The sequence below is a fragment of the Macrotis lagotis genome, chromosome 7, assembly GCF_037893015.1.
Source record: "Macrotis lagotis isolate mMagLag1 chromosome 7, bilby.v1.9.chrom.fasta, whole genome shotgun sequence".
In the NCBI taxonomy this organism is placed as follows: Eukaryota; Metazoa; Chordata; class Mammalia; order Peramelemorphia; family Peramelidae; genus Macrotis; species Macrotis lagotis.
In genome coordinates, this window is record NC_133664.1 from 109,359,609 (window position 1) to 109,591,590 (window position 231,982).

Consider the following 231,982-nt stretch of genomic DNA (forward strand, 5'->3'; position numbering starts at 1 on the left):
ATAAGATATAAAGGTGTTGGACCCTCAAGTCTTCTGGCTTTATCTTTCATCTCACATTCGGCCATTTCTCCTATGAAAGTTAAGCTTTAAAGGGACATCTTGCCTGAAATTTTATGTTGAAGCTGGTCCAAGAAGTAAATCTTTTGGTTTTAATTACTTGTCAGACTTACAATTTTCTAATTCTTCTTCCTCTCCATTTCTTGACACCAGACTCACAAATGCCTAAAATAGAACATCTATTGTATGTCCTCTTACCTAGCTCTAAGGAAATAAAAAGATTAGGCAAAAGAGACCATTAATGATTGTATATCAAATTGTACCGTCAGTCATTAAGTATTTATTAAGCACCAAAAAGCGGATGCTAAAGCATCCCAAAAGTCCCTGCCCTCAAGGAACTCATAGTCCAAAGGAGACAAGTAAACAAATTCAAATAATAAACTATATAAACATTAAGTAGTAGAAAGCAACCACTAGAATTAAGAGATTGGGAAAAACATAGATGGGATTTTAATTGAGACTTGCAGGAAATTAGGAAACAAATGGGAGTCAGAGAAGATGCCCAGTTCTGAGATGTGAAACAGCAAGCATCTGTCACCAGGACTAGGATACCTAGTGGAGATAAGATGTAATTAGACTAGAAGGGTGGCCTGGGAGTGGGGTCTGGGCTTTGAATGCCAAAAACAGAATTTTGTATTTGCTTATATTCTGGAATAGTCACTAAAGTTGATTGCCTGGGGGGAGTGGGGAGGGGAGGGATAGAGCATGTGACCTACCCTTTAGAGAAATCACTTGGTCATGAGGAGAGGGCCAGAAGTGGGAAAGAGACCTGAGGCAGGAAGATGATGCAGAGGTAAAATGGGCAGGTCTGGGCAACTACTTGGAAAAGGTGAGAGAGAGAGAGAGTGAATTTAGGCTGACAATAACTAGACACTGAGGGACTGATAAGATGGTGATAATGCCCTTTGCAGTACCTTGGCCCTGTACTATTTAACATTTTTTATCAGTGATTCTGATAAAAGTATAGATGACAGTTATATGCGTATAAAATTTGTATTTTATGACGGGGTCAACCATTAATATACTATTAAGAGATCAGGATCCAAACATATCGGTAAGTTATGTAGGTCAAGCCAATAGGTTGAAATTTAATAGGGATACATGCAGTCTTACACTTAGGCTTAAAAAAAAACTACTAAATGGGGAGGGAGGTTAGCACGACAGCAATTAATAAAACAAAAAAACAACTCAGGCATTTAAAAGGACTGGAAACAATAGGGGTATTCATTAGGTCTGACACTTAATAGCTATGTGACCCTGGACAAGTCACTTAACCTGTTTACCTTAATCCACCAAATAATTAGTAACAAATTCACCTTTATTAGTCTTCAGGCAAAGCTGGATAACAGCTGTTGCTCAGGTTTGGGTCCCTTCAACTTTTTTTTTTGAGGAAGTGCCACTATTCTTGATCTAGATTTCCCTATGTGCCAGTTCAGAGTAAGATAGGCAATCCATTAATTCATGGTCTATTGGTTAAACATGGCCCCCATTGCCCATCCTAGTCAGAAGGCACTATCCTAGGATCTCTCAACTAAATTTGTAAGGGGAATAAAATTGATGGGATGAAACTAATGAGCACAGGTAACCTCAGCCCTTGGGTGGGGAGCAAGGAAATCCCTGATTAGGGGAGTTGAATCTTTTTGGGGGTTTTGTAAAAGAGAAAGCTTAAACTAGACAGCTTCAAAGTTACCTTCTTGGCAGAGAACTGAAGGTATTGGTGTGAGCTAAGACTAATAGGAAAATGGGTTCCTCAAATTTAAACTAAGGGGCTTGAATTAGTATCTGTGGTCCAAGTAGAGCTGGGATCCCATCAACAGGCCAGCAGTGACACCAATTAAGAGACATAACTAAAGAACTAGAGGAAAAAAAATGTCAACTGGAATTTACATGAATTACTATGCAACAACCCTATGTCTGTGGGTGTGTCTGTGTGTAAGTAAACATTACTGCTTAATGTCACTTTATTGTAGCTTTTGTCCCATACAAGGTTAGGTTGATTTTTGTAGCTGATTATGGAACATAACCATCTACTCAAAACTTGGTGGAATTTTAGTTCTGGTTCTATCCCCTTGGGCAAGTCATCTCCCTTTTATGGGCCTATTTCCTTTTCAAGATGTCTCTTCTAAACTTAATTCCTGGAACTTAAGACCAAAAAAACACTTTGGTTTTGCAAACGAGGAAACAGACTCTGAGCATCAGTCTAGATTTTATGTTTTCCTTGAGCTGGGCCAAGAAACCTATTTATGAAGAAATGCTATTTCTTCTTTGAGATGTCTTGTTATGATTAAAGATCAGTATCAACTCTAGGATTCTGGGGAAAAGAGAAGTAATCAAAAAGCAGAAACTCTTTGAATCATGCAAACTTACTAAACCTCTCTGAAACCTAGAAAAAATAGTGGGAAGGATTAAGTAATATCTAGTTATGTTGTTCCAAGACTGATTTCTTTCAGAGGAAATTATGATTGTAGAGAATTTTGGACTGGGCCAGATGAGGAAGGTGTCATCTCCTTTACCAACTGTATCAAATCCAACAGACCCGTGAGCATGAATGAGAGAAGCCATACATATTCTTTTATGGTCTAGTATCCAATCTAGCAGGTACCCAACACTGAAATGGGAAAGGGAAAGCCCCAAAATTCTTTTTCCCCTCATTTCATATAATTGCCCTAGGAGAGTATTTCTCTTTATGCCAGGAAGCATTGTCACTCCCCTCATAAAGCTATGAGGACTTTAAGGGAAACACATTAGAAAACAAGGCCCAAGGAGGTAACATGATATCTATGGTCATACAATACTAAACAGAGACAACAGTGGTATGTGAACTTTGGGTCAGCAGTCTTTCTAACTTCTCTCACCCTCTTGCTATAAGGATACATCTGCCCCTGCAGTCCTGATCTCCATTACCCTTTGCTGAATGATGTTTGCATGCATAGGGAAAACCTTTTTTTTCAGATGAATAGTTCCATGAATGTTAACTGCTGATTTCTAGTCAAAAACATTGGGTTCCAAATCTCCCCTTCTTTTCCCAAGAAATTTTGTTATCCTAAGAAGTGGTAAAAAATAAAGAGTATATACTATTATTCCTCCAGTCAGAAACTCCTTGCCTGAACCATAACCTCATTATGGATGTAACTGTTTAAATGGACCTTGCATCAAGTTCAAACCAGTCTTGCTGTTGGCCTTATTCATTTTCCCAATGGCTATACCATCTCCTGGGGTCTGAATTCGTATCTTCACTATTCCCCTTTTACACCTGCTGCCTAGTATTATAGGGTGTGGTTTCTGTACTAAGTTTCTACCAGGGTTTTGACCTGTAGCCATGATAGCCTGTGTCTCAGTTTCAAATTCTGTGTGATTCAATCAACCCTTCAGGGAGTATTTATTGCAAAGTTCACTACCTAGGCTTCCACTGCCCATTACTGTTCACGTTAACCCCCACTTGTCTGCACTGATTGACTACACTACCCAATCCCTCAATTCCGAACCTGTCCCACTGGACACTAGCTTTTTGACTTTCTACACCCTGAACTTGGCTTCAGACTTGTTCAATGGAAACCCACCATGTCCTTTAGTGTCACGTCTCCCAATCAACATGGCACTTATTTCACTGACTCAATGGCAGGGTCCCAAGCCTAAACTGAACTAAAATTCAGCAATTTCACTAGCTTGCTCTGAGTGCTCTTTTGAAATCCTGATAACCCCTTTACCATTCCACAAATCCAAATATTGATAGCTAATGTCATACCTTAGTTGAAGTCTCAGCAATGGTTTTCCTGAGTCAGCTTCACTTGTGGCGAGAAAGATCCGGGTATATTTTTTTCTTAAATCTATGTGTATTTCATAATGTTAGAAGAGTAACTATTATGTTTGTTGTCAGAATCAGGACCCAAAAAAAATGTAAAAGACTGGGACAATGGATTGAAGGATGAAATGCAAGATTTAAAGTCAATCACACAACTACAGGAAAAGCTTTCATACTGTTTAACCTAGGCCATGATTAGCATATTTTATATATTCTTTAATTCACATTATTCTCTGACCTAGACTGGCCTTGCTCCAAGTTAGTGAGCGTTAAACTATCTACTAATTTGCTATTTGGTTTCTTAATGGCCTAAAAAATTTAATGACATTCTCAAAGTGCCCAAAGTTACTGTGAGCTGTTAGCACTGTGGACTATGGTTTTTAACAGTATGGGTTTATAGAAATCATTTATTTTTTTCAAATCAAATATCTTTGTTAATCTTAATTTTTTGGGGGGGGGGGGGCTGCAAGGTAATGGGGTTAAGTGACCTGACGAAGATCACAGCCAGGTAATTATTAAGTGTCTGAGGTTGGATTTAAACTCAGGTCCTCCAGATTCCAGGGCTGGTGATCTATCCACTGCATAGTAATTATTTTAAATTGTTCTATGTTCACTGAGAGACTAGTGAAATTTCAGTTTAACATAATATCTACCAAGAATGTCCATGGGTTTTACAAAGTTTATAATAAAAAAAACTTTTTTTTTAAAGGGACAGGGAAAAAATGCTGAATTTTGCTTCTAAGGAAGTTACAGGACCTTAGTCACAAAAGCTATCCAAGAAATGATCAGTGGTCAAAAGAAATGTGCTGGGTGATTGAAACATTCACCCAACTGAAAGAACACTCATAGATGTTGACCTAGCTCCTAGAAGATCACATGTTTAAGATGACTGACTACTCTAAAAGAAGTAGCAGACACATAGCAGGAAACAAGCATTAAGGGTCTGAAGCCACTTGAGTGATTGATTCACAGTAGTCTGCTCTAAACTGAGCAAAACTGGGCACATATACTAATCCATCTTCTCTCTAAACCTGACCTTTTCTCTACCCTATGTTCTTGCATCATAACTGTCCCTATCATTCTGCTTTCCAGATGAAAACCCAGTAAAGCATCAAAATGAAACTATATTAACAAATGATACTGGCAAACATGGGCAAAAGAAAAAAAATTATAATAAGAGGCCATTCAGCAAACAGGGTCATTATCTGTAAAACTGAGGTTTCGATTTGGGTTCCTTTTAGATCTAAATTCATTGTTATTTAAATAAAATATTACTTTTTAGAACTCTTCCTGAAACTCCAGACATATCTCAGTTGGTTACATGAAATATAAATTTTCAATGCATAAAAGTTTGTCATTGATTTCTCTATTTCTACTGCTTTCCTACCACCTTTTAAAACTTTATTGAATGTAAAATCAATTCTTACTAACCAAATATTGTTCTTCCTATTGTTTTGTTTACACTTGTTTTTATTTCATTTTGTACAGCTGAATAAACAGAAGAGTCAGAACACTTCTTTTTACAGGTCCAAGTCCCTCCCTGTGGCAGGGGATATAAAATTTGATAGATGAATACAAGCAGTATGGATGGCCTAGGTTAAACAATTATGCCCAAAGTTCAGAAAATTTTGCAAGTGTCTCCTAACATCTTTTGTCCTACATAAAAAGGAATTATCAGTTAAAGAAAAAGCTAGGAATGTCCATAGGAGAAAGTGACAACTTACTGAACACAGCAGGTTGTTTAATGGTGATGATGGTAGTGGTGGTATTGGTGGTGATTTGCTGTTTTATTTTATTATCTTTTTTTTAAACAATTAAGAGGTGTAGCCTTTACATTCCCCAAGGGGACAAAAAAAGGCAAGAAGTGCTTAAGAAAGATTCCCCCCCCCAACAATCTGAACATAGAAATTCAGTGTAACAGAAAAATCAAGACAAGGTTTGATTTCAAAATTTCAATAAAAATGCAAAAGGTTGTAATGCAACAGCTGTTCAACTTCCAAATCTAAATAGGCACTGTTTTAAAAAAGGGAAAAATTAAACATTTCCATTTTCTCCAGAACACACACCCCAGAAATAAATGCTCCGAAATATAACCAACTAGTAATCAATTGGTGGGAACAGAAGTTTCTAACCCGAGTTATATGGCCCCTCCAATTCCCGCCCCACTTTGCAATTTGGGATGGCAGGTGGGAGGGTAGGACAGAAGGGTAGAGGAAGAAATCAAAACAAGACTCCCAAAGCTGCTGCTATTTGGACTAGAAAAGAAGAATTTTACAAATGTTCAAGAAAGCCCAAGGCAAGTAACACAATTTGTTCACTCTAACTTCTACTGAAAATAAAACATTGAGATCTGCATTTTACTACATAAAACTGCACTTGTGAACAGAATAACCTTTCAGTATTGTATTAGGGTTCACCAGAAATTATGGATGCAATTTTAGACATCATCCAGGAAAAGACATTCAATTCAGATTGAGTTATAAGCCAAACTTTAGATACTGTATATCTAGTCTAGTTGGATCGGTGTCTGGAACGGCTGGGTGGTCTTGAACAGCTGTAAACTAAACAATAGTATGTAACTCCATAGGAAGCTTAAGGATTGAGGAAATGTACAGCCCATTAAATCTCCCCAGCTTCACGCTCTTCAGAGCTCCTCCTGTCTTCTGATCGGCCATTAGCACTCTCATAGGAACGTTTCTTATCTTTTCTCTCTCTGTCTCGAGGTGACCGCTCTCTGGAACTCCTATCTTTGTCACGTGATGCTAAGTCTTGGTCTCTTAATGACCTCTCTTTATCTCCAGAAGACCTTTCTTTTGAGGATCTGAAAAACATTATTTGAGAACCCAAATTTGACATGCTAAATAGATAGCCCAGAAACACAAATGAAAGAATAAGGATTTATACAAAGCAATTAGTATGAAAATGAAGAACAAGAAGGAAAATAGCAATTAAAAACACTTATCAGAAAGAACAGAATTTTGCTATGGATAATGTAACACAGGATAATATAAGGATGACAAATCTGCAAATATAAAGTTTGAGTTAAACAACAAATTCAGGTTGAACAATTCAGAGGCACATTAGTTTCAGTGCCATGTAATTTACAAACTAAATGCGTGCTCCCATATGATACAACTAAAAACTCCACTAAAGAATATCATTAAATTAAAAAAAAATAAGGTGGGGGTCAATCTGATTGCTGACCCAGAAAATTAATTAATTACAAGACCCAGAGTGAACCAGGCTTTGGGACAGGAAAGAAGCTAGCTATTTTATTAGGTGGGAGAATCAAAATACAAAATGCTTACCCATAAGAAAAAAACTATTTTATTCTTTCTGACTTAGCTAGATGGTTCTAACCATTAAAGCATTAGTAATAACACAAATAATTCCTTATATCAAATTAAAATTTAAATTTGCCTCTTTTTTACTTCTATCTACCACAGCAAATTCTACTCTCTGGGAGAATTCTTCTTCTTCCACATAAAATTCCTTCAAATTCAAAACTTTTCCCAAGGGTATTTACCTTATCCTGATTTTCTTCCTTTGGAAATTCTCTAGAAAATGTCTAGCAATGGTTTATCTCAGCTTAAAAAAAAAACCTTAAAAAATAAAACTTTATAAAAAAAATAAAATAAAAATAAATAAATAAATAAAACTTTATCACCCTACCAACCTAGATTATCAATGAAGCATGAATGCCATTTTGTCTTTAAAATTCAAAAGGAAAGGTAAAGGAAAATGGAAAAAGAAGACACAGACACACACACACACACACACAGACACACACACACACACACACAGACACAGACACACACACACACACACACACACACCCCATATAGTTAATAAATGGCAGAGCTGGGACTCATAATCCCAATACCTAATCTGTAAGGATAGAATAATATGTACAGAGATGCTATTAAACAGGATTGTAAGTTATGTTTAATATCTTCTTACTTTTAGTAAGTACTAGTGCATTTTTGAAAGGTATTCATTGAATAGTGAAACAACAATTTTTTCATTTTATCCACAACAGCATCCCTTGAAAAGTCCAGCTAATCATAGATTAATTTATTTAGATCATAACAGAGAAGGGAATTAATTCAAATATCTTTCAACTTGCTCCTGATGTTTGGAAGATTACACCAGAAAAACAGATGATTTCTAGGAATTAAACATCATTAAATTCCAGATATTTTTCAAATAGACTTGGCAAATACACACACCTAGAATACACACACATCTAGAATAAACCTAAAACAACTATGGAAGATAGGAAAATTAACAATGTTTCAAGGTCTCCATGGTTTCTATGTCTTGTATCTTACATATCAACTTTAAATTCTCACTATTCCTCAACATGAATCCTCCAAGAGGTGACATACATACAAGACAAAATCACAGCACAATATATCATAGTAACCAAAAATTTGAAATGGCTCTGAAAGATGTCAGAAATTTGACAAATGGTGTAACCAATCATGGGATTTTAGAAGACTGATGAGAGTAAATGCCTCCAGTTCTCAACAGAATGAAGTAGAGGTCAGGAAGGAGTCATAGACAGATCCCATGTACCAATTTGTGTTATCTCACTATGGGTCTATCAGGGCAGGGAAAAGTAAGGAGATGATAAAGACCATGGAGAATAGTTTTTTTTAAGAGCATCAATTAAACCCTATCACCACCACCACCACCACCCCAATCATAAAAATCCTTTACTTAATGAGACATTAACCTACACATGATCATCTAGAAATGCTGTTCATTTTTACTTGTTTTGAAATTCATGCAATTTTACCCAACCCCAAATGTCTTCTTTCTCTGTACTTATAGTAATCCTTAAACTATCTTGCTCAAGGTTCAACTTATTTGTAGAGAACTTCCTTAACTACTTTGCAGATGATAATTTCTTTTTCTTGGGGGGGGGGGGGGGGGGGGGAAGAGAGACAGACACAATATTGTGTGCTTTTCATAATTATAAACTTCACGTGTTAGTCTTATTCCCTTAAGTATGCATTAATTTATTAAAGAGAATTACATTTCCTCTTTTTCTTATATATTATACCAAAACCTTCAAGAATCTAAGGGTCAAGTTAATGTCACCACGAAGTACTTATTTTGGTTGAGGATACTCTTAAACTTCACTATTATTAAAAAAAAGAGGGGGGAAAATCCAGGTTTTATCATCACAAATATATTTTTTCACAACATACTTTTAACTTCTATTATAAAAAACTTATACCATTTTCTTCTCATTACTCTTAATGTCCTTCTGAAGGTATAGCACAATCCCTAAATTGTTTTTTATTCAAATTCAAATTCTTGCTCATATTTTCTGTTGTCTTCATGGGATATTATATAGATATGGAATCCAAGATCAAGACATTCTTCCTAAATTTCCCCTTTATCATCATGTTCCCCATGTACCATTTCTCAGACTCAAAAGTTAACTTTTGTTGTTATCCCTCTCCTACCTTCTGCCATCCCCTCAATTGCTAATTCACACTTATTCCTTCCCTATATTCTCTCAAATGTACTTTTATTTTATTTTTTTTTTGCAAAAGCCACAATCCTAATATAAAAGAGCTGTTTCCTAACTCACCACTCTAATCCAAACAAATTACAAGTAAAAAATTATCTTCCAATGGTTTGCTGCATTTGGAGAGATGTGCATGTGTGTCCACACACATATTACTATGTTATCTATATTTCATATAACATGTAAACACATTTACATATAAAATGTGTAATATGTTTGAATATATTATACCAAATTCAAAATCTTCAGTTTGGCCCACAACCACTTTCCCCTGAATTTTATCATTTTCTTTTTTTAGTACACAAAGTGACAAGCTCTACTCAATTCAAATTATGATTCACTTAATTCATCCTCTTTTCCTTTTATGCTAATTCATTCCTCTTAATCACTTTCAAAAGTGGTCTCCAAAATCCTTGCCTACAAGGAATCATTTTCTGATTAACCCGAACCATCTAAATCACTCTCGAATTATATACCTTAAGCAAATATACAGTGCAAGTAATATTTACAATTTGTATCTTCTGATGTTACATGGTTTATTCCTCCTATCTGCTGATTTATCCTGGAGGGGAGGGATTGTATCTTTTTTTTCTTTTACATATATTTCCTTCCACAATAATCTGCTTCCAGTAGTAATAATGGAAATCTTATTATTCTGAAGAATTAGCAACTGTATATCTATTTGAAAGTAACATTTTATCCAAAAAAATAAAGTTTTTATAATCAGAAAATAATTGTCTTCTGTTTTCAGGTGTAATTTTAACCCAAATGATTTGTTTTTCAAAGAAAAAATATGTGGTTATATTTGAAATATATTCTTTAATCTCCATTATTTATTAAACTAATAAAATTCTAATCTCCACAGAGAATAGGGCAATGTTATGATCTGTTTTTCAGTGCTAGATAGACTAGTACCTTCTTTTGGATCGCTCTCTGCTCCGGTCTCTGGAGCTATGCCGACTTCTCTGGTGGCTGCGGCTCCGACTGCGGCTGCTAGAGCGTGATCTGTGACGATGGCGTTTCTCACGAGACTTGGATCTAGTTCTTCTCTTTCGTTCTCGTGAAGTAGAGCGAGATCGATGTCTACGATGCTCTCGGGACCTGGATCTGTAAATAAACAAGATGAGATTTGAAGAATCCTTATGAAACCTTGTTATTGTTTCACTAAATCTGTTCATGGATGGAGAAATTTGAAAATACTAAAACATCAGGTGAAATTTGAGTTTAATTTTCTATTTTTTTTTCCCTATAGGACTAAGACTTAAATTCTCCCTCTCTATCTCTGAGCAAGTACTAAGAGAAAGCAGCAGGAAAAATTGGGTTAAATAAGCAGTGGATGGATAGAATACAGGACTTGGAGTTGGTAAAACTTTAATTCATATCCTGTCTCAGATAATACTAGTTATATGACTCCCCCTGAGCAAGTCACTCAACCCCTCTTAGGCACCATTTGTAAAAAGGGAATAATAGCACTTACCTCACAGGGATATGGTGAGGATTGAATGATTATACACACACACACACACACACACACACGGATATGGTGAGGATTGAATGATTACACACACACACATACACTTATGTAAGTGCATCACAAACCTTACACTACTCTATAATATCATCTCCATGTTACTACTATTATCATTATTAACCTAAAATGTACGGATAATGTCATCATTAGAAGGACATCAATGATCACCTAATCCAATCCATACCTAAAAAAAAAAAAACTTTTCCACTGTGCACACACACACACCAATCTCATGGTCACCTAGCTTTTTCCTGAAGACCTCCATGAGACAGAACTTAAACCAGGTTAAGGCAGTTCCTTCCACTCTGAGATAACTCCTATTCTTATTAGCTTTTCCTTAAATCAAGCCTAGACTTGGTCCACTACTTCCAAATTTGACCTCTAAAGCCAATTAAAAAAAGTCTAGCTCCTCTACTATGCATAGCCTATCAAGACAGTTATAATATGTGGGCTACTGATTATATATATACACACATACACACACAATAATATTCTCCCTCTCTGTTTAGGTTCCTTTTTACAGCACCTTTTCTTTCTTCAGTTCTCAGCAGCATGAGCTCAAGGCCTTCTATCACTCTAAACATACAAAATTTTAAAAGCACACAGGAACCTGAATTTCTTTTTTCCTTTAAATATTTTGTTCTATTCTGAACTTAACAAAGACCAAGTAATACATTAGTAAACTGGAAAAACAAGATTATATATGAAATTATAAATTTTGTGATTAGAGGACTGAATTTCAAGCTATACAAAAGAGGAAAATTCAAAAGGAATAGAAAAATAACTGCTGGCATTTATGTAGGGCTTGAAGATTTACAAAGCACTTCAAAACCATTTGATTTGATCCTCATACCTTTCTAAGATAAATACAACTATCATCTGTATTTTGCAGGGAATGAATGCTTAGAGCAGTTAGGTGACCTGCCCGAAGACATAAAGGTATAGTAGGAAGGATATAAATCTAGGTCTTGTTAGGCTCCAAGTACAGCATTCTTTCTACTACATCATGGACAGTATTAGTACCAAAGACAGTGAATAAGATATCAATAAATTCTTTGAAAATTCTCTGTTTATTCCTTGATAAAAAAAAAACCATGGGGAAAAGAGCAGACAGGTTTTCAGACAGTTTACCACATTTTCAGTCAAAACTGATTAACATGTAAACATGAGAGCTCACTGCATCTATTACAATTTTTAAAAAATAGACATGGTAGAGCAAAAAATGCTTTAAAAGAGTTTTACAGGTTAAAATAATCCAGAATATTTTCTTTGATGCAATCACAAATATCCATTTATTTGGTAAACTTCTAATCACCATTTTAAGTACAGTATAAAATAGAAACATGTATGCCAGGTGTTCACCACCATCATGAAAGATGCTTTGTACAAAGTCCAACTGTGAAAAGATCAAATGAGATATTTACACTTAATAAAAGCTTGTTTCCTTCTTCCTTGAAAGTGGCTATTCCTACACTATGAGGTCTGTTAGCAGAAAACACTGTCCCAATTGTACTTAGCCCTAGAGTAACTAAAGAAACTCTCAATAAAATCCACAATCACTCTAGAGATTGGCATAACCATCTGCCAAGAAAAATCAAATCATAATGCCTAGATTACAGCATGGAGTTATGTGGAAAAAATCTCAAGTTAGTGCATTAATACACATCTTGTGGTAGGCACTCCAGAGAAATAAATAGGTTATTGGTTCTTAACAAATGCTTACTAATTGACTGAAGATGACTTGGGTGACAATTGTCTGAGAAGGACCTTAGGGAAACAAGGGAGGGTTACTTCCTTGGCTTATCCGTTATGGAGAGAGGAAAAAGAACAAAGTGATTTCCATCCTGAGAGAGAGTTAAGAATAGTACTGTATCCAACAATAACAAAATTTTGGAGTAAAGAGATCTTACAAATTCCTAGTACAGGTACTAGAGAGAGAGAGAGAGAGAGAGAGAGAGAGCAGCTTGTATCACATTTGGAAAAACAAACAGGGCCTTCAATGAACTCAAGCTGTTCTCTCTTACACAAAAAAATACCTTGTCAACATCAATGGTCTCCTGGTGATTTTATGACGCAGAAAGCAAGCAAGTAAAGTGTGTGTGTAGCTATGAGCAGGATGTAAACTATAAGCAATGAGGAACTCCAAAAGAAAAATCAGAGTAAAGGATGCCATCAAGAAACCATAAGACATTAAGAGAAGACAGGCTGGTCACATGGGGAAAATAAGGATGACAGGGAGAAGGTCAGAGAGTTCCACTATGAGGAGAAAGTGAGGCAGACCACCTGTACTGCTGGGTCAAAGAATGAACCTATTGTTAATTTTTCAGGATATAGACAACAGTAGTAGAGGGTATGCAGGCACAGTTGGGCTTCTATCTTCATCAAAGGAGAGAATACTCTCATTTCAATGCTTCTCACAAGTCCACAGGAATAGCTTCTATGATAATGAATTGTGGATTCTCACAAACCCAAAATAATTAGTATGGTAGGTAGTGGTATAACACACACTGTGCTTAAGCAGATTTCAACATTATTACCAATGATGATTTGAGAACAAGAAGTGGTAAAAAAACCACCAAAGAAGTGCATGACTACAAAATCAAGGAGATCTGGGTCTGATCGTGTAGTAGGAATAAAAAACAATTCCATTTACTCTGCCAGTAGGGGATAAGGAAGCAAATGGTGCTAAATTCAAAGCTTTTAAGACTTAACTCTGAGTAAGTCAACATTCTAGTAGAACTGAATCACAAGAATGTTGACATTTATGTTATATGAATAAAACCAAAGAACATAAAGAAGTTGAAAGTAAATGGAGGGAGAGTTCAAAGGCTCTTACTGTAGACACAAATAAGGGAGTCGATGGAACTAGTTCAAACACAATTAACAGCATTTCATGGGACACTTGGCTTTCTCACACTTCAGTGCTCATCAACAAAATGTCAACCATGAATCATAGATTCACAGAATCTCAGAGTTGGAAGAAACTTGGAAGGCTATCTAATCCAACCTGAACCTGAACCCCTCTACAACATACCCAACAAGTAGACACCCAGCCTTTATATGAAGACTTCCAATGAGGAGAGAAACCCATTACCTCCAGCAGCAGCCTGAAAGTAGAAAGAATACCATTTTTGGATAGCTCTAATTGTTAGACAATTTTTCTTGAAATAAAGTTTAAATCTCCCACTTTACAACTTCCCATTGAATCTGACTTCTTGGGACAAATAGAATAAATCTAATCCCACCTCCAGATAAAAACCCTTTACATCTTTTTATACAGCTGCCAAATGCCCTTGGATTTTCTCTTCATGAGCTAAACAACTCAAGTTCCTTCATCCACTCCTCACATGACATAAACTTGAGATGCTTCACCATCCTGGCTATCTTAAGTCAGATGTTATTTGGCTGGACATCCATGGGATGTTCAGAAATGAACACAATACTGCAGATGTGTTCTGAATAAAGCAGAGTACAAAAGATTTTAGCTTTTCTTATACCTCTTTTAATGGAGTACCAGGACTGCATGAGCTTTAATGGATGCTACATCACATCAATGATCTATATTATATTTTAAGTCCCTAAAAATCACTAGATCTATTTCAAATAAATTCTATGTAACCATGCCTCATATCATTCTGTCATTAAGAGTTAACATTTTAGACTGATGTAAAACTGTATCTCAAATGAATGTTATCTACTTAGATTCAACTCAGTGTTCTAGCTTGTCAAGATCAATTTGGATTCTTATTCTGTCAGTGCTTTAGCTATGCAGCACAGCTAGGGGTCATCTGTAAATATGACAAGTATGCCCAAGTTATGGATAAAAATGTTAACTAAGCATTCCACTGAAGACCAACAAAATGATATTATACTACTCTGAGTTTAGCCATTTAACTACTTCATCTAACAATATATAAATATCTAGCCACCATCTCTCCATGTTTTCTGCAAGAATAATATTAAATATTTTATCATGTGCTTTATTAAACATCTAGGTAAACTTCATGTGATAATAACAAAAATGACATTTATGAAGCATCCAGGTTTGCAAAGCCCTTTATAAATATTACATCAGTTGATCTGCAAAATAACCCTAATATAAAGTAAGTGCTATTATTACCTCCATTTTACAGATGGGAAAACTGAGCCTGAGAGGTTAAGTAACTTGTCCAGTAATACTCACCAGAAAAGGAATGATTATCCTGATGTGAATTATTCTACATGAAAATAGAAGACTTTTTCGAGATGTTCATTAACTATATTTTAAAAGGGTCATCTATTCAAAAATTTTACCTAGAAACTGATGACAGGCTCACTGGTTTATCAATTTACAGACCTTATTCACTTCCTTATTTGAAAATTGTACCTTTTGCCATTTTCTAGTTAGGTGGGTCTCTCCTGTCCTTAATTTTTCAAATATCACTGACAATAGATCAATGATCTCAACTACCAAGTTCTTCAGTACCCAAGGCTATTAACTCTTCTGGGTCAGGTAACCTAAATTCACCCAAGACACTATGTGGACCCTTACCATATTCTTATTTATCTTGAACATCAACCCACGGCTAGCCACTTTTGTTATGTCGTTTCTACTGTAAAGATCATCCATTCTCCTTGGCAGAAAAAAGAGAAGCAAAATCAGAACCAAGCAGCAACTCTACCCACCTTCTCCTGTCAAATCATCATCACCTCTATGGTAATGAAGATCCCCACATCACTGAGCAAAGGGTCATATAGGGGAGCCCAGTGGAAAACGTGCTGCAGATTGTGTCTTAATATCAAGAGATCAAAGAAGAGATCTGTACCTTAACAGGAGGAAGTCTAACACCTAGGCCATGAAAGTGCTTTTCAGTAAGAGAACTAACAAGGACATGCTTCTTCTCTCATCAAAAAGGGAAAAGAATACAAGGGTCTAGGCAATAACACCAGTGGCCATGTCAAAAAGCTGGTTGCTTTGTAGACCCAGACATCCTTCTCACAGGGGAAGTTTCTACTGGGAAGGGGGAAGGAGAGTCATTTGGCATGTAGCAAAGTTAAAGAAGGAGCATTAATAAAACTTTTAAAAAACAAGGAGTTGAATTAGAAGACACTAGGTGTATAAAAAGCACCCCAAGTATCATAACTATATCAGGAAATTTGATGTAAATCAAAGAACATCAGCAATATAGCAGAGAAACATGAGGTCAAAAAAGTAGATAAGTCAATCTGGTGGAAGGAAGGAGGGGCATAGGGTACATTTCCTTGTGATATTACAATAGATGCAGCATAAAGCACATAGAGAGACCAAAAGGATCTTTAGCACATGGGTGCTCTTCATGCGTAGGCTTAATGAGAAGACATGAACCAAAGTAACACAGCATGTGTGAATGGTTTGCACAAAGAGTTGCACACCAATTAAATGAGTGACTCAACACATTAAAATTTCAAGACTCAAATATACATTATGGAAATGGTCTAAGTATGTATATTTCATCTTTATGCTGAAGAAGCAGCAAGAGAATAAGGTAAGGATTTTCTCCTATAAATAAAAAACTAGAATGGGATTGTTAGACAAATTAAACAAATATTTATGGAGCACTTCCTTGTGACAGATAAAATGAAGGATATAAAGGATTTAACTGAGAAGAAAAACTACTACTAACACAAGTAATTCTAGAATAGCTAGGTATGACATGATGTAACTATAACTGACTATATCCAAAAGGTAGCAGGGAAAGTATAAATGTAATTTTAATGTTATAGGAAGAAACTTTTACTCTCCCTATTTTCTTCGGGGTTTTTTTTTTTTGAAATGTTGGAAGAAAAAAACAAAGTATATATAGGACATTATTTTCCTTAAAACTAGAAAGCAATAGAATAGTAAAATAGTTTTCTAGACTTGGGTTTCGTTATTTGTTAAACAGAGAATACATTTATTTATTTATTTTTCATTTTTGCAAGGCAATGGGGTTAAGTGACTTGCCCACACTAACACAGCTAAGCAATTATGAAGTGTGTCTGACACCAAATTTGAACTCAGGTCCTCCTGACTCCAGAGCTGGTGCTCTATCCACTTCAGCACCTATCTGCCCCAAGAATACACTTATTTTTAAGAAAGAATCCTGATGGAAAAAAATCTACTTCAAATACAAATTTTGCCACATGGAAATCTAACTCACTTCAATTACCTTGCAGCAGATAATTCATTTTTAATTATTTAAAAGTTAAAGATTTTTGCTGAGGTGGCTAGGCGGCACAGTGGATAGAGCACCAGCCCTGGAGTCAGAAGTAGCTGAGTTCAAATCCGGCCTCAGACACTTAATAATTACCTAGCTGTGTGGCCTTGGGCAAGCCACTTAACCCCATTGCCTTGCAAAAAAAAAAAAAATACTAAAATAAATTTTAAAAAAAGTTAAAGATTTTTGAAAAGAGAAAAAATTTGCTCATTTAACTTAAATTTCTCTATTTCTTTACATCTCAGGTTGTTTCCTAGTATGGTAGTTGCAAAAAGAACAATTTCTTTTTTCAAATAATGGGCAAGATGGAGAATCTAAAGAGAAGAATCAAGGGTAAGAAGCAGAAGCAGTCATTCAACAGCCTTGTCACGATGATTTAAAAAGGATTAATTTCAATTCAAAAATTATTTATCAAATGCTGAATCTTAGGTTGGGACCAAATACTTGAAAATACTATTTCATAATTTTTGCAGTTATCTTTTTCAAAATCAAGTCCTAAGTGTGTAGCAGAAGCAATTATATTTCTTGGGGGGGGGGGGGGCCAATGGGGTTAAGTGACTTGCCCAGGGCCACAGAGCTAGGTAATTATTAAGTGTCTGATTCCAGATTTGAACTCAGGTCCTCCTGAATCCAGGGCTGATGCTCTATCAGGTGTACCACCTAGCTGCCCCAGCAATTATATTTCTGCAATGAACCTGGATCTAAGATGTTTAGCAGTTTCTAAGTTATTTTTGTCTTTCTTTTTACTTTCTTTCGTACTGATAATTCAAGAAATACAGTCTCAAAAATTCCAAATAATATTTGATAAAAGTGTACTACTTTAATCAAACTTAGTGACTCATTCAGAAAATGACTTAAAAATCTTCATGAAGTTCGACAGTGGAACTCTAAACTCCTTCCCATCATTTTTTATTAAATTCTCAAAAAAAACCCTAATTAAATAAATTCATGAAGCATTTGTAAAGTATTCATTATGTGTTAAGGGGCAAAGACACAAACAGAAAAACCAGACAGCTTCTGTCCTTCAGGAGCTCAATTCTAATGGGGGAGACCACACATATGGAAAAGCTTCAGCTGGGTCAGGCAGAAAAAAAGATTTCATGGAACTTAAGGTATAGCAGCAAAACAGATGATCTTCTTCATTGTTATCTCCACTGATAAAAATTTCAGTTTCAGCAGTAATGCCAAGGACTTTGGCAGTCAAATTTTTATTTATTCACCTGCTCTGAATTTTCACTGGTGCTATTTTATTTTTCTTCTGGTCTTCAGATCTCTAGAACTAGAGCTTCCACAGAGTTTGAAGGATGTTTAGATGTGTGTGAATGCTTCACAACAGAGATGGGGACGACTCTGAAGAATGAGTACAATTTAAATATAAAGGTGAAAGGGCATTCCAGATAAGGAACATAATGAATATTATGTACTTTTTTTGTTTTTAGATTTTTGCAAGGCAATGGGGTTAAGTGGCTTGACCGAGGCCACACAGCTAGGTCATTATTAAGTGTCTGAGGTCGGATTTGAACCCAGGTCCTCCTGAATCCAGGACTGGTGGTCTAGCATAATTACATCATAATTACGTAGCTCTCTGACTTTGGGCAAGTCACTTAACCCCACTGCCTTATAAAAACTAAAAAGATTAGAGGGATCACATGAAATGGCAAGAATGATTTCAACATGCAGGAATCACTCTTACTTGAGAGGATCAAAGCTTCATGGAGTTGGGTTTTGAAGGAATTCAAGGATTTTAGTAGGTAGAAGTAACTATATAGAGTTTATATATAGTGCTTTAAGGATGTGTACAGTCCTCTTCTTCCTGTAAAGGGGAATAATGTAAAATAATAATGGGAAGATGTGACTAGTGTTCTAGTACAGATTTAATAAAGCTCTAAATCTCAGGATAAGGACTTTATATTTTATTTGGTAGGCAACAGAAAGCCACGGGAGTTTGTTTGAAGTTTTTTTGACTTAGGAATGATGTTAACAACAGTAAAACTACTATAAAAGTTAAAAAAAAAATTATAGCACATTTAGATCCATTTTATGACTTCCTCCAACAATGTAGTTAGATTCAATAGGAATTACAGAGAAGCCAGATAGCAGAATTATTAGCATTGGAATTAGAAGAGTATGACAAAAAGACAAGGGATTCAAGAACAGATAATGAGGAATAATGATGAAAGAGTTATGTAAAACTGCTAAGAACTGGAACTAAAGCCAGGACGAGATTTTGAACTCCCAAATGGGGAGAAGGAAGTGGAGGTCCATGATGACAGCAAAGAACAAATTCAAGAGATGGTATGATAAAAATGAAAGAGTAAAAGGGAAATCTCAGAGTTGATTGATACTTTTAGAAATTGAACTATTGAAAGAAAATGAGGCTAAGTTATGAAAACCTTTACTGTAACTTAGATGGGTAAGAAATTCAAGTGGAAAAGGTATTAGAAGTATCAAAAATGTGGATTTTTAACAGTATCTTAGGATAATTTAAAAGAATGCTTAGAACACCCTAAACTCAAGTGCCAACATCAATAAATGAGGTGGGAGAGTGTATTAAGGATCAGAAGATAGCTAAGACAAGGAAAGGAAAGAAGGTAATAGATTATCAGTGACTGAGTGAATCCAAAAAGGGGTAAGATTCCTGAATGAGGTAGGCACACCAAGATCTTACAAGTTACAGTTAATATGTTGACTATTCATTCTAATTCTATGTTTAACCATGGTATTAAAAAAAAAATTACCTTAAAAAAATTGTGAATCACAATCTTAACTAGCTATATGGAACACCTTACCTTTTAGGATTCTTGCTATGTGATCTGGACCTAGGAGAAGAAAAAAAAAAGTAGTTTTTGAACTAGAGACCATAATTAAGAATAAAGGGCAAAATATGGCATTAAACAATGATTTTAGCAATTAGTTTTTTTCCTTTTCTAGATATAAAAATGATTCTAAGGACACAAGTTGATGACAATCCCACAACATATACAAGAAACCTTCTTGGGAAACAACTCAATAATCTTCTTTTAAGATTGGAATGGGTCACAATAAGACAAAAAATAAACACTTCCCTCTTCTAAATTATTTCCAGGTATTTCTCAGTCTAAAAGGAATACTTTAACTTTTAGAGACACACTAGAATTTCTATTACTAGTTCTATCACCCAAGGTATAAATGTTCTTCCTGAAGTGAAAGACCATGAGATTCCTTCAAGATATAATTACCTTAAGACTGACTTGCTGAGGAATTCTTCCTTCAAAATCCATTGACATAGGAATACAAGAGTGAATCCAAATCCCTCATCTTTCTTTGAATTTTAGTGAATTTGACTTGAATCTATTTTAACAGCATGCTTATAAAGTTTTTTTTAAATCGAATGAGTTAAAAGAATTTTATCATCAAATTTATTATAAATTTATTGTCCATTATAAAAATTAAAGGGCTGGAATCAGTCAGTGTTCAAAAAATATAAGACAGAAGCTCACTCTGCTCATTATTTCTTCATTTCAGAAAATATTAAACTTTTAAAAGCTAAATGACCAACTATTTATATTCTGGCACAAAAAAAAGGTGATTGCACACAAGATATGGCAGATTTAAAGAAGTAAAATTCTCTCTAATGGCTCTATAGAAAATATATTTCTTGATACCTTCCATAACCACACACACACACACACACACACACACACACACACACACACACACACACATTTTGATAGACTAAATGTTACCATATCTTATGAAGAATGGAAGTACAGGGCCTACTACAATCCTGACAGATAATGAATGTGAACTTTGACCTGCTGAATTTCAGACCTAGGCTAGTTCTCTCTTCCTGAGACAGCCTGGTGGCCTCCAACATACTAATGTTCATCCCAGCAATGCTGAGCTTGGCCTGGACAATGGATCAGATCAGCCCATGGCAGGTCCCAGACTTCCAAATAATTGGCAACATATGAGTTCACTACTACACCCAATTTGCATGCTTTACAGGAAAAAAAAAACCTGAACTCATTATAACAAAATAAAATAAAATATTGAGCCCTTCTTGCCAGTTTTATACCTTCTCAACTTCTCCCTTTCTTCTCTCTCTCTCTCTTCTCTGCGCTTCAGGCGTTCCTGATTTCTTTTTTCTTGCTTCTCAGCTACAACTCTCTAGAAAAATAGATACTTGTTTAAATCAATGATTATAAACCAAGTACAGTACAACTGCATTTTTTCTGAAATTTTATTGCTTCCTTTTTTGTTTTTTTTCTTCATCAATATTTCTTGTTATATTCCTTCCTCCAATCCTTCTCAGAAAGTTATCCCTTATAAGAATCAAAGAAGATTAAGACTTGGAAAAACTAATCAACATATTGAAAAAAGTCTGAAAACATATACAAGAATTTATTCTTAATCTGCTCCAATGAATTTTGCATTTTATCTTTTATTTCCAATGTAAGGCAAATCTTATAAAGATGAATTCTACACTTTTTCAAATACTTTACATTAGAGTTTGGTTCAAAAATATTTATTTTACTTTTTTTTGGACATAGCCAATGTGAGAATTTGTAATGCTTGACTGGGGATTTGTTAACAAGAGTTTTGTTTTTCAGAAGGGGTAGGAGGAGATAGAAGGGAGGAAAAATAAATGCTTGTTGAACAAAACAAAACTTAATTTTAAAAAGACAATTCTTTTGAATAAATATGGCATAGTAACAACAGCTAAAATTAATACCTTAAGAGTTTGCAAAATGCTTTATAAATATCACCTCATTTTATCCTTATAAAACAGGAGGGAGTGCTATCATTATCCCTATTTTACAGAAATGAGGCTGAAAGAGGTTAACAGATGTGCTCAGGGTTATATAGCTAGTGCCTGAGGTGAGATTTGAATTCTGGTCTTTTTTTTTTTAATTTTTTTTCCTGTGCTTAAAGATTTTATTTATTTTGAGTTTTACAATTTTTCCCCTAATCTTACTTCCCTCCCCCCTCCCCCACCCCCCACAGAAGGCAGTTTGCCAGTCTTTACATTGTTTCCATGGTATACATTGATCCAAATTGAATGTGATGAGAGAAATCAAATCCTTAAGGAAAAAGTATAAGAGACAGCAAGATCAGACAATAACATGTAAGGTTTTTTTTTTTCTAAATTAAAGTTAACAGTCCTTGGTCTTTTGAACTCTGGTCTTCTTCCTAACTCTAAAACTACACCAAACTACTAATTTATACTACATTAAGAGGTTATTTGCACAAAGTTAAGTTTGTTTTTCACTTTGTCTCCCACATGCAACTGCGTGAATCTTGACAGCTGGGACTGTCTTCTGCCTTTCTTTGTACTCCCAGTTCCTGGCACATAGTATGCACTTAATATAATAACTAACTGATGCTCTATTGATTCAGAAATGTTAGAAGAAAAAAAAGAAAAATTAGATATAAAGATCATTCTAACCAAAGTACCTTTAACTCTTCAAGTTTCTCTCTTATTTCAATAAATCCCAGGTGTAGTTTGCCCCCAAAATGATCAGCCAGACGTCTGTCATTGTCGTGAAGACCCAAATAAGCAGAGCACACTTCACAGACTCGAAGTTTCTGTTGTTGGAAGCTGGAGGCTGGCATGGAATTCCGGTAAACTTCCTAATTGATGAAATAGAAGTAGCCGTCAAGAGATAAAAGTAACAAGAGATAAAAAGAAATTCATAAGTTAAATGCCTCATGAATTAGCTATAATACCCAAATTATTGTAAAGCAAAAATATTTTAACAAAATTCAATTCACTCTTGAAAACATGTTGCCTTTTTGTAATACAAGCCTTCTTAATTATGAGAAAATTCAAACTCTCTCATATTATCATCTTTTCCCACTTCCATGAAATAAGAAAAAATAAACTTTTATACTTATGTTCAAGAAAAATGAAGAGGATAAAGTTTAAAGTAATTGCTTAATGAAAAGTTGTGTAATGTCAAGCTTTGTGGGTAAAAAAGCACTACCTTTGGGGCTTATATTTATGTGAAAATGAGAATAGCAAAGATCTTTACTATCTCATCTAGCTTTGGGAGTTAGTAAACTCAGTAAGTACAGCTTAGAAAATCAATTGTCAGATTTCTTATGCTTATTATCAGGAGGAGGGTTGGAATACTTGACCTTTTAAGTCTATTTCCAATCTAAGATTCCATGACTCTATTAGATAGGGTTCTTAACATGGAATCTAAGAATCAGTTTTGTTTTTTATAAGATTTTATTTTTCACAATTACATGTAAAAATCAATTTTTAGTTTTTTCTCAAAGTCTTGAGTTTCAAATTTTATCACTCCATCCCTGAAACAGTTAAGTAATCTGTGTACCTGGTTCTGTTCACTTCATTCTACATGTGAATTGGTTTATTTCCTTTGCAAATTTATGTATTTTAACTTTATGCATTTAAACACACTTTTTAAAAAAACACATCTTTTTCTTTTTTTTTTTTAAAGGTTTTTTGCAAGGCAATGGGGTTAAGTGGCTTGCCCAAGGCCACACAGGTAATTATTAAGTGTCTGAGGCTGGATTTGAACTCAGGTACTCCTGACTCCAGGGCTGGTGCTCTATCTACAGTGCAATCTAGCCGCTCCTAAACACACTTCTAATAAGGGATCCATAGGTTTCACCAAACAACCAAAAGGATCCATGACACAAAAAAAAAACCTGAAGCAACCCTGAACTGGGTGACCTGTAAGATCAATGAATTTATTCTATTCATTAGACAGTCTATGCCAGAGAATCTCATGGATTAGACCTCTTGGAGCTCCACAAAATCCTTTCATGGGCTCACAATGGCAAAAATTATTATCATAACATTAAATGTTTTAATTTAATTGTCATTATGTGTGAGAGAAGGGTTTCAGAAAAACCGACATCCATATGAACTGCAAAGTGAAGTGAGCAAACCAGATCACTGTAAACAGTAATGATAACACAATAATGATGAACTATACAATTCTGAATGATTCAGAATAAAAAATACTATCTACATCCAGAGAGAGTTAATGAACAGAGTGCAAAAGCCTAATTTTCTTGGTTTTGTTTTCTTTTTTTTTGTTTGCAACATGGCTAAGATGAAAATGTTTTACATGATTTCACATGTATACTTGATATCATATAGATAGCCTTATCAGTGGTCAGAAAAGGGGAAGGAGATACAGAATATAGAACTCAAAATAAGAAAATTCAAAGTAAACAAATAATGTTTCTAAACGGGGAGGAAGCAGGGAGAGTAGAAAAAGCTCTCAATAAATTTTTAGGTATAAACAGATCCTAAGTAAAGCTAAATACTTAAGTATATTACCATAGAAAGACATATGAACTGAATAAATATTGAACTTCAAGACATTTAAACAAATTTATTATACATTGTCTGAACATTATTGATATGTGTAAAATTATACTAGATAACTAACAACATTCACAATTACATAATGAAGAGTTAGGAAACCAGGTTGTTTGATAACAACCATGGCTTATTGACCATCTAATTGGTCTTATAAAATCTAGTTCTCAATTATAAAGTAGTAAAAAATTTTGGGAGGCAAGTGGGTGACTCAGTGGAGAGAGTACTGGGCCTAGAGTCAGGAAAATTGTGTGTGTGTGTGTGTGTGTGTGTGTTAGCAGCTCTTGCTGTGCATGGATCTGGAAAAAAAAAGATTTTTCAGAAAAATATGGGAAGACTTAAACTGATGTAAATTAAGTGAGCAGACCCAAGAAAATATGTTATTTATACAATAACAACATTATAAAGACAAACAACTTAGCTTTAGGAACAACACTGACCAAACAATTTCAGAGGACTCAAAAGATGAAATATGCTACTCATGTCATATGCAACTGATAGTCGAGTATGGAACAAAATATTAATTTGGCAGGGGTAGGAAGGAAAGGAAACATGCCCAGGGTAAGCATTTGTTTTGCTTGGCTATACATGTAACTGCAGTATTATTTTTCCTACTTTCTCAATGTGGGTGCAGAAAATAGAGGGAAGAGTATGAGAATGTGGATTTGAAAATAAAATTTTTAAAACCTTCAAGATCATTATGATCCATCATTACATTATGCTTTTTACTATGCTATAAATGTTATAGGGCACTCAGTCAAAATGTTCTGTGATCAAGACATAACATAGACCATGACCTCTTATTAAGTTGATTCACCTAAATTTTCTTTGCATTGAATAAAATTTTAAACTCCTTTTGGTCTGGGATTTTTCAACCTTATTGCCTTGCATAGTGTTTGGCCCAAAGTAGGTACTCAATAAATGCATATTGAATGACTGACAAAAATGGAATTAATACTGCTTGTATGCCTCTTAGACACATATAATGTGACAACCTTTGTATAAAAGTCTTTAACAAAGATTCAAACAGCTTTTTCCTACATTGCTTCCAACTTCGAAAAAAACAAACGGTTTTTACCTTTCTGATACTTTTGACTTTGACTCCTGGGCAACATTCATAACTTTATTACAGAATCATAAACCTCCTTGTTGGTTTCAATCCATTTTCTTACTGGCATCATTTTCCTGCCTTTCTAATTAGGGACTATTACTGTTACATTTCATATGCTCCCTCAACACTGTCCTCTTTCAAGGGAAATGACTGCCATCTTATTTACTTTTGGGCTACTGCAACAAGCACTAAAGTATGACTATTTTCACCATGTTTCCAACAATAACCATAGCTGCAATGGGGAAAAGGAATAGAATACCACATTCCCTGAGCAATCATCTCAAATCTGGTTTGGGATGGCATTCAATCACAGAAATAAATAGTGCACAAAAACCTACTTAACAAATAATAATCTGAAATGTCATTTTTCACCAGACAAATATGTTTAGAGTTCCAAAGGAAGTAGTCAACAAAGTAGAACCTTTTGTGAAAGTCCTGGTAAGAAAATAGTCCCTAAAGACTGGAAGGATTTGCATGAACTGATGCTGAGCAAGATGAGCAGAACCAGAAGAACATTGTACACCCTAACAGCAACATGCTGGCGATGGTCTAACTTAATGGACTTGTTCATTCCATCAGTGCAACAATCAGGCACAATTTTGGGGTATCTGCATGGAGAATACCATCTGTATCCAGAAAAAGAATTGTGGAGTTTGAACAAAGACCAAAGACTATTTCTTTAATTTAAAAAAAAAATCACCTTATTATATAATTTTGCTAGCTTTTACCTCATTTTTCTTCCTTAAGAATATGATTTCTCTCTCATCACAACCAATTTAGATCAATTCATACCATGGAAATAATGTAGACTAACAGACTGCGTTCTGTAGGGGGTGGGGGAGGGAAGCAAGATTGGGAGAAAATTATAAAATTCAAAATAAATAAAATCTTTCTCAAAAAAAAAAAAGGGGGCGGCTATGTGGCACAGTGGATAGAGCACTGGCCCTGGAGTCAGGAGTACCTGAGTTCAAATCCGGCCTCAGACACTTAATAATTACCTAGTTGTGTAGCCTTGGACAAGCTGCTTAATCCCACTGCCTTGCAAAAAAGTTAAAAAAAAATACTCCCTAAGTTAAAAGACACTTATAGGAGCTAAGAAGAGTATAGAATAAGGAGGGGCGGAATAGGGATGGAGTGTTAAGAGGAAGACTGGGAAGACTGGAGAAGGTGAGCAATTATAGATACATATTTTTTGTTTCTAAAAACTAAACAGTATATTTAGTAATGGTAGTTTAAAGATATACTGTTATCTCTAAAGTGCCTTTGTAAATTTTAATCTATATGAAATTCTTAATTCATTCCCCCATACATAGAAATGTTTATTGAAATAAATCAGTGCAATAACTCCTAACACATAACTAACAAGAACTTTCTTCTACTTTCTTCTCATTATTAAAAACTTGTTCACAACATCCTATAACTCACAGGGTAAGGGAGCATATAAAAGTATAAATATATAAATATATATGGGCAAAGGGAAGCATAACAAGGAAATCCTGAGCAGTAGGTTGGAGGAAAAAGGAGTTGGGGTAATGAAATCCTTCATTTAAATTCATCATTTTAAACACTGCTGTTATGAGAAAATGGATTAAAAGTATTATTTATATATTATATATTTATATATTAAAAAGGAATTTAACTTATTTATAAATTAGGGATTATTCAGCTATTTCTAACTCACTCCAACTATATTTTGCTTCCATGTTTTAAATCTCAATGATGTTCTGAATAATTTTTTTCACACAGGTTGCTTGATGTTAATTACCTTGGGAATATAATCCCAATCATAGAATACCTGAGACAAAGGGTATGAACAATTCAGTAGCTTCTTATATAATTTCAAACTTTTTTAGAATGGTTCACAACTCTACTACCAGGGAAGTAATGCTTATCTTACCATAATTCTCAAGACATGAAAGCATTTACTTAACATCTTTACTAATTTAATAAATGTAATGCAATACATCAAAATTGTTTGACATATACCATCTCTATGATTACTACTGATTTTGAGCAGTTTTTCAAAAAGGTGTTGTCACTGTGTACTACTTTTAGACACATTTCATATCTTTTGACTATTTGCCTATTGAATAAAACTTCTGACTCTAAAACTATGACAATTATCCTAAGTTTTTGAATGTCATCCTTTTATCAAATAAATTGTGGTATAACAATACAATGGAATGTTAACTGAGACCATAAAAAATGAAAGCAGATCCAAAAGAATAATAAATACAATTACCACAACAATGTAATTATCACATACTGCATGATAATAAAACTCAAGTCAAACACCACAGAAAATGTTGGTACTATGCTATCAAAATTTGAGCATACATTCTTCCTTTCTGTTAACTATTAGTAATTCATTAAAAATATTAAGTGATGCTGTATGGGATAAATGTACTTTTTAGGAAGAGTAAGAGTTGCTATCTGGGTGGTTGGTAGGAAATGTTTGTTGCATCAAAACAAATGTATAAAACAAAATAAAGTCTTTTTTAAACTGTAATCTGATAAAAACAATGGATCATTCCCTGAATTATATTGGTTTGAAAATAAAACTGTCAAAAGCCAAACATCTCTTTTAAGAGTTAAGGGGAAGAATGTCTGAATCAGTATTTCCAGTAAGATATAAGGTATTCAAAAGGAATTATAAATACTAATGTAAATACTTCAAAAAATATTTAGACTGAAAAATTACCCCATCATCATCAAACAATTACCTCTGCCTCTCTTTTCTTTGCTCGGGCTTTCTCCACTTCATCCATTACTTTCTGGGACTCTTCCACATTGCCTTCAGCTCCAAGTTGTTCCACTTTGGCTAGTAATTTACCAATTTCCTCATTCAATTCATGGACACGTTCTGCCTAGTAACAAACAAAGAAGAGAAGATGATGAATAAAACCATTCACAAGTAAAAGTTACAAATTTCAAATCTAGTCTTAAAAAATCTGGAATAGAATTCAAGCTGTCTAAACTTATACTGTCATACCTTGTTTTACTGCACTTTGAAGATCTGTGGCAAGTCAATCAAGTTTATCAGTACCATTTTTCCAAACAACATATTAACATTTTGTCACTTTGGCACATTTTGGTAATTCTCATTGTATTTCAAACTTTTTCAATATTATTATATCTGTTATAGAGACCTCATCAGTGATGTTTGATGTTACTACATTAATGGAATGATTTTGTGGCACCATGAATTAGACCCATATAAGATGGTGACTTAATCAATAAATGTTGCTGTGTTCTGAGTGTTCCACCAACCCAGCCATTTTCCAATCTCTCATGCTCTCCTCAGGCTTCCCTATTCCCCAGAACATAACAATATTGAAATTAAGCCATGACTGCTAAGTGATCAAGTAAAAAGAATAGTCAATGTGGCAAACTTCACTGCTGTTTTATTTTAAGAAACTGTTATAGCCACCTCCCAAGCCATCAGCACTACCTCATTTGGCAGTCACCAACACTGAGGTAGGACCTCCCACCACTCAAAAGATCGTGACTGTTTGAAGACTCAGATGCTGGCTAGCATTTTTTAAATCAAGGTATGTAAACTTTTGTTATGGTGTAACACTACTGCAGATAAACATAACTTTTTATATGTATTGAAAAAACAACTAATTCATATGACTCAATTTATTGTGATATTCATTTTACTGTTGTGGTCTGGAACAAAACCTGCAATAACTCCAAGGTATGCCATTCAAACATGGCAAATATGTAGTTTTGTTTACCCTTCTTATGTGTTTAAAGAGAGAGGTCATCTACTTGATCATAGTGAGGATATGGATGAAATATGGATACAAAAGAGTATGACACCAAGTAGAATGTAAAAAGGGTAAAGGAGAGGTCATGACAAAGTAACGTAAGAAAATTTAAGGAGATATCACTTTTGTCTGAAGGAAAATAGCTTAATGGAAAGGTATTTGGGCCTCAAAGGAAATATCATCTATGTGGGGGAAAGCAAAGGCACTGAGAATCATGTGCATACAAATACGGAGATGAAGAAAAGCAGGGTGATATCAACCAAATAATAGCCAAGTAGAGTTAGAGTGATTTTTCAAAGAGTTGATGTCACATAAAGATGATGTGAAAAAAGCATGAGGAAGTGAGCATGTGAAATGAAACCGGAAAAACAGCATGGAGTCAGACCTTAAATGCTAGCTTAGGAATTTATATTTTTTACAAGCGATTACAGGAAAAAAAATAAAATAACTTGGCTAATATAATCCTACATCCTAATGGGGGTGAACAGCAGACGGGCAACAAAAATCTTCAGGAAGAACACAGAATCATCATTCATCTCAAAAATCATCTAGTTCTGGACACTATGAAAACAGGATGATGCCTTCATGATTTATACTATAATGTATGAGAGATTTATTACTCAGAAGCTCCTAAAGCCTTGGTAAGGCAGCTTGATGGTGCACTGAGCCCTTAAATCAGGGAATCCGAGTTCAAATCTGGCATCAAGATATGCAAGTAAATAGCTATGTGACCTTGAGCAAGTCACTTAACCCTGAGTGCCTCGCACCCAGGGCCATCTCTAGTTGTCCTGATTCATATCTGATCATATCTCTAGAGGAGAAACTGAGACTGGTGACTTAGCACAGCACCCCCTCACTCAAATTTAATTCACATGCTTGTCATAGCATCATCTCTCTGAAGTCATGGTCTTCTTCAAAACATTAAAGCCTCAATAAACAAAATTCTTACCACTAGTCTACTTGGCATTATCAAATGGTTCAACACCAGATACAAATGCAAGTTTTATAAAGTAAAATTACTCTAAAGAAGATGCATTACTATCTGTTTTACTGCTATATCCTAAGGAAGGACCAATGGACCTTATAATCTAAACCTATATTTGTTGCTTTCTCCTATTAGGATGTAATCACCTTGAAAGCAAAGACTATCTTACTTTACTATTTGTATTCCTATCCCTTAAAATAGTCTTTTACCCATTTATTCATGTATTCAAAAAAATATTATCTCCAACACCTTTTCTTCCTAATAAGTTAATATCTATCTAACAACTTGGAGTTTTTAACTAACATTCAGGATATCTCTTAAAACTTGCCAACTGGACTCTTCATTCACGGATATCCTACATTTTCTGATGGTATTTCACTGAATTTTAAGATAGTCACAATAAAAGTCAAAGAAACTAAATTTTTCTGCTACAAATTTAAAACTTTTAAAATTCTTACTTTAGCTGCCACTTCAGCACTAATCTCTTCCTGAGTTTCTGCTAATCTTTTCTTGGCCACTTCTGTTCTCCGGTCACAATCTGCAATGAATGACTGCAGATGATCCATTGCCTAAGATTTAATAAAAATGCAATTATTCCAAGTAAGAGCAATTATTTTTCATGGAAAGAATACTTCAATCATACTAAAAAAGCAAAAAAACTTATCCATGTAAATGTGTGTGTGTATAAAATAATCTCAATTGAAACTAAAATAATAATGGGGCGGCTAGGTGGCGTAGTGGATAAAGCACCAGCCCTGAAGTCAGGAGTACCTGGGTTCAAATCCGGTCTCAGACACTTAATAATTACCTAGCTGTGTGGCCCTGGGCAAGCCACTTAACCCCATTTGCCTTGTAAAAAATAAAATAAAATAATAAAAACAGGCATCAATTAAGAAATTAAATTATATAAACATATTAAAAATACTACAGTAATCACTAAAAAACCCACCAATATTTAACTGAGTGACATCAAATACTAAATTATTTCTAAATTGTAATAATAAATTTAATAAAAATAAGAGATGCTATTGATAATTGGATTTTCCTACTTATAATAATGTACCAAAAGTATAACTAATTTCATCTGAAGCACCTATTTTCAGAAGACTATTTCAGGTTCCCAAACTAATTATTTACTTTAAAAAACTTGAAACAGCAGCAAAAAAAAAAAAAGATTTAAATTAAAAGCATAAACAAAATCATTTGAAGAGTTTTTTTAGAAAGGATGAGTAGTCATTTGATACTTTCAGTTTGAAATTGCTTTACTTATACTACAGGATAACTTTATTAAAATGTTGTTTCTTGATACTATTGATTAGATAAAAATATCTATTAGATAGATTGAAAGAATGATTCCCAAGAGTAAAGATTTATAAAATTACTAAATCAGGTCATCTTTAAGTAGTGGTAATATCTAAGGACCAATTAATTACTGTAATACATAACATAAGGACAAGTATTTCCATTTTATAAAATGGTTGTGATACTGTTCACTGGAATAAAGAGTGGGGACTGAAGTTGGGAATGAGGGAAGAGGTTAAGTAGCAAGGACTGTTATTTTGGAAAGGGAAGAAAAGGATAGTCTATGAACATCCATCTAGGTGGCCATTTAACATATAAGGTAAATAAAGTGAACATGCTTAAACTAAATTGGAACCGACTATATTTGAAATCTTTCTTCTGGCTAACATTAAAAGTTATTACCATACCTCTTTTTTTATTCTACTTAGCATTAAATGTACAGGTTTTATAAATCAGAATTTCAGAGAAAATTCTTGGCTCTCCAGAAAAGAAAAAATAAATCTCCTCATTCTGAATCCAAATAAAAAGTTATTATCACAATGATGAAAAGAATGATGAAACCCATACAAGTTGATGCATTTTTGCCTATTTTTTAACTATAAACAGGAAAATTATAATATGCTAAATTCATATTTTATTATAAACTCAGTGCTAGTTCTTAGGAACCCTTCTTTCAGAATCTCACAATTAGAAGAAATCTGTCACTTCCATTAGCTTTCATATTAAAACAAAATATTGTTTTTATAATATAAATATGCACATACATATACATAAATATTTGTTCGGAAAGAAATAATCCACATGAATTTCACAAGAGTATATGAATTGTGAAATCTAATATGTCTTTGAAATAGCCATGAGTTATAGTCCTAAGGAATGTATAAGAGTTCTTAATCTGGGATCTATGAATAAATTGCAGGGGGTAGATATGGAGAATGGGAAGAATACTTCTATATTGATGGAAAATATAATTAATACATATTATATAATTAATTTCCTATAGGTTTAATTTTATGAATTTAAAAAACATTTTGAGAAGGGGTCCAAGAAACAAAAAAGGTTACAAACACTTGCTTTACATTGTGTGATCATCAACCATGACTGATAGCTCCTCTCAGCAATACATAGATCAAAGACAATTCTAAAAGACTTGCATTAGGGGAAGCAAGGTGGTACAGTGAATAGAGCACCAGCCCTGGAGTTAGGAGGACCTGAGTTCAAATTTGGGCTCAAACACTTAATTGCTTAGCTGTGTGTCCTTGGGCAAGTCATTTTAATCCCATTGCCCCTTAAATAAAAATTAAAAAACAGAAACAAAAACAGCTTGCATTAGAAAATGTCATCCACACTCAAGAGAACAAACTGGAACTTAAAATACAGATCAAAGAATATGATTTGCCTTTTTAATTTTGTTTTTTTTTCCCTTTCTCGTGTTTTTTTCCTTTTTGTTCTGATTCTTTTACAGCATGACTAATATGGAAATATGAGGAACATGATTGTATAATTTACAAGCTATTCTAGGGTGGGGGAGGGAAGGGTGGAGGGGAGAAAATTTTACAAAAATGAATGTTAAAAATTATCTTCACATATAATTAGAAAAAGAGTAAAAACACTTTAACAAATAATTACAAAAGTAATTATAAATAATTTGATACCAGTTATATCCTATTCAGAAAAAACATTGGTCTAAATGCAAAATACATAAATCGATTCCAAAAGAAGTCAATATAAAAAAGTAAATTACATACATCAAGCTCAAAGAAAAAGTCTTGTTCTTTGGATGCAATTTCATAATCTGCTCTTAAAGCCAGGTCATGAACCTTCAGACATTCTCCAAGATCCATCCTCTGAAAAAAAAAATTAAATAATGGTAAAAGTTACAAAATAAAACGTATTTTAATCAATGTCAAGCACAATTCCTGCACAAATGTATACATTCAATATTATTTTGTTGTCATACTGTAATACCTTAAGATAGATAAGAGTCTGCTTAAAATTGACCTTATGTTATAAAGTCTAAAGATTAATTTTTGTAATGCCTTTCAAACATGGAAGACTATTACTTTATGAAAAACAAAATTACTGAACATTTTATCCTATTATGCCAAAAAATTTGGAAAGTCCCAGAACCTATTTTAGTATATCATGCTGAGCTACTTCCATTGATATTTATAAGCATGTGTATTTACTAATAGCAATATGAATAAAAGTAGTATCACTAATAATAAATGAGAAGACTGTTAGAAATTTTGCTTGCATGGTAATGGTTTCTTCTTTAGATCTCAAATTTACAGAATTTTTAAAAATTATAACATGAAATATATAATAGAAATAAATGATGAAAATAAAGAGAGAACCATGGGGTGATTAAGAACTTTTGGTGGCATCAAAAATGAGAGGAGTCTTGAGTACACACTTTCAGAGGACACAAACTTCTTACAGTATATTTCCCAACTGCAGCTCTAAACTGTTCTATACATAATGGATACTCAGTAAATATTGACTGTTATTTGAATATCTTCTTTCTACTTCAGTATTCACCTTTCCTTCCTTTCTTTTCTCCAATTCCAATAAGAATGTAAAATTATAAACTCTAACATTAAAAAAGAATTGCTTTTCAGAGAGTTTCTCTGTATTTATGAAAACAACTAGTTTATATGTGAACAGTTAGTATTAATCCATGGATATGTAGGTATTTATCATTTGATTAATCTGATAAAAGATTAATTCCTTGAATAAGTGCTTCTCTCAGTTTTTGGATACTTTCATGAAAAGCCACCACAAAGGGAAAATTAATAGTACCACAGGATTTCAAGATTTACTTAAAAGTTTCCTATGCTTTTAAAATGGGTATTGCAAAAATACTTAAAACATATTGGTATAAACATTTCTCTTAATGATAATGGGAAAATAAAATTATTTATTAAACCAATAAAAGAAATTAGGGGAAAGAATGTGCATTAGACTCAATGCTTTCTATTCCACTGTATCCCTGTGAAACTTTGGCCAATTCATTTAATGCCCTTAATTCATCAGAAGGTCATAAGATGACCTTCAGTCATCTTATCTATAAAATAAGGAAGCTGGACTAGGAAATTTCTAAAGTTCCTCACAGTGCTAAATCTATGATCTTATTAATTAGCCTACATAAAAAACTTTACAAGTTTTATAAAAGAATAAAAAAGCCAAAACATAGATTAGTAACACTTGGAGAAAATATAACAAAAGAAAATGAAACCAAGGCCAGGTAATTTAGGAAGAATGCAAAAAATGTGGAACCATTTTTAAGAATTATGTTAGGATGCTGAAGTTGAAGAAAAACTAAAGTTGTCAATCAATGTTCTAGGCACACACAGAACAACAAAGGAGAGGCCCAGACCTGCCACATACACAGAGTAGAAGAAACAACTCCACTCTTATTTTGTTTTTAATATTATTTGCTTTTATTTCTATCAAGAAGCATGAGATTTGGGGTGGCTAGGTGGTGCAGTGGATAAAGCACCAGCCCTGGAGTCAGGAGTACCTGGGTTCAAATCCGGTCTCAGACGCTTAATAATTACCTAGCTGTGTGGCCTTGGGCAAGCCACTTAACCCCATTTGCCTTGCAAAAAAACTAAAAAAGAAGCATGGGATCTATGGTGGGAAAAGAACAGAAAAGTGGTTAAAAAGAAGTGAAACTTGAAATAAGTAAATAACTGCACAGTTGTTTGTCCTAATAAATTCAGATCACAGACTAGATGAATTATAACCCAGGGTATTTAAAAAAACTCATTGAAGGTATCTTAAGAACTAGAACTGACCCCTAAAATAATATAATTCAACTCCCTCATTTTACAGATAAGGAAATTGAGGTCTCTAAAGAGGTAAGGAATCTGTTTAAGCTCACAAATGCAGTATATAACAGTCAGAATTCAAACCCATGTCCTGTGTCCAAATCTCATATTCCTTCCATAATACCATAATACCAAGGAGGATGGAAAGGACATAGACACATAACATTCCCTAGACAAGAGATGCTTTAAACACATTTTGTTTGGGTTCTTTTTAGTTTTAGTTTTTTTGTTTTTTCAAGGCAATGGGGCTAAATGACTTGTCCAAGATCACACAGCTAGGTAACTATTAAGTGTATGAGACCACATTTGAACCCAGGTCCTCCTCCTAACTCCAGGGCCAGTACTCTTCACTGCACCACCTAGCTGCCCAGCAAACACATTTTGTGTGAAACTAGTATAAATATTCAAAGGCAGCAATATGTCCCTAATGAATTATTTTAAAGTGTGAACAATTTATAAAAGGATAAATACATTAAAACTCATCATTCAAAAGGGTGCAAACTTGATAATAAGTGAAATACAAATTTGAAATATTATTTTGCAATCAAATTGGAAAAACTAATTAGAAGTGCTAAAACACAAGGCTGGCAGGATTCTGAAGAAAAAAGTACTCTGATACCAAGTTGGCCAAATAGCAAATTGGTGATATCTTTTTGGACAACAATTTGGCAGAGTTACAAAAATCATCATACCCCTTGTACTTCAATAAATTCATTATTGACCATCATCAAGGCAGGGGTGGGAGGTGGGGGAGGGAATCTGTTCAAAAATATTAACTGCTGTGTTATTTCTAATGAAGGAAAATTGGAACCTAAATGTTCAACAATTGGAGAATAGCTACCCAAATTGAGGTTTATTGATAATAAAATACTCTAAAGCCGTTAAGATAAATAATTGAACTGAAAATATGGATATGCATGAAACATGAAATAAAGAACTAGAATATTATCAACAACTATAATAAAGTAAAAATGTAAACACAAGTATAGAAGTGAATGCATAAACTAGAAAAATGGAAGGGAATAATAAATTGTTGCAAATATATTTAAAATATTTAAAGTTAAGCTCATAAAAACAGTAAAACTAAAGCCTAAGTTATTTCATGTTTTTGCTACCTTTTAATATAAGTATTTTCTCCACAGTGAATGTTCAATGCAAAGACAAAATTGAAATTTGAAAAACTGTATATAATGGCTGAGTAAGTAGGCTGTTATTTAAATTATTTTTAGAATAAAACTAGGATTATTACAATTACAAATAATTTGGAAGCAATTCTAAGTAAAAATCCCTTTTAGATAGCAGCAAGTAACAAGTAGTTTACTGCATATTTAATTCCTTCTACAAGTCTTTCTTGTTTCAAAAACTGGCTTTTCAATTCATATACATCTATTGTTCTAGTTTGAAAAACTTTTACACAGGAATTAAAATATCAAACTAAGAACTCTAAAAAAGTTTTCAAACACCTATTCTTTGTAATTAAATCATCTCTAAATTTCTTTTTCCCTTCATTCTATAAATTCCCAATTTTTACTATCTTCCAAACCAGACTTTCCTCACTAATCTCACTTGATTTGTATCACCCTTTTTTATTTTACCAGCCTTGAAGATACTGCTTCCAGTTGTTTTTGTCATTTTAACTTATGATGCAGCCTCCCCAAATGAACTCCATAATCCTTGAGGAAAAGATTTCATTTATTTTGTTTCAGTTTCCTGCACAGCACCTAGTAGAGTTTTCTGCACAAAGTAGGTGTACAGCAAATGCTTCTTGGCAAATTTAGGTTAATAACAGGTAAATACAAGCAATGATTATCCCAGACCACAGATAATCCATAGACTATGCAAATGATAAGTCATATAAGCAAATAAGAGTACTACAAAAAATAACAACAAACATTTATTAACCACTTACAGTGTGTAGAGAACTGTGCTAGGCCCTGGAGAGATAAAGTTTAGATAAGAAAGTTTAGATAAAACAGGAATTACAGTAAATCAGTTGACAAATGCTAAATCACTGTATTAATCTTGCTTCACATTTCTGAGGATAAGGGAACAATTGCAGAGAAAAGTATAAAGCAAAAGAAATTAACCAGTTTACCAGGTCATAGATGATACATTCTTCAAAAATAGTGATAATAAAGTTAAGTGTAACAACTGCCAAATTTTGTAGGAAGATAAAATTCATTTTTATAGGAAGACAGATTGATAATCATATTAACTGCCAACTACTGTGAACAGTAATTGTGGTTTTATACTAGGCAAGATCTATGATGAAGTACAAGAGATAGCTCTGCACTGCAGGTGTTCACCACTTCACTTCACATACAAACAGAAAATCTGACCTCACATTTAACTCAAATTTCTATAGCCAGTTTACAAATTACTTTACATATTATTTCATTTGATCCTCACGCAGTTTTTTTTACAAGTACTATAGAATTAGTATTCCCATTTTATAGAGGAGGAAACAGATTGAGATTGACCAATATAAGATGTGGGATCTTCCCTGATTCCAAACTCAGCATTCTTTTCACGCAAGTAACGAGACCTCTAAGCTTCAGTTTTCTCCGCTATTAAAAAAAAAAACTTTTTCACTTACCAAGATGAGCTATAGAAATTAAAAAATCTTCAAGTTTAAAGGGACCACAGCAATACCTGAGAAGAATTCCTTCCACAACATACCCAACAAGTTGGTCATCTAGTCTTCTGAATAAAAGGGAACCTACTACGACCAGAGCCCATTCACAGATAGCTCTGAGTGTTTTCTCCTTTCACAAAAGTTAAATCCACCTATCCTCCCAAGTCTTGACCTCTAGTATCAAGCAAAATAAATTTAATGTCCCATTCACATAATAGCCTTTCAAATACTTGAAGATAAATATATCCCCACCACACATACACATCTCTTTGTACCCCCCTCCCCCCAGTCTTCTCTAGGCTAAACTAGAGAATAATCTTCTCTAGGCTAAACTAGAGAATAATCCAAAATACAATAAATCATTTAATTAATTAATGATGAGCAATGAATACTAACAAGTATTGATATATATGCTCTGGAAATCTAATGTCATTTCTACATATTTAATTAATTTATAATTTAATATTCCTAAATATTCCTAAATTTTCATAAGGCAAGGCCCTTAACCATCCTAAATGACTGCTTCCAGTCACTGTCCAAAATACCAGTTTCCTTTCCAAAATTTCATTCAGAGTTGGACACAATATTTTTTCAATACAAAACTCTAATCCTGAGCATTATGTCTTTTTAAAATCAGTCAAAACTGCATTTGCTTCCTTGGAATCACATTACTGACTACATACAAAATTATTTAAAAAATACTCAAAATAGTAAAGAACTATATTAAGCTATCCACAGTAAAATAGTAACAAAAGGCAATGTATAATGAAATACAAAAATGAATGGTATAATCCTTACATGTTTATACATAAATGATTAGAAAAAACAGTATAGGCTGGAGTTGTCTCAGAAGGCTGTAGGGAAGAGATGAGATCTGAAGAAAAGAATTTGGACATGTAGAGATAAAGGCAAAAGTAGAAAGAAAAACATTACTTAAAGGTCTAAGGATAGTGAGTTAAAAAGCTAAAAACCAAAGCCATCCTACTCTCTTTAAGTATTTTATAAAGACTAAAGAAAAAAGACCAGCTTTGCAGAAAGATATCCTGAAAAACAGGTATGTAAGAACACTCAATTTATTTGAACATAGGAATGACAATAATATGACAATATTATTCAGGATAGATGGGGTTGGGATGAATGGGGACACAACTGTAAGCAAACCAATCAGGAGTCTGTTGCAACAATGCTGGGACAGTGGTGTAAGAACTAAGAAGCCAACATTGATACATTGAGTGATAAGGCATTATGAGAACAACAAAAGTAAATGAAGAAAACCTTCGGTTAAGTGATGAGGCAATATGACAAAGAAAAAGAGCATTGGCTCTTGAATCAGAGGATCTAGGTACAAATCCTCTAAAACATGTACTACACCTTGAGTGATTTCTGGATCACAATTTCTTCATTTGCAAAATGAAAGAGTTATACTGGGTGGCCTGACACTTATAAACCTGTTAAAAGGAAATAACAAATTAGAGTTAATCATTGAATTGTAAATTTAAACTGGAAAGGAAACTCTTTTTCCAAACCCCTCATTTTTACATGTGAGGAAACTGAGGCCAAAAACAGTTAAATGACTTGTCCAAGGCCATTCATACAATTAGATAGCAAAATAACAAAATTTCAGCATTGGCATGACTGTGGAAAAACAGAAATACAATTAATTGACTAGATGATTTGGCAGTTTTCCAAGGCAATATGGAATTATTTAAGAAAAGTCACAAAAAATTAAGATCACAGACACAATCCTACTTAGATTTAAAAATTTATGGAGACTACAACAAGAAAAGGCCTATCTATACAAAACCTAGCATTATTATAAAAAAAAAAACCCTAGATATAAACTATGTGTCAAACAACTGGGAAATGATTAAACTTTAACATAAATGTAATGGAATATTGCCGATAAGTTATAAATATGAAATCATTATGAAGAAAGCAATGAAATATGGAAAGATGCAAAATATGGGAAGATGCAAAATATGGAAAGCAAATAAAAAATAGGAATTATATAAATGAAGACACCACAAAACAGATAAAATCCAATGAGCAACAATGATACTATCTTGTGAAATTTAAAGTACAGTCTTCTAAATCAGAACTGTCCAAGGCGTTTTTATGTGGCCCATATGTAGGTACATATTGTTTACTGTTTCAATAAAAACTTTTAAAAGAAGGTTGGACAGCCCAATTCTAAATAATAAACAATAAGATTATCAATGCATTTATACTTCATAATACTTTGCTTTTCATTGTTTTGAGGAATTTTAATGTGAGGATAGAGAGTTATTCTCATTTTTTATTTTTTAGGACAGTCTTCCTATTGTTGTATTTCATCTATTTGAGTGCCTATACATGTTAACAGAAATAAAAATGAAATGTACAAATAACAAAATATGTCCATGTAACTAAACTTGAAATTGTTGACAGAGAAAAATTCAGCTATTTTTCCTCCAGCCAAAATCAAAATCAAAATATTCAAAGAGATAGACAGTTTCAGAAAGGCACAACCATAGATTAGATCATAATCACCTTTATACAGATTCAGAAATAACCTAAAAATTACAAATGGGAAAGCTTCAAAAGATTTCCTTTTTTTTTTTTTGTTACAAAAGCAGTCAGATTTAAACAAAAGCAGCCTAAGAGAATTTATTAGTAATGCTAGCTTGGCAATAGCTACCCTGGTAAAGCAAGAATCACTCCATATTTTATTACTAATTCAATCCCTAAAATTATATTCAAGAAAAATCATATGCAACTTAATTTATTTTTAACTTTTGATAGTACACTTAAAATTACTTGCATGGATAACTTACTATTAACTTAAACCATGGTTAATTTTTAAATATGGGTGGGTATGACAAGCTTTAGCCACTAATCATATTCCTGCACCACACACAATTATTATAAATGAAATCTGCCTTGGGGGAAAAAAATCAAGTATATTTAGAAGTCAAATTCAATCAAAAGTTTCTTATCTGGCACTTAAAAATAAATACTTCCTTTGCCAACAAGATAATAACCTGCAATCTAATAACTAAGATCAGTACCAAAACAACCTGAAATTCAAGTCAAGCTAGGTGAACAATGAATACTAACAAGTATTGATATACATGCTCTGGAAATCTAATGTCATTTCTATATATTTAATTGCTATTATCAGTTTTAATAGAAACATAAAAGAGAACACACTTTATTAAACACTAGCACTCCAGATGGTAAAAAAAATTAGTGGCTCTACTGTTACTACAAATCACTTTTAAAACACAAATCTCATTTTTTAATTTCACAAAAGCTTTATTTTTCCATACAGTGTTTTTCTGATTGGCTGAGAACATTTTCAAATATTGGGACTTCATGTAGGAACATAGTTTTTTCTGATAAGAACCCTCATCTCATTTTCTCCCTTCTACATGGAACAGGCAATCTATGACTTAAGAAAAAATGCAGAATTGATTAACAATATCCAAATCATCTTAAGTTGGATAATATGTCTTCTTGGGAGAGTGGGGGGGGGGGGAGAGAAGATAATCAGTGTATTGAACATGATCATTTCTTTGTAAGAGAGTTTCTTTACAGATTGCTTGCTTTGTCTGATGCTTTTTGGTCAAGACATACACTGTAGACTGATACAGTGGAAAAAACTTTTCCAATAACCTCCTTCATTGCCCCTGTGACCTTGGACCAAGTTACCTAGCTTCCCTGAGCAGCCACACTGTCACCTGTAGAATGAAGGGTCCAAGAGAATAGTTTCTGAGGCTTTTCCAGCTCTCTATATAGCATCTTTTTTGAAAATATCAGTGGTCTGGGAAAACTTGATGACAAAATGTGGATCAAACCTGTTCATCCTCGGGCCAATATTCTGAAAAAAAAACTATGAAACTGTGGTGGCTTGAAGAACCAGGAGATAAGGGACTATTTGGATTTTCTACTTTTTATGGTATACTTTTTTTGGCTTAGTGTCTCTCTGAGAAAGGAAGATGAGAAATTCCCTCTGCCTTCAGTATCATGTTGGGTGAAAAATTACTTCTAATGTCTGTTTCCTTTATACCTAGTCCTTCCCAGACTTCTTTATCTTCTAAATTCAGGTAAAAAGAAGAGAAGTTAAGGTACAGACTAAGCCTTGGGAGAGAAAACAAGCCATTAAAAGAAAAAAACTACCTGGGAAATTTAAATTGGCTCTTAAAGTTAAAACAAACTTTTAGAATACCCAAAACCATTCGATCCTTTCCACAAAGCAGATAAACCTTTACTCCAGGAATGATTTAGGGACTATAATGCAACTATTCTTTCTTCAAAGTAAGAAACCTTAAAATTCCTTCTCAAGACCAAGAACAAGAATAAACAAGAGGGCTGACTTGGGTCTCTTAAGATTCTCTAAGTATAAGTGGGTATATACCTAAAATGGACAGTTTAAACATAAACATTTTAGGGGCTTAAAAATCTCAAGTCTCTTATTATTATCATAACCAAATCTGCTCAATATAAGGTCCTCTATTGAGACTATAATTTTATACACACACACACAAACACCTATCATATATATGTATGTATGTATGTATATGTATGTATGTATCTTTACTCATACAATCATATATGAAGCAGTTATTCTCATGTACCCGAAGAGAAGTTGAGTCAAAAAGTCTTGGGCAAAAGAGAGAGAACAACAAACGTGTCCTTCGGTTGTATCTAAAAGGGTATGTGATCAAACTTGATTTTTTGAAAATGAGAGAAAATTATCATTTTACAAAGTGGAAAATTCAAAAAGCACCTTCAAAACAGGACTTTAAACTGTGACTTAAAAATAATTAATATGAAATATAGTGAATTCTCTGGGTATGAGTCACACTTAATTTAAAAAAGAAAAACAAAAGGCAAACATATAAATGAGATTTTAACAAATATACCAGTATATATTTTTTAGCACAAGTGAATGTAAATTCTACAAGACTGTGACATTTAAGATTAGAAGGGTAAAATCTATTATACTTAATTTCATAGCATAAAAAAGTAATTAAAAAGTAATTTGCTTAAAATAGAATTTAAGGAATATTACCATTCAAATTTATATTGTCCATCTATATGAGCTTAAGATGAGTAAAATTTCATTTTTTAATGTGAATGAGCCAATGACAAAAGAAGTCCTTTATATTTAGTAAGACAACATAAGAAATCTCACATACTTCACCACACTTCCCCTTAAATTCAGGCTCCTTTTTGTTTTATTCAGTGCTTTGAGAATCAAACTGCTTGTTCGTTAGGGATGATTGAGTCATATGCAGTGAGAGAAATCAAGTCAAAGGCCAAAAAACCAGTGATAAAGGGTGTCTACAACCGCAAATAAACATTTAAATATCCCTCACCTCCTAGTTACTCAGACTGCAGGATTTTGTACAAAGTGCTATTATAAAAAAGAAGAGGGCAGATAGGGGGCACAGTGGATGCCATGCCAGGCTGGGAATCAGAAAGATCTAATTTCAAATCCAATCTTGTATAATTACTAGCTGAGTGATCATGAATAAGTTGTTTAACTCCAACTGTTTCAAAAAAGAAAAAAGAAATCTAAAGGAAAAGAAGTAATTTCCAACTTGGAATAAAGAGGAGCTCAGAAAAGGTACCATAAGAGAGGTGGCACCTATTCTAAATCTGGAAAGAAGGTTTTCAACAAGTTTTTCTTTCTCTTTTCTATAAGATATTTTTAGACCAAAGAGAACAGCTTTCAAGAATATATGAAGGTGAGGAGCAGCTGGGTGGCATACTGGCCCTGGAGTCAGGAGGACCTGAGTTCAAATCCAGCCTCAGAGACCTAATAATTACCTAGCTGTATGGCCTTGGGAAAGCCACTTAACCTAATTTACCTTGCAAAAACCTTTAAAAAAAAAAAAGAATTTATGAAGGTAGGGCAATTAGGTGGCACAGTGAATAAAGCATCAGCCCTGGAGTCAGGAAACCTGAGATCAAATCCGACCTCAGACACTTTAGGTAATTATTATTACCTAGCCATATGACCTTGGGCAAGTCACTTAAGCCCATTCCCTGGCAAAAACAACCCCCTCCCTCAAAAAAAATACATGAAGGCACACTATTTGACAGAAACTGCTAGGAAAACTGGAAAATAGTAGAGCAGAAACTAGACACAGACCCAAATCTTAAACCCTATACCAAGATAAAGTCAAAATGGGTACAGAAGTTTGTCATATCTATGGAGAAGGCAGGAGAGTTTATGACCAAACTATAGATAGAAAACACTGTAAAATGCAAAATGGATAATTTTGATTATATTAAATGAAAAAGTTGTGGCACAAATAAAACCAAAGCTCAAGTCACAGGACCAATTTTTTTCTCTCAAACCCACCAAAGCAATTTAATTATTAATTATAGTCTCAATGCAGAAAGCTGGGAAATGTTTTTACAGCTAGTGTTTCTAATAAAGGATTCATTTCTGAAATATTGATGAATGATCAAAGGATATAAACAGAGTTTTTAGATGAAGAAATTAAAAGTTATATAAAGTCATATATGAAAAATACTCCAAATCATTATTGAGAAATGTAAATTAAACAACTCTTTGGTATCACCTCACACCTATCAGACTGGTTAAAATGACAAAAAAAGAAAATGATCAAAGTTGGAGAGGATGTAGGAAAACTGACTTTAATGCACTGTTGATGAACTTGTGAACTGATCCAATCATTCTGGGGAGCAATATGAAACTACTGCATACTCTTTGATCCAGCAATACAACCAGGTCTCTATTCTAAAGAGATTATTAAAAAAAAAAGGTAAAAAGACCCACATGGACAAAATTCTTTATAGCAGCTCTTTTCAACTGGCAATGAATTGGAAAATGAGGGGATGTCCATCAATTGGAGAATGGCTGAACAAATTTTGGTATATGAATGTGAACCAATACTACTGTTCTGTAAGGAATCGTGAGCAACTGGATTTCAGAAAGCCTGGAAAAACTATCATGAACTGATGCTGAGTGAAGTGAACAAGAAGCAGGATGACTATGATGGAATTAGCTCCTCCTAGCAGTCCAGTAACCAAGGAAAGTTCTAAAGGACTTGTGATGGAAAATGCCATACATATTCAAAAAAAAACCTGTCCAGTCTGAATGCAGACTAAAGCATATTATTTTTACTTTTTTAAAACTTTATGCTTTCTTTCCTTTTTCTCATGGTTTTTCTTTTCCCCCCTTTAGCTCTGATTCTTCTTTCACAACATAACTAATATATAAATATGTTGAACACAATTTTACAAGTACAACTTCCATTAGATTGTTCACTGTCACTGGGAAGGGGGAGGGAAAGGAGCTTGCAAAAAAGATGAATGCTGAAAATTACCTTTGCATGTAATTGGAAAAAAAATAAAATATTGAAAAAAAAAGAATACATATTGGGAAATACTGGGAAACAGAGAGAGTGGGTCCATTTGGCTAGAATCTAGAGTACATGAAGACAGAATGAAATAAAACTGAAAATCTAAGTTGGAATAAAAAAAGTCTGCAGTCCTTAAATCACAACCAGAGAGTTTGGATGCAGGGAGAACCTACTGAAGGTTTCTGATTGGGGAATAACATCTTATAACATTTCAATTCAATATTATTTGGAAGAATAGAGAGGGGAAACACTGGAGCCAGTTAGAAGAATCATCATAATCCTGGCTAAGATTAGAATTGTTTGGCAGTGCAAATGAAAAGATGCAATGGCTCTCCAGAATAGCTGCTATGCAGTTCTTTTTTTGGCCATAAAGAACTGGAAATTGAGGGAATGCCCATCAACTGGGAAATGATTAAATAAGTTGTGGCAAAAAATTGTGATGGAATGCTATTGTGCTATAAGAAATGACAAGCAGCATGGACTTATATGAACTGAAACAAAATGAAGCAGAACCAGAAGAACATTGTATGCAATAATAGTATTACTTTAATGATGAAATGTGAAAAACTTAGCTTTTCAGATCAATACAACAATCCAATGAACTCTTGATGAAATATGCCATTCATTTCTGAACTCTGTGTATATTAATTTTTTACTTTCTATATGCTTCTTGATTTTTATTGCAATATGACCAACATGGACATAAAAACAAAGTTTTTAAACATGTAAGCTGCTATCTTGTCTCTTGTCTGACTGTCTCTTGTCAAAGAGGTGGCAGATTACAGGTATGAAATAAAACATTTTTAGACATAGCTAATGTTTCACTTAGTTTCACTATACTGATTTGTTAAAAGAAAGTTGTCTATGAGGAACAGTTCAGGGTCAAGAAGAGAAAAGTAATTAAGAAGTGAAAGTGATATTTTTAAAAGAGCATCAATTTAAAACATTTCAAAGGAATAACTACTACATGAGAACAAGACAACAGCTATAGCTTGGTTCTCCCAACATTCAAGATGAACAGCTCATATCACTCTTTTATTAAAGACAAACTCCAGGGGCAGTTAGGTGGCACAGTGGATAGAGCACAGGCCCTGGAGTCAGGAGTACCTGAGTTCAAATCCGGCCTTAGTTACTTAATAATTACCTAGCTGTGTAGCCTTGGGCAAGCCACTTAACCCCATTTGCCTTGCAAAAACCTAAAACAAACAAACAAACAAAAAAAGACAAACTCCACAGATCCTGATCAGCAAAAGTATCTGTACCTACAGCATAGTTACTATACATAGTGCATCCCTGACATAAATGCTGGATGAAGGTTCTGAAGATAATATTTCTTAGCCATGTCAGTGGGCAAATCACCTAACTGCTTGATAGGTATTATGATGCCTATTTCTTATTAAGAGGATTTAAAATTTATGTCAAAGTCATCTGTAAACTGCTAAATCAATACTAGGTTAAAATTATAGTATTATTCTCAAGACCTTTCCTAGGCACTGCCCAGAAGATTCTCCTTATTTGGTCAGTGGTAAGGAGGCAAGAAACTCTAAGTGAATCTCTCTTATAATATCAGTGATCAACTTTTTTGGGGGGCATAATCTGCCTTAATATTCATTTTTATTTAAAAACAATGAAATTCATTAATAACAGTTTTTTTTGTATTTTCTGAATGGACATTAAGAAAACTATTTAAAGTACAACTATTTAAAGTCCATGATTTTTATCAATGACAAAAAAGGGATCTTTCTTAATGAAAAGTTTGGTAACCCTCACCCCAAACTGCATTTAATGATTCCCTACTCCCCCCCCCAACAGTGCCAGTCATTTTTGACATTTTTATTCCCACAACTACATTTCCCCAGGCTTGAAACTTTGGAATTGTCTTTGTCCCCTCTTTTGTAATCAGCATACAGTAGTTTTTCAGGATTTTTGATTGAGATGTAGTTTGTTGTAATTAAAAAAAAAAAACACTGAAGTAGCAGGTCAAGAAAACTAATTTACTTCTTATTCTGTCACTGACTAGATTTGTTACCTTAGAGTTTGAGTTTTTAAACCTCTCTTGGTCAAAGGATCTGAACATTGGGGGTGGCTAGGTGATGTAGTAGATAAAGCACCAGCCTTGGAATCAGGAGTACCTGGGTTCAAATCCGGCCTCAGACACTTAATAATTACCTAGCTGTGTGGCCTTGGGCAAGCCACTTAACCCCATTTGCCTTGCAAAAAACCTAACCAAAAAAAAAAAAGATCTGAACATTTGGTAGATATTTCCACACTGATTTCTTTTTCATTTTTTTTAAATTTTATTTGAGACAATGAGATTAAGTGACTTACCCAAGGATAACAACTAGGCAATTATTAAAGTGTCTGAGGCCAGATCTGAATGCAAATTCTCCTGATTCCAGGGCCAGTGCTCTATCCACTGCTCCACCTAGCTGCCCCATCCACACTCATTTCTAAAATTATTTGTGTACCTGTCTTCCCATTGCCAGGTCAACAATGGACTTTTTGATCTTTCATGACCTAATTGTATGAGTGTGGACAAGCCACTATAACTCTCTAGATCTCATTTTCCTCAACTGTAAAAGTGAGGATGCCAGTCTAGATGACCTCTCAAGTCCCTTCCACCTTAAACTCTACAACTTGTAATAAATAAGCGTTAAATACTTTAATCTCATAAACCCTAATCGTCATGGAAATAATCATAGGAAAAGTAAACTAGAGCTCAAGTCACAGGACCAATGTTTTTCTCTCAGACCCACCACTCACAAACTAAGATCTCAAGAGTCTTAATTTTATAAATTAAAGAATGAGGAAGTCTCCCTTGATCATCCCCCCAGGATAATGGTGAGGATTAAATGAGAATATGTATGTAAAAATGCTTTGTAAACTGTACATCTTTGTATAATCAACAAAATACAAAATATTAAGTGTAAGACTTGACATGGATATAAAATAGGTCATTATATGAAGAAAAAGTTCTCTTAAAGGTTCTGAAGTAGAAGAAAATATTTCCTTATTAAAGTTTTAAAAAGAAGAGACTGTACCTTACTAAAAAACTGACAGGACTTCATAATGCACAGTATTATTTTAAAAATACTGTTACAGAATATAAGCTTTCTTTGTCCTCTATCACAGGAAAATTAAGAGGTTTGTTAATAAGGCACAGATCCAATATCCATGGCTTTTTCATTTCCTTCAATTATTCTAAAGTGGGAGTTAATCAAGAAGATAAATCTCTACTTCATGGCTGCTTTAAAAAATTTCAGACTTATGTGATCTGAAAATCATGCAGAAATCAACACCCTACCATTATCAAATGTAGCATGTTAATGAGAAGAGTTTTTTAACACTGTCACTAAAGGGATGGCAATTCTGAATAGTCATCTCCACAAGTGCCATAACATCTAAATGTCAGGAGTTCCCTACTTCTTGTAAAAAGGTTCAACATCATTTGATCTACCACAAATCATTAAAATAGTAGGCACTTAATAAATGTTTATTGAACTAAACTGGAAAATTCATTAGAATCAGCCAAAATCATACTAGTGTTATAAGGCACTAAGTAAAAATCCATTATTGAAACCATTCACATTCAATTAAAGAAATAGGAGCTGCATAAATTTAGGCGTGTATTAATTTGTTTTCCCCACTTTGCCACTGTGATTTAATCATCTAAGTGTAGTCTTTTTTTATTTCAGTTTTCCTTGGTTACATGCAAAAACATATACTTTTTTACAATAAAGTTCCAACCAGATTAGAATGTCACTGAAACCGCTTTAAACTGACATTTACAGAGCTCAATTAAAAAACAATGTTTATATAATACTTTAATAATTACCTTTGTTTTCCAAAAAAATTTCTTTGAATGGCCATTAAGAGGGGGAAATAACCATAAATTAAAGAATAAAACTGAATGTGGTAGAAATCTATTTCAATAGAGATCTAATTACAAATTCAGAAATACCATATCATAACTATTTACACTGAAATTTAGCTATGTAAAGTAAGAGAGACAGAAAGCCTGTAATAAGTATTAATTCTGTTCTTTCCTAATATCATTAGCATAAAGAGGTTGTAAACAGATATCTCATTATACCTATGACTAGAATTGAAAAATTCATTTTCTACAAAGTGGTTTATTTTTATTATCATTAAATAATCAAGGTCTATTAGAGTTAAGGAATACATACAGTTCCAGAGAGAACATCATGAGGACAGCAGTTGAGAAGGTGACTCTTGCATACTCTGTCATCGCTGAATTTGATTCGCTGACGGGTAGTATCTCCTGTAATATAGGAAAGTAACAACTAAGGTTACACAACTAGAAAACACTTATTTTCATATAATCCTACTTTTGCTAACCTTTAATGAGTATGTACACATAATAAATAAAAACTAACCCTTCATTAAGTTGATTAACATAATGTCCTGTGTCAGAAATTATTTAAGTATGCAAACTATAATGGACAACATGCAGTTCCAATATAAATTAATGAATAAGTAATTCAAAAAGTCAAAGTTGGAAAAGCAATGCATTATAATAAATCGGGTACACATCATAGAATCAGAATTTAGAGCTGGAAGGGACCTTAGAAATCATTAGTCCAACCTCCTCATTTTGCAGATGAGGTAACTAAGGCCCAGAAAGGTTAAATGACTTGCCCAAAGTCACACAGTGAATGGCAAAGCCACTAGAAGAGCTTTTATTTACTGGTGTTAAAAGATCTTCTCAACACTAAACACTGATTTTTAAAATCTTTTACATTAAATTGCAAAACATAAAAAAAAAAATCTTGCAAACATTGCATACACACTGCGAATCCCCACTGAAACCCAGCCGCCATTTCTTCCACTATTTTGTTCCAGTTGCAGTGTCTCCCTTTTGCTGCTGGGGGGGGTTAGAGAGGGTAGAATAATGTGTTTAAGAGTGTACAAACCTGGAAGAAGTACTTACACACCAGTCAAACAAAGGTACATCGCCTAAATTCAACATCATTTTAAAAGCAAGGCCCCATACCAATGAGTTTATGTACTCCTGTGCTTTACAATGCCAAGCTGGAAACATTTAAATTCATTCTGTCTTCTTGTTGACAAGCTGTACTTCCTACAGCAGCAGAAGAATCACCTGCTTACCAAATATGGATGTCCAATGGTAAGTTTAATAATCCATCTAAGAATCAGGTGGGCAATTTTAGTTTTAATAATATAAAAGTGCAGATGTTACAGTTACTGATTTAAAGAAACTTATCTCCTTGAAAAAGAAAAAAAACCATAACGGAATATTCAGTACTGCATTCCATTTTTGGAAATGAGGTCATTCCTGAGGCATTTTTCTCTGAGGATACAGAGTGATAAGCCCTGAGAAGATTATTTAAATCTTAAATTTCAATAATCTGGGTAGTATCACAGATAAGTGAAAACCTACTGGTGAATTACTGAAGCAAGAGCAACTGTTGGTGCCAAACCATCCAAACTCAGTTTGCTTTTCTTCCCATTTCTCTAAAGCTTTTAAAGGTGGATAAATTTTATGATTATTAACATACCTATCCACTTCACATAAAGTCTGGACCATTCTAATAATGTTTATCTATGAAATGATTCAATGATCCCAATTATTGTATTTCCTCATCTAAATAGCAAAATAAGATTCTTTAATTCATTGCCTTGACCCCCATTTATATAATCTAAGTTTGAAGGTAACAACTGTTTATTTGAAGGCAACTAAACATTTGTCATTTCAGATGGGCTAGATTTTGTTCAAGTTGTTTTTAATTTGGTTAATCAAACTTTTAACAAAATACTTATTGTGAAACAGTTTACATCAACATCAACATCAAGACCAGTAATTCACAGGCTAAAGTGATGGCTTCAGAGCAGTTCAACAATAGGTTTTCTAGAGGCTAGTCTCTGGTTTTAATAGGTTATTTTTAATACCCACAATTTGGATTAATCCCTTTAGTGTTCACGCCTGCTACTACAATAATGGTTATTTGGGGGGGGGGTCCTTTCTTTTTTCCTCCTTTTAAACACAACTGGTTCGTTCCACATTCATTAACACATCTGAAAAGTTAGTGATAACTCACGGCTCGGCGATTGCGGGGCCTTTCTGACACTCCCTTGCAGATTGAAGTAGGCAGGCATAGATACATTGAACCTTTATAAATAAAACAAGGGGCCAGATTGTTCAGTTTGTATAGAATAAATAGATTCTGCCAGCAATTTCAACACAGCATCTAGAAGTACATGTTGACTGTAAAGATTGTCGTATATGAAAACAAAAGTGAACAAAATCAAGTTTTTAAAAAGATATCCTGATTTAACCTCCTAAAGCCCCAAATAAGAATACTGCTGACCAAAGATAGAAGTCCCAGATTAGAGCCCAGAGATTCTTGCTCTTTAGGCAAACGGGGATGAAAAATCATATGCATAATTATTTCACCAGACTCTCCAGTGATATAGTCTATAAGCTTAAGTTGGAATGGCACTATAATAAATCCACAATGGAATGCCGCTTCTGTCATGTGGGCATTTTACAGCTGAGCAAAGAGACAAATTAGTATTCCAAATCTACACTCAAATTAAGATGAGGTACTGACACTTTAAGAAGAAAACAATGCTTCTATTACATTATCTTTAGACTGTTTTTAGCGTTTTAAGAGCAAGCTTCTCTCAGTGCTTTTTTGTTAACTCTAATATTTTAGGGGTATTTACAGGCCAAGGCTCATGAATCAATATTTCTACCAGTTTTACTATCAAGAAAAATATTTATATATATTTTTATTTGTAAAACAGAGCCTTTGGTTTAAAAAATCTTTTAAATTCCAATTCCAATTTAAAGTTATCTTATATCCAAAATGAGGATTTAAAAAAAAATTGTCATAAAATACCAAAAAAGAATTTTAAGGGTAACTTCTTGTGTTGTCCAGTATTACATATACATGGGCACCCCATAAGTAGCTAAGATAATTGGAGTTTGGATATTTAGATATAGCAACTTCTCTTTTATAAAGATAAAAAAAGTTTTATAAAGCAACAAAATAAAACTTGTAGCAGTATAGTCAAAGTTTATTAGGACTAGCAATGAACATTAGTTTACTGCTATTTTTTGGTTTAAGTTTAAATTTTACTTATTATAGCACAATTTAACTACACTACCACAAAATGCAGTATTTGAAAATAAATTTACTATGGATCTATGCACTGAAAGTAGAGTTCTGCTGAAATCAATTAAGATGCTTCAAAAAGAATAAAAACGACTGGTGGTAGATTCAGTTTTAGTCAAGCTATCTGGCCCAAACCATGTTTTTCAAAAGAGTTAAATGAAATAGCTCCCATTTTTTTTTAAAGAAAGAAGAGAAAAGGACTACATTTAGAATCCAGATAAACCATTTTGTGCCCCCAAGTCAATGTTTGAAAATTGTGCCTTCACTGTTACCCCTTTGGAGAGAAGCTTTGAGCCTGAACTCAAATGAAATCTAATATGACTTGTTATAAATACCAGTCAAATTTACTAGCATAAAAAATGTATTCTATTAAAAAATTAATTACTTCCCTTTTGGCACAACTACCCTACCTAAATCCACTTTTAAGAATGTATGTCTAGTTAGATGACTTCTCTTCCTACTTTATTCCTTTTTCATTTATACTGTTTTTCCACCAAGGGGTCTGTAGATCCCTAAACTTGGCACTCCATCCCACCCTCCTCCATTCCCTCTAATGACCCCAAGCCAGTTATATACTCTCTTCTCCCCTTTTTGAATCCTTAGTTTCATTCAAGACCTAGGTTCAGTGCTTTGGGAAACCTTTTTCACTCTGTGCCCACTCAAATACCTTATACATACTGAATTCTTTAAATAGAAAAGAAAATCTTTTAAGGGCAGGAATTTTCCCCCATTTTTCTTTATATCCCCAGAACTTAGTATACTGCCTTACATGGAGAATATTTAATAAATAAGTTGCTGCTGATGCTGATTTCACTGCAACAAACAGGAAACAACAATAGCAATCTAATTTGGAATTTCAGAGTATGGGGAATATAATTTCCATGAATAGAAAGACTGAGTTTTCTGGGTAAAAGTCCATAATGTCAAATTAAGCAAAGTAAAAAATCTTTTTTAACACTAGACCTGTTCAAATTTTCATTAAAAAAAAAAAAAAACAAATGTACTAGAGTCTAGAGTACAAAAAGAAGTATAAGGTATAGATTTCATCTACAAGTTTACAGCCCAGCTGGGGAAGCAAGACAAAGGAATGAGTGAATAAATGAATGAGAAAGCAAGAAAGCATAGAGTAAATTCTACAAGAATGGTACAAGCAATAATCCCTAAAAGATTTATGAGAAATAAGAGCTCACCAGAGATGAAGCCTCATAGAGGGGAGAGGATTTGATTGGTGCTTTAAGTGGGGGTGGGGGGTGGGAGGGAGAGATTTAAAACAAAACAAGAAAAAGAAGGCAGGAATGTAGGGAATAAATAGATTAGGTGGAGATAAAGTGGGAGATAATGAATGGCCAATTAAAAATTCAAAAGAAAAACACTGGTACAGGGCATGTCTGCACACTATTTTACATCATATATAAACAAACATTTGTTTTGATCCAAAATTTTCTAGCTGTTACAGGTGTATAGATACTGCCTAAAGTGAAGATACTAGAAAATTTCAGGGCAATGGATAGATCAAATTATTTAAGAAAAATCCTATAGTCCACATGCTCCAAAAAAACCAACTCTCCCTCCTATTTCCATAGTACAACTATGGATTGTGTAAAAATGTCACAAAGCTTAGCATGCCTGTCATTCTAATACCTATCAACTCTTCAAGTAATTCAACAGAACTTGTGTTGGTATTCAAGTAATAATACCACTTGAAGGAGGAAGTAATTCTATCCAGGCAGGACTCCAAATGGAAGAGTTCAAATCCCAACAGATCCTGAATTTAGGCTCATAGGTTCTTTAAAGCTGGGAGAGAATATACAATTCAATATCCTCATTTTACAGAGAAAAAAATTAAATGATTCTATTTATAGAATGATGGGAATATATATACACACACAAACACATACATACACATATATAACATATGGGAATTTCAGCATAATACTGAGGTGTCTCCAGTACTGGACATTATAAATCTTCTGGGACTGGTGATCCACCCATTTTCTTTTCTTAATCCCAGGATCTGCTTTAGATAAGGAAATTAGACCACAGTAGAATTTACCAACTAAATCTGTTGTACCACCTACCTTGAGGTCCCCCCTACCTGAAAATCCTTCCAAGAAAATAAAAAGGAAGAATAATCCAGCTCCTGCTGTTCTAAAACATGAGATCTTATTTTTGCCTATAGCTTACACAGGAATATGGGGGACAACTAACCTAACTAGGCTAACCTGCTAATTTGCAAACAGAGATTCAGAGAGGTGAACATATCTTTCCCCTTATCTCCTTCATCTGTCTGATGACACCCCCCCCAATTGTGTTTCTCTGGTCCTCAATTGTTAAAACTGGCTCTGTGATAATCAGAAGAGAAATCTGAGCAGAGAGCTCTAGAACAGGTCACAATGCACACTGCACTCACACTGCTTAGTGGAAAATACTGTTCTCTTTTTGTTCTCAATCTATTCCTCAGTCAGGACAGTGGAGGAAAAACAGGGAGATAAATTCTATAAATGTTTAAATGTTTGCCTCAACAACCTCTCTTCCACATTTAGAGGCAAAGGCATATAAAATATCAGACAGTTCAGTTAATGTTATTCTCTCATATTCTGTGTATTCAGAGTCATAAATTGTAGCACAGTATCTGTCACACAGGTACTTACTACTTCTAGACTAATAAATCATTATTAATGTGTACTTTCACCTCATGTTATTTCTAGGAGAACTATAGTAACTAGGCTACTCCCATAATGAGAAGGGGAAAAAGTCCTTGGAACTATGGGAATGAAATTCAAAATGAAGTAAAACAAACATGCTACCTTACCCATTTCAAAATATCCATTAATGGAAGGAGAGGATGATAGTAGAGACTTAACAAGGACAGCAAAATCAGTAAAAGATGTTACTTTCAAGGGTGGCTAGGTGGTGCAGTGGATAGAGCACCGGCCATGGAGTCAGGAGGACCTGAGTTCAAATCTGATCTGACACTTAATAATTGCCTAGCTGTGCAGCCTTGGGCGAGCCACTTAAGCCCAATTTGCCTTACAAAATCCTTAAAAAAAAAAAAAAAAAGTTACTTTCCAATGGTTCAATGCATCCTACATCCACTAACCCTACATCCTACATTAGCAAAAGTCCATGAGTACTGGAGAGATGGATACCAACAGAAGACATCTGGAGACTACAGATAAGTCTTTTTTGTAGCACTAAAATAGCTAGTACTATTTTGAAAGATACAATTTATTTTATGATGTACTTTTTCCAGCAAGGGCAGGTTGACTCTTTTTTAAGCCTTGAATAATTCTTGTTTATATTTGCAAAGAATTGTAAGCTCATAGAATCTTCCCTCTTTTATGAATCTTATCCCTCCTTTAAGGTTTACTTCCAATGCCAACCTTCTTCCTTGAAGTTTTTGACAATGATAAGAACATTGATCTCTACCTCTTAAGAGCACTTTAGAACTTTTCATCCACTTATATATTCTATTTTCAATTATACTCTGTGTATCTTCTACCAGAAATTAAGTTCCTTTAGGGTAGAGAATATGCCACTTATCACTCTCATCTCAAGTACTCTGAAGTTGGTGTTTGATTAAACCTTTTGTTGAACAGTTAAACTAGATTTCAGAGATAATCTAGATAACTAAAAAATAAACTCAAATTGAACAACTCGCAGTAGTAAAGAGATTATTGGATTTGCAATTGGTAAAGTTCAATTGGATCCAGAGATCTACCACCTAGTCTTTGAGACAAGATGGCCAAGCTATTTTAACCTCTCTGATCAGTTGATTCATCTTTGAGATAGGGAAGAAGGGAATGATTTTGAACTAGTTAATTTCTATGGTCCCTCCTGATGTAAATCATGGGTTCCTTAAGAACTCCCTATGTAAAAGCAGAAATGAAAAGAGATGAACAAAACTAAAAATATAAAGTGATTTGTTTGCTGACAAGAAGACAGTACTCATTGATTAATGATGACTATAAAAGCCAACAAGTCAAAGCCAAGACAGGAAAAAAAACAGTAAAAAAAGGGCAAAAAGTGAAAAGAGTACCAAAGAGTAAACCCAGTAATACAACTCTCAGCATAGTGTCTAGAAAAGAGTAAGGACTTAATAAATACTTGTTGATTGAGAAGAAAAAAGGCAATAAAAGACAAAATTATATCTGAAGGGGGGGAACCCCAGAAAGTTAGAAAACACTTTAAAACAGCCCCAATCTTAGGGGCATCAAGATGATGGAGTGGGTTGAGTGCCAGACTCAGGGTCAGGATGACCTAAGATCAAAGTCTACTTCAGACACTGTCTGTGTGACCCTGGGCAAGTCACCTGATTCCACTTTTGTAATATGAAGATAATAAGAGCAACCATCTCCCTGGGTAGTTTTGAAGGTCAAATTAGATGAGATGTATAAAGTGCTCTGCAAACGTTAAAATGCTACATATAAATGCTATCATTATTTATTACTAAAGCATTGTTTATACCTCATAATCAAAATAGGATAGGTTGTTATTGTTTTTTTAACTATTAGACTTATTTCTCCAATTAAGACTTTAAACCTGGGGGGGGGGGGACAAGAACCAAGTCTTATCTTTTCTTCTATCTTCCCCTTCCCCCACCCATAGACTATTATAATACATAACACGTTATTAAAATAGTCCCCAGGTGAATAACCACAAAGTATCACCAAGACTAGAGGAACATCTAGACTACAGACCAGCATGGTACAATGGAAAAAGCAATGGGTTTTTGATTTCCTGCATCTGGCTGAACAATTCACTTCAGCTCTCTTTCCATTTCGATTTCCTCATTTCCAAGATTAGGGAGATGGATTAGATGATTATCTCACATCTCTTCCAGTTTAAAGATTTTATGACTGGAAATGTCTAGGACAAACAATGTAATTGCCTCTGAGGGCAAGGTATCATTATATTCAGATAGGACTGTGGTAAAAAGGCATACACATACCAAATTATGTATAACACTAGTTTGCAAGAGTATTAGCTTTAGGAAGATAGCTTCAAGGTAAAAACAATATAAAAAACCTTAATATGTAGTGTCAGATTTTTAGTGTCAAGTTTTCAAGTTTAATCATGTTTCCCTGTGACAAACAATTCTTACCATATTATGTGATCTCAGTTTAACTTCTACTTTCGCTATCCTCCTAACCATCCATTTCAAGATACTCTGGAAGTAAAGCTCTTAATACTTAGGGACCCTCTCAAAACCACAACCCACAGACTTTTAGAGGGTTTAGATTTCTACAAGGCTAAAGGCTCACAAGAAAGAGGCAAGAAGACAATGTAGACAAAATGAACAGGTCCTTTTATCTAATCTGGTCTTCACAAGAAATCTTAAAGCTGGAGCAGCTAGGTGATAAAGTGGATAGAGCACCAGCCCTGGAGTCAGGAGGACCTGAGTTCAAATCCAGTCACAGACATTTAATAATTACCTAGTTATGTGACCTTTGCCAAGACACTTAACCCCATTCCCTTACAAAAAAAAAATCTTAAAGCTTAACCTTGATTATTCAACTATTCAACTATGTGTAAAGGTTAGCATATATCCTACAGAAAAGGGTTTGGGAATTTCCTCAGTTGCAGAGATACTTGTCTTCATGATTAAGGATGGTATTCTATAGTCCAGTGCTTCAGTAAAATAAAAAAAGCAATCAAACAAAGCTAATCATCTTTTATCATTCTACAACACTGATTCCTAACTTGAATAAAAGGCAAAGGACTGAAGTATATGCAACTTGTATTAAAAGAAAAGTAACTCTATGCAGTATTTATTTTATTCATATGATGACATCAAAAGACAGCAAACTAAATTATTTCTACATTTAGAGGGGGAAAGCTATTAAACACTACTTGGCACTGCTCACAGCTTAACAAAATAACCACCATTTAGGATCAGTTTCTTAGAAAAATATTAGACACAGTGACTATAATAACTCAATGTTAAATGAGAAGTCAAAATTTTATTTTTCTGAACAAAATCAACTAACCACATTTGTACTTTCTGACAAATGGTTTTAGCTTTTTTATGTGCTTTTAGAAACTTTTTCTGTTTTTATAATTTCTTCCTTATTAGTAATTTTATTATTTCCCAATTTATCTTCTTTTTCCCCCCTGTGTAATCTTTCATTATTGCTCATTTTCATGACTTTCCACTGGCTATTCCTCAGGGCCAGAATGAATTCAACCTCATGGAATTCCTCATTCAAGAAACAGTTCAGGGGCAGCTAGGTGGCAGAGCACTGGTCCTGGAGTCAGGAGGACCTGAGTTCAAATCCAACCTCAGACACTTAATAATTACCTAGCTGTGTGGCCTTGGGCAAGTCACTTAACCCCATTTGCCTTGCAAAAACCTTAAAAAAAAAAGAAGAAACAGTTCAATTCCCCATTAAATAAATGAAGAACATAAGGAGATAGTGCTCATATAAAAAAAATAATACCGCAACTCATAACTGAAATGGAAATTTGAACAATTCTTAAGACAACAAGAGAGGAAAATTTTTGCAGGGGTTGCCTAACAAAGTACTGAAATGCTAACTGAACTGTGAACTGGTTTAATCATTTCAGAAAACAATTTGGAACTATACCCTAGACAATAAAAGTCACATACCTGCTGAACTACCAAAATACTTTTAGATAGGTCCCCTTAAAGAGATCAAGGACAGAGGGAAAGAACTTATATTTACAGTAGCACTTTTTGTTGTATCTCAAAGAGCTAAAAATAAAATAAGTATCTATTAAGTGAAGAACAGCCAAATATGTAAATTTAATGGTTTTGTACAAGATTTAATGAATAGGCATTCAAAGAAATATGGAAAGACTAGATGAACTGAAATGAGTGGAAAGAGGAGAACCAAAAGAATAATTTATACTAAAATGTGACAGGAAACAACACTGAAAAACTAAAGCTGGAACCAGTCAAAACTATAAAAGATAGATGCTGAAACTTAAATCTTGCCAGAGATGAGGAACTACAGCTACAGAATCTGACATGAATTCTCAGAGATGTCCAATGTGTTGATTTCTTTTGCTTGACTATGCCTATTTTTTTTACAAGGGAAGACTGAGGTGGTGGGATGAGTAAGAGATATGTTTTTAAATGCCTAGAAGACAAAAGTACAGAAAGGAACACAGAGTGATGTTATCATGACTCATTAAGCTTTATATGTTTCTTTTTTAAAACTACTATAACTTATCCTCTTCCCTATTCTTTGAATTCTGAAACATTTATGTTTGTTGATAATTAAATTCATAAAAAAAAAAAACTGACTCACCGAAGCACTAACTTCTACAGAGAGCCTTTCCTACTAATACCCCCAACTGCTGGCAAATTCCTCAACCATCTCAACTTGTATTTATTCTGCATAAATTTAAATAAGTACACATTCCCCCCAAAATAAAGTCCTTGAGTGCTGTGTTTTTTTTTTGGGGGGGGGGGATTGTATCCCCAGTGACTAGCACTTTCATAAATGTTTCTTGAGTTCCTGGTTTTTTTTTTTGGTCTTACAATTTTCTTACTTGTACCAGTTCTTAATCATCTTAAAAAATATATATACATTCAAAAAATATTCATTCAATTGCCAGTTTCTTATTCCATTTCTATTTCTTTAACTATATTCACCAATTCCAAGTGAAACATAACTGCCAACAAGGCTGTGTCAGTTTCATACTTTTTCTGAGAACTCATTTTTGTAGTTTCATACTGCTGATCAAAATAATCTAACAGATACTGTTATATCTGTTATATCAAGTGTCCTCAAAGTATTCCCCCATTAAAAAAAATAACCAACTAGTTATTTTAATGACAATTCATGTTCTTTCCCCATTTTTGTAGCTTACCACCCAACAAAATGGACATTTTAACTTGAATAACTTGCAAACAACATTGCTGCATCTGACTTCAATTCTCCCCATGTTTCTCTGTATTCTTCATATTGGTCTTCCCTTAAAGAAAATAATATTCCATTTGTTCACAGGTTTAAGTAGACTAAAATAGAATGACTCAATCTTGTCTGTGCTGGTGTTACAGTTTCCAGTCAGCAATAGTCATAAATTCTACCCTCACTCCAGCCCAGTACTTCTAACTCCTCAGACTGAGTTGACCATGGTGGGATTTGTTCCTGCATCTACAAGAACTATATAAAATCCTTGAAATACTAAGTATTTCTTTGGTTCAGTATAACATATAAGGTTCACTTGTTGTTACCCCAATTTCTGAAACCAATGGTGGCTCCAGTCAACTTTTTAAATTTTTGTCTTGTTTGGCTCATGTTTGTTGACATGCCAGTTGTGAATCTTCTACTGTTTCAAAGTCATTCTATTCATTTAATCCTTCTATAGTATTGTTCTAAGGGTTGCATGACATAAATGGTTGCATCCATTCTAACCCTGGCTAACTGCCTATTCTTCCTAGCCTGCCTATCCCTCCATAAAGCTATGGCTCACCAATCAGGACTACCAACCCATTCAGGTCATGTTTAGTATCTGCTATCACCTTTATCACTGATTAAAATATATCATTCTGGCTGATATGATCAAAAAGGAAAATGATCATTCTTGGAAGGGATGTGGGAAAACTGGGACAAAGCATTGTTCTTGGAGTTGTGAATTAATTCAGCCTTTCTGGAGAACAATTTGGAATGATGCTCAAAGGGCAATAAAGCTGTGTAAACCTTTGATCCAGTAATACCACTTCTCGGTCTGTATCCTAAAGAGATCACAAAAAGGGTAAAAAATCCATATGTTCAAATATATTCACTGCTGTTCTTCTGACAGTGTCAAAGAATTGGAAATTGAGGAGATGCCCACGAACTGGGGAATGGCTGAAGAAATTGTGGTATGAATATGATAGAACATGATTGTTCTATAAGAAATCATGATGGACAGGGCTTCAGAAAAGCTAGACTTACATGAACTGATGTTGAGTAAAATGAGCAGAAGCAGAACATTATACACACTAACAACAATGGGCGATGACCAACTACGATGGACTTGTTCATTTTAGCATTACAATAATCAAAGACAATTCTAAAAGACTTATGATAGAAAAATACCATCCATATCCAGAGAGATATATACAGATATGAGAGATATATACAGATATCCCCAGGGAGGGAACTGTAGAGTTTAAATGCAGACCAAAGTTTTATCTTTATCTTCAACTTTTAAATGTTGTCTTATGTATTGTTATTTTTGTCTCCCTAATTTTTTTTTAAATTTGGATTTGATTCTTCTTTCACAACATGATTAATATGGATTCTCTATTTAGCAGAATTATCCATGTAGAGCCTGTATTAGATTGCTTTCTGTCAGGGGAGGGAGGAAGAGAAGGAGAAAAATGTAAAACTCAAACTTTGCAAAACTAAAAAATGATTGGTGAAAATTAGTTATATGTTGTTGGATAAACTAAAATATTTTTTTTAAAAAAAAGAATAAATATCAATCCTCCTGGAGCTAAAAAAAGTTCACTGCACATATGTCCACTGTTTTTAGTATGCAAGCTAATAAAAAGTGATGGACAAAGAAATGTCTTCTGATGGGCTCAAACATCTTTTAGTATCTACTATAAAAGAACATTTCAAAACTAAGGATTTATCTGAAGCTAGTCATAGAATACTATGACTAGACAACCGGGTGAGTTCACCTCAAGAATTTAGATAGTGTCAGATCATTATTTTTTTTAACATTTCTTTTCTCTGTTCATTACTTCACCTTATTGACCAGGGTATCATTCAGAATATGAAATTGTTGAACAGATTTGAGACTAAACAGGGGGATTTCAAACTCATAAGATCAGATACACCATTATAAATACAGCATATAACACTTAACAATTACCTAGCTGTGTGGCCTTGGGCAAGCCACTTAACCCCATTTGCCTTGCAAAAACCTAAAAAAAAATAAAGTTAGGAGGAGAAAATAAATAAATAAATACAGTATATGGCCTGGAATTCTAAAAACAAGATACTAAGGAAATGAGTTTAGGGAAAAAAGCTATGGTCTAGTGCCATGTTTATGAAAATGTCTAATTTTTAAAAAAAATACATGTTTGTTACTGAAAGATCCCCTAAAGAAACTAGGACAAATCCCTGAAGCGGTGAAAGACAATCCTTCACATACCACAAACAATCCAAGTAGGTCATAAGAGGAGGTTGAAACTGAGTCTAACACAGGTAATAGTGATTTAAAAAAGCAAACAAACCAAAAATACCAATAGATGATGTTCTAAATCCTAATAAGTGATTCACTGATAATGAAAACAATGATGATTTAGTGATGACTTGTATAAAGGCAGCCACATTATACAAAAATGGATATCATGAAACTACATATTTTCAAAAATTATTCAAGTAACTAAAAGCAAGGTCAAATTATCAACATTTCCCCCTATTTACTTAACATGGTCTTGCCACCTACATTTCTATCTAAATCTATAAAACACAGCAATAAATAATGCTCTTGAATGATAAAAGTGTTGTTATTAAAAAGACAGGAAGTATGCAAGATATTTTGGAATGATTTCCCCTTTTTAAAAAAAATGTTAAAATAAACTTTTGGAAAGTAAATGTCAAATCTCAGTTTTCTGTAGATTCTGTATCCTATTTACAAAGGTTACAAAAAGAATCATCAAAAGATTTAGAACCTTCAGTTGAGGTCCACTAAGAACAACCTTATTTCCTTTCCAATAAGATGTACTTAAATTTATAAAGATTAGTTTGAGCCAGGCACAGTCCTCTCAGAGGACATTTCAGCATTAACATTCTGGGATCCTTATTCATTCACCCTTTCCAAGACCTCTCTGAATTAAGAACCAAGGACACTGTCTTCTCTTTGGCACAGGTGCTTTGATCAAGTGAAATCTCCCTAGGCATGCCTATCTAAAAACTATGGTTTACAGAATAGCTGAAGAGTACTTCAAGTACTTCAAGCTTTCCTATCTATATTAATTACCTTATCAACAACTCAATCTTAAAGTGTTTTTGTTATTCACTGGAGTCCAACTCTTTAAGACACCATTTGGAATCTTCTTGGCAAAAATACTGGAGTAATTTGCCAAGATCATCTTCTCCAGCTCATTTTACAGTTAAGCAAACTGAGGCAAAAAAAGGATTATAGGACTTGTCCAGGGTCACAGAGTGAGTATATGAGGCCACATATGAACTCAAGTCATCTTGACTACAAGCCCAGTATTCTATCCAGTGTCATTTAACTGCCCCAGATTGTGAGGTAGGTAATCTGTATCATTACAGATGAGGAAAACATGGCTCAGAGCAGACCTGACAAAGTTTACAGAGCTAAGTGGCAGAGCTAAAATCACATTCTAGTCTTCTAAGTTTATTGCTCTTTCCCTTAGACCAGATTGTCTACTACACAGAGGCAGAGATACTAGAACCCTCTAGAGGACACTAAGTTGTGTTATAGACAATTGTACATCATTTGCATTTTTTAATTATCAAAGATATTTTCATATCCCGCCTTTCTGCTGTTACACAGATTACCCACCATCAATAGAGAATACAAGTATTTTAAATATCAATACAAGTAAAATGTAATTAGAAAGCAAATCTACTGGGGTAAAAATCATAATTATCCTCTTTTATTTGGTTTTGGAATACTACAGACAACTTGCCCCTTCCATTAGTACAAGTACACTTGCACAAAATAACAAAATTAAAACAGGGACTTGCAAAAATCATGATTTTACTGAAGAACAAAAAAAATCACAATGATAAATATAGTAACTATCTTTCAAAGAACTCCAAATACACATGCTACATGTATCATTCAATATTCAGTGTAATAAAGGGAATTATGTTTTTTCCTTTTTTTTTTTAGATTTTTGCAAGGCAAATGGGGTTAAGAGGCCTGTCCAAGGCCATACAGCTAGGTAAGTGACTGAAGTTGGATTTGAACTCAGGTCCTCCTGACTCTAGGGCCAGTGCCCTATCCACTCTGCCACCTAGCCGCCCCCTTTTTTTCCTCATTTTAGATTTTTAAAATTAGAGACAGAAACTGAAAGGTCAAACTTAATCCAAGGTCACAATTAGGGGTCAAATCTGGACTAGAAAACAGGTCTTCTGATTCTCAGCTCAGTGCTCTTTTCACTAGCCTATGATCCCTTTATCAAAAAAGTCAAAATACAGCTGGCCTCCAGTTACACTGGTACATATAAAACCAATGGTTCAATAGATACCCTCATAAGATACCCTGCAGTATGGCAGATGTCATGACCTAGGAATCAAGATTTTTAGTGGCAAACAGGCAGTTGCAAAGGTAGTTTGTCTTTGGCCCTCTTACTTGTTGGAAAGAAATTTCTTTACATTTTCTCCCTTTCTTTCCCCCCTCCCAGAAACCCAATGTCTTCTGCTGCCCATAAAAACTAAATCTACCTTCTTTAAGTGATCCAAACTTCAAAGCATTTCTACCTTCTTCCTCTCAAATCAAAATCCTTTCTCCCAGAAAAACTCAAATAGGTTTTTTGAAATCTGATGACCATATTTAATGATTTCAGATTAAAGTATAAAGGAGCAATCTGCTTCTAGGGTATGTACTTTAAGGACCTACAGTTAACTAATCTCCCAAATTAAATTGGAAGATAGTGGGATGGGAACAAGGTACAGTTTACAATGGCCACAACCCAATCTGTGCTTCTACCATCCAGACTTTTTTAGGAGATTGAACAATATGGTAGAGTTCTCCCCCTTCTTGGGTCCCATTTCCCCAAGGCAGAAAAGCTTTGTAGCAAGTTTGTAGATGGAAGAGGAGCAGACCTCGGCTACTGTTTGCAGACCTTTCTCTCTTGGTAATTTTGTCTCTCTTCCCCACCTTCCAGGGTAATGGTCCCTGTAAATTGCATTTGTTTCCCCCACTATCAATTAAGTTCATAAACTTAATGCCTCCTGATACATGGTTTCAAATTACATAGTGTTTTTCGGGACTACTTCTGATATAACTTCAAATTAACTGCTATAAAGAACAATCCCAATTACTCCAAAGCTTGAACCATAAAATTATCAAAAGATATAAATTCCATACAAAGGACACCTTATGAAATAGTTGTTTTAATGCAAAACTTGCATTAAAAGAAAAAAAAGTTTCAAAGGAAAATGAAACATTTTATTTTTCTTAAAAGTCTGTTTCCGTTATGGTCTAGAGGCATAGTAAAAATTTAAAGATAGGTACCAAGTCAAAATCTACAAATATGGAGCAAAAAAAAGTAAAAAATATACAAATTGAAGTAGGGTTAGAGGCAGCTGCATTTCTACAGAACAAGTCACAGCCATATTAAAATTAGTTCAGGGCTATAGACTTGGGTTTTTTGTTTAATATCTCGTTATATACCTACTTGTCTAAGGAACTTTTTTTTACAAAAGGCAGTGACTTTGAGCCTCCTCCTTAACTTAGGAAAGTACAGAAAGGAAATCCTAACCAGTAAGGGATCCCAAAGTGCAATATCTTGTATGCAACAAATGCTTAACAAATATTGCTAAATTGAAGATTTGCTATGCTTAGCTGAACTTCACGGCTTCATTTATTTTCTAAGTGAGGCCACTGTATTACTTCCCTTATATACTTTATGTTCAAAAAGTAAAACCTTCCTGGCATTGCTTTCAACTGAAAAGCAATAGTTACCAAATAGTATCATTATTTCCATAAACTATCAACAAGGTGATAATTACTACCTAGCAACTAAGAAAGTATTTTGCACTTTTTTCTGCATATAAAACGACAAAAAAAATCCTTCTAGTATATAACACAAAAAAACTCACTTCCTCCCCAATTCCCCGCCTCCAAAAAGAATCTGATACAATTCTTTGTGAGATATATTCTTTTAATGCCTTTCTTTAAATGTAGTTTGCAAAGCTATGAATTTTGTGAGATTAAAAAATAAAAATAATGAATACTGAGCATGTAAAATGGGCAGTGTCCTTTTTAAAAATATTAATAAAATAAATGAAAAACTATGCTATAAAACTATAAATGGGAAATTGCTTTCATCTATCCCCAAATATTTTGCCGTACAGAAATAAAAAAATACAACATTCCCTAATTTCAAATAAAATAATTTAATTTTTACACTATACTCACGATACCTTACTTTCACTTAAATGTGATTAAAGAAGTTGAATACACCTTATTGATAAATGATCCCATTCGAACAAACTAGCGTACATCATCTTTTCGCTTATAAATTAATTTTATCAAATAGGTTTCATTTATTTAGCTTAGTCTTTGTACATAAACTTTTCGCACTAAAAATGCCCTCCCTCTCACCGAGTTCTGTCACTTTGGCACCAAGTTTCCAAATTGCTTCAATTTGGGGCACGTGCAAAATATGCTAATATTAACTGGATAAAGCGGTGCAGCTACTTTTGTCCCTAATTGGTCCGTCCACAAAATGGAGGTCTCTTTGAAAAATTGACCTCAATAATCTGTCACAAAATGGGACCAACCCCCCCCCTTCACGAAACCATGGTTTGGGTCAGATTTTCTCCAAAAATTGATTCTGTGCAAGTCGGCTAGAGAAGTGCCTGGCCAGGGCTCTGCTAAGGTTTCGCCCTACACCTAAGTAAAGAGTCGCTTTCCTTGGGACTAGGGAGCAAAGAAGTTTGTCTCCCAGTCAAAATGCGGGAGGGAAGCTAATTGCGGACCCTGAGGGGGAACGAGCTCCTCACCACAGGGGCCAGCAGCAGTGCCGCCGGGCCACCTCGGGGGCAGCGCCTGGCAGGACCTCGAGCTGCCCAGGCTACTGGAAATCAACAAAAGTGGCCCAGCTCGTCTCTCTACCTGCCGGGCCCGACCCCGCCTGGTGCTATTGGTAGCAGCTCCCGCCAATCGTCGGAATCGCCACCCTCGGGCCCGCCCCCCGGCCCCGGATTGGTGGGGAAGGGAGAGCGGTGGAGCTCGTGCTACCAATCTGCGGCTCCCGTTCCGCCGTCCGGCACACTGGGCAGGTCGGGGCCGAGATGCCGCTGGCTCGCTCGCCTTCCTCCCCTCCCCCTTTCCCCATGCACTCCCCAGCTCCGCCCGGATCCCTCACCCCCGGCCCCGGGGCTCTGGCTGCGGCTTACCGTCCCGAGAAGTGCCCATCAGCTGGTCCAGCATAGCACGCATCTGGGCCTGCGCCGACATGGCGGCGGCGGCAGTGGCGGCGGCGTAGTGAGCGAGCGATCGGGCGGGGAGAGGGCAGAGTCGGGGCCTGGGCCGGACCGCCGGGGGCCGGGGGGCGGGGGAGGGGAAGGGGAGGGCGAGGAGATGATGCCGCCGCTTCCTCCGGGCGTGCGGTGAGGGGGCAGGGGACCGGGGCACGGACGGAGCCCGGGCGGCGGCTTCTCCTCACGCCGATGTGCCGGAGCAGAAGGCGGCCCCCTCTCCCGGCCCTGGCTCTGTCACACTCGGTCCGGCTCCCGCAATGGAAGCGGCACGGGCCAAACGGGAAGGCGCCGCCGCCGCCGCCACCCTACAAAAGCCGTCAACCCTCCCCCCCCAGGAGCTGACGCCGCCGCTCGCCGCCACCGCCGCCGCCTACGGGAGCGCGCACGCTGCTCGCGCTCACTCGTTTCCCGCGGGGTCTCCACCAACCGGCGTCCAACCGCAGCCCCTCCGCCCGCCCCCGCCGGGGAGGCGTTCCACGCTAACGGCTCTGGGGCGCGCGCCCGCGGCTTCCCCTGCCCTCGCGCAGCTCTCGCGAGGGTTCCGGTTTGCGCGGACTGGGGCAGGCGCTGCCCTCGGGGCTCGTTTCCTCCTCCGACCCCGGAGGACTTCGTGGCTTTCTGGCCCCGGGCTCTGGCCGCTCCGCTCGAGTCTTAACCAAGGAGCGCGTGCCGGGGCTTAGCCCGAGTGCAGAGTAAGTAAAGCCCCGCCGGCCCGCTTGGACCGGGCCTAGCCCCGGGGATGCCGCTGGACTAACAGCTCCCGGCGGGTCCGGAGACCCAGAGGCTTCGGCTCCCTCGCGAGCCGGGCCCGGAGTGGAGGCCTAGGGAGCCCTGGCCCGGGGCGGGCGGCCGGGGCTCGGCTCGGCTACTGTGTAACCCTGTGGGGAAGTGTTACAAACTAACTGGAGAGTAGCCGCGGAGGTTGCGGGGGCGAAGCGGCGAGACCACCGCGGAGAAAGGCCTGCCGGAAACTTGTAGCGGCGGGTGAGGGGGGCGGCGGAGAAATGTGGAGTTGTTGCGAACTATCTTGGCGTGTCACTAAAAAAAAAAAGCAAAATTAAATTAAAAAGAAACATACCGGTTGAACTAAAACTAAATCGTTAAATAGGAAAGTATATATGAAGATACACATTGAAAATAAATTCAAAAAACTATATTGTGAATGACTTTGACTGTCCTTTAAAATCAGATTTTTCTTCTCTCTCTTTTTTTTTTAATCAAACACTGCTCTTTTCATCTTTGTCACTTTTGTTGTTCTCCAAGCCAGACAGGGGAAGTATGACTAGTATTTGATCCAATATGCTACACAATAGCTCCATTCTCTGCTCCCTTTGCAACTCTAACCCTGCTCCTGGCTGCTCCATTCACCCTGACTAATCTTGTTATTATCAAAGTTATTTTGTTGACGTTCATTAAAAATCTATGTTCTGGGACTGCAGAATATAGAAAATGAGAGTTGATAAATTTAGACAAGATTGCCAAAAATTAAGTCAGCAAAAGTGTCTTGAGAAAAATTTTTTTTTTCCAGTATGTCTTTGTATCACTAGTGCCTACTCCCTACGCATAGCAGACACTTAAATGTTTGTTACATTTAATTGAAACAGTAAGAACAATTCCAGTTAACAAAGGTAGCTAGATGGTACAGGGGATAGAGCTAATGGACCTCCAGTCAGGAAGACCTTGAATTCAAACGTAGCTTCAGATATGTGACTCAGTTTGATAATCTGCAAAATTAAAGTAGTAGCACCTACTTCCTCAAGTGACTGTGAGGCTCACATATATTTGTACATCACTTTGTTAGCAATTATGAAATACAGTTTGCCTATAAATGCAATAAACACTCAGCCAGACTATCATTCTACTACCAGAGAAACGTTAGAGAGTGCCTGAGCTAGCCTAAAAGGATAAATTGGATTAAGAGACAGCAGGAAATTCCAGAAGACAAAATACCCTCATAGGGAAGGAGGAAAGTGTGTATCACCTGTGGTTTTGATTGCACTTAGTAAATCCTCCTGATAGTAGGGAAAGGCCAAAATGGAAAGGATGACCTTTGTCAGATTGGAGAAAGGGACCACTGAAGCTTTTTGAAAAGAGAGTGCTAGGGCAGCTAGTGGATAGATAGAACACTGGCCCTGGAGGAGAACCTAAATTCAAATCCAGCCTCAGACACTTAATAATTAGCTAGCTGTGTGACCTTGGGCAAGTCACTTAACCCCATTGCCTTAAAAAAGTACTATGGGGAAAGGAATGGAAAAGGAGAGATGTGGAGAAAAAAGCAGAAAAGTAGGGATTGGACATGGTAACTTTAATAAACTTGGAAAGCCAATTAGGATTTCGTTTAAATCATTACTTTTTCTGAATTTTTTTTTGGTTATTCCAAGGCAATAGGGTTAAGTGACTTGCCCAAGGGTCACACAACTAGATAATTTTTAACTGTCTGAGGCTGGATTTGAATCAGGTCTTCCTGACCCCAAGGCCAGTGCTATCCACCTAGCTGCCCCAGATGTCCCCATTTTCAAGGATTGTAGTCTGTTGGAAGATAATAAGTATGCAAGTAACCAGTGAATAGAACCCTGGGCTTGGAGTCTAGAAGACCTAACTTCAAATGTGCTCTCAGATACTTAACTAGTTGTGACTTTGGGTAAATCACTTCATCTCTACCTCCATTTTTATAAAACAAGATAAAAGCACCTACATTTTCAGGGTGGTTTGGAGGATCAAATTATATTTTACATATCTGTAGAGCCCTTAAGCATGGGAGCTGGCACATGGTAGGTATTCCTTACTATTACTGAAATTATTAAACACATACAAAATAAATACAAGGTAATTTTAGGAAGACAGAGGCGTTAGCATATGGGAAGATCAGAAATGGCTTTCATGAACTTATAGGGAGGCTGGGGATTGTGAGAAATATAAATGAGGGAGTACAGCCATGGGGGACAGCCCGAGTGATGGTTTTGTGTAGAGAATACCACTAAAGGCCAGACTGGCTGGCCTCACATTTGTACAGGATAAGCATGCATCTGCATTAAGGCTGGAAAGTTTATTCTGTAAAAATATCACTTTGACAGCTCTACAAAGGATGGATTGGAGAGGAAAGAGACTAGAGATTATTGTCAAGTAAAGGCAGAAATAATGAAGACAAATTTTAGTGAGTGGGACTTAGGAATGAAGAGAAAGGGATGGATATGAGAAATATGGATACAGAGTCAACAAGATCACTCTTGAATTATAAATCTGGGTGACCAGAAGTATATGTTATCTTCAATAAAAATTGGGAAGACAAGAAGAGGGGTGGGTTTGTGGAAAAGGATAATCTGTATACCCATCTACAACCAGAAATGGCAAAAGCAGCTACACAGGCCATTACCTCCAAGAACAAAAACATGTAAGTTCATCTTTTTTTCTTCACTGAAAAAAAGTGTATTTTCTGATCAGCTCAAAAAAAAGTCTGTTATTACTCATCTTCAGACATTTATTAAGTGCCTATGTGAAAGTATACTAAGAATATGAAGGATGAAGGGTGAGATCTTCCTATCAGCCATCATGGTCCAAGGAGAAGGAATTTCCTGAGTACACTGAATCAAAGCATTATTTATCAAGGCAGGTTCTGGGGGAAGGGAATACTGGGGCACATTTCTAGTAAACATATTTTGGGGTCCACACCTGGGGACTTGGTCCATCCCTAGGTGTTTACCTTAAGACACCTGGGGAAAATTAATTATACTCAGAATCTGAGGATGTTTTACCAAAACTCGAGATCATTGGTTTCAGTCTTGTAAAACCCTTGGACCTGTGCCATTATTGTGAGACTATAAGAAGTCTTTCTTAGGAAAGTGGGTTTTTTTTTTACCCCTTCAGAGAGGATACTCCGCTGAAGGGACATTCCCAATCGAGACCCTGGAGGCTGTGTTTTGACTCGACTTACTCAGCCAACTAAATTTCCAGGTGTTGCAGCCTCCTCAGATGGGTAATCTTTCTTTTATCTCTTATCTTTCCTTTTTCCTTAATCTATGCTGATATTCTATATATATGTAACTGTGTATCTCTTGGATTATAAGTATATTAATAATATTAGTCTTATGTTAATCTTATAAGTATATTAATCATTAAATACCCAGCTAAAAACATTAAAACAGAATGAACACGTCATTGCGGGGATAGATCCAAGCCAACCAAATTAAAAATCTGCAGTTTGTAACCCTTTCTGTTACAGTATGCTGATGTGATATGTAAAACATATTGAATATATTCCCTTTTTTAACATTTCATATGCCAAAATAATTTCATTTGGAACTTTTAAAAAGATGTTACTACAGGAATAAATTTTAATAATGTTAAAATTTGTCTATTTTTCCATTTACAGATTTTTATATTAACATTTAAGTTTGGAACTGGTAAATTGATTAATCAAGTTGGGAATCATGGAATAAGTGAGAAAAGTGCTTCAGATTTGAAGATGATGTGAGAACTTTGGCTTCCAATTCCTCTTTCCACTACCTCTCCTCTCAGCCACACCTCTTCTGGTTTCCATAATAACCTAAATCATCACAACAAGTTTAAAACTTAAAAGAATAAGGAATGCTAGCAAATCACCCCCCCCAAATTGTGCTGCTTCCTTCCTAACCCAGATGCCTTTATGTGAGATTTACATTCCCCAAAATGATATGTAAATTAAAAATTAGTAGAAAATCTTAAGTAATTGAATATTTAGACAGCAGACTAACCCCCCCATTAGAGTTGAATTAAAACCCAATAATGTATACTACAATATATTGTTAGTTTTATTATGGGTACCTCTTTTTTCTCGGCAGTAGTAAATCCCTTAAAGTCAAAATTCATGTGATATATGTAAATGTCATTGTAGTTTTCACTATACTGATAAGAGTGTTTTATATTAGGTTAGCATTTTTTACACAGTACCTCTCTCCCTTTCTTCTGATAAACTTTGCCAATAAAGAGTTGAATAGTCCAGGGGCAAGGTGACAAGAGTTGGCCATGGTTAGACTGGTTTTTTGGGGGACAGCATTGATTATTGACTCCCTCGTTCTGAACATCATACAAAGGAATTAGTGCAACCAAAGATCAGTTGCCATATCACACTGCTGACTCTTTTTATGTAGTCCTATATGTATTTAGTACTTAGAGGATTTATAGCTGGAAGGAACTTTAGAGATCACTGGACCAAACATTTTGTTTTATAAAGCCCTGAGACCCAGACACAAGAAGTGACTTGCCCAAAGTCACAGATACTACATAGCAAAGCTAGGATTTGAATACAGATCATTTGGCATCAAACCAGGACTCATTCCAATGAAATGAATATTTTTTTCTCTTCTAAACATTGAACTAGATGCTTTCCCTCTTCTCATTCTATCTTATACTATTCTGAGTGTACAATAGAAATTCCCTCAGCCCCTGAAATCTCAGGCTCTCATTCCAGAACCTCTGTTTTAAGATCAAGTGGTTCTTTTATTTTATGTAAGCTCCTTGAGGGCAAGTATTTCATTATGAAGCAGGCAATGTTGATATCTATATCTATATATCTTTAGCTCTCTCTCTATATGTGTGTATGTGTGTGTGTGTATAGCCTGTGTCCACCCAAGCATTACTTCTCTATTTCATTTTCTGATCCTTTAAACCAACTTCAAAAATAAAAGATTTTTCTCAACACTAACCATTATAATTTATATTTTAGAGCATATGCTTCATCTCCAGCACTATTCCCAGTATTAACAAAGTATTTCCTTTCTCTTTTCCCTTTCTATAGATTCTTTTCCCCCACCCTTCAAACACACTTCAGATTTCCCCAACTTAAAAACAAACATAACTTTTCCTTAGAGCCAGTTACTTTTTCTGTGATTTATGTTTGTTCTTTTGTTTCTAAACTCCTCAAATGTGCTGACCCCATTGTTTTATTTCTTGTAGTCCAACTTTGGCCACCACAATTTTGTAGAAACTATTCCTAGATACTTAAAAAAAAAATTTTCACTGATAAATGCAATGGAGTCTGCTCACTCCACATTTTCCTTACTCTCCAATGTCAGAACCTGGATCTGAACTTATGTTCCTGACTCCAGGGCTAGTGTTCTGTCCATTGTACCACTAAGCTGCCCCATTCCTTTATATTTGCTTCTCTATAACACAACTCTATTCCTTTATATTTGTTTCTCTATAACACAAGCAAACAAAAAATAAATAACAAAAAAAAACTTTTTGCTTTTTCCAGGTAGATAAACTTTGGTAGGGATAAAATGGGTTCATTTTGACTTAGCAGGTGTAGTCTAATTTAGCAAGCTGAGAAACTTATTGTTTTATCCAGCAAAGATTATTAGGTTCAAGGGAGCTAATCTTTTTCTTTTGGCTTTGTTTTTTAGGGGTTTTTTGCAAGGCAAATGGGGTTAAGTGGCTCGCCCAAGGCCACACAGCTAGGTAATTATTGTCTGAGACTGTATTTGAACCCAGGTACTCCTGACTCCAGAGCTGGTGCTTTATCCACTGCGCCACCTAGCCGCCCCACAGGAGCTAATCTTAAATAAATGAACAAGGTTGTGATTAAAAATAGTTAATTTACTGAGAGATTTATTCTGAGAACTAGAACTAGTCACCTGAAGAGGGCACTCCATAGGAAACTGAATTATTGATCAGAAGGCTATTTGCCAAGTATAAAATTAGAACAAAGAGGTCAAAGTACAATGAAGTATTTCTCTTCATTTTAGGCAAATTTCTATCTAAATAACTTATACCTGATTAATAATTAAAAGTAAAAATTCATCATTGTCAAGGTAAATGAATACTCACCAGTTGTCTTTTTTATAGACTATAGGTAGATCAATTTTTATTATATCCCCTGATGAAAGACACGCTTATCACACTGATCACAATTTAGTTGTCTTCCTGAAGTGATGTGGGAGACCGAAGATGATGTAATATAATGGATAGAGACCTGAGGCATCAAATTTGAGTTAAGTACCAGTTCTGACACTACTAGTCATATTCATGATGTCAAAACCAAATTTTAATTCCTGTCATAATAGGATCTTTGTATTTGATCAATATTTTTTTTATGCGATAATAGGGGAGGAAATCCACAAGGAAACTTTTGCTGCTGATATTCATTCTGTGTCCTTGTGGCTAACTAGTGTTGAATGTATGGCATACTACATCAGCACTGTGCCAAACACTAGGGATGCTCTGCCCCTGAGGAAAGGACATTTCACTACTTGATGCCTCTGACAATTTATTTTGTATTTTCTTATGCCTCAATGGTCATCAAATCAATATTGGAAAACAAGGAAGCCATTCTCCTAATAGTTGTTAATGCCAAATACTTTTCCAGATTACAGCAATACCTGCTGCTTCAGGTTGCAAACTAGAAAACACAGAAATTTTTTGAAATCTTCTTTTAAAGTGATACTAATATATCTAGCCATTCCAGTCATAAAAAGGTACTGTATCATAGGCACTAAACTTTATAATAATCATAAACAATGAAATTTAAATTTCATATTTAGACTACATTATAAATGCCACATAACTGATTTTCCAAGTAAATAGTAAAATACTAATATTACTGACTGGATACTTGGATGTTGAGATTCAGATCTGTAAAGATTCTTAGAGTATCAAGTTCATTCTATATGTTTTATTAAAAAAACTCCATTTATATTATACTTTTCTCCTAAAGCGATCTATAAATTCTAGTGATTAATATGGACATAGTTATAAATTTAATATACTCAATTAAAAATACAACTCCCATGTGACTATTAAAACAGTTCTTTAAAAAAAGTATACATTGAGAAAAGGTAAGTAAATCCAAATACTATTTAGAAGGTAATTTAGAAATAAAAGGGATCTTAGAGATCATTTAATCTAATTTCCTTATTTGAGGATAGGAGAGTAAAATATTGTCAGTGGGACAGCAGGAACTAATTACAAAGCTAGTACTTTTTCTACTGTATCATCCTATGATCTAGGTAACATCCTGTATGTCTTATCTTAATAGATGTTAAAATTTGATGATTTTTCTATGAGAAGATATGTATATGTATGTATAAGAGAAGATATGAATAAGAAAGAAAATTTGCATCATCTTCAACTGAGAATTATGTAATTTACAACTTGAGGATTTTATTGTTATTCCCCAAACAAAATGGTTCCAAGGTGTTGCTTTGTCTAGTTATGATTGGATATGAAGATTAAACTAGGTTCTGAAATTGACTTTACTGTCCTTCAGATTTTTGGTCCCTCCAAAGCCCATCCTTCAAAAAGGAAATATAAGTAACGAAATTCATAACAGGTTCGGTGGTACTGAATTGCAACTTAATATAATGTGGAGCTTTCATAATCATATGTATCACATTAAAATCAGATAATAGTTACAATGTTGGTAGGAGTATACTTGAAACAATGCTTATAAAGTCAATTCAATATAATATGTATTCGTTGGGTGCTTTTTTATAGGCAAGGAATGATGATAGCTGGCTAGATGCTGTAGTGGATTAGAAAAAAATTTAGAATATAGTTGCTGATATTAGTGAAACACTCTAGTGTAAAGGGCACACACACACACACACACACACACACACACACACACACACACACGTAATATCATTCCTCAATTGTTTTACTTCCTTGCTCAGGAACTCTAAAATTCTTTTTATCTGACTATAACCTCCTATGATTATATTTATCCCCATGTCTTATTCTTCCTAAATCTTTGTTGTCACTGTGACAGCCAGTCCTTTCACCCTTTAGTATTCTGCCAATAAATCCCTGCTCAGTCATTTTAGAGCAGCTAAGGTGGTGCAGTGGATAGAGCACTGGCCCTGAAGTCAATAGGAACTGAGTTCAAATCCAACTTTAGACACTTGCCATTTACTAGCTGTGTGACTTTGGGCAAGTCACTAAACCCTGCTTGCCTCATATCTATTAGGGACTGTTGTGTGTGGGAGTACTGTTCACTTGGGGAAAGGTTAAGGGAGTCCAGAAAGGGACTCAACATACATCCAGGGCCAACTGCAATCATCCTGAACCATATCAGTTCACTGGTCCCAGATGGCTCTGGAGGAGAAAGTGAGGCTGGTGACATTGCACAGCATCTCCTCACTCAAATCCAATTCAAGTAAAAATCATGGCATCACTTCCCAGAGATTGTGGTCTTTTTCAAGAATGAAAACAGAGTTTCCAGCCAAGATGGCAGAGAGAAGACAGACACTGTGAGAGTGCTCTCTTTCCCCTCAGAAATAACATGAGAGAAACCTCTTAATAAAAATCTGATCAACAAAACCCAGAAAGAGAACCTAGGAGAAGATCACCTACTAAGAAGGTATGTCTCAGGGGACAGTGGGTAAACCAGGAAAGGAGAACAGAGGATTAGCACTAGGAATAACAGCTGGGGACAGGAGCTGGGGGAGGCCAAAGGGTCAGCCTCAGCCGTGGAGACTTCGGTGAGTGGTGGGTTCAACATCCAACTTTAGCTGTGGAGTCTTTGGCCAGGGGGAGAAGAGCTACGGGAGGGTGAGTTCCAGCACAGAGTTTCAGAACATGCCTGGAGAACAACCAGCAGGGCCCGGGACCTGAGCTCCATACTTTGGCAGAACCCTTTGCTCAGAACAAACAATAAACAACCCCCCACCCCCACCCCCTCAGGGTAGCAGAGCTCACTCAACAGAAGAGATTAACTCCCTCCCTCAGGGCCCTGTCCAGTTTTCAAGTTCAACTCAGACCCTGCTGCTGAGAACCTCACTCCAGAGAAAGCAACCAGCATCCTCCAATGACTGGCCCTTGGAATTACTAAGCCAATGAACAAAGCCTCTAGAATCCTCAAAAGCAAACCTCGGAGAGCCAGCTCCCCTCTCCCCCCAAACACAAGATGAAAAAAGGCCAGAGTAAAGGGGGGCCCCAAGGAGAAATACTTAGAAGAGACAGATCCTAACCCAGAGAGATCTAGCAGTTCTAAGGAGATTATGAATTGGTGTCCAGCCCAGAAAGACTTCCTTGAAGAAATCAGGAAGGAGTTTAAAAATCAATTGGAAAAATTGGCAAAAGAAACTCAAGAGAAAATTAACATCATGCAGCATCCTTGGAAAAAACAATTGGACAAATACAAAATGAGAATAACTCAGATCTTCAATGGGGCAAATGCAAAAAGAAAATGATTCTCTCAAACCCTCAATTGAGCAATTGCAAAAAGGAAATGATTCACTCAAAACTACTTCTGGGGGGGCGGCTAGGTGGCACAGTGGATACAGCACCGGCCCTGGAGTCAGGAGTACCTGGGTTCAAATCCAGTCTCAGACACTTAATAATTACCTAGCTGTGTGGCCTTGGGCAAGCCACTTAACCCCACTGCCTTGCAAAAAAAAAATACTAAAAGAAAAAAAAAGAAAACTACATTTGGGAAAATAGAAAAGTCCTTGGAAAATAAAATGGATCAATTGGAAAAGGAGTTGCAAAAGATGAAGAAAAATCTTTTAAAAAAAGAATGGAATTGGTGGAAACTAATGACTTCATGAGACAACAAGATTGTGTTAAAACCAAAAGATTGAAAAAATAGGAAAAAATATAAAATACCTCATCAGCAAAACCACTGACCTTGAAAATCGATGGAGAAGGGAGAATCTGGGAATTATTGGCCTTCCTGAGAACAATGAAGAGGAAAAAAAGCCTGGACTTAATATTGCAGGATTTAGTGATGGAAAGTTGCCCTGATATCATGGAACCAGAGGGCAAAATAGTTACTGAAAGAATACATTGATCCCCTCCAGAAAGTGATCCTAAATGAAAACACCAAGGAACATTGTGGCCAAATTCCAGGACTATCAGATAAAAGAAAAAATCCTGCAAGCAGCCAGAAAGAAAAAAATTTAAATAACAAGGAGTCACAATAAGGATTACCTACAACCTGGCCACAGCAAAATTAAGGGATTGAAGGGCCTGAAAGGAGATATTCTGAAGAGCAAGGGAGCTTGGCATGCATCCAAGAATCTACTACCCAGCAAACCTGAACATTCTCTTCCAGGGAAAAAGATGGACATTTAATGAAATGGGGAGACTTCTAAGATTTCATAATGAAAAGACCAGAACTAAATAGAAAATTTGGACATCAGGAGACTCAAGAGACACATGAAAAGGCAGAAAAAAAGCAAGACTGTTATACAATAAGATGAAACTGGCTATATACCCACTTGGGAGAAAGAGTCTCATAACTTTTGAGAATTGTTAACTCTCTTAGAGAAAATGTACATAGCCAGAAGTGATGGACACTCATAACTTTTCTGTGACTCAGACAGAATGATTTAAAAACAATACCTCCTTAAAAAAGGGGCCAGTAAGGAGAAGGGAGGTAAATCTCATTACATCAAGAGATACAGAACTATTGTAATTGAGGGGAAGAAGGAAGGAGGTGAGAACCAAGAAACTCATTTGAGGGGTGGCTAGGTGGCGCAGTGGATAAAGCCCTGGAGTCAGGAGTACCTGAGTTCAAATCCAGCCTCAGACACTTAATAATTACCTAGCTGTGTGGCCTTGGGCAAGCCACTTAACCCCATTTGCCTTGCAAAAAAAAACAACCTAAAAAAACTCATTTGAAGCAGAGAGATACATATAGAATAAAGGTAAAAGGTTGTAGCAAAATATATTTAGCTTCAACTGAAGTGAAAAAGCAGGGGTAGCAATCCTTATCTCAGACAAAGCAGCTGCAAAAATAGATAGCATTAAAAGGGATAAGAAAGAAAACTATATCCTCCTAAAAGGTAACATAGACAATGAAGCAATTGCAATACTAAATATGTATACACCCAATCATATAGTATCCAAATTATTAGAGGAGAAGTTGAAAGTGCTACAGAAAGACATAGCAAAATTCTACTAGTGGGAGACCTCAACCTCCCACTCTCAAATAAATTGAATCATAAACAAGAAGGAAGTTAAGGAGGTAAACAGATTGTTAGAAAACCTAGATATGATAGACTTATGGAGGAAATTGAGTTTTTGTGTATGTGCCATGTATTGCAGGAAAGGAATATACTTTTTTTTCCCTGCAATACATGGCACATACACAAAAACTGACTATGTACTAGGGCATAAAAACTTAATGATCAATTGCAGAAAGGCAGAAATAGTGAACACATCTTTCTCAGATCATAATGCAATAAAACCCATAGGCAATACTGGGCCAGGTAGAGATAGACCCAGAACTCATTGGAAACTAAATAACCTCATTTTAAAGAATGAGTGGATCAAGCAACAAATTATAGAAAGAATTATTTCATCCTAGATAATGACAATAATGATACAACATAGCAAAACCTATGAGATACACTCAAGGCAGCTGTCAGGGGATACATCATATCTTTAAATGGTTACATGAATAAATTAGAGAAAGAAGAAATCAATGAACTAAATATGCAATTAAAAGATGAGAGAAAGAACAAATTAACCCCCCCAATTAAATACCAAATTAGAAATTCTAAAAATTTAAGGAGAAATTAAAATCAAAAGCAAGAAAACTAAAGAACTAATAAATAAAACCAAGAGCTGGTTTTATGAAAAAAACAATAAAACTGATAAACCTCTGGTCAATTTGATTAAAAAAAAGAAGAAAACCAAATTGCTAGTATCATAAATGAAAAAAGGTGAACTCACCACCAATGAGAGGAAAATTAAAGTAATAATTTGTAATTATTTTGCCCAACTCTATGTCAATAAATTTGACAATCTTAGTGAAATGGATGAATATTTAAAAATATATAAGTTGCCCATATTAAATACCTAAGTAACCCTATTTCAGAAAAAGAAATTCAACAAGCCAATTATTGAACTCCCTAAGAAAAATCTCACATGAATTCTATCAAACATTTAAGGAACAATTGGTTCCAATTCTATATAAACTCTTTGGAAAAATAGGTGAAGATGGAACTCTGCCTAACTCTTTCTATGACACCAATATGGTGCTGATATCTAAACCAGGAAGAAGTAAAACAGAAATAAAATTATAGACCTATCTCTCTGATGAATATAGATACAAAAATCTTAAATAAAATCTTAGCAAAACGATTACAACAAGTTATCAATGGGATAATACATTATGATCAAGTAGAATTTATCCTAGGAATGCAGGGTTGGTTCAATATTAGGAAAACTGTTAGTATAATTAATTATATCAATAACATACCTATCAGAAATTATGTAATCATATCAAAAGATGGTGAAAAAATTTTTGATAAAATACAGCACCCATTCCTACTAAAAACACTAGAGAGTGTAGGAATAAATGGTTTGTTCCTTAGAATAATAAGCAGTATCTATATGAAACCATCAACAAGCATTATATATATATATATATGTATATATATATATATATATATGTACATATATAGATATATGTATGTATATATATATATATATATATATGTATATATATATATATATATAAAATGGATAGGTTTGAGGCATTCCCAATAAAACCAGGGGTGAAACAAGGAGGCCCATTATCACCACTTTTATTCAATATTGTATTAGAAACGTTAGCCTCAGCAATAAGAGAAGAAAAAGAAATTGAAGGAATTAGAATAGGGAAGGAGGAGACAACACTCTCACTCTTTGCAGATGAAATGATGGCATACCTAGAGAATCCCCAAAAGTCATCTAAAAAACTACTAGAAATAATTAGCAAGATATAAAATAAACCCTCATAAATCCTCAACATTTCTATATATGAATAGCAAGATACAGCAGAAAGAGCTAGAAAGAGAAATCCCCTTCAAAGTAACTTCAGGCAATATAAAATACCCGGGACTCTATTTGCCAAGGCAGATTCAGAAACTTTTTGAAAACAATTACAAAACATTTCTCACACAAATTAAATCAGATTTCTCTTACTCCCAGTACATTTCCCTTTCACCCATTGACTCCATTTTTACAATATATATTATAGCTTCAAATTCAACTCTCTCTTGTGCATTGTCTACATATGCTCCTTCTAATTTGATGGTAATAGTCTTTGGTCTTTGTTCAAAGTCCATAATTCTTTCTCTGGATACAGATGGTATTCTCCGTTGCAGATAGCTCAAAATTGTCCCTGGTTGTTGCACTGATGGAATGAGCAAGTCCATCAGAGTTGATCATCACCCCCATATTGCTGTTAGGGTATACAATGTTTTTCTGATTCTGCTCATCTCGCTCAGCATCAGTTCATGCAAATCTTTCCAGGCTTCCTTGAATTCCCATCCCTCCTGGTTTCTAATAGAACAAGTGTTCCATGACATACATATACCACAGTTTGTTAAGCCATTCCCCAATTGAAGGACATTCACTTAATTTCCAATTGTTTGCCACCACAAAGAGGGCTGCTATAAATATTTTTATGTTTTAACCTTTTTATGTTTTAACCTTTTTCATAATCTCTTCAGGGTATAGACCCAGTAGTGGTATTGTTGGATCAAAGGGTATGCATATTTTTGTTGCCCTTTGGGCATAATCCCAAATTACTCTCCAGAAAAGTTAGATGAGTTTACAGCTCCACCAACAATGTATTAGTGTCCCAGATCCCCCCCCACCATCCCTTCCAACAATGATCACTGTCCTTTCTGGTCATATTGGCCAGTCTGAGAAATGTGAGGTGGTATCTCTGAGATACTTTAATTTGCATTTCTCTAATAAGTAATGATTTGGAGCAATTTTTCATATGACTATGGATTGCTAACTCATTTAAGTAGTTTTTTGGGTAGGGCACTAAACATGTAGTTTAGTTTTGGTAAATTGTCATTTTTATTATATTAGCTGGGCGTAAGAGAAAGGAGAGGTAGAATAGGCTAAGATATTTCATGTAAAAGAGTCAAGAAATAGCTTTTGCAATGGTATGGAAGGGAGGAAGGTGAGGGGGATTGAGGGAGGCTTCATTCTGATTGAAATGGCTCAGCAAGGAAACAGTATATATACTCAATAGGACATAGAAATCTAGGAGAAAAAGGAGAGAAAGGGGACAGGGGAGGCAAGGGGGGATGTGGATGATAGAGGAGAGGATAGGATATAGGAGAGGATAGTCAGATATAAAACATTTTCCTTTTTTTACTTTTTGCAAGGTGGTGGGATTGGGTGACCTGTTCGGGACCATGGGGCCGGGTGGTTGCTGGGTCTATAGGGTGGGACATAGGATCCCAAGCCTCTTCTTGGCCCCAGGGCTGGTGCTCTGTCCACTGTGCCACTCAGCTGCCCATTTTAGAAGAGGGACAGAGTGAAAGGAGAAAGAACATATAATAGATGGCAGTGGAGAGGAATGGATGGAGGGAATTTTACAATCAGCAACAGCAACTGTGGAAAAATATGGAAGTAACTTCTATGATGAACTTATGATAAAGAATGTAATCCACCAGAGACAGCTGATGGTATAAGAACACACTGAAACACATTTTTTTCTCTTTCTTTCACTTTATTTCTCATGCGGTTTTATATTTTTGTGGGGGGAGGGGGTATTATGTTTACCCTTAAAACAAGAATATTTTAGTGATGTGTAAATAAAATAAATTTTTAAAAAAATAAAGATTAAAAAAGTATGTCTTAGACAATGAATGCCATCAAGTCTAGAGAAAGAATAGATTTGAAAGGGAAAAGTCTGAGTTCAGATCTGAATATAAAGTTTGAGGATATGCTGAATAAAAAAAATCCTTATCAGTATACCAAATATAGCACAAGTCTTTAGTTTTCATCTTAAACAGATTTAAGCAAAATGATAAAATTCCATGTTAACAATTAATTTTTAAGACTGAACCAATAATGCAAAGCATCAAATTACTTCATTTCTGTATTACAATTGTGATAATTTTTCTTGTAGTTCCCCAACTTTTATATATTTATATTTAATAGTAAGTATTCAAATTTAGAAGATTTCCAAGTTATATTAGAATTGTTTAATTTATAAAATTATATTTCATTTTTGATTGATTGTCCTTTAAGTTAACTATAAATCTTCAGAATTCTTTTTATAAAAGTTCTCTGAATTAGTTAGAAGGTCAAAAGTCTGCATCACTTTTTTTTTCTGTCCTCCTAAAACTTCAATTGTTACTTGTCACATTAACTTCAAATACCAATCTCCATTTTAACAATAGCTTCCCTTAAATTTGCATTTGGGGGTGGGGCTAGGTGGCACAGTGGATGGAGCTTCATCCCTGGAGTCAAGAGTACTTGAGTTCAAATATGCCCTCAGACACTTAATAAGAGGCCTTGGGCAAAAATAAAAACGGGGCAGCTAGGTGGCTCAGTGAATAGAGTACCAGCCTTGGAGTCCTCAGGAGTACCTGGGTTCAAACCCGAACTCAGACACTTAAAAATTACCTAACTATGTGGCCTTGGACAAGCCACTTAAACCCATTACCTTGAAAAATAAAACCTAAAAAAAAAAAAACCTAAAAAAAATTGCAGTTGGGTAAACTAAATAGCAGAGTAAAGAGTAACAAATATAGACCACATTTTAACTTAGAGATAGGGTCATTTCTTTTTTTTTTGTAAGGCAAGGGGGTTAAGTGACTTGCCCAAGGCCACACAGCTAGGCAATTATTAATTGTCTGAGGCCACATTTGAACTCAGGTACTCCTGACGCCAGGGCTGGAGCTCTATCCACTGAACCACCTAGCCAGCCCTTAATAGGGTCATTTCTACAAGAAGATGCATAGTAAATGAAACATCTGTTTACCCTATTTTCTAGCATTTTTCTCATTTCAGTTGAAATATTCAAAAGAAGCTAGCTTTCACATGACAAAATAATCTGTCAGGGAAATTAGCTTTATTTTTGTAAAACATTTCTGGGTTCAATTTTTCTTTTGACTTTTATATAACAACATATTTATGCCTGAACTCTTATTGTATGGAATTTATATCTATAATTTAATCCCTCTGCAGTTATTTTTAGCTTAGATTCTAAAGACATTGAGATGAACTTAATATTCTTAGAAAATACCATCATAGGAAAGTACTATACTCTTCTATTCTAAGGTTTATAATAAATATCCTTTCTCAGTATGAGGAAATTTTCTAATACATGTAGAGTCATGTGGGAAAAGAGGGCAGGAGTTAGGAGCAAGTCAACAAATCCTTTATAACGTAACAATAGACAATGGATTTAATTTTGTAAATTTTTTTTCCTTTTTAGCTGAGCATGTGCACTCTTGATACATATAGACAAAGATGAGAGATCTACATACTGCTTTCTTAAAAACCTATTCCTTCACATCATTAACAAAAAGAACAAAAAAAGTTTTAACCTATACACCAAAATACTCATAGCAGCACTTTTACAAAAAAGTAGCAAAAAAAAAAATGAAAACAGAGTGGATGTTCATCAGTTGAGGAACAGCTAAACAAAATGTGATGCATGTAATTTTACTGTGTTTATAGAAACAACAAATATGACAACAACAATGAAGCCTGAAAAGAATTCTATGAACTGATGTAGACTGAAATTAGCAGTGCCATGAAAAAAATATACACAATTACAGCAATATAAATGGAAAGAATAATAAATCAATTAAATATCTACAACTCTGGTCCTAAAGAAGAGATATTAGAAATCACTCCTTTTTAAAAAAAAAAATTCTTTGAGATGCACCCTGAGTGCCCAGCCCACCAAAGGTAAGGGAGTAGAGGGAAACTGTCAAGGTCTATCCCCAGAACAGGAATCTGGGGCTCTGACCACACTCAGATCTTGATCACAATTTAGGCCCCTCCATAGATCAGGAACCCTCCCCCCTCCAGCCATTCACAGACCAAGAGAACAGTCAGCCTCACACACTGAGGTCCTTGTGGGGGTGTCCCAATTAAAACTCAAAAGCTCAGGAAGCATCCCCAAAACCAGGCAGAGGCTGCAGAAATGAGTAAACAGAGAAAAAAGAGGAACACCACTGACAAATACTTTATGATCCCAAGAAGGATCAAAATAATCAATCTGAAGAGGAGGAAGTACAAGCTCCTGCATCTAAAGACTGCAAGAAAAATAGAAGTTGGGCTCATGATATGACAGAGCTCAAAAAAAGATTTTGAAAATCAAGGAAGGGAGATAGAAGAATAATTAGGAAAAGAAATGAGAGAGATGCAAGAAAAATATGAAAAAGAAGTCAGCAGCTTGGTCAAGGAAATCCAAAAAAATGCTGAAGAAAATAACATGTTAAAAACCAGCATAGGTCAAATGGATAAAACAATTCAAAAAGTCATTGAGGAGAAGAATGTTTTATAAAGCAGAATTGTCCAGATGGAAAAGGAGACAAAAAAGCTCTCTAAGGAAAACACATCCTGCAGATGTAGAATGGAGCTAAAGGAAGCTGATGACTTTACGGGAATTCAAGATACAATACTTCAATACCAAAAGAATGAAAAATTAGAAGAAAATGTGAAATATCTCATTGAAAAAACAACTGATTTGGAAAACAGATTCAGGAAAGGTAATTTTAAAATTATTGAGATATCTGAAAGTCATGACCAGGAAAAGAGCTTTGATCTCATTTTTAAAGAAATCCTACAGTAAAATTGCCCAGATATCCTAGAAGCAGAGGGTAAAATAGAAATTGAGAGAATCCACTGATCTCACCTGGAAAGAGATCCAAAAAAAACAACCCCCCAGAAATATTATAGCCAAGTTCCAGAATTCCCAAGTCAAAGAGAAAATATTACAAGCAGCCAGAAGGGCACAATTCAAATATCATGGAGCTGCAATCAGGATCACACAGGACTTAGCAGAAACTACATTAAGGAGTCATAGGACTTAGAATATATTATTCCAGAAGGTAAAAGAACTTGGAATGTGACTGAGAATCAACTACCCAGCAAAAGTGAACATCCTCTTCAGGGGAAAATATGGACTTTCAATGAACCTGGGGAATTTCAGATGTTCCTGTTGAAATGACCAGAGCTAAACAGAAAGTTTGACCTTCAAGTACAGAACTCAGGTGAACCATGGAGAGTGGAGAAGTAAATTATGAGGGACTTAATGATGATGCATGTATTCCTACATAGAAAAATGATACTGATAACACTCATATGAACCTTTTCATTTAATAGAACATATAGAAGGCGCTTTTATAGATGAAGTACAGGAGACAGCGAATTTGAAGATATAATATATTGTAAAAATGGAGTCAATGACTAAAAGGGAACTGTACTGGGGGTAAGAGAAAGGAGATGTGGAATAGGCTGATATTTCATATAAAAGATTTTTTTATTTTTATTTTTTGCAATGATATGGAAGGGGGAAGGCAAGGGGGAATGAGGGAAACTTCACTCATCAGAAATGACTCAGAGAGGAAACAGCCTACACATTCAATAGGGTATAGACATCTAGAGTAAAAAAGAGAGAAGGGGGGAAGGGGGAGGTTGGGGATGTGGGTGATAGAGAAGGTTGATCATAGGAGAGAATAGTCAGATATAACTTTTTTTTTATTTTTTGCAATGTGGTGGGATTGGGTGGCCTGTCTGGGACCAGAGGGCCAGGTGATTGCTGGGTCTCTAGGGTGGGACATAGGTTTGGGGTCTCTTGACCCCAGGGCTGGTGCTCTGTCCACTGTGTCACTCAGCTGCATTTTAGAAGAGGGACAGAGTGAAAGGAGAGAGAACATATAATAAAGGGTAGTGGGGAGGAATGGATGGAGGGAATTACAATCAGCAACAGCAACTCTGGAAAAATATGGAAGTAACTTCTGTGATGGACTTATGAGACAGAGCTGATGGTATCAGAACACAGACTGAAACACATTTTTTTTTTCTCTCTTTTACTTTATTTCTCATGAGGTTCTATATTTTTTTGGGGGGAAAGGTATTATGTTTATGCTTAACCAAGAATATTTTAGTAATGTACATTAAAAAATATCATTTGCACAAAAATATTCATAGCAGCTATTTGTGGTGGCAAAGAATTGTAAATTAAGTGAATGTCTATCACTTGGGGAATGGCTTAACAAAATGTGGTATATATATGTGATGGAACACTATTATTCTATCAGAAGCCTAGAAGGATTTGCATGAACTGATGCTGAGTGAGATGAGCAGAACCAGAACATTGTACACTCTAGCAGCAGCATGGGGTTGATGATCAACTTTAATGGACTTGCTCATTCCATTAGTGCAACAATCAAGCACAGTACTTTATTTTTCTTCCTTAAGGATATTTCTTTTTCATCACACTCACTTAGATCAATGTATACCATGGAAACAATGTAAAGACTAAAAGACTGCCTTCTGGGGGGGGGGAGCAAGATTGGGGGAAAATTGTAAAAAATTCAAAATAACTAAAAAAAATTTTTTGTTAGAAAGAATGGCTTTCTAGGAATGTCTAGGATGATGTAAAAGCAAAAGATATAAATATAAAAATATATAAATATATAAATATAAATATAAAAGTTTAAATATTTTATTTTCACATAGGAGTCACTGTTTGATTTCAAGATCATTTTGATATAGTTCATTTGCCCCTCTAAAATGACAAAAACGGAGACTCCTAATTCTCAACTTAACCTTCTTGGAGTCAAAGGTCACAAATGTTGCAGTTAAAATAATCAGAAATATTGCTCATTTGAATTTCACAACGTTGTACCCTTATTTGCTGTGAACACCCATGTGTCTACAAACTGTTATTCTACAAATTCAAAAACTTGTGTCAGTTCCCATGTAGTTGCAGAAGCTACTTAACTTGTAAAAAAGTTGGATAAAATAAAATGCTAATTCCAAACATACTTAGTCTAAGAACTGGGACTGATCATGGGCACTCTCCTTCTATAGCACCAGGTTGTTTGATAAACAAAGCATTCTAAGAAAGAGTATGATGTTGTTCATGGACAAGCAAAGATGGCTTATATTATATTTGATGGCATATACTAGAAAGCACACTAGACTTAACTGAAAGCCAGATGATTTAGATTCAAATCCTCACTCTCCCATTTATTAGCTATGTAACAGAAAAAGTTCCTAATGAATCTCAACTTTTATAATACCTTGTCTACTTCACAGATTTATTATGAGAAGTGAGGTAAGTGAAAATGTATGTGAAAATAACTTATAACCATCCATATATAAATATAAATTATATTATTACCATTCATTTCTCTAGGAATGTTTCTGTCTAAAGAAACACAGGGTTGTTGGGGCAGCTGGGTGGTGCAGTGGATAAAGCACCAGCCCTGGGGTCAGGAGTACCTGAGTTCAAACCCGATTTCAGACACTTAATAATTACCTAGCTGTGTGACCCCAGGCAAGTCACTTAACCCCACTGCCTTGCAAAAATTACTATAGGTAGCATAGTGTGCCCCTGAAAAGCCCTTCAAAGACAACGAAAAATTCTTACCCTTCAACTCTCCCTTTTCTAGATTCCATGATAACCACCAATAGTATCATGTTGGTACATTTAGACAGGTTATAATTAATTGTATTATAGATTATTGTCTTTTATGTACTATTGCTTTATGTCTTTCTGAAGACATCTGAAGGAGGTAACTTAATCTCAGCAGCTATGGTCTTCATCTACTATAGGGGATTACTTCCTATAAAAATAATCTCATAGTTTACACCTAAGATTGACTAAAATAACAGAAAAAGGAAAATGACATGTTAGAGAGGATGTGGGAAAATTGGGATACTGATACACTGTTGGTGGAGTTGTGAACTGATCCAACCACTTTGGAGAGCAATTTAGAACTATGTCCAAAGGGCATATCCTTTGACCCAGCAATACCATTCCTAGGTCTATATCCCAAAGAGATCATAAAAAAGGGCAAAGAATCTACATGTACAAAAATATTTATAGCAGCCATTTTAGTGGCAAAAAATTAGAAATTGAGGAGATGCCCATCAATTGAAGAATGTCTAAACAAGTTGTGATATAGGAATGTAATGGAATATTGTACTGTAAGAAATGATGAACAGGTAGATTTCACAAAATCTGGAAAAACTTACATCAAGTGATAAAGAACAATGGACTCTGAATGACTTTAGAATATTATTTTCACTTTTTTATGTTTTTTTCCCTTTTGGTCTGTTTTTTTTTTGCAACAAGATTAATATGGAGATGTTTTTACATTATTACATGTATATGACCCATATCAAATTGCTTAACATTTTAGGGAGAGTGAAAGGATTGGAGGGAGAAAAATTTGGAACTCACAATTTTAAAAATGTTAAAAATTGTCTATAAGTCATTAGAAAAGATAAAATATTTTAAATAAAGTTCAACATTTAAAAAAATAATGATCTCATAGTTAATAGTTACACATTTCAGTTTCAGGGAGGAATATTTTCTGATTTTGTTACCCAAATCTATCTGGTACTTATAGCACCTTATGTTCTGACCATATTCATGAAATTTCCCTTGTACCTTTTTGATTCCTCTTCTTTCCATTCCCTAATTATAGGCTCCCTGTTTAAAAGTTAGTTATCTAATTAGACTAATTCATACTAGTACATGACTGATAGAATCAGGAAAAACTTGCAACTAGGTGTCACAATGGTTAAAAGCACTGGTCAAGAAGATGAGCTCAAATCTTGACAAGAAACCTCTCTGCTGACCTCACTTTCATCATCTGTAAAATTGGATTAATGGCACCTACTGAGCTGCTATGAAGATCATGTTGTTGATGTCTGTCCTTCATTTATGAAGACCATGACATTGGGGAGGCGATGCCCCAACAAGCACATGAATTGGATTCGAGTGAGAGGGGTGCTGTGCTAAACCACCAGCTTCACTTTCTCCACCTGAGCCATATGGGGTCCAGTGGCCAGGTACAAATCAGGACAACTGGAGATGGCCTGGGATGTGAAGATCAAATTAAATAACATATGCAGCACCTTGCAAACCTTAAAGCACTCCAGAAATATTCATTACTGTTCTATTGGGGGGGGGGGCTTTTGAAAGGTAATAGGGTTCAGTGACTTGCCCAAGGTCACCCAGCTAGGCAATTATTAAGTATCTGAGGCTGGATTTGAACTCAGGTACTCCTGATTCCAGGGTCGGTGCTATCCACTTTGCCATCTAGCTGCCCCAATCCAGATTCTTTAAAGGTTCATCTTTTTTTCTTATTGATAGGCAGTGGAGAGGTTTCTAAACTGGTGAGAGATAAAAGCAACAGTGAACCTGTCATGAACATGGATCAAAAAGTGCAAAGTTGAAAGGGAATTTAGATATAACCTTGTTCAGTTCTCTCATTTTACAAATGAGAAAACAGAGGAATAAGTGACTTATCTAATATTACAGGTTACAAGAACTGACACTTCACGCCTTAGTAAAATCACTGAATTTGGAGTCAAAGAATCTGTGCTTTAATCCCAGATCTATACTTATTGCTACTTGTATAAATCTGGGCTAATTACTTACATCATGGTCCTTCATCTATAAAATGAAAGAGGCCAGATTATCTGACCTCTGGGGGCTCTTCCAGCTTGGAATCCCACAATCCTAGGAAACCAGTTCTTTAAACTTTAATAATCTTTATTAAAGTACCTTAGTGCCTCTTAAATTGGAATATTTATATAGAGAATCAGCTTAATTACTTGCTCACATCATTCATTCACTTAGTCATACTTCACATTGCAAGGGTCATCCCCTACAGTAAACAAAAACAGGGCACAAAGGTGAAGTTATTAAAAATGATGAGAACTTGTACTAAAATATTCATAGCAGCCCTGTTTGTGGTGGCAAAAAATTATAAATTAAGTGAATGTCCTTCAATTGGGGAATGGCTTAACTGTGGTATATGTAATGCCATGGAACACTACTGTTCTATTAGAAACCAAGAGGGATGGGAATTCAGGGAGACCTAGAAGAATTTGCATGAACTGATGCTGAGCGAGATAAGCAGAACTAGAAAAACATTGTACACCCTAGACGTTACATGGGGGTGAAGGACTCACAACAATCAGGGACAATTTTGGGCTGTCTGCAATGGAGAATACCATCTGTATACAGAAAAAAGAATTGGGGTGTTTGAACAAAGACTAAAGACTATTACCTTCAATTTAGGAAAAAAAAACCCATTATCTTAATATGTGATTTTGCTATCTCTTATACCTTATTTTTCTTCCTTAAAGATATGATTTCTTTTTCATCACATTCAACCTACATCAATGTATACCATAGAAACAATGTAAAGACTAACAGACTGCCTTCTGTGGGGGGTGGGGGGAAAGAAACAAGAATGGGGAAAAATTGGAAAACTCAAAATAAATAAAATCTTTCTTTAAAAAAATGATGATGATGAGAAAACCTATTGTTAGGACCCTGGAATCTCTAATTTACATGAGTTATGGTTCACACAATGATAATAAAATCAGGCTTCTGAGAGTCAATATTTCTATATCACAAGTGCAGTCAATTCCTGATTATGTGATTACATTAAAATGCTGATATATTGGTTACATGGTAAGAAAAACTCTAGCTATAAAGAAATAACTTTCAAAAATGCTACTAAGCTCTCTGGTTACTTTTCCCAGTATCAGGAAGAGCAAGGCTATAAAAAGTCACTCATTTGTCAATCTGGGAATGGAGGAAGATGACAAAAAAAAAGTAAAGAAAGATACAAAAGTAGATTAAGATTCTGCTTTTCTAAGTCACTAGGTTCTCAAAACTAGCACTTTCCTCTTTTGGGGTTTATACTGATGATGAAGATCTCCTAATGTGAAGCAATAGCCTGTGGAGAGAGGCACTGTAAAATGACCTATAGGCACCTCTAATAGCACATCCTATATTTTTCTCTTTAGTGATACCAATGAACTTAATATCTTAGAATGGAGGTGGGGAGAGATATTTGGCAATGAATGTAATCCCAAATTAATGTTATCTGCTGAATCCATCTTCTATGTTTTTTTATCAATCATTCTATGTTTATCTTTGTGATTAGAATCTTAAGGTTTTTTGGATGCCTAAGATTATATAATATTGTATCTAAATGAAGGGTTCTTAACATATTTTTTGTATCATGTGAATCTAGTGAAACCTATGGATTTTTAAATAATATAAAATGAGATGCATAAGATTATAAGAGAAATAAATTAAAATGTAGACTTGAAAATATTTTTTAAAATCAAGTTTCAGGACTCCAAATTAAGAACTTCTGTTCTAAATAGTGTTAATAGTAATGATATAGGAGGACCTACTCAGACTGTTCTACTCCCAAGTCTCAAAAATCTAATACATATGATTACTTTGGCATGGTACACACTAGCTGGACAATTACTTACCAAAGTATTGAACATGAAAAGCCTATGTTGTTTAGACTGGACACTCAAAAATACTAACTTAATATATGTCTGCTATAAGACAAATATTAGATTTATCTATTGTAAAAAATTCTGGACTATTCTTGGCTTATTTGTGCCTTCTAATCAGCAGTTGCCTTGGTCCTGCTAAAGTTAAGATAATGGACTGATCTCAGTATGGTCCACTTAGCCTGCACCCTAAACTCTGGATAGTAGTTTCAAAAAAAACCTGCCAAAGTCAAGGTTTGTGCAGTAGATGATGATAAATCTGTGTACATTTTTATGCTTGTTATTGCTAAAACAACTTAAAACAAGTAGGTCAAGAAGCACCACACTAAGCCAAGAGTAGTACATTCATTGATAATAAAATAAAAAAAACTACATATAATTAATGTTTGTGAACACTTATTTTCAAATTTAATCAATACATGTTGAAAAACAGAGATGTTGAAAAGTTCTTGTATGGTAGCGGCATCCAGGGAATCATTCCAGTCTCAAGACTCCCAGCCCTTCCCTCCAGGCTGTTGGGGCAACTGGAGACCCACCATGCCAGCAGACTCTTCCACGGATCGCTCGCCCTTGCCGTGGAATTCCTGGTGAAGGGTCACATGATTCCGGGTACTTCGAAGGAGACAAAGGTAGGTAACAGCTTGGAAGTGCAGCTCATGTTGGGCTCTGCAGAGCTTCTCACTGGTGACCTACAACAGATGGCAGGGTCAGTTATCAGAAAGTCCCCAAGAGGGCGGCTGGGTGGTGCAGTGGCTAGAGCACCGGCCCTGGCGTCAGGAGGACCCGAGTTCAAATCCGGCCTCAGACGCTTAATAATCACCTGGCTGTGTGGCCTTGGGCAAGACACTCAACCCCATTGCCTTGCAAAAACCAAAAAAAAAAAAAAAATTCCATAGAGAAAAATATAACATTTAAAACATAAATTCACCAAGTGGATGGAACTAAGGCCAATTTTCAAAATTACACCGATGAGATGTTATCTATAATCGATCTTCGCTAGTCTGAAATATAAAGGTTTTGCAGTACGTTGACAATTACATATCTATGTTAAGTATTTTGAAGGTCTGCTTAAATTCATCACGATGACGTCCGACATATGCGTCAATATCGAAAGTTATGTTTGCTAGGTTAGGATGATTCCTAACTAAAAAATTCCATTCACAGTAGAAATAAAAGAGCAATTCTGGTACTCATTTCATAGAATTTTAGGTCTGAAGGTATCTCAGAAAATCTACTTAATCGGAGTTTGTCATTTTTGTAATGTAAAAAAATAAGACCCGGATGTGTTAAAGAATTTGTCCAAGGTGAAAAAAAAAGTGAGGAAAAGACTACCCTTTTGGACTGTTTGTGTGCTTCGCCCCCCCCGCTCCGGCCCCCCCCCCCCGTACCCGGTGCGCCCCCACCCCGGCCCCCCCCCCCCCCCGCCCCGGGGCCCCCCCGCCCCCCGCCCCGGGGCCCCCCCCCCGTACCCGGTGCGCCCGGAAGGCCGCCACGAGGTAGCGGTAGGCCGCCGCGTCCCGGTAGGGCCGGCCCGAGGCCGCGCCCAGGGCGCGCAGCTCCCGCAGCAGGCCGCGCAGGGTGCGCGCCGGAGGGCCCAGGGCCACCATGCTGCCCGCGCCGCGCCCACAGCGGAGGACGGCGGCCGGCGAGGGCGCAGGCGCAGGCGCAGGCGCAGGCCCGCGGGCGGCGGCGCGGGCCCGGCCCGGGCGGGCCCCGCTCGGCGCCGGCGGCCCCGGCCCGCGATCCGGCCCGCAGCCACCCGCAGCTTCGTGTCCGGAAAACAAGGAAGCCGTAAAACGCTCCCCTGGAGCACAAAACGGTTCACCCCAGATGGGACTCGAACCCACAATCCCTGGCTTAGGAGGCCAATGCCTTATCCATTAGGCCACTGGGGCTTCTGGTGAGGACGTTCTTCAATGATATATTCATTGGGTTTTTTTCACTGGCGCGTCATCGCCGACGTCACGGAAGCCGGCTCGGCTTCCGCCCAATCCCGAATGCTTGTCTCAGCGACGGACAGCGCCCCCAGGCAGGGGGGCCGGCCGGCGGCTCCCGAGGGATTCTGGGAGCTGTAGTCCAAGGGGCCCTTCCCGCTGTGGCCCGCCTCCAGGCTCCCAGGCTGCACCGGGCCGGCCGGGCCCCCGCGGCCCCTCCTTACCCGGAACTGCCGCCTCCGGGCGCCGCTCGCGCCCCGCGCGCCCGTGACGGAGGAAAGCGCGAGCCTCCGCGGCCCGCGGGCGCCCTGGGCGGCGGGTTCGAGTCCCGCGACCTCGGCGCTCCGGCGCGGCGGTGCTCGCGGGCTCCCCACTGCCTGCCCCGACGGGGCACCGAGGCCGGGTTTTTAATGCCAATCCTGAGCCTGCTTGTTTCAATGCCAGCGCATCTATAGGTGGTTTGATAGAAACTCAAGCAATGTTAATAGTTTCAAAATGGTCATCTGAAACTTTTGTTTTTTTACTTTTTGTGGGCTCCATAAAAAAAAAAAGTTGATTGCAAATATATGTGCTCCCCAAAAGAGAAAGCAAAAGCAGGGCCCGGTTGTGAAACGCTGCAAATTTTTTTTAGACAGGTACAACTTTTAAAAATCCTCTCTAGAGGCAGCTCGGTGGCACGGTGGAGAGAGCACTGACCCTGGAATCAGGACCTGAGTTCAAGTTCAGCCGCAGACACATTACCTAGCTCCGTGACCTTGGGTAAGGCACAACCCCGTTGCCTTGCAAAAAACTAAAATAAAAAGGTTAAAAGTCCACTCTAGACAGTCACTTGGCAACTTGATGTCAACTGAGAAGTTGTAAATAGGCTGAAATTACAGTTGGTGTTTTCTAAGATTTTTGAAATCAATTCCTAAAGTTTGGCGACAAAGGGTCAATTCATACAGTAAAACTGCTAGAATTATAAATCCCATATTTAAAATACATATCCTACTTCCTATATGCATATTTCTGGCAATCTTTTAGACCACACAGACTTAGGTGAAAAATGTTGAGCCCCGATTAGCTGATCTGTGATGTTGCAATATTGGTAAACCATGTGCATGAATGGGCATTGGAAGGCCACTCTTGGATTGCAGGTTGGACACACCTAAATTAGAGGAATCTCTTTTTAATCCTAGGGTCACTGGAGCTTAGTAAAAAGGGCAATGACTAGTCAGACGTCCACTTTAGGAAAAGTCCCTTCGGCAGCTGCTGTGTAGGATTAGAGAAAAACAAGAGATGAAGCACAAAAAACAATTAGGAAGCTAGGTGAAAGGTGTGGAATTGAGAGATTGTGGAGGGATTTGCCAACGGAAGGGATATGTGGAGGTGAAGGAGAGAAGGTAACCAGAAGGATGATGAATTCAACAGAAAAAGTTCAGAAAAGATGGATTTCTGAGAGATTTTATGCTTCTTGAGTTTGAGATCCCAATACACTATTGTCTGAAATATCCAAAAGGCAATTAAGAGATGTGTGCCTGAAGCTCAGGAGATAGAAGGGCTGCATATACAGCTCTAGGAATCATCTGTATAATCTTTCCTCTCAGCTTCGAAGCTCTAGTCCTTGTAAGAAAAGGACAAAACCCTGATCAGTCATCTCATAGGCTGCACAAAGAAAGCAACTTCAAAAACGTCCTGTTGACAATTTTCTATAGTGTATTTTTTTTTTTAGGTTTTTGCAAGGCAAATGGGGTTAAGTGGCTTGCCCAAGGCCACACAGCTAGGTACTCCAGACTCCAGGGCCTGTGTTTCATCCACTGCACCACCTAGCCGCCCCTATAGTGTATTTCTTAAAACATTTTATGTTTCTTTGCTATAGTTCCCAATATCCAGGAAAAGAATTTGCTTACAGGGAAACAAGGAAGCTTAACTCCCTCTGTATGAATGCTGGATATCTATGGCTCTGCCTGGATCAGGAGAGGACCCAGGTAAATGCTATGCTTTGGTTCTGTTTTCCTGATGGACTGATGTTTTTCATTTTGTGATGTCAGCATTCATCTTTCATGCTGTCTCCATCCTGAGACTCTAACCATAATGGGGTGCCCCACCCATCCAGATAAAATTCTTCAGAATTTAGAACAAAAGCTTGAGATTCTCCCATCAGAACGGCTGGGTGCTGGCCTTAATGAAATCTAAACCTCAGATTTAGAGCTGAAAAGGACCTTTGACAATCAGGCACAATTTTGGGATATCTACAATGGAGAATACCATCTATATCCTGAGAAAGAATTGTGGAGTTTAAACAAAGACCAAAGACTATTATCCTTAATTTTTAAAAAAGTTATTATATAAATCTGCTATATCCTCATACTTTGTTTCTTTCTTAAGGATATGATTTCTCTCATCACATTCAACTTGGATCAAGGCATACCATGGAAACAATGTAAAGACTAACAAACTGCCTTCTGTGGGGGTTGGGGGGGGAGGGAGGCAAGATTAGGGGAAAAATTGTAAAATTAAAAAAAAAATAAAATCTTTCAAGAAAAATGGAAAAAAAGGACCTTCAAAGTCTTTTTGTGTAATTCTATTTTTATAGAAATGAAAACTGAGGCCCATCAAGATGAAATAACCTGAGCAATGTCACTAGGGTAGTGTCCCAAGATTCAGACCGGGTGAAGAGTAGTTTTTCGGGTGGGTGGCCTATAAACTGGGACTTTGGTGCCTCTGGAATTTCCAAGTATTTATCCATATTCATTAAATTCTCCCAGTGAAGGTTACAGTCATGCAGTTGTTCAGATTAGTAAGGCACTTGGATAAGCTTGAACGTGATCTATTCATTTCTTTGACATAGAACAATATACATGAGTATCATATATACATTTATCTCTATATGTATACATGTATATAATGCAAATATATTTATGTGACTGAATATATGTGTGTTTGCAAACATTCTTACCAGAACATTTAAAAACTCCATATTCAGGACTTGATAATCCTTTCCCCAAATTCATTTCAATACCCATGATTTTTTTAAAAGTAAATTTTTATTGATATCTTTTGTTTTTATATCATTGAAGGTTACCCATTATTTCTCCCACAGAGGCAATTCATATAAGAAATTATTCTTTTTAAAGAAAAAAGGAAAAAATGTGAAATATATGCAATGTTAGACACCTGTGCACCAGTTCTGCAAAGGCAGCCAGGAGGCATCTTCTCTTATCTCTTCTTTGGGGCCATGTTTGTTCATTACAACTCTGTGATATTCACTTTTCCTTGTTAGTGATTTTTTCCATTTACATTACTTCAGTCATTGGGTTTGTTTTCTTCTTTACTCTGCGCACTTCACTCTGTATCAGTTCATATTTTCCTTGATTCTCTACATTTATCATATTTGTTGTTGCTTGCAGTGTAGACATATTCCATTACAGTCATGCCATTCTCAAACTGATGAAAAATCTATTTTATCTTCAGTGTTTGCTACTACAAAAAAGACCTACTAAATTTCAGGGTTCATGGGAACTTCTATCAGTGACCTCCATGAGGTACATCCAGGGCACATGCTTAGTAGGGGAGTTTCAGAGATGAAGGATATTGACATTTTAGTTACTTTATTCCTATAATCCCAAATTGCATTCCAAAATGAGTATCTATACATAATCATCTTTTCTACGATTATATTTTCCCAAAAGAATATCACCAAAGCTTTGGAAGTATGCAAATCCTGAATCATTAGACTTAGAAGGGTTAGAAATTCAAAATTTGCCATACTTTAGACATATGAACTAATACTAGTACTAGTGCCCTCACAATTTCATACCTATTTTCTTCAAAGTAGACCTAGATGGCCAAAAAGGGGGAAAATGAAAAAAAGCAATGAAATATAGGAGAAATAATTCTGAACTGGGAGCCTGAATAGTAAAGATTCAATCCAATTTTTGCTATTGTAGCTATATGAATTTAGGAAAGCCAATTAGTCCCATTGCTTCATTTCCTCATCTTTTAAAGAAAATACACAATACTTCTCCAGTCTATCATAGCAAGATTAAATAAGAAAATAAGAACTAAAGTTGAAATACAAACATTTTTAAAAGCATTCAAAATAGGAATGAGAAGGAAAATAATCTTTCTGTGGAGGTCATGGCCAAATGAAGAATAAATTAACATTTGTTTTCATTTTGAACGTAAAATATTTTCAAAGTAGTAAATTTTTTAAAATTAAGTAGTGGAAACATGAAACCATTAAATAAATGAAATGAAGTATTACAAATTCAGTACTTCATAAGGACCAATTAAAGGGGACTGGGGAGGGAAGAGAGGACGGAATAAGCCTCTTCTTTGTCAGGCCTGATCTCATTCGATCCTCACAACAACCCTGTGAGGTAGGTCTTATCATCTCCACTTTATAGTGAGGAAACTGGGGCCAGAGAGGTTAAAGAGCAGGTTCAGTACCCAGGGTCATAGGGCTATTAAATGGCTGAGGGCAGATTTGAACTGGTCTTCCTGACTCCAGGCCCATCCATCTATCCCCCAGTGCCACCTGGAGCCTAGAGGAGGAGAGAAAGGGGCATAAGAATGGGAAAGGAAAAGGAAAGGAGGAAAATATAAAGTCACTAGATATTCATAGAAGCAGACAGATGAAAGACATAGACATGGAGAAAGATATAGAAACACAAGATGAAGAACCTCAGTTGTTTTTAATTTGTAGATTTTAGTGTCAGTCACAGCATGTTATATCCTGGAATCACAAAACAGAGAGATCTCAAATTCTGAGCATTTGTGGGATTGCAAAAGAAACCACAGCCATAATAGATCCTATGACCAGAGCTGCCGGTCAGGATATACCATCAAACCTTAAAGTAGCAGGAAATTTCAGTTTTCATCTACTCTTTCCAAGTGACATCAGGAAACAGCACAGTAGGGAGAGTGACTCTGAATGTGCAGCGTAGGCCTGGGAGTTCCCTTGCAGTCTTGAATCAATTTAGAAACTTCCTACACAGAAAAATTTGTTTTCTGATTTTATTATACAAAAAAAAGGTTATGAAGTGTTGACTTTTTTCAAAGTAATGTAAAATTATAATTTAAAATCTAATTTCATTGTTTTGAGTGTTGTCCTTTCAAAATCTATCTTTAATATAAAACAATCTAGCTAGAGTCAAATGAGAAGATATAATCTGAACTTTAAAAAAAAGTCTGGGGGCAGCTAGGTGTCAGTGGATAAAGCACCGGCCCTGGAGTCAGTAGTACCTGGGTTCAAATCCGGTCTCAGACACTTAATAATTGCCTAGCTGTGTGGCCTTGGGCAAGCCACTTAACCCCATTGCCTTGCAAAAACCTTAAAAAAAAAAAGTCTGGCAGAAGTCTCCAGAGCAAGTTAAAACATGTTGTCTTTCCTGAACTGTAGGCATAAATGGTATTCCCAATGAAATCTTGTCATTTTTGTTTCTTAGGTTTTTTGCAAGGCAAATGGGGTTAAGTGGCTTGCCCAAGGCCACACAGCTAGGTAATTATTAAGTGTCTGAGACCGGATTTGAACCCAGGTACTCCTGACTCCAGGGCCGGTGCTTTATCCACTGCACCATCTAGCCACCCCTCCAATGAAATCTTGTGCTCTGGTCATGGATCAGGTGAAATTAAGTCAGTATAGAATAAAGATTGTTAGAGGTTCTCTCTACAATTCTTAGCAGCATGGAGAGGGATATTTCCTTGAACTTTTACATTCTTGCAATACCTGTTCTCCCAGTCCTGTGGGATTGAGCTGATTCACAACTGCAGAGAAACTCCCAGGCCTACACTGCACATTCAAACTCTGGACAGAGGTACAAAGAGGAAAGGGATTAAGTCTTCTAAGGCAGAAGAATAAGAATTTGCCCTTGTTTGCCTTCTTCATCTTGATGAATTGTGGAGCAGCTTTTCCATTGGCTCTACTCCCCTTACTGTGCTGTTTCCTGATGTCACTTGGAGAGAGTAGATGAAAACTGAAATTTCCTGCTACTTTACAGTATATCCTGACTGGCAGCAAAGACTTCTGCTCTGGTCATGGTATCTATTAAGACTGTGGTTTCTTTTGCAATCCCACAAATGCTCAGAGTTTGAGATCTCTCTCTAGAGGGGCAGTTCTTATTTAAAAATGCAATTATAGAAGTCCTTCAATACCTCTACAGATACACAATTGCTATCCTTTAATTCAGCATAATGATAACACTAGTATGCTAATAATAATGATAGCTAATATTTATGTAGCGCTTGCTGCAATGCCAGCCAGGCTTTACAATTTTTATCTCATTTGATCTTCATGACAACCCTGGGAGATATTGTTAAGTATCTCTATTTTACAGAGGAGGATAAAAATTGAGTGATTTTCCAAGGTCACTGTGTCTGAAGTAGGATTTGAACTCAGATATGCCCAACTCTGAGTCTAGCACTTTTATCCACCTTTAGAGGGCTATTGTGAAGATCAAATGAGGTAACATAAAGCACTTTATATGTTTTGAATATAAATTTATGCAAACCATAAATTTAGCACCATATATGTTGTTATTAAATCCACTGAGTAGAAATTAAGCTGGTGCAATTTCTAAGTGTGCTGAGGGAAGCAGATAGAAAAAAGAGCCCATAGAGAGAACCTTTTGATTTCAGGATTAGGAAATCTTAAAAGAATTGGTCTCATGTAGAAAGAGAGTCAAGAAAGTATGACAAAGACTATATTGGAAGTGAAACCACATACTAAAAGCTGGATTTCTTTATCATGCCATGAATCCTCAAAATTCAGTCTTGAATAAATTTATCACTTTGGAGTAAAGCTCATAATGGATATGTGCATTTTGTTGATAACAAAGAAAAAAAAGGGGACAAGAGGCCATTTTTGAACATAAGCCCGAGTTGAGTTAGCCCTTAGTATTAATTCCTCTTTTACATCATGACTAATATAGAAACATGCTAAACATGATTGGGGATGTACAGCTTATATCAAATTGCTCACTGTCATTTGGGAGGGGGAGAGTGGTAGAAAAATGTGGAACTCATAAACTTGCAAATGGATTTATGTTGAAAACTACCTTGGTATGTAATTTTAAAAAATTAAACAAAAACTGTTGGGGGGTGGTCACCTCCTTCCAGAAACCTAATCTTTCATATCTAACTGTAGCTGTTATTTGATGCTATACTTGGGGAAACTGCAGTTGGGGACAGAGGACCAGGCTCGACTCCCACATTGGTCCCTAGGCAGCTTGGGAAGAGGGTCACTAATAACTAATAACAGCACCATGTCTGGGGCCCCATGGCCACTTCTCACATATTTCTCATTGGATCCTCACAACAACCCTGAGAGGTAACTGCTGCTATTATCCCCATTCTACAGTCAAGGAAACAGATAAGACATGAAGTGACTTGGCTGGGTCACACAGCTAAGACTAGATTTGAACTCCAATCTTTCTAAAATGGGGGAAGCTTGGTGGCACAGTGGATAGATAAGCAAGACTCATCTTTAAAAGTTCAAATCTGGCCTTAGATACTTCCTAGTTATATGATCCTGGATGAATCAATTAACTTTGTTGGTCTCAGTTTCATCATCTGTAAAAAAGAGGTGGAGAAGGAGATGCAAACCACTCCAATGTCTTTGTAAAGAGAGATGGACACCACTAGAAGGACTTAACAGCATCCTGAAGAAGAGTAATACTTGTATCATCTGCCTCACTGAAGTATTGGGGGAATCAAATAGGATGCAAAGCATTTTGTAAAGACCTACCTAAAGATTTGTTTAGTGTTATTACAAAGAAATTATCTCCAACCCTTGATATTCTTAGCAGGACGTGATAAGGCAACTTCCTGTCTCTTCATTTTTTGTGTCCCTCTTCTTTTGTGACTTGTTCCCCCCACCAATGCTTTTTTATTATTATTATTCTGCTCTACACCTGGATTAGTATAGTAATGGGAGGAATAGGATACTCTTCTTTCATCAGGAAGCTGGCTCCATGACACACAGAAACTGGGGGGAGATTTCACAAACATCATCATATGCTGCCATACACAGCACACCTTAGAAGGAACTATATTGGCACATAGAGATGGCAGTCAAAGCCAAACTTTTAGCAGTCATAATTTCAAATCATTTAGTTAATGGTTCTTTCCTTTAGATTTAGGAATTATCTTTTTCTTTTAAAAGTTGGTAAATAAACCTGTTAAATGGAAGTAATTGATTCATTCATTTAACAAGCTTTTGTTAAGGACCTGCCATGTTTCAAGTATGGAATTATTGTGATTAGGAATATAAAAATAAAAACTAAATAGTCTTTTCCCTCAAAGAGTTTACATTCTATTTCAAGGGAAAAGAATAAACAAATATACATGGTGACAGGACATTCAGAACAAAAAAGTCAATGGTATTTCCAAGGGGAGGCTACTAGCAATTAAGAGGGAGTGAGATAGATTTCCTATAGGAGGAGATAATATAAAATAAATGGACTGATAATTAGTTGAATGTCCAACAAAATCTAGGTTTATTTTTTAAAATTTTCTTTATTTAAGGCAATGGGGTTAAATGACTTGCCCAAGGTTACACAGCTAGGTAATTATTAAGTGTCTAAAACTGGATTTGAATTCAGGTTCCCCTGACTCCAGGGTTGGTACTCTATCCACTGCACAACCCAGCTGCCCTCTAGTTTTTTAAATAGTTCAATGTCATTTTAGAAAGTCTCCAATGGAGTGCCCCAGGTATCTATGCTTGGATCTGCACAGACATTTTTATGAATGTCTTAGATAAAAATATAGAAGGCATACCAAAAAGGTCTTTACGTGTTAGAACTTTGGTTTGAATTTTTTAAGATGAAGCTCAAAAGATAAACATGCAGTCTTATGTTTGGGTAAAAAAACATCAGCTTCAAAAATAACAATGTGAAAGGCATGATTGGGCAGTCTGGAAAAGATCTGAACATGTAGTGAATTGCAAGCTAAATATGTATCATCAATGTGAAGTGGTAGCAAAAAATATGCAGTCAGGAACTGCATTAAGAAGTCAGAGAAGCTTTCAGAACCATGATTGGAGTTATGTGTTCAGTTTTGGATTCCAGTTTGGGTAGTAAATTAACAGGCTGGGAAATTGGCAGAAGAGCACAAATACAATGGTGAAGGCCTTTTGTTCCAGAAGATTGTGACAAAGAAGTCAAGGGGGATATAATACTGTTGAAGGATAATCAGTTTACAATTTGAATGTCAGTCACCCTAAAAAGAGTATGTTGTTATTGTCCCCATTTACTTTTGAGGACACTGAGGCAAACAGAGGCTAAGTGACTTGCTGAGGATCACAAAGCCTCTAGGTGTGTGAGGCTGTTTAGGAACTCAGGCTTTCCTGACTCTGAGCTTAGCATTCTATTCATCGTGCTACCTAGAAGTATGAGAGTTGTCCTGTTTGATCTCAGAACAAAACCAAAAGCAAAAAAGTAAAATTTAGGGTTGGTGTTCCAAACTTAAGAACTATTTATGACTAGAATAAGCTACCTCTAGAGGTGGTGGATTATCCTTTATGGATTTTTCAAGCAGATACTGGGAAACTACCTGGAAACATTACCATTGAATTTTTGTCTAGTTGTGGGATATGGATTGGATTAGATGGTTATTTAGGGTCCATTTAATTCCAAACTGTGATTCTGAGAGACCATAGCAGGGATAAAGAATCTTAGAGATCAATAAGGTAAGGAATGGAAGACCTGGAGGTCACAATGATGAAAGCTAGTTTTAGGAAGAGTCAGACCTTGGGGGTGGTTATGGTCAGATAAAGGAACTTCAGGTTCTTGATCATGGAGGTGGAATATTTTTGAGTGTTAAATCAAAGATATTTTGTATGTCATTGGGAGATAAGGTTGAAGAACAGATTTGAAAGGAAATCAGTAATACATATGAAAGTCTTCAAAAATAAGGGCAAGAGTCAAGGTGGAAAAGTCAGAAACTGAACTTCTTTAAGAGGAGAAGGAAGATGATATAGGAGTAGCATAATGCAACTGGAGATGAATACAATGGATGGACAAACATAGAAAAGGAGACATGGTGGTAGAGGAAGGATCTAGAAGTAGAAGGGATTTGGGCTGGGACAAATGCTTCTAGTACTGGGGAGGATGTTCAAAGATGTATTTGTTTTTCAGGGGAAGCCAAGTTTCCTAAGTATCAAAAGATGAAGCAGTATAGGAGGAAAAAGTCTAGGAAAAGACAGTTTGTTATTAGTAAGGAGGCTCCAAAGGGATTGATGGAGGGGAAGTACAAAGCTGGATGGGGATTGGGGAGGGGCAGTAGTGAAGTGCATGGGGATGAGAGAAAAAGGAAATGATTTCAGCGGTTCTATATCACTGGAATTATGAAAGAGGTGAGAGTTTGTTAGAGATAGGATGGGGATATCATACCTCTTACCTAGAATTTCTACCCTAAAGAGAACTGTAAAAAAATAAAAGATTAAATAAGTTCTTTTTTAAAACAAATATTTTTTCAATGAAAAAAAATCCATTCTTTCCCTCTCATTTCTTCTCTACATGGAAAGAAGAAAGCTTTTCTTTGAGACAAATTGATATAGTCAAGCAAAATAAATTCTACACCAGACATATCTGAAAACTGTCTTATTCTGCAATCATTCTGGTTCCATTTCCTCTGTCAGGGAAGTGCAGCAAACTTCATCAAAGATATTTTGATTCAAGGTTGGTCATTATCAGAGTTCTTTCTTTCAAAAATTTTTCAAAGATATATTTACAGTGATATTACTGTAACAATTGCTTTTCTGCTTCACTCCAACAGCTCAGATACCTTCCCAGATTTCACTGAAACTAAACCTTTCATCATTTCTTTAATGTAACAATATACCATTATACATATCAAAATTAGTTGAACTATTCCCAGTTCTTGGGCAGCTCTTTAGATTTCCAATTCACTGACTCCATACAAAGAGCTCCTATTAAACAAACCCTCAGAATTGCTGAAAATTACATCCCAGATGCCTGAGGATGACTCACAGGAACTGAACTAGGTCTCCTGTGTCTCAAAGAACACCTGCTTTTTCTATTAGATGGAGGAAAAAAAAATATTTTCCTTGTGCTTTCTCTTAAATGCTTTAAGGAAAACACATTGTAAGTAGCAAATATTTATTGAATGACTAAATTGAACTTCATTTAGGCTTCTATATGTCAGTTGATATCCAAATTTACCTATGTGTGCTATAGGCTACAAAGTGGATACATTGAATTGGCCCCAATCCCTCCCCCCCCAACAACTTAAATTAAGAATCCAACTTTTTAGGATTAGCAGGGTCTACTAAAAATTTGGGTTCTGTTCCCCAAACCCAGCCTAGTAAATAGTTAAAACTGAAGGCTTTAGAAACAATTAGACTAAACTTCATTAATCTTGTCTTCATTCCCTTCCAATTTATTTTGGATTCATAATTAATTGAGAACACAGATGAATAATTAACATTACTATATTACCACGGGCAAGGATAAATTGACCTACCTCTCTAAATTCCAGGGGTAGCAGTTCCACTTTGCCTCCTAATCCATAGGAGGTAGGCTGCTGTTATCACCTGGCCTGCAGGGAAGGGGGAAATGAGATGTGTTTATTAGCATTCTCTCTTTTTGTAACAACTCCAGTGGGTGAAGAGGGCTCCTTAGCTGTTTGATCTCTCTACAAAAGGGATTAAAAAGCCACCTGTCAATCTTCTTATTTCATTGTCTAAATTACTCAAAAGGATACAGGTTAGGTTGAATGTATATCAAAGACCAAGTATGAGTGTATGAAAATAGAGGACCAAAATTATAGTAAGGTTGTCCCCTTGACTTTTTTTTTGTTTCCTAAGCTCAACTCAACTAGATATTCCACTGAAGTAAACTTTTCAACATTTTAAGGGTTATAAAACTCTTAGCATAAATTATCTGTACATATTTAATTCTTATATTAATTTGAATTTGTGAGTTACTTAAAACAATTTTGTGGTTAGTTTCTATTATGGGCAAGGGGCAGCTAGGTGGCACAGTGGATGGATCATAGGTCCTTAAGTCAGGAGGACCTAAATTCAAATCTGACCTCAGACACTGGATACTTATTAGATACATGAGTTTGGGCAAGTCACTTAATCCCCATTGTGCCCCTCCCCCCCAAAAAACAAAACTAAAAACTAGTATAATGGGCAAAAATGAGATAATTTCCCAGTTACAGAGGAAACAAGGAAAATCAAGAAGATTCTTTGTTGGCTGACTTACACAGCTGTTGGGATTCAAATCCAGAGACTGATTTCACGTCCAACACTCTTAGATTATATCACACTGAAGAATTCTGTCAAAAAAAAATGTTTGGTAGTGCTCCCATAGGAAAAGGAATACTGACAGTAGTTTTTGTTTTTGTGTGTGTGTGTGTGTGTGTGTGTGTGTTTGTGTGTCTTTTAAAGAAAAAAAGGGTCAAAATTTCTTGATCATCTTTGCTAATGTGGGATGAAGACATAGATAATTTTACCAGATTCAGTACATCTGCTCCCTGAACCTTTCTTTGAATAGCTATAAAAACTTTCCCTTTCCCTACAGTTCCAATGTGACGCAAGTTGAAGAGGGCATGAAGACAAAAAATTTAAATTTGGTTTTGGTTCACTTAGGTGTGTTCTGCATGCTGATGCCTTATCTTTGAATGACAACCTTTTAGACTCCTAATCTTAACCCCTGAGATCTGGTTCTATTTCCTTATTTCACTAAGTTCCTTATTTTTTTACAATACCTAAACTCTTTGGGGCTCAGTTTCTCTATCTGTAAAATGAAGAATAATCTATTGAACAAGACAATTTTAGGGCTTAAGCAAGAATATTTGTATTATAAGCTACAAGGCAATGAATAGATGTAAGCAGTCATTACTCTTGACAGATAAACTATTTTCACCAAACCAGGCAATATCTCTTGTCTTTTAGACCTTTGGTTTATACAAGCTTTTAGATTGGTTTACACTCAGTAATCTGTTTTCTAGCATTGAAATAGCCATCTCCTGAAATTCTACTATCTTGGATCACTGGACTATCTTACTTCTACTTCTCTGACTTCCTTTTCCTTCTTCCATTTGGAGGGGGATGCTCTCTAAAGCTCATTTTTCTGCCCGTCATTTTCATATACTCTCCCCTAAAAATCTATCCAATTTCATGGCTTCAAATATCACCTACATATGGATAGTTTCTATGTCTATATTTTTAGTTGACCCTTCCAATTCCAGTTTTATATCCCTATCCTTAGATTTTTTTTAATCACCTTAAACACAACTCATCTTCCCCTAAAACTTGCTTTCCTGATTTTTCCATTTGCCAAGGGTATCCAAATTCAAATTTATTTTTCAAATTTCCAAATCCATCGCCCCCATAGTAAACTAATCGTGTTTCAACTACTGTTAAGTAGACCAAATCTTTCTATATTCAGGAGCATTTCACTCTATTCCATTTTGTGCACACTGACAAATCTACTTTCTTAAAACTACTACTTTTGTAATATTCCTATTCGAAGACCTTTTTTTGACTTCCCATTCCTATTAGTGAAAATTCAATCTCCTTAAGCCAGGCATTTGAATTCCTCCAAAATCCAGGTCACACTTACCTTCTTAACTTTCTCTTTCCCACTATTTACTATCAACCAACCTGATCTAAAAACTCTCCCCAATATAGGTCATAAATACTTGAGTCACCATGAATTTGCCAATATCACTTTCCTTGACTGAAATACTTTCCCCAGTTATTCAAATATCCAAAAAGTCTTGAAGTCCCACTTCCTCCACTTCAACCCACACTGATCTCTGAATCACAGATAAGAACATTTTTATTTAAATTTACTTATATAAATGTAAATCTATCATATTAGATATAGATTTTTAGGAATTTAAGAGATTTAATCCAATCCCCTCATTTTACAGAAAATAAGAGGCCCAAAGAGCTTATTTTACTTAACCGTTACAGTGAATTAGAGGTAAACCAACAAGAAACCAAGTTTCCTGATTGTGAATTCAAAATTTGTTCTGCTATATACCACATTGCTTCCTATAGTTGAGTAACAATTGTTCTATCATTCATAGAATAAACTATTGAATTAAAATTAAAATAGACTACCCTATGCTATTTTATTTATATCTCTAGCTATATAATAAAAAGTTGTGATCTTTATACAACTTCCTTGACAGTAAGGGGGCCCAGTTGTACTTCAAAGTCATATACAATGCCAATATAGAACTTAGGAGATACTCAATGAAGAACTATTAATGACTCAGAAAGATGTCTGAAACAGAATGATTCAGTTATATGACTTTGAAGTATCTTCAAGTTTTCCTCACAATAATCTTGTGTGAGAGGTATTTAAGTATTATTATCTTCACTTTATAGATGAAGAAACTGAAGTTATTTCCCTCCCACATTCTAAGTGATTTGTTCAGAGTTAGCTATTAGGTATTTAAGGTAGAATTTGAACTAGGCCATTGACTTACACTAAGCCACATTTCCCCAAACCAAAAAGAGCACAAAAGACAGGAATAATATGTACATTCCTTTTTATTTAATACAACACAGACACATGACACATATATAAAAGAAAAAAAAGGAACACTCATGTAAAAGGGCCCTGTCACAAATGAAGGACAGGAAACATCTACAGCTGAATCAAATAAGGCTCCTGTTTTTAAACAGGGAACTGCTAGCTATGTCTGGAATATGAGCAAGCCTGTTGCCAAAAAAAGCAAATTAAATTAAAAAAAAAAAAACAAAACTCCTGCACTGTTTAAGGCATATCCATAGAGTTAATTTGCTACTTTCACAGATTTACATTTAGAAATTTTTAGCTCTCTTGTCTCACTAAAAGACATTAGAATGGAATGGGATGACTAATGTTTTATAAAATAAAACTGCTTTAAGCACTTCTTACAGAACTCTGAAGAGTTCTTAAAAGTACATCTTTGAAAAAGGAGAACAGTCCCTAAGACAATTTTGCCAGGCTAAGAGTAGCTCTTTAATAACAAGTTTCCCAAGGGTTAGGCTCTACCCCACACAACTAAGAAGGCAGGCGGGAGTGGGGTCTTGGGAAGAGGGGGCTGAACTTCCTAGTAGTCATCTGGGAGCAAATAACCAATCAACAGTTATAAAGGATAAAATGGAAATGCCTATGTTCAGTGCAGGTTTTTTTGTAACAGCAGTTTGTTCATATTCCCACTCTAACAAGAGCTGGAAATTAAGCAAGCACCAGGTTGTCTTGAAAAGAGCCTTATACACGCACACACTCACACCACCCCCCCACACCCGTACAAATACACAAATCACCCCCCCCCTTATTTAAAATTTTTTTTTTACTAAAATAATACAAAAAAGGGAGACGGGTGTATTTACAAAAATCCATGGCTGGTACAGTACATAATTTTTAAGACACACTAAATGCTACAATCTTTCAGGTCCTGAGATTATTACAAAAATCAACTCAAAGCTTGTGTTCAGGTCCAGTTTTTAAAGGAGAGAAAATAAAAACAAAATATTAAGTTACACATTTGTTTAGAATTACAGTATCCCTTCAAGTTAGCAAAATGCACCTCCCTAATAAACAAACACAATATAGTAATTAGTGCCTATCAACAAGAGCAGCTGCAATAGATTATTCAGGCCCCTTCCTTCAACGGTGGTTTTTGAAGCATGCTGGTATCACATAGGAAGTGTGGAGGTGGCTGGAGAAAGAGGAATATGTATACTGTAGGCAAGTTTCTCTGGGGATTGGGGGAGGGGAGGAGAAGATGTCATGAAGTTAGATCCTGCTTTTCTATCATAAGCAAAGGCTTCATCCCCACATCAATATTCATGCCTGAAGGGTAGGGATATTAGGTGACCCTGAATAAAAAGCTTAGCAACTTAATTACTTCAAAGCAATTATAATATATAGCTCTGCTATACAATTTTTACAAATGTGCATTACCTTTGCTATTAAGAAAAAGCTATGGATATCTGTGGAAGGTGGGGGGGGTTAGTTAGTGGTCTTTTTAGAAACTTAGGAAGGTTTTAAGAAACATTTGAAAACTGGGGCAAAGTAACTATTCACCAATCAGAGATTGCATTTCCTCAGTCTTACAGCTAAATTTGACAATTATAAACAGGCAAAACAAACATCCTGGAAAAGCCCTCCAACTGAATATTCTCATTTGTTTGGAGAATAATGTGCTACTTTTGATAGACTACAGTTAAATTTTGAAAAAAATTAAGTGGTGGTAAACAAGGGATACTGCAGTTTAAACCCTTTCACTGGGAAGTTGGCTAGTGGGTAGAGGACATGAGTTACATTCTTTAATTTTGTAAGTCTGTAAGCTGTTAAGTGGTAAAGATTCTTTGCTAAACCAATAGAGTCACTGAGGTAAATGAAATTATGTAGGTATATCCAGGCTTTAAAATAATTAAAAGGCTGAGTGGTCAAATTCCCAGGTAGTCAATTACACTAATAGTAATTGCTAAGAAAAGCAGTTCTCATCCACCAATGTCATCTCTAGTTTGTACTAAAGGAGTATTAATATTCTAGAGGCAAAACCAGTAGAATTAAAAAGGAATTGGGAACAACTCTAGATATAGGAACAGGTTAAACGTAAAAGCTGAAATGTAGTACACTGCGCAATATACTATATAGTAAAGATGTGACCATCCTGCTTACTTTTGTTGCTGCTGACATCAAAAATAGCTTTGAAGATGTTAACAATCTATAGGTTTTAAAAAGAAAACCTATCCCAGGGCTTATGATATTTTATTTTTCTTTTCATTAGATTTTATTTACTCTACTTGTAAAAAAATAAAATATGACTAGAATAACTTGTAAAAAAAAGCTGATTAAAAATAGTACAATTCAACATTTATGTCACCATCATATCTAGGTAATATGAAGGTATCTGGGAACTAAGGAAAAACCAATACCATACAGCTAACTTTGGGGCTCAACAAGTGTGTTGGAACCAAATCTCTAATAACAAGAGAGACTTGAGCCATCCATTTTCAGGAAGTGCTGGATGTGAAAGAGGCAGAACTTCAAGAGCATTAAGAGCCCCAAAAACTATATCTCAACTTCTGAGAAAAACAAACCCGTTAACTACTTTCTCTGAAATGTAAGATGTTACTATCACTGTCTTATAACTGAGAAATCTGCTATTCTGCATTATAGTAATAGAAAAAAATAGTTACTCACTGAGATCAAGTAACTTTTTTTTTTAAGGTTTTTGCAAGGCAAACGGGGTTAAGTGGCTTGCCCAAAGGCCACACAGCTAGGTCATTATTAAGTGTCTGAGACCGGATTTGAACCCAGGTACTCCTGACTCCAAGGCCGGTGCTTTATCCACTACGCCACCTAGCCGCCCCAAGTAACTTCTTTAAATCCTGGACACAGATACCTAAATAATTATACCTCTCTTCTCAATAGGCATACTTGATATAGTTGGCTAACAATTTGGAAAAATGCCAGAAGTTCTGATATACTATGAAATGGAAATCCACTGAAAGCGGAGGTAAAAGCAGGAGGACATGAGAAAAAATAAAAGTAGATGTTTCTATTACTAAAATTTGTTTTTCAACAATATTTTTCAGGACATGTAAAAGAATATAATTTCACTTTAGTACATATCAATATAGTGTGATTTACTGAAACAGTTTTTAATAAAGTTTAAAGAAAAACAGTTCTGGTTTCCCAAAATAATGCTTTAGCAAGGGTACAAAGAAGCTTTACAAATTCCTTAACTAAGATGCTAATACAACTCTTTTGGACTATATTTTGGACCCTAGTTTTTGCTTTGGAAGTGAATGGGAAGAGAATAGATTGCTAAAATTTCATTTTAGAAAGATAAAATGTGCCAGTTGAATTAAAGGATTATTTTATCAGAACAAGAAAATATGACATCAGAGTTATATTAGAATCAAAACTCTGGCTTTTTGATTTAGTTTTGTAGAAAATTGTATGCCCCATTACTTGAAACACTCTATTAAACACTCCACTGAAATAGTTTTGGTTCAACAACCCAAAGCCATTTTGTGTTATTAGCTATAGTCTAGCACCAGTGAAAGGGTTTGCATTTTCTTTTTTAATACAAAGTTCACATTTCAAGGTTAAAAAAACAGAAATTCTCTCTTTCCTTGAAGAACACACATTCAACAAAACTTTTGCCTTAATTCTTTGGGTAGAAGTCTAACATGTTATTTGAGGAATGGGAAAAGAGGAAAAAGTTATATAATACTGGGAAACAAAGATACACTTATCTGCATAGTTGATATTAGTGACAACTAAGGCTTTTTCTGGAAAAAAAAAACAACAACAAAACAGCCACAAAAAAGATCAGTTTTTAATTGCTAGAGACAAATTAATTGGTCCTTGGAAAATTTTGCAAGCTAAACCAGATGCTTTGCTTGACTTGGGCCTGGGTGCACTCTCTCCTGATTTTGGCTAGACAGACTATATTCATCTCCTTAGCTCTCTTAACTGATCCTGATCATGTGCTACATTCTGAAATCTACAAACATACCCTAATGGCAATTACTAAGCATTTTTATTGTTACTCAAATTCATACTTCCTATTGGGTTTTATGATGATTAGAAACATATATTTGCTATTAGACAAAACAGGGATGAGGAAAAAAGTAAAACATGATTTGATTTTCTCCTGTGAGCTAGAAAAAACACACATTCCCTACTCATGACAGAGAAAAGTAATACCTCTTCTACCTCTTTCCCATATTCCTGTGTCCCACATAGCCAATGCAACACATTCTTGGGCTTTTCTGAGAACAGAGAAAAAAACCTTGGGATGGGAGTGTATAGAGTTGGCTATGCACCTGACAAAAGTACAAGAACAAAGTGTATGAGTAGTGTCGCTTCAGTGCAAAGCTGGTTAAAAACTCTACCCATCCAAATAAAACTATGATACAGGTGAGTCTGATGTCTGATGCATGTATAGAAGAATTAAGACTTTTTATAGTCATTCCTAGAAAGATACATAATAAATTGTCTCCCAAATTCTTCTCATTTTAAAGCTAAACTCTTACCAATCTCTGACAAAATTAGCTCTTAAGAGGAAGAAAATAGCCACCTTTCAATATTATCATAACCCCCCCAAAGCCAATGGATTATAGGTTTTTAATTATTTGCCATTTCTCAGCCCAGTAGCCATAGCCAAGCTCTTGTTAATGGCAATATTAATTTGTGGTATTGACAATTCAGTTACAGGAAGTAGTAGAGTACAGTGTCACTGTTGCACATTCTATTTTTTAAATAAATAGTTTTAATCTTTAGAAAATAATCAATTAGTAATAATTTTAAAACTAATTTGAGGTTTCCCAAATTCAGATCTCTTCTACCACTTTACAAAAACAGGACACTATTCAGATACATGATACCACTTATTGTGCAATCAATCAATAAATGTTTTTCCTATTCAGATATAAATATTATTTTCTCACCAGGAATAAAGAGAATGTATTAAAATATCAAATCAGTGTCTAGCTTAGACTTTCATTGATTTTTTTTCAAAATGTTAAAAATTTTATAGTATTTTTAGACCCATTATGGGGGAACAGTTAGGAACAGTTATTCAGCCTTTATAAGAAAACAGTAATAATATTTTATACTTATGTAGGAATTTTAGGGAAACTAAAAATTCTTCTGAAATATTAAAGTTTCATGATATCCCTGGGAGGTAGGTGAAGATTATTATACCCAATTTTCTAATGGGTAATCTGAGGCACGAAGGTTAAATGATTTTCCCCTAAACATAATAAACCAATGACAATGCTTATGACTGAACCCAGGAAACCTGATTATCTGTTCTAACTTATATAATGCTACTACCAAGGATTGCTCCTTTCTTTCTCTCCTCACCCTTAGCTCCCCCCCCAAGTTAAAATTTTTAAAAAGGGAACTTATTTGACTCCATTAGAGAAAGAAAATATTCGATTCCCAAATTAACTCATCTCAAACTCTCAACCCAAAATAAGGAATTCCTTTATAAAACATAAGTTATGCTTCTTTGTTTCTAATAGTGACACAGCAGAATTTTAGATTCAGGGACACACATGCTTCTTGATTCAAAGAACAACTGAATCAAGAGCAACATAAAGGCTGTCCCTCCAAAAAAAAAAACCCAACCCTAAAAAGTCTTCTAAGCATACTGTAGAGTTCTTTTTTTGTGATTGCAGTCATCAGCATCTGAACCTTCTGAAGTTGTAATTTGATTATTTTTAAAAAAAAACATGTAGCTACACAGATTTTTTTAAAAACATTATTCAGAAGAAGATTTAGGATTTTATTTTCCTTATAGTGCTTATAAAAACACTTCCTTAGTAGACTGTTTAGGTATCAAACCCTAAATCGAATTTTTATTTTAGTTTTGCTTTACTCCATGTTCAAATGTACCTAATCACCTTAACTTATAACACACCCTTGTTGCTCCATTACCTCAATAACTGGATATTATTCATAGCAAAGTCTGAAGTGCTTAAACAACCTAATATATCTAGCAGTGGACAGCAAGTATATTGTTTTCATTCCATTTATGACAAGAACCTACATGGAATCGTCTGAAATAGTCTTATGAATGTTCTTTTCTAAAGTATATTCATAAGCATAAACTCAAAGCGGCAGCTACTACCATCTGGAAACATGATTCCCAATTTCCCATTTCTTAAAAACAAGAGTGTTGGAGGAAAGTATTCAGAAAGGATGCAATGGTACAGCAGCTCCAAGGTTTTATAATATGTATATGCATATGTATATGCATACATACACATACACATATATATTTTTATATATACATACATATATAATTTTACACTTATAGCCACATACATATTAGGAAAAGGAAGAGTATTTCAGCATGATAACACCTTGGCAAATTTAAGATTTTCTTCCCAAATCCCTGACTATTCAGTCTGCTCTTTAGGATCTCTGAGAACAGTTTTAAGGGGTGGGGGGAACAAAAGAAAAAAAAGGCACTTAACAAAGGACAAAGGCCTGAACAGAGCATATCTTAGAGGGGAACAATAATAAGCATTTTGCAAGTTTGGAAACTCATTAAAATTCAGAAACATTTTACTTTTTTCCTCCGTAATTTTTTATGAAATAAAAATTGCATAATATTAATCAGTCATTTACCTACTGCATTTGTCTTCTGCTTCATTATTAAAAAAAAAAAGCCCAAATAGGAATAATATCAACAACCAAAAAAAAACCCTCTTGAGATTAAGTGTCCCTACTAATAACTTCAGTTCAGTAGAAATTGGGGAGCTGAAGTATAGGGAAATTAATCAAATTCGGTTTGACTACAGAGTTCCATCTTTTAAAATAAGTTCAAAATCTAAACAATCAGAAACAGAATAGAGGGACCACTGTGCTTTCATGGTATATTCCCAAAATAAAACATCTAATTTCTATCCATGAGCAAAATTCTATTATGATCCCCTCTCCCAAATAAAGAACTGTAAACTAGATTAAAGTTTGCTAATACAGTCAAAGTTCATTTTACAAATGTAGCAGCAAATGTGATAGACAGTTGGAATCCTAAAAAGATGATCCCCAGGAATATACAGTTTTTTTAATAAATGGCAGTCTGAGACAATTATAGGACATCTCTATTTTAACTTCTGGATAGTGTCTTGTACCAAGTAGAGGTCCAAGAGGATATGGTAATGGGTATAGGTAAGAGACACAAAATATCTGTCCTTTCCAAAACCTGGGTAGTAAACAACTTAGTTTTTGCTTTGGGGGGGGGGGGGGAAGATCCTGGGTTAAAAGTCACTTCTAATAGATTTTTAATAAACAGATGTCAAACCCACAGCATTCATACTACTGATTCTGTTTCTCCCTTTACTTGATGATAGAATAGACCCCATCCAACCTCCTTCAATAAATCAAACAAACAAACAAACAAACAAACCCAGCAATTTGGGCTACTAACATCCATCACAGGGGTGGTAGGCATGGAAGAGTATATAAACCTGATCATCTGACTTCCTGATCCTGAGAAAGGAACTCTATTGTTCAAGATTAACCTGGCTTCTTTTCCCCAGGTTATTTTGAAGAATTTAATTTATTTTCTCTGGATCTCTCAAATACATGAGAAGGCATTACTATAGGGTTATTTTTGACATTATTGCTTGCATTTACTTTGGAGGCTCTGAGTAAGCTTGACACTTTGCTCCCATACAGTCCCCAATCTAAGCTCAGTGCTGCTCTGTCAGAGACAGCTGTACTGGCTATTATTGCTTGTGAATACTGAGGATTTCTTTTTTATGTACAATAACAGGTTATATATCATCGAAGGCCATTAAAAAATATAAGACAGCTGAAAAAAAAAGCCGTTTAGTCTTCCTGAATGTGTTCTCCTTTTGCATTGGGGCGTTGCGTTCACTCTTACAGAAAAACACTCTTCCTTTCAAAGAAACATGGAATCTACTAATGTCCTTTCCAATAATTTAACATATTTAAAAATCACAAAATTTGATCCTTGCTTAAGTACAAAAGTACAGTATGATTCACAAGTCTCTATGAACCTGTGCTGAAAAATAGTCAAATAACTTGAACATCTTTTCAAGTATGACAAACTGTACAAATGCACACTGACAAGAATATGGGGGTGATTTCCAACATTATAATCTAAATATAAAAATGTGTTTATCTCTGGGCAGAAATTTCTAATTATATGTATCTAGGTGTGCACTGGTCTTTATGACTCATCTTGTACAATATTTAAAAAGGTGGGGAAATAGAACAGAGTGAGCCTATTTATAATGATTTTTAAAACTCAAAAGATCTGAGAAGAATCTTAGAGAGATTAAAGACTCAATACAATGAATTCCGACTGTCTCTAAGCCCTTAAAAAATAAGAATTCTTCAGATACTTCAGTCCTTCAGATACCTCTATTAGTGGATATGAAATAAGATCAGGGAAAAAATAATTTATAATCCTATTGTCAGGGAGACACAGGAAAGTAATCGAAGAAATCAATATGGCATGATTTAACATTCCTTAATTCAAGAAGTAGGAGTATTACAGTGTTTCTACTTTAAAATTTGAAGTGATGAATTTAAGTATATCATGGCACAATTAACAGAAGTAGCAAGCTTAGTAACACTCCAAAAGTCCTAACCTTCATCACAGATAGCTAGTTTTAAAACAAAAATCTCATAATATTTATTCAAATAGATACAAATAGAGAAAGTATTTCAACAGATTTCATATTTTCCTCTAAGTGGATTTAGTGAATGTTAGCAAAATTTTGACAACACTAAAATGAATGAAGTAATGGAAAAATTCTCTAATAAAAATTTAAGCAAAACTTAAAACAATTCATGCTAATCTAGCCGTGCAGTCCTCAGTAACTTCTTCCAAAATGTCTATTAGGGTTGTTAAAACATTCATATTTGCATCAAATCTAAATTCTTAAGTATACAGAAGCAAATTAAAGATTTAATCAATGAATCAATTTAAATTATCCTTTTCCCTACACATTGTGATCAAACTTTTAAAAAACCCAAACATTCCGTTACTTGTTTAAAAAGATGTTCTTTTGTCACAATATAAAGTCAATATGACTTTAAAATACAAAAATCCAGTTACAAATGTGCTAATTTAATAGTTTAAGGCTTCAAAATAATTTTTTTATATAAAGGAAAAGGTCCGAGTTAGCATATGTACCCTCATAAACCTACTTCATGAACTGTGTGACATGATTTCCAATAACAGGTAGGAAATCTTTTGTCAGTGTTCTTAATGCTTAATGAATGATTTTATTTTAGATTAGTTTGTCATTTATTATACAATTGAATTGAATACAAAAGCCTTTACTTTTGAGCACAGCTGAAAATATGAAAAACATCGCTTTTAAAAGAAAGCTAAACTTCAAGCAAAGAAAACAATGTTTGTTTTTTAAAGCTCAAACCAAAAACCAAAGTTAAATCAAACCAAACAAATCACATACTTCCCTCCATGTGCCCAATCAAAATATTGTGCCACTGGTGGTGTTCATAGGGAAGCAGAACCAGTGGAGGATATTCAAACCTTGAGACTGACTTTCCCATTAGAACTTCTAGTTAATGAGACTTTAGGATCTTGACTACTTCGAATATTTTTGGCATTTAGGATTTAGGTAAGAAGAGATGGACTGTAAAACTCTTCCTTAAAATCCATGATACTAGCTACTAGCCCATTGTTCTCTTAGGAACCATGAATTAATTTTTAAATGCTGATCTAAAATATTCAAAATATGACTGCCACACAAAAATAGCTGCTGAAGAACCATTATTTCATAAATACACTGATTGCCATCTAAATCAAAAATTAATCTGAAGTACCACTATCCAAACAAAAAAAATATGTAAATTTAGATTAAAGAGAATCACAAGTCATGTTAGACTTGCATGCTCTGAGACCACCACATCAGGAACACTGTCCAGTCCCTGAGGGTTTCCCACCTTCAAAAGAGGAAAATTTATCAGTATAATAAAAAAAGAGTGAAAATTAAGAACTGACCAATTAATAGCAGACAAAATACCAGCCGAAATTCATTAAGTACCTGTGTCTAAGGGGAAAGTAACCTTTCAATAAAAGGGGAAAATCTTTACATTTGATCTGAGAAGCAAAAGAGACTCCATTTTCTTATTATCTTTTATAAAAGCTAGATGATTTAATACTACATATCACTGTGCTAAAATAAGTTTCTGGAGAGGGATTATTATTATTCCTCTTTCCTGCAGCATCCTCAGTCCACCTTGTATACTGTTCTATATGGAGGGATTGCTACATGCTGGAGATCCTGCATCAGTAAAGAAGGTTCAAGTTTGATCAGGATTTTTGAGGATATAGTATTCATCTACTATCTGTATCAGACACTGGACATGTTAATGGGTTCTCTGTGGCAAATTTATTATTTGCTGCATAGGCCACTCAAGCAGACATGATCACTATTCCTGATAAGCTGGTCTAATTTCAGATATATTGGATAAAATATTTTCTCTCATTATGAAATAATATCTGCACCCAGAGTGGTCAGGCTCCAACCCCGGGGATGGATAAAATTCACCCAAATCTGTTCAAATTCCTTCTTTCTCCCCTGGGGAAAATCAAGTTTGTACTTCTGTGGGTTTGACAACTGAATCACTTTAAAGCCAGTTAGCATTGTAACTTTGTCTTTTTGTAGAAAAGAACAAGGTCTCTAAGTCTGCACAAAAGCCTTTCTTCCTCCTGCACCTGGCTTTGATCAAGTATTGTTTTTTTTTTTCCTTTTCCTCCTCACCACAGTGCTTGGGACTAGAGAATGTAAACATTGACAGAAACAGCAGCCCTGTGACCACATAAGTACTTTCCCATCAGGTAGATTCCATCAGCCAATCAAGTGTTTGCTAGCTGGGAAGTCACTGAGTTTTCCGTTGTAATTTAGTGTCCCCTTTACTTTGGCCTCCATCTGAGAAAGAAAAAACAATGGGACAGAAAAGTTAGAAGAACCAATTTAAAAAAAAATTACAGGCAATTTACTAAGATACTTGTACCATTTCATTTCTGCATAGATTACTCATACCTTAAAACAGAATATTTAAAGGAATTAAGACCAAAGAAGTATAAAAACTGGAATATGGAGATCAAATGACATTGAAAGATTCTTTGTATGTCAAATTGATGAATTTACATTTGAAGTTCAACTCATTCTGAATATACCACTTACAGAGGCAGCTGGCAGCACAGTGGACAAAGCACTTGGATTTGGAATCAGGAAACCTGAGATCAATTCTAGCCTGAGTTGTATAACCCAAGGGAAGTTTTCTAAACTGTAATGGGAATAATAATGATGATAATGATGATGATGATGATGTTGATATCGATAACACCTTCCCCTCAGGGTTGTATGTTGTGAGGACCAAATGAGATAGTAAATACTATCTTCCAAACAGTAGAGTGCTTGGCACAGTGCATAGCACATATATTGGTTCCATATCAATGCTTTTCCCCTTCCCTTCCCATTATGGTAATGAAAGTGTGAACTTCAAAAATGCACACTGGGCACTCAACAGGATTTTACTTATTCACTCATGGTTTTATATATAGTGAGTCAGAGGACCGAGACAGGGAAAATTTGGACTCCCCTCAGTTGAACAGTCAAACCCTGTTTACTGAGCTTTGGCTGGATGCTGGGCACTGCCAGAGTGGACCTATTTGCAGACACCCTGGCTTCTCCCCACAGGGGGGCCAACAAGTGGCATGGAGGAGAATGGAGAAGGGCCTCTGAGAGGTCTTCCCAGGAAGAGGAATAGCAGGGGGCTTGTACTTGTTCCTGGAGGTGCTGGAGCTCAGTAACAGAGATGGAGGAGGGTACCACAAACCATGTGATCAGGTAGAAATGCCAGGTTCTGAGCAGGAGAAGGGTTGGGCTGCCCAGGCTGAGACAGGAATAGGGAAGCTAGAAGGAAGGGAAACAGAATGAATCCCATGTGAACAATGCTGAATGGAAGAGATGGTGGACAAGCCCTCCCAGATATACACATATACACAAACAGAAAGCTGATACGGGAGCCTGGAGGCCAGCAGAAAGGCAAGAGTTGTCGGGGTGGCTAGGTGGCACAGTGGACAGAGCACCGGCCCTGGAGTCAGGAGTATCTGAGTTCAAATCTGGCCTCAGACACTTAATAATTACCTAGCTGTGTGGCCTTGGGCAAGCCACTTTACCCCATTGCCTTGCAACCCCCCCCCCCCCAAAAAAAGGGAAAGAATAGCTGAGCAAACAGATTCTATGAGATCGTCTTTCCACCAAGGGGACAGGAATAAAAATGTAGATCATGCCTCTTAAGTATGTGTACCAGTATTGTGCTAAGCTCCTTTACTCAATATTTCACGTGATACTCACCAACAACTCTGGAAGATAGGTGCTGTTATTCATATCCATTTTACAATTGAAGAAAATAAGTTAAATGTCTTGCACCAAGGTCAAACAGTCAGCACCTGTAGCCAAATGGGAACTCAATTCTTCCTGACTCTAGCCCCAGCATTTTAACCATTATGCCACTAGCTGACTTGGCAAAAAGGCAGTAAATTATTTTACTGTGACAGTGTGAAAACAACAAAATATTTCCCAATATCTAGGGAAATTACTAGTATAAGAAGATAAGAATTATTTACAAACTTTGTATGTCAAGTATAGAGCTGAGAGACATTCCTGTACCTGGAGGGGAGGTTTTCAACATCACACAGAAAAAGAAATTCTATAAATTTCTTTGTATGCATTCCTTTGGGAAATAACTGTCTTCATCCCCTATCTCCTTGCCCCCAACCCCCATTGTTAAGACCGAGGAGCAAAGAAACCAACAGAAAAGGAATTTCCTACCACTAGGGAACTTATACATTGTTTAAATTTAAAACTACTAACATTTTTATACTTTCTCTTTTCCTTAGTGTTTTGAAGTGAATGAGTTAAGAGTTCTATCTTAGGTTCATGGATGGACTTTAGGGGTCAAGAAACAGAAAAAATTCATTTTTATTTTCACTAAACCTCTAACTGAAATTTGGCATTTCCTTCAGTTACTTAAAAACACGATTCTGAGGAGATGATAAGGTTTATTAGCAGGTTGCCAAAGGGATCCATGACAGAAAAAAATGTTAAGAGCTACTGAGCTAGATATTCTCTCTCTTTTTCCTCTTAAGTTTATAACACTATTTTTTAATTCAGCCAAAACAGGATTAAGGGAAAACAATACATAGGGAAAAACCACAAAGATATATCAAAGCACAAACATTTCAGAGTAAAATGATCCTAAATGCTGCTTTTCTTGGAAATTAATTTCAAATTTTGGTCTTTTTATTGCTATTTTATTTTTCCAATTATATGTTATAAAAGTTAATCAACATTCATTCACTTGCATAGTTATGTTACACAATTTTCTTCCACCCTCCGTTTCCACCTCCCTCCTCTCAGCAGTCTAATGAATGTTATACATGTACATTTGTGTTTAGCACGTTTACATATTAGTCATTTTGTGTATGAGGAATTAGGATTATGGTAAAAGAAAGAAAACCATGGAATAAGAAGGGAAAATATGAGAGAAAATTTTTAAAGTGAATATAGTATGCTCAATAGATTCTTGATTTTATGACTTTTTTTTTATGAATGTGGTGAATTCCTGAGAAGAATGTTGCTTTAAGACAACAGTGTAATGTAGGGCAAGAAAAGTAAGTATAGTTATAGGTGTACAAGATACAGGTGTACAAGATAAGTTCATTGGTATCCTCACAATGCCAAGACATCTAGAAAAATGCTAGTTTCCCATACTGGGCAGATTCTCTAAAGACAATTTTCAGGACATGGACAAGGATCCTATAAGATGAGAAGGCAGGGATGGGTGGCAATGGGTTGGATGATAGAGTCATAACTAGAATTTCTTCAAAGGGCTGAGAAATAGTGAGGAATGAGGGTAGAGGACAATGGAGCCCTGAGAACAATGTACAAATCCAACTAGGGTCACTCTTGGACCACCCCTCAGAAAACCATCTAAGTCCGCTTTACAATTCAGGGTAAGGCAGGTGTACCTTCAAGAAAGGGTCACCAAAACAGGAGGATCCTGGAAATGAAACTGAGTACAACTGCACAAAATAGACCAGAAAGTGCTACAAAGAACAAAGATAACAAACTGAAACAGAAAGTGAATATCATATGGTTAGGAAGTGAATTCCCCTGGGCATAAAGTTAATATTCTGAATATAAGCACTCTGGGAAGAGGCACATAGTACCATCTCAGTTAAAGCTTACTGGAGGGAGTACCAAGAATCAAAAGAATATTAATATTCTAATGAAAAGAAGGGCATAAGTGTATATAGGTACTCAAAATTTGTTTCATGGTTTTTAAAAATCCTACTATGATGCCCTTCTAACTATGTGAAGAGATGCCACTTGCACAGTCTCCATGGTGGGGTAGGGGAATTTATTTAAATACTTATTGGCAAAGGGCAATTAGGTGGCACAGTGGATAGAGTACCCACTCTGGAGTCAGGAAGACCTGAGTTCAAAACTGGCCTCAGGTACTTAATAAATATCTAGCTGTGTGACTTTGGGCGAGTCACTTAACCCCACTGCCTTATTAAAAAAAAAAGCCAAAAAAAATCATGCTAATAATTATTGCTAAGAACAAGAATTGGTACTATTTTTGGACTAAGTGGCTCCATGAACGGAAACTGGAGGAGTGTTCAACAAATACTTCAGGTGATGTCTAAGTTGTCCTAATTAAGAAGCCTGGCCATTGAAGGCAAATGATTTCCCAACTTAAGGTGGGCTTTGATTATATTGTATCAGCAACAGTTTAGCTGATGCTGATGCTTTGCTTATGCATGATTCTTAGCAACTGTTACTTATTTGGACACAAAATTATTCTTCAGTTCATTCCTCACATAAAAATTATCTCTAAACAGAAAGGATATTTTCATCTATTATCAGGACACTATGCTTTCCATTTTACCATTAGTGTACAGTTTCTTTCAAGAATCTACCAATTTAAAGCAAGTGCAAAGAATAACTGTTCTGCCCTTTGGTTTAAATATGAATAGAAGCATTTCTTGGTTGCTGTGGTAGTTTAAATTTCAAATAAACAAGATAAAGAAGAAATATACATAATCTTACCATTGTAAGCTTGCTGTAGGTGACTAGGCAGAGGTGAGTGAGAAAGTGATGGTGCATGCTGAGCTCCTGGCTGTAAACCCTTCAGCATATCTAAGAGAAAAAATATGAGATGCTGGTAGTCTCCCCAGGCTTTAGCATTAAGAAATTTTTGCTCAAAAAATACATGTTAAAATATATAAACACTTGGATTAATGCAAGATGCAGGAAAGACAGAAGTATTAACAACTCCCTGAATGCCATGAGATACCTAAGCACCATGTTAGGCAACCAGAAATTTCCCAATTGAGGCAGGTTATGATTCTTCTTTTCATGGAGATTCTAAAAAAATGCAGGAAATTAGTCTCTTCTACATCTTACCACAATTGGGATGTTAAAGAACGAAAATCATTCGCCAATAAGTTTTATAAAATTTTGATTTGATCGAGTGAAGTTTATTGTTCTCTCAAATTATATAGCGAAACACTTCAATAATCAAAACTTACTCTGAGTTAGGCTGTGGTGGAAAGCGGCTGAGGTAGATCCCGAGGTGGTTGTCACTCCAGCTGAATCGGTTCCAAAATTAAGCAGCTCCAAAGGAAACTGAAAGGGCATGGTGACAGGAACCAGGCCCCCCAGCATCCCAAAAGGAGCCACATTTTGATTTGTTACAGACAGTGGTGATGTCATGAGAGTGAGAGGCGAGGCATTAGCCAATAGGGATGCACCTGCTGTGGACTGTGCAGAAATCGTATGTAAAAAAAAAAATGATTTTAATTCCTTAGTTGACATATTTAAAATCCTGACCAAACCAAAATTGCATGTCTAACAATTTCTCTAACAGTAGTAAATCACACACCAATAACTTTTTGATAAGAGCTGAGAAAGTAAGCACCTTTTTTAGGGTTGCCAAATTCTAAAAATTAGTATACTTTATTATTTGTAACTTTGGAAAATTAGAAATGAAAATTTCCGTAATTTATATTTCCAGGGATAAAAGATTTTGTCCTTCACTTTAAAAATTAAATAGCAATAAGAAAATAAAACCTTAATAAAGTACTTATATATTAAAATATTAATTATAAGTGCTAATACCGATAATTAAATTTATGCAAAATTCAAGAGAAGAAACATTAAAGAACTATGGGAGACAGGAACCATGCATGCATGGTGTATTTCTATACAAAAGTAATAATATTGTCATGCTTTTCTCACACTGAAGCCAACCAGAAAGTAGTTTATCATATATGACTATAAAATACAGACAGTAAAGTAATGGATTTGTAACTTGTTAAATAACCATACCCAAAGAGTAATGTTTAATGGACCAAGGTCAACCTGGAGGGAGCTGGCTGGAGTGAGCTGGCCACAGGGTTCTGTCCTCAGCCCTGTTCTGTTCAACATTCAGGGATGTTGTAGAGGTGATTCCTGCATTGGGTGGGAAGTTGGAGTGGATGACCCACAAGGTCCCTTCCAACTCTGGGATTCTAATATTTTCATGTGAGAACTAAAGAATCAATCTTATTATTTTACATTACTCTATGATTCACATATTTGGGCTGTGTCCATTACATCCCCTGAGATTCCCCATCCCTAGGAATTCAAGTCAGATATAAAAACTATGTTGCATTAAGACTCAGACAATACCAAGAAGATCTGCTTAGGGAAAGAAATGTCTTGTCCACTCTACCTTGTATTTGAAGGAGTCTGCATAGGACAGTGATAAAACAAACTTAATTTCTCTACTTTTCTCAGTCTCATAGCCCCCTCTTAATTTGCTATGCCTTTCTCTGACATCTACACCATGGGCTTAGTCCAAGGGGAAAGAGCAGTCTTCTTTTGTTCTTTTTTACATGATATCCACATTCCCCCAACTCAGACATCATGCCACCCTATTTTAAGTCAGATAATATCAGACCCCATAATTTCAAAAGACCTTTTGAGGTTGGGGAGGATGTTAATATAGATGAGTCATACTCACTCTTCTCCCATCTTCTATCTTACCCCCATTGCATTACTAAGGTCATTCCCTCACTCAGGTACAAAATATGGAAACCACACTTTCTTGTAATGATTTTACCATTCCTACTTCCTAACTCTTGCCCACTTTTATATTCTGATATTAAGCTGCAAAAGCCCTAGCCTTCAAACAGAAAAAAAAGGATCTGCTTCTTTATCTTGTTGAACCAACAGTAAGACCCAGACTCCTCCAACTTGTGTTCAAAAGGTGGGAAAGCTGACTGCTAAAGCTTCAGACACTACCAAGGAGACAAAGTGTAACTGAGAGTAAGATTACAGGAAACACTTGGGTTTTATGAAAATCATATTTAAGTTGAGGAAAGAGGGAAAAGTACAGTTTCTAAGTGGAGCAACAGGAACTTCTCTGATTTGCTTTGGATTGTTTTTTGTTTTTTTGCAAGGCAACAGGGTTAGGTGACTTACCCAAGGTCACACAGCTAGGCAATTATTAAGTGTCTGAGGCCAAATTTGAACTCAGGTCTCCCTGTCTCCAGTGTTGGTGCTCTATCTACTGTATCACCTAGCTGCCACCTTCTCTGATTTTCTTGCCTTTGATCTTTCCCCATTCCAACCTAACAAACAATTTTAAGAATCATCTTGTTCATTTTATCATGCCATGCCCTTCTTACAACACAGTGGTTTCCTATTATCTGAGATTATCAAATGCATGTCATCCCTTAATCTTCTACATACTCTCTCTTTTTTTTTTTTTTTGGCAAGGCAAATGGGGTTAAGTGGCTTGTCCAAGGCCACACAGCTAGATAATTATTAAGTGTCTGAGACTGGATTTGAACCTAGGTACTACTGACTCCAGGGCCGGTGCTTTATCCGCTGCGCCACCTAGCCGCCCCCTACATATTCTCAAGACCAAAAAATTCAGTTTACATTACAATGGTATATTTAATGTGCCAATACTTTTTTTTAAAGTGTTTTCTTTTTCTGTTTCATAGATATATTACCTCCCTTATTTAGGCTCTAAATACCTTCAAGAACAGTTGAAGTATGTTATACTTTTTTGTATATCCCCCACAGAATCTACCTACTATAAAAAAGTTACAAATAGCATTTTTATTAAGTGTTGAAAGACTATTAAGGCATTATTACTGCCTTGAGTTTTGTAATAGGAAAATAAGTGGCAAAAATGAAGGAGATGATATAGAAAGAATAGAATATTTTGTGTTCGAGTAGGAGAGGCTGAAATGGCCTATATGGGTGTATGTGGTCTATCTGCTTTGCAGATACATTTTTTAGCCTTCAGATTTTATCAGCCTAAAAAATTTCTTTCTTGTTGAGGTATATAAATATTCTACCTCAAACCACTCCCACTGTATTGATTATGTGCCTTCAAACCAAAACTAACAATCTCTGGTAACTCCTATCATATATTAGCATTCTTACCATTTCTTATTACTTGGTCAATTCAAACATCCAAAAACTGGATAAAGACATTCTATTCTCACTTTTAAATACATATGTACCATATCCTATACCATGTACATTGATAGAATCTTAAGCATTAGAATTAAGTTAGAGGATAATCAGTACAATCTCTCTCTCTCTTATCTACAAGATTCCTGTCAGGTAATCATGCAGTCTGAATGAACACTTCCTGAACAAGGCAATTTATTCTATTTTTTGCACAGATTTAATAATAATTTGTCTTCCTTATGCTTAGCTAGAATCTTTTCTGCTAAAACTTTAATTTGCATTACTTCTCTGGAACAACACAAAACAAGGTACTCTTTTTTTTAGGCTTTTGTGAGGCAAATGGGGTTAAGTAGCTTGCCCAAGGCCACACAGCTAGGTAATTATTAAGTGTCTGAGACCGGATTTGAACCCAGGTACTCCTGACTCCAAGGCCGGTACTTTATCCACTACGCCACCTAGCCGCCCCAAAACAAGGTACTCTTAAAAGAATTATTACATCTCCTCTAAGTCTTCTATTTTTCAGACAAAGCAATCCACTGCCTTAAATACTGTATTATTTGAGACTGTTGCAAGATCCCTCACTATCTTTGCTGTCTTCCTGCAAATATTATTTGAGTGTCACAACCAGAACTGGACATATTTTAATTATGATCTGGTTAACAGAGCATATTGCAATTATTACCACCTTTGACTTGGATTTGACACTTATAGGAGTGTAAACTTCTATTAAGAGTATGAATGCATCAACAGATTCATTTTTGAGCAGTCACACTTCTGGATCATATTAACATACAGTACAGGTTCAATAAGTATTGATGGATTACCATTCACATGTGTATATGGCATCACTTCTCTTGGGCTTTTCATTCTCTCTCAGGATTGACCCTAAAGTATTGGTACTTGTTAAAATCAGCATTGTGAACTATAGCTAGTTGCTATCAATTGGTAAAATTCCATGTACACTTCTTAGGTTAAGAGAAGCCTCTATGTTTCAAATGCAACATGACATATGTAAGTTTAGAGTACCCACGCCAGGTGTTCACATGGACTATTTGTGCCCAACTTGTGGCAGAGCATTCCAACTCATATGATTAGCTATAGTTGGACATACTGTAATTTGTCTCAAACAAAGTGATGACATTTTGGTGTTCTTTGATAATGAAGGAAAAGAATCAACAAATTTATACATATTTTAAAAAAGTGACACTGAATAAACACAGTAAAAGTATTTATGGATAGTCTTCCCCTTGGTAAATGAGTTGAAGCACCAGTGAGTGAACCTGGTAAAGTTTGTGTAGTTATTAATATGACCCAGTAGTATGAGTAAGAAGAGAAGGGTCATAATTCATGTGACACAGGACATCTCAGTTAAGTATACATAAGTAATGTGGGAGCTGAAGAGGGAAACCTATTAGGATAGAGCTAAAATCAGGGGATTTTAATAGATTTGATGACTGGGTAAAGGGAATTAGTTTTTCAACTGGAAAAGAGGCAATTTGCTTCCTACTGGTAAAAGATATGTAATTTGGAAAAGTACTACTAGGTAACCTCATGTAGGGTGAATATGTTAGTTCAAGTCATAAAGCAGGAGTCAGGTAATATTATTTGGCACTGGGAAAAACAAACTAGGCTCTAAAATGGAATAAGAATCTAAATTCACCCAAAGATTATGTCAATCAAAATAGCTGAGGTTAGATTTCATGTTAAACTTAAATTTGATTTCATAGGATTAAGAACATTCTACTCTCTGTTCATACTACTATGTCCTTTCTGTGTTTAACTTTGGTTTCACAACAAAATTTTTTTTAAAAAAACTTTGTTTATGGCATGATTTGTGACAAAAGAGAATGGAGAATTAACATGCCCTTGATTGTAAATAATGATGATGTCTGCCCTTCCTTCTAGACAAACATGACATCAGGGGAGGTGATGCCATGGCAAGCATGTGAACTGGATCTGAGTGAGAGGGATCTGTGCTAAGTCACCAGCCTCAATTTCACCTCAGAGCCATCTGGGTTCAGGGATCAGATATGAATCAGGACTATTAGAGATGGCCCTGGAAGAGGGGCAATTAGGATTCAGTGACTTGCCCAAAGTCACACAGCTAGTTAAATTTCAGAAGTTGGATTCAAACTCCAACCCTCCTGGACTTCAAGGCTAGTGCTCTATCTGCCATGCCATTTAGCTGCTCTTAGTAAGTAACGGTGAGAGCAGTAATCTTTCAGTTCCACAGCTAAAGAATATGCTGATGAAGGTAAGAGAATGAAATGAAGTTAATCTCTCTTCCTCTTTCTGTGTGTGTGTGTGTGTGTACACATATATGCATGCCTCCTCTCTGTTTCTCATTACAAATGCTATTACTCTTCCAAAGAAGGAAGTAAACTGGAAGGAACAGAAGGACGTTAGTTGCTGGAAAGTAAGCCAGAGATTATTTTGAGGCTGCATAATTATTCACTACCTTTCATTCAAAGGGTTTGCTGAATAACAAAGAAAGTCAATACAGCATCTTCACTCCAAGCTTCATAATATACTTACCAATATATATCTCTTAAGTGGCTCCAGATTGGGATTATTCCACAATGAACCAAATCAAAAAGACATGTTGGTTAAATGGCCTTTTTTTTTACTTTGAAAACTAGGGCTGAAAGAATAGGGGATGGGGGGGTAGAGTGGAAAGTGGCAAGAAACATAATCTAAACTTGAATGGTCCCTAAAGTATAGAGGGACAACTATTTTGTTATGTCTAGGAATTTGGTAGGTTAAGACTTCTATTCTAGACCTACCTACTCAGTCTTCTGAGAGTTTCAAGTTAAAAGTGCAATTTCAATATAAATGATGATTTTGTTTTGAAATTATATTTACTGGAGGCTTCAGTTTTCTTTCATAATTACCTGAAGAAAACTTAATACTACTAATGAGAAAAAACCATTCTATAAATCTTATTTTCTTTTTTGGAACACCTAGAAAACAATTATGTGAGTAAACATGGCTATCACTTTGTACTGCTACTAAAAGATATATTTATTTTTCCTGCTCTTTATCTGGCAAGTGGCTAAGTGCAATACATTTGAAAATAGAATTTAAACTATCTCATCAACAAAGTTGCAGTCATAAATTTATTCTAAATATTTAACATTAAATGGAGTTCATTCATAACACTTTATCCAAAGGTCTTAGGAAAAAGGAAGATAGCTAAATCTTTCAAATTATCAGATAAATATAGATTAAGTACTTACCTGCACACTGGCTGTTACAACTGAAGACCCTGAGGCAGTGGATGGTCTATGTGGAGCAGACAACTGTTTAGTAGCACCCTGTGTTCCACTTCCGGTCCCCCCAGACAGACTAGTCCTATTAGCTCCGCTTGTGTTTAGATTGCCACTTCTGCTGGCAGGTACATTCATTACAATTCCACTCAGGTTATTCTTTCCAACAGTTCCAGTGGATGCTGGATTAGCTAACTTTGAAGAGGCCTGAAGATTTTTTGCAGACTGAAGGCCTGAAGTGCGACTAGAGGGCAGTAAATTCAAGGTAGGAGACTGTCTACTGATATTTACTCCACTGGGCTGTTTATGGATTGGATTGTTACTGGTAGAGTGGCTACTCTGGGCTACTAGTGCACTTGAATTGGAAGAACTGGGGGATACGGCAGGTTTGGAAGTTGGATTGGATTTAGATATGATTAGTTTAGTTGACATAGAAGGTTTAGTTGATATAGAGGGCTTGGGTGATACAGGAGGTTTGGGTGAAGCAGAGGGCTTGGGTGAGGCAGATGGCTTGGGTGGGGCAGAGGGCTTGGGTGAGGCAGAAGGTTTGGGTGATGTTACTGGCTTAGGAGATGCAGCGGGTTTAGGGGATGCAGCAGGTTTAGGGGATGCAGCCATAGAAAAAGGAGACTTGAAACCCTGGGTGGAAACTTGTGACACCATGGCCTTGGCTAAATAGTTACTAGAGGTAGAGGTGCTAGGTGCTGTCCGAGAGACTAGTGGATGGGACCCTTGAGAGCCACTTCCAGGTGAAGGGTTAGATAAAGGAAGGCGGTATACAAGTGGTTTATCTGAAGTCTTGATGAGAGGGGATGAACAAGAAAGTTGGGGATTACTACTTAATTTCACCACTGGATTAGTCTGTGATTTACTAATGGTGGCTTGTAATGGGGACACATAGTTTTGTTGGACAGCTGAATGCTGGTGCACCTTTGTCACTTGTGTTACTGAGGAAGATTCCTGGGCCTCTGAAGAAGTCACCAAAACATGAGAGGAGGCAGCAGTTTGGGCTTGGGAAGAGGAAGAGGCATGGGCCTGTGAAGAGGAAGATGCTTGGATTTGGCTTGACCGTTGGAGTCCTTGCTGAAGAAGCCTGGCTGGCAAAGGTTCTAAAGAAACTTTAGGGTTCTGAATTGAGGAACCAGCAATAAGGCCTGAAGAGATGCCAGTGTGAGCTAAGTCCTGGGGTTTCTTTGGTACTGGTCCTGTGTGGCCAGCAATAAGACTTGATGAATGTGCAGTCTGAGCTGATTCTATTTTTTTTGGAGTAGCCAGTGGCAGTTTGCTCATGATACTTGCTAATTTTTCTTCCCGAAGTCCTGGTCGAGGTCTTGTAGTTGGTATGCCTATTCCAGAGACAACTGGAGGGCCCTTGGTCCCATTATTCATAACAGCTAATGCCTCGGAAACAGAATCCAGTGAAGGTGGATGAAAAGAAAGGTCTTCATCTAGTGAATCATCAAGGCAAATAGTTTCCTGGGCTGGTGTACTACTAGAGTTGTTTGGAGCAACAGTAGATGTCATAGAGCTCACTGATGGACCACCAACTGAAGTCAATAAAGTTGTAGGTATTTTCTGGTCCTTTTTTGGACTGCAGTCCTTGGGCAAAAGTTTAAAAAAAAAGTTACAGTGTGTAAATTCTAAGAAACTAAAGATTCCCTCCCAATCAATGTTTTTACTTTTTTTCAATGGAAATCTTATTATTAGAACAGTGATGAGAGCTAGAAGATCTAGTCTTCAGACTATGCTACAAAGTTCAATCACAAGTACTGCTAGATCACTATATTAGTTCTAGCAAACAATGCATGGGTAATGGCTTTTGTTTGCTTTACCAAAGAAGACTACTTGAAAAGAAGGCGAAGACCAGACTAACCTCTACAATCCTAAAATCCAAAATCACATCCCAAGTAACTATTCTTTATCTCCTCTTTTGTGAGTTTTATTCTCCTTCTGTTCCTTTATTCTTAGTTTGAATTTGGCCTAATCCTGAACTTTTTTTGCCTAAAGTTTCCTCTGATGTCTTTATCTTGGAACAATGAATCCAAGTTACCAAATTGGTCTATGAATTCAGGGCTAATTTCTCTTAGTCTGACCAAAGTCTGGCTTTCTGATTCACAATCCATAACCTGCCTCTATCCTCCAATTCCTAACAATACTAAATGATACTTGGGTTTACACTTTCTGTATGTGATACAATATTCAAAACAACAAAGATGAATTCCAGTTCTTCACATCTTACCTTGCATTAACAAAGATGCTGAAAATTCAGTGCTATTAAATAGGAAAAATGATTTACTTTAAAACTATTTAAATTTTGAAACTCTTTTATGGGTTAAGAGAGAAGGATAATAATGGGAAGATGTTGGAATTTGATATTCATTTTTTAAAAATTTATTTAAGGCAATGGGGTTAATGATTTGCTCAAGGTCACAATTATTAAGTGTCTGAATAGGATTTGAACTCAGGTCCTACTGAATTCAGGGTTGGTGCTCTATCCAATGCACCACCTGGCTGCCCCCAAAGGAATTTGATATTCTTTAAAGAGCTATTATTATTTTCAGAAATAATTCAATTTAAAAAAAAAACTATAAAGCAAGGAAAATGTATTAAGTTCATGAGGGAAGAGGAGGAAAAACCCCCCAACAGAATTCTATATATGTAAAAAGCATCCTAAAGTTATAGTCAATAAATATTATATGTACCTGAAAGAAGATATTTTCCCCAAGTTTTTAAGATAAATTAGAGAACTTTAATCCATGTGCAGGGTTTTACAAATATTTCTGTAGTGGCTAATGAGGCACCTGTTACTTTGAGAATTTTAGATTTTTTGATTTCAAAATAAAGAGAAGGTATAATAAGGATAGCCTAAGGCACAGGTTTTAATCTTATTCCTTAGAACCAGATTAAAATGTAATTAGGAAAAGTTTAGAATAAATAAAAATATAATAAGACATAAATAATGTTAATTTGTGGTTTTCAAAGTTACTATGCTACACAGGGATCTACTTGAGTTTGACTAGCCTAAGGAATAGTCTAGGCCTAGGAATTTTAGGGATAGTCAAAGTACCTCATTTCATGGAAGAGGAAGTTGAGAATTAGAGAAATTAAGGGAAGGAGACAGCAGAGAGAATGGAGAAGCAGTCTCCTTCTGAAATTCTGAAGACTAGGCTAAGATGCATTTTAAAACTCAAAATTTTTTTAACTTCCTTGCCAATATTAAAAGTTTTCTCTTTGAAAAATCACACTACATTACATAAAACCAACTATATTATTTGCAGAGCTAAATGGGTAGTATAGATGGGACATCAGTTCATTTTGATATGCCATTCAATTTCCAATTTTCATTATTGAAGGTATATATATGTATAATCTACCAACACTCTTGAGGAACAAAAACAGTTATGACAATCTCGGAACAATTAAGGACTGAATGACAAGTCTGCAATAAAAAAGGTTAAGGGTTTAGAAAGAATGGTTATCCTTAGAGGTATTTAAAGGGAATCCAATACAAGCAAAGAATAAGAGAAGTAAATATGGATCTTATGAGTACATTAAAGAGTATTCAATTCAATAGCAAACATGTCAACCAATACTGTTGCTAGACTACAAGGACAAAAAAAATAGAAAATAACAAAATTTCTGTCCTCAAGAAGTTTATAGTCTAGAAAGGAAAAGTGATGTCTCAAAAATAAATATGATAAAAGATAAAATTTGATAAGGAGAAATTTAAAGTGCTATAAGAAAATTAGAAGAGGAAAATATCATTATCAGCTAGTAGAATTCAGAAAATGCTTCATGGTGGCATCTTAGCTGGATCTTAAAGAAAGAAGGATTTTAACAAGATATGAAGATGGTGCATTCTAGGCACAGAAAATTCTCCATATCAGTTGTTCAAACCTTTTCATCTCAAGGACCCCTTTACATTCTTAAAAATCATTGAGGGTCTCCCATAGAGTTTTTATGTGGGTTATATATACTAATACTTAACTATATTAGAAATTAAACATGTTAGCATTATAAAAACTAGTTTTGATCTCAAGGATGCCCTGAAAGAGTTTTAGGGGCTCTCTAAAAGTGGACCACACTTTGAAAACTTCAACTCTAAGTAAATCCAGGTAAGACAAGAAATCAGGTTCTTACACATAGAAGAAAAAAATAAAGAAATTTATGGGGGCAGCTAGGTGGCAGAGTGGATAGAATACCAACCCTGCAGTCAGGAGGACTTGAGTTCAAATCTGGTCTCAAACACTTGATACTTACTAGCTGTGTGACCTTTGATAAGCCACTTAAAACAACCGCCTCATAAAAAACAAAAAAAAAAGGAAAAAAATTTATGCAAAAATATTTATCACTGGATAATTCCAGGGTTTGTAGTTAAAGTTTCATACATGCTATATAACATATTTCAGTAAGAGACCATAATTTGAAACTAATAATTTGAAACCTTGCTGAGGTGGCAAAATGTGGCAGTGAAAAAAAATGATGTGAGAAAATGGAAAACCAAGATTAATAAAGAAAAGAACAATGTACTAACTTTAGGCAAAACAGACAAAGGTATTCTTATTCTTGTATATTAACATTCAAATGAAGCTTAGATCTCACTAATTTCAGAATTCCCTTCAATGATGCAGAACATGGCCCAACCAAAGCTACCTATTTTCATACCACTCACATTCATGTCCACTCAAAAGGTCAATACAAGGGGTTATTTCCCAAACATGCTGGAGGACGTCCTCGATATCACCTGACATCATCAGGACCACTGAAGCAATTTGGCTGTCTACCTATCATCTCTTATCTTGCCCTAAGATCAATGCAACTTTTTTTTTCTGCCATATAACTTTCTGATGAAATTCGTAACTCTAGTTCTTTGGAGTTTTAAAATTGTTCATATTGCACCTTCCTGCCATTAATTTCTAATATCGCCCCCTGTATAACATTCATCTTTAGTTGTTCAGGAGCAGTTGTGTTCATCTGTCATACAACAATACCAATAAAATGTCTATTCTGAAAGGATGGGTCTTTGCTGTCATAGAAAGCTTCAATAAATCAATAAAAATGCTATGCAATTTCCAGAAGGTAATCCAGCCTCTGCTACTTTTCAGGTGTAGGCTCAGTCCATTCTCCATTTGTACTATCTGTTCAGATACACAGACTGTTGGACAAGTTCTATAGGATGTCCAAGAAGATGTAAATTGAAATCTAAGCCAATGAAATTTGTCATCCATTAGGTATTTTCCGAAAAAATGAAAAGGTCAAACTCTAAGTGATCAATCTTTTCCAGGAGGCTCTGCAATATTCTGGAACTTGAAACAATCAGCACAAAGTTAATCAAAAATAACTTAATTTGGAGCAGGTCATCATCCATAGGGAAGTCTTAAACTGGACTGTGTGCTAGACTTCTTTTATATTAGTATATACTCTTAGCAAGCTTGCATGTTCCTGCTTTATGCCCCTCTAAGAAGATTACTGAATGGATTCATTTTTCTTATTATTTTTAAGTGTTCTAAATGATCTTTATATATGAATAGAAAATACTGTGCTAGAAGAAAAACTAAAAACACAAACCAAAAAATCCAACCTAAATCTGTAGGTGATCTTTTATTTTTCTTAAGTTTAATTTTTTTGCTATAATCAACAATAAATACAATATCTTATATCTCTATTATCTCTCAGTTTACTGTGTTAATGGCATAGTTCACAGTTGAATATTATTGCAAAATTTTTATTGTTTTCTATAAATACTCAATTGAAAATGTTGATGACCCCAAAGATTTTATATGGATTTGTGAGGACAGTAGTCACAGAGGTCAGTAGTAATTTATTTCCTCTAGGTCACCTTTTTTGGATATTAAGGTTTATGGTTCTTTCCATATTTTGGTGTCTTGATCTCCCTTTAGATATCTGGCATTTCAATTCTTTAATACCCTCACATTCATATCTCTTCCTCTTGTCTTTGTTCTCCTTAGTATCATTTCTCTCCTCTGTGAGCACCTTAAAGACTTGTGAGGTTACTGACCAAATATAGTAGCTTCTTTATTCTTGATGGAAAAAAGTTTTGTTGAAATGTTTTTTTCAAATCTTTTCTACTTTACTTATATTTGTCATCTTCTTTCCATCCTGGAATGTCCTTGGGGTGACTTTGCATAGTTGGATATTTTATCAAGCTTAATACTTTAAATTGCTACTGCCTTCCATTGCTTCTCTCTGCTTTAAAAGGCAATACAGTTTAAAACTATAATCCATTTTAAGATTTTATAAATGAGTTATATTTTAAGCTGGTACTACCTTTGGTAGTAATTTCTATTTGGTGTGAAAGTTATAGCTGTTGACTAAATGATTTCATATGGATTCTTATGGAGGCTAAGACTTTTTGCTGCCAAGGGGAGAGAAGAAGAAAAATGTGTAACTTCTAAACTTGCAAATGGATGCCTATTGAAAAACTACCAAAAGTAATTGAAAAAAAATATAATAAAAAATATAAAACAATTAAAACAATTAAACTAAATTACATTTTTATAATCATGATCAATGTAATTTCTATTATCATTCTCCACTAATATTTTAAATAAAATATGAAGACACAACCTTCTGTTTAAATTATATTGTTATTTTAAAAATAAATGTTATTATCTTTACTTTTTAATATCATGAAATAAACTCATTCTTTATTATATTGCTGATCTTTGGTCTTATGAATCAGATCTAGATTAATTATAGGACCATATAGGAAAGAAGGATTATGTATAGTCTTTTTTAAGGATGTGATCTTAATTTCAGGATCATTTTTCTTTCAAGCCTACTCTTATCTATCTGCTGTCTAATCAATATCTAGCTGTATAAATATCTTAAATTAAGGAAAAGAGCCAAAGGTAGGAAAAGAGTGGAGAAATGAAATAGGAAATATAGGAAAAGACAAAAGACAGTTCAGAAACAGGTCAGAGAAAGAAAGGCAAAGGTATAAAGAAAATCTACAGAAAAAGATATTAAAAGATCACACATGAATATAGAACAGGCATAGAAAAATTCTGACACAGAGAAATATACAGATAAAAATCATGCAGCAACATCTTACTGTAATTTGTCAAAAGCTTCAACAGTTTTATGTTGTAATTTTTCTTTTTTCTTTTTAAAAGGCTTTTTTGTAAGGCAAACGGGGTTAAGTGGCTTGCCTAAGGCCACACAGCTAGGTAGTTACTAAGTGTCAGAGACTGGATTTGAACTCAGGTACTCCTGACTCCAGGGCCGGTGCTTTATCCACTATGCCACCTAGCCAACCCATGTTGTAATTTTTCAACTGTGAATGGGGACAATAACTAAAGCTTGTTTTGAATGCTGAATGAAATCAAGCTCAGACAGTTCTTTCATAAGGAAATAAAAGATAATTGTACTGCTTTAATATTAAAAATATTAGAGATCATGATTAACACTAAATACACTGCAGAAATTAAAGAGAATAATTTTTTTTCTATATGAAATGGACAACATAAAAGGTACTGAAAGGTACTAAAAAGCCTTTATAACAGAATTGACACAAATGAAAATGCTGCTAGAGTGGTCAAAAGGTTAAATGAGTGAGGAAAGCCTAGGAAAAATTCACTCAGGTTTAAGGGACATATTCTTAAAATGGAACTGGCAATTTTAAAGAAACTGTACTTCCACTCTATCCTCACTTTTGTTTGGCAGGTAAGGTGGCTATATTCTAAGAATTGATAGCCTCAAAGGGCTATTAAGCTGTTCATACTTTTTGAACCAGCAATACTAGATCTAAACCCCAAAGAGATAAAAGAAACAAAGAATCTATAGATACAAAAAAAAAAAATTGATAGTAGCTTTCAGCTAGGTGGCTCAGTGGATAAAGGACCGGCCCTGGAGTCAGGAGGTCCTGAGTTCAAATCCAACCTCAGACACTTAATAATTACCTAGCTGTGTGGCCTTGGGCAAGCCACTCAACCCCATTTGCCTTGCAAAAAAAAAAAAAAAAAAAAAAACAAGACTAGAAACTCTGTTCAATATAACAGTTAAACATAATTACAAAGGACCCAAGATAAAAAACATGCTATTTGCTTCCAAATAGAAAGCTAATGGATTCAAGGGAGTGTCTTGAAGCATGTTTTCTTCTCTTAACTTTTTGGACATGACTAATGCTTCAGGAATTTGTCTTGCAAAACTATACATATCTGTAGTGGATTTTATTTATTTATTTTTTACAGTGGATTTATTTATTTTCTGCATTCTCAGCAGGTAAAAAGGGGAGAAAGAAAGAATTCAGAAATGAAAATTAAGTTGAAGTTTTTAAAAAAAGGACAGATCACTAGTTTTCTAGGAAGTAAAATAAGTTAAAGAAGGGAGAAGAAAAAAGATGATAATGAAAAATTGTAAGTATTGTTCATTTATAAAGGGGTAGGCTTAGCTGTAGAGTTAAGAATGAAAAACAACTGCATGAAGTTAAACTGTATCCAGAGACAATGGCAAAAAACTATGTTTCTTCCTATATCACCAAGTCTAAGAATGTCATAATATTTACAAAAGTTAAGATTTTCATTTTTTTCAAAGATATATTTATTTCTCAATATTCTTCTCCTCCATGCCAATACATATCCTCAAACTCAAGCATTTCAACAGAGTAACATTCTCTTAAAGATCCTCAATTCCCAAATTACCAACCGCCTCTGTACTTATGACCTACAGCTGATCCCAACAGCTCTTACTACCTTTCAGAACACAATCCCTTCTATAACCTTGAATTCTCTAATTGTTGTGATCACAGCCTCTCCCTCAATTTCTCCTTCTGAACTTGCTGTTCACCCTCCTCATCTCCCCCACTTCAAAGCAGCTACTTTACCACCTGGACTCAACTCATCTAAAGCAGAGTTATCCCTTTTTCTGGTTATCTCCAATGACAAATACTAAGTGCTAAATAAAGGCATAGTGACTAGAAGTTTTCTATCACTGAACACTCTTCCCCTGCACATGAATATTGTTCAGGGACTGTCCAAAAACTTCTGGGTGATTCTCATTTCTTATACTACTACCTGAATATGGCTATTTAAAAGTCACAGATGTACTACAAAGAATATACTTTACAACCTTTGAATTTTTAATATAAAGGTTTTACAATGTAAAAACATTTGAAAATGTCAACTCTATCTACAATGCCTATGCTTTACACTAAAATATCTTTTTGAACTGCTCAAAAGAACTTTTCCAAATTCATAATTTACACTTAAAAAGAGTTGCTTTTTTTCATACTTACCTTCACTTTGGGTTTAGGTGCCAGAATTACCTTTTTCTTTGCCCTAATTCAAGAAAGAAAGTTAAATGTGAGACTGAGACTAAAACTGTTTGAATAACATGGTGTTTACACCACCTTATCTGCCACTTACCAACACCAGGTCTTATAATACACAAAATTTTACTTACACACACACACAAATAAAAAATCACAGATTTCCTTGAGAACAACACTTAAATACACTAAATACAACACTAAATACCACAGTATCTTATATATAGTACATTTATAATAAGCATTTGTTAAGTGAATACATTTTCAGCAAATCTTCAGTAATTTGAGAGCTCAATCTGAATAAACAGAATGAATTAAAGAATTTTCTAAAAAATTATACATTACTGGTATAATACAGAGAAAAGAAGGCCTTCAGATCTAGATTCTAGTCCAAAGCTATAAACACCAGCTAGCTGATACATATAGCTCAAATATAAAGAATGGAGCATTCTCTATTTAAGTATAAGTACTCAAATATATTTTTCTATAACCTTGCTTACATCATGAATATTTAATTAATATATACTATTTTACTGGCCAAAATACTTCAGTAGAATCTGAATTAAAGATGTTTTTATAGAATAAAACAGTAAAAATAGGCGACTAGTAAAAAAGAAACTCTTGTCTTTTGACAAAATACAAAAAAAAGCACATAAACTGTAATTGTCTTCTTTTCTTAAATACTGCTTACAGAAATAATGGGGCAAATCTGGAATTTGCAATGTGAATAGGCACAGAGAATACTTAAGTATGGCAAAGATAAAATATAGTTTCTGAACCAAGTCTCAAGAAACTAGTAATGTATTTCTTCTAATCCTTAGAAATATACATACAATAAATATTTTAGAAAAAAACAGGACCAGCAATTTATCTTCTACTTTTAATTGAATAGCAATTATGGAAAGTAGTAATAAATAATTAATATTTCTCGTGAGGAAGAAAAAAGATAAATAAGAAAAAAGTTTCACTTTATTGAAACCTCCAATTTACAAATAAATAAAATTTACAATGCTCGTTAAAACCAGGTCAACCTAATCATTCCCCATTTTCTTCTAGACCACAACTCCTCATTAACACCTATTATTTTTCTCTCACTAACTAAACCGCCCTATGAAGAAAATTCTGTGAGTTCAGAGGTAGAGGAAAGAGAGGTGAACAACAGGAAGCTTAGAAAACTGACATAGGAGACAGACTTCCAGGAGGGGTTGGGCATATCTATATGGTAGTTTCCCTTGCCCAAAATTCTCTTCTAACATACAGCTTGAATTTCTTCATTTGCTTCCACTAAAATCCAACCAAATTACAGATTTTTTTTAAAAGGGAAATTAATCAGTTTTGATTCTTTAAAAGGCAAATATAATTTAATATTAAAGAGCTAATAATAGTATGACTAAGTTGTCCGCTACAATAAACTGGTCTACTACAGAGCACTAATTCACTACCCTGAGAAAATGAGTTTTTGATGAAGGAGACAGACGGTAACTAACTTTTGTAGTACTCTGAAGCATACAACAGGCCAAAGGTATACTGCTACATAAAGAAGTTGGGGGGAAAAGATACTAGGAGAGAGCCTGGAAGTACCTATTTTTAAGGTACTATTTTTAAGATTTTGCATAGTTGGGGAAGCTAGGTGGCACAGTGGATAGAGTACTAGCCCTGGACTCAGGAGGATCTGAGTGCAAATCCAGTCTCAGGCACTTAAAAATTACCTAGCTGTGTGACCTTAGCAAGTCAGTTAACCCCACTGCCTTGCCCCCCCACCAAAAAAAATTGCATAGTAACCCTACGTTAAGAAAAGAAGATGAAACTATCTCCTTTCCTCTTACAATAAGTGGTCTCTTCCTTTTAGGATTTAAGGCTCAGGCTAGTAATATTAAAAAACACTACTTCAATTTTTATATAGTATTTTACAGTTTACAAAGTGTTTCCACGCTCTTATTTGATCCTTAAAACAACTCTGAGATAGAGTCATGTCAGATTACTCATAACACACTGTATGGATGATAATCAAAGTCCAGAAAGATCAGAGATTAACTAACTTATATAAGGACACAAAGTAAGTGACAAGAGCAGAGATCAGAACAAGTTTTCTGATTCCTAGCCAAGTGTGCTTTCCAATCTATTACACCATCTCTCAATATTACCTTTAGCTTGTTGTCTTCGGACTTTTGGAGTCCAGTCTAGTAGCCCTGGTCACCACTTAAGAGCAACACTATTTTTAGGAGAAATTGTTTTCTAAGTTTTAGCAACCTGTTTACAGATGAACTTCTAGAACACGATTTTTGTATTTTATAAATATTTAGATATATAACAAATTCAGATCATCATCTCACTGTATTTTAATTGATTTCTTTTATCTCTTAAAATTCCTTATTATCAATTGATAATAATACTAATAATGAATACCATTATTTTTCCAGAAATTTTAAGAAACTAATATAAGTCTAGATAATTGTCAAATAAGAATGAGCAAATGAGATTTTTAAAAAAAGTCTCTGTATTTACTCACGGAGCAGAAGTGAGATGATTGTGAACACTTCGGCTTTCCTTAAAGAGCATTCTAGAGACAAAAAAGACAAGATAGAGAATGTTACCACTGGATTTTCTATCAATTATTACTTGCCACTCTCTACCACTTTAAAGACTATTTGTACAGTCAACTCAATTATTGACTTGGGAAAATAACTGAGTTACAGATTTTCATTTGTTAGATAGATCTCTAAGTTCTTACCAAAATGACTGGAAGGAGAGACTTTGCTTTTAATTGTCCCACTGACATTTAAGGCTTCAGCAAATCTTAACTGTGGAATAATAGATCTTTTTTTTCTATTGACTAGAGCTACAAATTAAAAAGATTTGAAGACACTAAGGCTGGATGATATCTCAATTTGCTGAGGCAGGTCATCCACACTTGTAATATGAACTTTTCAAGCATTTAGAAGTGATTTCCCTGAATCTTTGATAAAGTCCTTCTGAAAAAAATTTTTTTTCAATGAAAAACTGTAGTTGTCTACCTCCTAAAGAATTCAGTGTTCTCTTTTCCTATAATCCTAATTTTGCTATTACTAAATTTCTAGCCTAATAATACAATCCCTCCCCCCAAAATTTATATTATTCTTTCAAACCTTATCCTGTGTTTCACCTTCCTTTACTAATGGCAAAATAAAAACACAAAAATATGTCTGTCTGGTAGAAATTAACTTTTTCGCACTTTCATATTCTCATGCCTATATCTGTCTTATCTCTTCAAGGTTGAAAATTTTATAAGATAGGAGGCCTAAGTGTTTCTATTTGGCTGTGTATAGTGCCCAGCACATAGTAGGCTCTTAGCAAAATGTTTATTTTTAAATTTTTTTTAAAGTAACATAAGGAACAAGATGATACACAGCTTAGGATGCTAAATTTCTTACCTAGCCTGCATCCAGCCCTTAGGCCACAATGGTTTCACTTCTGTCTCCATAAAGGTCTTAAGATAATCCTCAGCAGATTGGCTTTTATTTGTCTCTAGCTCATAGCATCCCAACTTAATCTTGACAAGGTTACATAACAAAGCCCTAAACAGGAAAAAAAATCTGACTATAAAAACTGTAGACAATTATTTAAAGAATTCAAGAAATGTAATTAGGGTAAGAGACACCTATCATTTATAAACTATCTGATGATGCATTTACTCTATTTCTATAACACCTTGTTTATATCAAAATGCTTACAACTGAGGCAACTAATGCCTTTTCAATCAAACCACAAAAGGTTGACATAGGTTAAAAATAGTGATATTCCAATTAAGGAATACTGACAAAAAAGATGGAAAAGACAGCTGATTTCACAAAGACACTCTATCCTTACTACTAATTATTGGACCTAATCTATGAAAATGACAGGGAAAAAACTGTATGCTTCTTGATTTTCTCTGGGGTAGTGAAAATTTTGTGGAAAGTATCAAATAACAAACTGTGTAGTTCAAATCATAGAAATAAGAAAAAACCTAGCAATCTGAATATAAATCTTTACTAGTCCTTCCTTCGTGAGATCTCATCTTCCATATAATTGGATTCCTTATATTATAAAACCATAATGTTGCATTACAAAAATAACTAGATAAACAGTAAAAGGGATATAATTGAAATATACCTAATGGTATCATCCCAGTGGAATTTTTTTCTTGGTCCTATGACCCGTTTTCCTGGTTTCTCATCATCATCATCCTCGGATCCAATTTTTTCTCGTTCTTCATCTGCTTGCAACCTGAAAATGAACCATTTAATTTCATGAAATGATGTCATAATTCATGAAGTGTGTGCAGGGAATCAACTCTTCTATATAAAACACTGAATTTAACGTTAGCTCTCAAAAGATGTTGATAAAGATCTTCCTCAGACTAGTCAAACAAGAGCAAATAGTATTTTGTCTTTCAGCTCACAAAATATTTATTTGAGGCCCAAAGCACGTAAACTGATCACTGTGAGCATAATCTGGCCAGAGCAAGCTGTGGCTGCATTTCAGATCTTAATTACCACATATACATTTAATGGAGCTACTTTTTAATCTTGATGGTAGAGAGTGATAATTCAATTTGAGTAGGGACTCTGCATTGAGATATTTGAATTTTTATTCAGATTGAAATCCAATCCCTAGCAACCAAAAGTTCTAACTATGGAAAAGATTAAATGGAGGAGTCTATCCAACTTGAAATTATACATACCTAACACTCTTAGCGTGACTTCGAGCCTGGCAGTCCTCCTGATATTTGAACAACTGTTCAGGCATAACATTGCTGACAGCCAATTTCAGTTTTTGCAAAGGTTCTCTTAAACGATCATCCTAGGAGAAAAACAAAAAAGCTTTTTCAAGCAAATTTACAGAAGAATGGTGGTAGGATAAGCATCTGCAGAAAACATAACTTCTGATTTTGAGAGATATCTATCCTAAATCACAATTAGGCCTCCAGAATCCAGATGTACTAAAAATAACATGACCAAACATTGGAGTAAAGTTTCATTAAAATAAATTGCATGAACAGTTTTCATTTGTTTTTCTACCACCATTTCATCTTTCTTGGATATTCAATACTTGTCAGTTAAATTAACATTCATATACCTCATAATCAATATGTACAGGCAACATCCTTGACCTATCTAGGACTTAAAGTAAACTTCTTGCGTAACCTGCTTGCTTCCATCTTAAAAATGGACATTTCATTTTACCTTTACAAGTTAATTCTCCCCAAAATTATTCTTCCTAAATGTGAAAGTCAAATTACACAAAGCTTTAAAAACTATATAATCATTCTATTTCATATTTTTATGTGCATTTCTTTTAGAACATATCAAAGCACTCTTATATACTGCTTTATCTCATTGGTTATCAAAATTCCTTCTGAAGAAAGTCGATGATATACTTAATTCTGTCATAAGATCCTAGAAGACAGTCATAAATTTAGTCAAGGAAAGGAATTTTGAGGCTATCATTTCAGCCTCTACTTTTTATATGTAAAGAAAAGTTTTCAAAATACAGGTATAGCAGAACTAACTGTATTTTAGTGCAGGTCTTCATCACCTCTTCTCAGGTTATATAGTAACAGAGATTTAAGTGCCTTGCCTAGGGTCATACAGTTAATAAATATCTGTAGCAGGATCTTCTCAAATCTACCAGTGCCCTGCTATGCCATGCAGTTAATTGGTAGTGAAACTGAAATGAGACTTCTAATCCAGGAATATTTCTAAGAATTATCAACCATTTAAATTTCTCAACCAGGCAACTATGCTCAGAACATACACAATGCCAAAATAATGGGAAATACCCACAAGTCACGTATTGAAATAAGCTTAATGACTACATTAAACCTCATACATTCAAGATAAGGTTCTTACTGAATGAACTTACCTGAACATTGAGGTGCAGCTTTTTTAGACGTTTTACCAATGTGTCTTTATTACATGGTACAAAAGCCTCGAGGTGAGAATAGACTCCACTTCGGATGCCTGGGCTTTGTTCCTGTAACTGTAATTCAATGCTAAACAAAAGCAATTAAAAAAAAAAACTGCTATAGAATTTGTTAAGTAGCATCATGCAGCAACCAGGGGATGAATGGCACAAATATACTGTCTATTTTTCTTTTCTATCCCCACTATTCCTAGATAACAGAAGAGCAGGATGTAAAGGGAATAAGGCACTATGTATATGCGTGCATGATTTAATCCTGTATCATCAACTGCAATTTAAATTGACATTTCAAACTAGATATTTTAAGAGACATCCAAAATTCAGTATGTTCAAAAGTAAATTATATTTTCCCAACAAAACACTCCTCTTCTTCCAATCTTTTCTACTTTGGCTGAAGGAACCTTTAGTCTTCCAAATCTCCTATATTTGTACCTTGGCATGATTCTCAATGCCTCACTTTCCCTCCCCTTCAATCATCAGATTTTGCTACCTCTATCCTCAAATCATTTTTTGCATTTGACTTTATAATAATAACAATCATAATAATAATCATAATAATTGTTGTTCAGAATTTTTCAGTTTTTTCCAACTTCTTGTAATCTCATTTGTGATTTTTTTTTGGCAAAGACACTAGAACATTTTTCATTTTTTTTCTTCAGTTCATTTTATTTTTTTTTAATTTTTTTTTAGGTTTTTGCAAGGCAAATGGGGTTAAAGTGGCTTACCCAAGACCACACAGCTAGGTAATTATTAAGTGTCTGAGGCTGGATTTGAACTCAGGTACTCCTGACTACAGGGCCGGTGCTCTATCCACTGTGCCACCTAGCTGCCCCTTCCAGTTCATTTTAAAGATGAGGAAACTGAAGCAAAATTAAGTGAATTGTCCAGGGTCACAAAAAAACAAGTCTAATTTGGACTCTAATGCTAGATTTGAACTCTGGTAGTAGAGTCTTCTTGACTCCAGACCTGGCATTCTATCCACTGTGCCCCTATCTGCCCTGTAATAAAATAACAATAATAATAAAAATAATAATAATAGTGACATTTATATAATTTTTTAAGATTTGCAAAATGCTTTACAAATATTATCTCATTTTTATCCCATAACAACCCTAGGGTTTTAGGTGTTTTTATTATCCCCATCTTAAAGATAATGAAACTGATGCAAAGAAAGATCAAGGGACTTGCCCAGGATCACACTAAGATTAGTAAGATTCTAGAGTCAAGTCTTCTTGACACCAAGTCCATTGTTCTATCTACTTTGCCATCTACCTGCCCCTTCCCTTCATTCACACACCAACTCAGTTCTATTATTTTCAATATATGCATTTTAAAAAACATCACAGAATTAAAAAAAAAATCACACAATAAAACCCAGAGGTCATGAGAAAACAGGGTTAAGGACCCAACCCTTAAAAATAGCAGCAGAGGCCTTGAAAGAAAGGAGTGAAAGTCAGGATGAAGTTCAGCCCTCTCTCAAGATATATAATAAATTTAGAACTTTAGCCTAACAAAGATCTGATTTGATTTAGGGAGGACTATGGTTGTTGGAAGGGTTGGAACTTGTGAGCTTTTGTAAAATGGTACAGTTTTCTGTATTCTGGATATTTCTTGCCAAACAAATCGATCAAAATCAATATTTATTGAGTTTATTATATCAGTCTCATTGGAACAAGTTCAAGTTTTCAAAATATAGCTATAGCAAAACTGACTATATCTTGGTTCAGGCCTTCATCACCTCTTACCTAGACTATTACAACAGCCTCCCAAATAGTCTCCTTGATTCAAGTCTCAATTCACTCCAGTCTGTTCTAATAGGCATACTGTTGCCAAAGTAATATTCCTTAAGCACATACCCATCAACCACTATCTATCTCTCCCTATAGCTCCTAAGACAAACTACAAACTCCCTTTCTTGGCTTTTAAAGCTCTTCACAACCTGACCCCAAACTATTAAGCTATATTTTTTGGACAGAGCTCCCCTGGCCTTCCATACAATCTTGTCAAACTGGCCTTCTGTCCGTTCCTCACACATCTTTCATCCCCAAGTCTTTGCACTGGCTGACCTCAGAGTTTCTATCTTCTTCTAAGACATAGCTTCAAGTCCTATGAAGTTTTTCCCAAATCCCTTACCAAACTCTGTATATGTTTTTAACTTTCTAATCAAACTGTACCTGCCTTCTCTATTAAAATGCAATTAGCTTCTTAGGAGCATAGAGTTTCATTCTTAGTATTTGTCTCCCTGGCACCTAGCACAGTGCTTAGTATATGAAAGACCCTTAAAAATACTTGTTGACTGATTCAATCAGGAAGTTTGAACTGTCTACTGCATCTAACACATAGTGATCTTGATCTCAAGGAGCTGTTCCTAGAAACTTAGGAAAAGTAACCAATGGGAAAAATATGCCCTATTGCCAACATAATTCAGGTAAATAAACAATAATATTTTTCCATATCTGCAGCAGATTTTTTAACTCAATACTAGAAAAAATACTAACTCTCCAGGTGAACTTGTAATGTTTCCCTTTACTAATGTTCTAAGAATTACACAAGCAAACAAGTTTCTTTATGTAACTTACCTTACAGGGAATTCTGCAAAATAAACTCAATAATGTTCAATTTTCAAATATAATAACTAACTTATCTCAAAAGTATATGTTAAAATCTATTTTTTAATATCTGTTTTTAGTTTTTTTATTTTCAATTAAGCTATTCCAATTGTAGTTTTATAAAGAAACTACAAGTTCTTTTGGAAGTAGGTGAGGAATAAGTCCCAAGCAAACAAACAGGATATTTAAAAAATACCTGGTCTTGGACTTTTTCAGCAGAGAAAAAGCTTCTAGGGATAAAATATCTTTGGAGAAAGGGCTTTCTGATAAGTGTGCTTTTTTCCCAAAGATGGAAAAAAAAATCTTTGTGGTAGCTGCTACTATATAGTTTTAGAGAATCAGAAGTGACTATAATAAAAAATCGTATTAAGATGTAGTCCAGAACTAATGAATAAAACATTATCAATGTAAATTGTATAGAACAGGGGCATGATCTGAAGATTTAGACAATACTTTTCAAAACTAATACTATGGTTCAAAACAGCTTCAGAATGAATGGTAACTTTGGAAAGGAAGTTCAGCTTCCTATATACAGAAGGAATTGGGAAAGGGTTAAGCATATTTAAAGTGCCACTATGGGTCAGGCACGTGCTGAGCACTTTTTACAAATATCATCTCATTTGATCTTCACAGTAATCCTGGGTGGTAGGTAGGTACAAGTTATTACCACATTTTGCTGCCCAGAAAACTGAAGTAGAGAAAGGTTAAGATTTGCCCCAAGCTGATGTATCTGAGGTCCCATTTGAATGCTGGTGTTCTTGACTCTGGGACTCAATATTATACCACCAAGTTGCCTCTCAATTTAGACAAAACTCCTTTGGCTACTGCTTGGTTCAATAGCTAAGTCAAAGTGGTTAAGAACTCCTCCATGACATTACTCTCTTCTGATTTTCCTCCCAGGCTCCTTAGCTGGGTTATAGCTCAAAGTATGTCCACTGTATATGGATTTCCCTAAGGCTCTGTTCCTGGGTATTCTTCTCTACTCTTTTTATTGGTAACCTTATCCATCTCTCATGAGGTCCTATTATCATTTCAATGTAACTAACTCATAGACCCAATCTGTCCCTGAGTCTCAAGTCTAGCTTCACCAATTACCCACCTATTAGACACTTCAAAGATGATGTCCCAGAGATTCTTCATCCTTAACAGCTCTAAAACAGCACTTATTGGTATTTCCTCAAAAAAAAAAAAAATTACCCCCCTATCAACATTCTCTATTTCTGTTGAAGAAATTAAATTTTTTTTCTAGTTTCTCTTATTCTCTCCCTTCTCTCTGACCCCATATATTCATTAATGCACAATATTGCTGTTTTTATTTCCATAGCTTTTGCACTAAACTCTATTTTTCTTATTTTAGGGATAATTCATCCTAATTTGGGTTCTCATCATCTCTTGCTTAGTTTGCAATGACCTCTTCTGAATCTGTACACGAATCTCTCCCCACTTCAGTCCATATTCTAATGGAAAGAAGGAAGGAGAAAATAAGCATTTATTAAGCTACTATGTGCCAGGCACTCCACAAAGCACTTACAATTCGAGAAGGTAGGTATTAATATGTTCTCTATTTTACAGTTGAGTAAAATGAGGCAAAAGTTAAATGATTTGTCTAGGGTCACAAAGTCAAACTTCAGTGGTTTGCAATTGTCTTTAGGATAAAACAAACTCCTTTGTTCTGTTTTTAAAGCCCTCCACAATCCTGGACTCCTCCCCGCCACAATGTTACTGTGCAAACCAATTTAACATTCTGTTTCTCACATCAAGTCCCCTGCTGTCTGGTCTGTGCATCTGGTCATGCTTGAATGCCTGGAATGGACACTCAGGAATTCCACTCCACAGCATCTCCCTCTTTCTTGAAGATGTAAATCAAATGTCTTAATCTATACAAATCCTTTTCTGACACCAACTGCTATTATTTTAACCTTCCCTAAATGACTGGTATTAACTATGTTTTTTTATTTATTCTCTTTATACATGTCCTGATTTTCTCCTCCATTAGAATAAAACAATCTTGAGTATTGATTTGTGTTTTTACTTTCTATCACTGTCACTTAGAACACAACAGGTGCCATGGAAGTATATTAAGATCTCCTTTTTCTTGAAAAAAAATATTAAAAAATAAGAATCTAGCCTCATGTCCTTTACAGATTCACTCGAAAGAATTAATCCACCAAAAGTACTTAATCTTCTAGGATAACCAATGTCTCCCTTCTCTAAAAAACCCAAATGACTTCCTGGTAGGAAACTCAGCAAAAGGTTATAATTCAATGATCTTGAATTCTATTGCTAGAGAAATTCTATTGTTAAAGAAATGGTTTGAAAGAAAAGTAGTCATAACTAAAAGTCAGAATGCTCTAATTAACAAAATATCATATCCTTTCCTTTTCTGGTAATAAGTAGGCTGTAGAAGTCAGAGAAATGCTGTACACTTAAATTTCAGTAAAGACTCTTCCACATTATCATTATGAATATGCTGTAGGGTAATTTAGATTTAGATTTAGAACTGGAAAGGGTCTTAAAAGTAGAGGTCAATACTTTTATTTTACAAATGAGAAAACTAGGGCTGAGAAATGATATGTGGTTAAAAGACTGGCCCAAGGAAAAAAATCGCTACTGTGGTTGAGCAGAAAATCAAACCTATGTCCTTTTCTTTTTCTAAATGCTGAGTGTTCAACTATACCAAACTGATAGTACAATTAGATGAATTTGGAATTGCTCGATAACTAGACCAAAAAAGTAGAGACCTCTCTAATAAAAAAGGATGAGGATTGCTCTTTGATGTTCTACTATTTTTTTTAAATGATTTTAATTAAATCCAAGAAACACAATGTTGCATTGTCTGGTACTCAATGTGGAATCAGGAAGATACAATGTTCAAATCTCACTTCTGACGCTTGATAGTTGGGTTGCTACAACAATTCATTAAACCCCTAAAATTCAGTTTCCTGATCAATAAAATGGAAATAAGTACTTTGGAACATTATTATGATGATGATGATGAAGCATGGATAGTATACTTAACAAATACGTAGATGACATGAAACAGAAGAATAGTTAACACACTAAATGATAAGGTTAGACTCTCAAAGGATCTTCACAGGTTTGAATAAAGGACCAAATCTAGAAAGACAAAATTTAATAAAGATGAATGCAAAGTTTTATACCCTGACTTAAATTAGTTTCATAAGAACAAGATGATAAAAATGTAGCATAACAACAGTTCCTAAGAAAAAGATCTGGAGAGATTTTAGTGAATATCTGTAAAGAGTGAGATTCAAGAATCAAAAATCTACTTTTGTAGATTGTGTTAAGAGAGGCATAGTATCCTCTATCCTGTGATCAGAACAAATCTGAATATTGGACTAAGTACCAAATGTCACATTTGAGGAAGGAGACAGGCAAGTCAGAATACATCCAGAAAAGGATGATCTGACAAATAAGAAGGTAGATAGAGAATATTAAAGAATTTTGGAGACAATTACCCTGAGGGAGAGAGTTCTCTTCAAGAATCTGAAGGGCTACCATGTATATGAGAAATTAGACTTGTTCATCTTGACTCCATTGGAGAAATGGATAGAAGTTGCATAGCTTAAAGATTTAAAGGACAAACACCCTAAAAGAAGTAACCAAATATAAAATAGTAATAAAATAATTAGATATAACCAAATATAAAGCTGATCTTCTGAAGTCAACCAAATTATATTATCAAGCCATTTTCTAAGCCATGAGCTAGGAATCAATGATACAAAGAGGAAAAAAATGGAAAATAATTCATACTCTCAAGGGCTTTATATATCAGAAGGAACCTAGAATATATAGTCACAGAATAATTATATACAGAATAACAAAACATACAAGCTAAAGAGGGAGGGCTTTCATAGTTAGGGAGATCAAAAAAAGTCTTCATGTAAAAGATGGTGCTTGACCTGTTATCTTGAATTCTAAGATGTTGAAGGAAGGGAATGCCATCTATGCATGGAAAATAAGAGTGCAAAGAGAGATGGAAGATGGAATTCCATGTGCCAAACAAACAAACAAAAAGGCCAGTTCGGACAGACCATAGAGTGCAAGAATGTGAGTTTGGAAAGATAGGCTGAGATCAGTTCTTAAAACATTTTCAATGTTAAAATATCCTAGAGGCAATGGGGAACCATTGAAACTAGTAGGAGGATGGAGGGTTGTTCAGAGCTGGGAGAAACTTAAGACAGGAAGAAAAAATAATAAGTACCCTTCAGACAAAGGGAATAATAACTCTGAATGAACTAAGGTCATGACTATGTGAATAGAGATAGGGGCCAGTTATGTTAGGGAAAAAGGAAAGACATGATCTGGCAAATGACTGGATATGGACAGTGAGAAATAAGGAAGCTACAAATCAGGGAAAAAAATAATGGCACCTTTATTGTTTTTTGGGGGGTTGGGGCAAAAGGGGGGGAGTTAAGTGACTTGCCCGAGGTCACACAGCTAGTAAGTATCAAATCAAATGTCTGAGGCCACATTTGAACTCAGATCCTCCTGACTTCCCAGGTCAGTACTCTATACATTTGTGTCACCTAGCTGGCCTAAATAATGGCAACTTTGACAGAAACTGGTAAATATGGTAGCAGGGCTGAGTTGGTTCAGTTTCAGATATGTTAAATTAAGATGTGTCTAGGATATCCAAAATGAAATTCCAAAAAAGATAAATACTGAAACAAAACTAGAATTCAGAAGAGAGAATAGGGTTGCACCTATACATCTTTAAGACATCTGATTAAACTTGACAGTCAAACCTAATGGAGCTAACAAGGCTACCAACAGAGAACAGAGATGATTCAGAAAGATAGGTTTGAAGAAGCATTATCCTTTATAAGCAAAAAAAAAGGGAAATTTAATGGAAGAAAGAAAAAGGAGAGGGGGGAATAGGCCAAGATATTTCATATAAGATTTTTCTTTATTACAATGAGCTATTGCAATGATATGGAAGGGAGGAAGGCAAGGGGGAATGAGGGAATCTTTGCTCTCAGAGGTGGTTAGGAGAGGAAACAGCATATACACTCAATGGGGTATAGACATCTGGAGTAAGAAGGGGGGGACAGGGGGAAGGGGGGATATGAGTGATGGAGGACAGGATGGACCATGGTGGGAGAGTGGTCAGATATAACACATTTTCTTTTTTACTTCTTCTACTTCTTTTTTTTTTTTTTAGTTTGTGCAAGGCAAATGGGGTTAAGTGGCTTGCCCAAGGCCACACAGCTAGGTAATTAATTATTAAGTGTCTGAGGTCAGATTTGAACTCAGCTACTCCTGACTCCAAGGCTGGTGCTCTAACCACTGCACTACCTAGCCGCCCCCACTCTTTTTTACTTCTTGCAAGGAGCTGGGATTGGATGGCCTGTCCGGGACCATAAGGCCAGGTGGATGCTGGACCTAAGGGGTAGTATGGGGACTCAGGGCCTCTTGGCCCCAGAGCTGGGGATCTGTCTGCTGCGCCACTCAGCTACCCTATAGCAGAGTCAGAGTGAAAGGAGAGAGAAAATATAGTACATGGTAGGGGAGAAATACGAAAGGAGGGAGTTGCAATCAGCAATGGCAACGGTGGAAAAATATGGAAGTAACTTTTGTGATGGACTTATCATAAAGAATGTGATCCACCCATGACAGTTGTTGGTGTTGGAACAAACACTCAAGCACATTTTTTATTATTATTATTTGGGGGGGGGGTGCAGGGCAAATGGGGCTGGGTGGCCTGCCTGGGGCTGCATAGCAGGGTGATCGTTGGGTGTCTGAGCCCAGATTTGGACCTGGGTGCTCCTGGCTCAAGGGCCAATGCTCTGTCCACCACCCAGCCACCCTTACTATTATTACTATTTTATTTTATTTTGGGTCTTTTTTTCCCCCATTTTTTTTTGTTTTTTTGCAGGGCAATAGGGTTTGGGTAGCTTGCATGTCACACAGATGGGTGACTGCTGGGCATACGGGGCTGGATGTGGGCTCAGGTTCTCATGGCTCCAGGGCTGGTGCTCCGTCCACTGTGCCACCTAGCCATACCTACAATTATTACTATTATTTTTTTAATTTTAATTTTTTTTCTCTCCCCTTTACTTTATTGCTCAAGAGAGTCTATATTTATGGGGGGAGGGGGTATTTCGTTTACTCTTAAACAAGAATATTTTATTAATGTATAAAAGTTATTTGTACAAAATGAGAATATATATTAAATAAAAAGAAAAAAACAAATATGGATAGGACTAGAACTAGATAGTCTCTGAAGTCCCATACATCTCTGAGATATAAGATATACCATGCAAATAGATGTCAGCCAGAGAGAGTTTAAAAAATAAAAAAGTCCAGGACAGTGTCTTTGATGAATAAGTATGCTTAAGAGAATTGTGGACAGTTGCAAAAACAGAAAACAGAAAAAGAGGACAGAGATTTGTCGCAGAATATAAAGACAAAAAATAACCAAAAAGGATACCTAAGAAGAGGAGGTGTGAACAAAATCAAATATTATAGAAAGGACATGAAGACAAAAGCCAAGAAAAGGCCACTGAATTTAACTGTAAATAGTTCAGTGGTTAACTCTGGAAAAGACAGTTCAAAATGAGCAGATAGTAAAGAGGTAGAGGCAAGGGGTATAGATGCTTTTTCCTAGGAGCTTAAAAGAAAAAGATATAAAGAATGGAAGTTTGTGAGGATTATGCAAAAGATTAATAACCAATGGGAGGCTCTTTGATAAGGCTGGAATATGAAGAGGGAATTTTAAGATGAAGAAACTGAAGCTATCAATAATAGTCATACGAAGGGGCAGCTAGGTGGCACAGTGGATAAAGCACGGGCCCTGGAGTCAGGAGTACCTGGGTTCAAATCCAGTCTCAGACACTTAATAATTACCTAGCTGTGTGGCCTTGGGCAAGCCACTTAACCCCATTTGCCTTGCAAAAACCTTAAAAAAAAGTCATATGAAAAAATTCTTTAAATTATTATCAATGAGAGAAATGCAAATTAAAACTATGAGGGATCACCTCACCTTAATCTATTTATTGGCCAACATGACTAAAAAAGGAATGATCAATGTTGGAGGAGATGTGGGAAAACTTGGAACAGTGCCCATTATTGGCAGAGTTGAATTGTGAATTGATCCAACCTTTCTGGAGAGCAATGTGGAATTACACCCAAACAATAATAAAACTGATTATACCCTTTGACTCAGCAATACCATTACTAGATCTGTATCCAAAAGAGATGACAAAAAAGGGTAAAAAATCACATACAGAAAAATATTTATAGCAGCAATTTTTAAAGTGGCACAGAATTAGAAATTGAGAGTTGCCCATCAATTGGGGAATGGCTGAACAAATTGTGGTATATGAATGAGATGGAACACTATTACTCTATGAGGTATAGAACTTCAGAATAGTATGGAAAAACTTGCAAGAACTGATGCTGAGTGAAGTAAGAAAAACCAGAAGAACACATACTAATATAGTAACACTGGGTGATGATCAACTATGATGAACTTGTTCATTTCAGCAGTATAATAATCAAAGAAAACACCATCCATATCCAGAGAAAGAACTATGGAGTCTCAATGCAGATCCCAGGATACTATCTTCAATTTTTAAAAGCTGTCTTAGAGTGGGGGCAGCTAGATGGTGCAATGGATAGAGCACCAGCCCTGGAGTCAGGAGGACCTAGGTTCAAATCCAGGCTCAGACACTTAATAATTACCTAACTGCGTGACCTTGGGCAAGACACTTAACTCCATTACCATAAATAAATAAAAATTGTCTTAGGTGTTGGTTTTTTTCAATAGTTTTTTCCTTCTTTTTGATTTGATTCTTCTCTTACAACATAACTAAGATGGATCTATGTTTAGCATAACTATACATGTACAATCTATGATGGATTACTTTCTATCAGGGGGAGGAGGGAGGGAAAAGGGAGAGAGAGAGAGAGAAATGTAAAACTCCAAATCTTGCAAAAAAAAATTGGCTGTTGAAAACTACTGTTAAATGTAATTGACAAATAAATACTTTTTAAAAAAGTGATGGGAAGAAATTTTTAAAGGAGGATAATAAGTTGTCAAGATGAATTTTCATGTAGGACTGAATACACAAAGTAAAAATATGTGTGATTTTGTGACTTTCCTGAGAAGGTTCTTCAGCATCAGAATAGGACTGGAGAAGATGTATGACATGAGCTGTCTAAAGCCACAGCAAGAGTGGCAAGAAATTAAAGAAATAAGGAATTCAGAGAAATCCATGAAATCACAAACTACTAAGATCAAGGCTGTGTAGAGAAAAAGTAAGGGCAGATAAGAGAACTAGACTATGCAAATTAAATTTATTGAGTTTTATTGCATTCAATATGCATCCAATTACTGTAATATCACTTCCTACTGGAAAAATGGACTAGGAACTTCACCTTGGAAAAAGAATTGAGCAGAAAATTCTATTTTAAGAATTCTAAAATGGCAGAGGCTATTGACTTGAGATGTCATGTCTTGGAGGTGGTGAGCACCTGACATCATTTTTCTGATAGAAGAATGCTCAGGAAAAGATTAAATAAGGATTTAAAAAACAACCCCTGATCGAGGCTTGTTGTATACATTAAAAGGAAGGGAAAAAAAGAGAAATATGACTAGGGGTTCTAAGTCATAGAGTTTGGGCTTGCTGGGATTGCTTTATTGTTCTGCCTTAAAAGGGGGAAGCAATATAAAGCGAAGTCTACAGGGGAGGTAAGTGCAGGAGGGGAATGAATCTCTGGCTATGACAATGGAAGGGGGTCCTGGAAGAACATACCACATACAACCCGTGGAGAGAGGGTCTGAGTATCTTCACACACTGGATAAAGAGTGCCTGACTATTGTGAAGTTTTTAAAAAAAAGCCTCTTTCTTAAGAAGTGCAATCCATTGTAAAAAGCTGCCAGGGTTAAGGGCCCACATGACATAAAACATTTTATGCTATAACATTTATATATTTGGCTTTATAAGACTGTACTCTCACAATTGTCTGCATCACTATCAAAAATTCTATTCCCCCTAACGCATGCATTTTATTTTTTTTTTCTTCAGTCAGAGGAACAAAATATTGACATCCAGTGATAGTCTGTCAAAACATTCCTGTTAACAATTTTACACCCAGCTGTCTTTGGGAACAACAGTCAGCATTTGTTATACTCTTTAGCCATATTCATTAACCCACAGGCTCCTCAATATTATTATTTTCTAATCAAATGAACTGATATCATGTGTGTGTGTGTGTGTGTGTGTGTGTGTTTCTTTCCATCGAATTCTGTAGGTCCTTCAATTAAAATACTTTTCATTGGATCATAAGTGTTTGGTACAAGCATGTATATAATTTATATTAACTCTCATTAAAAGTCAATAACCAGGGGAACCTAGAATTTCATTGAATCTCAAAATGAGAATGAGCCTCAGAACTATCTAAATACAAATCAAGAATCCCCTTTATAATGTTCCCAGCAACAGGTCATTTAGCCTTCATTGCAAAAGCTCTATTTAATGAAGGCATCTCCATTAAATATGAATTAGAACCACTGTTTTTTTAATCAAACCCAATACACTGTTTCTTTTTAATAGAAACAAATGTAACAATTATCTTAGGGGTTCTTAACCAAAGAAATTAGTTACTTACTCCAGTAGAATGTTGTTCATATCCTGTGTGAAGAATTTTTTCCTACCTTCTTCATCAAAAAGCTTGGCAGCCTAGAACATACATAGTATAAAGTAAAAACTAAGGTTTGCTATAACTTTCATAATAAACAAACTATCTTGAGATAAAGATTAAGCACAAAACAGAGACCCAGTAACCTATATGTCCTACTAGATGACTTCTTAAAACCAACAGGAACAAGAGCATTTTCTTTTCATATTATTTCCAATAAACATTAAATTTAGAGTAAATCCTCGGGTTGGTCCAGCAACATAATCTATAATGAAAATGTATTTTTTTAAAGTTTGATCAACTCAGGATTAACCACACAAAATAATGGAGAATAGAAGCACCAGTAAACAAAAAAATGGTTTTATTCGGTGTTTGAACAATTTATTATATTAGACTATATGGGTTATGGTACTATACATTTCAATTTACTTTAAACCAATGACACTACTCTATTCAAAGACTCACCATAGGAAGGGCTGTCAATTAAGACTGGTTTGCTATCAAAGATTATGAGATGATACCAATTATTGCAAAGCATAATACTTACAAGAGGCTGTCCTCTCTATACATGTGCAAACTTAACAAGTAAAACTACCCTCATGGTCAGAAGTGCTCTATTTATTTTGTGCCCCTCTTTGCATCTAATTATTCCAGAATCCATCCAATCACAAAACTGGCAAGGCCTGCACTGCTGACCTCTCTGAGTCTGTCCACATAGCTGTGACTGGATATTCTTTTATGTGTTGTCTTCCAATTCAAGTGTGAATTCTTTCAGAGAAGTTTCTACTTGTATATGCACAGTTCAGCACAGTATCAGTCATATTAATAAATACTTTTTGATTTCTTCATTTACTCAATAGTTTTTCAAAAATAACCTTAATTAAAATGACTGTACAATGATGGGAAAGAAAGAGATAGGTGATATTCCTTCAGACCATTAATGATTTTAAAGTGTACTGAAGTAGTTAAACAAGACAGATGGGAAACCTGAGGGAGGACTGGATCTGTTCTGAGAATTTTAAGAGAATAAAAAGGGAGAGTGAAAGGGTGGAACTTGCTATCTCTTATAAAAGAGGTATATTAGACTGATGCGGTACTGGATGCTAGATTCAGTCTCAGAAATAGGAAGGACATATTAGTTTTACTGTATACTATCAAGCTAAGTGATCAAGTAGGCTGAGCTCCAGTAGTAAAGCAGCAATCTGGAGGGGTGTGAAGAGACTCTTAAAAGGAAAGTAGAGACCTGGGAGGGATTGGGGAGGAACTAAGAAGGAAGTCATTGCCTTCTATGCAAGTGTGCTGTATGCTTATTATATCAGAAAATTTGCTAGTAGTCAATGACAGTCAGGTTCATGACTGGTGAAGCTGGGCAGTAGCCTATTATCTCAGCACTTTAGGTCCTCAGCCTCCCAACTTTGTAAGACAGTTCTGAGTCATCAGTGCCAGGTGGTTTCTGTCTGGGTATAATAACTCAGTAACCGGCAGTCAGCACAAAATACAGGATGTACAAGAAAGTCTTTAGCACAAGGTCAGAAGGCATCAGAAGAACCTCACTCTTTTCTGAACTGATCACTCCCCCTACTCAAAAACTTCCAAAGGATTCCTATTAATCTCAGATCAAATATAAAATCCTCTTCAGCATCTCAAAGCTCTTCCTAACTTTCCAGTGGTCTGTCTTCTACTTCACTGTCAGCAATGCTCTGGCTACTATGGTCTTGTGAGCAGTTTCACAATTACAGTGTTCTATCTCCAAACTCCTCCCTTCATTCTGGGAATGCTTTACCCTTTACCCGTTGACCTCTGATCCCGATTTTCCTTGGATTCTTTCAAGATTCACCTCACATCCTACCTCTCCTAGTCCCTCACATTTACCCTGGCTCATTCATGCTTTCTTCTTCTCTTAAGTTCTCCATGCATCTTGGTTATACCTGAAAAGCTAACATGTTCTATCTCCCCATCAGAATGTATTCTCCTTGACCGGAGACTGTTGGGTTTTGGGGATCCCCATATGCAAAAAAGACTGGCACAAAGCAAGTGTTGAATAAAGCTTGTTGACTGACTACAAGTGCCACTCTTCTCTAGAGAACATAAATGAATTTAAATTGCTTTCGAGTACACACACACACACACACACACACACACACACAGAAACACTACAAAAACTTTAAAAGACTTAAGAACTTTGATCAATGCAAAGATCAATTATATTTTCCCAGGATCAAAGATAAGAGTGCTACCTACCTTTTGGCATACAGGCAATGGACTAAATATGCAACATGAGACATTTTTGGATATGTGAAATAAGAAAATGTTTTTCAAGACTATGCATTTTTGTTACAATGATTTTGTTTCTTTTCTTTTTTTTCCCAGTAGAGAGGAAGGAAATAGAGAAAAATACTTGTTAATAAAAATATTTCTTAAAAAACATATACTTACATTTATACAGTTATACTCATAATTAGAAGCTTTTCTCCTTTTTTGGCAGGATGTCTATTTAGGAGCCCAAGGGAAAATGCAATAAGCAACTAAGTACCTTTTGATCTTCAAGGAGTAATAATTCAAGGACACACACCACACACACCACACACACACACACACACACACACACACACACACACACACAGAGACACCCCACCAGCATCAAGCAATTTTAAAGGAGAACACCCAGATTTATCTGTATATTAACTGGCTACTCTGATAAACCTACCAAGTTTTAATTTCTTCTCCCATGATTCTTCTCTCAATTCTTCCCCAATTATAACTTTATAAATAAATGCCTACTGGGCCCAAACAGTCCTTATAACCTGAGTTCTTAAATAAAGTCTTTATCCCTCTCAAGAAATTTTTGGGCTCAAAAATCTAAAAGTGAAAATCTGGAATACCTAGCTCCTCACTAATGACTATCCTGGTACACTCAAAAGGAGGGAGCTCCTTATCAGAGAAGGGACATTTTCCAAAATAAAATTGGAAGCATGGGAAATCATCCAGAAAGCTGTGACATTATCACTCCAATCTGGATGCAGATTTGGAGGAACAACACCCTGTTCTATCTTCAACTGGTTGTAAAGAATATCACCAAATAAGTCTCATTTAAATGAGTTAAGTCTCAGGTATTAGTTTTCTCCTTTTCTTTTACCAAGTGCAGAAACTAAATTATCACATAATCCATCATCTGGAGAAATTTTGCAGCAAAATATAGAAACTGAATTAAGTGGGGGCGTGAATCAAGATTCCTCATTTTAGAAATCGTTGAACTTACAAAGTAAGCCCTTTTTCAAACCATTGCAATAAGTAGTTGATTAGAATGCAGAGAGCTAACCCAGGAATGAATCCTACATCAATAATGAATTTTCTATTATCAGTTAAAATGCAATTAATTTCATTTTTGTGATACTAGTTAGTGCTCTCCATGTCTAGAATCTTTCCCCCCTCAAAGTAAGTATTCATGATGTAGATTTATGAGACTTTTGCAGAGTTTAAAAATCTTTGGCCTCTTTTATTTCTTACTCTTTTAGGTTTTTGCAAGGCAAATGGGGTTAAGTGGCTTGCCCAAGGCCACACAGCTAGGTAATTATTAAGTGTCTGAGACCAGATTTGAACCCAGGTACTCCTGACTCCAGGGCAGGTGCTTTATCCACTGCACCACCTAGCCCCTCCCCTATTTCTTACTCTTAAACTACTGTTCAAAAGATTTTTTTTTTTGCTGCCCTTGCCCATCCTTATTTTGTATTAAATTCACCAAGCATGTTTTTAAAAATATACTGATTTTATTTAGAAATTCTTATAAAATTCTATGTAGAACTTCATTAGTTCTTCATCCTCTATGATATATGTTGACATATAAAGCTGCAAGTATTCATAGTGATCTTTTTTTATATTAGCTTATGAATACTAAAAAAAAAGATGAGAAAATGTTTCATGAAATCTTTCCTATTGTTGTTGGCCAAACAATCAACTTCACCTTTTCCTTCTATTTCCCACTGTAAGAAAAATTTGTAAGCCAGCCTTCCATTTAATTTCAACATCATTTACAACAAAGGACATCAAGACTGGTACAATTTAGTTCCTCTACGAGAAATTAGTCTATTTGTTTGTCCCTGGATAAAGATATTATGTTAAAAGAATAATAGTAAAGTTAATATTTCTCACAGTTTAAAAGTGGTATGGTTTTTGGCAGTCTTTCTGCCACTCTCTTGTCATCACCACAGAAGTGGAAGGAAGACAAACAGCATAAGATGGTTTTGTTTGCCATGGCAAAAGAATTACCACCCAATGGATAGTCTACTTGTAATGAGGATCTTTCAATATAGGCTGGTCTTCACAAAACAGACACTCTATTGCCTGGTACTATGCTCCAAGCATTTCTAGTATGGCAGAACTAGGCAAAATAAGAGCTCTGCTAGCAAAACCTTCAAATACCCGATAGATTACATCTCCATGGCACAATGAGTTGTGATCTAAATACTGCAAATTTGAACAAATTTTAGTCTAGTACATGAAAGTCAGATAAGAAAGTTCAGCCATTAAAAGCAGCTAAAATCTAATGTATACACAAATGTATATGGAATGTAAGAAGAAATGGTAGATTAATGATCTACCTTTAAAAATAACAAGCCAGATTTCTTTTAATAGCTACTCTCTTCATACACACAGTTGTTTGCAAAAAGATACTCCCATTGAGGATAAGGAGACCAATATTTTTAGGGTGGAATTAATCTGTATTTTTTTCCTCTGACTCTTAAAGTTCTAGACTATAGCTGTCCAGCTTTAAAAATGCTTCTAAGCAGGCAAAAAAAAAAACACCTTAGGAATAGATTTACACAAATCAAATTCATAAAAGTCTGATTTATAAACCAATTATCTATTTACTTACATATAGGGGAAGAAATATTTCAATTATTTACCAATTATCTACATAGAGCTCCTATTGCCTAGTGGTAAGGCCCACTCATAGAACCAAATTACATATCATAAAGGAGCTTAGTGAGTACACAATCAGAAATATAACTTCCTGATCAATTCCCCTTTTGCAGTCTGGGAGTATTTCTGTCTAAAATACAATTTGTCCCAAATTACATATTCCTCCACTGTAGAGTCCTTTGCAATCTGACTTGTTTGTTTGCTTTTTGCATCACCAATCTAATAAAACTGCTCTCTACTAAGATTACTGAAGATGTCTGTCTTTCATCCTCAAAGACCATGACATCAGGGAGATGATGCCATGACAAGCACATGAATTGGATTTGAATGTGGGGTACTGTGCTAAATCACTAGTCTCACTCCTCCAGAGCCATCTGAGTCCAGTGGTCAGATATGGATCAGAACAACTGGAAATGGTCCTGGATGTAAGGCAATCAGGGTTAAGTGTCTTGCCCAAGGACATACAGCTAGTCAATGTCAAGTGTCTGAAGTTGAATTTGAATTCGGGTCCTCCTGACTACAGGGCTGGTGCTCTTATCTGCTGCACCACTTAACTACCAACAATCTCATAACATATTTAAATATAAATTCTCAATCTTCATTTTAATAGATTTTTTTATTTAACTTTTAACAATATTGACCTCCTCTTCCTCCCCAGCCCCACCTCATCATCCTGTGTACTTTCCTTCTTTAGTTTTCCTCACACTCTTCATATAATTCTCATCCTATCTGTCTGATTACTCCTTCTCAGTGTCCCTTGCTAGACTTAACTCGAGAAATAAATTGTACAAGTATTTATTGAGTGCCAAACACTGTGTGAAGCCCTTGGGATAGAAAAACAAAACAGTTCTTATTCCTTATGGAACATATATTTTACTGGGGAAAAGAACATATATAGTATACCGGCAAAAAAATACAAAATTTAAACACAAAGTAGATAGAAAGCAATGTTAAAAGGGAAAACACTACAAGTGACAAGATCAGGAAAAGATTCCTGAAGTGCCACTATAGCAATTCCTTAAAGAAAATTAGGGATTCCAAAAGGCAGAGGTGAAAAGAAAGATCATTTCAAGAAAGAGGAAAAACCTGTAGAGAAAGATTGAACATCATTTGTACAGGACCAAATTTAGATCTACTTGATTAGAATATAGAATGCATGAGTAATCTGAGTAATCTGAAATCAATCTGGAAAAACATTAATTGCAGATCAAAAAGGATTTCAGGTTTCAAAATTAGGAATTTGTATATTATCTGGGGGACAAATGGGAGTTATTGAAGCTTCTTGGAAAAGGTAGTGAGTTGTGCTTCCCTTCCTACTGGAATTTGATGAATGTGGTACCAAGTCAAATATTCTACTATAGAAGCAAAGGCAAGATCAAAAGACACAGTTCTTGTGTCCTTAAGGAGTTTACAATTTAGTGCAAGAATTGAGTCAAAAAACATAAAGCAGAACACAGAGACAAAACATGAACTGGAACAAAATTTAAGGTATGAAACCACAGAATTAAGGATTTAGGAAACTACTGAGAATTACCGTAACTATGTTCATTAATAGAAGCCATAAGAGCATGAGCTCCTTGAGAGTAGGGAACTGTCTTTGCTTTTTCTTTATCTCCCAGGGTTTGGCACAGTGCTCAGTTAAAAGCTAGATATTTCATAAATGTTTGCTGACTTATTTGCTGACTTAATTAAGAATAACTTTAAAGTAAGAGATGGTCAATCAGAAATCCAAGGGAAAGCACAAAACTGTACTTTGGAAAAATGGACACTCAGTAGCCTCATGTACAACTCTAAGACACCATGAGGCAGAACTGAGGTAAAGAACACTACTCATATGCCATCATCAGTGAAGTTGTTCCAATTTACTGCTCCTTTGCCTAGATTCATCCCCTAAGATTAGTAAACTCACACCACCTAGCTACTAAGAGTAAGAAAACGGATTTCTCATTCTCTCATCACCACCCACCTTAGTTCTGTACTGTCATTTACTGGGAAAGTTAAGCTATCCCCTACTATTTCAAGAATTTGTGCCACAGTATTTTGAAGATGAATTATTCCAAAGTCTACAAATGACTGGGGAAGACCCTTCTGCATAAATGACATCAGGTCACAAATGTCTGTAAGTCTGTAAGTAAAGTTTGACTTAACATTATTCCAGATTTAGATAACATTTAAAAAGGCACTTTTAGTGGTATGATTTTTAAAGTCTCATAGAGAACTTATATGATGCAAGTTTCCCAAGAAATCTCATCTGAAGTAACATTTGAAATTTTCAACAACATTCTGGGGCAGAGAGTGAGTCAATGAGTATCTAATACTGACAGAAAGATCATAAAAATATAACTAATCACTAATTCTACTTCTACAGGATGACCTCAACTAGTGAGCACTAAAAAACTATCTGTCCTCTAGCTAACGTAGCTTAGCCTGATACAAGGAAACCCCACGGGACACTGAGATATCATCAATAGTTCTTTGTTTCTCCATCAGATTATAGTACTACTACTCACTATTCATCAATCATTAAGTTTGCTCTTCTTCCATGGAAAATTGTCTGATTCTTACACTCTTTGTCAAAGTTTCTAAATTCCACTACTGCTGTACATTCTAGATAAGACTGTCACTTCTGTTATTGACTGGAATTTTGTCATTTTCTTTCTTCTATACCATTTCTTGTCCATTCTCCAAAATTTTAGGGAAAGTGCATAATGTTTATGTTTCAAAGGCCTACATCATTAAGTAAAGATTCTCCTCATTAGAAAATTGGCCAATGACAAAGCATTCATCTTATATTTTCAGGTCCTTTCATATATAATTCCTACTTCTGGCTAGCTGGCAATTGCTTTACATTCAGAAACAGATACAACTGGTGATTTAGCTATGACATTGAGCATGTCATAGTCCAGATATAATTTGGCTTAAAACACTTGGTTAAGTAGATGTAACCTTTCTGTTTCCAAAAGCACTTTAATTGCTTTTTTTCTACTTTCAGGTTCCTTGTACACTTTCAGCAAGGACCTAACCTCATCCTCTACTAAGGAAATAGAAGCCTTTCATCTTGAGCTCTAGTATGCTCTTGGACACAATTCCTTGTTATCTTTTTCTTTTAAGTTCTGCATAATTCTAGTTTGAATCCATCTGGCACAACGTTTAGAAAAGGGATGAAGAAACAGGTCCAAGTAATAAAAGTGTCAGTGGTGTGACAATAAGGATAACTGGATGACTTTATAATACAGTGTCTGGCAATTAAGTACTTAATAAATGATGGCTGACTGATTATTTTCTTTTGTGATTCCTGGGGTTCCCTATGCTAGTCTCCAGTAAAAGGAGAATAAACTTCTTCCTAAGAGTATGTTTCCTATATTCCACTTGTACCTACTGAGAAAAAAGCCTACAAGTCAGCCCATTGTCTTTTATTTTTTATGCAATTATTTATGCAATAAGTTCCTTTCATCTGACCCTTGACTTTTCTCAATTTACCCATTACCATCGGGTACTACTGACAAATTTTTCTAGAAAAGTTAAGTGTGGATGACATCAGTAAATACAGTAGAAGTTAGAAAGCTTTAAATTACAAATACAAACACTTATTTTAAATTCTCTAATCCTTTAACCTATTACTATGATTTAGTGGGGTTTCAAAATAATTTTAAATAGGATGGTTGAATGTGATAACGATAATGGATAGGGGTCAATCTCCTCCACCTCAAACTGGTCACACTCTTATTACCTACCCCACTTTTTGTGAGTTCAGAATCTTTGTCAAGTGCTCACTGTCTAGTTTTAAAGGGAATTATAAATGAAATAAGCCATTCAGTCTCTTGCTAGGGAAAAAAATTAATATGGTAAGTTTCTGAGACATAATGCTGAGATGCCCTTTTTCTATTTCAGGTTATAATTTATCATCAAGTCATCTTTCAGTTCAAAATCCTTCAGTGACTACAGAAAGACTAAAGTTTAAACTCTTCTGCTGGCATAGAAGACACTCCACAAATTGTTAGCAACCTTTATTATTCAGATCACTGTCCTCTGCTCCATGCAGACTGTACCACTTCCTGAAGATACTCTGTGTTTTCCTGCTTCAATGTCTAAGAACAATATTCCCTTATGCTAAAAGTTATTTTTTTCCTCATTGTTGATTTAATTTATATCTATCTAATCAACTTCCATCATCTCCCTCCTCAAGGAAACTGTCCATGAGTACCTTATCAATTAAGACATTTTCCCTATTGGACCTAAATATCACTCTATAATATACTTCCCCAATGTGCTATTAACATATTTCTAAATATCTGAGATATTTATATCACTCTTCACTTTATAAGGCTCTAAGTGTTACTAAAGAAGGGATAATCTCAAATAAATTTTGTAATCTATAGTACAATGCCCTAAAAAAAGACAGTATGCAGTAAAAAAAAAAAGTCTGCATAACTGAACTGAACATAAATGTTTATTTACTAAATGATCACCTACTACCTAAGGTTGGAAGTATGACCTATCATCAAGTCTGTGTTCTGTTTCAGCTCTTCCCAGTAATTTTTGTTCCTACAACACTGAGCTTTAGCATCCTAATCTTAGTCTCAGATCTTGCCACCAGAAAACATTTAAGTAGATGAATATCTTATAATGATAAAGATACTTTTTTTTTATCAACTTCCATGTATTCAGAATTATGAAATAGAGCTAGAATTAGCCAATTTATTTCTAGGTCTACTTTGCATTTTAAAAAAAGCAGATTCACTAAAAAGTTTTAGAACTTTAAAAATACTGTAAGTTTTTAAACAGATATCACCAATAAATCTATTCATTCATGTTTTCATGATTATCTGAAATGTTTTCATTATAAACTACCAATGATAATTATTTTTATTAGATTGTAAGCTCTTTGAGGGTGGGGATGTCTTTTACCTCTTTTTGTATCCCCAGTGCTTAGAACAGTGCCTGGCACAAAGGAGGAACTTAATAAATATTTATGGATTGACTTGAGTTTTGATTCCAAAATCTTAAAGAATTTCCCAGTCTCTGATCTACTACGATTAAGATAACTTCAGAAGGATAATTACATTATCTAATATAATTTAAAAAAAAGAACAAAATTGCTAATTAATTGATTACCATTAAGTCTCCACTAGCAACATGTTTTACTATTTCTATTAGCTATTCCTCCTTCTACAAAATACTCTTCAAGATATAACATCATCTTAAAATATTATTTCATTTGATCATCACAACAACTCTGAAAAGTAGATGATGTTAATATCTCCATTTGATGTTTGAAGAAATAGAGGTGAAGTAACTTGCCCAAGGTCACATAGTTGGTAAACATCTGAAGTCTAAATTGAACTCAGGTTTTTCTGGCTCCACCTAGGAGCCTGCACTACCCTAGGGAAAAAAAAAAATCAAACTTTTCCCTAAGACATCCTTCAAATAAGTTAAAAGAATTACTTTCTCTTCAGAAAATAACACTTACTATGCGGAGATCTTCAATGCGTTTTTCAAGACGTACTGGCAGACCTTCTGGGAGGGCAGGCACCACCTTGGGTAAAATAACCTGAGAGCTGTGGGCTGACTGGGGAGTGTTTCCATTCTCTCCCCCTGATTCAGACACTGGGCTACCATTGGAAGTAGCATCCAAGAGCCGGTCAAAGTCTATATCACCAAGCATCTCTAGGGCATTTTCAGCCTCTTGAAGTAGTTCATGTTCATTTGTGCTACCAAAAATGGAAAGGACTGGGTCAGCACTATTAAGATTTAAGTCTGAGACTTCATTTCCCATTGCTGTAGTTGCGGATGAAGGGGATTTACTAAGCGTGGTAGCCACCATAGTCATTGGAGCTTTGGAGTTAGACTCTTTCTTTTTTAATGCTTCTTTCTCTTTCTGAAATTTCCTTATCATGGCATCTAAAGAAAGGGGATCTTTGTAGAGCTTCTTCTTCTTTTTTTCAGACTTATGTGAATTTAAAGCCACGACTCTGTGGAAAAAGAAAAAGTTACATGTGATTTTTGAAAGCTAAAACATTTTACAATGAAATTTAAAAACAGTTGGTAGTAAAGCAAAATCTGTGTGCATCTTAAGAATTTGTTTCTATCATTATATTTATATCATACTTTCCTATCAATCTCCTTCTTCCTCTTCAACAAGAACAGCCCCCAATATTAAGTAAGTGTCTGACTATTAATTCCAGAGAACAGAAAGAAAAGATCATCAGGAGCAAACCCAATTATAATAACAACTCAAGTTGATGAAAATCAACTAAATTATGAAACACTGGAGCAGTTAGGCGACACAATGGATAGAGCACCAGCTGTAGAGTCAGGAGGACCTGAGTTCAAATCCAGTCTCAGACACTCAGAAACTAGTTGTGTGACTTTAGGCACGTAACTTAATTAACCCCACTGCCTCAGTGACAACAAAAAATTTATGAAGCACTCTTCACATTACCAGATAGCACTTTCTTTGAATATTAGCAAAACAAAGGCAAAATTTACCAAAAAAGAGAGAGAGAGAAAATAATTCAATATGGGCAGAAAGAAATAGGAACTAAATTTTAAGACTCTTAATTCAGTGTTTCAACAACTCTAAATCACTACTCCCAATTTCTGATTCTTGTTCAAGTTTTATTTCAACTTAAGAAGAAAAGTAGAATAGGGGGCAGTTAGGTGGCACAGTAGATAGAACACTAGCCCTGGAGTCAGGAGTCCCTGAGTTCAAATCCAACCTCAGACACTTAATAATTACCTAGCTGTGTGGCCTTGGGCAAGCCACTTAACCCTATTGCCTTATAAAAACTAAAAAAACAAACAAAAAAAACACCCAAGTAAAATAGAATGGGAAAAAATAAGCATGAAGGCTGATAGGCAAAAATGTGTAATTTTCAGAGGCAAAATTTTTATAGTAACTATAGAATGGGATATGGAGCATAGTAAAGGGTGATGAGCATTAAAAAAAGATTTCTATGTGAGAGAACCAATTATAATGTTATATATCCAAATTTAAAAAATGTCAATCAATCAATCAATAAAGCATTTATTGAGTACTCACTATTTATCAAGCATTGTGCAAAGCACTAGGGGACACAAAAAAAAGTTAGAAACAAAAAGAGTTCCTCCTTCAAGAAGCTTACATAAATGAATTGATACAAAATAGGAAGAGAGTAACCTTAGAGAGAGGAAGGGTTTAGGAGAGGCTGGGGATTAGGGTGGTGGAACCGAGACTTCCTACAGAAGGCAGTATTAGAAGTAGAATCTTGCAGGGGAGGTCAAGAGGCAGAGGTGAGGAAGGCAACAGGAAAAGCCAATATAAAGGTACAGACATAAGAGACAGCATCACATTTAAGAAAAAGTAAGTAGGCCACAGAATTCTGTGGGAGGAAAGCGAGGAGCAGTGTCAAGTAGGAGAAGAGCACAAAGGTAAGAAGGGGTTAGATTATAAAGAACCTTAGAGGATTCTGGAAGTAAGAGAGAATCAATAGCTTACCAAGTAAGGAAGAATATGGGCAGTCCTAAGATTTAGAAATATCAACTGGGCAGCCAAGATGATTGGAGTGGAGAAAGACTTAAGGCCAGAAACCCACCAGCAGGATATTTCAATAGTCCAAATGTGAGGCAGTGAGTGTTTGTAAAAAGGTGGGAGCTGTGTGAGCAGTCAAAGAAGATGTAAAAAAGTGATGTTCTGATGGCAGAAAAGCAAATAAATGGAATGTCAACAGAGGTGGTGTGCAGAATTAGTGTGAGGGACAAGTCAAGTATAACTCCAAAATTTTGAAGCCAAGCACTGGGGAAAATGGTAGAGCCCTTGAGAGTAAAAAGGAAGGCCAAGAGGGAAGAGTTTTAGGAAGAAAGATGAGATCTGTTTGAAACAGTGAGTTTGAGATGCTTGCAATCTGATTCAAAATTTTTTAGTAAGTAGTTGAAGATACAGGACTGGAACTCAGTAGAGAGTTGAAGACTGGATATAAAAATATGCTTTCCATCTGAGAGATATGATAACTAATTCTTGGATCTGATGAGATCACCAACTAAGATCCAGAAAAAAGAGGAAAAACCAGATCAGAGCCTTGGAAGCTATCCAAAGTGAAGGGATGTGACCTGAATGAAGATCTAGTGTCACAAAAACCCAGAGAAGAGAAATATCTATATTATATTATTATGTTATATATTATACTATTTTGTACTATATCATATTATACAATGAATTAAAAGTATACAATATTAAATTACAATGGATATGTAGATACTCACTGAAACTTAACAGTTGGTAGCAAAGTAAAATTTGTATCTTAAGAATTTGTTTATATCAAGTTATACTTCCTTATCAACCTCACTCCAATCTTCCTCTCTCTAAGTAACTATCTTCCTATTCTGTGTTTACCTTGTATGAATCCATTCCTAGGTTGTCTCCCCCATAATATATAAAAACTATATAATATGTTATATACTATATCTGTATTATTTTGTCTAGAACTAATAAATCTTTTAAGCTAACAGTGAACAATTTCATGCATCTCTGATCTCTAATAGACAAAGAATAGAAAAGGTAGGTATGTTTTTCTTTTTCCCATCTGGAAAACAAGTTTACTTTTTCACCAACACATCTTTCATATATGTCTTTCTCCTTACTCACAAAACTGCCATCCTTGCCTGGACTAATAGCTCTAGTATCCCAATCCATCCTCCTTTCAGCAACAAGTGTAATCTTCCTTTTTTTTTTTTTGCAAGGCAATGGGGTTAAGTGGCTTGCCCAAGGCCACACGGCTAGGTAATTATTAAGTGTCTGAGGTTGGATTTGAACCCAGGTACTCCTGACTCCAAGGCCGGTGCTCTATCCACTGTGCCACCCAGTTGTCCCCCCCAATGTAATCTTCCTAAAAGCAAACATCTGATCAAGTAACCCTTCTACTGGATAAATTTCAAGGATTCTCTATAATCTCCAGGGTCAAATATAAAACCCTCCATTTGGCTTACAACCTGACCCCTACAAACTTTTCCAGTCTTCTTGATCTCTTCCATATACTATATGATCCAATTCCATAATTTACTTGCTATTCCTTGAACTCCATCTTCCAACTCCATCTTTTACCTCAAATCTGGAATGTTCTTCCTCCTTATGTCTGTCTTCTGCTTTCTCTGAAGACTCAGCACAAATTCTACCTTCTGCAAGAGGCATTTAACAGTTTCTCCCACCCCAAACTTCATCCATCCAACTAGTTTCTAACATCCTTCTGATACATATTCCCATTTATTATATTATCCTCTATATATACAAAGCTATTAGCATGCTGTCTCCCACATTAACATGTTAACACCCAACAATTTGGATCTATGCCCAAAGGGCAATAAAAACCAGGTATAACTTTTGATCTAGCAATACCACTACTAGGTCATATCCCAAAAGAGATAAAAAGCAAAAAGGAAAGGATCCATATGAAGAAAAGTATTATAGCAGCTCTTTTTTGGTGACAAAGAATTGGAAATTGAAGGGCTGTTCATCAATTGGGGAATGGTTGAACAAACTGTGGTATGTAATTGCGATGGAATGTTATTCTGCTACAAGATATGATGAGCAGGAAGCACTCAGAAAAACCTGGAAAGATTTAGGTCAGCTTATGCAAAGTGAAATGTACTGTGCATAAAGTAACAGCAATAATTTAAAATGATCATCTGTGAATGACTTAGCTATTACCAGTAATGATCCAAAACAAATCTGGAGGACTTCTGATGAAAAATGCTATCTATCCCTAGAGAAAGAAGTGATAGTGTCTGAATACGTCTTTTTTCTAAACATTTTTTAGGATTTTTTTTGCTCTGTATTTCTTTTTATTTTATTTCACAACAGACTATATATATATAAGACTTATATTGAATTCCTTGCTGTCTCAATGAGGGGGAGATGGGAAGTAAGAAAGGAAGACAATTTGGAATTCAAAATTTTGAACATGAATATTAAAAATCATTTTTACAGGAGCAGCTGGGTGGCACAGTGGATAGAGCACCGGCCCTGAAGTCAGGAGGACCCGAGTTTAAATCTGACCTCAGACAATTACCTAGTTGTGTGACCTTGGGCAAGTCACTTAACCCCACTTCTTTGCCAAAAAAAATCATTTTTTACATATAATTAAGGAAAAATACTATACTAAATAGTTTTTAAAAAATATTAACTCCTTGAGGCTAGTAAAATATTTTTCCCCCATTCACTCTATTCCTAATTCTTAGCATAGTGCCTGGCTAATCAAATAAAAAAAACTTGTTTGGATAATCAATTAAAAAAAACTTGTTAACTGACCAAATGGTCTATATTCACACATAAAAATATATGTGAATAGAATTAAAGAATTTTATGTTCAAATTAAAGATAAAGCAATAATGAAAATGGTACAGATAGAGGCCAATCACTGAACCATTTGTCTATATTTAGTCAAGAGAGTAATGCTAAAGAGTAGGTCAAGCAGAGGAAAACTGAGGAAACATTTGCCTCTTTTCAAAAGATGAATGAAGGGCTACTGGATACAATGGAAGATGCAGTCACTGTAATGGTTGGTTCTTATTTATTTTTTTCTTTGGGAGGAGGGAGAGATGATAAAGAAAGGTTCACTGGGGTGGAAATTAGTGAGAAGAAGTAATAACTAGAAATCACTAGTAGGTAAAAGCAAAAGGCAACAATAAAACTTACTACTTAATTCTAATATAAACAAAAAAAAATGGAATAAATAATTCTCTCAAGGATTTCTGCCTCTATTTTAATCAAAGTTTTTGGCTATTAAGAAGGATATAACGTATAAAGAAATAAAGCAAACTCCTCAAACAACTCCTCCAAAAGATGTAGAAAATATACCAAACTGATCCTAATCAGGAAATTAAAAAAAAAATTCAAGGCATGTAATTTTTCTAGCCCAAGTCATAGGGGGAAGGGGGACAAGATAATCAGATCTGTGAACTCTAGGGATAGGGTCTGACCAGGAAAGTGTCACATGGAACATTCCAGGAGCTAGGGACTAAAAGGCCTAGAGTGTGCAGGAGAGCAAGAAGGAGTTCCAGATTCATAATTTCATGCAAAAACAGGGACAGATGTCAAATGGCAACTGTACTGCCTATCACCCAGGTTGATATCAGCAGATCCATAATGGACACGTGAAGGAGGGGCAGGGAGGGACAGGACCTTCTGAACAAGAAACAAGTTCAGAAGCAAACAGCAGCTATGTGGTTCAGAATCCAGGGAATGGATGAAGTCTCAGTTCTAGCATCTAGCCAAATCTGAAGCTTGCAAAAGAAAAACCAGGGCTGGAATCTGAAAACAAAAAGAAGTCTATAAAGTTGTTATACTGAAGAAACAGAGATTTTTTTTGCATCTGGCTGATGGTGGCTGAGTCTATAAGTATCTACTATTGGCTCAGATCCCAAACCAGGTCAGGAACTTGTAGAGCTCAGAATTTCCCTTTGATTAGCCTTCTCTGGGAGCACTGAAAGCTTTCAGCCTGAGCTATTCCTAAGAGCCCAAATAATATAATATGCAATATGCCAAGAAAGGAGAAGAGCTTGACCCCAAAATGAAGTTCAAAATTTAAAAAAATTAGGCAGGTAGAATAAGGAAATAAAAAAAGAATCTCACCATAAAAAGCTTTTAAAGTGTCAGAGACATTCAAGACACAAACCCAGAAAAAAACAAGGCTAAAAAGTATCTACAAAAGGGCAGCTAGGTGGCGCAGTGGATAGACAGAGACTGGCCTTGGAGTCAGGAGTACCTGAGTTCAAATCTGGCCTCAGACACTTAATAATTACCTAGCCGTGTGGCCTTGGGCAAGCCACTTAACACCATTGCCTTGAAAAATCTAAAAAAAAAAAGTATCTACAAGAAAAACATCAAAGGAAAACACCTGGGGACAAGCTGAAATTAATAAAATATATGAAACAAACAAGCATTACATTCAACGGGGAGAGGCTGGAGGCATTTCCACCAATAAGATCAGGGGTGAAACAAGGATGCCCACTATCACCACTACTATTCAATATTGTATTAGAAATGTTAGCTTCAACAATAAGAGAAGAAAAAGAAATAGAAGGTTATAGAATTGAGAAGGAAGAGACAAAACTCTCACTCTGCAGATGACATAATGGTATACTTAGAAAATCCCCCCAAAAATCTAAAAGAACCATTGGAAACAATTAGCAACTTTAGTAAAGTCACAGGATATAAAATAAACCCTCATAAATCCTCAACTTTTCTATATATGACTATCAAGATACAGCAGGAAGAGCAAGAAAGAGAAATCCCATTCAAAAATAACCGAAGGGGCGGCTAGGTGGCGTAGTGGATAAAGCACCGGCCTTGGAGTCATACCTGGGATCAAATCTGGTCTCAGACACTTAATAATTACCTAGCCGTGTGGCCTTGGGCAAGCCACTTAACCCCATTTGCCTTGCAAAAACCTAAAAACAAAACCACACAAAAAACAAAACAAAATAACCGCAAACAATATAAAATACCTGCCCAAGTACATGGGTTAAATGGCTAGCCCAAGGCCACACGGCTAGGTAATTATTAAGTGTCTGAGGTCGGATTTGAACTCGGGCAATCCTCACTCCAGGGCTGGTGCCCTATCCACTGTGCCACCTAGCCACCCCAATAAAAATTACCTGGGATTCTACCTATCAGACTCAGAAACTTTTTGAAAACTACAAAACAATTCTCATACAAATAACATCAGATTTAAATAACCAGGCAAATATCAACTGCTCATGGACAGGTTAAGACAATTCAACCAAAACTAAAACTAAACTACCTATATAGTGCCCTACCAATCAAAATTCCAAAAAATTACTTTAATGAGTTAGAAAAAAGTGTAAGTAAATTCATATGGAGAAATAAAAAGTCAAGAATTGCCAGGGATTCAATGAAAAAAAGGTACAAAAGAAGGTTGCTTAGCCCTACCAAATCTAACATTATATTATAAAGCATCAGTAATCAAAACTGTTTGGTATTGTCTAAAAAAATAGAGCGGTGGACCAGTGAAATAGACTGGATGCAATAGCAGGAATTGATTATAGTAATCTTCTGTTCTGGGATAAAACTCTCTCTTCAATAAAAACAGCTGGGAAAATTTAAAGTCAGTATGGAGGAAACTTGGATTAGACCAACACCTCACACCTGATACCAAGATAAAATCAAAATGATTACAGGATTTAGAAATAAAGAAGCAATATTATAAGCAAACTAGAAGATCAAGTAGTAGTTTACCTGTCAGATCTACGGAAAGAGAAGCAGTTTATGACTAAGGAAGAGATGGAGAACATCACTAAAAACAAACTAGATGATTTTGATTGCATTAAATTAAAAAGCTTTTTGCAAAGACAAAACCACTGTAACCAAGATCAAAAGAAATGTAGTAAACTAGGAAACAATCTTTACAACTAATGTTTCTGACAAAGGACTCATTTCTAAAATATACAGAGAAATGAGTCATATTTTTTAAAAAAAGCCATTCCCCAGTTGACAAATGGTCAAAGGATATGCAAAGGCAATTCACAGATGAGGAGATCAAAGCAATCCATAGTCATATGAAAAATTGCTCTAAATCACTACTTATTAGAGAAATGCAAATTAAAGCTTCTCTGAGGTACCACCTTACACTTCTCAGACTGGCCAATATGACCAGAAAGGACAATGATCATTTTTGGAAGGGTTGTAAGAAATCTGGGACACTATTACACTGTTGGTGGAGCTGTGAACTCATCCAACCCTTCTGGAGAGAAATTTAGAACTACGCCCAAAGGGCAACAAAAATGTGCATACCCTTTGATCCAGCAATACCACAACTGGGTCTATCCCCTGAAGAGATGATGAAAAAGGGTAAAAACATCACTTGTACAAAAATATTCATAACAGCCTTGTTTGTGGTGGCAAAGAATTGGAAATTAAGTACATGTCCATCAATTTGGGAATGGCTTAATAAAGTGTGGTATATGTATGGCACCAAACATTATTTAAATGTATGTCATGGAACACTCTTATTCTATTAGAAACCAGGAGGGATGGGAATTCAGGGAAGCCTGGAGGGATTTGCATGAACTGATGCTGAGTGAGATGAGCAGAACCAGAAAAACACTGTACACCCTAACAGCAACATGGGGGTGATGTTTAACCTTGAAGGACTCGCTCATTCCATCAGTGCAACAATCACAGACAATTTGGGGCTTTCTGTGATGGAGAATACCAACTGTATCCAGACAAGAACTGTGGAGTCTGAACAAAGACCAAGGACTCATCTTTAATTTAGGAAAAAACCTGATATCTTATTGTCTGATCTTGCTATCTCTTATACTTTGTTTCTTCCTTTAAGGATATGATTTCTTTCTCATCACATTCAATTTAGATCAATGCATACCATGGAAACAATATAAACACTGGCAAATTGTCTTCTGTGGGGGAGTGGGGCAAGAGAAGTAAGATTATGGGGAAAATTGTAAAACACAAAATAAATAAAATCTTTATAAAAGGTAAAAAAAGGGATAAATAAAATCTTTATAAAAGGTAAAAAAAGGGGCGGCTAGGTGGTGTAGTGGATAAAGCACCAGCCTTGGAGAAGGGAGTACCTGGGTTCAAATCTGGTCTCAGACACTTAATAATTACCTAGCTGTGTGGCCTTGGGCAAGCCACTTAACCCCATTTGCCTTGCAAAAAATAAAATAAAATAAAAGGTAAAAAAAAAAGATTCAGGAACTTTTATCAGTATAAGGACCAAAAATTATTCCAGAGGATTGATAATGAAACATGTGAACTGATTCGTGTTTCTGTCAAAGTTAAAAAAAAAGACCTAACCTCTTACGTCCTAATATAAAATTAGAATCCAATCCACTTGACTCTGAATATTTTGCTCTATCAACTATGTCACATTTTATTCTTTTAAAAACATAACTTTATTTAAAACTCAAATATCTTCAATAAAAAACAAAAAAATAACTTTAAATTAGCGGCAGTTCAAGGTAATAGTTAATTTGATATTTCTTTTAAAAATTAAAGAAGTCAACTAATTATTCTATGACTATTTCTACTATTCTATTTCTCAAAACCTACCCCAGTTGTTTGGGAACTTTTTTCCTAGGCTTCTTCTCTTTTTCCCCTTCATCTTTCCGCTTTCGCTTTTTTATTCCTACATCATCTTCTTTTGCTTTGGAAACCTGTAAAGTGAACAGAGAATACATCTTAAAGCATTTTCATTGACCAAGAAGTGCTCGAGACAACTTAGTACGGTTGATAACAAGTGTGAGGAATGGAGGAAAAGAAAAAGGAGATCAAACATAACCTCTGACACTAATATATTGCTGGTGGAGCTGTGAACTTATGCAAACTTTCTGGAGAGCAATTTGGATTTATGCCCAAAGGGCAACAAAAATGTGCATACCCTTTGACCCAGCAATACTGGATCTATACCCTGAAGAGATTATGAAAAAGATTTAAAATATCACTAGTACAAAAATATACTTAGTAGTCCATAGCTATCTGCAATGGAGAATACCATCTGTATCCAGAGAAAGAACTGTGGAGTTTGAACAAGACCAAAGACTATTCACTTTCAATTTAGAAAAAAAAACCCATCATCTTATGTAATTTTGCTATCTCTTATACTTTATGTTTCTTCCTTAAGGATATGATTTCTCTCTCGTCACACTCAACTTAGATCAATGTATACCATGGAAACAATGTAAAGACTAGCAGACTGCCTTCTGGGGGGGGGGGGCGGAGAGGAGAGCAAAAATAGAGGGGAAAAAATTGTAAAACTCAAAATAAATAAAATCATTCTTTTAAAAAAAAACACTACTTCTGAGATATGAACTAGGTCCATGACCCAAGGCAAATTACTGCAACTTTTCAAGATTTCTTTATCAGAGGGCACCTAAGACTCAATCCTTTCTTGTCGCCATCTTGGCTCTGCCCCCTATCTTGGCTCCAACCCCCAGGATTTCTTTAAAAGGTCAAAAATGAGCTATCATCTCTTTGGTGAAAGGAGTTCCCATAACTAATAATCAAGGACCAGTTCGAATATAACAAGTAGTCAGTCTTGTTTCCAACAAAAGTAAATGAGTTACTTGTTATAATTACGACTACACCAAGAAATTCTAACTTTCTTAATTTTGATATGAACAGAGTTTTTTAAAAGACTTGTTGGAAGAAAATTTTTAAAGAAGAAACCTAGAAGCCTATTTTGGAATCAGGAGGTTTGAATCCTGCCTCTGACATCTGTGCAACTTTGTCAAAGTCATTTAGTCTTTGTCCCTCAGTTTTCACATCTTAAAATAGGGAGGTTGGTTGTGAATATTCAAATAAGGCAATGTATTTATAAAGTACTTGACAAAATGTAAGCAGTAAAAATAAGAAAAGCTAGTATTTACAATACTTATGGACCAGGAATAGTACTGAACAATGTTTACAAATACTATCTTAGCTGATTCTCACAACAGTCCTGGGAGAGGTGCTACTGCTATCACCATTCATGGTTAAGGAAACTGAGACAAATAGAATTAAATATATGCCCAAGGTCACACAGCTTATAAATATCTGAGGTCTCAGGTCTTCCTGTCTCCAGGCCCAAAAAACTACCCATTGTACCACCTAGCTGCCTAAATATTATCTATTATTATTATAGTTAAAAAGAAAGCTCCTTCACAAGATATCAGTGGTTAGCATTTCACTTTCTTAAACATATTATTTATATAACAAATAACCTATAAGTAAGTTTACACTATTTTAATCTATGGCTCTCCTATCAGTGCTTTAAGTTTGCAAATTCTCTTACTTTTGGTGACCTGTGCTTTTGATTCTCTGAAAAATCTTCATCTTCAGTGTCTGATGCTTGGCGAAACTGTAATGTACCCGTATTGACATAAAATCCTCCAAGTTTTGTGGTCAGAGAAGCAGGCACCAACTCATCATACTGCATAGAAAAATAAAGGTTATGATTCAGATTATAACTAAAGTTTTATTAAATATTTTAAATTCATTCAACCTGCTAACACTCTGTTCTTCAAATGCTAACTATAAATATAACAACTAAAAGTAATGCTGATACTAATTTCACTTTTTTTTTTTGCAAGGCAATGGGGTTAAGTGGCTTACCCAAGGCCACACAGCTAGGTAATTATTAAGTGTCTGAGGCCGGATTTGAACTCAGGTACTGCTGACTCCAGGGCCGGTGCTCTATCCACTGCGCCACCTAGCTGCCCCACTAATTTCACTTTTTAAAACATTTGTTTTTCTGTCTTGCGTTTTTCCCCTTTTGTTCTGATTTCTCTTTAACAACATGACTACTATGGAAATATATTTACCATGATTGTGCATGTGTAATATATATCAAATTGCTTGCTGTCTAGGGTAGGGGAAGAGGAAATGGAAGGAGAGAAAAATTTTATAAAAATGGATGTGGAAAAATTAAATCCACATACAACTGCAGAAAAAATAGATATTAAAGATTAAAAAAAAAGAATGCTGATAATTATTTCACAGTCTAAATCTTTTTTTACTATCTCCTGAGGAGAAGAACAAATCACTGCCTTTGAGACAAGATCACAAAACATACACAATTGGAAAAAAATATTATCATTCTATAGCTATCAATATAGAAAATTTGAGAATGAATAGTATGAATTAAGTTCTAATAATTTCTTAATAAAACAATCAGGAATTCGCGAGTCAGATAGGAAATTCTAACTTAAAAAGTTAAAACTACAAATGATCAAGTACTATACAAAGTGCACTGATTCATGAATAATATTGAAAGAGTTGGAAGGGACTTCAGAGGTTATCTAATATAACCATTTTATTTTACAAATGAGAAAACTGAAGCCCCAAAATTGAATAACTTGACCCAAATTACTCAAGTACTATGTTTCAGAGGTGGATTTGAACCCAGGACTTATAACTCCAAAACAAATGCTCTTGATACTGGACCACATTACTTTCTTATTAGGTATTATATCAACAGGTAAATGCCTTAAGACATTAATATTGTCCAACTTCTTTGCCTTTTCCTAAGCAATTTAAATATCATATCTAACAGAAATATAAAACTAATTTTAAAAAAAGAAATATATATAAATAAAATACTAACAAGGTCCAGAAACTGAATACAGAGCATTGGTATGACTCAAAATGCTTATTATTTATGTTTCATGGATTATCTAGTACTGAATTAAAATGTCAGATTTGAAAAATTACAGAAAAAAGGTAAATCTTGATCTAAAAAAGGTAATGAAGCTAGTAGTCAAAGAAAAGACAACCATTAATAATAGAAAAGTTCTTTTGGGGAAATTTCCATATATATATATATATATTTAGGTTTTTTGCAAGGCAAATGGGGTTAAGTGGCTTGGCCAAAGCCACACAGCTAGGTAATTATTAAATGTTTGAGACAGGATTTGAAGCCAGGTACTCCTGACTCCAGGGCTAGTGCTTTATCTACTACGCCACCTAGCTGCCCCTACATCAATCTATATTAAGGGTTCTTTTAGGTCCTCTAGTCTTTGACTTAAAATGCTCGGAGACTGAAATATAGAAATAAGAGGAAGCAAAGTTCAGATTTTTCCTTAAATCCAGAAACTGAATTATTTGGATTCTGCAAAGTAAAAGTCTTTCTCCAGTGCAAAAGAATGAGGGAAGTATATTTTCACATCTCTTCTTCTGGGTCAACCTTGGACATTAAAACTATAAATTCACTTTGGTTGTTGTTCTTTCCATGTACAAGCCTGTTTTCATTCACAGGTATATTGATTTTCCAGTTCTACTTTCTTTATTGTGCATAAACTTTTCTTATGATTCTCCATATTTTATTAATATTCTTTTAGTTACAATGCAATAATAGTTCACTTACATTCATGTATCATTTGTTCTTCAAATGAAAGATATTATTCCCAAGTCTTTAGACCATCTACGAGTGTGTTGCTACAAATATTTTACTACATAAAGGACCCATTCTTTTTGTCACTGTCCTCTGAACTAGTATATGTAAAGGTAATGGAATATTATCATGTCATAAGCCACAAATGAACCAGAGAAATTCAGACAAACCTTTGAAGGAATATATGTATATATATAGATATAGATATAAATATAGAAACAGGAGAAGAGTATGCACAAGGAATAAATGAATTTAATATTTAAAATATTTAAATGAAAATATTACCATGGGAAAAATTCAACAAGTAATAACATGGTCAATGGAAAAATACAGAAACTGTTTCCAACTGTGTGGAGAACATGAATAAATCAATGACTACCAGCATGGAAGCAATTAAGCAACCCGTACTGATTTTATTATGTGTTAATTATTAGTGATACAAAGATTAAAACAATATCCCTGCTCCAAAGGAGTTCATATTCTAATGAAAAGACAGCATGCTTAATAAGTATGTCCAAGATACATTATAAATGTAATCTCAAAAGGAAGAGGGAGGGAAAGACCTCCTGCTGAAAGGTGGAATTTGAATTAAATATTGAAAACAGCCAGGGAAGTTGAGAAACAAATATAACAAAGGAGAGCACTCTAGGTATGGGGACAGTCTCTTGAAAATATAGTGTTGGAAGATGAAGTGTCATATGTGAATAATACAGCAAGAAGGTTGTTGGTCTTTTCAATGCTTAACTGTGGGGGCAGCTAGGTGGCACAATGGATAGAGCACCAGCCCTGGAGTCAGGAGTACCTGAGTTCAAATCTGGTCTCAGACACTTAATGACTACCTAGCTGTGTGGCCTTGGGCAAGCCACTTTAACCCCATTGCCTCGCCAAAAAAAAACAAAACAAAACCCTAAAAAAAGGGGGGGAGGGGAAATCAATGCTTAATTGTAAGCATTTCCCCCTACACCCAATCAGATGGACACTGGTAAAACACGTCAAAAGAGATGCTGATGAAGCCTGGAGATTCTTCTTGACTCAGCACAAAAGCAGGTAAAACACAGGAAAACAGAGATGAGAAACAATATTCTAATTCAAGTTTTCGATTAGTCAGCTTGAACCAAGAATTTCCTTAAACAGAGGGTGAGATTTGCACAGTAAAATGGGAAAGCATCAGAGCAAGGACTGTGAGAAAATCTTGACTAAGTAATCCAACAGACAAAAAAGACAATAACAGCTAAATTCAACAGAAATTATGTAGTACATTTCAAAGAAAATAATGAATATTGAAATCTAACCATTAAAACTGAAATAAACTTCTACATTTTAAAATAAAAGAGCAAATGGGATTTATGTATAAAGAAAAAAGTTTTTAAAAATCAAAAAGGCCAGTCTCATTAATTGTAACAGTACATGGAAGAAAAGTCTATTTTAAAAATTAGTTTTATATTTCTATTAGAAAGATATGAAATTCAAATTGATTAGGAGAAGGCAAAGAAGTGTGGCATTATTAATGTCTTCTTACCTATTGATATAATACATAATAAGAAAGTAACGTGGTCCAGTATCAAGAGTGTTAGCTTTGGAGTTATAAGTCCTGGGTTCAAATTCACCTCTTAAATTTACTACTTGAGTAACTTGTGTCAGGTTATTCAATTTTGGAAAGGTCAGTTTTTGACATGCTTTCTATATCAACCAGAGGATTCTATATGCTATCCTAGAGATAAAAGGGAACTATTGGAGCTCTTGAGTAGGAAAATGACATTAAGATCAGTACTTCAAGAAAATCAGCTTGAGGGAATGGCTAGGTGGCTCAGTGAATAGACCACCAGCCCTGGAGTCAAGAGTCCCTGAGTTCAAATCAGGCCTCAGACACTTAATAATTACCTAGCTGTGTGGCCTTGGGCAAGCCACTTAACCCTATTGCCTTGCAAAAAGCCTAAAAAAAAAAAAATCAGCTTAAGAGCTGAGTGGATCATGAACTGAGATTGAAAAAAAAAAACTGAGGCAGGAAAATCAATTTGAAGACTACTGCAACCATACAGGAATAAAATGGTAAGAACCTATTCCAAGGTGGCAGCTGTGTGAGTAGAAATAGAGATGTCATAAAGATAAATAAGCCCTACCAAAAGATTAAATATATGGAGTACTGTGAATAAGGAAATCAAGAATGACAAGGAAATGTTTAGCCAGGATGATTGGGAGGGTGATGACAGTGCAAATATTTGACTCCCCTGGAGGGCTTATTAAAATATTTCTTGTTCTTGCTGTTTGTCCTTAGTTCACAAAGAAGACATCAGGAGGGTAATAAATTGACTTGCAAGTGAAATGGATATAAGTGAGAGTTGTACAGAAAAATAAATTCATAGATCATAGGTTAATAACTCCTCTTTTAAGTGAAGTTACAACAAAAGAGACTTTTCTCCCCATCAAAACCAGCTTCATGAATTTTCTCAATGAAAATACCTACTTAATTCTCCAGAAGTCATATCAGGATTTTCTTCCATAAAGAGTATGCACTATGGAAATATATACATATACATACATGTATATATACATATACACATATATATGGAGTCTGAATACAGAACAAAGCTTACTATTTTCAATTTTTAAAATTTGTTTTAGGTAGTATGTTTTTTTCCCCTCTCTTTTTTTCCCCCTTTTTGATTTGATTCTTCTTTCTCAACATGAGTTATATGGATATCTATTCAGTGCACTCATATATACAATGTACTCATATATACAATGTATACAATCATATATACCTTGGATAGGATCAGTCTTTTAGAATTAAAAACAACTTGAACATTTTCCTAGTTAAATGTTAAATCTCGAAATTGGAAGTTAAAGATTTCTTTTTATTACAGAGAGCAGTAGGGTGACAATGAAAATGTTTTAAATTAGTATTTTCCCTATATTTCACCAAACTTATGGAAACAATAAAATATCTGGGAAGAGAAGAATTACTCACAGCCTCAGAGTTATCGATGAAAGGATCTGTCTCATCATAGCCAAAACCTATATCAATTAGGTCTTGTGGACGATCTTTTCGGTGTTTAGATTTCATGCCCTGCAAAAAACAATTTAGGTTAATCAATTCTAGATCTACATTTATTGCCCCAAAAAATCCATAAAAGCAATATAGCCTGCATCTATATTTTTTCATATAATGATTTTACAAAGTCTTCTAATCTTGTCATAGTGGTTCATACATTTAAAAATATTTTCTATTTAAACATTTTTTTGAAAAATGATATCCTGGGGGTGCAGCCAAGATGGCAGTGTAAAGGCAGCATTTCCCAGAAACCCCACCCCAACTCCAAAAGCGAACAAATAATGGCTCTAGCCAAAATCCAGAGGGGCAGAAACCACATGAAAATTGAGTGATACATTTTCCCAGTCCAAGATAACTTAAGTTCCATGGGAAAGGTGTGTTTCACCAATCCTGAGGGTTGGAAAAAAGCCATGGCAACAGCGCAGCCCAGCACAATAAGGAGGTCAGGGGGAGATTTCTGAAATATCTCTTGCTTTCCCTGGGCAGGGCTCTGCTGTTTGTCCACACTCAGATCCAAGTTGTAGTTTGGTCTTCCATACTGAGATAGCAGGGGCCCCTCCTCACAGCTCCAGGGCAGAGGAGAGTGCAGGTGGTCATCTACATATTAAAGCACAGACAAGAGAGCACAAGACCTTGGAGGAATAAAGGTTGAAGTGGGGTACACCCAAAAAACCTCCAAAACAGATGTCCCAATTACACTCAAAAGCTCATGAAACACCCCAAAACCAGGCACAGGCTGGGGAAATGAGTAAACAGAGAAAAAAGAGGAACACCATTGAGAAATACACTATGATCCCAAGACTCCTCCTCAAACTGAAGATGAGAAAGAACAAGCTCCTGCATCTAAAGACTCCATGAAAAAACAAAGTTGGGCTCAGGCCATGACAGAACTCAAAAAGGATTTTGAAAATCAAGTATGGGAGATAGAAGAAAAATTGGGAAATGAGAGAGATGCAAGAAAAACATAAAAAAAGAAGTCAGTAACTTAGTCAAGGAGATCCAAAAAAATATTGAAGAAAATAGCATGTTAAAAACCAGCATAGGTCAAATGAATAAAACAGTTCAAAAAGTCATTGAGGAGGAGAATGCATTACTGGCCAGATGGAAAAGGAGATAAGAAAGCTCTCTGAGTAAAACACATCCTTTAAGGGGCGGCTAGGTGGCGTAGTGGATAAAGCACCGGCCCTGGAGTCAGGAGTACCTGGGTTCAAATCTGGTTTCAGACACTTAATAATTACCTGGCTGTGTGGCCTTGGGCAAGCCATTTAACCCGTTTGCCTTGCAAAAACCTAAAAAAACAAAACAAAACAAAACAAAAAACCCCACATCCTTCAGATGTAGAATGGAGCTAAAGAAGCTGATGACTTTAGGAGAAGTCAAGACACAATACTTCAACACAGAATGAAAAATTAGAAGAAAATGTGAAACATCTCATCTCACTGCTCTGCTTAGAGAAATGCAAATTAAAGCTTCTCTGAGGTACCACCTCACACCTCTCAGACTGGCCAATATGACCAGTAAGGATAATGATTATTGTTGGAAGGGTTGTAGGAAATGTGGGACACTATTACACTGTTGGTGGAGCTGTGAACTCATCCAACATTTCTGGAGAGAAATTTGGAACTATACCCAAAGGGCAACAAAAAATGAGCATACCCTTTGATCCAGCAATGCCACTACTGGGTCTATACCCAGAAGAGATGATGAAAAAGGGTAAACATCACTTGTACAAAAAATATTCATAGCAGCCCTGTTTGTGGTGGCAAAGAACTGGAAATCAAGTAAATGTCCTTCAATTGAGGAATGGCTTAAGCAAACTATTAGAAACCAGGAGGGATGGGAATCCAGGGAAGTTTGGAGGGATTTGCATTAACTGATGCTGAGTGAGATGAGCAGAACCAGAAGAACACTGTACACTCTATAGCAGCAGCATGGGGGTATTCAACCTTGATGGACTTGCTTATTCCATCATTGAAACGATCAGGAACAATTTTGAGCTGTCTGCAATGGAGAATACCATCTGTATACAGATAAAGGGCTGTGGTGTTTGAACTAAGTTCAAGGACTATTCCCTTTAATTAAAAAAAAAACCAGATTATCTTATTGTCTGATCTTGTTATCTTGTATATTTTTTGTTTCTTTGTTAAGGATAAGATTTCTCTATCATCACACTCAATTTGGATCAATGTACAACATGGAACCAAAGTAAAGACTGACAGATTGCTTTTTGGGGGGGGTAAGATTGGGAAAAAAATTGTAAAATCTTTAAGGAAAAAAAAAAAAGAAAAATGCTTAATCTAGTTCAAAATGTCCAAAAAAAACCAAACAAACTGATCTGGAAAACAGATTCAGGAAAGATAATTTTAAAATTATTGGGATACCTCAAAGTCATGATCAGGAAAAGATCTTTGACCTCATTTTTAAAGATATCCTACAGGAAAATTGCCCCAATATCCTAGAAGCAGAGGGCAAATTAGAAATTGAGAGAATCCACTGATCTCCCCTTGGAAAGAGATCAAAAAAGAAACCAACCCCCAGGAATAGTATAGCCAGAACTCCCAAGTCAAAGAGAAAATATTACAAGCAGTCAGGACACAATTCAAATATCATGGAGCCAGGATCACACAGGACTTAGCAGCAACTACATTAAGGGCTCATAGGGCTTGGAATATAATATTGTGTTAGGCAAAGAGCTTGGAACACAACTGAGAATCAACTACCCAGCAAAACTGAACATCCTCTTCCAGGGGAAATGTTGGACTTTCAATGAGCCAGGGGAATTTCAAATGTTCCTGTTGAAACAACCAGAGCTGAACAGAAAGTTTGACCTTCAAATACAGGACTCAGGTTGAGCATAGAGACTGGAGGAGAAGGGTAAAATATGAGTGACTAAAAAAAAAAAAAATGATACTGATAATACTGAAATGAACCTTCTCATTTAATAGAGCAGGAAGAAGGAGCTTTTATAGATGAAGCACAGAAGAGAGTTCAATTTGAAGATATACGGTAAAAATGGAGTCAATGGCTAAAAGGGAAATGTACTGGGAGAAGTGGAATATGCTAAGATATTTTGTATAAAAGATATATATATATTTTTTACAATGATATGGGAGGGGGAAGGCGAAGGGGAATGAGGAAACCTTCACTCATCAGAAATGGCTCAGAGAGGAAACAACATACACACTCAATAAGGTAGGGACAACTAGAGTAAAAAGGAAAGAAGGGGGAAGGGAGAAAGGGGCGATGTGGATGATTAAAGGAGAGGGTAGATCATAGGAGAGAACAGTCAGCTAAAACACATTTTCTTTTTTACTTCATGCAAGGGGTTGGGATTGGGTGGCTTGTCCGGGACCACAGGACTGGTATGTGAATACAGGACCTCTCGGCCCTAGGGCTGGTGATCAGTCCGCTGCGCTACTCAGCTACCCTACAGCACATTTTAGAAGAGGGACAGAGTGAAAGGAGAGAGAAAATATAATAGATGATGGTGGGGAGGAATGGATGGAGGGAATTATAATCAGCAACAGTACAAAAATATGGAAGTAACTTTTATGATAGACTTATCATAAAGAATGTGACCCACCTGAGACAGAGCTGATAAGTATCAGAACACAGATTGAAACATTTTTTTTCTCTTTACTTTATTTCTCATGAAGGTCTATATTTTCTGGGGGGAGGGGTATTATGTTTACTCTTAAACAAGAATATTTAGTAATGTATTAAAAAAAATCACTTGTACAAAAATATTCACAGCACCCCTGTTTGTGGTGGCAAAGAATTAGAAATTAATGTAAATGTCCTTCAGTTGGGGAATGGCTTAACAAAATGTGCTATATGTATGTCACTGGACCACTATTGTTCTATTAGAAACCAGGAGGGATGGGAATTCAGGGGAGCCCTGAAAGATATGTATGGACTGATGCTGAGCAAGATGAGCAGAACCAGAGGAACAGTGTGCACCCTGGCTGCAACATGGAGGTGATGACCAGCCTTGATGGACTTGCTCATTCCATTAGTGCAACAATCAGGAATAATACTTTATTTTTCTTCCTTAGGGATATGATTTCTCTCTAACCACATTCAATTTAGATCAATGTATACCACAGAAACAATGTAAAGACTAACAGACTACCTTCGGGGGGAGGGGGGGGAGAAGCAAGATTAGGGAAAAAAATTGCAAAAAATTCAAAATAAGTTAAACAAGAAAAAAAAAAAGAAAAATGATGTTCAAGTTTGGATGAATAAAAACAAATTTTATATAAGCATAAAACCAGAATTTGAGGAAAGATATTTAAAGCATAAGTCTTGATCCTAAATAAAAACTAATCCAGTTAAATCTCATGTCTACAGACTTAATGAAGAAGGGAAGTTTCAAGCAAAGTGCTCAGGTGAAGAAAAGTATTGGTAGAAATTATAGAAGATCTTCACACTAAAATTTTAAAAAAAATCACTGCTGACAAACTTTAAGGCAACGTCTCATTGGCATCATTCAAAACTAAAGCAAAGAGGATTATTCCATCAAAGTGTATCTCTCCTTCCTTCTATCAATCCACTCTAGCTGAAAACATAATAAATTCCATTAAATTATTAATTATATTATTAATATAAGTATCTTAAAAATCCTACCATTCAATTTACTTGAACATTAAGGGCTGATTAAACTTCAAAACTTAACGTGCTGGGAATACAAAAACATAAAACAAAAATGACTCTGCTCCCAATCAGCTTACATTCTGGTGGGTGGACTACCACATCTACAAAATTAAATAAATACAAAATTGATCCAATTAGTTCTGTTTCTCTTCACCTCTCTTAAGTTTCCCTGATTTCACTCATTAGCCATTCATTATCACAATTATTATTCAATATTGTGGTATTTAAATGTGATGCAGTACGATTGTTCTGTTAGAAATCATGAGGACCAGGACTTCAGAAAAGCTTGGAAAAACTTGCATGAACTGATGCTTAGTTAAGTGAGCAGAACAGAAGAACATTGTAAACATTAACAGCAACATTGTGTGATGATCAGCTATGATGAACTTGCTGGTCTCAAAAGCACAATAATCAAAAACAATTCTAAATGACTTGTGATGGAAAATACCCTTCATATTCAGAGAAGGAACTATGAAGGCTGCATACAAACCAAAGCTTACTATTTTCAATTTTTAAAATTGTCTTATGTATAATGGTTTTTCCCCCTCTCGTGTTTTTTTTCCCTTTTTGATTTGATTCTTCTTTCACAAAATGATTTATATGGATATATATTTAATATAGTTTTACATGTATAACTTATATTAGAATGCCTTCTGTCCAAGGAGGGAGAAAAATGTGAAACTGAAAACCTTACAAAAATTATTATTGAAAACTATTTTTGTATGTAATTGGAAAAAAAATAAAATATAAAGAAAATACAATCTAATCCCTACAAATTTAAGTCAAAGTACAAATCACAGAAATAATAAGAGGGAAAGACAATAATGAGACAACATAACAAAATTCATGAGATGTAGTCAAAACAGTATTTAGGGGATAATTCATATCACTAAAAACTTATATCTATAAAACAAAGAACAGATGCAACTAAAAATACTAGAAAAAGAAGAAATTAAAAATCACCAATTAGAACACCATATTGGAAATACTGAAAAACCAAAGGATTAATAAAATATCTAAAAGTTACTTATTTTGAAAAAAAGAATAAAATATATAAATCATTGGTTTATTGAACTTAAAAATGGAAAAGAGAAAACCATATTACTGATATAAAAAATTAAAGAGGTGAATTCACTACCAATGAAGAGGAAATTTTGAGCAATTATTAGTGCAATTTTGGTCAATAAATCTGACAATGTCATTGAAATGGATATATATTTACAAAAATGTAAATTGTTCAAATTAATACAAGTAATTAGAATACTTAAATAACCTCATCTTAGAAAAAGAAATTGAACAAATTATCAATGAAATCCCTAAGAAAAAATCCAAGCAAATTCTACCAAATATTTAAAGAAAAATTAATCCCAATACAGTATTAACTATTTGGAAAAATAGGCAAATAAAGTCCTATCAAATTCCTTTTATGACAGAAATATGGTGCTAATATCTAACGTAAGAAGAACAAAAATAGAGAAATTAAGACCAATTTCCCTAATGAATATTTAAGAAAAAATTTTAAATAAAAATAAAATAAATCATATATATATATATATATATATATCTCAAAGATCATAAAGTATAACCTGATTCACTTTACAGCAGGCATGCAGAGCTAGTTTAATATTAGAAAAACAGCATAATTGATCATATCAATAACAAAACCAAAAGAAATCACGATTACCTCAATAAATGAAGGAAAAAGCTCTGCCAAAATATAACACCCATTCCTAATTTTTTTATACTCTTTTTTTCCAATTATGCATATAGTTTTCAGTACAACCCCCATTCCTATTCAATAACATTAGAGAACATAGGAATAAATGGATACATAATATCTATCTAAAACCATCAGCAAGTATTCTCTGTTAATGGGGTTGACAGGAAACCTTCCTAATAAAATCAGGAGTGAAGCAAGGATGTCTACTGTTTAATAGTCTACAAGAAATGCTAGCTATTGCAATAAGAAAAGAAAAATTAAGAATAAGATTAGGTTAGGTATTAACTCTGTAGATGATATGATGGAACACATAAAGAATCTTAGAGCAGCAACTAAAAAACAAATGGAAGGGGTGGCTAGGTGGCACAGTGGATAGAGCACCAAAACATTATTTTATAGATCTAGGAAAAATAATTAACAAAATTCATCTGGAAGAACAAAAGGTAAAGAATATCAACAGAATCTGCAATATGAAGAAAGGTGACCTAGTTGAACTAAATTTCAAACTATATTACAGTGGCAATCACTAAAACAATTCAGTAGTGGCTAAGAAATAGAGTGGTGGATCAGTGGAACAGATTAGATATATAATATTATGCTGCTATAAAGTGCAGTATTTGATAAATCCAAAAATTCAAGAACTGGGGACAAAAAAAACTTATATTTGACAAAATACTCTGGGAAAATTGGAAAACAATATATTAGAAACCAGGTATAAAACCAACATTTCACACCAAGAAGAGGTCAAAATGGGTACAAGATTTAGACAAGCTTATGATGCCATGAGCCAATAGGATGAAATAGTTTACCTGTCAGGTCTATGGATAAGGGAAGAATTTTCAACCGAAAAAGATATAGAGATCATTACATGATATAAAATGGATAATTTTGATCATATAACATTAAAAAGTTTTTGGCACAAACAATACCAATGCAACCAAAATTAGAAGGAAAGTAGAAAACTGGAGGGAAAATTTACAGCAGGTATCTCTGATGAAGGCCTCATTTCTCAAACAAGTCAAATTCATAAAAATACTAGGCTACTCAATTCTATACCAAAATAAGGTCAAAATAGGTACAGGATTTAGACATAAAGGGCGAAACCATAGACCAATTAATAGATCAAGAAATACTCTGTCAAATTTATTGGGGGGGGAGACATTGACTAAACAAGAAATAGAGGACATTATAAACTGCAAAAATGGATGATTTTGACTAAAATTAAAGTTTTTACACTAATAAAACCAATGCTGTTGAGATTAGAGGGAATAGAGAAAGCTGGGAAACAATTTTCATAGCTAGGAGTTCTGATAAAGGTCTCATTTCTAAAACATATAGAAGATTGAATCAAATTTTAAAAGGTTGGGGGCAGCTGGGTGGCGCAATGCACAGAGCACTGGTTCTGGAGTCGGGAGGACCTGAGTTCAAATCCAGTCTCAAACACTTAATAATTACCTAGCTGTGTGGCCTTGGGCAAGTCACTTAACCCCATTGCTTTAAATAAAAAAATTTTAAAAAAATAAATGGTCAAAGGACATGAACAGGCAGTTGTCAAATGAAGAAATTAAAGCTATATATAATCATATGAAAAAACATGTTCCATATATTGTTCTATTAGAAACCAGGAGGGACGGGGGATTTCAGGGAAGCCTGGAGGGATTTGCATGAACTGATGCTGAGTGAGATGAGCAGAACCAGAAAAACACAGTATACCCTAACAACAACATGGGAGTGATGTTCATAACATGCATTGGAAAAAATAAAATAAAATATCAATTGGGGAAAAAAATACTAGTCATTCTCCAAATGATAAAATTGGTTAAAGGATATAAATAGTTTTCAGACTTAAAAAAATCAAAGCTATATCTAGACATATGAATAAAATGCTTTCAAACACTATTAATTAGAGAAATGTGAATTAAAACAACTCTGAAGTACCAACTCATTCCTATCAGATTGGCTAATGTGACAGAAAACAAAAGAAAGTGATAAATGTAAAGAGGATGTGGGTAAACTGGGACACCAATGCACTAACAGTGGAGTTATGAACATAATAATATTATCATTATGGGGAGCAATATAAAATTGTGCATATCCTTTGATCCAGTTATAGTATCCCTAAAAAAAATCTTTTTTAAAAGGGAAAAGAACCTATAGATACAAAACTGTTTATAGCATCTCCTTTTTGTAGTGATGAAATATTGGAAATTGAGGGAATGATAATAAGTGGGGAAATGGATGAAAGTATTATAATATATAGATTATAATGAAATATTTATGGGTCATAAGAAATGACAAGCAGAATGATTTCAGAAAAACCTGGAAAGATCTACATGAATTGATACAGAATGAAATGAGCAGAGAACAAGTAAAACATTGTACACAGGAATAGCAATATTATATAATGAAGAGTTGTGAATGACTTAACTGTTCTCAGCAATAAAAAAGACAATGTCAAAAGACTCATGGTAAAAAATACTTATCCACTTCCAGAAAAAGAACTGATGGCATCTGAATACATACTAGAGCACACTATTTTTCTCTTTCTTTCCTTTTCCTTTCTCTTTGTTTTCTTTTCCTTTCAATCTTTCTTGTTTTTTTCCCATAAAATGATTAATATGAAATGTTTTATATGATTGCACATATTTAATCTGTATCAGATTGCTTACTATTTCAGGGAGAGGAAAGGGGAGGAAGGGAAGAATAGAATATCAAACTCAAAATTTTAAAAAAATGTTAAAAACTGTTTTTACATGAAATTGGGGGAAAATAAAACTTTTTAAAAAAATAAGATCCTAAGTTCCTTGAAGGCAGGGCTTGCCTTTTTCTCTAGTAAAATGTCTAGCAAGTAGCAAACAATAATTTTTTTTTAAAATTGATGTGGAGGGGTGGCTAGGTGGCACAGTAGATAAAGCACCAGCCCTGGAGTCAGGAGTACCTGGGTTCAAATCCAGTGTCAGACACTTAATAATTACCTAGCTGTGTGGCCTTGGGCAAGCCACTTAACCCCGTTTGCCTTGCAAAAAACAAACCAAAAAAAAAAAACCCCCATAAAATTGATGTGGAGTGTAGGATGTTAAGTCTAGTACCTCTGGTATTAAGGGCTACTTTTTCAGATCTGCTTTCCACTTTGGATGTCCACCTGGTTCACCTAACTCTCACCTGGGGCTCCAAGTAGCTGCAGCATGTACAACAGTCACACCTCAGTAAGCCATTTCCAGAAGACAGACAAAACTAGTTTGAAGGTAACCATGGGGGTCTCAAACTAATTGGTGACTTGGGGGGGGGGGTGTTTATCTCAAGCATGTGAAGAGTTCTTCTGGCAAAATAGGCAGACAAGAACAATTTGTCCCAACAGCCATGCTGGCAGCTGAAAGACCTGCTGTGGAATGTTCAGTCCTTGGTTATAGATCGAAGACACCAACAATATCCACTGCATCCTGAGCCATTCCCAGTAATCTTGATTTTTGTCTTGCACTGGACTATGATGACTCTGGAACAGAGAGCAAAGCTGATGACTTTGAGTCACTGCCTCACTTGAATTCATTTACTCTTGAGTCAATGGTATCCCATACCATTTTTACCCATCTCAAAGTCCTGTGGCAAACAGATAAGTGACAAAGCAGCTGGGAGCTGCTGTCAAAACACTGAAACAGCACTGAAATTTGGCAGCCCTCTTTAAAAATTGCACTTTTATCTCCTGATGTGAAGACAGGACTAGAAAAGATGTCCCTAAAATTGTCTATTTCACCCAACCTTAGCTTGTTTGCCAAAGCAGGTGGGGAGTCTACCTTGCAGCCATGAAGATGATTCCACTCCCCATGGTACATGGAATATGAGTACTCTTATGAACAACACAAAATCCAGATGACCCAGAAAGATGGGACAGCTCTCAGCAAATACCTATCCAAATAGCAGCCCTGAGTAAAAGGAAGGCCAGTTTACCTGAGTCAGAGCTGGCTACACAATGTTCTGGAGTAGCAGCATTGAAGGGGAAGAACATGAAGCTGGAGCAGGTTTTGCAACCAAACTAATCTAGTCAACAAGCCTGTATGCCTGCTAGCAGTAGAGAAGGAGATTCATGACAATGCAAAGGTCTCCTGTAGCAAAGTACCATGCCATATATCATCATTGGAGATTCCCACCATGACAAACCTTGATGTGGTCAAAGAAAAATGTTATGAAGACCTGAAGATCCTCATCATCAATATACCAAAAGAGAATAAGTTTATAATTCTATGTGATTCCCTGCCAGAGTAGGCACAAACTATCAGATATGGCAGGGAGTCCTGAGGAGGACTGAAGAAGGAAAATGCACTATCAACAATCACTTAAGACTTAAGACTTGTGCAGGCTTATGACCTTCTCATCACCAACACTGCTTTCTCTTTACCTAAATAATGAAATTTCATAGATACACCCTTGCAGCAAACATTGGCATTTAATATATGTCATTTAAGGAGAACTACACCAGTCAAAGGATTATCAACTCCAAACTCAATACTGGCATTCAACAAAAGCAACAGCAACAAGGTAAAAAATAAATGACTACCAGAAGACCTAACGTCAACAGAATAGAGCATTTCTCTATGCATTAACCTTATAAATTTGGAGTAAAAACTGGGCCAACATATAGTTGGCAATAGTGGAACAGAAAAGGAGTTGGCAGATTTCAGAGATTTGTTGTATTTATTCATCTGATTCAGAACACTCAAAAACATCAAAGCTGGTTTTATGAAAATGAGGGGAAAATTCAGAAGCTGCTAACTGAAAAATGAGAACTCCATGGGTATTACCAGTAATATAGTTCATTCATCTCTAAGAAGGTAGGATTTAACTCATCCATCTCTAAGAAGGCAAGCATTTAACTCAATCAAAAGAAAAGTGCAAGTAAAACTTAGAGAGATGCAGGATTCTTGGCTCAGTAAGAAGGTAGATAAAATTTGTATGCTGAGAGTAACAATCCAAAGTACTTTTATGATGCCCTGAAGGATATCTATGAAATAAAGACAAATGCTGCATCTCAACTACTCAGTGCTGATGGAGCTATATTGATTAGTGATAAGGACATGATCCTAGGGAGATGGGTTGAACACTTTCATGGTATTCTCAACAGTCATCAGTTGATGTTGAAGACAATGACTTCGGGTTGAAGTCAATCCTTTTCTAGCCAAACTTCCGAAAGAAGAAGAGGTTTACAATATCCTCAGGTTTCTTCTGTGTGACAAAGCAACTGGTATTGATTCTATTTCAGCTGAGATTTAGAAGGCAGGGGAGGGGGTCTACTGCTCATACAAAAGCTGATGGAAATTGCTTGACTTATATGGCAAGAGGATATTATCCTCCAGGAGTTCAAGGATGGCTCCACTGTCCATCTCTATAAAGGAAAGGGTTGTTCTGTGACAACTATGGTGGGAATTAGGAATGGGAGGTCCTCTCTCTTAATCACTGCCAACAAAATTCTTGCCAGTCTTCCTTAATAGGCTCATTTTTCACCTAGAAGAGGGAGAATCAATGTGGCTTCACAAAGTGCCCAGAAACAGTTGACATGGTGTTTACCACTTGACAACTCCAGAAGAAATCCAGGAGCAGAACAGGGGTCTGTACACATTTGCCAAATGATACTATCAGTTTCTAGGGCTTGTGAAAAATCAAGGCAAAATTTGGTATAGTATAGTAGTTTCATGACAGCTATTTGCCCTGGATAATGGATGATGCTCTCAAACACTTTCCCAATAGCCAATGGAATGAAACAGGGCTGTGTATTTGCTCTCATGCTTTTTTTAGCACAATGTTTTCTGTGATGTTGTTGGACATCGTCTATTAATAAATTATTTAACCTATAACAAGTCAAGACTGAAGTGGATGAGAGTTGTGTGCAAATTTCTATTGGCAGATGATGTTTCTCTCAATGCAGTTTCTGAGACTGAGATGCAAAAATATATGGAGTGATTCTCTGCTGCCTGTGCTAATTTTTGCCTGACACTTAACACCAAGAAAATAAAAGTTCTCCAGTAATTAGCACAACACAACACCATCCATTGACTGTAGCAAATGTAGCAACCACCACAGCAAATGAAGAAATTATGTATAAGGTAACTTACTCTGACAGTATACTTTTTCAGGGATGTCCATATAGAAGATGAGTATGATACATGCATTGCCAGAGTTAGTTCAGTATTTGGGAGGCTCTAAAGGAAAGTGTGGGAGAGAACAAATGGACTGCCTACCAAATTGAAGGTCTACAGAGCCACTATGCTAACCTCATTTGTTATATGCTTGTCAAACCTGAATAGTATATCCAGTACCATGTCAGTAAATGGAATCACTTCCATTTGAAATGCCTTAGGAAGATTCTGAAGACCACCTACCAAGAGAAAGTACCCAGAAACTGAGGTCCTATCTCAGAGCTGAGCAGCTGAGCTTTCAAACTACTGCACAGAGTGCAACTTTGATGGCTGGCTATGTTGTCTGAATGCCAAACATACATTTACCTAAAAGACTACTTTAGGGAGAATTCACACCAAAACAAATGCTCACATGGAAGTATAAGGACACTCTCAAGGTCTCAATTGTGAGACATGGAACACTGCCACAGGACCACCCTGAAATATATGCCTGTATCAAAGAAGGTGCTATACTCAATGAGCAAAGCAGAATTGCAATAACTCAAAAGAAAAGTGAGGCACAAATTTAGAGACATCTATCTCCATTACAAAGGTTCACATGGACTAGTAGCGCCTGACCTCTTGTAGAGTCTTCCATGTTCATGTTGGTCTAATCAGCCAGTCAGATACATTATACCTTGGCCTAAACATAGTAATGTCATTTTTGTACTCTTCAAGAACAAAGGACAACAACCACTAAATTGATCTGAAGAATGCATTGAAAGAAGAATTTTTAAAAAAGAAGAAAAAATGGAATCTATGACAACTGGGGAATGGCTGAGCAAACTGAGGTACAGGAATATATTTGTGGACCATACAAAATGATGGATATGACTTCAGAAAAGCAAGAGTATTATGAAATGAAGCAGAGTGAAAGTAAGCAGAACCAAAAGAATAAAGACAGAAACAATATAAAGAAAAGCATCTATATTTTTAGCACTAATTAATGCAATGACCAAACACAAATCCAAAAATGCTATCCTAACACATTAAATCCAACTCCTAATAAAAAAAAAGATATAGACAAAGGCATATATTTCTTAAAACGGTATTTAACAGATTCACTTTGCTTGCCTATACTCTTTTGTTTTATTTTAAGTTAAGAAATTCCTTAATTTTTTTTATTCCTGGTACTATCATAATTTACATGGCAATATATCTCTTGTAATGAAAAGATACAAAACTACAACATATAAAAGACTTCAAGAATGTACATCTATTTGACATTACATTAATCAATAGCTGAGCTTTTTGTAAACTGTGTTTATGACAGTACTGATAAAAAGAATTTGCTTGCTTAAGCAGAAGCAATTTTTTTCACTATGGATCACTGTTCCTTCTGTGGCAGATTTTTAAAGTTCCTATATGCATTTGAGATAACCTGATTTCTCAACAATTCATTCCCCTGCTAAAAACTAATCTTCTTCTGATAAGTTTTTAGAACCTTTTGTTCTCTATCTACCACTTCTACCACCAAGATTCATAATCAATATTATGGGACTGCCTGAACTCCTCTCACCAAAACTGTCTCCTTTCATGAGTCTAATTTTATTGCTGCTAACTACTCTAAATACCAAAATCATTATAACTCCCACTACAATTAAAATTTTCTCAAATTTTCTACCACCACCACCACACCACATTAAAATCTTTTTCTACTATCGTTGCCAGGATTACTCCCATAGTTGTCACTATCTTTACCAAAATCACCAGTCTCTACCTTCATAAATGCCTCTGCAAATACCACTACCACTACTGCCATCACCATCAATACCTACCTCTTCCATCAAAGTTTCCTCCATGATCAAACTTCCCCATAAACCATAACCCACAAAAATCACCCAAGCCACCTCCACAACTGTGAGTCAGCAAAGAAAATCTCTTACTCTGAAAGGATCTTTTTCAATTCAGAGTTATGTCTATTAATATTCTATTTGGAATATACATATATATATTTTTTATTTTTTTAGATTTTTTTTCAAGGCAATGGGGTTAAGTGGCTTGCCCAAGGCTACACAGCTAGGTGATTATTAAGTGTCTGAAACCGCATTTGAACACAGGTACTCCTGACTCCAAGGCCAGTGCTCTATCCACTGTGCCACCTAGCCACCCCTGGAATAAATATTTTGAAAACTATATCATGATCATCAAAAGTTACAAAATCAAAATCCTCTCCTTTCTATTCAAATTTCCTTTACTTCTATGGTTTCAATTCTGTTTTCTTTTTTCCCCTCTAATTTGACATTTTTTCCCAACTTACATGTAAAATATTTTAACTCTTTTTTTCCAAATTTTTGAGTTCTAAATTATTTTCCCCAAAAATGAAAAGACAAGCAATCTGATATAGATTATACATGTGCAGTCATGTAAAACACAGACAAAAAAACCAAGAAAAATAAAATTTTAAAAAAAGTAGCTTTGATCTGCATTCAGGCTCTAAAGTTCTTTCTCAAAGGAAATGGACCTTTCATCCTAAGACCTACAAAATTGTCTTGGATCATTATATTGCTAAGAATAGCTAAATTATTGAAAGTATATCATCATGCAATATTCCTATTGCTGTGTACAACATTTTCCTGCTTCTACTCATTTCACTTTGGATCAGTTCATGGAAGTCTTTCCATTCTACTCATCATTTCCTTTTTAAATTTTTTTAGGTTACTTAATAGTTTAAATTTTCCCCAGATACATATAAAAACAATTAACATCCATTTTTAAAATTTTTGAATTCTAAATTCTCTTCTTCCTCCCCACCCCCATCTATCCCCACCCCAGTCCATTGAGAAGGTATTCATTATAAGCTATACATGTGTAGTCATGTAAGATATTTCCATAATAGTCATGTTGTGAAAGAAAATATAGAACAAAAAAAAAAAAAAAACCACACACCTCAAGTAAAAGAAAGTAAAAAGTATGCTTCAAACCATCAGTTCTTTCTCTGGGGATGGATAGCATTTTTCATCCTAAATCCTTCAGAGTTGTCTTAGATTACTGTATTATTGAAAATAGCTAAATCATTCGTAGATGATCATCTTGCAGCATCAGTGCAACATTTTTTAAAGTATTCCATCACAATATACATCTTATTCAGTCATTCCAATTGATAGACATCCCCTCAACTTCCAATTCTTTGCCACCACTAAAAGAGTTGCAATAAATATTTTTGTACACATAGATCCTTTTCTTTTTGTTTTTTTTAATTACCTTTGGGATTCAGACCTAGTGATGCTATTGTTTGGGCAATAGGTATGCATTTTTTAATAGCCCTTTGGGCATAGTTTCAAATTGTTCTTCAGAATGGTTGATTCAGAATACAAACAGAACACTGACAGTACATTACTGACAGTACATTACTGTTTTAATTTTCCCACATTCAGGGTCAGCGAGGTGGTGCAATGGACAGAGTACCAGCCCTGGAGTCAGGAGGACATGAGTTCAAATCTGTTCTCAGACACTTTAATAATTGCTTAGCTGGTGTGATCTTGGGCAAGTCACTTACCCCACTTGCCTTGTTAACAAAAAATTCCCACATTCCTCCATCCTTTGCCATTTTCTTTTTCTTAATATTAGTCTATCTGACAGGTGTGAAGTATTAGGTCAGAGATTTAATTTGTATTTCTCTCATCAATAGTGATTTGGAGCATTTTTTCATGTGACTATAAATAGCCTTCATTACTTGGTCTGAAAGCTACCTGTTCACATCCCTTGAATATTAGTCAATTGAGAATGGCTCTTATTTTTATAATCTTGACTCAATTTTCTATTGATTAAGAAATTGAAGTTTTTATAAGAGAATTTATTATAATTTATAAGAGAAACTCACTGTAAAAAAAGAAATGATTACCAACTATGTCTTTCCCTCTATCCTATTTTCCACATTTATCTTACTCTTTTTACTTTGTTCATTCTCAAGTTTTGTTTCTGACTTTTACCTTCCCCAAACTGCCCTTTCTAACAGCTTTTGTATGAGCAGTGAGTGACCCCCCACTTTTTCATCCCTTCTTTTACTTTCTACTTTTCTAAAGATAGATTTCCACACTCAAAAGAGTATAACTATTATTTCCTCTTTGAGCCAATTCCAATGAGAATAAAGTTCAAGTGCTTCCCCCATTTTCCCCTCCACTGTAAAATCTCTTTCAGACCTTTTTTATATCAGAAAATTTATCCCATTTCACTCTCCCTTTCTCCTTCTCCCAATACATTCTTCTCTCTCATTCCTTATATTTTGTTTTTAGATCATCACACCATCACACCTCTGCTTTAACCTTATGGAATGGAATACCTTATGATTTTTCTTTCCTGTTTAGCTTTGCATGCTTCTTTTGAATTTCGTATTTGAAATTACAAAGAAAATTTTCTATTCAGCTCTGATTTTTTTTTTAAGATTTTTACAAGGCAAATAGGGATGCACCAAATGCACCACCCAGCTGCCCTGCTCTGCTATTTTTAACAAGAATGTTTGAAAGTTCTCAATTTCATTAAATGACTATTTTTTCCCCTGAAGTCTTATACTCAGTTTTGCTGAGAATGGTTAAATGGGTTAAATCTGATATTATCCAGAATGGGGTTCCTTGATATTTGAATTGTTTCTTACTGGCTGCTTCCAGTATTTACTCCTTGATTGGGAGGTATGGAATTTAACTATAATATTCTTGGGAGTTTTCATTTGGGGATCTCTTTCAGGAGGTGATTGTGGATTATTTCAATATCTATTTTACTTTCTGGTCCTAGGATATAAGGACAATTTTCTTTGATAATTTTTTGAAAGATGATGTCAGTTTCTCCAATGAGGTATTTCATATTTTCTTTTTTTTCATTCTTTTGGTTTTGTATCTTGACGTCTCAAAGTCATTGGCTTCTACTTCATCAATTCAAACTTTTAAGGAAATATTTTCTTCAATGAGCTTGTGACATCCTTTCTACTTTTTAAGGAGTTCTTCTCTTTTCAGTGAATTTTTGTAAACCTTTTTTCACTTGATTAATTCTACTTTTCAAGGAATTCTTTTCACTGGATTTTTTGTGCCTCATATTATTTGGCCTATTCTGTTTTTTAAGATGTTATTTTCTTCAATATTTTTTGTGCCTTTTTTACAAGATATTGCCTCTTTTTTTCATGATTTCCTTGCATCACTCCTTGAGAGCAAAGACCTCTATATTTGGTAGGCATGTGGCAGGTATCTGATAAATGTGTTGACCCAATGATTAAAGATCTATCCTCTCATCATTCACACAAAATCAGCCACTTCCTTTAGAACAATTTTAATAAATCCAAGTTGTGTAGAAGATTGATTAATTAAAACTTTAAACACTCTGCCCTTAATAACTTGCTTAACCATGAAATGACTAAGATGCCATTATATGTCAATTAGAAGAATTAAGAATTTCAACAATCCAAACTCCTTTAAGCATGCTTTGACACCTAAAGTGCTATATACCCTTTAGAACTAGTCACCTAGCAGGATACATATATACCCACATACACAGAATGTACAGGTAATAAATTCACTTTTTAGAATTTTGGAACTGCCCTTAGAGACAGTTTAAGAGTCAAAGAAAACCAATTACATTAATTTATGATTACACATCTTTTTTATTTGATTACCTTCTTGATTCACCAGATTTGTCTACTAAAAATGCCTTCTGGCCCCCTTTAGAAAATCAAATGCACTCAAAAGTTGACAAATTATCACACAGAAGCTATTCAAAAATGATGTGCCATAGGCAATGACATCAGTTCAAAAAGGAACTCCAAGTAATTTGGAATTACACCCAAAGGACAATAAAATTGTACATACTCTTTGATCCAGAAATATCACTAACTAGGTCTGTATTCCAAAGAGATCATAAAAAAGGGTAAAAAACACATAATTATAAACTTTTTTTGAAATGGAAAAAATTCAATTAGTTTTATATTATTCAGCAATTGATGTCTAGTAAGAGTTAAGTACTGAACAAGTATAATGCCTTTTCTCCTCAAAATATTAACAATCACTATCTTATTTACAGTTAACAGTTATTATTATTATTTATTAACAGTAGCATTACCTTATCTTAATAGCAACATAAAGGAAATCAAGACATAAGAAAGCAAGGCAGCACAGGCCAAAAACCACCAACTGGCTCGAAGAGTTTTCTTTTTTTTAGGTTTTTGCAAGGCAAATGGGGTTAAGTGGCTTGCCCAAAGCCACACAGCTAGGTAATTATTAAGTGTCTGAGACCAGATTTGAACCCAGGTACTCCTGACTCCAGGGCCACTGCTTTATCCACTGCGCCACCTAGCCACCCCTCGAAGAGTTTTCAACTTTTACCACCACTCATTTCCTACCACTACTTTTATTATGTCTCAGTTCCTCTGAGGTCCTTTCCATTCTGAGGTCCCTTCCAATATTATGATTCTATAGAACCATCTAAGGTTGAATCATAGCCTTTCTTCCCATAGCATTTACAGTAAGGGAGAAAATATTCCTTTGCAATGGTTAACCTGCTATTTGCTAGTTCAAGAAATAGTTGTGTGTTTACTTAGAATGTCAGCCACCTCCCAAACACATTCTCAAAATCGCCATCTAGATTTTTTGAAAAACCTGTGTAGCTCAATAGTCGCATCACCAAAAGGGACTTAACTAGAAGATCTACACTAGCAAAACATTCCAAATTGAATATACTCCCCCTAAGTATCTTCTTTCCATTTTTATGAGACTTTTACTACAGATGATGTGAACACTCTTCATAGGTTCTATTTATTTAACTCTCTTAAATTCCCTTCTCAATTTTCACTGACACTCCTTTGAAATGCATAACACAAAATTTATGGTAGTGTATCATGGGGGGAAGAAAAACAGATGATTCCAAGAATATAAATATTCCAACCAAGATATACTAAATGAAAAAAAATGACAGAATGGCTCTCTGAAGCAAATAGTATATACAGACTGCATTATGGAATGGAGGATAGAACAGAGATCTTGGAGGAGACATGATTTTGAATACATTTAAACACCATGAAGGAATATAAGCAAAAATTTCTGCCATTCTCCTTCTCCAAACAAAAAAGTTAAAAACAAAAAAAAAACTTCAGCCCAAAACTGAAACATTCCAATTTAACCACATTTTTGTATATCCCCCAACTTTGCCATTATCAGAAGGAAAAATGTTTATTAGCCAGAGTACAAAATAGCTTTTCAAAAAAATAAAGGCTACATATAAAATGTGAAGGTTGAGTTAGAGGATCTCTAAACTTCCCTCCAGTTTTGAATTCTATAGTTCTTTGTGTGCAGGATTGGGAATCTCCTGTTCCTAGAGAAGTTTTTCAAAGCTACATAGCCCCTGGTAAGCACAAAGTCCAAGAAAGTAAAATAGTGTCTCCAAATATTCAAGTGGTAGTAAAATATTACACTTCTAAGGAAACTGCCATTTGAACACTCAATTACTCTTAGTCCTTGTTATCACAGAGGTTCACACAAACCAACCAAATGATTACCAGAGTGCATTACACAATTATGTTTATTATAACATGCTGTCCAAAGTATCATTCTAACTTGCCTTTACCAGAATTATTTCACTCTTGACCTGCTTTTTAGGAAACAGGATTGTTGGAGATGGTCTGGCTGCTGCAGGATTCTCTTGGTCTTAAATTGATTTTGCTTCCTCCCATATCAGCAAGGTAATATGGCACTTCATCAATGTAGGGCAATCACTATCATGTGATAATTGGCTACAGAATATAATGAGTTTATATAACCTGTCTCTGATGGACTTATCATCAGTACCACCTTTTCTTTCAGATCTTCCACCTTTGACCTTACTCATCAGTATGTCCACATCAGCAAGATACCAAGGCACACTACCAATGCCAGGCAAACATCAGCATGTGATATTTGGTGAAAATCTGATAAATCTTATCCTTCTCACGATGGACTAATCATCAGTTTGGCCTTTCCTCTCAGATTTTCCTTGGTTTCTCTTCCTCCCATTTCAGCAAGACACCCTGGCACACCTCCAATACCAGGCAAGCATCAATATATGATATTCTGTGAAAACCTGATAAATCCTAACCTGTCTCATGATGGACTAATCATCACTTTGACCTTTCCACTCAGACCTTCCACTTTTGAGCTATACATCAGTATAGCATGATTGCAGCACATAGACACTAGGACAATGTCAGCTAACCACCCTTGGGATTATGCTACTCTGCTCTTGTTAGTAGATTCCCCAAATTTTTAGTTAGGCATCAAAGCTGAACACAGTTAATTATTATCTGTAATACCAAATTTATCTAAAGGTCAACCAGATAAGCAAGTAAATAAGGAAAATATCCAAATTCATCCATGGAATGATGATACTCACATATTTTGCTTCCAACTTCTTAGCCAACATTTCCACCTCATGCCTCTCTCGATGCTCATCATTAAACAGATCTTCTGAGTGATTGGGTTTCTTCTTTTGCAGCACAAATGAAAAAAGAAAAAGAAATTTATTAGCTTAATTTAAACAATGAGACTATATACTCTTGGACATTAGTGAAATTGAAATCTATTCCCCAAAGACTAATAAATCCTAAGCCTTCTAAGATATATTTGCTCAAAATAAACAATATTCTGAACAGTATTGTTTTCAGAGTTACTAGGTTTGGGATATTATATTCTGTTTCTTTGTGTAGTTCTCAAAGTAATGAAATTTTCAAAATAATCCTTTCCCAATAATCTGATTTAAATGGAGCAATGCAGAGATATAAAAATTAGACACAATTTCTATTTATTATTTCATTAACTAAAAGACAGGATTTTATCTAAGAAAATGCTTGCAAAAGAATACCCCTTGATTATTGAGATTTGCAATTATCCACATATAAATTATCTCCTCATGGACTTTTTGCAGTTCATATTCAATCTCAAGCTGCTACATCCTCTATCAACCAGCAAATATTTTATACTTCACTTCAGGCCTCCTCAGTCAATATAATTAAGAATTACATACATATGTGTATGTGTGTGTGTGTGTGTGTGTGTGTGTGTGTGTGTATATATATATATATATATATATATATATATATATATTTGGTTTTTGCAAGGTAATTGGGTTAAGTGATTTACCCAACCTCACATAGCTAAATATCAAGTGTCTGAGACCTGATTTGAACTCAGGTTCTACTGACTCCAGAGTCAGTGCTCTATCCACTGTACCCCCTAGCTGCACCCTAAGGCTAAGCAAGACAGAAGAGCAAATTTCCTGCAAACAAGAACAAAATTCTTAGATATTTTAAAACCAAGAGAAAATGGGGATTTTTGATTATTTGTGGTTTTGGATTATTTGAAACTATTTCATTCCTGTAGTATTAATGAAAGAAACTGATAATAATTAAGCTAAAACTTCAATAGCTTTACTTTGGGCTTTTTTTTAAAGCAAGTGTTTTCTCTCACAAACACCTTCTATTTCTTTTTTTTAAACACCTTCTATTTCTCTTAAAGTCACTATTGTTTGAGTTTGTTCTTCCAACAGGGAAATTATAAAGTATATTATCAGTAAACAAGAAAGGAGCTATTTTGTGGTAAGACAATGTTTTTTTCAGTTAACGATGGATAATTTTACAGAAGAAAAATTTTCAAAGGTAAGAAATTGTTTTGTTCTTTTGACTAAAAAGTCAGACACAAAAGAAACTCCTTCAGCGAAAACAAAGCACCAAGATGTATTTGCACATTCACTACTATTTTGCAATTTTGGTTGATAACTCAAGACAGATTAAAAGGAAGTGGAAAAAGTACTCAGAAAGTAGAAAATCTTCCATATGAGAGTAAACTAAAAAAGATTAAGATTCTCCAGATTAAAAGCCCAATGGTTAGGACAATGATATGATCAAAGTCAATGCAATATGAAAGAATATATATAGAGACTGTACTGATTTGATCCCTAAACTGCAGATCATAAGAACTAGGAGATCTTTCTCCAATCTTGAATGAATAAAAAACAAGTTATACTTAGACAGAAATTCAATTCATCAATCAGAAAATGCTTCAAGAAAGAACACTATAAAAAAGCAGAAAGGAGTTTGGCATATATATATCCTCTAGGTAGGGATAGGTACAGACTACTGCATATGCAATAAGAATTGTTTGCTTTATCAGTTGATGCCTGATTTTGCTCTTATTGTTTCCAGGGAGAACTCAATGGGGGAACCAGTGAGGAAGAGTGTAAGTTGGGAAACAAATGATGTAAATAAAGTCAAACTCCCAAAGGCATCAATTTTTTTAAAGGTCCAGAAAAAAGAAATTGAGAGGATGGTAGAAAGGTGCAAGATGAGCTAATTACACAGAAATTCCATTTAAATATCTTTCCATTGATCATACTGGAGTAACTATTAATTTACTTATGTTTTCACCTTTACATTACTGTCATTTCATCTCATGTTGGTTATTTAAGTATAATTTGGTCTCTAGCTTTACCTGAAGAAAGACCAGATTTAATCAAAGTTATAGATATTCACATTTCTAAATGTGAATCTAAATCTTCACTTTCCAAGTTTGAAATTATGGGGGCATCATCATGCCCCTTTCACACCGTTGTCAAAGTGCGGGACTATACAGGCCCCAGTAGCATTTCTTATGTGCTTTATTGTTCTTCAGTCCTGTCCAACTCTTCATGACCTCACTTGGGGTTTTCTTGGCCAAGATATTGGAATGGTTCATCAAATTCTTCTCCAGCTCATTTCTGAGACAAACAGGGTTAAGTGACTTGCCTAGAGTCACACAGCTAGTAAGTGCCTGAGGCCAGTTCTGAACTCCAATGTTCCTGACACCAAGTCTGGTGCTTTATCCACTGTGTCACCTAGCTGCCCCTTATGTACTACCAAATTTTAGTGCAAAGATAAGTACATAAATTTTCAGCAGAAACCAAACTGAGAAGGCATCCTTCAGAACTCAATCATTCTATGAAACTATCAGATAGGAATGCCCCACAGCATCTTAAAGACAACTTTTCTAGAGGTATTTATATTTTTTTTTGTACACTGTGTTCTAGTCAGACCATAATCCTAGCTCTTCAAATTTAAAACTCCATCTCTCACTTGTGTGTCTGCACAATCCATCTTCCTCTAAAATATAACTGGAATATATTTTCTCAATTCTACCACTCAAAATTTAGGCTCAGATTCTCTGAGTTGTTGGTACTCCCATGGCTAGGCTGTATTTCCCCAATAAGGAAGCAACCTGATCATAGCAAATCAAGAAAGCACATACTTTAAAAATACAACAGGACTTGTGTACTTTTAAAACAGAATTCATGATAAATTATTCCAGGATAGCAATCAAAAAACAAATAGTGTCCAGATAATTCAGACAGTATGATGTCTTTAAGTATTTTCTCTCAAATTCAAGCAGTCTATGAAAATCAGAGTAAGTGTGTAAGAAGATCACTGAGGGGGCAGCAAGGTGGCATAGTGGATAAAGCACCGGCCCTGGAATCAGGAGTACCTGGGTTCAAATCCGGTCTCAGACACTTAATAATTACCTAGCTGTGTGGCCTTGGGCAAGCCACTTAACCCCGTTTGCCTTGCAAAAACCTTAAAAAAAAAAAAAAGATCACTGAGGATAAGTCTAGTGTAGCCAGAAATATAACCACCTAGTAGAGGTCTATCACTACCTAACAAATGACCACTCTAGCAGCAGTAGAGGCTCAGCTCTGCTATCACCAAGTCATATCCAAAACTGCTTTACTGGAAACTCCTCCAATACAACTGGCAAATAAACATTCTCTTTTTTTCTTCCCAATGACTGTGTTATTGAATAGACTTCCTAGGAGTAAATAACAGGGACAGCTAGGTGGCGCAGTGGATAGAGCATTAGTCCTGGAATCAGGAGGACCTGATTCAAATCCAGTCTCAGACACTTAATTGCCTAGCTATGTGGGCAAGTCACTTAACCCCATTGCCTTAAATAAATTTTTTTTTAAAAAAGAGTAAATAAACCACTTCTCAAGTCCCACTGCCATTCCCTTGTTCTCATTTATGGCAAGTCTGCTCCTCCAATGATAGTTTTGTCTGCCCATGCCACTGTGCCCTCTGCCCATGCCACTGTGCCCACTGGACTTCCAGATTCAAATGAACAAAATTCCCTTCATTTTATATCTCTTTCTCTCATGTTCCTCCTTTCCTGTGCTAGTTTTGCTGCGTTCCTGGTCACCTTTTCCAGTGTTGGCTTCACATTCTCTCTCATAAACCTGCCAAGCTCTCTTCCCCCAAATACACTGAATTAGCAGGGGAAGTATTTTTAAGTCCTTTATATGATAATAACCCATCATTCCATCTTTCCCCATGCCTTTTGTAATCCTAAAACTATTCTTTGTTCTGTGACCTTCAGTCCTCTCTACCCTTCAGTACTTTCCCAGTATATTCCTGCTCTTATGTCATCTTCCTCTCCTGTTAATCTCAATCCTTTAATCAGTTTGACTATATTATCTTCTACTGGTGAAACCTACTCCTTCATCTTACTGCTGCTCATGCCTTGGCAAACCCCAACCTTAGACCCCATCAACCTTCTGTACCCCTAATCAAATGATTACATAGTGCTGGCTGGATTCCCAGCAAATCTGATATATAATTTTACCTCAGAATTCACAGCAACAAGTCAATCCTTTCCTTTATCAAATGAGAGAATAACTTCAAAGTACTTAGCATAGTCTCTGAAGCATACTAAATGCTACATATTTGTTAGCTATTACTCCTGTTGCTGCTGCTGTTCAGTCAAACCTGACTCTTGATCCCTTGGACTGTGTAGTTTTCTTCTTTTTTTTTTAGGTGTTATTTTTTTTGCAAGGCAAACAGGGTTAAGTGGCTTGCCCAAGGCCACACAGCTAGGTAATTATTAAGTATCTGAGACCGGATTTGAACCCAGGTACTCCTGACTCCAAGGCCGGTGCTCTATCCACTGAGCCACTAGCTGCCCCTTGTGCAGTTTTCTTAAGGATGCTGGAATAGTCTGCCATTTCCTTCATTAGTAGAGTAAGGTAAACAACAGGTAAAGTGATCTGCCCAGGCTGTGGGTGAATTCAGATCTCCCTGACTGCAGGTCCAACCCTCTCTCCACCTCCCTGATTCTCCATCCTATCCCCAACAAAAGCTATCTCAAATCGTTGCTCCACCTTCATACTCCTTTTATATTGAAGAATCTCACCTCTTACTGAAATAAAAGAAGTCATTACTGTGAGCTCCCTTCTACTGTACAGGAAACTTTCCCCATTCTGAGTTTTGTGATACTGCTCTCCTTTGACCTTCCCCACCTCTTAATCTCCACACCTGAATATAATCCACAACCTACCAACTAACTATGGGTGTACCTCAAGGGTCTTCTCCCTCTGGAGGTCAGGGGTTCTTAGATTCGGATTCATGAATTTGGTTTTGTTTTGGTTTAGGGGTTTTTTTTAAAAGTTATTTCTATACATTTCCTTTGTAATCTATGCATTCCATTTTATGCATTTAAAAATATTATTCTGAGAAGTTCATAGGCTTCACCAGAGTATGAAAAAAGGCCATGATCAAAAAAAAAGTTAAGAACTTCTGCTCGAGATGCTTTATTCTTTGGGACCTTTTTCAGCTTATGCATCTTTCCTGATGACTCCCAGATTTCTATTTTTTTTTTTTTTTTTTTAGTTTTTGCAAGAAAATGGGGTTAAGTGGCTTGCCCAAGGACACACAGCTAGGTAATGATTAAGTGTCTGAGGCCGGATTTGAATTCAGGTACTCCTGACTCCAGGGCCGGTGCTTTATCCACTGCGCCACCTAGCCACCCCTCAGATTTCTATTTCTAACCCTAGTCTCTCTCCAGAGCTCCAGACTCAAAGCACCAACTGCCTGTTGGATTTTTCAACTTGGATGCAATGTAGCAAACAAATATGACATGTCCAAAATCTCTTCTCCAAAATCCAACCCTCTTCTTAGCTATCTTATTTCCATCTCTCCAGTCATCTAGATACTCCCAGTGTTAGTGGCATTCTTAACTGTTCACTCTTGCTTACTTACCTACAGATCCAACTGCTTGCCAAATATTGTAATTTCTCTCATCTCTCACATCTACTCCTTTCTCTTTACAAACACAATCATTATCCTAGTACAGGCCCTTATCATCTCTCACCTGGGCTACTGCAATAGCCTCTTTGTTTCAGATCTTTCCCCTCTGTAATTCATCCTTTATATAGTTACCAAAGCAAATCTTACTAGATTTCTCAAAGGACTCTAGTGACTCACTTTTATTTCTATGATCAAATACAACAAGACTCCAACCTACCTTCCCAGTTTTTTTGAACAGATCTTAGTTCTATGCATGTTCTACTCCACCAAAACTGGCTTTCTAGCTGTTCTTCACACATGACATTTTGCCTCCCAAGTTCATGCTTTTACATTGGTTGTGCCTCCATACTTAGAACATGCTCCTAAGTCAAATTCTCTCTCTCTTTTTTAAATCCCTACATTCTCTTGCAGGGCTTAGCTCAAGTGCCATTTTCTAAATAAGTCTTTCCTGATCCTCTCAGCTGCCAATACTACCCCTTGAACATTTTATATATCTATTCTGTTTAAGCCTATATACCTTTTAGTCTATGTTTCTTGAGGTCAGGAAAGGTTTTTATCTTTCTCTTTGATTTCCCAGCATCTAGCGTTCCTTCTATCTGGAACATGGCACATATTTAATGTTTGCTTAACTGACCAGTACTCTTAAAAATCAATTAGAATTCATTTATGTTTGTATGCATAAATTTGGCAAACAATCTCTTTATCCATTAGGAGATAAAGAATCAAAAAACCCTCAATCTGGTTTAATTTTATTAAAAAAAAAACATAGCTATAACATTAAAATTTTTTAAACAAAAAACTTAACTTCCCAACATGGGAAATAAAAGTAATATATTGGACTTAGAGATATAACTCATCAAATAAAGCACTTCTTACATAATTTAACATTATTTGCATGCCCATCTGTTAAATAACTTTGCTTTCAAAGATGATGTGTCAGGTAATGGCTAGCAATTTTGTTCCAAAAACTTGTAAAACACTGTTCTTTTAATAAAATCATAGTCTCTTACATTATCATTTTTAATAGTAATAGAAATGAATATCGAGGTTAAAAGAATGCTCTGATTAACAAACCAGAAAATTTATTTTGTTTCAATTCTTGCTTAAATTTGTCTCTAAAAGACATACATCTTTGCCAGGTGGCGCAGTGGTTAGAGCGTCGGCCCTGGAGTCAGGGGGTACCTGAGTTCAAATCCAACCTTAGACACTTAATCATTACCTAGCTGTGTGGCCTGGGGCAAGCCATTTAACCCCATTTACCTTGCAAAAAATCTAAAAAAAACCACCATAGAATATAATGAAAATAACTTTTTCTTTCACTGGTAACAGAAGCTTTTGAACTATATCAAAATTATTATGAAGGTCAATTAATATTATGCAAGACACAGACTTGTGAATTGACACCAGAACATATCCTAGTATTTTTTTTTCTTCTGTAATAAATAAACCAATGGTTAGCACAGGGGTAGAGAATTTGTGTGAGTGATTTACCACTCAAAAGTAGAGTATAGAAGAAACTGAATTCTAATCAGTCAAGATTTTAACATTATATTTTACTATAAAAGACAAAGAAATTAACGTTTCTCACAATGATAAAGGTTGGCCTTCTTATGCCACATATACTATCATATCCCTCTCCCAGTCTATCTAGGTATTTGGTATTGATCTTCTCATGACTCACTCTTTTTATAATTGTAATATGGTAAATAGATGCTTCTAATTTCTCCTTTCTACTCCCAGAAGTACAAGATATCTTATTTTATATTAATCTGAATTTAAATGAATTTGATGCTGAAAATGTTGTAACACATTTAAAATAACTGGAGATTCTTTTAAGATAAAGTTGGGAGTTGCTGTTTTGTTGACCAAGAAACCAAATTCTGTTATTCATACTGATTGTTTACTGCTCTCCCTGACTTGAGGTTTACTCTTAAATAATTACAATGTTAGTTACTATGGATTTGAAGGTGGGTTTTTTTAATTGCATAACATCTATTCATTCAGTACAAAAAAAATCTTCTAAATTCTACCTTCTAAGCGAGGAGTACTGTATTAAAAAATACATGACATGTTATATCACCAAAATATGAATTATGTTTCAACTCTACATCTACTAGAGGAAACAAAAATGGCCATTTTTCTGCAAACACAATAAACAACTACACTAATGATGAGAAAAAAATGCAAAAAAAGTGAAAAAATGGGATTGTAGACCCTTCAATTCAGATAATGACATAACTTGTCAAGATAGCAGGCCCAGTCAGCATATAATAAAAGATGTTTTTCCTCTATACTTCTAATTTACGTTCAACTCTATTATTTATTAGATGTCAGAAGTATTATGGTAAAATATGGTGCATAATAGTTTCAGTTATTTATTTTCTATTGTGAATCAGCTGTACTTCATTTTAACTAGAAAAATATTCCTAAATTTAAACCAGATCAAGAAACTATATGTTATACATATTATTTACACAATTACAAAACAGGGAGGCGGGCGGCTAGGTGGCACAGTGGATAATTACCTAGCTGTGTGGCCTTGGACAAGCCACTTAACCCCAGTTGCCTTGCAAAAAAACCTTTAAAAGGGGGGGGGCAAAGAAGATTTGGAAATTGAGAAATGCAAATTTACTTAAATTTGAAATAACTATATTATATTTACTTTTTTAATTTCCCCAATCTCAGATTTCCAAAGTTATTTGGGGAAGAACAGATCCCACAGTCTGTCAAGTTTAAGTAAATCTAAACAATGAAATGATATAAAGCACCATGAAATGGAGGTGAGAGAGCCTTGTAATGGGATCCATGAGACTCAGGTTCTAATTCTAGCTCTACTACTAGCTGTATTTGAGAATAATTGAATTTGCTGGACCTAAATTTCCTCATTTATTCTTCTTTGATGCTATGAGTTCAAACTGTTCTGCCTCTAAGCAATTCATATTAACTGAACACATTTAAGGAAAAGAAGAGAAGTACAGTAATGTCAAGAGAATTAACTGCATTATAAAATAAACACAGTCAAGTAATATTGACAGTTAAAGTCATAGTTATGAAAATTCACTTTAGCCATTATGGCAAGTATGAACCCAAATAACACTTAGGAAGCCCAGTAGTTAAGTTATTAGATCCCAGTTTCTGGGCAAACAATTCACTGCATAAATTCTAAATAACTTGGATCAATTTTTATCAGTCTTACTAATAGCACTATAGTTGTGACTTAATTAAAGACAGGCAGATGTCCAATAAGCATCTTAAACCTTAACATGATCAAAAGTGGATTATTTTCTCCCCAAATTCCCCATTTCTTTTTTTATTTCTTTGCAAGGCTGTGGGGCTAAGTGACTTGCCCAAGATCACACCTAATCAGCACCTAGCTGCCCCACCCCATTTCTTTTTGAAAACATCACTATACTTCTGTTTACCCAGGTTTTTAACCCTGGAGTCATTCTTGATTCTTCCTTCTACCTCCTATCCCATCAGTTCCCAAATCAAGTATGCCTCCTCTTCCTTCTTTTATTACTTCCTTCCTTTGTCTGATCATCATCACCAGCAATACTAGGAAAGTCTCCTAATTGGCTTCCCAGCTTTCCATCTTTTCTATCTCCAATGCATCCTCCATACTGTAACCAAACTGATACCTCTAAAATACAAATCTGACCACGCTTATACTCTCCACACTCCACATACATACAACCCTCTTCCAAACCAAAAGATAAAATGCAAAATCCTCAATTTGTCCTTTAGATCCTTACCTCCTTTCATGTCTTCCTTGACATTACTCCACTTTTACCTAATCTTGGTTTTAGTCAAACTGGCCTCTTCAGTTATAGTCCACACATGATCATCTCATCTCCTACCTCTTGCCTTTGTATGAGAAGGCCCCCCAAGAACTCACCACCAAAAGCATAATTCAGGTGATGAGGCTCTTTTTTGGTAGCACCGCTATAACAATGTATTTAGGTCTTTATTTACATGCTATATCCATCCTGCAAGAATAAAAGCTCCTTCAGGGAAACCAGTTTTCTGCATAAATTCTAAATAACTCGGGTCAAATCCATTTTTATCACTATTACTAATAGCATCTTCAACACCTCTCGCAGTGACTTGGCCCAAACACCACTTAACTTTTTTTTTTAAGCTTAGAGCCGCAAGCATATGACACAAGCATACAGCCCACTCACTCTCGGCCTACCGATCACCAATTATATTGAAAACAAATAAATTTAGCCACGAAGGTCCAAGATGCCCCGACCTCTTTAAATTGACCTGCCACAGACAACTGCCATGAAGCTAGATGGCACCTGGAGCAGGGGAAGGAGGGAAGCCTCTCGTGGTGCCTCGGTTCCCAGCCGAGCAGGGCCCCAGAAGGGACTGGGTAGCCTCCGGCGAGCCTGGGAAGGGCTGGGGCCCCGGGCTCGCCAGGCTCCGGGTGGTCAGGGGCAGAAGGCGGCTCCCCAGGAGGCAGGGCCGGCTGCGGCTGCGCGCCCGGGCCCGGGCCCCGGGCAGGGCGGTGCGGCCCGGCCGGAGGCCGCCCCGGAGGGAGGCGGCGGGCAGGACTGGGGGGGGGGGGCGGTACCCGTTGTTCTCCGCACAGCAGCAGCTCCGGGTAGCTGAACTCCACGCAGCTCTCGTCCGTGGGGTCCTTCAGCACCAGCTCCAGCCGCACCGTCTCGCCCGGAGGCCGCGGCGGCTCGGCCCGGCCCGCTTCCCGGGCCGGCGGGGGCGGCGGCGGGGGCGGCGGCGGCGGCGGCAGCGGCGGCGGCTCGGGCCGAGGCGGGTCGCGGGGCTGGAGCGGCTGCTCGCCCCGGCTGCCCTCGCGCGGCGGCGCCGGCGGCTTGTCCGGCGGCGGCCGCGGGGCTTCCGAGCGGGGGTGCGCGTCCCGGGGCAGCGGCGGCTCCGGCCCGGGCGGCTCGCGGTGAGGCTGCGGCTCGAGGCGCGGGGGCTCCCGCGGATAATCGGGGTCGCGCTCCGGGAAGTCGAGCTCGCGCCGCCGCACGGGTGACAGGCTGATGAACGGCACCCTGCGCGGCTCCGCCATCCTCACCGTCGCCCCTCACGGCTCCGGCCCTCCGCCGTCGGCCGACCCGCCGCGCGCCTCTGCGGCTCGCCGCCCGCCCGCCTGGCTCGCTCGGCCGCTCCCTTCGCCTGCGCCGGGCCCAGCCGCCGCCGTCCCCGCCGCCCCCCCGCAAGGAACTCTTCCCCCTGCCCCCCCACTATGTTCTGAACGGCTCCACCGCCATCGCTCGGGTCGCCGCGGCCGCCATGTTGGATCCCCCACATAAATAGAAGCAGGCCGCCGTGCGGGGGCATGCGCAGAGAGGACACGCTCACGTCCACCGCCGTGGCTGTTAGCGCTCGGCGTTCCCCTTTCCTCCCAACGGTCGGGAGCCGGGACAGCTCCGCGGAAGTGACGTCGGCGCCGGCGCGTTGCCGTGGAGACGGAGACGCCGCCGGCGCGCTCCTGGCGGGGGCCGGGGGGGGGGGGCACGGCTCCGAGCTTCCGGGCGGTCTGCTGCCCCGGCCCCTTGCCCGAGGACCCAGCTGGGCCCCGTCCCGCGGCCGCGGCGCCCTCGCGGGGCCCGGGGACGGGCCCGGGCAGTGTTGAGCCGCCGACTCCACGGGGAGACGTCCAGCCTTGGCCAGGCCGCGAGCTCTCCGTCGCCCCGGGCGGGGAGAGCCCGGTGAGCGGCCTCGGGACGGACACTGGCTGCCGGCCACAGCCGCAGCCCCCGGGGTGGGCAGCCACGCAGGAAAGCAGCCGGCCGTGGCCGCTCCCTTCGGGGGACCCTGTTATTTTTCTCTGGCTTTTCCTGGGTCAGGCTCAAGTGGGAGTCGCCACCCCTTCCCCTCCCCCACCCCCTCCCCCACTCCCGGGGCCGCCCGGCTCCATTGTTCTCTAAAAGGAGCAAACGGGCACCGGCGGATGTTCCCCACCGCCGCTGCCGCCGTGGGCAGCCCGGATGGGCATGAGAAAGCGGCCCCTCGTGGACCCTGAGCACATGTCGGGGCAGGGAGTCGATGAAAAGGGACATCCCGGGACTTGACTCGGTACGGACAGCCTAGTAGGAGCCAAAGGAGAGCGGACCGTCCGCCACTGACCAGGGCCAAGAAGCCGGCAACCGGGGCCGGGCATGGACATGGCGAAGGAGAAGCAGAGCTCCCGAGGGGCATCCGGAGGACCCAGCTGTGTGGCCTTGGGCGAAAAAACAAAAACAAACAAACAAACAAAAAGGAATGACAAATGAGTGACAAGTGTGAAACTGAAAGGACCGCAGGCTTGTCCACTCCGCCGCAGGGCTCGGCTGGACTTGACCGAGCAGAAAAGGGAAAGAACCCGCTCTTTAGTGAGAAGTAGACAAGGTGACTGGTAAAGTGAAGCCTGCACGGCGAGCTGTCTCCTGCAGAGCTGCTCTTTCTACATGGGAAGGAGGAGTTGCTTCATGAAGTTTCCCAACCCAGTGATGTCAAACTCAGTTAGAAACGGGGCTCACGAAACCACCCAGTAGGATCCCTGCTGACTACCCAGTGACTTGGGAAACCACACATTATCTACGTTCTACTGTATTTTTATTAATTTTGTTAGCTATTTCCAATGGCATTTTAATGCCCTTGAGGTCCAAGGCTACTATGTATCCCTGCCCGTGTTTACACTTTTGCCCCATACAAAAGAAATAATGATCTAAAAATAAAAATACCCTGTAAGTACTCTTGGCAAGATTGTGGTGAGGAACAAATGAGATAAGCACAGAAAAAATATATATATATAAATGTTTCACAATAAGGAAAGACAAGGCAGTGAAAATTTAGGGCCCTGATGGTAAAGGCCTAGAAAGTTTAAGTAGGGCCATTGAATAAAAGGAAATTGAATTGGCCTCAACAGGATACTTTAAGAGTGAATTTGAAACCACTCCACCCAGGTTTTAGCCTTCATATCTTAACTAAGTGCGAATATGGCTCAATCAATAAAGACTTAGACAAGGCATTCTTAACTTTCTTTTGTGTCCTGGACCTTCTCTTTGGTAAACCAAGTGAACCTTGCTCTTAAGAGTAATGCTTTTTGGGTTGGCTAGGTGTTGCAGCAGATAGAGCAGAATGGAATTAGGAATACCAGTTCAAAACTGGCCTCAGACATTTAATAATTACCTAGTGGTGTGACCTTGGGCAAGCCACTTAACCCCATTGCCTTGCAAAAACTAAAGCAAAAAATTTGGAATTCAAAATTTTAAAAGAATGGTTAAAATTATAAATTTAATTTTTAAAAAAAAATTTAGTAAGAGCCAACAATAGCATAATTACCATACTCACTATTGTTTTTAAATGCACAAAATAAAATACAAATATTACAAAGAAACCATTGAAATGGTTATCAAAAATTTTTTAAAACTTTCTAAGTATAAAAGTCTTTGAAAGACATTTGATGAAATGACAAACAAAATGTGTGATCTAAATCCAAAGAGAAACTAGATTCAGAGCTCTAACAAGAAGTCCAGTTCTGAAGGAAACATTTCCACTTCAAGCTCTGTTGTCCTTTTGCCTGTGCTAAGTTTGAGTCTATTTTTCCCTCATGACACAATCATTAAGGCTAACAATAGTTCACACTTATATAGCACTTTCAAGAACCTGAATGAGATTAAGTGGTTTGTTTTATTATCCCCACATTTACAGATGAAAAATTGAAGAGTAGCAGTCCCATGACTTGCCTAAGTTCATTAAGCTAGAACATTACAGAATCTTGAGTAAATATTATATATATATTTTATATGCATATATATTGTTTTTCCTTAATAAATGCTCCTGTATTCAAGCTACTTAAGACTGATTTGGCTAAAAGTTTTTCACCTGATAATTTCTGGGAGGAGGTACATTGCTGGGGACTCAAACCAATAGCATTAGAGAATAGACCCTCAACCCCCTCAGAGGTATCCCTAGAATGCTAGAAGAATGTTGGGCAGAACCACTTAATACACTTAGGGCCATTGCTAGTTCCATCTGACCATGTGAAATTTAGGTGGGTCTGTATCTGAACCTGTAATGACCTATTTTTTTTTTAATATAACATTACTGAAAAATTTGAATGATCCCTTGGTCTTCTCCCAAGAATGAATTAAATGAATAAAAAAGCACTTACTGGTGACTACATGTCAAACACTAATAAGCATGGAGATACAAACAGAAAAAGCTAGACAATTTTCTGTTTGCAAGGAGCTCATCCTGAGACAACACACAGCTTCCTGACATATGAAAGATCTAGAAGTTCTAAACATGCACTTGGAGTAAAGATGCTAAGGCCTGGAGGGCTATAAGTTACTGATTAAGATGACAGTAGGGCCTAGAAGCACATAATAAATCCTGAAGGATCTTAGGAGGTAGCAAATATCAGGCAGGAAGACCTGATGGTCCTCCATCTTATCAAAAGGAATAGAGTTGTTGATTTCCATCTCATTCAAAATGTATGATCAGTCAAGCAGCCCAGGCAACAAGGAAGATAAAGGAGTAAGATATTCTCTGTGTCTGGTTATTGGTTTTGGAAGAGCCTAGCCGGGGAAATAAGGAAAATGGAGCTGGGGGAGAAGAAGATATGAGTATACCCCAATGGTGGTGGCTCTTCCTGTTTTCTGTCCTTCTAGGATGGTTCTGTGACAGGACTGGGGAGAGGGCAAAAGGGATAAGATGAGGAAGAGTATCCTAAGTAGTGGCTTTTCCCATTATCTGGTCATCTGGGTTAGAGGCAGGGTAACAGGATGCTGTCTTTTTTTTTTTTTTAAATAATTTCAATCCAGTCTTTCTTTGAAAGTAGCATAATGTAAGACTTCCAGAGAGAGATGAGAAAAGACTGGTCATGAGTACTTGTCTTGCCTAAGATATAAGCTTGAGTTTGGGTTTGGACTGTCCCTAATGTGTTTTTTCCTAATAGGAGAAAAAGTATTCCCATACCTGCTTCACAATGTATACAGTATAGTTTTTTATCCCACCCTTTTGAGAAGTGATCAAGTGCCATTTTTTTTGTTGTTTTTGCAAAGCAATGGGGTTAAGTGACTTGCTCAAAGTCAGGCAGCTAGTATCAAGTCTCTGAAACTGGATTTGACTTAGATCCTCCTGACTCCAGGGCTAGTGCTCCATCCACTCCTCCACCTACCTGTCCTCACCCTTTTGAGAAACCCTTAGAAATGAATCACAAGCTTAACCCCATTTGCCTTGCAAAACAACAAAACAAAACAAACACCTTAAAAAAAAATGAATCACAAGGGTGGCTATGTGTGTGGAAGTGGATGAAACACCAGCCCTGGAGTCAGAAGTACCTAGGTTCAAATCCAGTTTCAGACACTTAATAATTACCTAGCTGTGTTGCCTTGGGCAAGCCACTTAGCCCCATTTGCCTTGCAAAAAAAAAAAAAAAAAAAAAACCTAAAAAAAATTTAAAAAAAAGAAGTTAAATTACAAGTAAAATCAGTCATCTTCAGGGTGCCAGAGTAGGAGTTAAGGGAGCTGAAGGGTATGAAAACAGGGAGTCTATTTTCCTTCGCATTAGAACCCAGGTTTCCCAAAAACCTTTTCCTAATTTTCCTATTATTTAGAGAACACCATTATTCTCTCATCAGTCACCCAGGTTTGCAACCTAGCTTGACTCCTCCCTCCAAATCCTCTGAATCCAATCTGTCAACAAGTTCTGTCAATTCTGTCTTCTCAACATCTCTTATTCCCCCCAGCCCCTTTTCTCTGTCAATTCTCTCACACCATAGTTTCCTCCATGTGCTCCAGAATCCAGGGTCCACTGGTCACCTCTCTGTCCCTCCCACAAGGCATTCTCCAGGCATATGCCTGGAATTCTCTCCCTCATCTCTATCTCAAGCCTTCCTAGCTTCCTTCAATTCCCCACTAAATCCTGCCTTCTAAATTCCTAATCCCCTTTAATGCTGTTAACTTCCCTCTGCGCCAGTAATTGATGGTATTCTGTTACCAGGTGTCAGTATTATGACACAATCATTAAAGCTAGCAATAGTTCACATTTATATAGCACTTTCAGGAACCTGATGAGATCAAGTGGTATGTTTTATTATCCCCACATTTACTGAAGTGGTCCCATAACTTGCCAAAGGCCATATAAATACAGAACATTATAAGTCTTTGGATCATAAGCCTTTCTAGAGATTGCCTTCATTCTGCAATTGTTGCCTGTCTGATTTTTTTTTTTAACTCCATGGAACAAGATGTCCTTTGCCTCTTTTTCTGTGCTATCTCCCTCTCCCCCATTAGATTGTAAGCTCCTTGAAGGTAGGGGACTGACTCTTTTTTGTTAGTTGTATACCTAGTGCCTAGCACTGACAAATGTGAATCGGAATAAATTCGTATAGAATAATCAATGTATTCAGGGGAACTAATATCAACAAACTAAACAAGAGAAAAGGAAACGAGAAAAGGGCCCAGTTTAGGCCCTGTGCTAAGGACTTTATAGCTTTACATCTGCATACCTCCCCATCACCCCCAAAATCTCACCCTCATTAGTGATCATGACCTGTATGATGATACCACAAAAGAGAAAAAGTGGTCAAATAGGCAGAAGAAGAATGGAGTATTGTCCAGAAACCATGAAAGAGAATATCAAGGAAAAGATGGTAATCTACAATGTCAAAGGCTGCAAAAGAGGTCAAGGAGAAGGACTGAGAAAAGGTTATTGGGATCAATGGAAACTTTGGAATCAGCAGTTTAGCTGAAAGATCAGATTGGATTGTAGAGGAATGAGAGAATAATAAGGGGAAGTGGAAGTATTACAGATGGTCTTTTCAAGAAATTGAACCACAAGAGAGCTTACAGCTATGAACATATCAAGTTAGGGTTTTTTGAAGTTAAGAGAGACAGCAACCAGTAGACCGGGAGTGGATTGAAGATAGAAGGGGACAATCTACTGAAGACAGGATAGAATGGGATGGCTTGTTCATGTAGAGAGTTAACTTTGGAAAGAAGAGCCACTTCATTGGGGGGGGTGGTAAAGGAGATAAAAGATACAAGGCATCTGAATAAACTGACAAAGTGATAAAAGGGAGCTCTTGGTAAATGACAGTTTTTTTCAGTGAAATATGAGGCAAGATTCTCAACTGAAAGGATGAGAGGAAAGCATGGGAAGTTTGAGAAGGGAAATGATGATTTAGAAAAAGGTTCTGTGATGAGTGGGATTCAGCGAGTCCACAGGTGAGATCGTGTGACATGAATTCCTTGGCTCAGCAGTGTGGGAGTAGGAAAAGGCAATAACAAAGTGGGAGTAATCCAAGGTTGAGGCAGGAATAAGGACAAAATCTTAGTAGGATGAGAGAGCAAGGGATTAAAAAGAAAAGGATAGTGTAGAGTTGAACTGGTTCACCCAGGGGTCTAATTGAGGGAGGAGAGGAGTGATGGTCAATGGGAAAGAACTGAAAGGACTGAAGGTCTCAGGATTACTAATGGAGTTTGGAGAGGCAAGGCAGAGGGAGAGGTGGAATGACAATAATTGTCATCAGATAAAGGACTTTCAGAGTTTAAAACATTTGGTTTACATGGTAGTGAAACATTTATGGATGATCAAGAGTATAACCATCATCTTATGTAGTTGTAGAAGAGGAGAGATCATGGGAAATAAGTATTGAGAGATTTGAATGTTATCTCTATATATGTTGAAGTCCCTTAAAAGACTGTGAGCCAGGCACTAAACTCTAAGGAGAGGTCAGTAGATAACCAGAATCTTGATTGGGTGGTAAATATGTCTTAAGTGAACCTCAAAGGAAGAGTGGTTAGCCCAACCTCCTCATTTACCAGATGAGGAACTGAGGTCCACAGGGTTAAAATGAGTGTGTGTCCAAGATGACACATCAAATGGCAGAACAAAGATTTGAATTCAGGTCCCTTGACCCCAACCTACGCTCTTCCATTATCTGAAACCATCTATCATATCTATCAAGCCCCTTTGAAATAGAAATTTCTTTCAAATTCCCTTTTTAAAGACATAATCCTTGAGACAGCCCATCCCACATTAAGTTCCTTATATCAAATAGCTCAAGAACTACCTGTCAAGTCTATTTTTTTAGGCAGCTGTAACAATTTTAATAATCTAGTGATGAGTTTCTTTGCCTATTCAGATTAAAATCTAGAGAGAGAAACATCTCTCAATAATGGCAAATGCTGGAGTGGGGTGAGAAAAAAGGTGCAGAGTTTATTAACTGCTGCTATAGTTATGAACTAGTCTAATCATTCTAGAGAACAATTTGGAACCATGCTCAGAGAGAAACTGTTCATAGTCTCCAACCCAGCAATGCCAATACTAGGTCTGTATCACAATAGATACCGCAAAAAGAAAAAGTACATATATATATATATATATATATGTATACATATATATATATATATATATGAGCTCTTTTTGTAGTGGTAAAGAATTGGAAATTGAGGGCATGTCCATCAACTGGGAAGCAACTGAACAAGTTGTGGCATATGACTGTGTAAGTGTGCTACTGTGCTATAAGAAATGGTTTCAGGAAAAAAAAAACATGGAAAGATCTATATGAACAGATGCAAAGTGTGAGAACCAGATCATTGTGCCCAGTAACGGCAATGTGACAATAATCAATTGCAAAAGACTTTACTACTATCAATATGATCCAAGATAATTCCAAAGGTCTTATGATACAAAAATGCTATCTACCTCCAGAGAGAGAACAGATGAACTCATGAGTGCAAACTGAATTATAACCTTGTTGCTTTTTCTTTTGTTCTTTTGCAATATGGCCAATATGGAAATGTTTTGAACAATTTTATATGAATAATTGATATCATTTTGCTTGCCTTCTCACAGTGGATGGGAAAGGGTGAGGAGGGAAAAAATTTGGAATTCAAAATTTTAAAAGAATGGTTAAAATAAATTATAAATTTAATTTTTTTAGGTTTTTGTTTTTTGTTTTGTTTTTTTTTTTTTGCAAGGCAATGGGGTTAAGTGGCTTGCCCAAGGCCACACAGCTAGGTAATTATTAAGTGTCTAAGGCTGAATTTGAACTCAGGTACTCCTGACTCCAGGGCCAGTGCTCTATCCACTATGCCACCTAGCTGCCTCTTATAAATTTAATTTTTTAAAAAAAAATCTAGTGAGAGATAACAATAACATAATCACTCACCACAGGGCAATCTACTGAAACACCCACCCAGCCTCCTCAGTTTCTCTCCCACAAGTCTGAAGGAAAGTTTTCATAAAATGGCAGGATGGCCACTATTCACCATTAAAGGCTACTAAACATGCAAATACTTAGGATGTCTCATTGCCAAGTATAAATTCTGGATGAAGTGGCAGCATTAAAAAGATCAACTTGTTAGCAGGATTCGAAATTTGTATAGGGAATGAAATGGAATATTATTCTTTTATAAAGGCTGCATGGAAGAGTGGGTAAAGAGTTGGCTTGAAACATGGGGGTGATGATCAACCTTGATGGACCCGCTCATTTCATCAGTGCAACAATCAGGGACAATTTGAGGCTCTCTGCAATGGAGAATACCATCTATATCTGGAGAAAGAACCTTGAAGTTTGAACAAAGACCAAAGACTATTTCCTTTAATTTAGAAAAAACCCATATCTTATTGTCTGATCTTGCTATCTCCTATATTTTATGTTTCTTAAGGATATGATTTCTCTCTCATCACACTCAATTTGGATCAATGTACAACATGGAAACAATGTAAAGACTGACAAATTGCCTTCTGTGGAGGGGGTGGGGAGAGGGAAGTAAGATTGAGGGAAAAATTGTAAAACTCAAAATAAATAAAATCTTTAATTAAAAAAATAAAACAATAAAAATTAAAAAAAAAGTTGACTTGCCAGTAAGGAAAGTTTGAGTTCAAGTCCTCCCCCTGACATATAACATGTAAATGAAAAATAAAGCTTTAAATAAGCACTTTCTATATGCCAGGGTTTGTGGGATATAAAAAAGTCAAGAAAAGGTTCTTATTCTCAAGAAGCTTCCATTCCAATGGAAGAAGACAACAAATAAAAGGGAGCTTGGATCTGGAAGTGTGGGTGTTGGGGTGGGGAGGGGAAAATGATTCCTCATGGGGATATATGTCTGGAGGCATGGAAATGGTGGCTAGGAGATTATCTGGAAGTCTGATTCCTGGCAAGATGAACACTTACCTAGCAGATCCCTGAGTTCCAGTGGTAAAGTCCAGAGTTTCAGTGGGAAGGGCATGAAGAGATTAAGGACAACAGCTGATTTCTTAACCTCTCAATCCCCCAAAGAACTCTTTTTGAAATTATTTAAAATTATCCTGAATTTGACAAGCTTCAACAAACATGAACATTTCCAAATATAAAAAGACAGCTGAACATGAAACCCCAATTCTAAGTACATCTTGAATTTTTTAAAGAATATAATAAATTTGGGGCAACTAGATGGTGCAGTAGATAGAGCACTGGCCCTGGAGTCAGGAGGACCTGAATTACCTGAGTTTAAATCCAGCCTCAGACATTTAATAATTGCTTAGCTGTATGACCTTGGGCAAGTCATTTAACCCCATTGCCTCAAGTAAAAAAATTAAAAAAATTTTTTTAAAGAATAAATTCAATAGTTATAAAGTTGTCCAGTTTGTATTTATCTCCTTCCAGACTTTGTCCTATACTCTCTGGTTTAAAACAATAATTACATTACACATTTTTTGTTTCACTATTATTTGTATTTTTTCTCCCTTCCAAATCTGATACCCTCCCTGCCAAATAAAAACAAAACCATATTTTGTAATAAGCAATATCAAGTCCACAGATTGGTCACAAATAAAATAAACTGTGTCTTGTGTTCTTGGTATCTTACCCAATCTTGCACAATTGGTACTAGGAGTGGGGAGAGATTTGTCCTTCATTCTGGAAGACAACCATGACATCAGAGAGGTGATGTCATGACAAGCACATGAAATGGATCTGAGTTGAGGGAGGCTGTGCTAAGTCCCCAGTCTCACTTTCTCCTCCAGAGCCACCTGGGTCCAGTAGCCAGATATGAGTCAGATAACCTGCATGGAGATAACCCTGCATGCAAGGTAATCAGACTTAAGTGACTTGCCCGAGGTCAATCAGGTAATAAGTATCTGAGATTGGATTTGAACTCAGGTCTTCCTGACTTTGGGAATGGTGTTCTACCTAGCTGTGTCCATAGGGATGTCTCCTTGGAACAAGAAGGCTATGGAGATTCCCAACTGTTGATATTTCCATGGAAAAAGGGATTCTTTTTTGTTTACTCATTCTTCTAGCCTGCTTCTTAGTTTTGGACTTGATCTTTGGGCCAGATTCTATAATATTTCAGAAGGAAAAGTCTAGTATAGTCCTTCTGACCAAGTTTTCAGGTATTGATGGTTGTCATATTCTAGGATCTGAGACACACTGGCTGGAGACCTGCAAGCTTTCAGTATTTCCATAGTGATCTGATCCAAGGCAAAGTTTAATTGCTGCCCTTTTTTCTTTTAAAGATTTTATTTGTTTTCAGTTTTACAATTTTCCTCCAATCTTACTTCCCTCCCTCCACCCCCCCACAGAAGGAAATTTGCCAGTTTTTACATCGTTTCCATGGTACATGTTGATCCAAATTGAATGTGATGAGAGAGAAATCACATATCCTTAAGGAAGAAACATAAAGTAAGAGATAGCAAGATCAGACAATAAGATATCAGGGTTTTTTTTCTGAATTAAAGGTAATAGTCCTTGGTCTTTGTTCAGACTCCATAGTTCTTTCTCTGGATACAGATGGCATTCTCCATCGCAGACAGCCCCAAATTGTCCCTGATTGTTGCACTGATGGAATGAACAAGTCCTTCAAGGTTGATCATTGCCCCCATGTTGCTGTTGGGGTGTACAGTGTTTTTCTGGTTCTGCTCCTCTCACTCAGCATCAGTTCATGCAAATACCTCCAGGCTTCCCTGAATTCCCATACCTCCTGGTTTCTAATAGAATAATAGTGTTCCATGACATACATAGACCACAGTTTGCTAAGTCATTCCCCAATTGAAGGACATTTACTTGATTTCCAGTTCTTTGCCACCACAAACAGGGCTGCTATGTATATTTTTGTACAAGTGATGTTTTTACCCTTTTTCATCATCTCTTCAGTAGTACCAGTAGTGGTATTGCTGGATCAAAGGGAATGCATATTTTTGTTGCCCTTTGGACATAGTTCCAGACTGCTCTCCAGAAGGGTTGGATGAGTTCACTGCTCCACCAACAATGTATTAGTGTCCCAGATTTCCCACAACCCTTCCAACAATGATCATTGTCCTTTCTGGTCATATTGGCCAGTCTGAGAGGTGTGAGGTAGTACCTCCTAGATGCTTTAATTTGATTGCTGTTCTTCTAAGCTGGGCTCTGCAACTTCCTAACTTGGGTGCAGGCCTGAGCAACATAAGACTGCTACTGGACTCAGCAGCTGCCAGCCAGTTGGGAAGTTCTGTTAGTTCTGAGAGATAAAACTGTAGGCTCCCCTTGATATGGGATTCTGCCCTGTCATTCCCCTCTACAGGCTTCAGAGGGGGCTAGAAGCTAGAACAGAGACCTGGCTCTGCTTCTGGGATCTGAGACACTCCTGCTCATTGTTTCATTTGTTCCACATAAGTAGCACAGGTCAAGGCCCGTGATCACTCAATCTGGAACACCATGACTAGACCTAGGTACCATTCTCAACCTGCCATGAATCTATGACCCAGAACTGAGAAGTGAATGACAAAGTTGCCACTTGGCTTCTATTCTTAATGAGGTGTCCCAGGACGGATTTGAGACCAACTTTTACCTGAGGAGATGGCCTCTATCTTGCACTGGAGTGCTCTTGTGAGGCACACTTCTAGTTAGACCCCATCCTGAGAGACTGACCTCTCTCCCAATGCTGACCTGTGATCAAGGATAATCCTAAGAAACCTGTTGTGGAGAATGCCATGCATATCCAGAAAGAGCACTGTGGAATCTGAGTGCAGAGGAAAGCAGCCTATTTTCATTTTTTAAAACTTCTAATTATTTTTTTCTCTCCTGGTTTTTTATTTTCCCCTTGATTCTAGTTTGTCTTTCACAACAGGACTAATATGGAAATAGCTGAGGACTTCTGGGGCAGAGCCAAGATGGAGGCTTGAAGCTAACATGCTCCCAGAGCTTTTCCTTACCAAAGATAAATGAAGCCTCTACTCTATGACATTCCAGCTGCAGATCCCACCAAGAAAAAGAGAAGATTCAAATAAGTTTTCAGTGGTAGACATCATGGAGGATATACAGTAAAGGTCTATCTCTTTGGGGGAAAAGGGGAAGTAAAGTCCAGGAGATGGCAGAGTGGGAAAGCCAGCAGGAGGCTTATAGCAACAGAACAATACAGGTTCCAACAGCTTAACAACGCAGAAGTCCTGGCAGCTAGATAGGAAGCCAGCCAGGAGGATCCAAACCCCAATCAAAGTCTGAACCCTGGGAATAATGGGGTAAAAGATAGGACTCGGTCAGGGACAAACCACCGTTAAGTCAGTACCTGGACATAAAGGGGGTGGGGGGACTTCTGCAAAGGCAAAGCCTGGACTGCATGGGCAACATCTTGGCCAAGGAGAAGCCAGGGATCAGACCTCAACCCCAGCCAAAAAAAAAAAAAAAAAAGCTTGGATCTATATTCCCTATACCCCAGGAGCAGAACTAAAACAACAAAGATGAGCCAAAAAGCTAAAAGTGCACTCACTATGGCAAACTACTTTCAGACCAAGATGATAATGATGCCATGTCTGAAGAAAAAAAACAGTGAAAAATCATTCACAGGGGAAATATCAACAGTCTATAAATTGGACTCAAATACAAAAGTTCATCAAAGAGCTTAAAAGACAATTTAAAAACCAAAGAAGAGAGGAAGAAGAAAAATGGGAAAAAGAAATGAGAGTCATGCAGAGAAATTAAGAAAAATTGACCAAAGAAATAAACTCTGTTAAAAGTAAAAATAATCAAATGGGAAAGGAAACAAAAAAGCTAATTGAAGAAAATAAAACATTAAAAATTAGAATTGAACAAATATAAATCAATGAATCTACAAGATTACAAGAGTCCATCAAACAAAATTAAAAGGCTGGAAAAATTGAAGAAAATGTAAGGTACCTTTTAGGGAAAACAAATGACCTGGAAAATAGATCCAGAAGAGACAATCTACAAATCATTGGTCTACCAAAAACACTAGATCAGGGGTAACTAGGTGGTGCAGTGGATAGAGCACTGGCCCTGGAGTCAGTAGGATCTGAGTTCAAATCCAACCTCAGACACTTAATAATTACCTAGCTGTGTGGCCTTGGGCAAGTCACTTAACCCCACTGCCTTGCAAATACTTAAAAAAAAACTAGATTAAAAAAATCCTGGAAAACAACTGGAACAAGAAAACAATATAACCATTGAAAACATCCAGAATCCCTCCAGAAAGAGATGCCAGGATAAAAACTCTACGGGCTGTTATAGCCAAATTCTAGAACTCTCAAATAAAGGAGAGAATATTGTAAGTAGCAAAAAAGAAAACAAATCAAATACAAAGAAAACATAATCAGTCTCACATGGGACCCTTCAGCCTCAATACTAAATGATTGGAAGACCTGAAATAACATATATTGGAGAGAAAAGGACCTGGTATTACAACCCAGAATGGGTTCAGCATATACTGTCAGGGAAAAAGATGGATGTTCAACAAAACAGAGAAATTACAGAATTTCCTGACACAAAGACCAGAACTGAACAGAGAATTTAATCGCCAAATATAGGACTCAAGAGTTGCATAAAAAGGTAAATGAAAAGGGGAAGGAAAAAAAGAAAACAAAACAAGACTATCAAATTGTATATAACCCTAAAAGGGAAGACATTACATTTCTAATTCTTGAGAACTTTCCTTCTCAAGATAATTAAAGGGTTGAATATAATTGAAGAGAATGAACCTAAAAGATTTGGGTATAACTAGATCTTATCTCTCCATCAAAGATGTCCAAGATAACATCACAATATTTGAGACAAAAAGCCTGATGAAAAGCGGTGGTCTTAACTTTAAGTGTCTCATTATCCTGTGACCCACTTTAATTTTTTTCTTCTTTTCATATTTATTTTTGTACAAATGATGTTTTTCTATACATTACTAAAATATTCTTGTTTAAGTATAAACATAATACCTCCTTCCCCCCAAAATATAGACCCTCATGAGCAATAAAGGAAAGAGGAAAAAATTAAAATTAATAATAATAATAATAATGGCAGCTAAGTGGCCCAAGTGGATGGAACACCAGCTCTGGAGTCAGGAGCACCCGAGCCCAAATCTGGCCCCAGATACCCAACAATCACCCAGCTGTGTGACCCCAGGGAAGCTACCCAACTCCATCAGTCCCACAACCCCCCAAATAATAATAAAATAATAATAATAAAAATAATAATAAATGTGCTTCAGTATGTGTTCTAACACCACCAGCTCTGTCACAGGTAGATCACATTATTTATGATAAGTCCATCACAAAAGCTACTTCCATATTTTTCCACTGTTGCCATTGCTGATTGCAACTCCCTCCATTCGTAATTCTCCACTACCATATGCCATATTTTCTCTCCTTGCACTCTGTCCCTCTTCTTAAATGTGCTGTAGGGTAGCTGGACCCACTTTAGTTCTACTGTGCTTAGCACCTTGTTTAATGAGGGAGTCATAAACTGGGTGGTTCCGAGTCTGTGCCTCTGTAACTGACAATCATTTATGAAGTTCTCA

At 36.0% G+C, this 231,982-nt stretch overlaps 3 protein-coding genes and 1 non-coding gene across 6 annotated transcripts; all 4 read right to left on the bottom strand.

Moving 5' to 3' along the window:
• Window positions 1-5,796: 5,796 nt before the first annotated feature.
• LUC7L2 (LUC7 like 2, pre-mRNA splicing factor) lies at window positions 5,797-68,111 on the bottom strand. Of its 2 annotated transcripts, XM_074193580.1 has the most exons (11): window positions 67,736-68,111; window positions 51,585-51,655; window positions 49,692-49,786; window positions 33,406-33,504; window positions 30,814-30,924; window positions 28,321-28,464; window positions 22,584-22,760; window positions 21,205-21,296; window positions 19,937-19,966; window positions 10,317-10,508; window positions 5,797-6,680 (listed from the first exon to the last, which is right to left on the bottom strand). In XM_074193580.1, exons 2-11 carry the CDS (start codon window positions 51,640-51,642, stop codon window positions 6,479-6,481), a joined length of 1,200 nt encoding a protein of 399 aa, XP_074049681.1. In that variant the 5' UTR covers window positions 51,643-51,655; window positions 67,736-68,111; the 3' UTR covers window positions 5,797-6,478. The 2 variants fall into 2 exon arrangements, with proteins under 2 accessions (XP_074049681.1, XP_074049680.1); XM_074193579.1 differs by lacking the exon at window positions 51,585-51,655 and having other exon boundaries at window positions 67,736-67,871.
• Window positions 68,112-93,440: 25,329 nt separating this feature from the next.
• On the bottom strand, window positions 93,441-94,696 carry FMC1 (formation of mitochondrial complex V assembly factor 1 homolog). Its single transcript, XM_074193581.1, has 2 exons — window positions 94,531-94,696; window positions 93,441-93,750 (listed from the first exon to the last, which is right to left on the bottom strand). Exons 1-2 carry the CDS (start codon window positions 94,666-94,668, stop codon window positions 93,547-93,549), a joined length of 342 nt encoding a protein of 113 aa, XP_074049682.1. The 5' UTR covers window positions 94,669-94,696; the 3' UTR covers window positions 93,441-93,546.
• Window positions 94,697-94,883: 187 nt separating this feature from the next.
• Window positions 94,884-94,956, bottom strand: TRNAR-CCU (transfer RNA arginine (anticodon CCU)). Its single transcript has one exon. It is a non-coding gene; the product is annotated as a tRNA-Arg (tRNA).
• Window positions 94,957-116,129: 21,173 nt separating this feature from the next.
• Window positions 116,130-217,316, bottom strand: UBN2 (ubinuclein 2). Of its 2 annotated transcripts, XM_074193583.1 has the most exons (17): window positions 216,831-217,314; window positions 206,545-206,637; window positions 185,575-185,673; window positions 180,510-180,647; window positions 178,790-178,893; window positions 169,193-169,694; window positions 158,773-158,843; window positions 146,468-146,597; window positions 145,287-145,405; window positions 144,716-144,829; window positions 143,995-144,138; window positions 143,094-143,144; window positions 140,552-140,594; window positions 131,266-132,894; window positions 125,089-125,320; window positions 124,607-124,696; window positions 116,130-120,412 (listed from the first exon to the last, which is right to left on the bottom strand). In XM_074193583.1, the coding sequence occupies exons 1-17, from the start codon at window positions 217,290-217,292 to the stop codon at window positions 120,363-120,365; spliced, it is 4,071 nt and encodes a 1,356-aa protein (XP_074049684.1). In that variant the 5' UTR covers window positions 217,293-217,314; the 3' UTR covers window positions 116,130-120,362. The 2 variants fall into 2 exon arrangements, 1 of the variants encoding a protein (XP_074049684.1); XR_012470067.1 differs by lacking the exons at window positions 116,130-120,412; window positions 124,607-124,696 and adding an exon at window positions 125,888-126,010 and having other exon boundaries at window positions 125,234-125,320; window positions 216,831-217,316.
• Window positions 217,317-231,982: the final 14,666 nt, after the last annotated feature.

Excerpts from the sequence above, each read along its gene's own strand:
- LUC7L2 (XM_074193579.1), bottom strand. The coding sequence starts at position 67,796 with ATGTCGGCGCAGGCCCAGATGCGTGCTATGCTGGACCAGCTGATGGGC. Across the intron at positions 49,787-67,735 it reads GATGGGCACTTCTCGGGACG|GAGATACTACCCGTCAGCGA; the intron begins GTAAGCCGCAGC and ends CCTATATTACAG. Across the intron at positions 21,297-22,583 it reads AGAAACTTGAAGAGTTAAAG|AGAGTTGTAGCTGAGAAGCA; the intron begins GTACTTTGGTTA and ends CTATTTTTCTAG.
- FMC1 (XM_074193581.1), bottom strand. The coding sequence starts at position 94,668 with ATGGTGGCCCTGGGCCCTCCGGCGCGCACCCTGCGCGGCCTGCTGCGG. Across the intron at positions 93,751-94,530 it reads CGGCCTTCCGGGCGCACCGG|GTCACCAGTGAGAAGCTCTG; the intron begins GTACGGGGGGGG and ends CATCTGTTGTAG.
- UBN2 (XM_074193583.1), bottom strand. The coding sequence starts at position 217,292 with ATGGCGGAGCCGCGCAGGGTGCCGTTCATCAGCCTGTCACCCGTGCGG. Across the intron at positions 169,695-178,789 it reads AAAGTTCCCAAACAACTGGG|AGTCGTGGCTTTAAATTCAC; the intron begins GTAGGTTTTGAG and ends CTTTTTCCACAG. Across the intron at positions 146,598-158,772 it reads ATGAACAACATTCTACTGGA|CATTGAATTACAGTTACAGG; the intron begins GTAAGTAACTAA and ends GCTTTTGTTTAG.